The sequence below is a fragment of the Loxodonta africana genome, chromosome X (genome assembly GCF_030014295.1).
Source record: "Loxodonta africana isolate mLoxAfr1 chromosome X, mLoxAfr1.hap2, whole genome shotgun sequence".
In the NCBI taxonomy this organism is placed as follows: domain Eukaryota; kingdom Metazoa; phylum Chordata; class Mammalia; order Proboscidea; family Elephantidae; genus Loxodonta; species Loxodonta africana.
Genome location: NC_087369.1, coordinates 56,489,530 through 56,777,887, shown reverse-complemented (window position 1 = coordinate 56,777,887; position 288,358 = coordinate 56,489,530). Strand labels below are relative to the sequence as shown.

The window sequence follows — 288,358 nt, the reverse complement described above, 5'->3', positions numbered from 1 at the left end:
TATTCTGTTCATGCCTTGTATTAGGGCTCCTAACATTGTCCCTATTTTTTCTTCCATGATCTTTATTGTCTTAGATTTTATGTTTAGGTCTTTGATCCATTTTGAGTTAGTTTTTGTACATGGTGTGAGGTATAGATCTTGTTTCATTTTTTTACAGATGGATATCGAGTTATGCCAGCACCATTTGTTAAAAAGACTATCTTTTCCCCAATTAACTGACACTGGGCCTTTGTCAAATATCAGCTGCTCATATGTGGATGGATTTATGTCTGGATTCTCAATTCTGTTCCATTGGTCCATGTATCTGTTGTTGTCCCAGTACCAGGCTGTTTTGACTACTTTGGCGGTATAATAGGTTCTAAAATCAGGTAGAGTGATGCCTCCCACTTTCTTCTTCTTTTTCAGTAATGCTTTACTTATCTGGGGCTTCTTTCCCTTCCATATGAAGTTGGTGATTTTTTTCTCCATCTCATTAAAAAATGTCGTTGGAATTCAGATCAGAAGTGCATAGTATATATAGATGGCTTTTGGTAGAATAGACATTTTTACAATGTTAAGTCTTCCTATCCATGAGCAAGGTATGTTTTTCCACTTACGTAGGTCTCTTTTGGTTTCTTGCAGTAGTACCTTGTAGTTTTCTTTGTATAGGTGTTTTACATCGTTGGTAAGATTTATTACTAAGTATTTGTTTGTTTTATTTTATCTTCTTGGGGGCTACTGTGAATGGCATTGATTTGGTGATTTCCTCTTCGATGTTCTTTTTGTTGATGTAGAGGAATCCAACTGATTTTTGTATGTTTATCTTGTATCCCGATACTCTACTGAACTCTTCTATTCGTTTCTGTAGTTTTCTGGAGGATTCCTTAGGGTTTTCTGTGTATAAGATCATGTCATTTAAAAATAGAGATACTTTGACTTCTTCCTTGCCAATCTGAATGCCCTTTATTTCTTTGTCTAGCCTTATTGCTCTGGCTAGGACCTCCAGCATAATGTTGAATAACAGTGGTGATAAAGGGCATCCTTGTCTGGTTCCCGTTCTCAAGGGAAATGCTTTCAGGCTCTCTCCATTTAGGATGATGTTGGCTGTTGGCTTTGTATAAATGCCCTTTATTATGTTGAGAAATTTTCCTTCTCTTCCTATTTTCCTGAGAGTTTTTATCATGAATGAGTGTTGGACTTTGTCAAATGCCTTTTCTGCATCAATTGATAAAATCATGTGATTCTTGCCTTTTGTTTTATTTATGTGGTGGATTACATTACTTGTTTTTCTAATATTGAACCATCCTTGCATAAAACCTAGTATAAATCCCACTTGGTCATGGTGGATTATATGTTTGCTATGTTGTTGAATTCTATTGGCTAGAATTTTGTTGAGGGTTTTTGTGTCTATGTTGATATAGGTCTGTAATTTTCTTTTTTTGTGTTGTCTTTAGCTGGTTTTGGTATCAGGGTTATGCTGGCTTCATAGAATGAGTTAGGTGGTATTCTGTCTTTTTCTATGCTCTGAAATACCTTCAGTAGTAGTGGTGTTAACTCTTCTCTGAAAGTTTGGTAGAACTCTGCAGTGAAGCCGTCAGGGCCAGGGCTTTTTTTTGTTGTTGTTGGGAGTTTTTTGGTTACCTTTTCAATCTCTTTTTTTGTTATGGGTCTATTTATTTGTTCTACCTCTTTTTTTGTTAGTTTAGGTAGGTAGTGTGTTTCTAGGAATTCACCCATTTCTTCTAGGTTTTCAAATTTGTTAGAGTGCAATTTTTTGTAGTAATCTGATATGATTCTTTTAATTTCAGTTGGGTCTGTTGTGATATGGCCCATCTCATTTCATATTCAGGTTATTTGTTTCTTTTCCTGTATTTCTTTAGTCAGTCTGGCCAAAGGTTTATCAATTTTGTTAATATTTTCAAAGAACCAGCTTTTGGCCTTGTTAATTCTTTCAATTGTTTTTCTATTCTCTAATTCATTTAATTCTGCTCTAATTTTTATTATTTGCTTTCTTCTGTTGCCTGACGGTTTCTTTTGTTGCTCTCTTTCTATTTGTTCAAGTTGTAGGGACAGTTCTTTGATTTTGGCTCTTTCTTTACGTATGTTTGCATCTATTGATATAAATTGACCTCTGAGCACTGCTTTCGCTCTGTCCCAAAGGTTTTGATAGGAAGTGTTTTCAGTCTCGTTGAATTCTATGAATTTCTTTATTCCCTCCTTAATGTCTTCTATAGCCCGTCTTTTTTGAGCAGGATATTGTTCAGTTCCCAAGTATTTGATTTCTTTCCCCTGATTTTTCTGTTATTGATTTCTACTTTTATGGCCTTATGGTCTGAGAAGATGCTTTGTAATATTTTGATGTTTTGGATTCTGCAAAGGTTTGTTTTATGACCTAATATGTGATCTATTCTAGAGAATTTTCTGTGTGCACTAGAAAAGAAAGTATATTTTGCAGCTGTTGGGTGGAGTGTTCTGTATAAGTCTATGAGATCAATTTGGTTAATTGTAGCAATTAGATCTTCCATGTCTCTATTGACCTTCTTACTGGATGTCCTATCCTTCACCAAAAGGAGTGTGTTGAAGTCTCCTACTATAATTGTGGAGGTGTCTATCTCACTTTTCAATTCTGTTAAAGTTTGTTTTATGAACCTTGCAGCCCTATCATTGGGTGCATAAATATTTAATATGGGTATATCTTCTTGGTAAATTGTCCCTTTAGTCACTATGTAGTGTCCTTCTTTATCCTTTGTGGTGGATTTAACTTTAAAGTCTATTTTGTCAGAAATTAATATTGCTACTCCTGCTCTTTTTTGATTGTTGTTTGCTTAATGTATTTTTTCCATCCTTTGAGTTTTAGTTTATTTGTGTTTCTATGTCTAAGGTTGGTTTTGGTGGGTAAGTCTAAGGTGTGTCTCTCATAGGCAGCATATAGACAGATCGTGTTTTTTTAATCCAGTCTGCAACTCTCTGTCTCTTTATTGGTGCAATTAGCCCATTTACATTCAGTGTAATTATAGATAAGTATGAGTTTAGAGTTTAGTGCTGTCATTTTGATGCCTTTTTTAGTGTGTTGTTGGCAATTTCATTTTTCCACTTACTTTTTTGTGCTGAGAAGTTTTTCTTTGTAGAATGTGTGTTCCTCCCTTTCATAGTAGTTGAATTTATTTTTACTGAGTCATGTTTATCTTGGTTTTTATTTTGAAGTATGGAATTGTTAGACCTCTTTGTGGTTACCTTAGTATTTACCACTATTTGACTAAGTAAAAACCCAACTTGTATTACCCTATATTGCCTTGGTTTCCTCTCCATATGTAAGATCTATGCCTCCTGTATTTAGTCCCTCTTTTTTGACTACTCTAACCTTTTACACAATGATATCAATGATTCCTTGTTTTGAGCAATTTAAAAAAAATTAATCTTATTTTGTTTTTGTGATTTCCCTATCTGAGTTGATATCAGGATGTTTCGTTCTGTGACCTTGCCTTGTGTTGTGTTGGTATCTGATATTAGTAATTTTCTGACCAAAGAATTTCCTTTAGTAATTCTTGCAGGTTGGGTTTGGTTTTTGCAAATTCTCTAAGCTTGTGTTAATCTGTAAATGTATTAATTTCACCTTCGTATTTGAGAGAGAGTTTTGCTGTATATATGATTCTTGGCTGGCAGTTTTTCTCTTTCAGTGCTCTGTATACATAATCCTATTGCCTTCTTGCCTGCATGGTTTATGCCAAGTAGTCCGAACTTATTCTTATTGATTCTCCTTTGTAGGTGACTTTTCATTTATCCTTGGCTGCTTTTAAAACTTTATCTTTGTTTTTGGCAAGGTTGATGATAATATGTCTTGGTGATTTTCTTTTGGGATCTATCTTGTATGGGGTTTGATGAGCATCTTGGATAGATATCTTTTCATCTTTCACGATGCCAGGGAAGTTTTCTGCCAACAGATCTTCAAGTATTCTCTCTGTATTTTCTTTCATCTCTCCCTGTTCTGGAACTCCAATCACATGCAAGTTATTCTTGATAGAGTCCCACATGATTCTTAGGGTTTCTTCCTTTTTTAAAATTCTTTTATCTGATTTTTCTTCAACTATATAATGGTGTCAATTGCCTCATCCTCCAGCTCCCCCACTCTGCATTCCAATTCCTCGATTTTACTCCTCTGACTCTCTGTCGAGCTGTCTAATTCTGTAATTTTATTGTTAATCTTTTGAATTTCTGAATGCTGTCTCTCTATGGATTCTTGCAGCTTATTAATTTTTTCACTATGTTCTTGCATAATCCTTTCGATTTCTTCAACTGCTTTCTTGGTGTGCTCCTTCGCTTTTTCTGTGGAAAAAAGATTGCCTTATTTCATTTCTGAGGTCATCCCCAATGTCTTGAAGCCTTCTGTATATTAGTTTTTTATATTCTACATCTGGCAATTCCAGGAATGTATCTACATCTGGGAATGATTTTGATTCTTTGATTTGGGGGTTTGTAGAAACAATCATGGTCTGCTTCTTTATGTGATTTGATATCAACTGCTGTCTCCAAGCCATCTAGAAGATATTGTAATGTTTTATATTTGCTCACTGAGTCTTATCTTCTTGTTTTGTTTTGTTACAATACACCCAGATGGGCTACTTGATTGCTATCTTGATTGCTGTAGCTTTTGAATCACTTATGACCTGTTACCAGCTGGTCTGAGCTGTTACCAGGTATATAAGCCTATGAATCCATTCACTATTCTTGAATAGAATCAGCTCAGGTGTCTTGATAGCAGGTCACGTAGTGTGTAGTATAGGCTCCCACGTATTAACTTAGAGGAGTAGTGGTGATGGTTGTATGTGGCAGTTTCTAGTAGCAGCAGGGGGTCACACTCCGAGGAGGGCAGGATGCTGACAGCCTTCCCCCAAGTGTCAGTGAGGTAGGAGTGGCTCTATTCTCTAGAGCGCTGTGGTGGGTGGGCTCTGCAGCTGTACCTTAAGCACCCAATGCTTGTACCTCTATAGACTGGTAGGTGTCACTGTCCTCAGTCCCCTTTAGCAGGTGGCTAGGTGGTGTGGGTGGAGCCTCAGCCCTCAGTTCCCTGGTGTGGATCAGTGAGGGCTCTATTTAATAGGTAGAGAGGTATCTGACCTCCAAAACTTGCCTTTCCACTGCTCAGCTAAAACAATTACAGTCAGATCTCTATCAGAATTGCCTTTGCATTATAATAGGCACCTGGTTACCTGTAGGGATAAAAGCCAAAGACTGGGTCTCTTATGCCTGGATGGAGCTGGTTCTGTATTGTTATTCCAGTTTAGGGAAGTCAGGGAAGGCTTTTTCCTTTGATTGTTAAATGCTGCTTTTCTCAGGCCAGGAGAATAGGTTAGAAAAGAAAGAAGAGAAAAAACCGGCAGTGCACTTCACTCTCTGGCCCAGGGAATTCCAATGTTAATGAAGCCAGCCAGCGCAGGGAGGGGAGGGATCAGATAGATAGGAGAGAGTAGCACTGCAAGATAGACAAAGTTACTTATCTTGTTTGGTGAGGACTGTATTTTCTGAGATTTCAGAGGGGCATGTAGCTTGTGTGCGCTGGCTGGATCCCCGCTGAGACTGCCCCAGATGTTTAGGGCTGCATCTCGTGCTTGCGCTGTCTCAGGAAGCAGCATTCCACTCCTCCGCTCTTTGTCCAAAGCCCAGCGCCAAGGTTTCCTGTCCGGGATGCTGCACTCCAGGCTCCAAAACCAGTTGCTGCTTCCCCGTGGTTTTTTGTTTGCCTTTCAGCCACGTCAGTGTGCAGCCTGCATGCGCTCGCTGGGTCCCCTCCGAGGTTGGTCCCGAGTAGGCCTGCGTCCTTGCTTGCCCTGTCTCAGTAAGCCACAATCAACCCCACCACTCTGGCACCAGGGAATCTCAAGGGCTCAGGGCTACATCATGGCACACTGGCTCCAGAAGCGGTCGCTGCTTCAGCATGTGGCTTTTCGCTCCCTGGTCACTCAGGTCAACTCCTTAGTTCTGTGTTTGATGGTCAGCGTTCGTAGATTGTCCTGTATGTAATCGATTCACTTGTTTTTTCAAGTCTTTGTTGCAAGAGGGATAAGTGGAAGCTTCTACCTAGTCAGCCATCTTGGTCCCGCCTTGCCATGTTTTTTTAAAACCCATTCTGTCACTCTCTGTCTCTTTATGTGTGCATTTAAGTTATTTTTGTTCATTGTGATTGTTGATAGGTGTGAGTGTATTCCTGCCATTTTGTAGTTTTTTTTGTGTGTGTGTGGTGCTGACATTTTCTTTGTTCCTCTTACTCTCCTGTGCTGAGTACCTTTTGTTTGTGGATTTTCTTTTGTTATTGTATATTTTGTGTTTACTGAGATTTTGTTTTTCTTCTTTATTTTGATGAGGAGGTTTTTTACTTTTTTTGTGGTGTCCTTTAAATTTACCCCATCTTCCTAAGTTTGTACCAGTCTTTTATTACTTGATATCACCTTGACTTGCTCTCCATTTGAAAGTTTTACACCTACACCGTTTATTTCCCCTTTTATTGCTGTCAAGTTGTCATTTACAGATTGACATCTCTGGTTCCTTGTTGTAAGTATTTTAGTTTTGTTTTACCCTTGAAAATTCATTACCTAGGTTGGCATTTGGCTGATGCTGTCTTGTGTCCTAGATTCAGGTTGTTGTCTGACGTATTTGGTTCTCTAACCGAAGGACTCCCTTTAATAAGTCTTGTAAGTTTGGTTTTCATATATTCCCTTAATTTTTGTTTATATAGAAGTGTCCTAATTTCACCATAGTATTATAGACAGAGTTTTGCAGGATGTATTATTCTTGGCTGACAGTTTTTTCTTTCAAAATTTTCTATATGTCATCCCAAAGGCTTCTTGCCTGCATGGTTTTCTGCTGAGTAATCAGAGCTTAGTCTTATTGTTTGCCCTTCGTATGTGAGTTTTCATTTTTCTTGAGCTACTCTTGAGGATTCTTTCTTTGTCCTTGGTTTTGATGAGTGTAAAAACCCTGGTGGCATTGTGGTTAAGAGCTACAGCTGCTAACCAAAATGTCAGCAGTTTGAATTCACCAAGCTGTCCTTGGAGACTCTTTGGGGGCAGTTCTACTCTGTCCTATAGGGTCACTATGAGTTGGAATTGACGCAATGGCAACGGGTTTGGTTTTTTGTTGTTTTATATGGGGCTCTTTGATCTTCTTGGTTGATCAGCTTTTCATCTTTCATGATATTAGGGAGTTTTCTGTCAGCAAATCTACAATGATCACCTCTATGTTTTCTATTTTCTTCCCCTGTTCTGGAACTCTGATCACATGCAAATTTTTGCTGTTGATTGTATACCACATAGTTCTTAGATTTTCTTCATTCTTTTCTGATTTTTCCTCAAAAAGCAGTATCCAAGGATTTGTCCTCAGTTTTGCTGATCCTGTCTTCCATTGTTTCAAATTTTCTCCTAAAACTTTTTATTGCATTGTCCATTTCTGGAGTCTGTTTATATTTTGGATTTCTAATTGCTGTTTTTGTATGGTTCCTACTTGTTTATTTATTTTGACTTTTTTTCTGTATTGTTTTCCTGAATTCTTCCATTTCTTTTTCTGTGTTTTCCCTGATTTTATCTATATTTTCCATGATTTTTTTTATACTTTTCCTTGTTTTTTTTTTCTGTGTTGTCTTTCATCTCTTTCCTAATCTCTTGGACTTTTGAATACCTTGTCAGGTAGTTCCAGTGCCCTTTATTCTACCCGAAAGTCATCTGGTGTTTTGGTCACTTACTGGAGCCATTCTGTCCTTTTTTTTTATGATTTGATATTGTCTGTTGTCTTCAAGACATTCAGGAATTATTTTCTTTGTTTAATGATTGTAGATTTGTTTGTTTCATCCTGCTTTTTTGTTTTATTTGGTTATGTCTGGGTGGGTGGGCTGGACGTGTTTGTTGCTTGCTCATCTGTGGGTACAATAATTCTCACCGCTTTGTCCAGGTGGGCTGAGCTGTTCACTCATTATTTTGTGTTTTTTCGATTAATGCCAGCCTTGTTGGAGCGAGATGAAATCTCATTGTAGTTTTGATCTGCGTTTCTCTAATGGCTAATAATCGTGAACATTTCCTCATGTATCTGTTAGCTACCTGAATGTCTGCTTTAGTGAAGTGTCTGTTCATATCCTTTGCCCATTTTTTAATAGGGTTATTTGTCTTTTTCTAGTTGAGTTTCTGCAGTATCATGTAGATTTTACAGATCAGACGCTGATCATAAATGTCATAGCTAAAAACATTTTCCCAGTCTGTAGGTAGTCTTTTTATTCTTTTGGTGAAGTCTTTGGATGAGCATAGGTGTATGATTTTTAGGAGCTCCCAGTTATCTAGTTTTTCTTCTACATTGTTTATAATATTTTGTATACTGTTTATGCCATGTATTAGGGCTCTTAACTTTGTCCCTATTTTATCCTCCATGATCTTTATCGCTTTAGATTTTATATTTAGGTCTTTGATCCATTTGGAGCTCGTTTTTGTGCAAGGAGTGAGGTATGGGTCTTGTTTCATTTTTTTTGCAGATGGATATCCAGTTATGCCAGCACCATTTGTTAAGAAGACTGTCTTTTCCCCATTTAACAGTTTTGGGGGCTTTATTAAATATCAACTGCTCATATGTGGATGGATTTATGTCTGGATTCTCAATTCTGTTCCATTGGTCTATGTACCTGTTGTTGTACCAGTACCGGGCTGTTTTGACTACTGTGGCTGTATAATAGATTCTAAAATCAGGTAAAGTAAGGCCTTCACTTTTTTGTTCTTTCTCAGTAAAGCCTTATTTATCTGGGGCCTCTTTCCCTTCCATCTGAAGTGGGCGGTTTCTTTCTCCATCTCATTAAAGAATGTCATTGGAATTTGGATCGGAATTGCATTAAATGTATAGATTGTTTTTGTAGAATAGACATTTTTATAATGTTAAGTCTTCCTATCCATGAGCAAGGTACTTTTTTCCACTTAAGTAAGTCTCTTTTGGTTTCTTGCAGAAGTGTACTATAGTTTTCTTTGTATAAGTCTTTTACATCTCTGGTAAGATTTATTCCTAAGTATTTTATCTTCTTGGGGGCTACTGTAAATGGCATTGATTTGGTGATTCCCTCTTCGACGTTCTTTTTGTTGGCATAGAGGAATCCAACTGATTTTTGTATGTTAATTTTGTATCCTGATGCTCTGCTGAACTCTTCTATTAGTTTCAGTAGTTTTCTGGAGAATTCCTTAGGGTTTTCTGTGTACAAGATCATGTCGTCTGCAAATAGAGATACTTCTTCCTTGCCAATTTGGGAGCCCTTCATTTATTTGTTTAGCCTTATTGCTCTGGATAGGACCTCCAGCACAATGTTGAATAAGAGCAGTGAAAAGGGCAACCTTGTCTGGTTCCCAATCTCAATGGGAATCCTTTCAGGCTCTCTCCATTTAGGGTGATGTTGTCTGTTGGCTGTTGGCTTTGTATAAATGCCCTTTATTATGTTGAGAAATTTTCCCTCTGTTCCTATTTTGCTGAGAGTTTTTATCATGAATGGGTGTTGAACTTTGTCAAATAAATGCCTTTTCTGCATCAATTGATAAAATTATGTGATTCTTGTCTTTTGTTTTATTCATGTGGTGGATTACATTAATCGTATTTCTAATGTTGAACCATCCCTGCATACCTGGTATGAATCCCACTTGGTCATGGTGAATTATTTTTTTTGATATGTTGTTGAATTCTATTGGCTAGAATTTTGTTGAGGATTTTTGCGTCTACGTTCATGAGTGATATAGGTCTATAATTTTCTTTTCTTGTGGTATCTTTACCTGGTTTTGGAATCAGGGATATGGTGGCTATAAGAATGAGTTTGGTAGCATTCCGTCCTTTTCTATGCTCTGAAATATCTTTAGTAGTACTGGTGTTAACTCTTCTCTGAACGTTTGGTGGAACTCTGCAGTGAAGCCGTCCGGGCCAGGGCTTTTTTTTTGTTGGGAGTGTTTTGATTACCTTTTCAATCTCTTCTTTTGTTATTGGCCTATTTAGTTGTTCTAGCTGTGTTTGTGTTAGTTTAGGTAGGTGGTGTATTTCTAGGAATTCATCCATTTCTTCTAGGTTTTCAAATTTGTTAGAGTACAATTTTTCATAGTAATCTGATATGATTCTTTTAATTTCAGTTGGGTCTGTTGTAATATCGCCCATCTCATTTCTCATTTGGGTTTTTTTCTTCCTGTCCTGTTTTTCTTTTGTCAGTTGTCCAGTGGTTTATCAGCTTTGTCGATTTTTTTCAAAAAACCATCTTTTGGTCTTGTTAATTCTTTCAGTTGTTTTTCTTTTTCTATTTCATTTAGTTCAGCTCTAATTTTTTATTATTTGTTTTCTTCTGGTGCCTGTGGGTTTCTTTTGTTGCTCTCTTTCTATTTGTTCAAGTTGTAGGGAAAATTTTTTTTATTTTTACCCTCTCTTCTTTTTGGATGTGTGCATTTATTGATAAAATTGGCCTCTGAGCACCGCTTTTGCTGTGTCCCAAAGGTTCTGATAGGAAGTGTTTTCATTCTCATTGGATTCTATGAATTTCTTTACTCCATCCTTAATGTCTTCTATAATCCAGTCTTTTTTGGAGCAGGGTATTGTTCAGTTTCCAAGTGTTTGATTTCTTTTTCCTGGTTTTCCTGGTATTGATTTCCACTTTTATGGCCTTATGGTCAGAGAAGATGCTTTGTAGTATTTCAATGTTTTGGATTCTGCTAAGGCTTGCTTTATGACCTAATATGTGGTCTATTCTCAAGAATGTTCCATGTGCACTAGAAAAGAAATTATACATGCCTGCTGTTGTGTGGAGTGTTCTGTATATGTCTATAAGTTCAAGTTGGTTGATCGTGGCATTTAAATCTTCCAAGTCTTTATTGAGTTTATTTCTGGATGTCCTGTCCTTCACCAAAAGTTGTGTGTTGAAGTCTCCTACTATTATTGTGGAGCTGTCTATCTCACTTTTCAATGCTGATAGAGTTTGTTTTATGTGTCTTGCAGCCCTGTCATTGGGTGCATAAATATTTAATATGATTATATCTTCTTGGTGTATTGTCCCTTTAATCATTATATAGTGTCCTTCCTTATCCTTTCTGATGGATTTCACTTTAAAGTCTATTTTGTCAGAAATTAATATTGCCACTCCTGCTGTTTTTTGATTGTTGTTTGCTTGATATATTTTTTTCCATCCTTTGAGTTTATTTTGTTTGTGTCTCTAAGTCTAAGGTGTGTCTCTTGTAGGCAGCATATAGACGGATCTTGTTTTTTAATCCATTCTGCCATTCTCTGTCTCTTTATTGGTGCATTTAGTCCATTTACATTCAGGGTAATTATGTATAGGTATGAATTTAGTGATAACATTTTGATGTCTTTTTTGTGTGTTGTTGACAGTTTCTTTTCCCCACTTAATTATATGTGCTGAGTAGATTATCTTTATATATTGTCCTTTCCTCATATTTGTTGTTGTTGATTTTGTTTCTGCTGAGTCTCTAATTTTTACTTGTATTTTATTTTGATGAGTAGGATAGTTTGTATTCTTTGTGGTTACCTTATTATTTACCCCTATTTTTCTAAATTTAAACCTAACTTTTATTTCTTTGTATTGGCGTATCTTCCTCTCCATATGGAAGGTGTATGATTACATTTCTTAGTCCCTCTTTATTATTTTAATGTTGACTTCTTTTATACAGTAACATCACTGTTACCCCGTTTTGAACTTTTTTTTGTTTCTTAATCTTGCTTTGTTTTTTTTTTTATTTCCCTGTCTGGGTTGACTTTTGGTTGCTCTGCCCAGTGTTCTAGTCTTGGGTTGATACCTGATATTATTGATTTTCTAACCAAAGAACTCCCTTTAGTATTTGTTGTAGTTTGGTTTGGTTTTTACGAATTCCCTAAACTTGTGTTTATCTGGAAATGTCGTAATTTCACCTTCATATTGAAGAGACAGTTTTGCTGGATATATGATTCTTGGCAGGCAATTTTTTTCCTTCAATTTTTTAAATATGTCATCCCATTGTCTTCTTGCCTGCATGGTTTCTGCCGAGTAGTCTGAACTTATTGGCTCTCCTTTGTAGGTGACTTTTTGTTTATCCCTCGCTGCTCTTAAAATTCTCTCTTTATCTTTGGTTTTGGCACGTTTGAGTATAATATGTCTTGGTGACTTTCTTTTAACATCTACCTTATGTGGAGTATTTTTTTTTTTTATGTGGAGTTTGGTGAGCATCTTGGATAGATTCTCATCTTTCACAATATCTGGGAAGTTTTCTGCCAACAAATCTTCAAAAATTCCCTCTGTGTTTTCTGTTATCCCTCCCTGTTCTGGTACTCCAATCACTCGTAGGTTATTTTTCTTGATAGAGTTCCATATGATTCTTAAGGTTTCTTCACTTTTTTAAATTATTTTTTCTGATTTTTCTTTGAATATATTAGTGCCAAGTGATTTATCTTCAAGTTCAGAAATTCTAGCTTCTACTTGCTCAATTCTGCTCCTCTGTCTATTGAGTTGTCTAATTCTGTAATTTTATTGTTAATCTTCTGAATTTATGATTGCTGCCTGTCTATGGATTTTTCCAGCTTATTAAGCTTTTCATTATGTTCCTGAATAATCTTTCTAATTTCTTTTATTGCTTTATCTGTGTGTTCCTTGGCTTGTTCTGCATATTGCCTCATTTCCTTTCTGATATCTTGAAGGGTTCTGTATATTAAACTTTTGTATTTTGCATCTGGTAATTCCAGGAATGCACTTTCATCTAGAATATCCCTGGATTCTTTGTTTTGAGAGCCTGTTGATGTGATCATCTTCTGTTTCTTTATGTGACTTGATATTGAATAAGCTATTGTATTATTTTATGCTTGCTTACTGTGTGATAGCTTCTGGCTTTGTTTTGTTTTGGTATAGCCCTGTGGGTTGCTTGAGTGAGCTAGCTTGATTATTTTCACCTTTGGAGCTCTGATATCCTGTCCAGATGGCTAGAGCTGTTATCAGGTATATGAGTCTAGGAGTCCATTCAGTTTTCTTGTATGAATTCAGCTCAGGTTTCCAGGTAGCTGATCATCAAGTGTGTGGTACAGGCTCTATCCTACAGTCTTAGAGGGGCAGGGGTGATTGGCATATATACTGGTATCTTATTGCAGCAGGAGGCTATGCTCTGAACAAGGCAGGGGGCTACGCTCTGAACAAGGCAGGGGGCTAAGAACTAACCCCCGAGTGTCTCTGAGGAAAGCACATCCCTGTTCCCTAGAGTGTGCAGGTGGGTGGGTTCTGCAGATGGACTGTGGACACCCAAAGTTTTTGGTTGTAAGGACTGGGAGGTACCAGTTATCTTTGGACTCCTGTCACGGGTGGCTGGGTGACCTGAGTGGAGATACCAGTCCTTAGGTCCCTGATGTGGGTAGGTGAGGACCTTGTTTAATAGGCAATGCCAAACATCAAACACCCACCTCTTCACTGCACAGCTGAAATGGTTGGAGTCTGCCAACAAGGGCCTATTCTCCCAAAATAGGCCCACACATGTCCATGCAGAAGAGAAAGATGTTCAAAATCCACAGATGTTTTATGCCTGGACAGGAGCTACTTCTGTCCTGAGCTCCCCTGGTTAGTGCAGCTAGCAAATTATCTTTTCCCCCATATGCAAATTTTTTCCTCTCCCAAGCCTGGGAGGATGTCTCTAGGTGCTCAACAGTGCCTATCTCAGGCCCAGGGAATTCAGCCGCTGAAGCCGGTTTGTGGGTCGGGGGCACGTTAAAATATACGCAAGTACTTAGCTTTTGCCAGGAATGCCATTCTCCTCAGGTTCCGGAGGTGTGAGTGGGGTTTGTGGCTAGCTGCCTCTCCCTGAGGAAACTGTGGCTGAATGCTAGTACCAGCCCGTCTTTTCCACTCCGGGAATGCTGCCTGAGGGCTCACTGCGATTCAGGTCCGGTAACTTCTCTCCGCTTCTGAACAGTCTCTCCCACCTCCTGCCCCTCAGTTCATTTTCTAAGCTTGCCTTTGAAGTTCAGGGCTCCTAGCTTGTCACAAATATACTCGTTTCACTTGTTTTTTTTTCGGGTCTTTGTTGTAAAGAGGGTTCACCAGAATTGTTTGTCTATTCCACCATCTTGGCTCTGCCTCCATGAGTTTTCTTTTGATTTCTTCCTTGACCTACTGGTAATTTAATAGTGTGTTATTTAATTTCCATCTGTTTTGTATTTTTTTGTTTTCCTGTTATCGACTTCTAGCTTCACTCTGTTGTGGTCAGAGAAAATACTTTGTATGATTTCAGTCTTTTAAAAATTTATCAAGGAGGGGGGGCCAAGATGGCTGACTACGTAGATGCTACCTCGGATCCCTCTTGCAACAAAGACTCGAAAAACAAGTGAACTGATCACATACATGACAATCTACGAACTCTGAACAACAAACACAGATTTAAAGAGTTGACCTCAGTGACAGAGACAGAGAATGAACAACCACGGGGAAGCAGCGACTGTTTTTGGAGCCTGAAGCCAGTGTCCCAGTCAGGTAACCTTGGCGCTGGGCTTTGGACTGGGCATAGGGAAGCTGAACACAACATCTTGTGACGGCGCAAACATGGGGTGCAGCCCTATCCCCCTGAACTGACCCTGGGAGGGGGCCCAGCCGGTCTGAGCGGGTGGTGTGGCGATGCGGCTGGTGGGAGGAGAAGTCCCCAGGAGGCAGTAACTGGTTTTGGAGCCAGAAGTGCAGCGTCCCAGCTGGGGAACCTTGGCGTCGGGCTTTGGACCAGGCACAGGGGAGCTGAACATGGCATCCGGTCACGGCGCAAACACGGGGTGCAGCCCTACTCCCCTGAACTAACCCCGGGAGGGGGCCCAGCCGGTCTGCGGGGGCGGCGCGGTGACGCGGCTGGCGGGACGAGAAGTCCCCGGGAGGCAGCGACTGATTTTGGAGCCGGGAGTGCAGCGTCCCAGCAGGGGAACCTTGACGCTGGGATTTGGACTGGCAGCGGAGGCTCTGACCATGGCTTCAGCGGGCCAGACCCTCGGGGGCAATCTCCACATAGCCAGCACACATAGGCGACATGCCCCTCGGGAATCTCAGATAAAATAGTCATCCCAAGCAAGTTAAGCAACTTTGGGTATATTACGGGGTTCTACTCTCTCCTGTTTTTCTGAACCCTCCCCTCCCCTTCCCAGGCGGCTTCATTAACATTGGAATTTCCTGAACAAGAGGGAGAACGGCTCCGGCTCTGCGACTTTGCTTCCCCCCCGCCTTTTTTTTTTTTTTTGGTCTTTTCCTAACCCATTCTTCCGGCCTGAGAGAAGCAACCACAAAAAACCCAGGGACCAAAAATCCTTCCCTAATTGGACTAAAAACACAGAACCAACTCCAGCCAAGCATATATGATCCAGATCTTGTGCTTTCATCCTTACAGGGAACAAGGTGGCTGTTATAATGCAAAGGCAGTTCTGATGGGGATCTGACTGCATTTTTTAAGCGGATTTACTGGAAAAACAAGTTTCCCAGGTCTGATATCTCTGCTTATTCAACAGAGCCCTAACTGACCCACAACAGGGAACTGAGGGCTGAAGCTCCCCCGAGACCACCTAGCCTCTTGCCTTAGGGGTCTAAGGAGGGTAACACCTACCAATCAGTAGAGGTACTTGCATTGGGGGACTAAGGTACAGCTGCAGAGCCCTCCCAAGAAGGTGCTATAGGAATAGAGACACACCTACCTCACTGACACTTGGGGGAAGCCTGTCAGCATCCTGCCCCCGTCCCCCCCGGAGTGTGAACCCCAGCTGCTAATAGAATCTGGTGCACACAACTATCACCACTACTTCTCGAGGTGGATAGGTGTTAGGGTGCATCACACACTTGATGACCCAAAATCAGATTCTACTTAGGAATAGTGAATAGACTCAGGCATATATATCTGGCAACAGCCCAAACCAGCTGGTAATAGCTCATAAGTAAGTCAAGGGCTACAACAAAGAAGACAGCACAATCTAGTAGCCCATCCACTTATATTGAAAGAAAACAAAACAAGATAAGACTCAGCTAGCAAATATAGAATAAATCACTACAATATCTTAGTGATGGCTCGGAGACAGCAGTCGATATCAAACCACATAAAGAAGCAAACCATGACTGCTTCTACAACCCCCCAAACAAAAGAATAAAAATCTTTCCCAAATGAAGATACAATCCTGGAATTCTCAGATACGGAATATAAAAAACTAATTTACAGAATGCTTCAAGACATCAGGGATGACCTCAGAAATGAAATAAGGCAATCTGCAGAAAAAGCCAAGGAACACACTGATAATGCACTTGAAGAACTCAAAAGGATTATTCAAGAACATAGTGGAAAAATTAATAAGTTGCAAGAAACCATAGAGAGACAGCATGCAGAAATCCAAAAGATTAACAATAAAATTACAGAATTAGACAACGCAATAGGAAGTCAGAGGAGCAGACTCGAGCAATTAGAATGCAGACTGGGAAATCTGGAGGACCAGGGAATTAACACCAACATAGCTGAAAAAAAAAAATCAGATAAAAGAATTAAAAAAAATGAAGAAACCCTAAGAATCATGTGGGACTCTATCAAGAAGGATAACTTGCGGGTGATTGGAGTCCCAGAACAGGGAGGGGGGACAGAAAACACAGAGAAAACAGTTGAAGATCCGCTGGCAGAAAACTTCCCTGATATCATGAAAGGCGAAAGGATATCTATCCAAGATGCTCATCGAACCCCATTTAAGATTGATCCAAAAAGAAAAACACCAAGACATATTATCATCAAACTTGCCAAAACCAAAGATAAACAGAAAATTTTAAAAGCAGCCAGGGAGAAAAGAAAGGTCTCCTTCAGGGGAGATTCAATAAGTTCAGACTACTCAGCAGAAACCATGCAGGCAAGAAGGCAATGGGATGACATATACAGAGTACTGAAGGAGAAAAACAACCAGCCAAGGATCATATATCCAGCAAAACTCTCTCTGAAATATGAAGGCGAAATTAAGATATTTACAGACAAACACAAGTTTTGAGAATTTGCAAAAACCAAACCAAAGCTACAAGAAATACTAAAGGATATTGTTTGGTCAGAAAACCAATAATATCAGATACCAGCACAACACAAGGTCACAGAACACAACATCCTGATATCAACTCAAATAGGGAAATCACAAAAACAAATTAAGATTAATTTAAAAAAATGCTCAAAACAGGGAATCATTGAAGTCAATATGTAAAAGTTCACAATAATCAAAAAGAGGGACTAAATACAGGTGGCATAGAACTGCCATATGGAGAGGGATACAAGGCGATATAGGACAATACAAGTTAGGTTTTTACTTAGAAAAATAGGGGTAAATATTAAGGTAACCACAAAGAGGTATAACAACTCCATAACTCAAAATAAAAGCCAAGAAAAACGTAACGACTCAACAAACATAAAGTCAAATACTATGAAAATGAGGATCTCACAATTTACAAAGAAAAACGTCTGAGCACAAAAAAGTAAGTGGAAAAATGAAATTGTCAACAACACACCTAAAAAGGCATCAAAATGACAACACTAAACACTTACTTATCTATAATTACGCTGAATGTAAATGGACTAAATGCACCAATAAAGAGACAAGAGAGTTTCAGACTGGATAAAGAAACACGATCCTTCTTTATGCTGCCTACAAGAGACACACCTTAGACTTAGAGACACAAACAAACTAAAACTCAAAGCATGGAAAAATATATATCAAGCAAACAATAAGCAAAAAAGAAGAGGAGTAGGAATATTAATTTCTGACAAAATAGACTTTAAACTTAAATCCACCACAAAGGATAAAGAAGGACATGACACAATGATAAAAGGGACAATTGATCAGGAAGATATAACCATATTAAATATTTATGCACCCAATGACAGGGCTGCAAGATACATAAATCAAATTTTAACAGAACTGAAAAGTGAGATAGACACCTCCACAATTATAGTAGGAGACTTCAACACACCACTTTCGGAGAAGGACAGGACATCCAGTAAGAAGCTCAATAGAGACACGGAAGACCTAATTACAACAATCAACCAACTTGACCTCATTGACTTATACAGAACTCTCCACCCAACTGCTGCAAAGTATACTTTTTTTTCTAGCGCACATGGAACATTCTCTAGAATAGACCACATATTAGGTCATAAAACAAACCTTTGCAGAGTCCAAAACATCGAAATATTACAAAGCATCTTCTCAGACCACAAGGCAATAAAACTAGAAATCAATAACAGAAAAACTAGGGAAAAGAAATCAAATACTTGGAAACTGAGCAATACCCTTCTGAAAAAAGACTGGGTTATAGAAGACATTAAGGAGGGAATAAGGAAATTCATAGAATGCAACGAGAATGAAAACACTTCCTATCAAAACCTCTGGGATACAGCAAAAGCAGTGCTCAGAGGCCAATTTATATCGATAAATGCACACATACAAAAAGAAGAAAGAGCCAAAATCAGAGAACTGTCCCTACAACTTGAACAAATAGAAAGGGAGCAACAAAAGAATCCATCAGGCACCCGAAGAAAACAAATAATAAAAATTAGAGCTGAACTCAATGAATTAGAGAACAGAAAAACAATTGAAAGAATTAGCAAAGCCAAAAGCTGGTTCTTCGAAAAAATTAACAAAATTGATAAACCATTGGCTAGACTGACTAAACAAATACAGGAAAGGAAACAAATAACCCGAATAAGAAACGAGAAGGGCCACATCACAACAGACCCAACTGAAATTAAAAGAATCATATCAGATTATTACGAAAAATTGTACTCTAAAAAATTTGCAAGCCTAGAAGAAGTGGATGAATTCCTGGAAAAACACTACCTACCTAAACTAACACAATCAGAAGTAAAACAACTAAATAGACCCATTACAAAAAAAGAGATTGAAACGGTAATCAAAAAACTCCCAACAAAAAAAAAGCCCTGGCCCGGATGGCTATACTGCAAAGTTCTACCAAACTTTCAGAGAAGAGATAACACCACTACTACTAAAGGTATTTCAAAGCATAGAAAATGACGGAATACTACCCAACTCATTCTATGAAGCCACCATCTCCCTGATACCAAAACCAGGTAAAGACATCACAAAAAAAGAAAATTACAGACCTATATCCCTCATGAACATAGATGCAAAAATCCTTAACAAAATTCTAGCCAATAGAATTCAACAACATATCAAAAAAATAATTCACCACGACCAAGTGGGATTTATACCAGGTATGCAAAAAAAAAAAAAAAAAAACACAAGGCTGGTTTAATATTAGAAAAACCATTAATGTAATCCACCATATAAATAAAACAAAAGACAAAAAACACATGATCTTATCAATTGATGCAGAAAAGGCATTTGACTAACTCCAACACCCATTTATGATAAAAACTCTCAGCAAAATAGGAATTGAAGGAAAATTCCTCAACATAATAAAGGGCATCTATACAAAGCCAACAGCCAACATCACTCTAAATGAAGAGAGCCTGAAAGCATTTCCCTTGAGAACGGGAACCAGACAAGGATGCCCTTTATCACCGCTCTTATTCAACATTGTGCTAGAAGTCCTAGCCAGAGCAATTAGGCTAGAGAAAGAAATAAAGGGCAAGGATTGGCAAGGAGGAAGTAAAATTATCTCTATTTGCAGATGACATGATCTTATACACAGAAAACCCCAAGGAAGCCTCCAGAAAACTACTGAAACGAATAGAAGAGTTTGGCAGAGTCTCAGGTTATAAGATAAACGTACAAAAATCACTTGGATTCCTCTACATCAACAAAAAGAACATCGAAGAGTAAATAACCAAATCCATACCATTCACAGTAGCCCCCAAGAAGATAAAATACTTAGGAATAAATCTTACCAAGGATGTAAAAGACCTATACAAAGAAAACTACAAAGCTCTACTACAAGAAATTCAAAAGGACATACTTAAGTGGAAAAACATACCTTGCTCATGGATAGGAAGACTTAACATAGTAAAAATGTCTATTCTACCAAAAGCCATCTATACATACAATGCACTTCCGATCCAAATTCCAATGTCATTTTTTAAGGGGATAGAGAAACAAATCACCAACTTCATATGGAAGGGAAAGAAGCCTCCGATAAGCAAAGCATTACTGAAAAAGAAGAAGAAAGTGGGAGGCCTCACTCTACCTGATTTCAGAACCTATTATACAGCCACAGTAGTCAAAACAGCCTGGTATTGGTACAACAGGCACATAGACCAGTGGAACAGAATTGAGAACCAAGATTTAAATCCATCCACATATGAGCAGCTGATATTTGACAAAGGCCCAGTTTCAGTTAATTGGGGAAAAGATAGTCTTTTTAACAAATGGTGCTGGCATAACTGGATATCCATTTGCAAAAAAATGAAAAGGACCCATACCTCACACCATGCACAAAAACTAACTCCAAGTGGATCAAAGACCTAAACATAAAGACTAAAACGATAATGATCATGGAAGAAAAAATAGGGACAACCGTAGGAGCCCTAATACAAGTCATAAACAGAATACAAAACATTACCAAAAATGACGAAGAGAAACCAGATAACTGGGAGCTCCTAAAAATCAAACACCTATGCTCATCTAAAGACTTCACCAAAAGAGTAAAAAGACCACCTACAGACTGGGAAAGAATTTTCAGCTATGACATCTCAGACCAGCGCCTGATCTCTAAAATCTATATGATTCTGTCAAAACTCAACCACAAAAAGACAAACAACCCAATCAAGAAGTGGGCAAAGGATATGAACACACACTTCACTAAAGAAGATATTCAGGCAGCTAACAGACACATGAGAAAATGCTCTCGATCATTAGCCATTAGAGAAATGCAAATTAAAACTACGATGAGATTCCATCTCACTCCAACAAGGCTGGCATGAATCCAAAAAACACAAAATAATAAATGTTGGAGAGGCTGCGGAGAGACTGGAACTCTTATACACTGCTGGTGGGAATGTAAAATGGTACAACCACTTTGGAAATCTATCTGGCGTTATCTTAAACAGAAATAGAACTACCATACAACCCAGAAATCCCACTCCTCGGAATATACCCTAGAAAAGTAAGAGCCTTCACACAAACAGATATATGCACACCCATGTTTATTGCAGCTCTGTTTACAATAGCAAAAAGCTGGAAGCAACCAAGGTGTCCGTCAACGGATGAATGGTTAAATAAATTATGGTATATTCACACAATGGAATACTATGCATCGATAAAGAACAGTGAGGAATCTGTGAAACATTTCATAACATGGAGGAACCTGGAAGGCATTATGCTGAGCGAAATTAGTCAGAGGCAAAAGGACAAATATTGTATAAGACCACTATTATTAGATCTTGAGAAATAGTAAAAACTGAGAAGAACACATACTTTTGTGGTTACGAGGAGGGGAGGGAGGAAGGGTGGGAGAGGGTTTTTTACTGATTAATTAGTAAGTAAGAACTGCTTTAGGTGAAGGGAAGGACAATACTCAATACATGGAAGGTCAGCTCAACTGGACTGGACCAAAAGCAAAGAAGTTTCCGGGATAAAATGAATGCTTCAAAGGTCAGCGGAGCAAGGGCGGGGGTTTGGGGACCATGGTTTAAGGGGACTTCTAAGTCAATTGACAAAATAATTCTATTACGAAAACATTCTGCATCCCACTTTGAAACGTGGCGTCTGGGGTCTTAAATGCTAACAAGCGGCCATCTAAGATGCATCAATTGGTCTCAACCCACCTGGAGCAAAGGAAAATGAAGAACACCAAGGTCACACGACAACTAAGAGCCCAAGAGACAGAAAGGGCCACATGAACCAGAGACTACATCATCCTGAGACCAGAAGAACTAGTTGGTGCCCGGCCACAATCGATGACTGCCCTGACAGGGAGCAGAACAGAGAACCCCTGAGGGAGCAGGAGATCAGTGGGATGCAGACCCCAAATTCTCATAAAAAGACCATACTTAATGGTCTGACTGAGACTAGAGGAATCCCGGCGGCCATGCTCCCCAGACCTTCTGTCGGCACAGGAGAGCAACCATCCCCGAAGACAACTCATCAGACATGAAAGGGACTGAACAGTGGGTAGGAGAGAGATGCTGATGAAGAGTGAGCTAATTATATCAGGTGGACACTTGAGACTGTGCTGGCATCTCCTGTCTGGAGGGGGGATGGTGGTTAGAGAGAGTTGGAAGCTGGCAAAATTGTCACGAAAGGAGAGACTGGAAGGGCTAATTCATTAGGGGGAGAGCAAGTGGGAGTACGGAGTAAGGTGTATATAAACTTATATGTGACAGTCTGACTTGATTTGTAAATGTTCACTTGAAGCTCAATAAAAGTTAAAAAAAATTTATCAAGGCTTGCTTTGTTAACTAAAATGTGGTCTATCCTTGAGAAAGATCCATGTGTACTGGAGTAGAGTGTATATTGTACTGTTGTTGCTGGATTGTTCTATATATGTCTGTTAAGTCTAGTTGGTTTATACTGTCATTCAGGTCCTATGTTTCCTTGTTGATTTTCTTTCTAGATGTTCTGTCCAATATTGAAAGTAGTGTATTGAAGTCTCTGACTATTATTGTAGTACCCATTTCTTCCTTGATTTCTATCATTGTTTATATATTTAGGTGTCCCAATGTTGGGTGCATATATATTTATGATTGTTAAATCTTCTTGATTTATTGACCCTTTTATCTCTATATAATGTCCATCTTTATCTCTTCTAATAGATTTTGTCTTAAAGTCTACTTTTTCTGATATTAAGATTGCCACCCTAGCTCTCTTTTCGTTATTATTCACTTTAACATTTTTGACATGTACAATTCAGTGGCATTAATTACATTCACCATGTTGTGCAACCATCACGACTCTCTATTTCCAAACTTTTTTATCACCCTTGACAGAAGCTGTGTCCCCTAGCATGATTCTCTTTCCCCCTGCCTCCCACCCTTGGTAATCGTAATAAACTTTGGTCTTTATATATTTGCCTATTCTAGATTTTTCATATAAATTGGGATCATACAGTATTTGTCCTTTTGTAACTGACTTAATTCTCCCAGCATAATGTTTTCAAGATTCATCTATGTCGTAGCAAGTATCAGGATTTCATTCCTCTTTGTGGCACAGTAATATTCCATTGTATGCATGCACTGCAGTTCATTTACCAATTCATCTGATAATGGTCATTTAGGTTGTTTCTACCTTTTGTCTGTTGTGAATAGTGCTGCAATGAACACTGGTGTACAATTATTTGTTTGTGCTCCTGCTTTCAATTCTTTTGGCTATATATCTAGGAGGGGAATTACTGACTCATATGGTAATTCTTTTTTTTTATTGTGCTTTAAGCGAAAGTTTACGATTCAAGTCAGTTCCTCATACAAAAATTTATACACACATTGTTATGTGACCCTAGTTGCTCTCCCTATAATGTGATAGCACGCACCTCATCTCCACTCTGTATTTCCTGTGTCCATTCAACCAGCTTCTGTCCCCCTCTGCCTTCTCACCTTGCCTCCAGGCAAGAGCCGCCCACTTAGTCTCATGTGTCTACTTGAGCTAAGAAGCACACTCCTCACCAGTATCATTTTATGTCTTATACTCAGTCTAATCTTTGTCTGAAGAGTTGGCTTGGGGAATGGTTTTAGTTTTGGTCTAACAGAGAGTTCGGGGGCCATGTCCTCTGGGGTCCCTCCAGTCTCAATCAGACCATTAAGTCTGATCTTTTTACTAGAATTTGAGTTCTGCACACCACTTTTCTCCTGCTCCAACAGGGGTTCTCTGTTGTGTTCCCTGTCAGGGCAGTCATTGGTGGTAGCCGGGCACCATCTAGTCCTTCTGGTCTCAGGCTGATGGAATCTCTGGCTTATGTAGCCCTTTCTGTTTCTTGGGCTCATATTTTCCTTGTATCTTCAGTGTTCTTCATGCTCCTTTGCTCCAGCTGTGTTAGGGCCATTTGATGCATCTTAGATGGCTGCTTGCTAGCTTTTAAGACCCTAGATGCCACTCACCAAAGTGGGATGCAGAATGTTTTCTTAATAAATTTTATTATGCCAACTGACCTAGATGTCCCCTGAAACCATGGGCCCCAGAACCCCGCCCCTGCTACTCTGTGCCTCAAAGTGTTTGGTTGTATTCAGGTAACAGCTTTGGTTTAGTCCAGTTGTGCCGACTTTCCCTGTATTGTATGTTGTCCTTCCCTTCACCTAAAATAATTCTTGTCTACTGTCTAATTTAGTGAGTACCCCTGTCCCTCCCTCCGCATATTTGTATTGATTTGGTGATTTCCTCTTCAACATTTTCTTTGTTGGTGTAGAGGAATCCAACTGATTATGTATGTTTATCTTGTATCCTGATACTTTGCTGAACTCTTCTGTTACTTCCAGTAGTGTTCTTTTGGGTTTTCTGTGTAGAAGATCATATCATCTGCAAATAGAGATACTTTTAGATCTTCCTAACCAATTTGAATGTCATTTATTTCTTTTTCTAGCCTAATTGTTCCGGCTAGGACCTCCAGCACAACATTGAATAAGAGTGGTGATAAAGGGCATCCTTGTCTGGTTCCCATTCTCAAGGGGAATGCTTTCAGGCTCTCCATTTAGGATGATGTTGGCTGTTGGCTTTGTATTAAAAAAAAAAAATTTTTTTTTTTTTTTATAAATGTCCTTTATTATGTTGAGGAGTTTCCCTTCGATTCCTATTTTGCTGAGAGTTTTATCATGAATGTGTGCTGGACTTTGTCAAATGCATTTTCTGCATCAATTGATAAGATCATGTGTTTTATGTAATGGGTTACATTGATTGTTTTTCTAATGTTGAACCATCCCTGAATAAACCATCCCTGAATACCTGGTATGAATTCCACTTGGTCATGGTGAATTATTTTTTTGATATGTTGTTGAATTCTATTGGCTAGGATTTTGTTGAGGATTTTTGCATATTGCGTATTGCATATTGGCCTGTAATTTTCTTTTTTTGTGTTGTCTTTAGCTGGTTTTGGTATCAGGGTTATGCTGCCTTCATAGAATGAGTTTGGGAGTATTCCATCCTTTTCTATGCTCTGAAATACCTTTAGTAGTTGCAGTGTTAACTCTTCTCTGAATGTTTGGTAGAATTCTCCAGTGAAGCCATCAGGGACAGGGCTTTTTTTAGTTGGAAGTTTTTAAATTACCTTTTCAATCTCTTCTTTTGTTATAGGTTTGTTTAGTTGTTCTACCTCTGTGTGTGTTAGTTTAGGTAGGTAGTGCGTTTCCAGAAATTTGTCCATTTCCTCTAGGTTTTCAAATTTCTTAGAGTACAATTTTTGTAGTATTCTGTTATCCTTTTAATTTCAGTTGGGTCTGTTGTGATATCGCCCATCTCATTTCTTCTTCGGATTATTTGCTTCTTCTCCTGTTTTTCTTTTGACAGTTTGGCCAGTGGTTTATCGATTTTGTTAATCTTTTCAAGGAACCATCTTTTGATCTTGTTAACTCTTTCAATTGTTTTTCTGTTCTCTATTTCATTTAAATCTGCTTTAATTTTTATTATTTCTTTCTTTTGGTACCCAAGGGCTTCCTTTCCTGCTCTCTTCCTATTCGTTTGAGTTGTAGGGTTAATTCTTTCATTTTGGCCCTTTCTTCTTTTTGGATGTGTGCATTTATTGCTGTAAATTGACCTCTGCACACTGCTTTTGCTGTGTCCCAAAGGTTTTGGTAGGATGTGTTTTCATTCTCATTTGATGCTATGAATTTTTTTATTCCCTCCTTAATTTCTTCTATAACCCAGTAGTTTTTGAGCAAGGTGTCTTTCAGTTTCCGAGTGTTTGATTTTTTTTCCTTGCATTTTCTGTTAGCAATTTCTACTTCTATGGCTTTATAGTCAGAAAAGATCCTTTGTAATATTTCAATGTTTCAGATTCTGTTAAAGGTTTATTTACGACCTAATATTGGGATGTGGTCTATTCTGGAGAACGTTCTACGTGCAATGGAAAAGAAAGTATACTTGGCGGCTGTTGGGCGGTGTGTTCTGTATACGTCTGTGAGGTCAAAGTGGTTGATTGTGGCATTTAGATCTTTCATGTCTTTATTGAGCTTCTTTCTGGATGTTCTGTCCTTCACTAAAAGCGGTATGTTGAAGCCTCCTACTATAATTGCGGCGCTATCTCTCTTTTCAATGCTGTTAGATTTTGTTTTATGTATTTTGGAGTTCTGTTGTTGGGTGTGTAAATATTTATTATGGTTATGTCCTCCTGGTGTATTGACCCTTTGATCATTATATAGCGTTTTTCGTGGTGAATTTTAAAGTCTGTTTTGTCAGAAATTAATATTACCACTCCTGCTCCTTTTTGATTGTTATTTGCTTGATGTATTTTTTTCCATCTTTGAGTTTTAGTTTGTTTGTGTCTTTAAGTCTAAGATGTGTCTCTTGTAGGCAGCATATAGACGGATCCTGTTTTTTATCCAGTCTGTGATTCTCTGTTCCTTTATTGGTGCATTTAGTTCATCTACATTCAGTGTAATTATTGATAGGTATGAGTTCCGTGCTGTCATTTTGATGTCTTTTTTTGTGTGTTTGTTGTTGAGATTTTCTTTGTCCCACTTAATTTTCTGTACTGAGTGAGTATTCTTTATATATTTTCTTTTTTCATTGTTGTTGATTTTATATTTACTGAGTCTTTATTTTTTTCTTGTTTTTCATTTTGATGTGCAGGATTGTTAGTTTCCTTTATAGTTATCTTAATATTTACCCCTATTTTTCTAAGTTTAAATCTATCTTTTATTTCTTTAGATCACCTTAACTTCCTCTACACATGAAAGACATGGCTACATTTTTTGTCCCACTTTTTTATTTTAATGTTGTCACCTTTTGCATAATGATGTCTCTGTTTCCCTGTTTTAAGCATTTTAATTTTGATTTATTTTTGTGACTTCCCTATCTGGGTTGATATCTGATTGCACTGTCCTGCATTCTAGTCTTGGCTTATCTGATGTTACTGATTTTCCAGCTGGAGGGCTCCCTTTAGTATTTCTTGTAATTTTGGTTTGTTTTTTGCAAATTCCCTAAACTTCTGTTTATCTGGAAATGTCCTAATTTCACCTTCATATTTAAGAGACAGTTTTGCTGGATATATAATTCTTGGTTGGCAATTTTTTTTCCTTCAAAGCTTTATATATGTCATCCCATTGCCTTCTTGCCTGCATGGTTTCTGCTGAGTAGCCTGAGCTTAGTCTTATTGACTCTCCTTTGTAGGTGACTTTTCATTTATCCCAAGCTGCTGTTAAAATTCTCTATCTTTGGTTTTGGCAAGTTTGATTATAATATGTCTTGGTGACTTTCTTTTGGGATCTACCTTGTGTGGGGTTTGATGAGCACTTTGGACAGATATCTGCTCATGTTTCATGATATCAGGGAAGTTTTCTGCCAACAATCTTCAAAAATTCTCTCTGTATTTTGTTATACCCCCTTGATGTGGTACTCCAGTCACTCGTAGGTTATTCCTCTTGATAGAGTCCCACGTAATTCTTAAGGTTTCTTCTTTTTTTTTTTAATTCTTTTATCTGATTTTTCCTCAAAAATGTTGCTGTCAAGTGCTTTGTCTTCAATCTCACTAATTGTGACTTCCATTTCTTCAATTCTGCTCTTCTGACTTTCTATTGAGTTGTCTAATTCTGAAATTTTATTGTTAATCTTCTGGATTTCTGTTTGTCGTCTCTCTATGGATTCTTGCAGCCTGTTAAATTTGTCATTAGTCTCTTCTCTCATCTTTTTAAGTTCCTCTATTGCTTTGTCTGTGTCCTCCTGGCTTGTTCTGCGTTTTGTCTGGTCTCCCTCCAGATCTCTGGAAGAGTTCTGTATATTAATCTTTTGTACTCTACCTCTGGTAATTCCAGGAAGTTCTCTTCATCTGGAAGATTTCCTGATTCTTTGTTTTGGGAGCTTGCTGAAGCCATCATGATCTGCCTCTTTATGTGATTTGATGTTGAGTGTTGTCTCCAAGCCATCAGTATCTATTTATTTTATGTTTGCTTACTGTGTCCTAGCTTATTGTTTTGTTTTGTTCTGATATGCCCAAATAGGCTGCTCAAGTGAGCTAGTTTGATTATTGGTGACTTTGAAGCTCTAACGTTCTGTTGCCTGGTGGTTTGATCTGTTACTAGGTATGTGAGTTCAGGAGTCCATTTATTTTTCTTGTATGGATTTAGCTCAAGTGTCCAGGGAGTCGGTCACCAAGTGTGTGATGCAGGCTCTCATCTACAGTCTTAGAGGAGCAGGGGTGATTGGTGTAGGCACAGCTATCTGGCTGCAGTAGGGGGTCACACCTGAGCAGTGCAGGGGGCTTACAACCACCCCTAAGTGTCTGTAAGGTGTGTCCCTGTTCCCTAGAGCCTGTAGGTGGGTGGGTTGTGCATCCAGACTATGGGCACCCAATGCTTGTTGGCTGTAAGGACTGGGAAGCACTACTTATTCTTGGGCCCCTGTCATGGGTGACTGTGTGGTGTGGGTAGAACCACCAGTCCTCAGACCCCTGATTTGGGTAGGTGAGGACCCTACTTAAAAGGCAGAATGGGGTCAAATATCAAGAACTTTCCTCTCCACCACATAGCTGAGACAGTTGAAGTTAGACTTCAGGTATATACCCTGTTGTATTGTGCTAATAAGGGCCTATGCTGCTGAAATGGGCCCACACAAGTCTATGCAGGGGTGAAAGGCATTCAAATCTGTGGACCCCCTATGCCTCTGCCTAGGCAAAGGAGCTGTTTCTGCTCTGAGATCCCAGCTTGTGGGGGTGGCAGATTATTTTTTCCCTGTTTGTTAATTTGTTCTCTCTACAAGGTCAGGAGAATGGCTCAGGATGAGTGATGGGTCCTACTTCTAGCCCAGGGGATGCAGCAATATCTGAAGCCAGCTGGGACCCAGTGCAGAGTGGGAAGTGGGCAGGTAAGTGGGGGAGAGGTTTTTCCCAAAGGGGTGTTTTTTGATCCGCGTTGTAGGTTAGATGCATGTACTTATCTTTTGCCAGTTGAACACCACTTTTTGCTGATTCTGGAGGTGTGAGTAGACTCTCCACTACTCGGTCTCTCCTGATGTGGAAAACATGTCCCAATGCCACTGCTTGCTTCGCTGCTCACACCAGCAGATCCCAGCCTGCAAAGTGCCCATTCCTGCCAGGTCAGGTCTGGCAACTCCTCGCTTCTTCTGAACAGTCTCTCCTTCTCTCTGCCACTCAGTTTTATTCCTCAACTTTGCCTTTTATGTACAGGGCTCCTAGATTGTCATATATAATCTATTCACTTGTTTTTTCAGGTCTTTATTTTAAGAGAGACCACAGTAAGCATCTGACTACTCTGCTATCTTTGCCCTGCCTCTCGTCTGATCTCATACGTTAATTCTATGTTTAACTTTTTAAGGAGCCTCTCAAGTGTTTTCCACTTTGGCTGTACCATTTTACAGTCCCATCAGCAATGAATGAGGGCTCCAGTTTCTCCACAGTGTTGCCAACGTCTGTTGTCTTTCATTACTAAGCTTTGTTTTTATTAGTGTTTATATGGTATAACTTTTCAACCCTTTATTTTTTAACTTATCTGTATATGTTTGAAGTAAATTTCTTGTGGACAGCATATAGTTGGGTCAAGTTTGTTTTCTATTCTGGCAATATCTGTCCTTTAATTAGTGTGTTTAGACCATTTTTATTTAATATACATAACATGTTGATGTAAAAAAAATTAGCATAGTGGACTTACAAAAAAACCTTGCAGGAGGAGGCAATTGGCAAAAAGATGTATAATATGCATTTTTTGCAGAAAAATATAATTATTAATATGGTTGATTTAGGGATTCCATTTTATTATTACTTTTCTGATTGTTTACTCTTTTTTGTTCCTGCATTTCATTTTTTCCTACCTTCTTTTCAATTGTTCGAATATTTTCAGTATTCCAAATTAATTTTTCTCTTGGTTTTTTTTTTTTTTTACTGTATCTCTTTTTTTTTTTTATTAACTTTCATTAAGCTTCAAGTGAACGTTTACAAATCCAATCGGTCTGTCACATATAAGTTTACATACATCTTACTCCGTACTCCCACCTGCTCTTCCCCTATTGAGTCAGCCCTTTCAGTCTCTCCTTTCGTGACAATTTTGCCAGCTTCCCTCTCTCTTTATCCTCCCATCCCCCCTCCAGACAAGAGCTGCCAACACACTCTCAAGTGTCCACCTGATATAATTAGCTCACTCTTCATCAGCAACTCTCTCCCACCCGCTGACCAGTCCCTTTCATGTCTGATGAGTTGTCTTCGGGGATGGTTCCTGTCCTGTGCCAACAGAAGGTCTGGGGATCATGGCCGCCGGGATTCCTCTAGTCTCAGTCAGACCATTAAGTATGGTCTTTTTATGAGAATTTGGGGTCTGCATCCCACTGATCTCCTGTTCCCTCAGGAGTTCTCTGTTCTGCTCCCTGTCAGGGCAGTCATCGATTGTGGCCGGGCACCAACTAGTTCTTCTGGTCACAGGGTGATGTAGGTCTCTGGTTCATGTGGCCCTTTCTGTCTCTTGGGCTCTTAGTTGTCGTGTGACCTTGGTGTTCTTCATTTTCCTTTGCTCCAGGTGGGTTGAGACCAATTGATGCATCTTAGATGGCCGCTTGTTAGCATTTAAGACCCCAGACGCCACATTTCAAAGTGGGATGCAGAATGTTTTCATAATAGAATTATTTTGCCAATTGACTTAGAAGTCTCCTCAAACCATGTTCCCCAGACCCCCGCCCCTGCTCCGCTGACCTTTGAAGCATTCATTTTATCCCGGAAACTTCTTTGCTTTTGGTCCAGTCCAATTGAGCTGACCTTCCATGTATTGAGTGTTGTCTTTCCCTTCACCTAAAGCAGTTCTTATCTACTGATTAATCAATAAAACACCCTCTCCCTCCCTTCCTCCCTCCCTTCCACCCTCGTATCCACAAAAGTATGTGTTCTTCTCAGTTTTTACTATTTCTCAAGATCTTATAATAGTGGTCTTATACAATATTTGTCCTCTTGCCTCTGACTGATTTCGCTCAGCATAATGCCTTCCAGGTTCCTCCATGTTATGAAATGTTTCACAGATTCGTCACTGTTCTTTATCGATGCGTAGTATTCCATTGTGTGAATATACCACAATTTATTTACCCATTCATCCGTTGACGGACACCTTGGTTGCTTCCAGCTTTTTGCTATTGTAAACAGAGCTGCAATAAACATGGGTGTGCATATATCTGTTTGTGTGAAGGCTCTTGTGTCTCTAGGGTATATTCCGAGGAGTGAGATTTCTCAGTTGTATGGTAGTTCTATTTCTAACTGTTTAAGATAACGCCAGATAGATTTCCAAAGTGGTTGTACCATTTTACATTCCCACCAGCAGTGAATAAGAGTTCCAATCTCTCCGCAGCCTCTCCAACATTTATTATTTTGTGTTTTTTGGATTCATGCCAGCCTTGTTGGTGTGAGATGGAATCTCATTGTGGTTTTAATTTGCATTTCTCTAATGGCTAATGATCGAGAGCATTTTCTCATGTATCTGTTGGCTGCCTGAATATCTTCTTTAGTGAAATGTGTGTTCATATCCTTTGCCCACTTCTTGATTGGGTTGTTTGTCTTTTTGTGGTTGAGTTTTGACAGAATCATGTAGATTTTAGAGATCAGGCGCTGGTCTGAGATGTCATGGCTGAAAATTCTTTCCCAGTTTGTAGGTGGTCTTTTTACTCTTTTGGTGAAGTCTTTAGATGAGCATAGATGTTTGATTTTTAGGAGCTCCCAGTTATCAGGTTTCTCTTCATCATTTTTGGTAATGTTTTGTATTCTGTTTATGCCTTGTATTAGGGCTCCTAGGGTTGTCCCTATTTTTTCTTCCATGATCTTTATCGTTTTAGTCTTTATGTTTAGGTCTTTGATCCACTTGGAGTTAGTTTTTGTGCACGGTGTGAGGTATGGGTCCTGTTTCATTCTTTTGCGAATGGATATCCAGTTATGCCAGCACCATTTGTTAAAAAGACTATCTTTTCCCCAATTTACTGACATTCGTCCTTTGTCAAATATCAGCTGCTCATACGTAGATGGATTTATATCTGGGTTCTCAATTCTGTTCCATTGGTCTATGTGCCTGTTGTTGTACCAGTACCAGGCTGTTTTGACTACTGTGGCTGTATAATAGGTTCTGAAATCAGGTAGAGTGAGGCCTCCCACTTTCTTCTTCTTTTTCAGTAATGCTTTGCTTATCCGGGGCTTCTTTCCCTTCCATATGAAATTGGTGATTTGTTTCTCTATCCCCTTAAAATACGACATTGGAATTTGGATCGGAAGTGCGTTATATGTATAGATGGCTTTTGGTAGAATAGACATTTTTACTATGTTAAGTCTTCCTATCCATGAACAAGGTATGTTTTTCCACTTAAGTACGTCCTTTTGAATTTCTTGTAGTAGAGCTTTGTAGTTTTCTTTGTATAGGTCTTTTACATCCTTGGTAAGATTTATTCCTAAGTATTTTATCTTCTTGGGGGCTACTGTGAATGGTATCGATTTGGTTATTTCCTCTTCGGTGTTCTTTTTGTCGATGTAGAGGAATCCAAGTGATTTTTGTATGTTTATTTTATAACCTGAGACTCTGCCAAACTCTTCTATTAGTTTCAGTAGTTTTCTGCAGGATTCTTTAGGGTTTTCTGTGTATAAGATCATCTCATCTGCAAATAGTGATAACTTTACTTCCTCCTTGCCAATCCGGATACTCTTTATTTCTTTGTCTAGCCTAATTGCCCTGGCTAGGACTTCAAGTACGATGTTGAATAAGAGTGGTGATAAAGGGCATCCTTGTCTGGTTCCCGTTCTCAAGGGAAATGCTTTCAGGTTCTCTCCATTTAGAGTGATATTGGCTGTTGGCTTTGCATAAAAAGAAGATGCCCTTTATTATGTTGACGAATTTTCCTTCAATTCCTATTTTGGTAAGAGTTTTTATCATAAATGGGTGTTGGACTTTGTCAAATGCCTTTTCTGCATCAATTGATAAGATCATGTGGTTTTTATCTTTTCTTTTATTTATGTGATGGATTACATTAATGGTTTTTCTGATATTAAACCAGCCTTGCATAAAAAAAAAAATTTTTCTGCATCAATTGATAAGATCATGTGGTTTTTATCTTTTCTTTTATTTATGTGATGGATTACATTAATGGTTTTTCTGATATTAAACCAGCCTTGCATACCTGGTATAAATCCCACTTGATCATGGGGAATTATTTTTTTGATGTGTTGTTGGATTCTATTGGCTAGAATTTTGTTGAGGATTTTTGCATCTATGTTCATGAGGGATATAGGTCTGTAATTTTCTTTTTTTGTAATGTCTTTGCCTGGCTTTGGTATCAGGGAGATGGTGGCTTCATAGAATGAGTTGGGTAGTATTCCGTCCTTTTCTATGCTTTGAAATACCTTCAGTAGTAGTGGTGTTAACTCTTCTCTGAAAGTTTGGTAGAACTCTGCAGTGAAGCCGTCCGGGCCAGGGCTTTTTTTTGTTGGAAGTTTTTTGATTACCGTTTCCATCTCTTTTTTTTGTTATGGGTCTATTTAGTTGTTCTACTTCTGAATGTGTTAGTTTAGGTAGGTAGTGTTTTTCCAAGAATTCATCCATTTCTTCTAGGTTTTCAAATTTGTTAGAGTACAATTTTGCATAGTAATCTGAAATGATTCTTTTAATTTCATTTGGTTCTGTTGTGATGTGGTCCTTCTCGTTTCTTATTCGGGTTATTTGTTTCCTTTCCTGTATTTGTTTAGTCAGTCTAGCCAATGGTTTATCAATTTTGTTAATTTTTTCGAAGAACCAGCTTTTGGCTTTGTTAATTCTTTCAATTGTTTTTCTGTTCTCTAATTCATTTAGTTCAGCTCTAATTTTTATTATTTGTTTTCTTCTGGTGCCTGATGGGTTCTTTTGTTGCTCACTTTCTATTTGTTCAAGTTGTAGGGACAGTTCTCTGCTTTTGGTTCTTTCTTCTTTTTGTATGTGTGCATTTATCGATATAAATTGGCCTCTGAGCACTGCTTTTGCTGTGTCCCAGAGGTTTTGATAGGAAGTATTTTCATTCTCGTTGCATTCTATGAATTTCCTTATTTCCTCCTTGATGTCTTCTATAACCCAGTCTTTTTTCAGGAGGGTATTGTTCAGTTTCTAAGTATTTGATTTCTTTTCCCTAGTTTTTCTGTTATTGATTTCTAGTTTTATTGCCTTGTGGTCTGAGAAGATGCTTTGTAATATTTCGATGTTTTGGACTCTGCAAAGGTTTGTTTTATGACCTAATATGTGGTCTATTCTAGAGGATGTTCCATGTGCGCTAGAAAAAAAAGTATACTTTGCAGCAGTTGGGTGGAGAGTTCTGTGTAAGCCAATGAGGTCAAGTTGGTTGATTGTTGTAAGTAGGTCTTCCGTGTCTCTATTGAGCTTCTTACTGGATGTCCTGTCCTTCTCCGAAAGTGGTGTGTTGAAGTCTCCTACTATAATTGTGGAGGTGTCTATCTCACTTTTCAGTTCTGTTAAAATTTGATTTATGTGTCTTGCAGCCCTGTCATTGGGTGCATAAATATTTAATATGGTTATGTCTTCCTGATCAATTGTCCCTTTTAGCATTATATTGTGTCCTTCTTTATCCTTTGTGGTGGATTTAAGTCTAAAGTCTATTTTGTCAGAAATTAATATTGCTACTCCTCTTCTTTTTTGCTTATTGTTTGCTTGATATATTTTTTTCCATCCTTTGAGTTTTAGTTTGTTTGTGTCTCTAAGTCTAAGGTGTGTCTCTTGTAGGCAGCATATAGATGGATCGTGTTTCTTTATCCAGTCCGTGACTCTCTGTCTCTTTATTGGTGCATTTAGTCCATTTACATTCAGCGTAATTATAGATAAATAAGTTTTTAGTGTTGTCATTTTGATGCCTTTTCATGTGTGTTGTTGGCAATTTCATTTTTCCACATACTTTTTTGTGCTGAGACGTTTTTCTTAGTAAATTGTGAGATCCTCATTTTCATAGTGTTTGACATTGTGTTAGTTGAGCCGTTACGTTTTTCTTGGCTTTTATCTTGAGTTATGGAGTTGTTATACCTTTTTGTGGTCACTTTATTATTTTTCTAAGTAAAAACCTAACTTGTATCGTTCTATATCGCCTTGTATCACTCTCCATCTGGCAGTTGAACACCACCTGTATTTAGTCCCTCTTTTTGATTATTGTGATCTTTTACCTATTGACTTCCATGATTCCCTGTTATGTGTATTATTATTATTTTTTAATTAATCTTAAATTGTTTGTTTTTGTGATTTCCCTATTTGAGTTGATATCAGGAAATTCTGTTTTGTGACCTTGTATTGTGCTGGTATCTGATATTATTGGTTTTCTGACCAAACAATATCCTTTAGTATTTCTTGTAGCTTTGGTTTGGTTTTTGCAAATTCTCTAAACTTGTGTTTATCTGTAAATATCTTAATTTCGCCTTCATATTTGAGAGAGAGTTTTGCTGGATATATGATCCTTGGCTGGCAGTTTTTCTCCTTCAGTGCTCTATATATGTCGTCCCATTCCCTTCTTGCCTGCATGGTTTCTGCTGAGTAGTCTGAACTTATTCTTATTGATTCTCCCTTGAAGGAAACCTTTCTTTTCTCCCTGGCTGCTTTTAAAATTTTCTGTTTATCTTTGGTTTTGGCAAGTTTGATGATAATATGTCTTGGTGTTTTTCTTTTTGTATCAATCTTACATGGGATTCGATGAGCATCTTGGATAGATATCCTTTCGTCTTTCATGATGTCAGGGAAGTTTTGTGTCAGGAGTTCTTCCACTATTTTCTCTGTGTTTTCTGTCCCCCCTCCCTGTTCTGGGACTCCAATCACCCGCAAGTTATCCTTCTTGATAGAGTCCCACATGATTCTTAGGGTTTCTTTATTTTTTTTTAATTCTTTTATCTGATTTTTTTTCAGCTATGTTGGTGTTGATTCCCTGCTCCTCCAGATGTCCCAGTCTGCATTCTAATTGCTCGAGTCTGCTCCTCTGACTTCCTATTGCGGTGTCTAATTCTGTAATTTTATTGTTAATCTTTTGGATTTCTACATGCTGTCTCTCTATGGATTCTTGCAACTTATTAATTTTTCCACTATGTTCTTGAATAATCTTTTTGAGCTCTTCAACAGTTTTATCAGTGTGTTCCTTGGCTTTTTCTGCAGTTTGCCTTATTTCGTTTCTGATGTCTTGAAGCATTCTGTAAATTAGTTTTTTATATTCTGTATCTGATAATTCCTTGATTGTATCTTCATTTCGGAAAGATTTTGATTCTTTTGTTTGGGGGGTTGGAGAAGCTGTCATGGTCTGCTTCTTTATGTGGTTTGATATGGACTGCTGTCTCCGAGCCATCACTGGGAAACTAGTTTTTCCAGAAAATCCGTTGACTGGTACACTGGCTCCAGGCTCTGAAAACAATCGCTGCCTCCCCGTATTTGTTCGTTCTCCGTCTCTAAATCTGTGTTTGTTGTTCAGGGTTCGTAGATTGTTATGTATGTGATCGATTCACTTGTTTTTCCGAGTCTTTGTTGCAAGAGGGATCCGCGGTAGCGTCCACCTAGTCCGCCGTCTTAGCCCCGCCTCTACTGTATCTCTTTTAATAGGTATTTTTAGTGGTTGGTCTAAGGATTACGGAAACCCTGGTGGTGTAGTGGTTAAGTGCTACGGCTGCTAACCAAGAGGTCCGCAGTTCGAATCCACCAGGCACTCCTTGGAAACTGTATCAGGCAGTTCTACTCTGTCCTATAGGGTCACTATGAGTCGGAATCGACTCGACAGCAGTGGGCTCTAGGGATTACAATGTATATCATAGACTATTTAGAATTAATATTTTTAAAATTTCATGTGGAATGTGAAACCTTCCCCCTTCGTTTTATTGTTGTCATATGTTTTACATCTATGTGTCAGTTATCAGTTTATTGCTTCTGAGCTCCAAACGCACTCTTCGATATATACTCTTTGATGAACAATGGTATATCTTCAAGCATTTCTCTTTGTACTAGCACAATGTTAAGATTTCTCAGTAGAGGTCACTGGAGGAGCATTGCAGGAGGAAGAAGCCAAAATCAAACTCTTTGTGGAGTTGATTCTGACTCATGGCAACCCCATGTGTTACAGAGTAGAACTGCACTCCATAAGGCTTTCTTGGCTGTAATCTTTACGGAAGCAGATCACCAGGCCTTTCTTCTGCGGCACCTCTGGGTGAGTTCCAACCAATCGCAAACCACTTGTGCCACCCAGCTCTTTGCAGGGAAAAAAATTTTTTTTTTTTTTTTTAGGAAGAGGCTAAATGAAAATTCTAATGTAAGAGGAGAGGGTCATTGTGTGAGTGTGAGAACATCCTGTGGAGCCTGCCTAAGCCACAGCACATAACACAAGTCCTCTGTGACCTTCCAGCTTCAGCCTGGTAATAACCTGTCTGCAGCCCTCTTGACACAGACCTGCTACTCCTTCTGCAAATCACCTTATGGCCCTGCACAGCTCACCTGTGGTGCAAGAGTCCATACAGAACAGCTTCTGCCTGCAAATTCCCCCTCCCCACACAGCCCATGAGTGCTGAAGACTTTTTGCCCCTGCTGGCACCCAGACTTCCACTGCATTACCCACACTACTAGTTGCTGATCACCTGCTCCCCACCTGCACTCCACAGGGTTGCCTATTGTTTTTCTAGCAACTCCAGACCAGCTCTGGACTGGCTAAACTAGTGAACTTCTCTGCTATGTGGTGGCTGAAATACACTTTCTCCAACAACGTCTGAACCCCTTCCAAGTCTGTCTTTGCTTGGGTACTCCCCTCAGCCCTAGGGTATCATATAGAGTTTCCTTATATCTTATAGTTACTCTTTTATCATAACTAATAATGCTTATATTAAACATTCCCTGTTCAACAAATTGTGTGGTTTCTATCTCTTGATTGGCCCCAGACTGCTGCAACTACATACATACAAACCCTACCAGACAATGGTACAATTTTTGCTTTCAATCATAATACACATTTTAAAGAACTCCAGTGAACAGTCTATAATATTTACCCAGCTATTTAACCAAATTTGTTGCTGTTCCTTCATTCCTGTTGTTCCACATTTTCTTCTGTTATTATTTCCTGTCTATTTGAAGAATTTCCTCTATCAATTCTTTTTCAGCATGTCAGCTGACAACAAATTCATTTGGTTTTCTTTTACCTGAAAATAGCTTTATTTCCCTTTCAGTCCTGAAGAATAATTTCACTGGATATGCTATTCTGGGTTGACTGCTCTTCTTTCAAACTTTAAAAATGTTATTCCACTTCTTTCTTCCTCCATAGTTTCTGATGGAAAAATCTACAGTCATGTGAGTTGTTGTTCCCCTATACATACTGCATTATTTTTTTTCTGGCTGCTTTCAAGATTTTTTCATTGTCTTTAGTTTCAGCAGTTTGATTTTGATATTTCTAGGCATGGATTTCTTAGAATTTATACTGTTTAGAATTTGCTGAGCTTCTCAAATCTGTAGGTTTATGTCTTTCGCCAAATTTGAGAAGTTTTTGGCCATTATTTCTTGAATAATTTTTCTGCACCGCACACTTTCTCCTTTCCTTTTTGGACTCTGATAACACGAACGACATGAATGTTAAGCCTTTTGGTATTGTCCCACAGGGTCCTAAGGCTATGTGCTCATTTTTTCATGTCTTTTTTCTCTCTGTTGTTCAGTTTTAATGATTTCTATTGATGTATCTTCAAGGTCACTTGACTCTTTTCTATGTGATCTCCATCCTGCTACTGAGTTCATCAGGTGAATTTTCTATTTTGGTGATTGTATTTTTCAGTTTTAAATTTACATTTTGTTCATCTTTATATCTTTATTTCTTTGCTGAGACATTCTGTCTTCCCATTCTTTTTTAAGACTGTTAGCCTTTGTTGGAGTACTTAAAAAAATAGTAATAGGTGCCTTAAAGTCTTTGTCCAATAATTTTAACATCTGTGTCATTTTTGCATTGGCATCTGTTTATTGCCTTTTCCCATGCAAGCTGAGATTTTCCTAGTTCTTCATATGACAAATAATTTTGGATTCTACTCTGGACGTTTTGAATATTGTATTCTGAGAATTCAGGTCTTGTTTAAATACTATGGAGATTGTTGATTTTTTTTTATTTGTCAGGCAATCAACCTGGTGGGGGCCAGGCTGTAGGTTCTAATCAGCCTTCTGTGGGTTGTAGTTCCGATGACAGTTCTATTTTCAAAGCCTTTCAGTGCTATTTGGATGTGTCCCACATCCGGGGTGGTCTATCTCTTAGCTCATTCAAAGACTTTGGTATGCTAATTAGGGACAGATCCATGCATGTTCAGCTTGTGAGTAAGCCCAGGAGTTTATAAACAGCTATGTGGGTTGCTCTCTGAAGCTGCTTCCTGCCTGTGATATTCCTGTTACTTTCATTTTCCTTTTTAGCCCTCTGGCCAGATATCTGGTGTTTATTTACTCTCCTCTGCTACAGACTTTTATGACTATGCCAACATGTGGGGCTGAGTCGTGGGTGGATAGAGAGGAAAAGAACCCAACAGGGGTTCACCTCACTATCTTGGGACCACATTTCCTCCAATCTTAGAGGAAGGTTCTCTTACTTTAGAGTTGTAGGTGCCTGCAGGCGGGGACCATTGCTGTCACTATCAACAGACCCCTTTCATGTGCCTTGAGCCTAAACTACAGGGCTTCTGCTGGACCTCTCATTCTGCATTGGTGCTCATTTCCAGGTTTCCCCTGCTGAGTCCAGGCTGGAGGATATTGGAGGGAAAAATATGGTAAATTCGCTGTTTACAATATGATGGTACTTTGAATTCTGGTCTTCTTTAATCTGCCTGCTACTATTTACTTCTCAGAGTCCTCAGAGAGCTGCTGCATGCATTCTGTCTAGTAATAGAAAAGACAGGATAGCATGTACTTACTCCATTTTACCCAGAATAGGAACTTTTTGCCTGCAGCTTGAAAGGGGCTCGCTTTAAATCTGAGGAGAGAAGGCAGATAATTGGGGCCTGCAGAGAACACCTGTCCTGATGAATGCAAATCATGTGCCTGAAAATCACACTAGAAGAGCAATCCCTTTAGGATTAGGTATCTAAAACTTAGACAGAAAGTTTTAAACTTTCTATCTAATAATAAAGCACACTTTAAAATGTAGATTTGGTAATCTGTAATCTGAATCACTAACTGTCATGGATTGAATTATATCCCCCCAAAAATGTGTGTATCAACTCGGTTAGGCCATGTGTGGTTGTCCTCCATTTTGTGATTATAATTTTATGTTGAGAGGATTAGGGTGGGACTGTAACACCACCCTTACTCAGGTCACCTCCCTGATCCAAGGTAAAGGGAGTTGCCCCGGAGTGTGACCTGCACCACCTTTTATCTCTCAAGAGATCAAAGGAAAGGGAAGGAAGCAGAGAGTTGGGGACCTCATACCACCAAGAAAGAAGCACCAGAAACAGAGTGCATCCTTTGGACCTGGGGTCCCTGTGCCTGAGAAGCTCCTCGACCAGGGGAAGATTGAGGACAAAGACCTTCCTCCAGAGCCAACAGAGAGAGAAAGCCTTCCCCTGGAGCTGACGCCCTGATTTTGGACTTGTAACTTATTAGACTGTGAGAGAATAAATTTCTTTTTGTTAAAGCCATCCACTTGGGCTATTTCTGTTATAGCAGTACTAGATAACTAAGACACTAACCCATTAGCAAAACCTGGGTTATCAGGTAATTCATACTGCACATTAAAAACGCCAGAGCAAGGGCTTGAGGAAACAAGATAGTGAACTTCATTTGGGTATGAAAAGGCTGGAAGACTGGGCGAATGCCCCATCGCCCTCCCTCTCACCCTCCCCCTTCTCCTTCTCTCCATCTTTCTCATTTCCTCTTTCCTTTCCTCTCACCATCCTTCCTCTTTCCTCCCTTTTTCTCTTCCTTCATGCCCCCTCTCTTTCCCTTCCGTCTTTCACTACCCCTTCCTACATCCCTCTCCGCCTTTTTTCTTTCTCCCTCTCATTCTCCCTTTCTCCTTCCCTCTTTCCCTACCCCCTCTTTCTCACTCACTCTCTCCCTCTCCTCTCTCATCTTCCTTCCCTTCCTCTCTCCCTCTGTCATAGATTGAATTGGGTCCCCCCAAAATATCTGTCAATTTGGCTAGGTCATAATTCCCTTGTATGATTGTATGACTGTCTACCATTTTATCATCTGATGTTATTTCTCTGTGTGGGGTAAATCCCATCACTATGATGTAATAAGATGGATTAGTGGCAGTTATATTGATGAGATCTTCAAGATTAGATAGTGTCTTAAGCCAATCTCTTTTGAGATATACGAGAGAGGCGAGCAGAGAGCCACAGGAAACTCATACCACCAAGAAAGCAGTGCCAGCAGCAGTGTGTGTCCTTTGCCTTTAACAACTCCTCCAACACCCCTGGTAATTGTTACCCCTTTGAATCTTAGGCATTTTTAGTTCTCCTGACGCACTTTCACAGACCTTGAGGGAACTTCCAGCAGAGATGTCTCTTACGCAAAAATCTTGTAAGCTCTTGTTAAATCACTGCAGCTCTCTCACTACAGTTGTTAGCTGGCTGTGGGCACAGCTTTTGGAGCCTCACTGCTCTACCAGAATACACAGGATGCTATCTCTCAGAGTAATGGGGGCCATGGGTGGCACTGGGGACTGGGACTGGAATTGGGCTGGGGATCATGCCTGGGCACTCTTGTAGCTTCTTCAGAGGGCCAAAGGAAATTTCCCACCTACTCTTACATAAATTTTAAGTATCCAACAGCAGCTCCCTCCCACCTGTATGAAAGGAGGCCGGAGGCCAAGTGGAGAACCTAAATTTCCACCCTCACCTGGTAATAATGAGAGAAGCGGTGTCAGAGGAGGGCTGCTAAAACTCAAGATTTAAATAAGATGAAGAGTGTCATAGCATATTACCCAGAATGTCTAGGATACAATAGAAATCACTCATTTTACCAAGCACCAGGAAGATCTCAATTTGAATAACAAAAGGCAATCAACAGATGCCAACACTGAGATGACACAGATGTTGGAATGATCTGACAAGGAATTTAAAGCAGCCATAATGAAAACACTTCAACAAGCAATTACAACATGCTCAAAGCAAATGTTTCAGTAGGTATAGCGTGGGCCTGATACTCTGCATTTCTAACAATATCCCAGGTGATGCCGATGCTGCTGGTCTGTGGAGCACACTTGAAGGCCTAGAGAGTCCAGAATACTTCTTTCAGGCTTTGGGACAGACACCATTGAAAAACTAAGGCTGCAGCAGTTCACCATCCCTCAGTGTAGGAAGCAAGATTAAAAGATGGAGGTAAAACATGCATTGTGTTTTTTATAAATAACTCTAGATGAGAAACTAAACTGATTAAATTGTATTTTTAAATTAATTATCAGAAAGTACTATTTTCTGATAATTAATTTAAAAATTCAGTTTTTTCTTTTGCTCCCAAATTCACCTCAGACAAAATATCTTTTTTATTTGAAGGAGAAACATTTAAGTTAGGGGAAAATGCCCTCTGCCTGCAGCAGGAAAGCTGCAGATCAAAGTGATTGTAGGTTTCTGGTACATATGTTTCCAGTACAGATTCTCTCATGTTCAGCTCCTGATAAGGGATAGATGAGAAGGGAAGAGAAGCACTGGGGGATAGGGGTTAGAGGAAAGTCCAACATGAAAAATACACAAAGTATTTGCCTTTCTTGGCAAATACAGACAAGATTGTCTCTCCAACTCATTTTCAGGCACGTCCTACCTCTACCTCCTTGGTTTGTGTGGGGAGGGAGAATCAGGTAGGGGTGAGGGGCTGCAGCAGGCTGGGCTCTGTGTGCCCACTGCCTCCTACAAGGGCATTCCCACCCTCCAGTCAAGCCCCATTCAAGATATGTGGCGGTGGGGAGGTGGAGGTGGTGGTAGGGAGGTGGAGGTAGAGGTAGAGGTGGTGGTCAGGAGGTGGAGGTGGGTGGTAGGGAGGTAGAGGCGGAGGTGGTGGTGGGGAGGTGGAGGTGGTGGTGGGGAGGTGGAGGTGGTGGTGGGGAGGTGGAGGTGGAGATGGTGGTGGGGAGGTGGAGGTGGTGATGGGGAGGTGGAGGTGGTGGAGGGGAGGTGGGGCGGTGGGGGTGGTGGTGGGGAGGTGGAGATGGAGGTGGTGGTGGGGAGGTGGAGATGGACGTGGTGGTGGGGAGGTGGAGGTGGTGGTCGGGAGGGGGAGATGGTGATGGGGAGGGGGAGGTGGTGTGGGGAGCTGGAGGTGGTGGCCAGGGACATCCTATTTGAAGTCTTAGATGAGCCTTTCGATCTAATTTATTTCTGTGTGCTGCTTTGTATTCACATAGATAAATTACTGCAAATTATAACCATGTATGGAAACTACACTCTAATCTTAGGTTATCCCTTAATCAAACAATTTGGAATCTTGAAAGAGAAATATTTGGATATTTTTATATCAAAGTTAGGTCACTAATACTATTTAACAACTACTAAAATTTCTTAGCATCCATGTCAGAGTCAGACAGGAAATATACAAAAATTAAAACTAGAGTTAAAGCCATCTACAGTATATTTCGGAGCCCTGGTGGCGCAGTGATTAAGAGCTAAGACTGCTAACCAAAATGGTGGCAGTTCAAATCCACCATCAGCTCTTTGGAAACCCTATGGGGGCAGTTCTCTTCTGTCCTATAGGTTCTCTATGAGTTGGAATCGACTCGATGGCAATGGGTTATAGTATATCACACCCTTGCTTATGAATGCACCAGTGATCATCACCCTGCATCAAGAGAATGTTCCATGCAGATGGAGTTGAACTTTGGTGCCATTAATTGAGTACTGCAAATACATACTTGCATGTATAATTAAGTAACAGACATGCACATGCCAGAATTAAAACAAAAAATATCAGAACAGACCTACAAATTTCCTAACCAGTGATATATTTATAATTTCAAAGATACACATAGAAAAGTTAGGAGAAACATTATTGCAAGGTCTGCACAAAAAATGAGTTAACCTGGTTGAAACGAGTTAACGATGTATTAAAATTTGCTGCATTTGGGGGCAGAGAGGGAATAGTACCTGATGGGTATTTATTACAGTTTTCAGACAGTTGAAGTACATATTTAAAAATTGAGATTAAAATAAAATGTTTGTAGAACCACTGTAACCTCTCTGGGAGAGCCTAGGATTTGAAAGTAACAGACCTGGAAAGTGATTTTGCCTAAGCCAGGCCCTGCCACTGAGGGCGCTGGGTGTGGATTATAGGGACTGACCGTTAAAAATCTGCCACATCCTTGACAGTTACTGTATTTTTATCTCATTCAGCTGGTTGCTCAGGAAACTCCAATTCAAATAACAACAAACATGAAATGAGGAAAAGAGAGTGATGAAGAGGGAAACAGAATGAATTCTGATGGGTGCAAGTTGAAGTACTGAAGAAAGGAAGAAGCTGTCCTACTTCTTGTAAAGAAAGGAAAGAGAATAGCATCTGTGAGCTTCCAGAAGGATATGAGAACAAAAAAAAGAAACAGGATGAAAGTTGGAAGGAAATCAAGAAGGACACGTGAAGGGACTAAATTATAAGGCGATGTAGAAGGGTCTTTACTGAAATAATCCACAAGGTTAATGCTGTTTTTTTGTTCTAGCAAGTGTTTTTTTTTTTTTTTTACTCTGGCAAGAGAATAGGTGCTCAAAAGACTTTGTCTTTGAAAATCCATTTTAATTCCCCCAAGACGAGGTACTTTGTGCAGATTAAAGTTTGCCTTTCACTCTCATTTTTTCTCTCCTCCAGCACCTTGTGGCTTTCTGCTTAGCTCATCAAGGCATGGCTATGCAAGTGGGACACTGCTTCATATTCCTCTAGCTTTCTGCCACTCCAGGAGCTCTCCCAGCTCCCAGGACCTCTTGTCTCCATGGTGACAGAAGACACAAGGATCATTTGAGGACTGGTCCACACATGTAGGCATTCAAGGGTGACTTGCCCTTCAGCAGGTAACTGAGATGCATGGAAGGAGCATACCTTCCCCTGCCAGAATTGCAGGCCAAGGTCTCCAGATGTGGTAGTTAGCAAGTCTGCACCATTAAAATATTGTGTAACAGTGACCTAGCTACTGGAACAATCCAGAACCTCACACTAGTTTTCCATTACTCCTAACTGTTTTCAGTTTTTCAACTGTCAGCAGTGGCAGGAAATCAAAGATTTATAATATGGCCATGATGCTGGGTCAGCATTCCATGAGAAAGCCTGTAATTAATCACTTTACTGTACCATTTCACTCCTGCATTGAGCATACACCCCAAAGGCTTAAGAACTATCAATTTATTTTTTAATTTTTTTCTCTAAATTTTATTTATTTTGTTGTTGTTGAGAATATACACAGCAAAACATACAAAACAAACATTCAACAGTTTCTACATGTACCATTTAGTGACACTGATTACATTCTTTGAGTTGTATAACCATTCTCACCCTCTTTTCTGGGTTGTTCCTCCTCCATTAACATAAATTCACTGCCCACTAATCTTTTGGGTTGCTGTTGCAATTTGATCCCTTATAGATAGTTCTTAAAAGAGCATAATGCTCAAGGCAGATGTTTGTTACTAGTTAAGCTAAACTATGGTTTTAAGAAGACTTCGGGGGTGATTTTTGGTTTAAGGTTTAGAGATTATTTAGCGTAACAACTTCAGGGGTTCATCCAACCTTCGTGGCTCCATGAAGTCTGGAGTCTGTAAAAATTCTGTTCTTCATTTCCCCCCTTTTGATCAGGATTCTTTGATGGCATCTTTGATGAAAATGTTCAGTAATGGTAGCCAGGCACCATCAAGTTCTTTTGGTCTATGGCAAAGGAGGCAGTTGTTCACGAAGGTGATAAGCCCCTCATTCCATATCCTCCGCCTACTCCTGACTCTCCTTCTTCCTCTGTTGTTCCAGGTGTATAGAGACTAATTGTTGTGTCTTGGATGGTCACTTTAAAGCTTTTAAGACCCCAGGTACTATGCATCGAACTATGAGGTAGAACAGAAGTTCTAAACATGTTATTAGGCCAATTAACTGGGATGTCCCATGTAACCATAACCCTAAACCTCCAAACCAAAGAACCAAATCCCATGAGGTTTTTGGTTGTACATAAGCAGCTTCATCAACTACTCTTTCTTTCTTTTTTTGTTGTTGTTGTAAATACATCTATCACAAAAAATTTTAGTTTTTTGACAGCAATTAAAATAATCGACTTTGCAGCCCTACCCTTAATGCAATATTTCCATCACCATTAAACCTCCCTCTTCCTCCTCCCTTGCGATTTCTTGTCTTTTTTATATAGGTAAGGTCATACAATATTTGTTCTTTTGTGACTGACTTATTTCACCCAGCATAATGTCTTCAAGCTGCATCCATACTGTAGCATGTATCAAGACTTCATTCTCCCACTGGCTGAGTAGTATTCCATTGTATGTATGTACGGTGTTTTGTTTATTCATTCGTTGATGGGCATTTAGGTTGTTTCCACCTTTTGGCTATTGTAAATAGTGCTGCAACAAACATTGGTGTACAGGCCTCTGAGTCTCTGCTTTCAAGTCTTTTTGGTATATACCTAGGAGTGGAATTGATGGGTTATATTTTTAGGACCCCTGGTGGTGCAGTAGTTAAGGCGTTTGGCTGCTAACTGAAAAGTCAGCAGTTCGAAACCACCAGCTGCTCTGAGGGAGAAAGACGTAGCAGTCTGCTTCCGTAAACATCTACAGCCTAAGAAACCCTATGGGGCAGCTCTACTCTGTCCTATAGGGTCTCTACGAGTTGGAATGAACTTGAGGGCAGTGGGTTTGTGTTTTGTTTTGTTTTATGGTACTTCTACATTTAGTTTTTTGAGGCACTGCCACACTTTTTTTACAACGGCTCTACCATTTTGCATTCCCACCAGCAATGGGTAAGGGTTCCAATTTTCCCACATCCTCACCAACATTTTTGTTTCTTTTAATCTTAGGCATCTTACTGGGAGTGAAATGGTATCTCATTGTGGTTTCCATTTGCATCTCTCTGATGGCTAACGATGCTGAGCATTTTTTCATGTGTTTGGTGGCCATTTGAATGTCCTCTTTGGTCAAATATCTGTTCAAGTCCTTTGCCCATTTTATGATTGGGTTATTTATCTTTTTGTTGTTAAGTTGTCGAAGGTTCAGATATATTTTGCTTATTCGACTCTTGTCAGATATATGGTTTCTTTCAGTCAGTAGCTTGTCTTTTCACTTTTTGGGTAAAGTCTTTTGATGAACAAAAGTTTTTCATTTTTATGAGGTCTTATTTATTTTGTCTTTTGCTATTTGTGCTTTTATTATATTTGATAATCCATTGTTAAAAGCTAGAGCTGACAGCATTGCCTTTGCATTTTCTTCTAAGAATTTTATGGTTTTAGTTTGCACATTTGTGTCCTTGATCCATTTTCAGTTCATTTTTGTGTATGGTGTAAGGCATGGATCCTGTTTCATATTTCTCAATGTGGAAATCCAATTTTCCCAGCACCATTTATTGAAAAGACCCTTCTTTCCCCATCGAATGGACTTAGCACCCTTGTCAAAAATCAGTAGACCATAGATGTGTGGGTTTATTTGTTGTGTTTCTTATAAGACTGGATTTTCTTCTTCTGGTAAAAATGGTATATTCAATATTCTTCACCAACACCACATTTTGAATGTATCAATTCTTCTGTTTTCCTTTTTCACTGTCTAGCTTGTGTATGCCTGTGAGGTGATTTAAAAGACCATTGATTGGGTCAGGCATACCTTAGTTATCAAAGTGACATCTTTGCTTTTAAATTTTTTTAAAGATATTTTGCAGCAGATTTGCCCAGTGCAACACATAGTTTGATTTCATGACTGCTGCCTCCATGGGTGCTGACTATTGATCCAAATAGAATGCAATCATTAGCAACTTCAATTTTTTTCTCCATTTATCGTCAGGTTTGTCAGTCCAGTTGTGGGGATTTTTGTTTTCTTTACATTCAGGTATAATCTACACTGAAAGTGGTAGTTTTTTTCACCTTCATCAGTAAGTGCTTCAAGTCGTCTTCATTTTCGGCAAGCAAGGTTGCGTTCATCTGCATATCGCACATTGTTAATGAGTTTTCTTCCAATCCTGATGCCACGTTCTGCATCATATAGTCTGGCTTCTTGAATTATTTGCTCAGCATATAGACTGAATAAATAAGGTGAAAGGATACAACCCTGCCTATGCCTTTTCCAATATTAAACCATGCAATATCCCCTTGATCTATTCAAACGACTGCCTCTTGATCCATGTACAGGTCCTGCATGAGCACAATTATGTGTTCTGAAAGTCCCAGTCTTTGAAATGTTATCCATAACTTATTATGAACCCCACAGCTGAATGCCTTTGCATAGTTGATAAAACACAGGTAAACGTTTTTCTAGTATCCTCTTCTTTCAGTCAAGATCCATCTGATAACAGCAATTGATGTCCCTCGTCCCACGTCATCTTCTGAATCTGGCTTGAACTTTTGACAGTTCTCTGTCAATTTATAGCTGCAATTATTTTTTAATTATCTTCAGCAGAATTTTGCTAGCATATGGTATTAATGATATTGTTCAATAATTTCTGCATTCCATCTGGTAGCCTTTCTTTGGAATGGGAACGAATATGGATTTCTTCCAGTTGGTTGGCCAGGTAGCTGTCTTCCAAATTTCTTGATATAGAAGAGTAAACAATTCCGTCGTTGCATCCATTTGTTGAAACATCTCAATTAGTATTTTATCAATTCCTGGAGGCTTGTTTTTCTCCCAATGCCTTCAGTGCAGTTTAAACTTCTTTCTTTAGTACTAGTGGTTCTTGATCATATGCTACCTCTTGAGATGGTTAAACATTAACCAATTATTTTTGGTACAGTGACTCTGTATATGACTTCCATTTTCTTTTGATGCTTCCTCCATCATTCTAATTTTTACCCATAGAATCAGTATTGCAACTTGAGCCTTGAGTTTTCTCTTTGGTTCTTTCAGCTTGAGAAACGTCAATCATGTTCTTCCCTTTTGCTTTTCTAACTCCAGATCTTTGTACATTTCATTATAATACTGTACCTTTCTTCTCGAGCTGCCTTTTGAAAGCTTCTGTTCTGTTCTTTTACTTCATCATTTTTTTCCATAGGCTTTAGCTACTCTGCCCCTAAGAGAAAGTTTCAGAGTCTCTTCTGACATCCATTTTGGTCTTTTCCTTCTTTCCTATCTTTTTAATAATCTTTCACTTTCTTCACATATGATGTCTTTGTTCTTATTCTGGTTTTCAGTCATTAGCGTTCAATGCATCAAATCTATTCTTGAGATGGCCTCTAACTTCAGGTGTAATGTATTCAAGGTTGTACTTTGGCCCATATGGATTTGCTTTGTTTTTCTTCAGCTTCAACTTGAACTTGCATATGAGCAATTGATGGTCTGTTCCACAGTCAACCCCTGACTTTATCTTGACTGATGATATTGAGCTTCTCTATGGTCTTTTCCCATATATGCCATCAATTTGATTTCTGTGTAGTCCACCTGGCAAGGTCCACATATATAGTCATCCATTATGTTGTTGAAGGAAAGTATTTTCAGTGAATAAGTCATTGGTCTTGCAGAATTCTATCTCCAGTGTTGTTTCTATCACCAAGGCCATATTTTCCAACTACTGATCACTCTTTGTTTCCAACTTTTGCATTCCAAACAGCAGTAATTATCAATACATCTTGATTGCACATTTGATCGATTTCAGACTGCAGAAGTTCATAAAAATCTTCAGTTTCTTCATCTGTGGTGGATTGTGTGTTGCTATGATGCTGGAAGCTATGCCACTAGGATTCCAAATACCTGCTGGGCCTCCCATGGTAGACAGGCTTCAGTGGAGCTTCCACTCTAAAACAGACTAGGAAGTAAGGCCTGGTGATCTACTTTTGAAAATTAGCCAGTGAAAACCCTATGAATTACTATAGAATATTGCCCAATATAATGCTGGAAGATGAGCCCCCCAGGTTGGAAGGCACTCAAAATATGACTGGGAAAAAGCTTCTCAAAGTAGAGTTGACCGTAATGATGTGGATGTAGTAAAGCCTTCAGAACCTTCATTTGCTGGTGTGGCATGACTCAAAATGAGAATTCACAGTAGCATTCATCCATTTTTAATTGGAATGTAAAATTTATGGAGTATGAATCAAGGAAAATTGGAAGTTGTCAAAAATGAAATGGAATGATTGAAGATCAATGTCCTAAGCATTAGTGAGTTGAAGTAGACTGGTATTGGCCAATTTAGAATTTGACAATTATATGTTCTACTATGCTGGGAATGACAAATTTGAGAGGAACAGCATTGCATTCATCATCAAAAAGAATATTTCAAAAATATATCCTGAAGTACAGCACTGTCAGTAATAAGTTAATATCCATATGCCTACAAGGAAGACCAGTTAATATAACCATTCCTATTCATAAATACCCCTCCCACCCACCTCATAGATTATTTCAGAGAAAATATCAGATATCATATAATGTCATCTAAATACTTCACTATGTATCTCTGAAAGATAAGAGTGCTACAAAAAAACAAAAATAAACAAACCAAAACAAAACAAAAAGACTTTATCTTCAATATCATTAACATGCCTGAAAAATGAACACTTCCTCAATATCATCATATATAAGGTCAATGTTCTTATTTTCCACATTGTATTATATATCTTTTACAGAGAGTTTGATTTGGGATCCAAATAAGTCTGTATTAGTTATCTGTGCTGCATAACAAACTATCACAAACTTAGAGGCTTAAAACTATACACATTTCTTATCTCATAGTTTCTGTAGGTCAGAATTCCAGGCACTGCTTAGCTGGGTTCTTTACTTTAGGGTCTCATCAGGCTGGAATCCAGGTGTTGGCAGGAACTGCAGTTTCATCAGAGGTTCAAATGGGGGAAACAACCACTTCAAGACTCCCTCAGGTTGTTGGCAGAATTTATTTCCTGTGGTTCAAGGACTGAGACTTCAGTTTCTTGCTGGATGCCACCCTCAGCTCGTAGAGGCTGCCTGCAGTGCCTTGCCACTTGGGCTTCTCCAGTATAATCACTTACTTCAAGGTAGTCTACTTAGCTACCAGGAACATAGAGTCTCTGACCTCAGGGAGGCCCTAGTCCCTCCTTTAAAAGTTTTCACTTCAATAAGTCAAACCTACCAGAGTGATATACCTTTTGATTAACTCAAAATCAACTAATTTAGGACCTTAAGTACATGTGAAAAATTGTTTTACCTTTTCCATATTCTATTGGCTAGAAACAAGTCACAGGTCCCATCCACATTCAAGGAGAGAGAATTTTAAAAGGCATGAATATCAGGTATAAGGAATCATGGGGCTATCCTAGGGTCTGTATGCCACAAGGTGTATGCATTTCAATTGGTTGATATTTCTTCATGTGTATTTAATCTACAGATTCTCCTCTATAATGGTTTTTCTTGCACTTTAGTTGTTGCAAAACCCAGGCCATTTGTCCTGCACAGTTTCCCAAAATCTGGATTTTGCTGATTATATCCCTATGATATTATCAAACATTTTATTCTATATCTTGTATTTCCTATAAATTGATAGTTATATCTAGGATGTGATCACATCCAAATGCTATTTTTCTTTTTCTTTCTTTTTTTTTTTTTGGCAAGACCACTACTGGAGGTCATCTATCTTCTTGTAATGGTATCACCTGTTGATGATCATTCCCAAGATCCATTAATTCATTAGGGGTTGACAATAGTAAATTCTAATTCTATTATTCCTTTTTTAACTATCTGGTTCCACTGAAGTACACTTCATTTAACAAGATCAGGATAAATGCTTGATCCTTTCTTTCTTTTTTTTTAGACAGTTATCAAACATGAGAATTCCAGAACACTTAATTGTGCTCACATGGAACCTGTATATGGATTGTTGTTGATGGTGGTTGCCATCAAGTCAGCTCTGACTCATGGTGACCTTATGTATAACAGAATGATACATTGCCTGGTCCTGCGCCATCTTCATGAGTCCACAGAAAAAGGGGAAACTGGTTGGTGAAAAATTAGAAAGAGCGTATGGCAGGGTTGTATCCTTTCACCTTGTTTATTCAATCTGTATGTTAAACAATCAGAGAAGCCAGACTATATGAAGAAGAACAAGGCATCAGGATTGAAAGAAGACTCATTAACAACCTGCGATATGCAGATGACACATCCTTGTTTGCAGAAATGAAGATGACTTGAAGCACTTACTGATGAAAGTAAAAGACTGCATGCAGCCTTCAGTACGGATTACACCTGAATGTGAAGAAAACAAAAATCCTCACAACTGGGCCAATAAACAGCATCATGATAAATGGCGAAGAAATTGAAGTTGTCAATGATTTCATTCTACTTGGATCAAAAATCAACACCCATAGAAGCAGCAGTCAAGAAATCAAAAGATGTATTTTATTGGGTAAATCTTCTGCTAAAGACTTCTTTAAAGTTTTAACAAGCAAAGATGTCACTTTGATGACTAAATTATGCCTGTCTTTTTAATTGCCTCACATACATGTGAAAGCTGGGCAATGAAAAAGGGAGACAGAAGAATTGATGCATTTGAGTTGTGGTGTTGGTGAAGAATATTGAACATGCCGTGGATTGCCAGAAGAACAAACAATTCAGTCTTAAAAGAAATACAACCAGAATGCTTCTTAGGAGTGAGAATGGCGATACTTCAGTTCACTTACTTTGGACACATCATCAGAAAGGACCAATAGCTAGAAAAGGACGTCTTGTTTGGTAGAGAGTCAGTGAAAATAAGGGCAACCTTCAGTGAGATGGATTGACACAAAAGCCACAACAATGGACTCAAACATACCAATGATCATGAAGATGGTGCAGGACCAGGCAACGTATCATTCTATTATACATAAGGTCACCATGAGTCAGAGCTGACTTAATGGCAACCACCATCAATCAAATAAGGAGATGATTTTCTAGCATTTTCCAAAGGTGACCAATAAGGTCTTTTTACCATTATTATGAACACATGAATTTAAACATTTGATGTATTTCAATCCATTGCATTATTACTGATGCATCATTGCCCCATCTTTGACCAATAGGAGGCAGTTTTGGTTTGCTTCTGTCATGTGAGGGATCACTTTTGTGTGGTCTTTCTTGCCATAGTTTTGTAGCTCCCACCCAAATGATTGGGCAGGACTGTGCAAAAGGGTACTTGTGGCCCAACAAGGGAATTGGTCAGTTTTGTCATTCCACTGGGCTCAAAATAAGCCATCCAAAAGGTGGGAAGGAGAGGATCGTTCCACCACCAAGGAAGAAGCCAGGAGCATAAAGTACATCTTTTGGACCCAGGATCCCTGCACTGGGAAGCACCTGGAACCAGGAGATAAGAGAGAGAAAGAGCAAGCTGTAACACCAAGGACAGTAAGAAGCAGCAGCAGAGACTCGGCAGCAGGTACCCAGCAGCAGGAGATGGTGTGGTGGGCTTCCTGGTCTATGGAGCAAGACAGCTGAGTGCCTTTGGGCAGATGCCAAGGGCCAGGGAGTGGTGTTCCTGTGAGCACGGCTGGGAAGAGGCTTTTCTGATGGAAGAACTGTCTCCTGAGTGTTCCTGAGCCTGAGCTGTAACCCGTCACTTCCCTAATAAACCCAATAATCGTGAGTATTGTATGTGAGTTCTGTGGGAGGGATAGTTGGTGTCAGAATTGGTAAAGATAGCAGAGAGAGGAGGCATGTCTAACCTCCACCTCATAGGAATCAGCCTTGGGCTGTTGACCTTGATTCTCCCACCTTGTGAAGTTGGAGGAGGTCAAATGCCACCACCACACCATTTTAACAGTTGGTGTCAGAAGTGGGATTCTTTAAATGGCTCCAGACTCATGAAAGCATGGGACTTTGTAAGAGAAAGAACAAAGGTTTGACCAACGGAACAGAATTGAGAACTCTGATTTAAATCCATCTGCTTATGCTCACCTGATCTTTGACAAGGGCCCAAAGTCCATTAAATGGGGAAAAGACTGTCTTTGTAATAAATGGTGCTGGCAAAACTGGATGTCTATCTGCAAAAAAATGGAACAGGACCCATACCTCACACCATATAAAAAACTAACTCAAAATGGATCAAAGGCCTAAATATAAAGCCAAAACCCATGAAGTTCATAGAAGAAAAATAGGATCAATGTTTGAGGACCTAATACACAGCATTAACAGGGTACAAACCACAACCAGCAACACACAATCTCCAGAGGATAAGCCAGGTAACTGGGATCTTCTAAAAATTAAACACTTAGGCTCATCAAAAGACTTCACCAAAAGAATCAAAAGAGAACCTACAAATTGAGAAAAAATATATTGGCAATTACAAATCAAACAAAGGTATAATTTCTAAAATCTACAAGAAAACCCAACACCTCTACAACAAAAAGACAAATAATCCAATTAAAAAAAAATAAGCAAAGGAAATGAACAGACACTTCACCAAAGAAGACATTCACGCAGCCAACAGATACATGGGGAAATGCTCACGATCTCTAGCCATTAGAAAAAAAAAGCCATTAGAGAAATGCAAATCAAAACCACAGTGAGATACCATCTCACCTGGCATTACTGGTACAAATCAATAAAACAGAAAATAACAAACGTTGAAGAGGCTGCGGGGAGATCAGAATTTTTTTTTAATTATTATTGTGCTTTAAGTGAAAGTTTACAAATCAAGTCAGTCTCTCACACAAAAACTTATATACACCTTGCTACATACTCCCAGTTGCTCTCCTCCTAATGAGACAGCCTGCTCCCTCCCTCCACTCTCTCTTTTCGTGTCCATTCTGCCAGCTTCTAACCCCCTCTACCCTGTCATCTTCCCTCCATGGAGGAGATACCAACATTGTCTCAAGTGTCCACCTGATCCAAGAAGCTCACTCCTCACCAGCATCCCTCTCCAACCCATTGTCCAGTCCAATCCGTGTCTGAAGAGTTGGCTTTGGGAATGGTTCCCGTCCTGGGCCAAAAGAAGGTCTGGGGGGCAAGACCACCGGGGTCCCTCTAGTCTCAGTCAGACCATTAAGTCTGGTCTTTTTGTGAGAATTTAGGGCCTGCATCCCACTGCACTCCTGCTCCCTCAGGGGTTCTCTGTTGTGTTCCCTGTCAGGGCAGTCATCGGTTGTTGCCAGGCACCATCTAGCTCTTCTGTTCTCAGGCTGATGTAGTCTCTGGTTTATGTGGCCCTTTCTGTCTCTTGGGCTCCTAATTACCTTGTGTCCTTGGTGTTCTTCATTTTCCTTTGATCTAGGTGGGTTGAGATCAATTGACGCATCTTAGATGGCCGCTTGCTAGTGTTTAAGACCCGAGACGCCACTCTTCAAAGTGGGATGCAGAATGTTTTCTTAATAGATTTTATTACGCCAATTGACTTAGATGTCCCCTGAAACCATGGTCCCCGAAACCCCACCCCTTCAAAGCATTCAGTTTATTCAGGAAAATTCTTTCCTTTTGGTTTAGTCCAGTTGTGCTGACCTGCCTACATTGTGTGTTGTCTTTCTCATCACCTAAAGTAATTCTTATCTACTGTCTAATTAGTGAATACCTCTCTCCCACCCCCCCTCCCTCCCCCCTCGCAAAACCATCAAAGAATATTTTCTTCTCTGTTTAAACTATTTCTCGAGTTTTTAATAATAGTGGTCATATACAATATCTGTCCTTTTTGCAACTAATTTCACTCAGCATAATGCCTTCATGATTCCTCCATGTTATGAAATGGTTCACAGATTAGTCACTGTTCTTTAATGATGCGTAGCATTCCATTGTGTAAATATACCATAAATTTATCCATTCATCCATTGATGGGCACCTTGGTTGCTTCCATCTTTTTGTTATTGTAAACAGTGCTGCAATAAACATGGGTGTGCATATATCCGTTCGTGTAAAGGCTCTTATTTCTCTAGGATATAGTCCAAGGAGTGGGATTCTGGATCGTATGGTAGTTCTATTTCTAGCTTTTAAGAAAATGCCAAATCGATTTCCAAAGTGGTTGTACCATTTTACATTCCCACCAGCAGTGTATAAGTGTTCCAGTCTCTTCACAGCCTCTCCAACATTTATTGTTTTGTGTTTTTTGGATTAATGCCAGCCTTGTTGGAGTGAGATGAAATCTCATTGCAGTTTTGATTTGCATTTCTCTAATGGCTAATGATCATGAGCATTTCCTCATGTATCTGTTAGCTACCTGAATGTCTTCTTTAGTGAAGTGTCTGTTCATATATTTTGCCCATTTTTTAATTGGGTTATTTGTCTTTTTGTAGTTGAGTTTTTGCAGTATCATGTAGATTTTAGAGATCAGGCGCTGACTGGAAATGTCATAGCTAAAAACTTTTTACACTTTTGGTGAAGTCTTTGGATAACCATAGGTGTTTGATTTTAGGAGCTCCCAGTTATCTAATATTTCTTCTACATTGTTAATAATGTTTTGTATACTCTTTATGCCATGTATTAGGGCTCCTAACGTTGTCCCTATTTTTTCTTCCATGATCTTTATGGTTTTAGATTTTATATTTAGGTATTTGATCTATTTGGAGCTCGTTTTTGTGCATGGAGTGAGGTATGGGTCTTGTTTCATTTTTTTGCAGATGGATATCCAGTTATGCCAGCACCATTTGTTAAAAAGACTGTCTTTTCCCCCTTTAACTGTTTTGGGGCCTTTGTGAAGTATCAACTGCTCATATGTGGATGGATTTATGTCTGGATTCTCAAGTGCATTCCATTGGTCTATGTATCTGTTGTATTAGTACCACGCTGTTTTGGCTACTGTGGCAGTATAATAGGTTCTAAAATCAGGTAAAGTAAGGCCTCCCACTTTGTTCTCCTTTTTCAGGAATGCTTTACTTAACAGAGGCCTCTCCCTTCCATCCGAAGTTGGTGATTTATTTCTCCATCTCATTAAAGAATGCCATTGGAATTTAGATCCGATTTGCATTAAATCTATAGATCGCTTTTGCTAGAAAAGACATTTTCATAATGTTAAGTCTTCCTATCCATGAGCAAGGTATGTTTTTCCACTTATGTAGGTCTCTTTTGGTTTCTTGCAGAAGTGTACTGTAGTTTTCTTTGTATAAGTCTTTTATTTACATCTCCGGTAAGATTTATTCCTAAGTATTTTATCTTCTTGGGGGCTACTGTAAATGGTTTTGATTTGGTGATTTCCTCTTCAATGTTCTTTTCATTGATGTAGAGGAATCCAACCGATATTTGTATGTTTATCTTGTAACCCGGTACTCTGCTGAACTATTAGTTTCAGTAGTTTTCTAGAGGATTCCTTAGGGTTTTCTGTGTATAAGATTACGTCATCTGCAAATAGAGATATTTTTACTTCTTCCTTACCAATCTGGATGCCCTTTATTTCTTTATCTAGCCTAATTTCTCTGGCTAGGACCTCCGGCACAATGTTGAATAAGAGCGGTGATAAAGGGCATCCTTGTCTGATTCCCAATCTCAATGGGAATGCATTCAGGCTCTCTCCATTTAGGATGATGTTGGCTACTGGCTTTGTATAAATGCCCTTTATTATGTTGAGGTATTTTCCTTCTATTCCTATTTTGCTGAGAGTTTTTATCATGAATGGGTGTCGAACTTTGTCTAATGCCTTTTCTGCATCAATTAATAGAACCATGTGATTCTTGTCTTTTGTTTTATTTATATTGTGGATTACATAAATTGTTTCTCTAATGTTGAACCATCCCTGCATACCTGGTATGAATCCCACTTGGTCATGGTGAATTATTTTTTTGATATGTTGTTGAATTCTATTGGCTAGAATTTTGTTGAGGATTTTTACATCTAAGTTCATGAGGGATATAAGTCTGTAATTTTCTTTTTTTGTGCTGTCTTTACCTGGCTTTGGTATCAGGGAAATGCTGGCATCATAGAATGAGTTTGGGAGTATTCCGTCCTTTTCTATGCTCTGAAATACCTTTAGTAGTAGTGGTGTTAACTTTTCTCTTAAACTTTGGTAGAAATCTGCAGTGAAGCTGTCCGGGCCAGGACTTTTTTTTTTTAGGAGTTTTTAAATTACCTTTTCAAACTCTTCTTTTGTTATGGGTCTACTTAGTTTTCTACCTCTGTTTGTGTTAGTTTAGGTAGGTAGTGTGTTTCTAGGAATTCGTCCATTTCTTCTAGGCTTTCAAATTTGTTAGAGTACAATTTTTCACAGTAATCTGATATGATTCTTTTTAATTTCAGCTGGGTCTCTTGTAATATCATCCATCTCATTTTCTATTCCAGTTATTTGCATACTCTGCTGTTTTTCTATTGTCAGTTTGGCCAATGGCTTATCAATTTTGTTGATTTTTTCAAAGAACCAGCTCTTGGTCTTGTTAATGCTTTCAATTGTTTTTCTGTTTTCTGTTTCATTTAGTTCAGTTCTAATTTTTATCTTTTTTTTCTTTTGGTGCCTGAGGGTTTCTTTTGTTGCTCTCTTTCAATTTGTTCAAGTTGTAGGGATAATCCTTTGATTTTGACCCTTTCTTCTTTTTGGATGCGTGCATTTATTGATATAAATTGACCTCTGAGCACTGCTTTCACTCTGTCCCAAAGGTTCTGATAGGAAATGTTTTCATTCTCATTGGATTCTATGAATTTCTTTATTCCATCCTTAATGTCGGCTATAATCCAGTCTGTTTCATGCAGGGTATTGTTCCGTTTCCAATTGTGTGCTTTCTTTTCCCTGCTTTTTATGTTATTGATTTCCACTTTTATGGCCTTATGGTCAGAGAAGATGCTTTGTAATATTTCAATGTTTTGGATTCTGCTAAGGCTTGCTTTATGACCTAATATGTGCTCTGCTCTAGAGAATGTTCCATGTGCACTAGAAAAGAAAGTATACTTGGCTGTTGTTGGGTGGAGTGTTCTGTATATGTCTATGAGGTCAAGTTGGTTTATTGTGGCATTTGGATCTTCCGTGTCTTTATTGAGCTTCTTTCTAGATGTTCTGTCATTCACTGAAAGTGGTGTGTTGAAGTCTTCTGCTATCATTGTGGAGCTGTCTATCTCACTTTTCAATGCTGATAGAGTTTGTTTATGTATCTTGCAGCCCTGTCATTGGGTGGTTATATCTTCTTGGTGTATTGTCCCTTTAATCATTATATAGTGTCCTTCCTTATCCTTTCTGATGGATTTCACTTTAAAGTCTATTTTGTCAGAAATTAATATTGCCACTCCTGCTCTTTTTTGGTTGTTGTTTGCTTGATATATTTTTTCCATCCTTTGAGTTTTAGTTTGTTCATGTCTCTAAGTCTAAGGTGTGTCTTTTGTAGGTAGCATATAGATGGATCATGTTTTTTAATCCATTCTTCCACTCTTTGTCTCTTTATTGGTGCATTTAGTCCATTTACATTCAGCATAATTATGGATAGGTATGAATTTAGTGCTGTCATTTTGATGTCTTTTTTTGTGTATTGTTGACAGTTTCTTTTTCCCATTTAATTTTATGTGCTGAGTAGATTATATATTGTTCTTTCCTCATATTTGTTGTTGTTGATTTTGTTTCTGCAGAGTCTCTATTTTTTCTTGTATTTTATTTTGATGTGTAGGATAGTTTGTCTCCTTTGTGGTTACTGTATTATTTACCCCTATTTTTCTAAATTTAAAACTAACTTTTATTTCTTTGTACCGCCCTATATTCCTCTCCATATGGAAGATCTATGACAACATTTGTTAGTCCTTCTTTATTGTTTTAATGTTGTCTTCTTTTACATAATAACATCGCTGTTACCTTGTTTTGAGCTTTTCTTTTATAATCTTGCTTTGTTTTTTTGATTTCCCTCTCTGGGTTGACTTCTGATTGCTTTGCCCAGGGTTCTAGTCTTGGGTTGATACCTGATGTTATTGATTTTCTAACCAAAGAACTCCCTTTAATAGGTCTTGTCATTTTGGTTGGTTTTTACAAATTCCCTAAACTACTGTTCATCTGGAAATGTCCTAATTTCACCTCTGTATTTAATAGACTAAATATAGATGACGGCACTGGGTTCTGGGTATTTATTTATTTGCTGGATATATAATTCTTGGCTGACAATTTTTTTCCTTCAATTTTTTAAATATGTCATCCCATTGCCTTCTTTCCTGCATGGTTTCTGCCAAGTAGTCCGGACTTATTCTTATTGGCTCTCCTTTGTTGGTGACTTTTCATTTATCCCTAGCTGCTCTTAAAATTCTCTCTTTATCTTTGGTTTTGGCAAGTTTGATTTTAATATGTCTTGGTGACTTTCTTTTAACATATACCTTATGTGGATTTTGATGAGCATCATGGATAGATATCTTCTCATCTTTCACAATATCAGGGAAGTTTTCTGCCAACAAATCTTCAACAATTCCCTCTGTATTTTCTGTTATCCCTCTCTGTTCTGGTACTGCAATCACTCGTAGGTTATTTCTCTTGATAGAGTCCCACATGATTCTTAAGGTTTCTTCATTTTTTTTAATTCTTTTATCTGATTTTTCTTTGAATGTATTAGTGCCAAGTGATTTGTCTTCAAGTTCAGAAATTCTGGCTTCTACTTGCTAAATTCTGCTCCTCTGACTTTCTATTGAGTTGTCTAATTCTATAATTTTATTGTTAATCTTCTGAATTTCTGATCACTGTCTATGGATTTTTCCAGCTTATTAAATTTTTCATTATGTTCCTGATTAATCTTTTTAATTTCTTCAATTGCTTTACCTGTGTTCCTTGGCTTGTTCTGCATATTGCCTCATTTCCTTCCTGATATCTTGAAGGGTTCTGTATATTAATCTTTTGTATTCTGCATCTGTTAATTCCAGGAATGCACTTTCATCTAGAAGATCCCTTGATTCTTTGTTTTGAGAGCTTGTTGAGGTGATCATGTTCTGTTTCTTTATGTGAGTTGATAATGACTGTTGTCTCCGAGCCATCTACAAGTTATTGTATTAGTTTATTTTATGTTTGCTTACTGTGTCATAGCTTCTTGCTTTGTTTTGTTTTGATATGCCCAAATGGGTTGCTTGAGTGAGCTAGCTTGATTATTTTCTCCTTTGAAGCTCCAGATGGCTAGAGCTGTTATCAGGTAAATGAGTCTAGGAGTCCATTCAGTTTTCTTGTATGAATTCAGCTCAGGTGTCCAGGTATGTGATCATCAAGTGTGTGCTACAGGCTCTGTCCTACAGTCTTAGAGGGGCAGGGGTGATTGGTGTAGGTATCAGTATCTGGTTGCAGCAGGGGGTCACACTCTGAAAAGACAGGGGCTGAGAGTCATCCCCCACGTGTCTCTGAGGAAAGCGTGTCCCTGATCCCTAGAGCATAGAGGTGGGTGGGTTCTGCAGATGGACCATGGGCACCCAATGCTTTTGAATGTAAGGACTGAGAGGTACCAGTTATCCTTGGGCCCCTGTCACAGGTGGCTGGGTGACCTGAGTGTAGCTACCAGTCCTTAGGCCCCTGATGTGGGTAGGTGAGGACTCTATTTAATAGGCAAGGCAATATCAAACATCAAACACCCAACTGTTTCCCGCACAGCTGAAGTGGTTGGTGTCTGCCAACAAGGGCCTATTCTCCTGAAATAGGCCCACATAGGTCCATGCAGAGGGGAAAGGTGCTCAAAGTTCACCGACCGTTTATGCCTGGACAAATTTTTTCCTTCTCCAAGGCCAGCAGGATGGCTCTAGGTGCTCCACAGGGCCTATCTCAGGCCCAGGGAATTCACATGCTGAAGCCAGCTGTGTGTGTGGGGGGGGGGACACGGTAAAATATATGCAAGTACTTAGCTTTTGCCGATGACAGCATCGTTCTTCTCTGGTTCCAAAGATGTGAGTAGGCTGTGTGGCTGGCTGCTTCTCCCTGAGGAAACTGCAGCCAAACACTAGTACCAACCTGCCACCACTGCCGCTCCGGGAATGGTGCCTAAGGGCTCCCCATGATTCAGGTCTGGTTACTCCTCTCTGCTTCTGAACCGTCTCTTCCTCGCCCTGCCCCTGAGTTCATTTTCTAAGCTTGCCTTTGATGCTCAGGGCTCCTAGCTTGTCATAAATATTCTTGTTTCACTTGGTTTTTTGGGGGGGAGGGGTCTTTCTTGTGAGATCGAAACTCTTATGCACTGCTGGTGGGAATGCAAAATGATACCATTTTGGAAAACAATATGGTGCTTCTTTAGAAAGCTAGAAATACCATATGATCCAGCAATCCCATTCCTAGGAATATATCCTAGAGAAATGAGTCGTCACATGAATAGACATATGCACACCCATGTTTCTTGCAGCATTGTTCATAATAGTAAAAAGATGGAAACAATCTAGATTCCCATCAACAGATGAATGGATAAACAAACTGGTACATAAACACAATGGAGTAATACACAACAATAAAGAACAACAATGAATCTGTGAAGCATCTCATAACATGGATGAATCTGGAGGGCATTATGCTGAGTGAAATAAGTCAATCACAAAAGGACAGATATTGTATGAGACCACTAATGTAAATACTCATGAAAAGGTTTACATACAAAAAGAAAAAAATCTTTGATGGTTACAAGGGAGGGGAGGAGTGGGGATGGAAAAACACTTAATAGACAATAGATAAGCAGAAACTTTGGCGAAGGGTAAGACAGTACCCAATACTGGGGAACCCAGCACAACCTGTACAGAGCAAGGTCATGGTAGCTCCATAGGTGCATCCAAACTCCCTGAGGGAACAAATTGCTGGCTGAGGGCTCTGTGGACCATGATCTCGGCAAACATCTAGCTCAATTGGCATAACATAGTTTATAAAGAATATATGCTACATTCTACTTTGGTGAGTAGCATCTGGGGTCTTAAAAGCCTGTGAGTGGCCATCTAGGATACTCCACTGTTCTCACCCCTTTGGGAGTAATGAAGAATGAAGAAAACTAAAGATACAAGGAAAGGACTATTCCAAAGGACTAACGGACCATGTCTACCATGGCCTCCACCAGACTGAGTATAGTACAACTAGATGGTGCCTGGCTACCACCACTGACTGCTCTGACAGGGATCACAATAGAGGGTCCTGGACAGAGCTGGAGAAAAATGTAGAACAAAATTCTAACTCAAAAAGAAAGGCCAGACTTGCAGGCCTGACAGAGGCTGGAGAAACCCTGAGACTATGGCCACCAACACCCTTTCAGCTCAGTAATGAGGTCACTCCTGAGGCTCACTCTTCAGCCAAAGATTGAACAGGCCCATGGAAGAAAACAAGACTAAAGGGTCGCACCAGCCCTAGGGCAGGGACTGGAAGGTGGTGGGGGGGGAGACAGGAAAGCTGGTAATAGGGAAATCAGGTTTGAGAAGGGAGAGTGTTGACATGTCGTGGGGTTGTTAACCAATGTCATAGGACAATGTGTGTACTAACTGTTTGATGAGAAACTAATTTGTTCCATAAACCTTCATCTGAAGTGTAATAATAACAACAACAAAAAAAAAGAACGAATGAAGGGGTTTGGGAAGTGAAGCTTTTGATTCTTAGATGGTTACTTTGGTTGTTGTTACCTGTAATGACTGAAAAGCCACATCTGGAGTGGCTTATGGTAAGGGCCAAGCTGGTTAAATGAGATAACTGATAGGGGGCCAGGGTCTACTGGTCCCACCCAGCCAGAGGCCCAAGGCCATATGCATGTGAATAGAAAGATAGGGGATGGAGAAGAGAAGATGAAACTGGGTGTTTTAGAAAGGGTTGTGTTGAAGATTGTGTTTATTTGAATGTACTAGGGATATTTAATGTTTCTCTTACCTAGTGTTATAAAGCAGACCTAAATGTATGATAGAAATGAATACTGGGTATTATAGATTACAAAGCACCTGTAACTCCACCTTCAGCCAATACTTGATTGGATATGCTAAAAGGGGAACTAGAATTTTTCCAAAGAAACACAGGCTGTTTGAATGCAGTAGCCCTGTGTATATAGTGGGGGCTTAGGTCAAAAACCTGAGGCCCACCTACATTTTGCATTTGAAAATAAATGTTGAATCACCCAGAACTGCTGAGAGAACTGAAGATTTGCATTTGAAGGAAGGACCTGCAGAAAAAAAGTGACAGTTTTGCTTTTTGAATTTTGAGCAAGCGGTTTGCTGTTGGATGCATCCAGGCAGGAAAAGTCACTGTCCATCAGGAGGAGCCCCCTTCCAGGACTCAAAGTTAAAGGGAGCTAGTAAGTAGACAGCTTGGCCTGCTCGCTTATGGTGACAACCTGGGTCCATTCAATGGGGGAAGTGCAGCAATGAAGACACAGGCTGAGTTTGGACATGTTCCACTGGAACGGGTCAACCTAGCCCACGGGGCCTAGGGATGAAAGAGAGAGGAAGGGCTGGCTGGTCATAAGTGAAGGGAGTTGTATGGACTCCTAAGTTTACGGGTGGAACCCACTGACCTAGCCCAAGGGTACTAAGGACGAGAGTGTGGAGGGGCTGTCTGAAGTACCAGGAGGTGTGTGTGAACTCTCAAGCCTAAGGCTGCTACCCATTGTGACCTAGATTGGATGGCTAGGGATAAGCTGGCAAGAACCTGACCGAATGAACAGAAAGGTGTTTGACACTTAAGCTGGTGTATGTTGCTGCAATTTGATGGCTTGCTCTGGACTAGACTTCGCTTATGGATAAAGATGCTCAAAGTTCCAACCAAAACAGAAGCTTCTTCGAGACTAATTTGCTTGTCTCTTCAGAATACTGGTTTCATAAACCTGAAAAAACCGAACCTGTTGCTGTCAAGTCAATTCCGACCCATAACAACCCTATAGGACAGAGTAGAACTGTCCCATAGGGTTTCTAAGGAGCAGCTGGTAGATTCAAACTGCCGACCTTTTGGTTAGCAGCCTTATCACTTTACCACTGTGCCACCAGAGCTCCACTGTTTTGATAGGGATAGGCATTTTAAACTTTGGCTATCTAAAAGCAGGGGAGATAAAGGCATGAAGTGGCTGGCTTTCACACTTTTGTGAGTGTTCTTACACTCAAAATGAGAAGGACAAGGGAGGATCCTCACTGAAATAGTTTCCTCTTTTCCTGATGGGTCTGGGGAAGAGACGGTGGAGGGAGATGCTGATAGGATTATATGATTCAGTTGTGACTGTTGATTGTTAACAGGGTTAATTGTGATTGTAAAAACCGTAATTGTAGAAGCCATAAGTGCATTTGAAGGAAGGACCTGCGGAAAAAATTGTGGACTAAGGGGGAGGCACTGCTGGACTTGAGTACAATGGCCGAACATAAAGTCCCTTAAAGGTTTTGCTATGCTGATATCTTGTGAGGCTCAGAGCACTAATTTTATCTGACACCAGGAAGAGTGAAGATGAGATGACTTTTGCAGAACCTGACCAGATCAGATGGACACCTATAGCAGACCTGAATGGCTGGCACCTGAGTAACCTCATCCTTTGGACTCTTTGCCCTATAGAAGGACTAACTGTTAATGACTGTTTTGGACTGGTAAAATGATTGGGAGAGGGAAGTTACCCTCCAAATATGAAAGAACCATGGCTAGAAACGCCAGGGGTTGGCCTGCAGTGTGATGGATCGCTTTCGTGTGGCTTTTCTTGCCATGGTCTTTTAGCTCCCACCCAAGTAATTGGGTGGGACTATGCCACTAACTGTGGCTCACCAAGGGGATTGGTCAGTTTTGTCATTCTGCTGGGCTTGAAAGAAGCCATCCCAGAGGTGGGAAGGAGAGGATCCTACCACCACCAGGGAAGAACAGCCTGGAGCAGAGAGGCCATCTTTTGGACCTGGGATCCCTGTGCTGGGATGCTCCTGGAATCAGGAGGCAGAGAGAGAGTAAGCTGTAACACTGAGGACAGCAAGAAGTGGCAGCAGAGACTCAGCAGCAAGAGATGGTGTGGTGGGCTTCCTGGCCCATGGAGCAAGAAAGCTGAATGCCTTTGGGCAGAGACTGAGGGCCAGGAGTGGCATGCCTGCGAGAATGGCTAGGAAGAGGGTGTCCTGATGGAAGAACTGTCTCCTGAGCTTGAATTGTAACTGTTACGTCCCTAATAAACCTCCTAATGGTGAGTATTGTCTGTGAGCTCTGTGTGGCCATTGCAATGAACTATCGAACCCAGCAGAAAAATAGAGCGTGCCGTGACAGGGACAGTTTACCACAGAATTGGTAAAGATAGCGGAGACAGGAGGCATGTCTGACCTCCGCCTTGGGCTGTTGACCTTGATTTTTCTTCCCCCTTATGAAGTTGGAGGAGGTCAGACGCTGCCCCATGCCTTTTTTTTTTTACAGCTTCTGAGTCTGTATGACATGAACTTAGGACTATTTGGTAGCTTATTTGCTTTCTTATATTCCAGGTTCCAGATTCACTGTGTATCTTTGCTGTCCCAGACCTGGAATCAGAAATTTCTCCAAGAAAATTCCTTTTCGTGGAAAATGGTATTTGAGACCACAATCTGGGCACTAGGGGTGCTCATTGTTCTGGTTTAGTCATTATTTTCAGTTCTTTTTAGTGGACTACAGTGAGGAAATAGACATTTTAAGTAATGATATATCATGAGTTCATAGCAATATTTCCAAATCAAATTTAGGATAACAAAAAGAATAATAGAAAGGCTTGTGGGAGCCAAAGATGTGTTTTTATTTATGAAGTAACACATGGCTACATATTATTTCACCATACCAAAACCAAAAACCAAATCCGATGCTGTTGTGTCGATTCCAACTCATAGCAACACTGTAGGACTGAGTAGAACTGCCCCATAGGGTTTACAAGGAGTGGGTAGTGGATTCGAACTGCTGACCTTTTGGTTAGTAGCTAAGCTCTTAACCACTGCACTACTAGGGCTCCTATCTGGCCATGTGGTGGGGTGGAGATTCCCTTAAAAGTAACTGCCTTCTTGCCAGCATGACTCATTCCCCAAATTTTGATGAGCACTATTTTTGTTCTCATTCACTTCTAAATATTTTAGTGAGTGGGTTTTCATGACTCCCTACTACTGCTCTATAGTTTCCACCCTCTTCCCCAACTATATTTTGGATTTCCCAGCACCCAGTATACTCTGACTTTAGCTTATATGCTACTTCATAGTAGTTGTCTATATATGGAAGACATACTTTTTGAGATGGCTGTCTGGGCCAATGCCTCAGTTTACAAACTGCTTCTAAAGGAATAACGACGTGTCTCCTCAGATGGCAGAGAGTAACCTTTTCTTGCAAATCTTTTTCTTAGCTAGGCCTGGATTATGGGAGTAAGCGTACTGTCACTTCCAAATGTATTGGGGCTTGGAAGGTGCAGTGTGATAGATCATTTTAGTGTGTGGCCTTTCTAGCCATGGTCTTGTAACTCCTACCCAGGTAATTGGGTGGGACTGTGTGATTGGGTAATTGTGGCCCACCAAGGGGATTGGTTAGTTTTACCATTCCACTGGGCTTGGAATGAGCCACCCCAGAGGCAGGAAAGAGAAGAGCCCATCACCACCAAGGAAGGAGAGACCGACAGGGCAGACTCACAGGAGATGGGGCAATGGGTTTCCTGGCCCACGGAGTGGGAAATCTGAGTGCCTTGGGCAGAGACAGAGGAGCAGGGAGAGGTGTACCTGTGATCATGGCTGGGAAGAGGCTGTCCTGATGGACGAACTGTATCCTTGAATGTTCCTGAGCCTGAATTGTAACCTATTACTTCCCTAATAAACCCCACAATCTCAAGTATGGCCTGTGAGTTCTGTGTGGCCATTGCAATGAATTATTGAACCCTTCAGAGAAGTAGAGAGTGCCATGGGAGGGATGGTTGGTGTCAGGTTTGGTAAAGATGGCAGAAAGAGTAGGCATGTCCAACCTCCGCCTCATGGGAATCAGCCTTGAGCTGTTGGTCTTGATTCTCTTCTCCCTTGTGAAGTTAGAGGAGGTCAGACACCCCCCATGCTGTTTTTACAGGAGAGGAGGTTGCCCAACCTCCATCTTGTGGCCTCAATACTCAAATCAACTGTCCAGGCTGCAGGTCACCAGAAATCTTCTGAAGCCTGCTCAGCTCAGTTGTGTCTAACTAGTCACTCACAGCATGTGTGTGTAGCATAGAAAGTCCCTGTTAAGTACAGTTCTGGGGTACTGGGGGGTGGTGATGTGGGAACAGGAAATGCCCCTCTTCCTATCCTATACCAGGTAATTTATGATGCAGCAAGTATTTATAGAGGGTTAATGATGTGACTGGTGGAGTGTGACCCCAAGGTCTTGCTTGATTCAGCCAGTTCCCTGGGTTCACATTCCCTGTGAAGTGACGGAGGGCACTTTGGAGGCAGAATTAACGGAATTATTGCTATAGGTGTTAAATGAGAGAGGACATTGGTGACATAGGAATTCAGAAGCAGAGTGATTTGTTAACTTGTGGAAGTGATGCCAGCCTATGTATTTTAAAAACATTTAGTGAAATATAACATAGTACAGAAAAGTGTGCATAAAATTTCACAACGTGAATGAATTCCTGTTACCAACATCTGCTCAAGAAAGAGAACATGATCATAACTCCAGCAGCAACAGAATTTGATTAATTTGATTGAAGTTGGGATTTTCTGGTTCTTGCTAGAGCTAGCCAATGCTGACAACTAGGATACAAGATCTTTTCATACTTCCCATTTTTCTGGGGTTGCCACACGAAAAGCACAGAGTATCACCTAGTGTAAAAATGGTGGGGGATGGGGGTGGCATCTGACTTCCTCTAACTTCACAAGAGGGAAGGAGAGTCAAGACCAACAGCCCAAGGCTGATTCCCATGAGGTGGAGGTCAGACATGTCTCCTCTCTCCATTGTCTTTATCAATTCTGACACCGTCCCTCCCACGGCACTCTCTATTTCTGTGCTGCGTTTGATAATGCATTGCAATGGCCACACAGAACTCACAATTATGGGGTTTATTAGGGAAGTAACAGGTTACAATTCAGACTTGGGAACACTCAAGATACAGTTCTTCCATCAGGACTGCCTCTTCCCAGCCATGCTTGCAGGCATGCCTCTCTCTGGTCCCTTGGCCTCTGCCCTGCTCAGGCAAGTGTTACAAAGCTCTTTTAGCTCTGCAATGTGCCCAGAGGTACCCCACTCCACTAGTAAGCCTCGGCCCCAAGGTGCTCAGATTTCTTACTCCCTGGGCTGGGAAGCCCACTGCACTAACTCCTGCTTGCCTCTCTTGCCACTCTTCTTGCTGCAAGAATCCAGAGAGAGACAGCAATCAAAACACTCTCTGTCTCTTGTGTCCGGGAGCTTCTCAACACAGGGATCCTGGGTCCAAAGGACATGCCCTCCGTTCCTGGCTGTTCTTCCTTGGTGGTGGTGGGGTCTTCTTCCCATCTCTGGGATGGATCATTTCAAGCCCAGCAGGATGGAAAAACTGACCAATCCCCTTGGTGAGCAACAATTACCCTATTTGCACAGTCCCACACAATCACTTGGGTGGGAGTTACAAGACCATCGTGAGAAAGGCCACGCAAAAATTATCCATTGCACCACACCTAGAATTTAGTTAATCAAGATTTCATCCAAAATTACTGAGTTGTTTGTTCAGGACAGATGGCTTAGTAGCTGAGACAGAAAATCATCTGGAGGTAAAGGGGGGCAGACAGTCATGTTTGACATCCTCTCATCTGCTATGCGCTCCATCGCAGGAAGAGAAGAACAATGAGGGACTAAGGAGTGGTAGAAGAGCCAGTAGCAGTGAGACAGAACAGCAACAGCAATAGGGTGCAGGAACCAGATAAAAGCTATAGGAAAGACCAAGAAAGAGGTGGGGCCAAGATGGCAGAGTAGTCAGATGCTTCCAGTGATCCCTCTTACAACAAAGACCCCCCAAAAACAAGTGAAATGATTATATGACAAGATAGGAGCCCTGAACATCAAAGGCAAAGTTAAGAAATCAGACAGAGCAGCAGAGGGAGGGGGACACAGTCCAGAAGCAGTGAGGAGCTGCCGGACCTGACTCAGCAGGACTGGCGCCCCTCCAGCACAATCCCTTGGAGCAACTACAGCAGGGCTTGTGGTAGCATTCAGGACACGGTTTCCTCAGGGAGACAGCGAGCCACACAGTCTAGTCACACCTCCAGAGCCAGAGAAGAACACTGCTCCTGGCAAAAGCTAAGTACTTGCATTTATTTTACTGAGCCCCCAGCCACCAAGCTGGCTTCAGTGGCTGTCCATTTCCCTGGGCCTGAGATAGGTCCTGCTGTGTGCGCTTAGCCATTCTCCCAGCCACGAGAAGGAATAAACTAACAATTGGGGGAAAAGATAATCTGGCAGCTCCACTAGGCTGGGGAGCTCAGGACAGAAGTGGCTCCTGTTCAGGCACAAACAGTCCACTGACTTTGAATACTTTTCACCCCTGCATGGACCTGTGTAGGCCCATTTTCAGGAGATTAGGCCCTTGTTGACAGACTGAAATGGAGTATGTGCTTGAGATCTGATTTCAACTGTTACAGCCGTGCAGTAGAGACGTGTGTTTTTTATGTTTGATGCTGCTTTGCCTATTAAAGAGAGTCTTCACCTACCCACATCAGGGGCCTGAGGACTAGCAGCTCCACCCACATCGCCTAGCCACCCACGACAGGGGTCTAAGGATAAGTGGTGCCTCCCAACCCTTAAAACCAAAAGCATTGGGTGCCCATGGTCTGGCTGCAGAACTCACACACCTGTGTGGTCTAGGGAACAGAGATGCGTTTTCCTCACAGACATTAGGGGGAAGGTTCTCAACCACCCACCTTGCTCAGAGTGTGACCCCCTGCTGCAACCAGATACCTATACCAATCAACCCTGACCATCTAAGACTATAGGACAGAGCCTGTACAACAAACTTGATGACCAACTACCTGAGCTGAATCCATGCAAGAAAAGTGAACGGATTCCTAGGCTCATACACCTGGTAACAGCTCTAGCCATCTGGTGACAGGATGTGAGAGCTTCAAAGGCAAAAATAATCAAGGTAGCTCACTCAAGCAGCCTACTTGGGCATATCAAAACAAAACAAAGCAACAAGCTAGGATACAGTAAGCAAGCATAAAATAAATTAGTACAATAACTTCTAGATGGGTCAGAGACAATAGTCACTATCAAATCACATAAAGAAGCACATCACGGTCAGTTCAACAAGCTCTCAAAACAAAGAACCAAGGAATCTTCCAGACGAAGATGTATTCCTGGAATTACCAGATTAAAAAAAAAACCACTGCTGTTGAATCAATTGCAACTCATAGAGACCCTATATGACAGAGTAGAACTGCCCCATAGAGTTTCCAAGGAGCACCTGGTGGATTCTAACTGCTGACCTCTTGATTATCAGCTGTAGCACTTAATGACTATGCCACCAGGGTTTCCTTACCAGATATAGAATATGAAAAATTAATATACAAAACTCTTCAAGAGATCAGGAAGATCAGGCAAAATGCAAAACAAGCCAAGGAACACACAGATAAAGCAGTAGAAGAAATTAAAAAGGTTATAAAAGAACATAATGAAAAATTAAATAAGCTGCAAGAATCCATAGAGAGACAGCAATCAAATTCAGAAGACTAACAATAAGATTTCAGAATTAGACAACTCAATAGAAAGTCAGAGGAGTAGAATTGAGAAAATGGAAGGCAGAATTAGTGAGATTGAAGATAAAACACTTGGCACCAATATATTCGAAGAAAAATCACATAAAAGAATTTTTTTTTAATGAAAAAACCCTAAGAATCATGTGGGACTGTATCAAAGAAATGACCTATGAGTGATTAGGGTACCAGAACAGGGAGGGATAACAGAAAATACAGAGAGAATTGTTGAAGATTTGTTGGCAGAAGACTTCCCTGATATTGCAAAAGATGAGAAAATATCTATCCAAGATGCTCATCAAGCCCCACATAAGTTAGATCTCAAAAGAAGGTCACCAGGAGATATTATAATCAAACTTGACAAAACCAAAGATAAAAAGAGAATTTTAAGAGCAGATAGGGATAAATGCCCCCACGTGTCTGTCCGTTTGTCATACTGTGGGGGCTTGTGTGTTGCTGTGATGCTGGAAGCTATGCCACCAGTATCAGATACCAGCAGGGTCACCCAAGGAAGACAGGTTTCAGCTGAGCTTCCAGTCTAAGACAGACTAGGAAGAAGGACCCAGCAGTCTACTCCTGAAAAGCATTAGCCAGTGAAAACCTTATGAATAGTAGTGGAACATTCTCTGATACAGTGCTGGAAGATGAGCCCCCCAGGTTGGAAGGCACTCAAATGATGACTGGGGAAGAGCTGCCTCCTCAAAGTAGAGTCAACCTTAATCACGTGGATGGAGTCAAGCTTTCGGGACCTTCATTTGCTGATGTGGCACAACTCAAAATCAGAAGAAACAGCTGCAAACATCCATTAAAAATCAGGACCTGGAATGTACGAAGTATGAATCTAGGAAAATTGGAAATCACCAAAAATGAAATGGAATGAGTAAACATCGTCATCCTAGGCATTAGTGAGCTGAAATGGACTGGTATTGGCCATTTTGAATTGGACAATCATATAGTCTACTATGCTGGGAATGACAACTCAAAGAGGAATGGTGTTGCATTCATCGTCAAAAAGAACGTTTCAAGATCTATCCTGAAGTACAACGCTGTCAGTGATAGGATAATATCCATACGCCTACAAAGAAGACCAGTTAATATGACTATTATTCAAATTTATGCACCAACCACTAGGGCCAAAGATGAAGAAATAGAAGATTTTTATCAGCTGCTACAGTCTGAAATTGATCGAACATGCAATCAAGATGCATTGATAATTACTGGTGATTGGAATGTGAAAGTTGGAAACAAAGAAGAAGGATCAGTAGTTGGAAAATATGGCCTTGGTGATAGAAACAATGCCGGAGATCAAATGATAGAATTTTGCAAGACCAACGACTTCTTCCTTGTAAATACCTTCTTTCACCAACATAAACGGCGACTATACATGGACCTCGCCAGATGGAACACACAGAAATCAAGTTGACTACATCTGTGGAAAGAGACGATGGAAAAGCTCAATATCATCAGTCAGAACAAGGCCAGGGGCCGACTGTGGAACAGACCATCAATTGCTCATATGCAAGTTCAAGCTGAAACTGAAGAAAATCAGAGCAAGTCCACGAGAGCCAAAATATGACCTTGAGTATATCCCACCTGAATTTAGAGACCATCTCAAGAATAGATTTGACACATCGAACACTAGTGACCGAAGACCAGATAAGTTGTGGAATGACATCAAGGACATCATCTATGAAGAAAGCAAAAGGTCACTGAAAAGACAGGAAAGGAAGACCAAGCTGGATGTCAGAGACTCTGAAACTTGCTATTGAGCACTGAGCAGCTAAAGCAAAAGGAAGAGTTGATGAAGTAAAAGCACTGAAGATTTCAAAGGGCCTCTTGAGAAGACAAATTAAAGTATTATAATGACATGTGCAAAGAGCTGGAGATGGAAAACCAAAAAGGAAGAACACGCTGAAGGAAGAAGTCCAAGCTGCTCTGAAGGCATTGGTGAAAAACAAGGCTCCAGGAATTGATGGAATATCAATTGAGATGTTTCAACAAACAGATGCAGCACTGGAGGTGCTCGCTCGTCTATGCCAAGAAATATGGAAGACAGCTTCCTGGCCAACTGACTAGAAGAGATCCATATTTATGCCTATTCCCAAGAAAGGTGATCCAACTGAATGTGGAAGGTATACAACGATATCATTAATATCACATGCAAGCATAATTTTGCTGAAGATCATTCAAAAACGGCTGCAGCAGTATACCGACAGGGAACTGTCAGCAATTCAGGCTGGTTTCAGAAGAGGATGTGGAACTAGGGATATCATTGCTGATGTCAGATAGATCCTGGCTGAAAGCAGAGAATACCAGAAGGATGTTGACCTGTGTTTTATTGACTATGCAAAAGCATTTGACTGTGTGGATCATAACAAACTATGGATAACACTGCGAAGAATGGGAATTCCAGAACACTTAATCGTGCTCATGAGGAACCTTTACATAGATCAAGAGGCAGTTGTTCAGACAGAACAAGGGAATACTGATTGGTTTAAAGTCAGGAAAGATGTGCTTCAAGGCTGTATTCTTTCACCATACCTATTTAATCTGTATGCTGAGCAAATAATACGAGAAGCTGGACTATATGAAGAAGAATGGGGCATCAGGATTGGAGGAAGACTCATTAACAACCTGCATTATGCAGATGACACAACCTTGCTTGCTGCAAGTGAAGAGGACTTGAAGCACTTACTAATGAAGATCAAAGACCACAGCCTTCAGTATGGATTGCACCTCAACATAAAGAAAAGAAAACTCCTCACAACTGGACCAATGAGCAACATCATGATAAACGGAGAAAAGATTGAAGTTGTCAAAGATTTCATTTTACTTGGATCCACAATCAACACCCATGGAAGCAGCAGTCAAAAAATCAAAAGACGCATTGCACTGGGCAAATCTGCTGCAAAGGACCTCTTCAAAGTGTTGAAGAGCAAAGATGTCACCCTGAAGACTAAGGTGTGCCTGACCCAGGCCATGGTATTTTCAATCACATCATATGCATGTGAAAGCTGGACAATGAATAAAGAAGACCGAAGAAGAGTTGATGCCTTTGAATTGTGGTGTTGGTGAAGAATATTGAATATACCACTGGCTGCCAAAAGAATGAACAAATCTGTCTTGGAAGAAGTGTGGCCACAATGCTCCTTAGAGGCAAGGATGGCGAGACTGCGTTTTACATACTTTGGACATGTTGTCATGAGGGATCAGTCCCTGGAGAAGGACATCATGCTTGGCAGAGTACAGGATCAGTGGAAAAGAGGAAGACCTTCAACAAGGTGCATTGACACAGTGACTGCAACAATGAGCTCAAGCATAACAACGATTGGTAGGATGGAGCAGGACTGGGCAGTGTTTCAATCTATTGTGCATAGGGCCACTATTAGTTGGAACTGACTCAACGGCACCTAACAACAACAGCAACAGGGATAAACGAAAAGTCACCTACAAAGGAGAGTCTATAAGAATAAGTTGGGACTACTCGGCAGAAACTATGAAGGCAAGAAGGCAATGGGATGACTTATATAAAGCATTAAGGAAAAAAATTTCCAGCCAAGAATCATATATCCAGCAAAACTGTCTCTCATATATGAAGGCAAAATTAGGACATTTCCATATAAACAGAAGTTTAGGGAATTTGTAAAAACCAAACCAAAACTGCAAGAAATACCGAAGGGAGTTCTCAGGTTGGAAAATCAATAGTATCAGTTATCAACCCAAGACTAGAACACAGGACAGGGCAACCAGATGTCAACTCAGATAAAAACCCCTAGGGAAAAAAAAATAAATCAAGATAAAAAAAATGCTTAAAACTGGGAAACAGTGATGCCATTACGTAAAAAAAAAGACAACATTAAAAAATAAAGAGGGACTAAGAAATGTAGACACAGCTCTTTCATATGGAGAGGAAATCAAGGCAATATAAAGAAATAAAAGTTAGATTAAACTTAGAAAAATAGGGGTAAATATTAAGGTAACCACAAAGGAGACAAACAATCCTACTCATCAAAATAAAATACAAGAAAAAAAATAGACTCAGCAAAAAAAAATCAACAACAATGAATAAGAGGAAAAGACAAAAAAAAAAAAAACTACTCAGCACAAAAAATTAAGTGGGAAAAAGAAACTGTCAACAATACAGAAAAAAAAGTCATCCAAATGAAGCACTAAACTCATACGTATGAAGAATTACGCTGAATGAAAATGGACTAAATGCACCAATAAAGAGACAGAGAGTGGCAGAATGGATTAAAAAACACGCTCTGTCTATATGCTGCCTATAAGAGACACACCTTAGACTTAAAGACACAAACAAACTAAAACTCAAAGGATGGAAAAAATATATCAAGCAAACAACAATCAAAAAAAGCAGGAATACCAATATTAATTTCTGACAAAATAGCCTGTGAAGTTAAATACACCACAAATGACAAGGAAGGACACTATATAATGATTAAAGGGACAATATACCATGAGGATATAACCATATCAAATATTTATGCACCAAATGACAGGATTTGGAGATACATAAAACAAAATCTAACAGCATTGAAAAGTGAGATAGACAGCTTCACAATAATAGCTGAAGACTTCAACACACAATTTTCAGAGAAGGACAGGACATCCAGAAAGAAGCTCAATAAAGACATGGAAGATCTAAATGCCACAATCAACCAACTTGACCTCACAGACATATGCAGAACACTCCACCCAACAGCAGCCAAGTATACTTCCTTTTCCAGCGCACACGAAACATTCTCTAGAATAGCTCACATATTAGGTCATAAAGCAAGCCTTAGCAGAATCCAAAACATTGAAATATTACAAAGCATCTTCTCTGACCGTAAGGCCATAAAAGTGGAAATCAATAACAGAAAAAGCATGCAAAAGAAATCAAACACATGGAAACTGAACAATACCCTGCTCGAAAAAGACTGGGTTATAGGAGAAATTAAGGATGGAATAAAGAAATTCATAGAATCCAATGAGAATGAAAACATATCCTATCAGAAACTTTGGGACAAAGCTAAAGCAGTTATCAGAAATCAATTTATAGCAATATGTGCACATATCCCAAAAGAAGAAAGGGCCAAAATCAAAGAATTATCCCTACAACCTGAACAAATAGAAAGAGAGCAACAAAAGAAACCCTGAGGCAACAGAAGAAATCAAAAAATAAAAATTAGAGCAGAATTACATGAAATAGAGAACAGAAAAACAATTAAAAGAGTTAACAAGACCAAAAGCTGGTCTTTGAAAAGATTAACATAATTGATAAACCATTAGCCATACTGACAAAAGAAAAACCCAAATAAGAAATGAGATGGGCAATATCACAACAGACCCAACTGAAATTAAAAGAATCATATCACATTACTATGAAAACATTTTTTTTATTAAATTTTATTAAGCTTCAAGTGAACGTTTACAAATCCCATCAGTCTGTCACATATAAGTTTACATACATCTTACTCCATACTCCCACTTGCTCTCCCCCTAATGAGTCAGCCCTTTCAGTCTCTCCTTTTGTGACAATTTTGCCAGCTTCCCTCTCTCTCTATCCTCCCATCCCCCCTCCAGACAAGAGATGCCAGCACAATCTCAAGTGTCCACCTGATATAATTAGTTCACTCTTCATCAGCATCTCTCTCCCACCCACTGTCCAGTACCTTTCATGTCTGATGAGTTGTCTTCGGGGATGGTTCCTGTCCTGTGCCAAGAGGAGGTCTGGGGACCATGGCCGCCGGGATTCCTCTAGTCTCAGTCAGACCATTAAGTATGGTCTTTTTATGAGAATTTGGGGTCTGCATCCCACTGATCTCCTGCTCCCTCTGGAGTTTTCTGTTGTGCTCCCTGTCAGGGCAGTAATCAGTTGTGGCCGGGCACCAACTAGTTCTTCTGGTCTCAGGATGATGTAGTCTCTGGTTCATGTGGCCCTTTCTGTCTCTTGGGCTCTTAGTTGTCGTGTGACCTTGGTGTTCTTCATTTTCCTTTGCTCCAGGTGGGTTGAGACCAATTGATGCATCTTAGATGGCCGCTTGTTAGCATTTAAGACCCCAGACGCCACATTTCAAAGTGGGATGCAGAATGTTGAAAACAAAATTTTTTAAATAATTTTTATTGTGCTTTAAGTGAAAGTTTACAAATCAAGTCAGTCTCTCACACAAAAAACCCATATACACCTTGCTACACACTCCCAATTACTCTCCCCCCTAATGAGACAGCCTGCGCTCTCCCTCCACTCTCTCTTTTCCTGTCCATTTCGCCAGCTTCTAACCCCCTCCACACTCTCATCTCCCCTCCAGGCAGGAGATGCCAACATAGTCTCAAGCGTCCACCTGATCCAAGAAGCTCACTCCTCACCAGCATCCCTCTCCAACCCACTCTCCAGTCCAATCCATGTCTGAAGAGTTGGCTTCGGGAATGGTTCCTGTCCTGGGCCAACAGAAGGCCTGAGGGCCACGACCACCTGGGTCCTTCCAGTCTCAGTCAGACCATTAAGTCTGGTCCTATGAGAATTTGGGGTCTGCATCCCACTGCTCTCCTGCTCCCTCAGGGGTTCTCTGTTGTCTTCCCTGTCAGGGCAGTCATCGGTTGTAGCCGGGCACCATCTAGTTCTTCTGGTCTCAGGTTGATGTAGTCTCTGGTTCATGTGGCCCTTTCTGTCTCCTGGGCTCATAATCACCTTGTGTCCTTGGTGTTCTTCATTCTCCTTTGACTCAGGTGGGTTGAGACCAATTGATGCATCTTAGATGGCTGCTTGCTAGCGTTTAAGACCCCAGACGCCACTCTTCAAAGTGGGATGCAGAATGTTTTGTTAATAGATTTTATTATGCCAGTTGACTTAGATGTCCCCTGAAACCATGGTCCCCAGACCCCTGCCCCTGCTACGCTGGCCTTTGAAGCATTCAGTTTATTTAGGAAACTTCTTTGCTTTTGCTTTAGTCCTATTGACCTCCCCTGTATTGTGTGCTGTCTTTCCCTTCACCTAAAGTAGTTCTTATCTACTATCTAAGTTAGTGAATACCCCTCTCCCACCCTCCCTCCCTCCCCCCTCTCGTAACCACAAAAGAATGTTTTCTTCTCAGTTTAAACTATTTCTCAAGTTCTTATAATAGTGGTCTTATACAATATTTGTCCTTTTGCAACTGACTAATTTCACTCAGCATAATGCCTTCCAGGTTCCTCCATGTTATGAAATGTTTCACAGATTCCTCACTGTTCTGTTCTTTATCGATGCGTAGTATTCCATTGTGTGAATATACCATAATTTATTTATCCTTTCATCCGTTGATGGGCACCTTGGTTGCTTCCACCTTTTTGCTATTGTAAACAATGCTGCAATAAACATGGGTGTGCATATATCTGTTCGTGAAAAGGCTCTTATTTCTCTAGGATATATTCCAAGGAGTGGGATTGCTGGATCGTATGGTAGTTCTATTTCTAGCTTTTTTAGTAAGCGCCAAATCGATTTCCAAAGTGGTTGTACTATTTTACATTCCCACCAGCAGTGTATAAGCGTTCCAAATCTCTCCACAGCCTCTCCAACATTCAATATTTTGTGTTTTTTGGATTAATGCCAGCCTTGTTGGAGTGAGATGAAATCTCATTGTAGTTTTGATCTGCATTTCTCTAACGGCTAATGAACGTGAACATTTCCTCGTATACCTGTTAGCTACCTGAATGCCTTCTTTAGTGAAGTGTCTATTCATATCTTTTGCCCATTTTTTAATTGGGTTATTTGTCTTTTTGTAGTTGAGTTTTTGCAGTATGGTGTAGATTTAGAAATCAGGAGCCGATCAGAAATGTCATAGCTAAAAACTTTTTCCCAGTCTGTAGGTAGTCTTTTTACTCTTTTGGTGAAGTCTTTGGATGAGCATAGGTGTTTGATTTTTAGGAGCTCCCAGTTATCTAGTTTTTCTTCTACATTCTTTACAATGTTTTGTATACTGTCTATTCTATAGAACGTGATCTATAGATACAATGCAATTCCAATTCAAATTCTAATGCCAGTTTTTAAAGAGATGGAGAAACAATTTACCAAATTCATATGGAAGAGAAACAGGCCCTGGATAAGTAAAGCATTACTGAAAAAGAAGAACAAAGTGGGAGGCCTCACACTACCTGATTTTAGAACCTATTATACTGCCACAGTAGTCAAAACAGTCTGGTACTGGTACAACAACAGATACACAGACTGATGGAACAGAATTGGGAATCCAGACGTAAGTCCGTCCACATATGAGCAGCTGATATTTGACAAAGGCCCAAAGTCAGTTAAATGGGGAAAAGACAGTCTGTTTAACAAATGGTGCTGGCATAACTGGATATCCATCTGTAAAAAAATGAAACAAGACCCATACCTCACACCATGAACAAAAACTAACTCAAAATGGATCAAAGACCTAAATACAAAATCTAAAACAATAAAGGTCATGGAAGAAAAAATAGAGACAATGCTAGGAGCCCTAATACATGGCATAAACAGTATACGAAACATTACTAACAATGCACAAACAGCAGAAGAGAAACTAGATAACTGGGAATTCCTAAAAATCAAACACCTATGCTCATCCGAAGACTTCACCAAAAGAGTAAAAAGATTCCTTCAGACTGAGAAAACGTTTTTAGCTATGACATTTCTGATCAGCATCTGATCTCTAAAATCTACATGATACCTCAAAAACTCAACAATAAAAAGATAGATAACCTAATTAAAAAATGGGTAAGGGATATGCACAGGCACTTCACCAAAGAACACATTCAGGTGACTAAGAGATATATGAGGAAATGCTCACGATCATTAGCCATAAGAGAAATGTAAATCAAAACTACAATGAGATACCATCTCACTCCAACAAGGCTGGCATTAATCCAAAAAACACAAAAGAATAAATGTTGGAGAGGTTGTGGAGCGACTAGAACACTTGGTGGGAATGTAAAATGGTATAACCACTTTCAAAATCGATTTCGTGCTTCCTTAAAAAGCTAGAAATAGAACTACCATATGATCCAGCAATCCCACTCCTTGGAATATATCCTAGAGAAATAAGAGCCTTTACACAAACAGATATATGCACATTCACGTTCATTGCAGCACTGTTTATAATAGCAAAAAATGGAAGCAACCAAGGTGCCCATCAACGGATGAATGGATAAAAAAATTATGGTATGTTCACACAATGGAATACAATGCACGGATAAAGAACAATGATGAGCCCGTGAAACATTTCATAACATGGGGGAATCTGGAAGGCATTATTCTGTGTAAAATTAGTCAGTTGCAATAGGACAAATATTGTATGAGACTGCTATTATAAGAACTCACGAAATAGCTTAAACACAGAAGAAAATATTCTTTGATGGTTACAAGGGTGGGGAGGGAGGAAGGGAGATGGGTATTCGCTAAATAGACAAAAACTATTTTAGTTGAAGGGAAAGACAACGCACAATACAGGAGAGGTCAGCACAACTGGACTTAACCGAAAGCAAAGAAGTTTCCTGAATACAACTGAATGATTCAAAGGCCTGAGTAGCAGGGGCGGGGGTCTGGGGACCATGGTTTCAGGAGACATCTACATCAACTGGCATAATAAAATCTATTAGGAAAGCATTCTGCCTCCCACTTTGGAGAGTGGCATCTGGGGTCTTAAACACTAGCAAGCGGTCACATGAGATGCATCAATTGGTCTCAGCCCACCTGGAGCAAAGGCGAATGAAGAACACCAAAGACACAAGGTAATCATGAGCCCAAGAGACAGAAAGAGCCACATAAATCAGAGTCTACATCAGCCAAGGACCAGAAGAACTAGATGGTGCCCAGCTACAACCAATGACTGCCCTGACAGGGAACACAACAGAGAATCCCTGAAGGAGCAGGTGCACAGTGGGATGCAGACCCCAAATTCTCGTAAAAGACCAGACTTAATGGTCTGACAGAGACTAGAAGGACCCTGGAGGTCATGGTCCCCAGACCTTCTGTTAGCCCAAGATAGGAACCATTCCCAATGCCAACTCTTTAGACAGGGATTGGACTGGACTATAAAATAGAAAATGATACTGGTGAGAAGTGTAGCTTCTTGGCTCAAGTAGACACACGAGACTATGTGGGCAGCTCCTGTCTGGAGGGGAGGTGAGAAGGCAGAGGGGGTCAGAAGCTGGCTGAATGGACACGGAAATACAGGGTGGAGAGAAGGAGTGTGCTGTCTCATTAGGGGGAGAGCAACTAGGAGTACATAGCAAGGTGTATATAAATTTTTGTATGAGAGGCTGACTTGATTTGTAGACTTTCATTTAAAGGACACACTCACACACACACACAAAAGAAGTGGATCCAGAGAATAAATGGAGCCCAAAAAAGGCAGGACGCAGCTCAGGCCTGAGTCCGGCCCCCAACGGGCAGGCCTGTTGAGTTTCTGTGGCCCTGTGGCTAATGCTCCTCATGGGACATCACCCTCCATGGAACCTACTGATGACAATGCATTAATTATTTAATTTAACCTTTACAACCACCCTGCCAGTTAGATGTATGCATTCTAGTTTCGTAGGTGAAGAAACAGAAGCTCAAAGATGCTGAGTAACTTGCCCAAGATCTCTCGGTAGTAAAACGAAGATTTTAACTCAGACTGAAAAAAAGAAAGAGTAAGAGGGACCAGGGAACAGTGAGAATAGGAAATAACCTGAGAGCAAACTACAGTACAAGAAAGCAAAGAAAAGAAGTAGGGAATAAGGAATAATAGGAAGGAGTGTGGCATAGTGGGAGCATGTCGTAAACAGTCCCTGGGGCTGTGGGAAGAGCTGAAATGACCATTCACGGAACAGTTAGTTCCCTTCCTGTAGAGCTGTTGGAGGAAAGCCTGTGTTGCATATTTTAAGACCAGATCTCAGGGATATATTGTATTGTATTTTGTGATATTCAGGGCCCCGTTTCTCAGAGAGCCTACAGGGCATATAGGGCATGTTCTAGTGGTCACCACAAAGGGTCTGTCTCAGAATGTTCAGCTCTGGAGGGTTAGGATATCCTGGGATGGATATAGATTTAGCTGTGGTTGGACAGTCCTTGGAACATAGTGTCCTGGGAGCTGGGCAGAACTCAGTGGGAAGAATACCTAGGAGGGCAGCCCTGGGTACCTGCAATGGTGCAGTGGCGGAAAGGGGGAGAGTTGTCGATAGAAAAGAAAACAGAGGGCAAGGGAATGGGACCTGTGCACTCATCTGCAATGAGAAAAATCATGTGGGGGTATGTCTTCTGGTAGACATAATCACATTTCTCTTTATTTTTGGGTACCTCCACGAACCAAAGGTTCTGGTACTCCCTCAGTGACCTTGATTGTTTTTGAGAGGGGAGGGGAAGAGGAATATGGTGACTGAGGAGTATTTTTGCGGTGAGGGCTTGAATTTTTAGTACTTCACCAGGAGCTATTGGGCCTGTTATGAATTGAATTTTGTCCCCCCAAAATGTGTGTCATCTTGGCTAGGCCATGATTCTCAGTATTGTGCGGTTGTCTTCCACGTTGTGATCTGATGTAATTATTCTATGTGTTGTATATTCTACCTCTATGATACTAATGAGGCAAGATTAGAGGCAGTTATGTTAATGAAGGGCACAATCTACAGGATTAGGTTGTATCTTGAGTCAATCTCTTTTGAGATATAAAAGACAGAAGTGAACAGAGAAAGAGACAGAGAGGGACCTCATTACCACCAAGCAAGAATAGCCAGGAGTGGAGTGCATCCTTTGGACTCAGGGTCCCTGCGCTGAGAAGCTCCTAGAACAGGGGAAGATTGATGACAAGGACCTTCCCCTAGAGCCGATAGAGAAAACCTTCCCCTGGAGCTGGCACCCTGAATTCAGACTTCTAGCCTCCTAAACTGTGAGAGAATAAACTTCTGCTTGTTAAAGCCTTTTTGTGGTATTTCTGTTATAGAAGCACTAGATGACTAAGATAGGGCCATAGGGCTCCACTCTGTCAACCAGAACAGATTTGAGGTGGTTGTGTTCTGATAGACAGGTATGGAGAAAAGGTAGGCAGGCTGCTCTGCTAATGCTCATCAAGTAATACCATATGGCTTGGGTGATAAAAGGTTTAGTCAGGAATTGAGACAAAAGAACTGTAGGGAAGAAGAAATAGGTCAGGGGTTCACAGATTCAAGATTTCTCTGTCCCAAAGTCTCCAGAAGACAGTATCTAGACCTACCTCCCAGGATCCTCATACATAGCCACTTCAAAAGGTGATATTTCTGACCCTTCTAGAACCTCCTTTGTGATGATTGTAGTAGAGGATTTTTCAGGGGTCAAGTACAAGTCACATTAAATGGACTTGGGATAAATAAATGCAGTAGGTAAAAACTACAGACCTGCTAACGAGTGATCATGGACAGAGCAGAAGTAAAACAGAGGTGAGAGAAAACATGTTGTCCATACTGGGGGCTTTGGGAGACAAAGACAGGAAGTTGAAGCACAACTTCCCTTAGCCCAGCTTGCCACCTACCTCTAACAGGAGCTGTTTTTGTTGTTGTTAGGTGTAGACAAGCCGATTCCAACTCATAGCGACCCTACGAACAACAGAACAAAACATTGCCTGATCCTGCCCCATCCTCAATATCATTATTATGGTTGAGCCCATTGTTGCAACCACTGTGTCAATCCATCTCATTGAGGGTCTTCCTCTTTTTCTCTGACCCTCTACTTTACCAAGGATGATATCCTTCTTCAGGGACTGATCCCTCTTGATAACATGTCCAATGTATGTGAGACATAGTCTTGCCATACTTGCTAAATGGTGTAGTTTTTTAAATTTCCTTTTTCAGAATTCCCCTTGTTAGTGTAAAGAACCCACCTGAGTTTTGTTTGTTGATCCTGTACCCTTCAACACTGTTGTATTCTTTACTTGGACTTCTTTTTGTAAGTACAAGTAATACCAATATATAAACCAAAAAAAAAAAAAAACCCCAAACCCATTGTTGTTGATTCCAACTCATAGCGGCCCCATCGGACAGAGCAGAACTGCCCCATAGATTTTCCAAGGAGCTCCTGGTGGATTCTAACTGCCGACCTTTTGGTCAGCAGCCATAGCACTTAACCGTTATGCCACCAAGGTTTCCATACCAATATATAGTCTTATTTAATCCTCATTCTCACACAAAATTTAGCATACTATATATTCTGTTCTATGCTTAGTTTAGCCCTGGTGGTGCAATGGTTAAGAGCTCAGCTGCTAACCAAAAGATCAGCAGTTTGAAGCAGTTTCCAAGCCACTCCTTGGAAGCCCTATGGGGCAGTTCTACTCTGTCCTATAGGGTCACTATGAGTTGGAACAGACTCGACGGCACCCGGTTTTGTTTTGGTATACTTAGATTTTCTTTTCTCAATATATTCTAGAGATCTGTATTTAAAAGTGTATGTGGTTTCAATGTATTCCAGTGTGTTTATTACAATATTTTGTTTCTATTGATGGACACTTTAGTTTCTACCAGCCTTTTCGTAGTACAAACAATGCTGCAATATAACTGTACCCATATTTTATTTTATTTTTAAGAACAGAAATTTATTGTCTCCCAGTTGATGAGGTGAAGAGTTCGAATTCAGGGTCTCAGTACAGGCAGACCCCGCAATTACGAATGAGTTCCATTCCTAAATCTGTCTTTAAGTCAAATTTGTACATAAGTTGGAACACTTAGGTACATATCTAACATCAGTTAGTCAAATGTTTCTCCTAGTATATAGTATATAGTGTACTTTTCGATGCATAAAAGCATTAAAGAAATACTTCCAGATACACTAAAAACATCTTTAACATAATAATACAATAATAATAATTTTTGATGTGTGTGGCAAAGTAACACCCATTTGTTATTATAAACCATTGTACGTACCTCAAATTTTTAATAGGCTTTACTGGGAGTTGGTTCGTAACTACAGGTTGTACCTAAGTCAGACATTCATAGCCTGGGGACTGCCTGTAGTGCCATGTTCTCTCTGTCCACTCTAGCGAAAGATCTTCCAGCTTCTAGTGGCCCCCAGGGTTTGTGTCCTGGCCTTGCAGCTACGTCTGTCTCCGTGGTCTTATGGCTACTCTTCCTCTCACTATTCCTATGCATATTCTCTTTTATAAGACACCATTCAGATGGGATTAGGACTCATCCTATTCCAGTATGACCTCATGTTAATCTGATAATATCTTTAAAGTTCCTATTTGCAAACAAGGTCATGTTCACAGGCACCAGGGGTTAGGACTTCAACATATATTTTGGGGGGACACACTTCAATCCATAACAGTAGGTCTGGGATGGCAAGTTTTAAAAAATCCCTGGTGCTTCTGGGCAGATGGAACTGGGACCACACTTTGAGAAAACAATCTTCTGAGAGTTTTGGATGGGTTTAGATACTAAAGGTTTCTTGGGTCTTGAAACTTCTTTTCACACAGAGACTCATTTGTCCTTTTAGTTTTAAATAAAATTGCTGTACTATATTCCCTTTTGGGTTCCCCTCAAAGGCCATTAAAAACTTGGACTGGTTTGAAACAACCACCTTTGGACTCAGAGACACTTCCAGAAGAGACAAGACCCTTGTTCCAAGTTGCCACAGATCCCTAAATACTACCTACATTTCTTTTCAGTGACTGGCTGAGTTACAAGATTCAACCCAGCTGGAGATCTTGGTTCTCTGTGATCACGTCAACAACTATGGGGTTGAAAGGAGGTAAAAACGTGGCTCTGACTCCAGCACTTGGCATTTCGAGTGGTGGTCATATTTTATTTTTTACACTGTACATCTATTGGACAAATTTTCACAAGTGGGATTACTCAAAAGTAAATGCTTTTCAAATCTTGTTAGAAATACCAAATTAACCTGTGTAAGAGCTGTACAAGTTTTATTTTGCATTTCCAACATCACTGTATAAGAATGACTTTGTCCCCACTCCCTCATCTACTGTGAGTTGTTTCAATTTGGCATTGTCATAGGTAAAGGATACTTCAGTGTGGTTTAAATGTTTATTAGTTATGTATCGCTGAGTAACAAATTATTCCAAAATTTCGTAGCTTAAAACAATAAACAGTTATTATCTCACAAGTTTCTATAGGTCAGGAATCTGAGAGTGGCATACCTGAGTGCCTCTGACTCAAGGTCTCTGATGAGGTTGCAGCCAGGATGTCACCTGGGGATGTGGTCATCTAAAGGACTGGGCCTGAAGGATCCATTTATAAGCTCACTCATGTGGCTGCTGGACTGAAGGTCTCAGTTCCTTGTGGACTGCTGGACTGAGGGCCTCAGTCTTTGCCACACTTTATGGCCTCTCCAGAGGGCTGCTCAAAACATAGAATCTTTCTTTTGCCAGTGAAAGTGATCCAAGATAAAGAAAGTGCCCAAGACGTAAGCCATAGTCTTTTTATAACCTATTCTTGAAAGTGACATTGCATTACTTTTGCTGTATTCTCTTCATTAGAAGTGAGTTAGTAAGTCCAGCCTACACTCAAGAGCAGTGAATACCAGGAGGTGGGTATCACTGGGCCATTTTAGAAGTGGTCTACCACAATATGCTTTGATCTACCAAGTGTTGGTGAGGCTGTGGAGCAATTGGAACTCCCATAAATTCCTGGTGGGAGTGTGAAATGGTATAACCACCCTGGAAAGCAGTTTGACAGTTTCTTATAAAGTTAAGCATATACTTACCTTGTGACCAATAATTACATGCCAAGAATTTTTTATCATGATCATTCATGAACTTTTATTTAACCTTTTATTTTGAAATAATTTTAGGCTTACAGATAAGATGAAAAAATAGTACAGAGGTTTTATATTCCATTTACCCAACTTTCCTTCATGATAACAACTTGCATAACCATGATACATTTATCAAAACTAAAGAGTAACATTGGTACAATACTGTTAACTGCCCTACAGACTTTATTTATACTTCACCAGTTCTTCCCCTAATGTCCTTCTTCAGTTCCAGGATCCAATACTAGATTTCACATGGTATTTAGTTATCACGTCTTTTTAGTCTCTTCCAATCTGTGACAGTCCCTTAGTCTTTCCTTGTCTTTGATGACCTTGATACTTTTGAAAGGTACTGGTCACTTATTTTGCAGAATGTCCCTCAACTTGAGTTTGTCTCATGATTTCTTATTATTAGATTGAGGTATGCGTTTCTGGCAAGAATACTACAGAAGTGGTTTGTACTTCACTGTACATCATATGTTGTTGTTGTTTGTGGTTGAGTCACCTCCAACTCATGGCAACCCTATGTACAACAGAACAAAATGTCCAGTCCTGCATCCTATCTTCACCATCATTGGTATGCTAGAGTCCATTGTTGAGGCCACTGTGTATTTTCAGTGCCTACAAGCATTATTATTATCTCCCACATATCTGTCAGCTTGTTGTACTGTGGGGACTTGCGTGTTGCTGTGATGCTGGAAGCTATGCCAGTGGTATTCAAATACCAGCAGGGTCACCCATGGTGGACAGGTTTCAGCTGAGCTTTCAGACTAAGACAGACTAGGAGGAAGGAGCTGGCAGTCTACTTCTGAAAAAAAGTTAAACAGTGAAAACCTTATGAACAGTGCCAGAAGATGAGCCCCTCAGTTTATTGATGTGGCATGACTCAAAATGAGAAGAAACAGCTGCAAACATCCATTGATAACTGGAACGTGGAATGTACGAAGTGTGAATCTAGGAAAATTGGGAATCGTCAAAAATTAAATGGAGTGCATAAACATTGATATCCTAGGCATCAGTGAGCTGAAATGGGTTGGTATTGGCCATTTTGAATCAGACAATCTTATGGTCTACTATGCCAGGAATGACAAATTGAAGAGGAATGGCAGTGTATTCATTGTCAAAAAGAACATTTTAAGATGTATCCTGAAGTACAACCCTGTCAGTGATAGGATAATATCCATAGGCCTACAAGGAAGACCAGTTAGTACAACTACTATTCAAATTTATGCACCAGCCACTAAGGGCAAAGATGAAGAAACTGAAGATTTTTACCAACTTCTGCAGTCTGAAACTGATTGAAAATGCAATCAGGACGCATTGATAATTACTGGTGGTTGGAATGAGAAAGTCGGAAACAAAGAAGAAGGATCAGTAGTTGGAAAATATGGCCTTGGTGACAGAAAAAATGCCGGAGATCCCATGATAGAATTTTGCAAGACCAATGACCTACTCATGGCAAATACCTTTTTTCAACAACGAACAATGACTATACATGTGGACCTCGCTGGATTGAACACACAGGAATCAAATTGACTACGTCTGTGGAAAGAGACGATGGAAAAGCTCAATATCATCAGTCAGAACAAGGCCAGGAGCTGACTGAGGAAAAGACCATCAATTGCTCATATGCAAGTTCAAGGTGAAGCTGAAGAAATCTAAAACAAGTCCATGAGAGCCAAAGTACGACCATGAGTATATCCCACCTAAATTTAGAGACCATCTCAAGAATAGATCTGATGCATTGAACACTAATGACTGAAGACCAGATGAGTTGTGGAATGACATTAAGGACATCATACAGAAAGAAAGCAAGAGGTCATTGAAGAGGATAGGAAAGAAAGAAAAGACCAGAATGGATGTCAGAAGAGACTCTGAAACTTGCTTTTGAAAGTCGAGTAGCTAAAGTCAACGGAATAAATGATGAAGTAAAAGAACTGAACAGAAAATTTCAAAGAGCGGCTCAAGAAGACAAAGTAAAATATTATAATGACATGCAAAGACCTGGAGTTAGAAAACCAAAAGGGAAGGACACACTTGACGTTTCTCAAGCTGAAAGAACTGAAGAAAAATTCAAGCTTCGAGATGCAATATTGAAGGATTCTATGGGCAAAATACTGAGCAACTCAATAAGCATCAAAAGAAGGTGGAAGAAATATACAGTCACTGTACCAGAAGGAATTGGTTGACTTTTAGTCATTTCACTAGGTAGCATATGATCAAGAATCGACGGTACTGAAGGAAGAAGTCCAAGCTGTACTGAATACATTGGTGAAAAACAAGGCTCCAGGAATTGACAGAATACCAATTAAGATGTTTCAACAAATGGATGCAGCACTGGAAGTTCTCACTCATCTGTGCCAAGAAATTTGGAGGAAGCTACCTGGCCAACTGGCTGGAAAAAAAATTTTTTTTCCCAACTGGCTGGAAGAGATCCATATTTATTCCTATCCCAAAGAAAGGTGATCCAACTGAATGTGGAAATTATCGAACAAGATCATTAATATCACACAGAAGTAAAATTTTGCTGAAGATCATTCAAAAGTGGTTGCAGCAGTACATCGACAGGGAACTCCCAGAAACTCAAGCTGGATTCAGAAGATGTGGAACAAGGGATATCATTCCCAGTGTCAGATGGATCCTGGCTGAAAGCATAGAATACCAGAAAGATGTTTGCCTGTGTTTTTTTAACTGTGTAGATCATAACAAATTACGGACAACATTTCAAAGAATGGGAATTCCAGGACAGTTAATTGTCCTCATGAAGAACTTGTACGTAGATCAAGAGGCAGTTATTTGAACAGAAAAAGGGGATATTGCACGGTTTAAAGTCAGGAAAGGTGTGTGTTAGGGCTGTCTCCTTCCACCACACTTATTCAATATGTATGCTGAGCAAATAGTCCAAGAAGCTGGACTATATGAAGAACCGGGCATCAGGATTGGAGGAAGACTTATTAACAACCTACGTTATGCAGATGACACAACCTTGCTTGCTGAAAGTGAAGAAGACTTGAACTACTTACTGATGAAGATCAAAGACTACAGCTTTCAGTATGGATTACACCTCAACATAAAGAGAACAGAAATCCTCACAACTAGACCAATAAGCCACATCATGATAAATGGAGAAAAGATTGAAGTTGTCAAGGATTTCATTTTACTTGGATCTGCAATCAACACCCATGGAAGCAGCAGTCAAGAAATCAAATGATGCATTTCACTGGGCAAATCTGCTGCCAAAGACCTCTTTAAAGTGTTAAAAAGCAAAGATGTCACTTTAAGGACTAAGATGCACCTCACCCGAGCCATGGTGTTTTCAACGTCCTTACATGCATGCAAAAGCTGGACAATGAAAAGGGAACAGAGGAAGAATTGACCCCTTTAAGTTATGGTGTTGGTGAAGAATGTTGAATATACCATGGACTGCCAAAAGAACAAACAAATCTGTCTTGGAGGAGGTACAGCCAGAATGCTCCTTAGAAGCGAGGATGGTGAGACTTCATCGCACATACTTTGGACATGTTATCAGGAGCGACCAATCCCTGGAGAAGGACATCACGCTTGGTAAAGTAGATGGCCACCAAAAATAGGAAGATCCTCAATGAGATGGATTGGCACAGTGGATGCAACAATGGGCTCAAGCATAGCAATGATCATGAGGATGGTGAAGGACCAGGCAGTGTTTCATTCAGTTGTACATGTGGTCACTATGAGTCGGAACCAACTCAATGGCACCTAACAACAACAACAAACCCAGCATTATATAATATTCTGTTGTAATCCATAGGATTTTCATTGGCTAACTTTTAGAAGTGGATTGCCAGGCCTTTCTGCCTAGTCTTAGTCTGGAAGCTCTGCTGAATCCTGTCCACCACGGGTGACCCGCAGGTATTTGAAATCCTGGCGGCATAGCTTCCAGCATCATAGCAACACACAGCCACCAGAGTACAGCAAACTGACAGTAGCTTAAAACAACAAAAAGTTATTCTTTATTTTATATTGACTTGCTTATATGGTGGGTGCATCATATAAAGGCACATAATGTCTATGTCTTTTTCCTGGTGGTGTTAACCTTGATCGTGTGTTAAGGTGGTGTCTGCTGGGTTTCTCTAAAGTTTCTATTTTTCCCTTTGTAATTAATAGACATCTTGAGGAAGATACCTTGAGATTATGCAAATATACAGTTTCTGTGGAACAATATGCCAAAACTGTGTGGTGCTCACAGACAGTCCCAGATTTCTAAATAGCAAGGAGGCCATTAGAAATAGGGCACCAACACAAGACAATTACGAGCCCAAGAGACAGAAAGGGCCACATGAACCAGAGACTACATCATCCTGAGACCAGAAGAACTAGATGGTGCCCGGCTACAACCGATGACTGCCCTGACAGGGAACACAACAGAGAACCCTTGAGGGAGCAGGAGAGCAGTGGGATGCAGACCCCAAATTCTCATAAGACCAGACTTAATGGTCTGAGACTGGAAGGACCCCGGCGGTCATGGCCCCCAGACCTTCTGTTGGCCCAGGACAGGAACCATTCCCGAAGCCAACTCTTCAGACATGGACTGGACTGGACAGTGGGTGGGAGAGGGACGCTGGTGAGGAGTGAGATTCTTGAATCAGGTGGACGCTTGAGACTATGTTGGCATCTCCTGCCTGGAGGGGAGACGAGAGGGTGGAGGGGGTTAGAAGCTGGTGAAATGGACATGAAAAGAGAGAGTGGAGGGAGAGCGCGGGCTGTCTCATTAGGGGGAGAGTAATCGGGAGTGTGTAGCAAGGTGTATATGGGTTTTTGTGTGACTCACTTGATTTGTAAACATTCACTTAAAGCACAATAAAAATTATAAAAATAAAAAAAAAGCAATAGGGCACCAATCAATAAATGTGATTCCTCCATGAATATCACATCCTTCCAATTAGAGCCTGAAAACATGTTAACACATGGAAAGTAGCTTTTATTACTTACACAAAGCAGACAGCATACAACAGATGACCAGTGCCCCCTGGCTCAAAAGCTGCCTGGAAAGAGATGAAAAACTTCTATGTGTGCCCTGCTGTGCACCATAGATGAGGGATTAAAAGGACAGTCACATGACACGCCAGTCCCCCTGGCTACTGGAAGCTGTCCTGGTGGAGATAGAGAACTCTTCCACGCCTGCTTCCACCTGGCATCATATGTGAGGGACACAAAAGGTGCCTACCTTCTGCCGGTCCTCCCCTAGCCCACCAGACCAAGTAGGCTCCATTAAAAATCCATTGCCGTTGAGTCAATTCCAACTCATAGTGACCCTTTAGGACAGAGTAGAACTGCCCCATAGAGTTTCCAAGGAGCACCTGGTGGATTCGAACTGCCAACCTTTTGGTTAGCAGCCATAGCTCTTAACCACTACGCCACCAGGGTTTCCAGGCTCCATTAGATGGGCTAAAAACTTTTGCTACATGTACTGCCCATTAGCACCATAGCTAAGAGGACCACAAGGTCCTTGGCGAACAATTTTATACCCCAAGGGTCATGGGACTCAGATCTACCTGACCCACTACACAAAGCACAATGTGATTTCCCATCCTGACCACCCTAGGAAGAGTGGGGGAGGGTTACATATCTTGGTGCCAAGCCCAGAATTGTATCTCTTTTAACCTCACCAACATTTAGACAAACCATTAGGCTTGGGGAGGAGGTGGTGGTTTGTTCCTGAAGCCCAAAGATTCTAGCAGGGGGAGGAACAGGGAAGACATGGCCACCAGGCTTGTCCAAAGGCCTGCCTCCTCCCAGCTTCTCCTTTAGCTTTCACTCACTAATTTTAGCACCCATGAGTAGATCTTGCCTGTAACAGTTATTATTGTGGTGCTCTACTAGTGATTTTCTATTTCTTTTATTCTTTCTGCATTTACTAATTAGAATTATTCTGTAAGGAAGAGTAGTCCCTTCTCCATTTATTCATTAAAAAAACCTGGATACCATATAGCTACTAAAGAAATTTAATTTGAAATTAAAAACTTTCCAAAAAAGAAAACTATAGGTTCAGATTGTTTCATTGTGAATCCTACCAAACATTTAAGGCAGAAATAATACCAATTCTACATAATCTCTTCCAGAATAAAAAGGAGGCTACACTTTCCAACTAATTTTATCCCAATCAAATTCTCAGCAAGCTTTTGTTTAGATACCACAAGTTATTTCTAAAATTTATATGGTAAGGGTGGTGTTCAGTATACCAAACCCACTGCCATCGATTCCTACTCATAGCGACCCTATAGAACAGAGTAGAACTGCCTCATAGAGTTTCCAAGGAGCGCCTGGCGGATTCGAACTGTTGACCTCTTGGTTAGCAGCCGTAGCACTTAACCACTAGGCCACCAGGGTTTCCTCTGCATACAGATCCTGCAAATATTTTGTTAGATAAATCCTCACAACTGGACTAATAAGCAACATCATGATAAACGAGGAAAATATTGAAGTTGTAAAGGATTTCATTTTACTTGAATCCACAATCAATGCCCATGGAAGCTGCAGTCAAGAAATCAAATGATGCATTGCATTGGGCAAATCTGCTGCAAAAGATCTCTTTAAAGTGTCAAAGATGTCACCCTGAAGACTAAGGTGTGTCTGACCCAAGCCATGGTGTTTTCAATCGTCTGATATGCATGTGAAAACTGGACAATGAATAAGGAAAGCCAAAGAACTGATGCCTTTGAATTATGGTGTTGGTCAAGAATATTGAATATATCGAGGACTGCCAGAAGAATGAACAAATCTGACTTGGAAGAAGTACAGCCAGAATGCTCCTTAGAAGCAAGGATGGTAAGACCATATCTCACATACTTTGGACATGATATCAGAAGGGACCCAGTCCCTAGAGAAGGACATCATGCATGGTAAAGTAGAGGGTCAGCGGGGGGGGGGGGGAAGACCCTTAATGAGATGGATTGACACAGTGGCTGCAAAAATGGTCTCAAGCATAACAATAATTGTGAGGATGGTGCAGGACCGGGCAGTGTTTCCTTCTGTTGTACATAAGGTTGCTATGAGTCAGAACCGACTCGATGGCAGCTAACAACAACAACATATATCTAAGTATTTTGAAATACAAGATGAGCCTGGGCCATGTTATAGTGCCAGAAAGTTAAAGAAGTGCCCCCCCCCCAAATAAAAGGGTAGGGTCATGTTAAAGGGACACAGGAGCCAACCCCAAAGGACTAACAGTGGGCAAACCTGGAACAATTTGAGCCACATAATAATGATAATAAATAATGGTAGTATTGGATTATAACCCAGAGTAAAATAAATGTACATTCATCCATATTGATATAAATGAACAAATAAATGGGGGAGAAAGGACAAATCTTCCTTACAGAAGAATTCCAAATAATAAATGTAGAAGCAATGAGGGAAATAGAAAATAACTATTGAACAACACAGCGATAATTGCTGAAGGTAAGATCCACTGATGAATGCTAAAATTACCAGGAGAGACTTTAAGGACAAACAGGATATTTGCATAACCTCAAAGTAACTCCCGTTAGATTCAGTCATTACTGTAGTAGTTTTAACATATGACCACAAATTCTTTGATACTCCTCCATCTAGAATATAGAGCTTAATTCCCTTCCTCGTTAGTATGAGTGGAGCCCTGGTGGTGCAGCAGTTCAGAACTCAGCTGCTAACCAAAAAGGTCAGCAGTTCGAATCCACCTTGAAAATCCCACGGGGCAGTTCTACTCCGTCCTATAGGGTCGCTATGAGTCGAAATTGGGTTTGGTTTTTTTTTTTGTTTCAGTATGAGTGGGACTTTGACTCACTTCTAAAAAGAATATGGCAAGAAAAAAAAATAGTAACTTTATAGCAGAGAAACCCAGAAGACAACACCATAACAAAGTGATCAAGATTAACATTACCAGTAATAATTCACTATCATCTGTCATCTGAGATAATGTGATGAGGACACATCACCTCTGTGATAAAAAAAAAAAAATCTGTGATAGCCATCCCCAAAATCCATAACCTCAATCTTCTTAAGAGTAAACATCAGACAAACTCAAATTGAACTACATTCTATAAGATACACGACTACTCTTTAAAAGTGTCAAGGTTATGAAAGACAAAGAAAGATCAAGAAACTGTCACAGACTGGAGGAGACTAAGGAAACATGATGACTAAATGCAATGTGATATCCTGGACTGGATGCCGGAACAGAAAAAGGTCAGTGTGAAGTAAAGGATTATCCTCACCCAAAGAAAGGTTTGGCTTTTTGCCCTCCACTCCTAGGGGGTAACCCTTGAAATGTCCTGCCTGATAGGAGCATTTATCAGGGGCCTTGAGCCATGCTGCTGAATAGTCTATGTTAACAACGTGGTCTATGGTGGGGGTCTTGTACCACAAAATATCAGCACAACATCTTGAGGGGCTGGAGACTAAGGCCAGTCATGTGGGTGGGTGGTCAGCCATGTGTATGTCAGCAACCCTCAATAAAAATTCTGGACACCAAGACTTGGGTGAGTTTCCCTGGTAGGCAGTACTCAATAAAATATGTCACACATCAATGTTAGGAGAAATAAGCACTGGGAGATGATAACTGGAAGCTCTGAGCCTGGTGTCTCCTGACCCTGCCCTATGTACCTCTTCCCTTTGCCAGTTTTAATCTGTATCCTTTCACTTCAATAAAGATAACTGTGAGTATAATGTCTCCTCTAAGTTCTGCAAGTCCTTCTAGTGAATTATTAAATTCACTGAGGTGCTCTTGGGGACCTCTTGAACTTGCAGTCAACACAATGAAAATTTGGGGAAATATGAAGTCTGTAGTTTGGTTAATAATATTGTTAGCTTTGATAAAATCTATCAGGATTATGTAAGTGTACTATCTTTATAATTCTTCTGTAAGTCTAAAATCATTTCAAAATAAAGTTAAAAATATTATATATGTATTGTATTTTTACACAAAGAATGTCTGCCTTCTATGTTTGTTTACCAGCCGTGCCCCCCCCCGTGAGGTATTTTCATAAGTGCGCTATGCCAAATTTTTTACAGCAACGTGCAAAAAAAAAATTGGCATAGCAGCGTTATGACAATACCTCATGGTGGGAGGGCATGGCTGGCAAATAAACGTAGAAGGCACACGTTCTTTGTGTAAAAATATGGTGTGTGATCAAACAAGATCAATACACAAAAGACAATTTCATTGCTATATACTAGCAAAGAACTATCGGAAATTGAAATAAAAATAATACCATTTAAAATATAAAATATGAAGTTCATAGTGACAAATTTGACAAAATATGTGTAAGATCGGTACACTAGAAAACTACAAAACACTTCTGAGAGAAATTAAAGAAGGCCTAAATAAACTCAATATATTAAAGTATCAATTCTCTCCAAACAGATGTATAGGTTCAATTCCAATAAAAATCCCAGCAGGCTTTTTGTAGTAACTGACAGACTAATTCCAAAATTCATAAATGGAAATTCAAAAGATCTAGAATGACCAAAGCAACTTTGGAAAAGAATAAGGTTGTAGGACTTATACTACCTGCCTTCAAGAATTATTATAACTCACAATGGATCATAGAACTAAATATAAGAGCTAATATTTTAAAACATATACAAGAAAATCTTAGTGGCACCTTGGGTTTTACAAAAATTCTTAAACATAACACAAAAAGTATGAACTACAAAAGAAAATACAAATGAATTCGGCTTATTAAAATTAAAAATGTTTGCTCTTTAAAAGACACTCTTATTTAAATGAAAAGGCAAACCTGGGAGAAAATGTTTGAAAAATATAAATCCCAAAAAGGACATATCTAGGATAAAGAACTCTTACAATTCAACAATAATAAGAAAAAAGTTAGCTACACATGGGTAATATATTTTTAAAGACACAAGAAAAGATGCTCAACAGGATTAGTTATTAGGGAAATTTAAATTAAAACCACAGTGATATACTGCTTCGCTCCCACTAGAATGAGTAAAATTAAAAGGAATAACCAATACCCAGTGATGGCAAGAATATGGAGCAACTGGAACACTTATATATTGTTGGTGGGAATATAAAATGGTACAACCACTTTGGAAGACAGTTTGGCAGTTTCTTAAACAATTAAATACACACTTACCATATGGCCAAGCCATTCCACCCCTAGGTATCTATCCAAAAAATGAAAGTGTATGTCCATATAAAGACTTGTACACAAATATTCATATCAGTTTTATTTGTAATAGCCCAAAACTAGCAACACAAATTTCCATCAGCATGCGAACGGATAAACAAATTGTTATATTCATATACTGAAATGTCACTCAGCAATAAAAAGAAATGGATGTAACATGTAACAACATGGGTGAATCTCAAAATAATTACGCTGGATGATAGAAGCCAAAGCACCTACTGTATGATTCCATTTATGTAAAATTATAGAAAATGAAAACTAATCTGTAGTGACAGATCGGTGATTGCCTCTGGGTGGGGGACAGTGTGTGGCAAGGAGGGTTGGATGACAAAGAGGCATAAGGAAACTTTTGGGGGTGAAGATGTTCATTATTTTTATTGTAACGTGGGTTTCATATGTTGCTGTTACATGCCATTGAGTCGATTTTGTTCTCACGGTGACCCTACGTAAGTAATACAGGATAGGTGCATACATATGTCAAAACTCATCAAATTGTACACTTTACATGTGTTCCATTTATTGTATGTTAATTATACCTCAATAAAGCCGTAAAATTACATTTTGGGGACAATTAGGAAAATTTGAAAATTGACTGGATATATTATAGAATTGGATTGGTAATGACATTCCAGTGATGTGGGAGAATGCCTTTATTTGTGGGAGACGAGCGCTCAAAAATATTTGTGGATGAAATGTTCTAATACCTAATACTTACATCAATATTTCAGTAAAATATTGTTGAATTATAGGGTCGCTATGAGTCGAGTTGGAATCAACAGCAATGGGTTTATTGTTGAATCTAGATGAAAATTATATGGGTGTTCATTTTATTTTTTTTTCAGTATTTCTACATATTGAAAATTTACATAATTTCTACAAAATTGAAAATATGGGGAAAGGACAAATTTGTTAAAAGGGATGGGAGAATGTTTTACAATGCGAAATGTGCCAGAGAGATCTAGTAAGCACAGGACTGAAATAAATTTTTTAGATTTTCTAATCAGGAAGTCACTGAAGAATTTAGAGTAGTTCACAGAGTTTGATGGGTCCAAAACAGATACCTGTGATTGAAGTGAGAAGTAGAAATGAGGTAACAGAGAAAGGGCATAGTTTTCAAAATTTTAGGGACAAAAGAGTTATATACATGGAAAAACTAGACTCTATACACTAAAACCTGGTCTTGAAATTATGCAGCATCAAAGTTTAGAAATAGGAGAGTTGAGTGCATGCATGAACTTGAAAGAGATGGGTTTCTGAAAGCAGCTGTTGTGTTAGGTCTTAGTAGTTCACTGATATACTTGAAATGGAGTTTGTGACTTAAAAAGACCTTCCATTTAATGGGATTAGTATGATCAAAAGTTTTCAGTAACTGCAGCATACGTGAGGAGCTGGAAAAAAATACTGCTGGTATTGAGGCTGACATTTCATATCATAGTCTGGGATCAGGACCTAGTCCCAGCTCGTGACGCACGGTATTTGATTATCCTTTTCACCGTAGACAAGAAATAGTCACAGTGCATAGTACCAACTTAACTTTTAAATTCCTGGGGTCTTTTTGCTCTGGTTCAATGACTGCCATTTATTTTTTCAGTCCTACTTGAATTTTTAAATCAGTTTCCCTGCTGACAAACATGGCTCTCTCTTATAAATCACCAAATAGCCACTCTTCTCAGCAGGTTCCTGGATTTTTCACTTCAAATACACTTTCTCTGAATTTATCATGACAAAATAATTAGACAAACATGAAAAGAAGTTATTCGCAGTATTTTCTTAGTCGATTTGGTGATTCATCCTTCAGGACTTATTCCTCCAGCTATTGACTGATAGTTCTAAGCAATCAACCTTCCTTGGCTATTGCATTCACTAAAGAGAGCTATCTCATTCAAGATCACACCCCCTTCTAGCCCTTATCCAATGACTGGGCAGTATGGGGGTTATAAAGTTCTGGTACCCTTTCTCCAGTGGGGGGCAACTCTGGAGGTCTGTGCCAGCTGTCCAAACAGAGGCCTTTGGTAAGACTGCATCACAGCCCAATCTCTCCCACCTAATCCTGCATCCTTCCCTTCCACATGGTGTTGATCTCAAGTGCATTCCCTAATGAATACTTATGGCACACTAATCTGCAACTCAATGTCTGCTTTCCAAGGAACTCAGCCTGCTAAAAACAAAAATCACTGACCCTGACAAATACTGCTCAAGTAAGGACCACGTGGTAGGAAGAATCCTAAAATGGCACCCCAAGATTTCCCACCCTAATCCCTCGGACTATGGGTGAAATATCATGCCCATGATTGCATTATGTTACATGGCAAACGTTTTTCAGATATAACTAAGGTTACTAATCAGTTGAATGGAAACCCTGGTGGCGTAGTGGTTGGGAGCTACAGCTGCTAACCAAAAGGTCGGCAGTTCGAGTCCACCAGACGCTCCTTGGAAATTCTATGGGGCAGCTCTACTCTGTCCTATAGGGTCACTATGAGTCGGGGTGGACTTGACGGCAATGGGTACTGTACTGGGTAATCAGTTGAATGAGTTAATCAAAAGGAAAATTATCCAGGTGAGCCTAATGTAATCACAGGAGTCCTTTAAAAGCAGAGTTTTCTCTGGTTGGTTGCAGAAGAGGAAGTCAAAGAGATTCAAAGAGTAAGAAGAACCTGGCTCATTGCTGACGGTTTGAAAATGGAAGGGGACATATCCAAAGGAACAGAGAGCCGCCTCTAGGAGTTATAAGCAGCTGCTGGCTGATAGGAAATGGGGATCTTAGTCCTACAAACACAAGGAACTGGGCTCTGCCAACACCCGGATGAGCTTGCAGCAGATTCTTACCCCAGAGCCTCCAGACAAGATCCAGCCTAGCCAAAACCTTTATTTCAGCCTTTTGAGACCCTAAACAGGGAACTCAGTTGAGGCCACTAGGACTTCTGACCTACAAGGCTACGAGATAATAAACAGGTGTTGATTTAAGCCACTAAGCTTGCGGTGATTTGTTACACAGCAATAGAAAACTGATATAAACCAAAACAAAAGATTAAGTGGAGATCAAGCCCCATCAGGCTTCAAGCAAAAGTAGACATTATCTGTAGGAAAATGAGCGTTCTAAGAAGAGACGCAAGAGTTAAAAAAGACTACTGGACAACTAAAGGATATAGAAAGTAGAAGATAAAAATAAAGGGACATAGTAGGTAGATGTCAAATGATCAAGAAGTTTTTAAATACTAGTATGGCAACAGTTGCTAGGCTGGCTTGGCACACTTCAATAGAGTTGGCTGGTAAGAAGACTGAGCCCAAATGGATTTAGACAGTTTATTACTCATGACAGTGGAGACAACACGAGCTTCACATTCACATCAGTTTCTCTTGTCTCCCAAGTCCCATGGGGGTGATGCGGAGGTAATCCCAGATGAATGCTGCATACATAATGGGTCTGTGGCACAGCTCAGGAACCTCAAGCTTAGGAAAACCCTCTGACTTAGGCTGGTTTCTCTAGAGAAGCAAAACCAGTGAAGCGATTTATCCCAAAAAGAGATTTATCTCAAAGAAATGCCTCAGATGGTGGTAGAGGCTGGCAAGTCCCAAGTCCATGGGTCATGTGTCAGGCTGGAGGCTTCTCCTGACTTGTGTAGCTGCAGGGGCTGAAAAATCCGAGGTTGGCAGGTTAGATGACAGGCTGCTGGATCACAGGCTGCAGAGGCTGATGAATCCAAGATCCACAGGTAAGAGGACAGGCTGCTGGCTCACAAGCTGCAGAGGCCGACAAATCCCAAGATCAGCAGACAATACAGCAGGACGTGGGCTCAAGTCCCAAGAACCAGAGGTCAGATGATGGCAAGCCAGATGCAAGATCCAGAGCGAGCAAAAGCCAGCGAGATTTGCCAGAATGTCTGTATATACCAGATGCAGGCCACAACCCCTTGGAAACTCCCCTTACAACTGATCACACCAAATCACATCACAGAGGTGATTACATTATATCACAAAATGGAGGATAACTACATAATTACATAGCTGCAAAATTACATCATTACATAAGTGTCAAAGCACTTAGAATCATGGCCCAGCCAAACTGACACACAACCTTAACCATCAAAGTCCACCCCTTGTCAACCTGGCACCTGTAAACATCTCCTGAAACCATACAGAATCTCTAAATAAAAGACAATTACAAAGTCACACTAGTGCCTAACATGATACAACTAACCCACATACAAGGGAAAACGTACTAGCCCTGTTTACATCTTATATATTTTTTAATAATTTTTATTGTGCTATAAGTGAAAGTGTACGAATCAAGTCAGTCTGTCACATATAAGCTTATATACACCTTACTCCTTACTCCCGCTTACTCTCCCCCTAATGAGTCAGCCCGCTCCCTCCTTCCAGTCTCTCCTTTCATGATGATTTTGCCAGTTTCTAACCCTCTCTACCCTCCCATCTCCCCTCCAGACAGGAGATGCCAACACAGCCTGAAGTGTCCACCTGATACAAGTAGCTCACTCTTCGTCAGCATCTCTCTTCAACCCATTGTCCAGTCCCTTCCATGTCTGATGAGTAGTCTTCGGGAATGGTTCCTGTCCTGGGCCAACAGAAGGTTTGGGGACCATGACCGCCGGGATTCCTCTAGTCTCAGTCAGACCATTAAGTATGGTCTTTTTGTGAGAATTTGGGGTCTGCATCCCACTGTTCTCCTGCTCCCTCAGGGGTTCTCTGTTGTGCTCCCTGTCAGGGCAGCCATCGGTTGTGGCCGGGCACCATCTAGTTCTTCTGGTCTCAGGATGATGTAAGTCTCTGGTTCATGTGGCCCTTTCTGTCTCTTGGGCTCATAGTTATCGTGTGACCTTGGTGTTCTTCATTCTCCTTTGCTCCAGGTGGGTTGAGACCAATTGATGCATCTTAGATGGCCGCTTGTTAGCATTTAAGACCCCAGACGCCACACTTCTAAGTGGGATGCAGAATGTTTTCATAATATAATTATTTTGCCAATTGACTTAGAAGTCCCCTTAAGCCATAGTCCCCAAGCCCCGCCCTTGCTCCACTGACCTTTGAAGCATTCAGTTTATCCCAGAAACTTCTTTGCTTTTGGTCCAGTCCAGTTGAGCTGACCTTCCGTGTATTGAGTATTGTCCTTCCCTTCACCTAAAGTAGTTCTTATCTACTAACTAATCAGTAAATAACCCTCTCCCACCCTCCCTCCCTCCCTGCCTCGTAACCACAAAAGTATGTGTTCTTCTCAGTTTATACTATTTCTCAAGATCTTATAATAGTGGTCTTATACAATATTTGTCCTTTTGCCTCTAATTTCACTCAGCATAATGCCTTCCAGGTTCCTCCATGTTATGAAATGCTCCACAGATTCGTCACTGTTCTTTATCGATGTGTAGTATTCCATCGTGTGAATATACCATAATTTATTTAACCATTCATCTGTTGATGGGCACCTTGGTTGCCTCCAGGTTTTTGCTATTGTAAACAGAGCTGCAATAAACATGGGTGTGCATATATCTGTTCGTGTAAAGGCTCTTATTTCTCTAGAGTATATTCCGAGGAGTGGGATTTCTGGGTTGTATGGTAGTTCTATTTCTAACTTTTTAAGAAAATGCCAGATAGATTTCCAAAGTGGGTGTACCCTTTTACATTCCCACCAGCAATGTATAAGAGTTCCAATCTCTCCGCAGCCTCTCCAACATTTATTATTTTGTGTTTTTTGGATTAATGCCAGCCTTGTTGGAGTGAGATGGAATCTCATCGTAGTTTTAATTTGCATTTCTCTAATGGCTAATGATCGAGAGCATTTCCTCATGTATCTGTTAGCTGCCTGAATATCTTCTTTAGTGAAGTGTGTGTTCATATCCTTTGCCCACTTCTTGATTGGGTTGTTTGTCTTTTTGTGGTTGAGTTTTAACAGAATCATATAGATTTTAGAGATCAGGCGCTGGTTAGAGATGTCATAGCTGAAAATTTTTTCCCAGTCTGTAGGTGGTCTTTGTATTATTTTGGTGAAGTTTTTAGATGAGCATAGGTGTTTGATTTTTAGGAGCTCCCAGCTATCTGGTTTCTCTTCGTCATTTTTGGTAATGTTTTGTATTCTGTTTATGCCTTGTATTAGGGCTCCTAACATTGTCCCTATTTTTTCTTCCATGATCTTTATCGTTTTAGTCTTTATGTTTAGGTCTTTGATCCACTTGGAGTTAGTTTTTGTGCATGGTGTGAGGTATGGGTCCTTTTCATTTTTTTACAAATGGATATCCAGTTATGCCAGCACCATTTGTTAAAAAGACTATCTTTTCTCCAATTAACTGAAACTGGGCCTTTGTCAAATATCAGCTGCTCATATGTGGAGGGATTTATATCTGGGTTCTCAATTCTGTTCCATTGGTCTATGTGCCTGTTGTACCAGTACCAGGCTGTTTTGACTACTGTGGCTGTATAATGTGTTCTAAAATCAGGCAGAGTGAGGCCTCCCACTTTCTTCTTCTTTTTCAGTAATGCTTTACTTATCCGGGGCTTCTTTCCCTTCCATATGAAGTTGGTGATTTGTTTCTCCATCACATTAAAAAATGTCATTGGAATTTGGATCGGAAGTGCATTGTATGTATAGATGGCTTTTGGTAGAATAGACATTTTTACTATGTTAAGTCTTCCTATCCATGAGCAAGGTATGTTTTTCCACTTATGTAGGTCCTTTTACATCTTATATTTTATAAGTGAAGAAAACAAAAATATTTGATGCACATACATAAGGAAGGAATATGCCTAACAATTACAGTCCCCGTTTCTGAAACCATTCACATGGTCATAACTGGTATTTAGAACTACCTTCTTTCACCACCTATTCCATATTCCCTTTACCCTCAGCAAGCACCTCAGCTGGTCATAGTTCTTTGCCTGGTGGGTAATCCAAACATTAATTACTAAAGGTTCTTGGCCATTAGCAGTCATGTCAGAACAAGGCTGCTGTAGTTTTCCATTGACTTTAATCACAGGGCATGGTAGTACTAAGAGACATTAAGGGATCTCTTGTATTCCAGACATACCCTTCTTTACCTCTATTATGTAATATGAATCCTATTTCCTCTTGGTAATCACGACCAATCACATGAGCCAATGCAGTAACTCTCTTCATTGCCTGTTGATGCAGAGGCATGAGAGCCCAAAGTGACCAGGTAGCATTCTTAACTTCCAGTTCAAAAGAATCAGTTGTGTCTCCTGGTAGGAGCATTCTTCCCTTTGGAACTAAAACCTCTAGATCCACAGAGCGTAGGGTTGCAGGGACAGGAAGGAAAAATTTTGCAAGTGGGTCGCGAGGGCTAACAGTGAGTGATGCCACTCCCATTTCCACCCCTTGACTCCTGGACCCATGAATCCTGGCTATGGGAGAAACAGCAACATATACTGGATGCTTGTTTAGAACATATACAGCCTCCTGGATTACACTGCCCCAACCCTGCAAGGTATTGCCACCTAGCTGTTACTCTAATTGTGTCTTTGGAAGGCCATTCCACTGTTCTATCAAGCCAGCTGCTTCAGGATGACTGGGAACATGGTAAGACTAGTAAATTCCATGAGCATGGGCCCATTGCCACACTTTATTTCCTATGAAGTGAGTCCCTTGATGCGAGCGATGCTGTGTGGGATACCATGATTATGGATAAGGCATTCTGCGAAGTCAATGAGTGGTAGCCTTGGCAAAAGCATTACATGGAGCAAAGGCAAATCTGTATCCAGAGTATCTATTCCAGTGAGAACAAAATGCTGCCCTTTCCATGACAGAAGCAGTCCAATGTAATCAACCTGCCAGCAGGTTGCTGACTGATCACCTTGAAGAATGGTTCCATATCAGGGACTCAGTGTTGGTCTCTTCTGCTGGCAGATTGGGCACTCTGCAGTGGCTGTAGCCAAGCTGGCCTTGGCAGATGGAAGTCCATGTTGCTGAGCCAACATATAACCTCCATCCCTGCCACCGTGGCCACTTTGCTCATAGCCCATTGGACAATGACGGGGGTGGCTGGGGAAAGAGGGTGACTGGTTTCCACAGAAGGCATCATCCATCCAATTGATTGTTAAAATCCTCCTCTGCTGAGGTCACCCTTTGGTGAGTATTCACATGAGACACAAATATCTTCACTTCTTTAGCCCATTTGTGGAAGTCTATCCACATACCTCTTCCCCGTATCTCCTTGTCTCCAGTTTTCCAGTCATGTTCATTTCAAGACCCTAACCATCCAGCCAAACACTGGCCACAGCCCATGAATCAGTATACAATTGCACATCTGGCCATTTCTCCTTCCAAGCAAAGTGAACACCCAGGTGCACTGCTAGAAGTTCTGCCCACTGGGAGAATTCCTTTCACCACTGTCCTTCAGGGAAGTCCCAAAAAGGGGTTGTAATGCTGCTGCTGCCCACTTTCAAGTGATGCCTGCATACCATGCAGAACCATCTGTAAACCAGTCACGAGCTTTCTCTTCCTCAGTCAACTGATAAGGAACTCCCCATGAGGCCACAGGTGCAGATTGGAAGAGGGTAGGTAATATGGAGACTATGGGCATTTGGGCTACTTCCTCATGCAACTTATTTGTGCCTTTAGGCCCTGCTTGGGCCCGGTTTCATATACAGCACTTCCATTTAAGGGTGGAGTGCTGCCGTGTATGTCCGATTTTATGTCTCCATGGGTCAGACAACACCCAGTTCATGATGGGCATCTCAGGTATATGGTGACTTGGTAGCTCATGGCTAAGTATTCAGGCTCTACTAAGGCCCAGTAACAAGCCAAAAGCTGTTTTGCAAGAGGAGAGTAGTTATCTGCAGAGGATGGCAGGATTTGCTCAAAAATTATAAGGGTTTGCACTGTGATTCACCAACAGGGGCCTGCCAAAGACTCTAAACGGCATCTCTGCCACTAACACTTCAAGCACGACTGTATCAGCTGGATCATATGTCCCAAGTGGCAAAGAGGCTTGCACGGCAGCCTGAACCTGTTGCAGAGCCTTCTCTTGTTCTAGGTCCCACTCAAAACCAGCAGCTTTTCAAGTCACTTGATAAATAAACTGGAATAGCACACCCAAATGAGGAATATGCTACCTCCAAAATCCAAACAGATCCACCAGGTATTGTGCCTTCTTTTCAGTTGTGGGGCAGGCAGACAAAACAACTTATTCTTCACTTGAGAAGGAATATCTTGACATGCGCCACACCCCTGGGCCCCTAGAAATTTCACTGAGGTAGCAGATGCTTGAATTTTTGTGGGATTAATTTACTACCCTCTAGCATGCAAATGTTTTACCAGTCAGTGCAGAGTCATTGACACTTCTTCCTTTCTAGGTCCAGTCAGCATAATGTCATCAATGAAACTGACCAGTGTGACGTCTTGTGGAAGGGAAAAGCAATCAAGGTCTCTGCGGACTAAATTTTGACACAGGGCTAGAGAGCTGATATACCCTTAAGGTAGGACAGTGAAGGTATATTTCTGGGCTTGCCAGCTGAAGGCAAACTGCTTCTAGTGTTCCTTTGAAAGTGGAATCGAGAAAAAGGCATTGGCCAGCTGCATATGAGGTACCAAGAGATGTATTCATTTGCTCAAGCAATGAAACCATATCTGGAACAGCAACTGCAATTGGAGTCACCACCTGGTTAAGTTTATCATAATCCATTGTCATTTTCCAAGATTCATCTGTTTTTGCACAGGCCAAATAGGCAAGCTGAATGGGGATGTGGTGGGAATCACCACCCCTGGATCATTCAAGTCCTTGATGGTGTCAGTAATCTGCAATCCTTCCAGGAAAGCGGTATTGCTTTTGGCTTACTATTTTCCCAGGTAGGGCAGTTCTAATGGACTCCGCATGGCTTTTCTTACCATAATAGCCCTTACTCCACTTGTCAGGGATCCAATATGGGGGTTCTGCCAGTTGCTCAGTATCTCTCTTCCAATTATGTATTCTGGAAATGTGAAAAATCACTAAAGGATAGATTTGGGGACCCACTGTGAGATGAACTTGAGCTAAGGCTCCACTAAATACCTGACCTCCAGACACCCCCACTCTGACTTGTGGGCCACACTGACATTTTGGGTCTCCTGGAATCAGTGTCAGTTCAGAACCAGTATCCAGTAATCCCCCAAAAGTCTCATAAAAGGCCATAGATGCCTTTGGGGAAGGCTGGGAGAATGACTACCAGTATAAATCTTTGGCAGTGTAATTGGTCCTCAAGGGGTACCAACTGCCCCTTCATTTAAGGGGTTGTGGGTCTGTAATCTGGGTCAAGTCTGGAGATTTATTTAGGGGCCATGACTATTCTGACCATTCGAGTTAGACTGCTGCTCACTTCACCTAAAATTCTTCCACTTGTACAAATCAAGTAAATATTTAGTAGATTTCCCACCTATTTCACTCCTAGGGACACCATGACTAAGCAGCCAATGCCATAAGTCCATAGATGTCATATTCTGATTACTGCTTTGACTCTGCTGTCCATTATGGTAACCATTCCTACCTTGTCTTTGTCGATTGAGTGCCGCCACTTGGTCCCTACCACCACGGGGTCCAATCAGCCCCATTGTAGTTAGGTGTCTTAATTCAGTTAGGGCAGTTGCCACTGTCAAATCTGACTTACATAAAATAGCAATCACAGCAGTCTTCAAGGATGCTGTGGCTCCTTTCACAAATTTGTTCCTCACCGTTGTGGTAAAAGGTATGTCCTCTGGGGACTCCACGTATGGGTCTGTAGGTCTAATCTGACAAATTCACTCAAACATGGTAATTTCCCTAAGCCTTTGGATACCTTCTACAGGATACTGAGGCAGGTCTGGTACTTCAACTTGATTTAGTGTAGGCCACTGCATAACCCATGCTTCAGTGAACCAACAAAATAACCTATTAGATCCTTTCCTAGCCTCTGAAGCTGAAACTCTGAATGAAGAGTCTGTGCTTAGTGGGCCCATATCAATAAGTTCAGACTGATCCAGCTTTATGTTCCTTGCACCATTATCCCACACCCTTAATAACCATTCCCACACACGTTCCCCAGGTTTCTGTTTGTACATATTAGAAAAGTCAATCTGTTCCTATGGAGTGCAGCGTGCCTCCTCCTGGGTCACACGTTGTACTTCACCTTTTTGGGTTTGCTGGGACTTAAGTCTGGTTATATGTCTAGAAGCAAAAACGGGTGGTGAGGATGTGTTCTGAGAATATTCAGCAATATCTTTTAAGGCATCTGCTTCAGGTGATGCCCCAGGCATTGACTCAGACAAAGGCCCTTCAGACACAGCTGGGTTAATCTCATCATATGGGATGGAGGAGCTAATGGTTTTAGTGTGTGTAGGGGGGATGGCTTAGCAGACACAGATGGAGTAATCTCTTCAGATGGGAGTGAGAGGGCTGGTTCTGTTAGTAGTAGTGATTCAACAGAATTTAGGGATTCAGTGTGCCCATCTTCCTGATTATCTACCTGTATGTCCCCATACCAAGTTTCAGGATCCCATTTCTTCCCAATCAATGCTTTCACTTTAACTTCAGACATGGTTCAAGGTTGGGAATTCTACTGACATTGTAATTCAGCCACACTTACAATAAGACTCTGGGTTTGGTTTTCAGCAATATCAGCTGTTACTACAAGAAATAAGACTTTATTTCAGGGCACAAGTGGCAACTTTGAAGTCATTTATGCGGTACTTGAGCTGTGAATCTGAAGCCCTGAACTCATCTCTTTCTTTCACCACGTTGTCTAGCAAAAACAGGACCAACCAATCAGCTTCCTTACACTTCTCATTCTCGCAACATTGTAGAAAAGTATCAAACATGCAATCACCCAGAGCCTTGCCTCTCACCAATATTTAATGTATTGGCAGTGATATTTTGCATATTTCTATTGCTACCTCACACCATGTATTAGCAGCACTCTCTTTACTAATGGAAGCAGAGTCATCAAGATTTTTAAGTCTTACCAGACCTGAGAACCAATTTAGAAAACGTGTCCTTAAAATTTTGTTTCTCTAAAACCACTCTCAGTATCAAATATCTTAGGCTGCATTCTCTAGAGAAGCAAAACCAGTGAACGTTACATATATATGTGTGTATATATATATACATATATATATATACACACATATATATATATACCCACTGCCATCAAGTCGAATCTGACTCATAGCGACCCTATAGGACAGAGTAGAACTGCACACAGACACACATATATATGTAGATATTGATCTCAAGGAAATGGCTCACGCAGTTGTAGAGGCTGGAAAGTCCCAAGTCCGTGGGTCAGATGTCAGGCTGGAGGCTTCTCCTAACTCAGGTAGCTACAGGGGCTTACGAACCCAAGATCAACAGGTCAGATGGAAGGCTGCTGGCTCACAGGCTGCAGAGGCTGATGAATCCAAGACTGGCAGATAAGATGGCAGGCTGCTGGTTAACAGCCTGCATAGACTGATGAATTCCAAAATCACCAGGCAATACAGCAGGCCGCTGGCTCAAGCCCCATGAACCAGAGATCAGATGATGATGAACCGGATGCAGGATCCAGAGCAATCAAAAGCCAGTAAGCTTTGTCAGAATGCCCATATATACTGGATGCAGGCCACACCCCCAAGGAAACTCCCCTTACAACTATCTAATCACATCAGATCACATTATGGAGATGATTATATCACAAGATGGAAGATAACTACATCATTATGTAACTGCCAAACCACTGAGAATCATGACCTAGCCAAGATGACACACAACCTTAACCTTCACACCCTCAATATATATTATAAGGGACTATTAGCAAACCTGATGGTCCTCCTCTTTAGAGAGAGACATTATTACCTTGGAATGTAAGCAAGTCTTCTCTGTGAAGGAAAGAGAAAGGTCTTTACTATCGTGGAATGTCTCCAGAGACGGAGACATTCTCTTTCTTCACTATTCTGGAATGTAAATAAATCTGAGAAAATCGGTTATTAATATCTAGACATAAGCAAACATGAGAGATTCATGGAGAATTGTTTCCCAACAAGGAGCTAGAGTCAATCACACAAAATAAAACTAAAAAGAATAATTCTATGAAATAAGTGTAGAGTGGTATGAAATAAATGTAGAAGATAACAAAGACATCTCAAAATTCATAACTGATGTTCCTGAAGAAGAGAAGAAATGGACCAGGAAAAAAGCAAGCAAAATAAAACCAAACCACACCAAACCCATTGCCGTCGAGTTGATTCTGACTCACAGCGACCCTGCAGATTACAACAGAACTGTCCCACTGGTTTCCAACATTGTAAACCTTTATGAAAGCAGATTGTCACATCTTTCTCCTGTGGAGGGGCTGGTGGGTTCAAATTGCTAACCTTTCAGTTAGCAGCCAAGCACTTAACCATTGCACCATCAAAGCCCCAACGGGCTATTTCCCTACAGAATAAAAACCTTAAGCCAATAGGGGAAATGCAGCAAACCCTGTTGCTCCCAGGGGAAAAGTGAAGATCCATTTTGGCTAAAAAAAAAAAAGATCCATTTTGGCTAGAGGGACGGAAACAAATAAAACCAATCCTCTACCTGTGGAGGAAGGGCATGAAACCATCACTGGCCCAGAGCATCAGAGGCCTTCTAGCAATGGAAAAGGAGCAGAATCAGTGAAAAAGACCCACCCTCAAGACCCACAACCTGTCTAAACCTGAGGCTGGCCCAGGACAACAGAGAATATACTTGAGCCACCCTTCCACTGGGCCAGCAAGAATGGAGTAATAACAACAGTCTACTAATGAGGAAGAGGCAAGAAAATGGAAAGATCCTCTCTGAGATTCAGGAACACAGGAAAGGCCTAAAGCCCAGGGTACTGCGGGAACATTGAGAAAAATTCTCTGGCAAAGCAGTACCTACCATAAGCACAAGGTAACACTAGAGGAATTTGAAGTCTATGGTACACTGAAGGTAGCCATAGCAACAACAAAACTCAAACCCAGCTCAGGTCCTGACTAGATGGACTCAATCCCTTCATGCTAATGGCCTACCAGAAGAGATCCCTGTTTATATCAAGACATAAATACTGTTTATCTCAGTTTATACTGTCCTACATACTACACCCAACATTTGGCTAAAAATTATCAGACACAAAGAAAACGAAAAATACTACTGCAAGAAACCAAAAAAGACCTACATAAATGGAAAAACATGCCATGTTCATGGATAGGAAGGATTAACATTGTGAAAATGTCACTAACTACCCAAAGCGATCTACAGATATAATGCAATCCTGATTCAAATTCAAATACCATTCTTTAAGGACATGGAAAAATAAATCACAACCTTTATATGGAAAGGAACGAGGCCAGGGTAAGTAAAGCATTACTGAAGAAGAACAAAGTAGGAAACCTCACACTACCTGATCTCAGAATTTACTACACAGCCACAGTAGTCAAAACAGCCTGGTACTGGTACAATGACAGACACACAGACCAATGGAACAGAACTGAGAACCCAGAAGTAAATCCATCCACCTATGAACAGCTGATCTTTGACCAAAGGTCAATGTCGAATAAATGAGAAGAGACAGTCTTTTTAACAAATGGTGCTGGCAAAGCTGGTTATCTGTAGAAAAATGAAACAGGACCCATACCTTACACCATACACAAAAACTAAGTTTAAATGGATCAAAGACCTAAATATAAAACCTACAACTATAAAGATCATGGAAGAAAAAATAGGGACAACTGTAGGGGCCTAATACATGGCATTAAAAGTATACCAACTGTATCTAAAAATGTATAAACAACAGAAGATAAACTAGATGAATGGGATCCTTACGCTCATCAAAAGACTCCTCCAAAAAAGTAAAAAGAGGACCTACAGACTAGGAAAAAATTTTCAGCTACGACATACCTGACAAGGGGTTAATCTCTAAAACTTATAGAAAACTTCAACACCTCAACAATAAAAAAGACAAACAATCCAATTAAAAATGGGCAAAGGACATGAATAGACACGTCTCCAAAGAAGATATTCAGGCGGTGTCTTAGGCTGGGTTCTCCAGAGAAGCAAAACCAGTAAAGCATATATATATATATATATATATATATATATGTAATGAGAGAGAGATTTATATCAAGAAAATGGCTCGCATGGTTTTTACAGGCTGTGAGTCCCAAGTCCGTGAGGCAGGGAAGAAAATTCTACTCATTCATGTAGCCTCAGGGGCTGGCAAACCCAAGATTGGCAGGCCGGAGAGCAGTGCTGCCACAGGCTGTGAAAACGGATGATCAGCAGGCAAGATGCCAGCAAGCTGCTAGCCAAAGTCCCGCAAACTGGAGACTAGACGAATGGGAGCCAGCTGCAGGATCCAGAACAAGCAAAAGCCCTGCCAAGGTGAGCAGAAAGGAAATAGGTGGATGAGGGCAGGGAGATGCAGGCTGAGGGGGCGGTGAGCTGGCATAGGCCCCGCCCCCACCAGTACCACTCAGCAGATTCCAACACATATCAAATTTCAACAGGGAAGTAATCACAACATTATACAACTGCCAAAACACTGAGAATCACGGCCCAGCCAAATTGACATGCAATCTTAACCATCACAGGCAGCTAACAAACAAATGAAGAAATGCTTGCAACCATTAGCCGTTACAGAGATGCAAATTAAAACTACAATTAGATTCCACCTCACTCCGACATCAATGGCACTAATCAAAGAAAACAAAATAACAAATATTGGAGAAGGTGCAGGGAGACTGGAACTTTTATGTACTGCTGGTGGGAATGTAAAATGGTACAACCATTTTAGAGAACAATATGGCGCTTCCTTAAAAAGCTAGAAAAAGACATACCATATGATCCAGCAATTCCACTCCTAGGAACACATCCTAAAGAAATGAGACGTCACATGAATAGACCTATGCACACCCATGTTCACTGCAGCATTTTTCACAATAACAAAAAAGATGGAAACCACCTAAGTGCCCATCAACAGATAAAATATGGTACATACACATAGTGGAATACTATGCAACGATAAAGAACAATGATGAATCTGTGAAACATCTCACAATATGGATGAATCTGGAGGGCATGATGCTCAGTGAAATTAAGTCAATCACTAAAGGACAAACACTGTATGATATCACTATTATAAAAACTCACAAAAAGATTTACACACAGAAAAGAAACAATCTTTGATGGTTACAAGGTTGGGAGGGAAAAACCCTAACTAGACACTAAGTAGTAACTTGGGGAAGTGTAAGACAGTATACAATACTGAGGAAGTCAGCACAACTTGACCAAGGCAAAATCATATAAGTTTCATAGACACATCCCAACTCCCTGAAGGACTGAATTACCGGGCTGAGGGCTGGGGACCAGTCTCTGGGGACACCCAGCTCAATAGGCATAACATAGTTTATAAAGAAAATGTTCTACATCCTACTTTGGTGAGTAGTGTCTGGGGACTTAAAAGCTCGTGAGCAGCCATCTAAGATACTTCACTGGTCCCACCCGTCTGGAGTAAGGGAGAATGAAGAAAACCAAGGACACAAGGGAAGGATTAGTCCAAAGGACTAACAGACCACAACTACCACAGCCTTTTACCACAGCCTCCACCAGACTGAGTCCCAGCACAGCTAGATGGTGCCTGGCTACCACCACCAACTGTTCGGACAGGGATCACCATTGAGGGTCTTGGACAGAGCTGGAGAAAAATGTAGAAGAAAATTCAAACTGACAGAAAAGACCAGACTTACTGGTCTTAGTCTTACAGAGACTGGAGAAGCCCTGAGAGTATGGAACTGGACACCCTTTTAACTCAGTACTGAAGTCACTCCCGAGGTTCACACTTCAACCAGATTAGACAGGCCAATTGTCATGGATTGAATTATGCCCACCAAAAGTATGTGTCAACTTGGTTAGGCCATAATTCCCAGTATTGTGTGGTTGTGCTCCATTTTGTGATTGTAATTTTGTTAAAGAGGATTAGGGTGGGATTGTATCACCCTTACCCAGGTCACCTCCCTGATCCAATGTAAAGGGAGTTTCCCTGGGGTGTGGCCTGCACCACCTTTTTATCTCTCAAGAGGTAAAAAGGGAAGCCAGCGGGCGGTGGAGGGGGGACCTCATACCACCAAGAAAGCAGTGCTGGGAGCAGAATGCATGCTTTGGACATGGCATCCCTGTGCGGAGAAGCTCCTAGTCCATGGGAAGATTGATAAGGAGGTTGACAGAGGGAGAAAGCCTTCCCCTGGAGCTGACACCCTGAATTTGGACTTTTAGCCTACTTTACTGTGAAGAAATAAATTTCTCTTTGTTAAAGCCATCCACTTGTGGTACTTCTGCTATAGCAGCACTAGATAACAAAGACACCAATGAAACAAACAATAATACATGTAGCTCAACCATGTAGATGAGATTGAATGGGCACACCAACCCAGGGGCAAGGAGGGGAAGGCAGGAGGGCACAGGAAAGCTGGATGAATGGAAATGGGGAACTCAAGGTCGAGAAGGGGAGAGTGTTGACACGTTGTGGGACTGGCACCCAATGTCACAAAACAAAATGTGTATTGTTTAATGAGAAACTAATTTTCTCTGTAAACCTTCATCTAAATAAAGCATAATAAAAAAAAAGCTGGAAATAGAAATACCATATGAACCAGCAATCCCCCTCCTAGGAATATACCCTAGAGAAATAAAAGCCGTGACATTAATAGGCATATGCACACTCATGTTCATTGCAGCATTATTCACAATAGCAAAAAGATGGAAACCTCAGTGCCTATCAACAGATGAATGGATAAACAAACTGTGGTACATACACACGATGGAATACTACACAACAATAAAGAATAATGACAAATCCACAAAACATCTCATAACATGGATGAATTTGGAGGACATTATGCTGAATGAAATAAACCAATCACAAAAGGACAAATATTGTATAAGTCCACTATTATATAAAAAAAAGAAAAGGTTTACTCACACAAAAAAGATTCTTTGATGGTAACCAGGGAAAGTAGGGGAAGGGAGGGTAAATTACTAAATAGATTGAAGACACGTGGTAATATTGGTGAAAGGAAAGGCAATACACTATATGGGGGAAAGTCAGCACAATATGACAAAGGCAAAGGAAGACACTGAGAGGAACACAAGAATAAAGGGCAATTATGGCAATTACTATAACACAGACAATCCTTCAACAATAGTATTAACAAACAATAATTTACGAAGGGATACACAGATACGAAAACAAAAAACCAAACCAAACCCAATGCCATTGAGTCAATTCCAACTCATAGTGACACAGGTAGACAGGTATGCTAAAGCGGTGTGGGAGGATGTAAGGAAGCACACCTACCTGCATATAAACGTTAGGTTGTGGATATCTCTACATACATATGTGTACGTGTTTCACGTATACTAATATAGACAACAGTACACACAAGGGGCACAGTCATGGAAACTTCTTATCAACAAATACCTCCTAGGACAAAGGTACTATGCTTGAAGGCTAAGGACCACAGATTCGGGGGGGGGGACGACATTTATGTCAACTGGCATAACAGTGCATAAAAACAATGTTCTGCATCCTGCTTTGTTGAGTAGCATCTGGGATCTTAAAAGGTTGCAGGTGGCCATCTAAAACACAACTAGTGGTCTCTTCTTGCATGGAGTAAAAGAGAATGAAGAAAACAAAATATTCAAGGGTGCAATTAGTCCAAAGGACTAATGGACCATATGCACCACAGCCTACAAGATTTTGAGACTAGATAGTACCCAGCCACCACTCCCGACTGCTCTCACCAGGATCACAATAGAGGGTCCAGGACAAAACGGGAGAAAAACGTAGAAAAATCAAATTCATAAAAAAAAGACCAGACTTAACTGCCCGGATAGAGACTGGAGGAACCCCTGAGACTACAGCCCTATGACACCCCTCCAACTTGGAACTGCAGCCATTCCTGGAAACCACCTTACAGCCAAGCAACAGACAGGCCTATAAAATAAACAATAATATCCGAAAAGAATGTGCTCCATAGAACAAACAATTATACAATACCAAAAGGGTGACATTTGCCCAAAAGTATAAATGAGAAGGCAGGAAGGGGTAGAAAAACCAGATGAAAGGAAACGGGGAATCCAGGGCAGAAATGGGGAGAGTACTGACAAAGTGTGGGGATTGCAACCAATGTCATGGAACATTTTGTGTACACTTTGTTGAGTGGGAAACTAATCTGCTCTGTAAACTTTCACCATAAACAACAAAATATTAAAAAAATTATTAGACACAAAACAGCAAGAGAAAATCCACTGTCAAGAAATAAAGCGATCAACTGACCCAGACTTAGTTGACCCAGTTGTTGGAAATATCAGACAGAAAATTTAAAATAGCTATGAATTTCTTTTTATGACTAATACGTTAAAAAAATTTTTTTAAAGGTTACAGTTAAAAAAAAAGAATAATGTACATGAACAGATAGGGAATTACAGCAGAGAGTACAAGAAAGAGTGCAATGGAAATGCTAGAAATAAGAAAACATAACTGAGATGAAGACTGCCATCGACAGGTTCATCAGTAGACTAGGTAAGAGTCTGGGGTGGGGTGGGGCATCAGTGAACTTGAAGATAGGTCAATGGAAACTGTCTTAACTGAAACACAATGAGAAAAAAGATGGAAAAGACATACATACAGGTATGGAAGAAATCTGTAGCATTTTTCTATCTACCACAGCCTGTCTTATGGAAAAAAAAATCATTCACTTTATTCCCTCATGCAAAATATGTCACCCCCCCTTCTGGGACCTCCAAATGCTTCATCCCAATTATGCCATCAGGTTTAAACCCAGGATCTCGAGTCTCCTGCATCAGGTTTAGATATGGCTGAGGTTCCTTGGGTGCAGTTTCCCAGTTTCTTGATCCAGAGATCTGTGGGCTAAATGACAAGTTATCTAACCCCTGCAAACACAATTTTATATATACGCACACACACACACACACAGTATAACTGCAACAGACACTCCCATTCAAAAAGGGGAAGAACAAGAGGCACGTAACAGCCACTGGTCCATACTATCTGAAATATAACAGAGTAAATGTTGCAGGTCCCCCTATTCCAAGGGCAGATAATGTTTCTTGATTTTGGCAGTTCTCCCCAGGAGTGGCTCCTCAGTCCATTTCACTATACTGTCCTTGGGTCTTCTGAGATGCCCTTCTTTTCTCATAAGAAATGGCCCATGTTTGCAGTTGAGTAGCTTTCTCAGCTTGCTTCCTGTTCATAGAAGTTAGGGAGAGGAGTCCAGAGGCCACTTTTCATTTGAACTGGTTTAGTCCCTTTAGGTCCAACCTGGAGGTAATTTCAGTAGTAAAACTCCATTTAAAAACTTTATGGGCTTCCTATAAATCTGGTTCAGATCTACTCCATGCCCCATATGCAACACTGACAATTCTTTTTAAGATAGGCCTCTCTTTGCTTTGTGCAATGTGTCAGGCTGCTCTGGGACTATGCTGTAAAGCTTTTTAGAAGCACTTTTGTTTAGCTGAGAGGGTCTTCAAGTGCCAACTTAAGTATTTCACATGGAGGTCTCAGGATTCCAAAGAGTATGAAGAGAAGGTAAAAGCCTCAAAGTAGGCTTTTCATGCTTTTCAAGCCTCTTCCTGAATCTCTTTGCTAATGTTCCATTGTCCAAAGCAAGTCAGGTAGCCAAGCTCAGCGTTAAAGAGTAGAGAAAGATACTCTCTTAATAAGAGAAACAGCAAAGTAACAATGCAAAGGGACATGCATAAAGGGATGGGAAGAATCTGGCTATTTTAAATTGTGGATTCATTTGAAAGAAATATTCAACAAAAAAAACAAATTAAACCCGTTGCCGTCGAATCGATTCCGACTCATGGCTACTGGGCAACATATTTTATAGACACAGTTATGCTAAATTCAAAAAATAATTTCAATTGTTCCTCCTGTTATATGTGTTCTGCCACAAACACATCCTATATAGAAGTGAGACTACACAGCACATATATCATTTTGTTGTCCTAAGTTTCATTTTGTAGTTAAATTGCTTAATATACCACAGTAAGCTTGACTGTCATTACATAATTTCACATCATCCTTTTTATAAAGAATTTGATAACAATTTGCCTTATAACTTTTTATAAAAAGGCTTTTCCTAATGCAGCAAACTGACAGCATTTTTACCCAGTATGAACTCTATTTTATTTTATGAGGCTGTGCAAATACGGAAAATTCCTCCTCTTCTGAATAATTTTTCTCATGTCAGGTGAGAGAACCTAATGAATGCTTTTCCTTATACGATATTTTCACATAGAATCTATCTTAGATGAATCCTGTAATTTACACTTAGAGCTGACTTCTGTGATAAGGCTTCCTAATTTTCAAGAAACAGGGTTACTTTCATGTATGAGTATTGCGATGCATACTAAGAACTGATTTCTGCGTGAAACCCTTTCCACAGTCACTGCATTTATAGGGTTTATCTCCAGTATGAATTGTCTGGTGTTTATTGAAATTTGACCTGTCCGTGAAGGCTTTCCCACATTGTGCACATATGTATGGTTTCTCTCCTGTGTGAATTCGCTGATGTACTCTGAGATGTGGTTTCTTGGAGAAAGATTTCTCACAGTCAGGACATTTATAAGGCTTCTCTGTAGTATGAATTCTCTGATGTGTAATTAACTCTGACTTCTGGATGAAGGCCCTACCACAATCTGTACACACATAGGGCTTCTCTCCAGTATGAATTGTCTGATGTTTATTGAAATTTGATCTGTCAGTGAAAGCCTTCCCACATTCAGCACATATATAAGACTTCTCTCCAGTATGGGATTTCTGGTGGGTATTGAGATTTGACCTGTTGGTGAAGGCCTTTCCACATTCAGTACATATATAGGGTTTCTCTCCTGTATGGATCCGCTTATGCATCTGAAGTTGTGACTTGGAAGGGAAGGATTTCCCACACTCACTGCATTCATAAGGCTTCTCTCCAGTATGAATTCTTTGATGTGCAATCAAATGTGCCTTCTGGATAAAGGCCTGCCCACATTCAGTACATATATAGGATCTCTCTCCTGTATGAATTCTCTGATGCATCCTGAGCGTTGATTTTTGGGTAAAGGCTTTCCCACACTCACTACATTTGTGCTGTCTCTCTCCAGTATGAATTTTCTGATGTATATTGAGGGCTGAGTTCAGGGAGAAGCCTTTCCCACATTCACTGCATTCATAGAGTTTTTCTCCAGTATGAGTTGGCTGATGCCTAAATAGAGATGACATTTGGAAAAATGATTTTCCACATTCACTGCATTTATAGGGTTTCTCTCTGGTATGAGTCTTCTCATGTATAATTAATTCTGAATTCTGGATAAAGGCCTTCCCACATTCAGTACATATATGTAGTTTTTCATCTCTATGAACTCTCAGATATATACTGAGCAGCTGCTTCTGTGTAAAAACATTTACACATTTGCTAAGTTCATGAGGTTTTTCCACAGTATTAATTCCCTGGGGTGAAAACTGGTGTGACTCCTGGGCAAAGATATCCCCAAATTCAGTACATGTGTTTGCTTTCTCCCCCACAGGAAATTTCAGATTTTGACTGAGTGCTCGTTTGAGGCTGAGGAGATTTCCACACTGATTACTTCCACATAATTTCACTCCTGTATGAGTATTTTCATGGCTAGTATAAGAACTCTGGGTGAAAACTTGACTGTGTCCAATAATTTTATCAAAGTTCTTTGTTGCACTGTTTGTATTATGAATATGTACATCTAAATTATGCTTAAAACTCTTTCCAACTGAGACACGTTTATGGGACCTTTTCTGTGATAGAGTAAGGTTTGGGCTTGGATGATCAAATTTTCCAACGTCTTTATTTTCATAATTCCACTCTGTAGTCAATACTTTCTTGCTGATGAAAGCAGTATGATTCAGAGGTTTGTTTCGTTTTTCCTGATATCTCTCTATCTGCTCAGCATCTTGCCACAGTTCTTCTAAAATGGAATACAATGAATCATCTCTTGTATCTTCACCCTCCATTTCACTATGAAATGTAGCTTTTTCAGTAGTTCTGTGTTGTGAGGTCTCAATCCCAAATTTGTTACCTAAAAGAGAAAGAAAAATTGAAAATGACACAAAGCGGAAGACTAAGAAGGTATATAAACTAATCCAGACTGAACACAGGGGAATCAGTAAATCTGATGATGGTGATGATTACGATGATGATGACGGAGACGACAACAATGAAAATGACAGGAAATACATATGTAGTATTTATTATGTGCCAAGCACTTACATGGCACTTATATTGTTCCAGACACTGTTCTAAGACATATATACATACATATGTAGATACGAAGTCATTTAATCTGTTTGAAAGCCCTATGAGGTACCTACTATTATTATCAATCTTTTGCAGACAAGGAAAGTGAAGCTTAGAATGGTTATATCACTATCCCTAAAACATGGTTATTAAGTGTTGTATATTGGAATTCAACATAAGGAGTCTAGTTTTACTTTGGTAGGAGGCTTGGCTATCTAGCAGGGTGGACAGAAGATTTAAAAAAACAAGGGCTTTAAGAGAGGAAATACCTGTGGAGAACCTAGACTTGGAGGAGGTGGCTCAGAGTGCTTTCAATTCTAAATCCTCACTAATCTTGCTGCTTCATCTTGCTTGTTAGCAGCAATACCAAATTAATGTGACTCCAAACCCATTTTATTCATTTTTATAGGAAAAATACTGTAGTCATAGCCATCCTGACCTATACAAACAATAAATGGATGTCTGTACTCCAACTCTCCATCCAGGTGTAATTGTTTTCTTAGACTTCAAATTACATATATCTAATACAAAATATAAAATAGGGGAGAGGATAAGCCATCTGTAGTAGAAACTGCAATCTGTCGATTAGAATGCAGAATGTTTCCCTATTCTTTAACATTAATAGACTTGTAGCCAGGCATATGACTACCCAGTCATATAACAGTTCCTAGCCTCCTTTGTAAATTGGTGTGGACAGATGACAATGTTCTCAATAGAATGTAAAAAAAAAATTAAATGTCTTAGGTAATGAAATCTATCAGTGGAATTTAATGTGAAGAAACAGAGAGTCTGCAAATCCCATTAGGAAGAGAATAATCTAAGCATAAGAAAATACAGACCTATTTTGGGGTTATGTCACTAGGAATTAAGAGGATATCTAAATAGTATTCATTAAAAAGGAAAGAATAGCAATATGCTCATTTCATCTCAGTTAACGCATTTGTTAGCATACAGTGGGTCACAACATCTTCATTTTTTTTAGTATCTCTAAGATCTGCAATGATGCTACCTTTTTCATTCATGGCATTAGTATCATGTGTTTTCTCTTTCTCTATTAGTCTTGCTAGAGATTTATCAATTGTATTAGTCTTTTCAAAAAACCAACTTTCGGCTTTGTTAGTTGTCTCGATTGTATGTCCTGAGGTGCAAGCTTAGATCACCAGCTTTAACAGTGATTAGACACTACACAGTGTATGACTTCAACCCTTTGAAATTTGCTGCAGTTAGCTTTATGTCCCTACATACGGTCTATTTTGGTCAGTGTGCCATGTCCACTTAAAAACAATCTATATTCTACAGTTGTTGGATGTACTGAACTATTAGTCAATTAGGTCAAATTGGTTTATCACGTTTAAATCTTCTATATCTTTATAGATTTTTTTTATTTTTTGTTCTATCAGTTAGAGAGAGAGGTAGGTAAAAATCTCCAACTATGCACATTTGTCTATCTTTCCATTTAGTACTGTCAATGTTTACTTTCTATATTTTGAAGCTGTTAAGTGCATACAAATTTAGTTTATATATTCCTACTGAATTGAAATTTTATCATTATGTAATATACCTCTTTATCACTCATGATACTTCTTACCACAAAGTATACTTCGTCTGATATTAATAAACCCACACCAACTTTCTTGTGGTTATTGTTTGCATGGTATGCTTCTTATTCTTTTCTTTTCAAATTTTATGTGTCTTTATATTTATAGCGTGCGCCTTATAAACAGTATATCAGATCCACTTCGTGACTTGGAGGCACTACAGGATGCTGCAGGTTCATCTTGTATATTTCTTGCCCCAGTGCGAGAACCAGCCATTATTCCAAGAGGCCCAAACCAAAAACAAACAAACAAACCTGTTGCTGATGAGTCAATTCCAACTCATAACGACACTATAGGACAGAATACAACTGTCCCATAGGGTTTCCAAGGCTGGAAAATCTTTATGGAAGCAGACTGCCACATCTCTCTCCCACGGAGTGGCTGGTTCAAACCACCCAGGTTCCCTTTATTACAGAATGGTATTAGAAACCGAGATCTGGGTGCTTGGTGTGCTTATTACTACGGGGTTGTCATCTTTCAGACCCTCTCAGCTAACAAAGAAATATGTGCATGTATATTAACCATGTATCTATAAATATCCTATATGTAACCATCTATATTTATATTAAGTTAAACATGACTTCTTTTTTATTGTGGTAAAAACAAATAACAAAACATTGCCAATTCAGCAATTTTTACATGTATTAATTCAGTGATATTGATTACATTTATCATGTTGTAAAACCACTATCACTATCTCTTTCCAAATTGTACCACCACCATTAACAGAAACTCAGTGTCCCCTAAGCAATAATTCTCCCTTCTCCCCTCCCTCCCACCCATGGTAACCATTAATAAGCTTTGGTTTCTATATATTTGCCTATTTCATATAAGTGTGATCGTATAGTGTCTTAGTGATCTAGTGCTATTATAACAGAAATACCACAAGTAGATGGCTTTAACAAAGAGAAATTTATTTTCTTACAGTCTAGTAAGCTAGAAGTCCAAATTCAGGGCATCAGGTCCAGAGGAAGGCTTTCTCTCTCTGTCGGCTCTGGAGGAAGGTCCTTTTCATCCATCTTCCCTTGGTCTGGGAGCACCTCAGTGCAGGAACTCCAGGTCCCAAGGACACGCTCTGCTCCTGGTGCTGCTTTCTTGGTGGTATGAGGTCCCCAACTCTCTGCTTGCTTCTTTCCTTTTATCTCTTAGGAGATAAAAGGTGGTGCAGGCCACACCCCAGGGAAACTTCCTTTACATTGGATCAGAAAGGTGACCTGAGTAAGGGTGGTATTACAATTCCACCCTAATCCTCTCAACATAAAATTACAATCACAAAATGGAGGACAACCATGCAATACTGGGAATCATGGCCTAACCAAGTTGATACATACATATTTTGGGGGACATGATTGAATCCATGACATACAGTATTTGTCCTTTTGTGACAGACTTATTTCACTCAGCATAATGTTCCATCCATGTTGTGGCATAAATCAGGACTTCATTTTTCTTTATGGCTGAGTAATATTCCATTGTATGTATACACCACATTTTGTTTATTGTCTTAGTCATCTAGTGCTGCTATAACAGAAATGCACACAAGTGGATGGCTTTAACAAAGTGAAATTTATTTTCTCACAGTCTAGTAGGCTAGATGTCCAAATTCAGGGTGTCAGCTCCAGGGGAAGGCTTTCTCTCTCTGTTAGCTCTGGAGCAAGGTCCTTCTCGTTAACCTTCCCCTGGACTAAGAACTTCTCTGCACAGGAACCCTGGGTCCAAAGGATGTGCTCTGCTCTCGGTGCTTCTTTTTTGGTGGTGTGAGGTCCCCTCTCTCTGCTAGCTTCCCTTTATCTCTTCAGAGATAAAAGGTGGTGTAGGCCACACCCCAGGGAAACTCCCTTTACACTGGACCAGGGATGCAACCTGGTAAGGGTGTTATGATCCCACCCTAATCCTCTTTAACATAAAATTACAATCACAAAATAGAGGACAACCACAGAATACTGAGAATCATGGCCTAACCAAGTTAAAACACATATTTTTGGGGGGATATAATTCAATCCGTGACATTCTACCCTCTGGCTCCCCCCAAATCACATTCTTGCAACATGCAAAACACATTTATCCCATCATATCATAGCGAAAGTCTTAACTCCAAGTCCAAAATCCAGAAATTCCTCTTCATCTGTGAAATCCAGAATACAAGTTATCTGCTTCCAAAGGTACAATGGCAGAACAGGCACAAACTAGACGTTTCCATTACAAATGGGAGAAATCGGGGGAAAGAAGGCATAATAGGCACCAAGCAACTCAGCAGAACACATTATATTAGTCCTCAAGGCGTCAAAAATAATCCTCTGTTCTCTGAGACAATTTACACAATAGCCCTGCCCTCCAGATTCTAGGTATTGGCCACACTCTCCAGATTCTGAGTGGAGGCCCCTGCGCCCTGGGCTTCAGCTCCGCCTTCCAGGCCCACTGGGATAGCAACTCTGCTCCCTTGGCTTTAGATGCACCATTCTTAGTCCATCTGAGTGGCAACTCCACCCTTAGAAACACCAGAGGCCATGGCTCCACCATTTAAAACCCCAGAGGTCAATACCACATACCTTTTGAGACTCAGGCAGCTAGGCTTCCTGTGTTTCTTGTCTCTTCAGCTTCTGCTTCCCCGTTTCTTGGCCTCCTGGCCCTTCAGACCTCACACCTGCATCTGCCCTGCTGGGACAAGTGTGCCAAAGCTCTGTAGCTCCACTGATAAGTGCCTGGAGGCATGCCATTCCTCCAGTAAACTTTGACTAGAAGGCACTCAGCTCTCTCACTCTGTGAGTCAGCAAGTCTAGCTCCACCAATAAGTGCCTGGAGGCAACCCCACTCTGCCAAGAAGCCTCCTGCGCACAGGCAGTGAGCTCTCTTGCTCCATGGGTCAGCGCTACCGCTGTCTGGTCTCCTGGATCTCCTACTGCCAGTCCTCTGCTGCTGTTTCTCACCATCTGCACCTTCTACGGTGTTAAGAGTTCTCCTCACTTCCTTCTGAGTCTTCTATCCATTCAGTTTCAAAACTGCTTCTACATTTTAAGTATCTGTTAGAGCAGTACTCCACTCTCTCGGTACCAAATTTGTTTCTTAGTCATCTAGTGCTGCTATAACAGAAATACCACAAGTGGATGGCTTTAACAAAGAGAAATTTATTTTCTCACAGTCTAGCAGGCCAGAAGTTCAAATTCAGGCCGTCAACTCCAGGGAAAGGCTTTCTTTCTCTGTCAGCTCTGGAGGAAGGTCCTTCTCATCAATCTTCCCCTGGACTAGGAGCTTCTCTGCGCAGGAACCCCGAGTCCAAAGGACGCGTTCTGCTCCTGGTGCTTCTTTCTTGGTGATATGAGTCCCCCTTCTCTGCTAGCTTATCTTTTTTTTTTCTCTGCTAGCTTTTTTTTTTAGCTTATCTTTCCTTTTATCTCTTGAGAGATAAAAGGTGGTGCAGGCCACACCCCAGGGAAACTCCCTTTACATTGGATCAGGGATGTGACCTGGTAAGGGTGTCACAATGCCACCCCAATCCTATTTAACATAAAATTACAATCACAAAATGGAGGACAACCACAAAATACTGGGAATCGTGGTCTAACCAAGTTAATACACATACTTTTGGGGGGATATAATTCAATCCAGAACATTTATTCATTCATCTGTTGACAGACATTTCAGTTGTTTCCACATTTTGGCTATTGTGAATAGTGCTGCAATGAACACTGGTGTGCAGGTTTCTGTTTGCATTCCTGCTTTCAATTCTTTTTGGGTATACACCTAGGATTGAGATTGCTGGGATGTATGGTAATTCTATGTTCAACTTTCTGAGGAATAGCCAAACTATTTTCCACAGTGGCTATACCACTTTGCATTCCCACCAGCAATGGATCAGGATTCCAATTTCTTCACATCCTTGCCAACATCTGTTGTTTTACTTTTTTTTTTTATCATAGCCATTCTAGTGGGAGTGAGGTGGTATCTCATTGTGGTTTTGATTTGCATCTCCCTAGTGGCTAATGATGTTGAACACCTTTTCATGTGCTTATTTGGTCATTTGTACATCCTTTTTGGTGAAATGTCTATTTTCTGATTGGGTTGTTTGTTTTTTGTTTTTAAGTTAAAGAGAGTAGATTATTTATAAAAGTGACAAGGAGATTCAACAGGAAAAAGAAAGTTTCTTCAACAAATAGTTCTGGAACAACTGGATATCCATTATTGAGAAAAACAAACATCAGTCCTATGTCATACCATACACAAAAATATTACCAAAAAAATGGATCACGGGCCAAATTGAAAAAGCAAAAATGACAGAAAAAATATGAGAAAACCTTTGTGAAATTGTGGTAGGCAAAAATTTCTTAAACTGGTCACAGAAAGTACTAACAATAAAAGAAAAAAATGATAATTAGACTTTGTCAAAATTAAAATGCTTGCTCTTTGATAGACACCATTAACAAAATGAAACTATAAGCTACAAATTGGAACAAAATGTTAGCAACACATATCTGACAAAGGAGCTGTACCTAGCAAATGTAACAACTCTTACAACTCAATAATAAGACAAACAACCCAATTGAAAATGGGAAAGACATCTGACTAGTCACTTCACGGAAGATATACAAATATCCAATAAGCACACAAAAAGATGTTTAACATATCATTAGTCATCAGAGGACTGCAACTTAAAATCGTAATGAAATACCACTACACACTCAAAACAATAGCAAAAATTAAAGAGATTGATGATAGCAAGCATTGGTGAGGATGCAGAACAACAGAAATTCTCATGTAGCACTGTTGGGAATGTTAAGTGGTACTTTAGAAGACATGTTGACAATTTCTTATAAAGGTAAGCATGCGCTTATTATATGATCCAGTAATTCCACTCCTAGGTATTTATCCAAAAGAAATGTAAAAGCATATGCTCACACAAAGACTTGCATCAGGATGTTCATTACAATTTTATTCATAATAACCAAGTAATAACCACCTGTACATCAACAGGGATGTAGATAAGCAAATAAAACTTATTCATATCATAGCAGAGTACTGAGCATTTAAAAGGAACAAACTAGTAATAAACGCAATAACATGGATGAATCTCAAAATCATTTTGTTGAACAAATGAAGCTAGACCCAAAATAGTACATATGGTATACTTCCCTTTATACAAAACTGAACAGAAGATTTCAAAGTGCAGCTCAAGAAGACAAAGTAAAAGTATTATAATGACATGTGCAAAGAGCTTGAGATGGAAAACCAAAAGGCAAGAACATGCTCAGTGTTTCTCAAGCTGAAAGAACTGAAGAAAAAATTCAAGCCTCGAGTTGCAATAGTGAAGGACTCCATGGGGAAAACATTAAACGATGTAGGAAGCATCAAAAGAAGATGGATGGAATACACAGAGTCATTATATCAAAAAGAATTAGTCGATGTTCAACCATTTCAAGAGGTAGCATATGATCAGGAACCGACGGTACTGAAGGAAGAAGTCCAAGCTGCTCTGAAGGCATTGGTGAAAAACAAGGCTCCAGGAATTGATGGAATATCAATTGAGATGTTTCAACAAACAGATGCAGCACTGGAGGTGCTCACTCGTCTATGCCAAGAAACACGGAAGACAGCTTCCTGGCCAACTGACTGGAGAGATCCATATTTATGCCTTTTCCCAAGAAAGGTGATCCAACCAAATGTGGAAATTATCTAACAATATCATTAATATCACACGCAAGCAAAATTCTGCTGAAGATCATTCAAAAGAGACTCCAGCAGTACATCGACAGGGAACTGCCAGAAATTCAGGCCAGTTTCAGAAGAGGATGTGGAACCAGGGATATCATTGCTGATGTCAGATGGATCCTGGCTGAAAGCAGAGAATATCAGAAGGATGTTTACCTGTGTTTTTTTTTTTTTTTTTACCTTTGGCAGTTTTTTTTTTTGAGAACATTTTGAATTTTTTTTTTAAATCACACAAGTAATTTGTGATTATTAAAGAAAAATTTAAACATCCCAAAAGTAAGAAGTGAAAGTTCTCACTTCTCCCTCTTACTTACCCCCAATCTCACTTCATTTCATAAGGATAACCACTTTGAACACTTTGGGGCATATCCTGTCAGACCTATTTCTGTGTTAATGCAGAGACACTTACAAAATTATATATAATGTCATATGGTGCATTTTTTAATACAAAAGTGGGAACTTAACTATAACTTATTTTTAAGTTCAGTATCATTTCATGTCATTAAATATACTTATTCCATTATTTTTAATGGCTGAAGAGTGGATGGATGGAAATACTAAATATTTAATCATTTTCCTATTGTTGGACAGTTAGTTTATATCTATTTTTTTCAGCTTATAAACCCAGTTACAATAAATATTTTTGTACAAGTCTTGTTTTTTTTTATCGTGCTTTAGGTGAAACTTTACAGAGCAAATTAGCTTGTCATTCAACAATTTACACACAAATTGTTTTGTGATAATGGTTGTGATTCCCATGATGTGTCAACGCTCTCCCCTTCCACATACCAATTCCCCGTTTCCATCCACTTTGTCTGCCCCTTCCTGCCTTCTTGTCATTGCTTTTGGGCAGGTGTTGCCCTTTGGTCTTGTAAACATGACTGAACTAAGAAGGAGCACATTCCTCACGTGTGTTATTGTTTGTTTTATAGACTTGTCTAATCTTTGGGTGAAAAGTGGGCTTTGGGAGAGGCTTCAGTTCTGAGTTAAAAAAGTGTCCGGGGCCATAGTCTTTGGGGTTCTTCCAGTCTCTGTCAGACCAGTAAGTCTGGTTTTCTTTTTTGTGAATTTGAATTTTGTTCTATATTCTTCTCCTGCTCTGTCTGGGACCCTGTATTGGTGATTCATGTCAGAGCGGTTGTTGGTGGTAGCCGAGCACCATCTAGTTCCTCTGGGCTCAGGCTGGTTGCAGCTGTGTTATTTGTGGTCCGTTAGTCCTTTGGATCAATATTTCCCGTATATCTTTGGTTTTCTTCATTCTCCTTTCCTCAGGATGGAATGGGACCAGTAAATGTATCTTAGATGCTGACTTGAAAGCTTTTTAAGACCCCAGATGCTTCTTGTCCAGGTCTTTGTGCTCTTGAATGAGTATTTTAGTAGGATAAACAGTCAGAAGTGCAATTGTTAAGTCAAGAGTTTGCATACTGTGGTATGTTGTTGTTGTTGTTAGGTGCCATAGAGTCAGTTCTGACTCATATCGTTGACCCTATGTACAATAGAAAGAAACAATGCCCAGCCCCGTGCCATCCCCACAATTGTTATGTTTGAGCCCATCATTGCAGCCACTGTGCCAATCCATCCCATTGAGGGTCTTCCTCTCTTTCATTGACATTCTAAATACTGTGGTATGCTATACTGTTAACAACGTTTGACGAGACTCGTCAACTTTTTTCGCCTCCTCTCCTATGTGGTATTTTACCAGGATTTAAAATTTCTGCAATCTGCTATGCAAAACTTATACCGTACTATAACAATTTGCTTTTCTCTGATTACTAAGGGGGTTAACGAAAAAGTGAAAAAGTGGCTGCAGCAGTGTATCAACAGGAACTGCCAGAAATTCAAGGTGGATGTAGAAGAGGACATAGAAGCAAGGATATCATTGCTGATGTCAGATGGATCCTGGCTGAAAACAGAGAATACCACAAAGATGTTTACCTGTGTTTTATTGACTACGCTAAGGCCCGTTCAAAAAACCCAGTGCCGTTGAGTCTCAAACCATAACAAATTATGGATAACATTGTGGAGAATGGGAATTCCAGGACACTTAATTGTGCTCACGAGGAATCTGTACATCTCAACATAAAGAAAACAAAAATCCTCAAAACTGGACCAATGAGCAACATCATGATAAACGGAGAAAAGATTGAAGTTGTCAAGGATTTCGTTTTACTTGGATCCACAATCAACAGCTGTGGAAGCAGCAGCCAAGAAATCAAAAGACGCATTGCACTGGGCAAATCTGCTGCAAAGCATGTCTTTAAAGTTTTGAAGAGCAAAGATGTCACCTTGAAGACTAAGGTGCGCCCGACCCAAGCCATGTATTTTCAATCACATCATATGCATGTGAAAGCTGGACAATGAATAAGGAAGACCATAGAAGAATTGTCGCCTTTGAATTGTGGTGTTGGCCAAGAATATTGAATATACCATGGACTGCCAGAAGAATGAATAAATCTGTCTTAGAAGAAGTACAACCATAATGCTGCTTAGAAGCAAGGATGGCCAGACTGTGTCTTACATACTTTGGACATGTTGTCAGGAGGGCTCAGTCCCTGGAGAAGGACATCACGCTTGGTAGAGTACAGGGTCAGCGGAAAAGAGGAAGACCCTCAACGAGGCGGACTGACCTAGTGGCTTCGGCAATGAGCTCAAGCATTAACAATGATTGTAAGGGTGGCACAGGACTGAGCAGTGTTTCGTTCTGTTGTGCACAGGGTAGCTATGAGTCGGAACCAACTCGACGGCACCTAACAACAACAACAACAACAAATTATACCTTAATAAATTTGATTTAAAAAGAAAAAAATGCTAAGTAACAGTGAACATGAAGTCAGAAGATATGAGAGAGGCAACGTGGATAGGCGTGAGAAATCTGAAGGTGATATCTACAAAGAGAATAGGTGGTGAGGCTGGTTGTAGATGACAATCTATTGGCATTTGAGTGAGAAGATGAAAATAAGAGGAAAAGAACATGAAAGAGTACTAGGAAGAAGGGGAGTGAAACACCAACAGTCATTTTCAAAGAAGACAAATCCATTAAAAATTCAATATATAAGATAAGAATCTAAGATCTTGTTGGTGGGGTTTAAGTAATGGAGCATAAAAATTGTGATGGAAGTGGAGAATATCCAAGAAAGCAAGATCCACAGTAAGCCTGGCATGTGATCCAGAGAACAGAAATTGGGAAACCCTCCTGGAGAAAAGTCAAGCAAAAAAAGACAGTGGATATGGTAAGGGGAATGAAGGGTGACAGGGACCAATATCGTCTATCCTCAAGCAGTTTCTAGAGCTTAGAACCTTCAAGAAGGGTAGCAGTAATAGCCTTTTAAAAGCATCAGCCTCTCTCAGAAAAAAAAAATTACTTCCATGCCCATCTTCCTGGGTCACACTCACCTACCTGAACAGCTCTGATGTAGGGTTTCAGCTTCCAATGTCCATGGTTCTTCTCCTTGCTCCAACTTGAAGATGACCTCAGGTTTGGGAACTTGGCACCCTGTTTACAGGACATGATACAGAATTGGGTCCAGCTAGTCACTTTCCGTTTCCATTGCTCTTCACTGGAGCACCCTGAAGAGGCATAGGATGGCTATACTTACCCACTGAGAGCAGGTGGCTGTAGTTCTCCAGTGTCACATCCCGGTACAGGTGTCTCTGAGCAGAGTCCAAGTGCTGCCACTCCTCCCTGCTGAAGTCTACAGTCACATCCTCGAACGACAATGACACCTGTAACAACACAATCCTGTTCAAGGTGACAGTGACATGGTCAGCACTGGGGATGGGAAGAAAATAAATAGGAAGTTGTTTTTAATAATATTTCATCATAATATAACATATAGTATACCTATTAAACACCAAGTTAGACACAATATTGTATAGGATACAAATACTTCATTGAAAATTTCTGCTGTTTGTTGTGTACAACACTTACAGCTATTCATTTTTTAAAATAATAATTTAATGAGATTTGAACTTGATCCTATCTTGTTGTTCATTTTTATGAGAAACTCATTTTCCAGAACTTCTAGAAGAAAGCATGGATATGTGTTATGAGTTGAACTGTGTCCCCCCAAAATATACGTTGGAATCCTAAACCCTATACCTGTGGATATAATCCTGTTTGAAAAGAGGGTTTTATTTCCTATGTTAATGAGGCCATATCATTGTAGGGTGTGCCCTAAACCTAATCACTTCTGAATTATAAAGAGCAGATTAGACACAGATGCATGCAAAAACTGGGGAAGACAGATGCCATGTGAGGATCATCAAGGAACCAAGGAATGCCCAAGGCTACTGACAAGAGAAGAATCGAGGCAGCTGAGATGCTTATTTGGACTTTTAGCCTACAAAACAATGCGAAAATAAATTTGTTCTTTAACCAATTTTTGGTTTTGTTGACTCTATTGTTTTTGTATTCTCTATTTCTGCTCTGATCTTTATTATTTCTTCTGGTGGCTGTGGGTTTTTTTTTTGTTGCTCTCTATTTGTTCGAGTTGTATAGTTAATGTTTACATTTTGTCCCTTTCTTCCTTTTTAATGTGTGCATCTATTGCTGTAAATTGATCTTTAAGGACTGCCTTTGCTGTGTCCCAAAGGTTTTGGTATGATGTGTTTTCATTCTCATTTGATTCTAGAAATTTTTTTATTCCATCTCTGATTTCTTCCAATATTACCCAGTGGTTTTTAAGCAGGGTGTTAATTCCGTTTCCATGTAATTGATTTTTTTTCCCCTTGCTCTTCCTGTTGTTAATTTCTACCTTGATGGCATTGTGGTCAGAGAAGATACTTTGCATTATCTCAGTGTTCTGGATTTTGTTGAGGGTTGCTCTGTGGCTTAAGATGTGGTCTATTCTGGAGAACGTCCCATGTGCACTGGAAAAGAATATGTACTTTGCAGCTGTTGGGTGGAGTGTTCTATTTGTGTCTATGAGGTCAAGTTGGGTAATAGTGCCCTTTAGCTCTTCTTTATCTTTGCTGAGTTTCCTCCTAGATGTTCTGTCCTTTACTGAGAGTGGTGTGTTGAAGTCTCCTACTATTATTGTGGAACTGCCAATTTCTCTTTTCAGTGCTGTTAAAGAGTTTATGTATTTTGAAGCCCTGTCATTGGGCGCGTAGATGTTTATTATGGTTAAGTCTTCATGATGGATTGTCCCTTTAATCATTATATAGTGCCCTTCTTTGTCTGTTATGGTGGATTTCGTTTTAAAGTCTATTTTATCTGAGGTTAGTATCGCCACTCCTGCTCTTTTTGGTAGTTGTTTGCTTGATATGTTTCCATTCTTTGATTTTTAATAAATTTACATCTTTGTTTCTAAGGTGTGTCTCTTGTAGACAGCATATTGATGGATTGCGCTTTTTTTTTTAAATCTATTCTGTCAGTCTCTGTCTCTTTATGGGTGCATTAAGGCCATTTACATTCAGTGTAATTATTGATAGGTGTGCGTTTATTGCTGTCACTTTGTAGTGTTTTTTTTGTGTGTGTGTGTGGTGCTGACGTTTTCTTCGTTCTTGCTCTCCTGTGCTGAATTCCTTTTGTTTTTTTCATTTGTTTTGTAGATTTTGTTTTTACTGAGACTTTATGTTTTTCTTCTTTACTTTGATGAGTAGGTTTGTTAACCTTCTTTGTGGTTACCTTGAAATTATTTTTATCTTCCTAAGTTTGAACCAGTCTATTATTAACTTGGTATCACCTTGCCTTCGTCTCCATTAGAAAGTTCTACACCTATGCTGTTTATTCCCTTTTATTGTTGTGATGTTGTTGTCATTTACAGATTAACCTCTCTGGTTCTCTGTTGTAATTCTTTTGGTTTTGGATAGTCCCTGAGAGTTCATTTCCTTGGTTGGTATCTGGCAGGTGTAATTTTGCATCCTAGATTCAGGCTGTGGTCTGATGTTGTTTGTTCTCAAACTGAAGGACTCCCTTTAACAATTCTTATAAGTTTGGCTTGGTTTTTACATATTCCCTTAATTTCTGTTTATCTGGAAATATCCTAATTTCACCATCACATTTGAATGAGAGTTTTGCAGGATATATTATTCTTGGTTGGCAATTTCTTTCTTTCAAGGTTTTATATGTCATCCCATGGCCTTCTTGCCTGCATGGTTTCTGCCAAATAATCAGAGCTTAGTCTTATTGTTTCTCCTTTGAATGTGACTTTTCGTTTTTCTCAAGCTGCTCTCAGGATTCTTTGGTTTTAGCAAGTGTCATTATGATACGTCTTGGTGATTTTCTTTTGGGGTCTATCCTATCTGGGGTTCATTGAGCTTCTTGGATGGTCAGCTTTTCATCTTTCATGATATTAGGGAAGTTTTCTGTCAGCAATTTTTCAATGATCCTTTCTGTGTTTTCCATTTTCTCCCCATTCTGGAATTCTGATCACTCATTCATTTTTGCTTTTGATTGTATCCCACATAATTCTCAGGGTTTCTTCATCTTTCTTTTTTCTGATATTTCCTCAAACAGAGTTGTATCCAAGTGTTTGTCTTCAGCTTCACTGATCCTGTCTTCCACCGTTTCAAACCTGCTCCTCAGCCCTTCTATGACACTATGCATTTCTGAAATCTTGTTGTTTTTCTTTTGGATTTCTAGTTGTTTTTGTATGATTTCTAGTTGTGAATTTATTTTGGCATTTTGTTCCTGTATTATTTTCCTGAGTTCTTCTTTTTTTTGTGTATTTTCCATGAATTTGTCCATTTTTTCCTCATTTTAGTCTACTTTTTGTTTCAACTCTTGGATAGGTCTGAGTATTAGAGATTTAAATTTCCTATCTGGTAGTTTTAGTGCCTTTTCTTCTACTGGAAAGTCATCTGGTATTTTATTTTGGATGCCTACTAGAACCATCTTGTCCTCTTTTTTTAAATATGTTTTGATATTCTCTGCTGTCTTTGGGACATCCAGTAGTTATTTTCTTCATTTATTGATTGTACATTTATTTGTTTCATCCCGCTTTTTTGTTTTATTTGGTTATGTCTGAGCAGCCAGGCTGTATATTCTTGGTTGTTTGCATGTCTGTGGGCACAATACTTTTCACCTCCTTGTCCAATGGGCTGAGCTGGTTGCTCAGCGATGGTGCAGCAGGGCAGGTCCAGATGAAGGGGGAGGGACTGGGATAGGTTGTTTGCGGCACATACTAGGGCCAGTAGGGTGGGCTGGGAATCAGTGCAGGGCAGGTTCTGATAGGCCATGCCTGTGCTGCTCAGGTGGTGTGATGTTCAGCACATGATGCAGATATGCAGGTAGGAGGGGGGAGGCTGTGATGTGTGGAGCTAAGATGGGCATGGGAAAGAGGAGAGAGAGGAGAAACAGGAGCCAAAAACAAACACACACAAAAAAAGTGCTAAGGTAGCTTGCTGTTTGAGTAGAGAGATGAGAAGCTGAGAATGGAGAAAAATAAAAGGAGGACAAAAAAGAAAAAGGGAAAAATAAATAAATAAATATTAGAAAAGAAAAGCCTCCAAGGATCCCACTGGTGTAGCTGTGAAGACCAGAGAAGTGGCTCCCAGGCCATGCAGTACAGCCCGGCTAGAAGGGGTAAAGATGTCACACAGCACCAGGTATTCAGGAGACAGGAAAAGAAAGTAAGTATAGAGAGATGAGAAACTGAGAAATGAAGAAAGACAAAAAGTAAAAAAAGAAAAAAAATGAAATGCCCCACAGAGCTCACCCATGCAGCTGCGTAGACTGGGGAAGCAGCTCCCAAGCCACACGTACACCCTGGCTAGAAGGGGCTCCCAAGCCTCAAAAAGAAAAAGAAAGCAAAAAAAAAAAAAAAAGCCCCGGGGATCCCACCAGTGTGGTGGTGGGCCTGGGAAGCTGTTCCCCAGTCAAGTGGTGCTTCACAGCCGTTCATGAAGAAGCAAAGATGGCACACGGAGCCAGGTGTTTGAGAGAAGGGAGGGGGAGTTGATGAGAGGCACAGAAGAGACCAAAAGAAGCGGGAAAAAGTTGTATCAGCTACAAACAAATGGCACTCCAAGAGCCAGCCAGTGTGGGCAGGCGAATCCAAGCAGCAAAGGGCCAAAGCCAGTGCCTTTTGGGCCAGAGACTGCAGCTAGTGGGAAGTGGAGAAGGCTGAGCAACAGTGGGGAGAAGGATGTGGGGTGAGAAAGCATATATCGATGGTTACCAGATGCTCTGTCTCCTGCTCTGAGCTCCTGGAAGCTGCTTTCCTGTACTCCCTATCCACCAATCTCCAATGCGGGTGGGGCGAGCCCAAGCAGCACAGACCCTGCACCTCTTGGCTGGCCAGGCAACTGCAGCTAGCTATGAAGCGGGAGAGGTCGAGCAGGGGGCAGAAGGGTAGGGGGTGGGAAAGCATATATCGCTGGTTACCAGGTGTTCCGTCTCCTGCTGGGAGCTCCGTGAAGCTGCTTTTCCATACTTCCGGTTTGCAGATCTCCAACAGGAGTCCAAGATGGCGAATCTGTGCTGTGTTAGCTGATAGGGGAACTCCACATGTATCTCTCCTTGCTCTCTTTTCTCTGTCACTTTCTTATTCCATTCAGTGCTTGCCTGAGTTCTTTATCTCCTCATTTGACACGTAGGGTTTAAGGATTGACGTTTGTCTGTTTTGCTTAGTTTTTTGGGTCTTTGATGTGGAGGGATGGCGTGGCGCTTCTGTCTGTAGCGCCCTGTTGGCCAGAAACCCCCGACTTGCAGTATTTGTTACAGCAGCACTAGGAAACTAAGACCCATGTTTATTTTTTAACTTCACAGGGCTCCCTCTACTATTACTTTCAATTACTCTACAAAAATGTAGCCATTTTCTCTTGCTATCGTTTTATTGCTGATTTCTAATTTAATTCCATGGTGGTCAGAAAATATACTCTGTATGATTTTAGCACATGGTCTATCTATGGGAATGTTCCATATGCTCCTGAAAAGATGGTATACTCTGCTGTAGATGGGTGTAAAAAAAAATAGGTGTAGAGTGTTGCTGAAATCGCCTATTACCTTGTTTTCTACTTGTTCGGTCAATTATTTGTCATTTTAGGGGTAAAAACTGACAAGAAGATTTTAAAGTTTATATGCATATTCAAGGGACCTAGAGTAGCCCAGTCTGAAAATGAAGAAAAGGTATGGAGGATTTACAATGCTTAATGTTAAGACGGAAACCCTGGCGGTGTAGTGGTTAAGTGCTACGGCTGCTAACCAAAGGCTTGGCAGTTCGAATCCGCCAGGCACTCCTTGGAAACTCTATGGGGCAGTTCTACCCTGTCCTATAGGGTCGCTATGAGTCAGAATCGACTCGACGGCACTGGGTTTGGTTTTTTTTTTTTTTTTTAATATTAAGACTGGAGTCCTGGTGGCGAAGTGGTGAAGATCTCGGCTGCTAACCAAAAGGTCGGCAGTTTGAATCCACCATCTGCTCCTTGGAAACCCTATGGGGCAGTTCTACCCTGTCTTATAGGGTCACCATGAGTCAGAACTGACTTGAGACTTGACAGCAGCGGGTTTGGTTTTTTTGTTTTAATGTTAAGATTTGGAGCCCTGGTGGTGTAGTGGTTAGGAGCTATGGCTGTTAACCAAAATGTCAGCAATTTAAATCCACCACCTGCTCCTTGGAAACCCTATGGGACAGTTCTACTCTGTCCTATAGGGCCACTAGGAGTCAGAATCAGCTCGACGGGAATGGTTTTTTTTTTTTTAATGTTAAGACTTGCTATAAAGCTACAGTAATTCAGACTGTGTGGTACTGGTTTAAGGACAGAGAAAGTTATCAGTGGAAGAGAATAGAGAATCCAGAAACAAACCCCCACATATATGGACAACTGATTTTTGACAAAGGTGCCAGATGAATTCAATGGTGGAAAGTCTTTTCAACGAATTGTACTGAAACAACTGAGTATCAGTGTTGGGGGAGAAAACAAACCTTGATCCATACTTTACATTATATACAAAAATAACTTGAGTTCCAGTATGACTGAATTGGTTCTATCATACCAGCCCTCCTACAGAAAATAACTATAAAATCTGAACAAAAGAGAAAAACAATTATCTGAAGATACTGAAGAGCAACCACAAGCAGGCATGTACTGGAGGGGAGTTGACACCTGGAAGAAGGGAAAAGGTCAGACAGGCTTACTGCCCATTACCAAAGATTTATGGTCCATAAGCTTGGGGTGCTTCTCCTGCAACGGAACCCATAGCATTTGCAGGTGTCATCTGGCCATTTTGAATCACCCTGTGGGAAATGAGGCTTGGGGAAGTGGTGTAAATATTAACACTTTGGCTACCATTATTGCCATAAGTAATAAAGTCCTTTGTTTCTGATCCAGAAGTCTTGTGTCTTCTGCCCCCATCCATAAAACTGTGGCAAGCTAACTTGTTAGCTTGCGAGTGGGGTAAAATCCCAGACCATTCACGATTTTTGGAAGTTTTGGTGATTAGGATGAGCTGTTCATAGAGCTATGGCTTTCTGGAAAAGGAAGATGAGGTGCTCACAGACCTCTGGTAGGCAGAATATGGCCTCCAAAGATGTCCACATCCCAATCCCTAGAACCTGTGAATCTGTTATGTAACATGGCAAAGGGGAATTAAGGTTGCAGATGGAATTAAGGTTGCTAACCAGCTAACCTTAAAATAGGGAGACTATCCTGGATTATCTGGGTGGAGGCCAATATAATCACAAGGGTCCATAAAAGTGGGAGAGTGAGACTGAAGAGGAGGTCAGAGTGATTCTTACATAGCGGAACTTGACCTGCTGTTGCTGGCATTAAAGATGGAGGAAGAAGGCTATGAGCAAGGAATATGGGCAGCCTCTAGAAGCTCGAAAGGGCAAAGAAGTGGATTCTTCCCTAATCTCCAGAAAGGAATTCAGCCCTATCAACACCTTGATTGTAACCTCTTCAAATTCCAGATTTTATCATTGAGTCAGCATGTGTAATATAGGCTTTAAAATTCTATCAGGATCACCACTAGCTTTGATGGTGGAAAAATATGGGAAGCCAGGACTGTTCCCTGCACATCTTTCTCTTAAATTATTAATGTATCTCTGTCGATCTGGAATGAAATTCATTTGGAATGAGGATTCAGTCTTACAGTGGCCTGAGGATGATTTGGAAAAATTATTTGTGTTGATTCATAGAACCTCATCCCAAACAAATTATTCATGTTTATTGAATGAATATCATTCTAGGAGGAAAGTTAGAAATTATCTGGATAGCCAGAGGAAAGACTGAGGAAAACGAAAGAAGAAATGGGAGAATTAAAGGCATTTTCTCTTTTACCAAACCCTCCTCCTTTCTTCTGCTGTCCCCATTCCCTTTGCTTCCCCCACCCCCACCCCCACCCCACATCTCTTTAATTCCCCTGCCTCAAACTCTTGGTAAGAGGGAAGCAATAGCCTTTGAGATGGATGGCCCCATCATTAGTGGATTTTCCTTTAAAGAGGACAAGAGTACAACTTCTTTAGCCAGTAATGAATTACCTGCCCTGTTTGAAGTTTCTATGGCTCATGCCCTAGCCCTGATTCTACTTGGTCTTCACCTTAGATCATCAGGCTCCAGAGTTAGGCTACTCTTTAATCATTTGAAAGAGCAAGTAATAAAGACAACATGAAATTTTATAAAAGTAATGTATAATGAAGGAGAATTTTTGTACATTGCTTATCAAGAAACTGCTTTAACCATTCACCATTTGGTATGACATATTTAAAGGTTTCTTCCCCCCAAGGCAAATACTGCACTCCACTGTGATTCTGATTATTACTCTGCTCTGTATTTAACTATGGACTTGCTGGATTGCAACCTGCCCAGAGAAAGGTAGAAACAGCAATAAAGTTAATTAGAAAATTGTAATGTTATTATAAAAGAGGGGAAAATTGTAAGGATAAAAAAAAGAAAAAAAAATGAATTTTACCTGTTGCTGAAAGGGAAGAGACCTATTTCTCCCTTCCCCTTTCTTAGATTAGTTCCTTGAGAAAACCTGTATTTGTGAAAACTTCCTCTGTCCCTTTGATAAGTATGTAAATATTTTTAAAAGCTAAATAAACCTTTTGCCAGGAATGTTTTTTCTTAAGGATCTAGGAGCCATCTCTTGAAATGTAAACATTAAGGAAGATAGCATCCTATCTGGAAGTTTAGCCTAGGCATCTTGCTCCGAACTGTAACTATCTGCTTGTCATAGAGATGTGAGAATTTTTATTTTGCTTTCATATAATGGCAGTTAACAGGGTCATTGGTGGTTCAGTGGTAGAATCCTCGCCTTCCACATGAGAGACCTGGGTTAGATTCCCAGCCAATGCACCTTATGAGCAGCCACCACCCATCTGTCACTGGAGGTTTGTGTGTTGCTAGGATGCTGAATGGGTTTCAGCAGAGCTTTCCAGACTATGACAAACTAGGAAGAAAGGCCTGGCAATCTACTTCCAAAAATCAGCCATGGAAAATCCTACGGATTGCAGAGGTACGATGTTTCTTTCCATTGTACCTGGGTTTGCCATAAGTCAGTGCCCACTTTATGGCAGCTAACAACACAAAATAACACAAAGGTGACTAACTAGCATAAATGGCCACCCCAACTACCAGGTGAACTTAAGATGGACTATATAGGAATGTAGAGCAACAGGTGCTGCCAAGTCCTCTTACATGAGGACAAGTTATCGTTTATCTTGAGAACAATTATGTAATTGATTGCATCTGCCTGGCTACATTAAAAGGGTGAGAGTTCTTCCTGTCTGTGCTATCTCATTAGCAAATTTCCTGTGATGTATACCACAATTTAATGCTTATTCAATAATAAAACTATTTTCTTTATATTTTACATTTGTAGAGAGGATTTTCCAGTTGCCAAGGAATTTTATTTTAAAATTTTTTCCCAACATGCAACCAAACTGACTTTGGCTACTGCTTTTTCTGTGAGTAATAAAGTCTTTCATTACTAACCCAGGAGTCTCTTGTCTTCTGTCAGCATATAGGAAACCGTGGCAAGTCAAACTGTTAATTTATAAGTAGGGTAAAATCTCAGACCCTTCACAGTTCTTGACACCAAGGACTAAGACCAATTCACATTCATGCGGCAAGGCCTTCAGTATAAGCTTGCAGGACTCTGCCTGGGGTAATGAGACTACTTTGTTGTTTAATACCAGTGAGTGTGTCAAGTTTCAGCACAAGTGCCTCTACCCTGCAATGTCCAAAATTTTCACCATATAGATGATGTTCTCTTGGTTGGAAAGTCAGAACCCTCAGTCTCAATGGCCCAGACTGTGGTATTATCACACATTTGCCATCAGAGGTGGCTGACAAACCTTGAAAAAATTCAGGGGCCAGCTCACCAAGTAGAGTGTCCTGGGACTATGTAAGTAGATTCACAGTGCTCTGTCTTGCAGTCAAGGAACCCCCTTTCCCCTACCCCACACACACCAAAAAGGAAACTCAGCACCACATTAAATGCTTCGGGTGTGGGAAACAGTACGGCCTCACTTGGGCATTGTACTTGATTCTTTATATTAGCTAATCAATTGAGTAGGAACCAAACCAATTAGCAGTTGGCAGTGGATGATACTCAACGCCCAGTAAACCGTGGCACAGTCTCTACCTTTGGGGCTCCCAAAAGCCTAATGACCTAGCCTTTGTGGCTGATGATTTGCTCATTGGGGTCTCCAGCAAAGGGAGGCAGCTTCCATACAGAAGAGCCCCCTGAAGTTTTGGACTTGTCTTCCTGACACAGCTGCCCAACTACACACCCTTCTGCAAAGCACCTATTAGGTTGCTACTGGGCCCTTGCTGAAACTGAACTCTTGACCCACACAGTCCTTGTGACTTTCGGTTCTAAAATTCCCATTTTAGGGTAGGTCAATTTGGAATCAATGACTAACAAGGTGGGAAGGGCCCAACAAGACTGACTTGTCAAAAGAAATTGTATATTCAAGTCTCAGCTGGGCTGGCCCCAGCAGCATCTTGGGCTTACGTGAAAATGGGGCAGGTCCACTCTATCCTATAGGGTTCCTGAGTCGGAATCAACTCAGTGGCAACAGGTCTGGTTGGTTTTTACTAGCCGAAAAGTTTGTGATTCAAACCTACCCAGAAGCACCTCGGAAGTAAGATCTGTCAATCTAATTCTAAAAGGTCACAATCTTGAAAACCCTATGGAATGCAGCTCTACTCAGCAAACATGGGATTGACATGAGTTACAATCAACAGCAACTAACAACATCAGTTTGAGGAAAAATTTATTTCCCATTCTGCCAGCTAGATCAAGGCAGCTAGGCTCAATGGAGCCTTCCATTCACAGTTCCCCTAAATGCCTGGATCTTATTCATCAATGGTTTGGCTGAGCTGAAATTTGATGGCATCCCCTGGGCTGTGTGGCTGCTCAAACTCAGCAGAAATGAAAATGGACACTGATGCTCCACTCAGAGGGCAGAGCTCAAGGCCATTCTCATAGCTCTGGCCAATATTCCCTTTGATGAATTTCTTATATATTTACTGAGCTGTTGCCAATAATCTAGCTGTTTGGTCTCTCACTTGAAGACTACAAACTGACAGATTAAAGATGTCCCTCATCGGGTCCGAGAACAAATTTCACCAAAACATAAACCAAACCCGTTGCCATCAAGTCGATTCTGACTCATAGTGACCCTACAGGACAGAGTAGAATTGCCCCATAGGGCTTCCAAGGAGTGGCTGGTGGATTCGAACTGCCAACCTTTTGGTTAGCAGCCAAGCTCTTAACCCCTGTGCCACCAGGGCTCCAGAAAACAAGTTGCAGCTGCTAACTGAACTGTCAGGAACACATGTAGATGCCCAAGGCAAGGATCCATTCCCTGATAAGACTGACTGGAATCAAGTTGCTGATCAAGCTTGCACTGCCCAGATCACTGCCATTCCTACCTGGATCCATTATCACACTGGACATGGTAACACATCAATCATCATAAACTGGGCACAAATTAAAGAACTCTGTGTTTCTGATGGAAACCCTGGTGGTGTAGTGGTGAAGTGCTATGGTTGCTAACCAAGAGGTCAGCACTTCGAATCTACCAGGTGCTCCCTGGAAACTCTATGGGGCAGTTCTACTCTGTTCTGTAGGGTCGCTATAAGTTGAAATCGACTTGATGGCAGTGGGTTTGGTTTTGGTTTTTGGTGTTTCTGATGCAGAGGCTACCACCACATGCCAAGCCTGTTGTGGTGAGGGAGGCCGCATTTCACAAGGTGTGGCCCCCACCCAATCCTGGCAAAATGACTGCATCAGAACTTAAACCGTTTTCTGAGCTTTCACTGATGTTGCGCCATTGTTGACACTTTTTCAGGTTAAAGTATCATTGTTTTAGTCAGCTCAGCTGAGTGCAGTCACAAAATTTTGGCTCTTAGAATTAATCTGTGTTATATTTAAAAAAAATTTTTTTTTAAAAAATATTTTCAGCTTTCTGGACCATTTGCAGTCTGAAAATGGTGTACGTCTTCTGTTGCAAAAGCAACAAAACAGGCCAATGTAACAATGTGCCAAAATGTGGAACATAATAGATCTCTGTAAATTTATAACAATCTTTGTAACAATGAGCTGATAGTCAAGGCTTTCAGTGGACCATCCACATTCCCTACCATCATCAGGCATTTGGTATTGTTGAACGTTAGAAAAGCCTCCTCAAAAATCAAATAAAAGGATTTCAGACTCTAGCTCCCTCACCTTCTCCTGGTCTACACACCTTAGTAAGGCAGTTTGGTCAATGGATATGGATGTTTCCAGAAAGATATCATCTCCTCTTAGCCATTCCCTGGGTAATGATCAGAACAAAAGATGTTGCAGGTTATGTGGACACATTTTGAAAATTTGGGATTTTGTCTTGAACACTTGGATATAATTTTTCTTTCTTTTCCCTAATAGCAACTCTAGGCCAGCCTGCTTGGTAACCCTCTGGGTGGCAGCCCAGCCAAAAGGGAGCCTAAGGGATTTAAATTTAATTCTGGAACCCCTCCTGGGTTCTCTGGTTGGGTTGACACTGTCCTAGATCACAAAGATAATGACCACCTGTGTCAGTACTCTGCTCCTTGTGTTCTCCTACAGTGACCGACATGGGCCAAAATGTGAAACATAAAAGATCTCTGTAAATTTATAAAAATGTCCTTGCCCTTCCTGCACCTACCTGACCATCAGGTGAAAGGGCTGGGTACTAGTAGCAGATGATTGGAAAAGAAGGTGAACTTATAGCTATTAGAACGAGACCAAAAGATTTTGTGTCAGTAGAGAGAGAGCAACAACCTGGCACCTGAAGTGGAAACACTTTAGACTCTGGGAGGTACAGGGGAGGGAGGGAGATTAATGATCTCTGTCTTTCAGGAGCATCCCTGGAGCCTTCCTCACAAAGGAAAATGCCCTGTTGTGTCTTCACAAACTGTGGTAAGGGCCTTAAATTTAGATGACTGTTGGGTCTGCCATCCCCCACCAGATGGCTCAGACCACAATTTCATCACCCTTCTCCTTAATCTCACAGAGAGTCTATCTGAAACATCTGGGGAGGACTCCAGCTCTTGTACCTCACATGCGAAAAACCTGTCAGCACCTCCAAATATCTTTCTTAACCCCTTCCCCTAGCCATCACTTAGTCATTCTGTGGTACAGATGAATGCCACCTGGCTGGGAGCATGGACATACAGGTCAGGTTGAACTCACTGTCCTCAGGCAGTCCCTCTAAAAACATAGACTTGATTTTTCAAACACAACTGGGAACCTTTGACAACATTGAACTTTACCTGAGCCCTGAAAACAGTGATGGTTAAGAAATCACCCCACCCTTTTGTGTCATGAGAAATGACTTACCAAAAAGAACCATACTTCCCCACGACTTAGATATGATGTGCTATTTCTCTCTTTCATGACTCCCATTGACTCACGGTCAACTCCCTGGTTTAACAGTGACAAGGCCAAACACAGATTTTTTTTCCCTTTTGCCTGAACCTGCTGACAATGCTAGATACAACCCTTCCAAATTCCCATTTGTCTAAGTTATCTAGTGCTGCTATAACAGAAATACCACAAGTCGATGGCTTTTTTTCTTACCCTTTTTAAGTACACAATTTAATGATTTTTAGTGTATTCCAAGTTGTACAACTATCTCCACTTCCTAATTTCACAGTATTTTCATCACCTCAAAAAGAAACTCTGTGCCCTTTAGCCATCATCCCTCATTCCTCACCTGCCTCCTCCCAGCTGCTGGTAACTACAATCTATTTTCTGTATTTTTTTTTAATCTATTCTGGATATTTCATATAAATGGAGTCATACAGTATGTGGTCTTTTGTGACTGGTTTCTTTCACTCAGCATGTTTTCAAGGTTCATCCATACCAAAACATGTATCAGTACTTTTTTTTATGGTCAAATAGTACTTCATTGTATATGGATGCGGAGCCCTGGTGGTGCAGTGGTTAACAGCTCAGCCACTAACCAAAAGGTTGGCAGTTTGAAAGTTCGCATCAGCCACACCTTGGTTTAATGTTGTCATCATTTACATAATGATGTCTCTGTTTCCCTGTTTTAAGTGTTTTAGCTTTGATTTATTTTTGAGATTTACCTATCTGGGTTGATATCTGGTTGTTCTGGCCTGTGTTCTAGTCTTGGGTTGTTATCTGATGTTACTGATTTTCTAACCAGAGAACTCCCTTTAATATTTCTTGCAATTTTAGTTTTGTTTTTGCAAATTCCCTAAACTTCTGTTTATCTGGAAATCTCCTAATTTCGCCTTCATATTTGAGAGACAGTATTGCTGGATATATAATTCTTGGGTGACAATTTTTTTCCTTCAAGGCTTTATATATGTCATCCCATTGCCTTCCTGCCAGTACGGTTCCTGCTGAGTAGTCCAAGTTTAGTCTTGTTGACTCTCCTTTGTAGGTAACTTTTTGTTTATCCTTAAAAAAAGAAAAAAAACCAAACCCATTGCCGTTGAGTCGATTTCAACTCATAGCGACCCTAGCCACTCTTAAAATTCTCTTAATCTTTGGTTTTGGCAAGTTTGATTATGTCTCGGTGACTTTCTTTTGGGATCTACCTTGTGTGGGTTTTAATGAGCATCTTGGATAGATATCTTCTCGTATTTCACGATATCAGGGAAGTTTTCTGCCAACAAATCTTCAACAATTCTCTCTGTATTTTCTGTTATCCTCCCTGTTCTGGTACACCAACCACTCATAGGTTATTTCTCTTGATAGAGTCCCACATAATTCTTCATTTTTTAAATTATTTTATCTGATTTTTCCTCAAATATGGTGGTGTCAACTGCTTTATCTTCAACCTCACTAATTCTGACTTCCATGTCCTCAATTCTGCTCCTCTGACTTTCTATTGAGCTGTCTAATTCTGAAATTTTATTCTTAATCCTCTGAATTTCTGTTTGCTGTCTCTCTATGGATTCCTGCAGCCTGTTAAATTTGTCATTATGCTCTTCTCTGATCTTCTTAAGTTGCTCTAATGCTATATCTGCATTCCTTGGCTCTCTTAAAGAGTTCTGTATATTAATCTTTTGTATTCTGTCTCTGGTAGTTCCAGGAAGTTATCTTCATCCAGAAGATATCTTGATTCTTTGTTTTGGGAGCTTGCTGAAACCATCATGTTCTGCCTCTTTATGTGATTTGATAGACCATTGTCTCTGAGCCGTCAATAAGCTATTGTACTTATTTTACGTTTGCTTACTGTGTCCTAGCTTCTTGTTTTGTTTTGATATACTCAAAAAGGCTGCTCGAGTGAGCTAGTTTGATTATTTGCACCTTGAAGCTCTAACGTCCTACCACCTGGTGGTTAGAGCTGTTACTAGGTATATGAGACCAGGAGTCCATCTCCTTTTCTGGTATGGACTCAGCTCAGGTGTCCAGGTAATTGGTCACCAAGTGTGTGGAGCAGGCTCTCACCTACAGTCTTAGATGGGCAGGGGTGATTGGTGTAGGCACAGGTCCCTGGCTGCAATAGGGGGTCATGCACTGAGCAAGGAAGGGGACTGACAACCACTCCTGAGTGTCTATGAGGAAAGCATGACCCTGTTTCCTAGAGTACCTAGGTGGGTGGGTTTTGCAGCCAGACTATGGGCACCCAATGCTGCTGGCTGTAAGAACTGGGAGGCACCACTTATCCTTGGACCACTGTGGCGGGTGGCTAGGTAACCACCAGTCCTTGGGCCCCTGATGTGGGTAGGTGAAAAATGCATAATAGGCAGAGTGGTGCCAAACATCACGAACCTACTTCTCCCACCATATAGCTGAAAGAGTTGAAGTTAGACTTCAGTTACATACTGCACGAATGAGGGCCTACACTGTTGAAATGGGCCCACACAGGTCTATGCAGGGGTGAAAGGCATTCAAAGTCTGTGAACCACTTAAGCCTCTGCCTAGGCAAAGGAGCTGTTTCTGCCTTGAGTTCCCAGCTTGGAGGAGCTGGCCAATTTTTTTCCCTATTTGTTAATTTGTTCCTTCTCCAAGGCTGGGAGGATGGCTCAGGGTACACAACACATCCTACTTCCAGCCCTGGGAAAGAAGCTATCACTGAAGCCAGCTTGGGATCTGGTACAGAGCAGGAAGGGGTCACTTAAATGGGAGAGAGTTTTTCCCAAAGGGGTGTTTTTTGGTACGTGCGGTAGATTAGACTTAAGTACTTCTCTTATGCCGAGAGTGCCACCTCTCACTGATTCTGGAGGAGTGAGTGAACTCTCCATTGCTCAGTCTCTCCTGATGTGGAAAACACATCCTGAACACCACTGTTTGTCTCACTGCACTCGCGCCAGTGGATCCAGCCTGTGGGGTACTGATTCCCGCTTGGTCAGGTCCGACAACTCCTTGCTGCTCCTGAAACATCTCTCCCTCCCCCTGCTGCTCAGTTTGATTCCTCAACTTTGCCTTTGGTGTTCAGGGCTCCTAGATTGTTATATATAATTGATTCACTTGTCTTTTCAGGTCTTTGTTGTAATAGGGACCACCGGAAGCATCTGACTACTCTGCCATTTTGGTCCCACCTTAAGTGGATGGCTTTAACAAAGAAATTTATTCTCGCACAGTCTAGGAGGCTAGAAGTCCAAATTCAGGGTGCCAGCTCCAGGGGAAGGCTTTCTCTCTCTGTTAGCCCTGGGGGAGGTCCTTATCATTAATCTTCCCTTGGTCTAGGAGCTTCTCAGTGCAGGGACCTTGAGTCCAAAGGACACGCTCCCCTCCTGGTTCTTCATTCTTGGTGGCAAGAGGTCCTTCTCCTCTCTACTCACGTCTCTCTTTTTTATATCTCAAAAGAGATAGACTCAAGATACAATCTAATCTTGTAGGTTGACTCCTGCTTCATTAACTGCCTCTAATCCTGCGCCATTAATATCAAAGAGGTTAGGACTTACAAACTTCAGATCACAATATGGTAGACAACCACACGATACTAGGAATCATAGCCTAGCCAAATTGACATACATTTTTGGGGGATGCAATTCAATCCATAACACCATTTTTATCTCATGGGTTATTAGCTGAACTGTCTACCCTCCCTAAACTAGCTGGACAAAGGATCCCTGGTGGCGCAGTAGTTAAAGTGCTTGGCTGCTAACTAAAAGGTTGGCAGTTCAAATCCACCAGCCACTCTGTGGGAGACAGATGTGGCATTCTGCTTCGTAAAGATTTACAGCCTTGGAAATCCCACAGGCAGTTCTACTCTGCCCTATAGGGTTGCCATAAGTTGGAATTGACTTGACAGCAGTGGGTAGGTGGATATAACTTGTCCACTCCTCCCTATAAAAGCACATGGTTGAACCACCCTGCTGAGACACTCTGTTCTTTGGATCTGGGATGCTCTCCCTATTGCAATAGCCTGAATAACATCGATTTCCTTTCTTGTTTGGTTTTTGTCTTTAACAGTTGAAGACTATTAGCTGGCTGAGAGACCGTATTGGAGGCACTATCAACCTGTGCCCCTAGCTGATGTAGTTCCTACTTGGTGGGTCCCACCAGTTATAAACAACTTTCTTCCCAGGGGAACCATGTATATCTCTGGGATTGTACTCCTTTTTCAGAAGACAAGTATTAACTTTCCTACCTCCCAAAAACACAGTGACTTGCACCTGAGGGGTGGTCTTAAGAGATCTGCGAGTGTTTAGGAAAACACCACCAGTGGTTCACATAACCCTTAGATGACTGCAGAGATCTCTCCAAAATGGGGCTACCCTTGGTTACTAAAAGGAGCTTCCTAGAGGGATAAGGGACTCGTTATTAATTAATGTGTACCCTGCAGTTATTCCTACCATGTGGATCATAACAAATTATGGATAATATTGCAAAGAATGGGAATTCCAGAACACTTAATTGTGGTCATGCAGAACCTGTATATAGACTGGGAGACAGTTGTTCAAACAGAGCAAGAGGATACTGCATGGTTTAAAATTAAGAAAGGTGTGCATCTTTGATGAGTGGCATCTAGCATCTTAAACGCTAGCAAGTGGCCATTTAAGATGCATTAATTGGTCCCAACCCACCTGGAGCAAAGAAGAATGAAGAACACCAAAGACAAAAGGAAAATGTGAGCCCAAGAGATAAAAGGAAAATGTGAGCCCAAGAGATAAAAAAAAAAAAAAAATTTTTTAAAGGGCAAATCAGAGACTCCATTAGCCTGAGACCAGGAAAACAAGATGGTGCTCAGCTACTACCAATCATCGCCCTGACAGGGAACACATCAGGGAGTCCGTGATGGAGCAGGAGATAACTGAGGTGCAGAACTCAAATTCTAGTAAAAAGACCAGACTTAATGGTTTGACTGAGACTGGAGGGACCCCAGAAGACATGGCTCCCGGACTCTCTGTTAGCCCCAAACTAAAACCATTCTTGAAGCTAACTCTTCAGACAAAGACTGGGCTGTAAGACATAAAATGATACTGTGAAGAGTGTGCTTCTTATCTCAAGTAGATACCCACTGCCATCAACTAAATTGGCAGCTCCTGTCTGGAGGTGAGATGAGAAGGCAGAAAGGGACAGGAACTGGTTGAATGGACACAGGAAACCTAGGGTGGAAAAGAGGAGTGTGCTGTCACATTACAGGGAGAGCAGCTAGGGTCCCATAACAATGTGTGTACAAATTTTTGTATGAGAAACTAACTTGAACTGTAAACTTTCACTTAAAGCACAATAAAAAAAGGGGGAAAAAAAGGTGTGTGTCAGGGTTACATCCTTTCACCATACTTATTCCATCTGTACACTGACCAAATAATCTGAGAAGCTGGACCATATGAAGGAGAATGTGGCATCAGGATTGGTGGAAGGCTCATTAACAACCTGCATTATGCAGATGACACAATCTTGCTTGCTGAAAGTAAAGAGGACTTAAAGCACTTACTGATGAAGATTAAAGAGTACAGCCTTCAGTATGGATTACGCCTCAACATAAAGAAAACCAAAATCCTCACAACTGGACCAATAAGCAACAGTGTGATAAACGGAGAAAAGACTGAATTTGTCAAGGATTTCATGTTACTTGGATCCACAGTCAGAACCCGTGGAAGCAGCAGTCAAGAAATCAAATGATGTACTGCATTTTCTAATGTAGCTTGTAGTGTCATACTTGCAGAGAGTGACCCCCAAACCCAGTCTGAGCAAACAAGTCCCTGGCCCAGACCTGACAAGCAGAAGACATTAAACACATACAGAGCAACTTGGTGTGTTGTCAGCACGCAGGAATTACTCATCTGGCTGGAAGTGGATGTGGTGTCAAAAAAGGATTTTTTGAGATGGAAAATATTACTGCATGTTGTATGCTTTCCCCAGCACAAAAGGGGGAAAAGTCATGATAAAGGAGACAAAGAGATAACTTCAGTAGGGGAAAAAGGGTTCAGTAGAGAGTGCATTTATTTTTAACAAGAAAGAAAGTTCATGAGTTTAGAGGCAGGCAGAGTTTGATGTGCTTCATAAAGGAGAAATGTAGAAGTACTCTTCTGGTGTATTGTATCTTATTAGCGAAAATACAAAGTAAGCACATCAGTTAAGAATAAGGAAAAGAGAGATATAGGTTTGAAGACAAAGAACCTGTTGCTGTCCAGTCAATTCCAACTCATAGCAACCCTAGAGGATAGAGTAGAACTGCCCCACAGGGTTTCCAAGGAGCATCTAGTGGATTTGAACTGCTGACCTTTTGGTTAGTAGCCAAGTTCTAATCACTGGGCATGAAACAGTCATTTCATAGAGAGCGAGAGAAAGGACTAATATCAAAGAATTGTAGAGGTGCTGGAGAATGGGTTCAGAGGATGGCAATCAGAGTGGGATGCTCAACATTAAGGTTTTGGAGGTGATGCAGTTATTAGGGTATGACGATGAGAGTAGGTGGCAAAGGCAGGGAGGAGGATAAGTGCTTTATTCACTGGAAGTAAAGAGGTTGAGAAAGTGAGAGGCAATGTATTGGAATGATCATTTTGTGGGCACTAAAATGACTACAAATGATGACAGGAACAGTGTTGGAGGGAAAGACATTCGGCCAGGAACTACAATTTCTAATGAAAAAGGAGAAATGCTCAGAACTGAGGGTAGCAATAAGAAAGGGCAACAGGTAGTGAACACTGCTCTGATGCACTTCTAAGATTCTTTTTTGATGATGAGGAGAGGAAAAATGATCTGGAAACATCAATAATGGGAGCAGAGAGGACTCCTGCACAAAACTACAAGTCCATCATTGATAAACGAGAAGAAAACGGGAGGCGGGGCCAAGATGGCGGAATAGTCAGAAGCTTCCTGTGGTCCCTCTTACAACAAAGGCCTGAAAACACAAGTGAATTGATTACATATGACAATATAGGAGTCCTGAACAATAATGACAAAGTTGAGGAGTCGGACTGAGAGGCAGGGGCAGGAGAGACAGTTCAGAAGCAGCAAAGAAGTGCCAGACCTGACCTAGCTGGTACCCAGGCTGGATAGTTTGGTGCACACGGGCTGAGGCAAGCAGTAGCGCTCAGGACACGTTTTACCACGTCAGGAGAAACCAAGACGTGGAGAGTCTGCACAAGCCTCCAAAGCCAAGGGAAAGCAGCGACGGATCTGCAAAAGTTAAATGCAAGCGTCTAATCTACCATGCATGATCAAAATAACCCTTTCCCCTCTGGGACTTCTGTAACAGAGAAGCGCCTCTCTTCCCCTCACTCATCCGCCCCCTGCTCTGCTCTGGTGCAGGTCCAGCAGTGTTCTGTGGTTGCCGCACCCCCTAGGCCAGAAGTGTGACCTTTCATGCCTGAGCCACTCTCCCAGCTTTGAGGAGGAAACAAAGGAAGAACAAGCAAAAAAAAAAAAAAAAAAAACCGCCCAAACCAGTCTTGCAGCTTTAAAAAACTGCTACACCGAGGAGGCGGGGACAAGATGGCCGACTAGGTGGACACTACCGCGGATCCCTCTTGCAACAAAGACTCGGAAAAACAAGTGAATCGATCACATACATAACAATCTACGAACCCTGAACAACAAACACAGATTTAGAGACGGAGAAGGAACAAATACAGGGAGGCAGCGAATGTTTTCAGAACCTGGAGCCAGCGTACCACTCAGGCGGCTTCATTAACATGCGAATAGCCTGAGCCAGAGGGAGAACTCTGATAGGGATCTGACTGTATTTTTTTTTAGCGGATTTTCTGGAAAAACTAGTTTCCCAGTCATGGCTCGGAGACAGCAGTCCATATCAAACCACATAAAGAAGCAGACCATGACAGCTTCTACAACCACCCAAACAAAAGAATCAAAATCTTTCCCAAATGAAGATACAATCCTGGAATTATCAGATACAGAATATAAAAAACTAATTTACAGAATGCTTCAAGACATCACAAACGAAATGAGGCAAACTGCAGAAAAAGCCAAGGAACACACTGATAAAACTGTTGAAGAACTCAAAAAGAATATTCAAGAACATAGTGGAAAAATTAATAAGTTGCAAGAATCCATAGAGAGACAGCATGTAGAAATCCAAAAGATTAACAATAAAATTACAGAATTAGACAACGCAATAGGAAGTCAGAGGAGCATACTCGAGCAATTAGAATGCAGACTGGGACATCTGGAGGACCAGGGAATCAACACCAACATACCTGGAAAAAAAATCAGATAAAAGAATTAAAAAAAATGAAGAAACCCTAAGAATCATGTGGGACTCTATCAAGAAGGATAACTTGCGGGTGATTGGAGTCCCAGAACAGGGAGGGGGGACAGAAAACACACAGAAAATAGTGGAAGAACTCCTGACACAAAACTTCCCTGACATCATGAAAGACGAAAGGATATCTATCCAAGATGCTCATCGAACCCCATTTAAGACTGATCCAAAAAGACAAACACCAAGACATATTATCATCAAATTCGCCAAAACCAAAGATAAACAGAAAATTTTAAAAGCAGCCAGGGAGAAAAGAAAGGTTTCCTTCAAGGGACAATCAATAAGAATAAGTTCAGACTACTCAGCAGAAACCATGCAGGCAAGAAGGGAATGGGACGACATATACAGAGCACTGAAGGAGAAAAACTGCCAGCCAAGGATCATATATCCACCAAAACTCTCTCTGAAATATGAAGGCAAAATTAAGATATTTACAGATAAACACAAGTTTAGAGAATTTGCAAAAACCAAACCAAAGCTACAAGAAATACTAAAGGGTATTGTTTGGTCAGAAAACCAATAATATCAGATACCAGCACAATACAAGGTCACAAAACAGAACGTCCTGATATCAACTCAAATACGGAAATCACAAAAACAAACAAATTGAGATTAATTAAAAAAAAATAATACACATAACAGGGAATCATGGAAGTCAAAAGGTAAAAGATCACAATAATCAAAAACAGGGACTAAACACAGGATGAATTGAACTGCCAGATGGAGAGTGATACAAGGCGATATAGAACAATACAAGTTAGGTTTTTACTTAGAAAAATAGGGGTAAATAATAAGGTAACCACAAAAAGGTATAACAACTCCATAACTCAAGATAAAAGCCAAGAAAAACGTAACGGCTCAACTAACATAAAGTCAAACACTATGAAAATGAGGATCTCACAATTTACTAAGAAAAACGTCTCAGCACAAAAAAGTATGTGGAAAAATGAAATTGCCAACAACACACATGAAAAGACATCAAAATGACAGCACTAAAAACTTATTTATCTATAATTACGCTGAATGTAAATAGACTAAATGCACCAATAAAGAGACAGAGAGTCACGGACTGGATAAAGAAACACGATCCATCTATATGCTGCCTACAAGAGACACACCTTAGACTTAGAGACACAAACAAACTAAAACTCAAAGGATGGAAAAAAATATATTAAGCAAACAATAAGCAAAAAAGAAGAGGAGTAGCAATATTAATTTCTGACAAAATAGACTTTAGACTTAAATCCACCACAAAGGATAAAGAAGGACACTATATAATGCTAAAAGGGACAATTGATCAGGAAGACATAACCATATGAAATATTTATGCACCCAATGACAGGGCTGCAAGATACATAAATCAAATTTTAACAGAACTGAAAAGTGAGATAGACACCTCCACAATTATAGTAGGAGACTTCAACACACCACTTTCGGAGAAGGACAGGACATCCAGTAAGAAGCTCAATAGAGACACGGAAGACCTACTTACAACAATCAACCAACTTGACCTCATTGGCTTACACAGAACTCTCCACCCAACTGCTGCAAAGTATACTTTTTTTTCTAGCGCACATGGAACATCCTCTAGAATAGACCACATATTAGGTCATAAAACAAACCTTTGCAGAGTCCAAAACATTGAAATATTACAAAACATCTTCTCAGACCACAAGGCAATAAAACTAGAAATCAATAACAGAAAAACTAGGGAAAAGAAATCAAATACTTGGAAACTGAACAATACCCTCCTGAAAAAAAGACTGGGTTATAGAAGACATCAAGGAGGGAATAAGGAAATTCATAGAATGCAACGAGAATGAAAATACTTCCTATCAAAACCTCTGGGACACAGCAAAAGCAGTGCTCAGAGGCCAATTTATATCCATAAATGCACACATACAAAAAGAAGAAAGAGCCAAAAGCAGAGAACTGTGCCTACAACTTGAACAAATAGAAAGTGAGCAACAAAAGAACCCATCAGGCACCAGAAGAAAACAAATAATAAAAATTAGAGCTGAACTAAATGAATTAGAGAACAGAAAAACAATTGAAAGAATTAACAAAGCCAAAAGCTGGTTCTTTGAAAAAATTAACAAAATTGATAAACCATTGGCTAGACTGACTAAAGAAATACAGGAAAGGAAACAAATAACCCGAATAAGAAACGAGAAGGACCACATCACAACGGAACCAAATGAAATTAAAAGAATCATTTCAGATTACTACAAAAAATTGTACTCCAACAAATTTGAAAACCTAGAAGAAATGGATGAATTCTTGGAAAAACACTACCTACCTAAACTAACACATTCAGAAGTAGAACAACTAAATAGACCCATAACAAAAAAAGAGATTGAAACGGTAATCAAAAAACTTCCAACAAAAAAAAGCCCTGGCCCGGAAGGCTTCACTGCAGAGTTCTACCAAACTTTCAGAGAAGAGTTAACACCACTACTACTGAAGGTATTTCAAAGCATAGAAAAGGACGGAATACTACCCAACTCATTCTATGAAGCCACCATCTCCCTGATACCAAAACCAGGTAAAGACATTACAAAAAAAGAAAATTATAGACCTATATCCCTCATGAACACAGATGCAAAAATCCTCAACAAAATTCTAGCCGCCAATAGAATCCAACAACACATCAAAAAAATAATTCCCCATGATCAAGTGGGATTTATACCAGGTATGCAAGGCTGGTTTAAGATCAGAAAAACCATTAATGTAATCCATCACATAAATAAAACAAAAGATAAAAACCACATGATCTTATCAATTGATGCAGAAAAGGCATTTGACAAAGTCCAACACCCATTTATGATAAAAACTCTTACCAAAATAGGAATTGAAGGAAAATTCCTCAACATAATAAAGGGCATCTATGCAAAGCCAACAGCCAATATCACTCTAAGTGGAGAGAACCTGAAAGCATTTCCCTTGAGAACAGGAACCAGACAAGGATGCCCTTTATCACCGCTCTTATTCAACATCGTACTTGAAGTCCTAGCCAGGGCAATTAGGCTAGACAAAGAAATAAAGGGTATCCGGATTGGCAAGGAGGAAGTAAAGTTATCACTATTTGCAGATGACATGATCTTATACACAGAAAACCCTAAGGAATCCTCCAGAAAACTACTGAAACTAATAGAAGAGTTTGGCAGAGTCTCAGGTTATAAAATAAACATACAAAAATCACTTGGATTCCTCTACATCAACAAAAAGAACACCGAAGAGGAAATAACCAAATCAATACCATTCACAGTAGCCCCCAAGAAGATAAAATACTTAGGAATAAATCTTACCAAGGATGTAAAAGACCTATACAAAGAAAACTACAAAGGTCTACTACAAGAAATTCAAAAGGACATACTTAAGTGGAAAAACATACCTTGCTCATGGATAGGAAGACTTAACATAGTAAAAATGTCTATTCTACCAAAAGCCATCTATACATATAATGCACTTCCGATCCAAATTACAATGTCATATTTTAAGGGGATAGAGAAACAAATCACCAATTTCATATGGAAGGGAAAGAAGCCCCGGATAAGCAAAGCATTACTGAAAAAGAAGAAGAAAGTGGGAGGCCTCACTCTACCTGATTTCAGAACCTATTATACAGACACAGTAGTCAAAACAGCCTGGTACTGGTACAACAACAGGCACATAGACCAATGGAACAGAATTGAGAACCCAGATATAAATCCATCCACGTATGAGCAGCTGATATTTGACAAAGGACCAGTGTCAGTTAATTGGGGAAAAGATAGTCTTTTTAACAAATGGTGCTGGCATAACTGGATATCCATTTGCAAAAGAATGAAACAGGACCCATACCTCACACCATGCACAAAAACTAACTCCAAGTGGATCAAAGACCTAAACATAAAGACTAAAACGATAAAGATCATGGAAGAAAAAATAGGGACAACCCTAGGAGCCCTAATACAAGGCATAAACAGAATACAAAACATTACCAAAAATGATGAAGAGAAACCGATAACTGGGAGCTCCTAAAAATCAAACACCTATGCTCATCTAAAGACTTCACCAAAAGAGTAAAAAGACCACCTACAGACTGGGAAAGAATTTTCAGCTATGACATCTCAGACCAGCGCCTGATCTCTAAAATCTATAGGATTCTGTTAAAACTCAACCACAAAAAGACAAACAACCCAAATCAAAAATTGGGCAAAGGATATGAACACACACTTCACTAAAGAAGATATTCAGGCAGCCAACAGATACATGAGAAAATGCTCTTGAGCATTAGCCATTAGAGAAATGCAAATTAAAACTATGATGAGATTCCGTCTCACTCCAACAAGGCTGGCATTAATCCAAAAAACACAAAATAATAAATGTTGGAGAGGCTGCGGAGAGATTGGAACTCTTATACACTGCTGGTGGGAATGTCAGATGGTACAACCACTTTGGAAATCTATCTGGCATTATCTTAAACAGTTAGAAATAGAACTACCATACAACCCAGAAATCCCACTCCTCGGAATATACCCTAGAGATACAAGAGCCTTGACAGAAACAGATATATGCACACCCATGTTTATTGCAGCTCTGTTTACAATAGCAAAAAGCTGGAAACAACCAAGGTGTCCATCAACGGGTGAAGGGGTAAATTGTGGTATATTCACACAATGGAATACTACGCATCGATAAAGAACAATGACGAATCTGTGAAACATTTCATAACATGGAGGAACCTGGAAGGCATTATGCTGAGCGAAATTAGTCAGAGGCAAAAGGACAAATATTGTATAAGACCACTATTATAAGATCTTGAGAAATAGTAAAAACTGAGAAGAACACATACTTTTGTGGTTACGAAGGGGGGAGGGAGGGAAGGAGGGAGAGGGTTTTTTATTGATTAATCAGTAGATAAGAACTGCTTTGGGTGAAGGGAAGGACAACACTCAATACATGGAAGTTCAGCTCAATTGGACTGGAGCAAAAGCAAAGAAGTTTCCGGGATAAAATGAATGCTTCAAAGGTCAGGGGAGCAGGGGAGGGGGTCTGGGGAACATGGTTTGAGGGGACTTCTAAGTCAATTGGCAAAATAATTCTATTATGAAAACATTCTGCATCCCACTTTGAAATGTGGCGTCTGGGGTCTTAAATGCTAACAAGCGGCCATCTAAGATGCATCAATTGGTCTCAACCCACCTGGAGCAAAGGAAAATGAAGAACACCAAGGTCACACGACAACTAAGAGCCCAAGAGACAGAAGGGGCCACATGAACCAGAGACCTACATCATCCTGAGACCAGAAGAACTAGTTGGTGCCCGGCCACAATCGATGACTGCCCTGACAGGGAGCACAACAGAGAACTCCTGAGGGAACAGGAGATCAGTGGGATGCAGACCCCAAATTCTCATAAAAAGACCATACTTAATGGTCTGACGGAGACTGGAGGAATCCCGGCGGCCATGGTCCCCAGACCTTCTTTTGGCACAGGACAGGAACCATCCACGAAGGCAACTCATCAGACATGAAAGGGACTCGTCAGCGGGTGGGAGAGAGATGCTGATGAAGAGTGAACTAATTATATCAGGTGGACACTTGAGAGTGTGTTGGCAACTCTTGTCTGGAGGGGGGATGGGAGTATAGAGAGAGAGGGAAGCTGGCAAAATTGTCACGAAAGGAGAGACTGAAAGGGCTGACACAATAGGGGGAGAGCAAGTGGGAGTACGGAGTAAGATGTATGTAAACTTATATGTGACAGACGGATTGGATTTGTAAACATTCACTTGAAGCTTAATAAAAGTTAATAAAAAAAAATTGCTACACCCTAAGCCTGGAATTCAGGGCAGGCACCGTCCCTTTGCCTAGGCAGAGGGATAAAGGGTCCACAAACTTTGAAAGCCTTTCACCACTGCCTAAACCTGTGTGGGCCCATTCAACAACATAGGCCCCTCATTAGCACAGGACAACACGGTATATACTTGAAGCCTATTTTCAACTGCAACAGCTAAGGGGGAATGGCAGATTCATGATATTTGATACGACCTGGACCATTAAGCAGGGTCCTCACCCACCCACCTCAGGAGCCTGAGGACTGGCAGCTTCACCCATTCCACCTAGTCACCCACGACAGGGGTCCAAGGATAAGTGGTGTTTCCCAGTCCTAACAGCACCGGCTGCCCAAACTCTGGCTGCAAAACTGCCCACCTATGCGCTCTAGGGGACAGGGACATGCCTTCCGTGTAGGCACTTAGGGGCAGCTGTCAGCCCCCTACCTTGCTCAGCATATGACCCCCTACTGCAGCCAGATATCTGTGCCTACTCCAATCACCCCTATGTAGCCCTATTTAGGACTATAGGTGACAGCCTGCACCACACACTCAGTGACTGACAACCTGGACACCTGAGCTGAATCCACACAAGAAAAATAAACTCCTGGGCTCACAAACCTAGTAGCAGCTCTAATCGCCTGGTGACAGGCTGTGAGAGCTTCAAAGACACTAATAACTAAAGTAGTTCACACACCTAGCCTACTTGGGCATATCAAAACAAAACAAACCAAGAAGCTAAGACACACTAAGCAAACATAAATAAATAAACATAATAACTTACTGATGGCTCAGAGACAACAGTCAATATCGAAGCACATAAAGAGGCAGACCAAGATGGCTGCAGCAAGCAACCAAAACAAAGAATCAGAAACCTCCCAGAGGAAGAGAAGGTCTTGGAACTACTGGAGGTAGAATTCAAAAGATTAATATCCAGAGCTCTTCAAGAGATCAGGAAGGAGATCAGGTAAAACTCAGACCAAACCAAGGAACACACAGACAAAGCAAGAGAGGAATTTAGGAGAGCTATATTTTTTATAAAGCAGAATGATAAATTTAACAGACTGCTAGAATCCACAGAGAAATGGCAAATAGAAATCCAAAAGATTAACAATAAAATTTCGGAATTAGACAACTCAATAGAAAGTCACAGGAGCAGAACTGAGCCAATGGAAGTCAGAATTAGTGAGACTAAAGATAAAACATTAGATACCAATTTATCTGAGGAAAAACCAGATAAAAGAATTTTTTAAAAATGAAGAAACCCTCAGAATTATGTGGGACTCTATCAAGAGAAATAACCTACGACTGACTGAAGTACCACAACAGGTAAGAGGAGGGATGACAGAAAATACAGAGAGAATTATTAAAGATTTGCTGCAGAAAACTTCCCTAAAATTGTAAAAGACAAGAAGATATCTATTCAAGAAGCTAACTGAACCCCACACAGGGTAAATCCCAAAAGACAGTAACCAAGACAAATTATAATCAAACTTTGCAAAACCAGAGAATTTTAAGAGTGGCTAGGGATAAACAAAAAGTCACCTACAAAGGAGAGTCAATAAGACTAAACTCTGAATACTCAGCAGAAACCACGCAGGCTAGAAGACAATGCTATGACATATATAAAGCCTTGAAGGAAAAAAATTGCCAGCCAAGAATTATATATCTAGCAAAACTGTCTCTCAAATATGAATGTGAAATTAGGGCATTTCCAGATAAACAGGAGTTAAGGGAATTTGTAAAAACTGAACCAAAATTACAAGAAGTACTAAAGGGAATCCTCTGGCCAGAGAACCAATAATATCAGATAACAACCCAAGACTAGAACACAGAACATCCAGATATCAACCCAGATAGGGAAGTCACAAAAATAAGTCAATGCTAAACCACTGGAAAATAGGGAAACAGAGATATCATTAAGCAAAAGATGACAACATTAAAACAAAAAAAGAACTAAACAGCATAGTCATAGATCTTTCATATGGACAGGAAGTCAAAGAGATATAAAGAAATAAATGATTGGTTTAAACTTAGAAAAATAGGGGTAAATGCTAAGGTAACCAAAAAGGAAACTAACAAATCTGCACATCAAAATAAAAAAGAAGAAAAACATAAAGACTCGGCAAATGCAAAATCAACAACAATGAAAAAGATGAAAAGAAAATACATAAAGAAAAGACTCAGCACAGAAAATTAAGTGACACAAAGAAACTGTCAACATCACACACACACGCACAAAAAAAGAAACATATCAAAATGACAGCACTAAACTCATACCTATCAATAGTTACACTGAATGTAAATGGACTAAGGCCACCAGTAAAGAGATAGAGTGGCAGAATGGATAAAAAAACACGATCTGCCTATATGGTACCTACAAGAGACACACCTTACACTCAAAGACAAAAACAAAGTAAAAATTAAAGGATAAAAAAATATACCAAGCAAACAACAATCAAAAAAGAGCAGGACGGGCAATATTAATCTCTGACGAAACAGATTTTAAAGCAAAATCCACCACAAAGGATAACAAAGGACACTATACAATGATAAAAGGGTCAACACACTAGGTGGACATAACCATAATAAATATTTCGCACTCAACAACAGGGCTCCAAAATACATAAAAACAAACTCTAACAATACTGAAAAGAGAAATAGCTCCACAATAGTAACAGATTTCAACATACCATTTTCAGCGAAGGACAGAACATCTACAAAGTTCATTAAAGGCATGTGTCATGGATTGAATTCTGTTCCCCCAAAACACGTGTATCAATTTGGCTAGGCCATGATTCCCAGTATTGTATGACTCCCTACCATTTTGTCATCTGATGTTATTTCCCCATATGTTCTAAATCCTGTCACTATTATGTTAATGAGATGGATTAGTGACAGTTATATTGATGAGATCTACAAGATTAGATAGTGCCTAAAGCCAAAGCCAATCTCTTTTGAGATATAAAAGATAGAAGTGAGCAGAGAGGGAGGGAACTCATACCCCCAAGAAAGCAGCAGCAGGAGCAGAGCGTGTCCTTTGCACCCAGGGTGCCTGTGCTGAGAAGCTCTTTGACCAGGGGAAGACTGATGACAAGGGCCTTCCTCCAGAGTCAACAGAGAAAGCAAGCCTTCCCTGAGGCCAACACTCTAAATTTGGACTTGTACTCTAATAGACTATGAGAAAACAAACTTCTCTTTGTTAAAGCCATCCACTTGTTGTATTTCTGTGATAGCAGCACAAGGTAAATAAGACAACATGAAAGACCTAAATGCCACAATCACCAACTTGATCTCATAGACCTATACAGAATACTTCACCCAACAGCCACCAAGTATACTTTCTTTTCTAATGCACAAAGAACGTTCTCCAGAATAGACCAATTTTTTTTTCACCCAACAGCCATCAAGTATACTTTCTTTTCTAATGCACACAGAACATTCTCCAGAATAGACCACATATTAGGCCACAAAACAAACCTTAACAGAATCCAAAAAATCAACATATTACAAAGCATCTTTTATGATCATAAAGCCATAAAAGTAGAAATCAGTAACAGAAAAAGCAGGGGAAAAAAATCAAATACATGGAAACCAAACAACACCTTGCTCAAGAACTACTGGGTTATAGAAAAAATCAAGGATGGAATAAAGAAGTTCCTAGAATCAAATAAGAATGAAAACACAGGAGGTAGGACCAAGATGGCAGAATAGCCAGATGCTTCCTGCGATCTCTCTTACAAAAAAGACCCTAAAAAAAAAAGTGAAACAATCATATTTATGACAAGCTAGGAGACCTGAACATCAAAGCAAAGTTAGAAAATGGGCTGAGCTGCAGGGGGAGGGAGAGACAGTTTAGAAGCAGAGAGGAATTACTGAACCCGAATTGCTGAGATCCCTCAGGTAACATTGCCAGGAGCAGCTTCAGCGGGCTGGTGGTAGCGTTTGGCCGTAGTTTCCTCAGAGAGAAGCAGCCAGCTGCACAGCCTACTCACACCTCCGGAACCAGAGAAGAACGGTGCTCTCGGAAAAAGCTAAGTACTTGCGTATATTTTACCGCACCCCCAGCCCACAAGCTGGCTTCAGTGGCTGTTGGATTCCCTGGGCCTGCGACAGGTCTTGCTGCTTGCCCGGAGCCATCCTCCCACCCTTGGAGTAGGAATAAATTCACAGTTGGGGGAAAAGATAATTTGCCAGCCCCACTAACCAGGGGAGCTCAGGACAGAAGTGGCTCCTGTCCAGGCATAAATGATCTGTGGACTTCGAATACCTTTCCCCCCTGCATGGACCTGTGTGGGCCTATTTCAGGAGAAAAGACCTTTGTTGTCAGACTGCAAATGTTTCAGCTGTATGATGAAGAGGTGAGTGTTTGATATTTGACACCACTAGGCCTATTGAACAGGGTCCTCACCAACCCACATCAGGGGCCTAAAGGACTGGTGGCTCCACTCAGGTCACCCAGCAACCCACAACAGGGGTCCAAGGATAACTGGTACCTCCTAGTTCTTACAACCAAAAGCACTGGGTGCCCATGGTCTGTCTGAGAACAGGGATGTACTTTCCTCACAGACACTTGGGGGACGGCTGTCACCCTTGTTCAGAGTGTAACCCCCCTGCTGCACCATATACCGGTACCTACACCAATCACCCCTGCCCCTCGAAGACTGTAGGACAGAGCCTGTACCACACACTTGATGATCAGCTACCTGGACTCCTGAGCTGAATTCATACAAGAAAAGTGAATGGACTCCTAGACTGATATACCTGATAACAGCTCTGGCCATCTGGTGACAGGATGTCAGAGCTTCAAAGGCAAAAATAATCAAGCTACCTCACTCAAGCAACCCATTTAGGCATATCAAATCATAAAAAAGCAATAAGCTAAGATACAATAAGGAAGCACAAAATAAACTAACACGATAACTTATACTTGGCTCCCAGACAGAAGTCAATATCAAGTCACATAAAGAAACATACCATGATCGCCTCAACAAGCTCTCAAAAAAAAGTATCAACAGATCTTCTGGATGAAGGTGCCTTCCTGGAATTACCAGATGCAGAATTCGAAAGATTAATATATAGGACTGTTTAAGACATCAGGAATGAGATCAGGAAGGAGATCAGGCGATATGCAGAACAAGCCAAGGAACACATAGAAAAAGTAGTTGAAGAAATTAAAAGATTACTCAAGAACATAATGAAAAATTCAATAAACTGAAAGAATCCATAAAGAGATACCAATCAAAAATTAAGAAGATTAACAATCAAATTACAGAATTAGAGAACTCAATAGAAAGTCACAGGAGCAGATTTCAGCAAGTGGAAGGCAGAATTGATGAGCCTGGTTAAGGCACTTGGAACCAATAAATTTGAAGAAAACTCAGATAAAAGAATTTAAAACAATGAAGAAACCTTAAGAATCATGTGGGACTCTACCAAGAGAAATAACCTACGAATGACTGGAGTACCAGAACAGGGTGGGACAACAGAAAATGCATACACAATTGTTGAAGATTTGCTGGCAGAAAACTTACCTGGTATCATGAAAGATGACAAGGTATCTGTCCAAGATGCTCATCGAACTCCACATAAGATAGATTTTGAAAGAAAGTCACCAAGATATATTATAATCAAACTTGCCAAAACCAAAGATAAAGAATTTTTAAGAGCAGCTAGGGATCAACAAACAGTCACCTACAAAGGACAGTCAATAAGAATCAGCTCAGACTACTTGGCAGAAACCACGCAGGAAAGAAAGCAATGGGATGACTTACATAAAGCATTGAAGGAAAAAAATTGCCATCCAAGAATCATATATCCAGCAAAACTGTCTCTCAAATATGAAGGTGAAAATAGGACACTTCCAGATAAACAGAAGTTTAGGGAATTCATAAAAACCAAACCAAAACTATAAGAAATACTAAAGGGAGTCATTTGGTTAGAAGATCAATAATACCAGGTATCAACCCAAGACTAGAACACTGGACAGAGCAATCAGAGGTCAGTCCAGACAGGGAAATCAAGATAAAAAAAACCCTCAAAACAGGGAAACAGCAATGTCATTATGTAAAAGAAGACAACATTTCACCAATAAAGAGACAGACAACGATAGAATGGATAAACAAAAATACCATCAGTCTATATGCTGCCTACAAGAGACACACCTTAGACTTAAAGATGCAAACTAAAACTCAAAGGATGGAAAAAATATACCAAGCAAACAACAATAAAAAAAGAACAGGAGGGGCAGTATTAATTTCTGAAAAAATAGACTTTACAGTTAAATTCACCACAAAGGACAACGAAGAAAACTATATAATGCTTAAACGGACAATCTACTAGGAGGATATAACCATATTAAACATTTATGCACCCAACGACAGGGCTGCAAGATACATAAAACACACTCTAACAGCATTGAAAAGTGAGACTTCAACACACCTCTTTTGGTGAAGGACAGAATATCTAGAAAGAAGCTTGATAAAGACACGGAAGATCTTAAATGACACAATCAACTAACTTGGCCTCACGGACATATACAGAACACTCCACCTGACAGCAGCCAAGTATACTTTCTTTTCCAGTGCACATGGAACATTCTCTAGAAGAGACCACATATTAGGTCATAAAGCAAGCCTTAGCAGAATCCAAAACACTGAAATATTACAAAGCATCCTCTCTGACCATAAGGCCATAAAAACAGAAATCAATAACAGAAAAAGCAGGAAAAGAAATCAAATATTTGGAAACTGAACAACAGCCTGCTCAAAAACCACTGGGTTGTAGAAGACATTAAGAATGGAATAAAGAAATTCATAGAATCCAATAAGAATGAAAACACTTCCTATCAGAACCTTTGGGACACAGCAAAAGCAGTGCTCAGAGGTCAATTTATATCAATAAATGCACACATATAAAAAGGGCCAAAATCAAAGAATTAAGCCTACAACTTGAACAAATAGAGAGAGAGCAACAAAAAAAACTTCAGACAAAGAAGAAAACAAATAATAAAAATTAGAGCAGAATTAAATGAAATAGAAAACAGACAAGTGAAAGAATTAACAAGAGCAAAAGCTGGTTCTTTGAAAAAATTAACAAAATTGATAAACCATTGGCCAAACTGACAAAAGAAAAACAGAAGAGGAAGCAAATAATCTGAATAAGAAATGAGATGGGCAATATTACAACAGACCCAACTAAAATTAAAATAACCATATCTGCTTACTACGAAAAATTGTACTCTAACAAATTTGAAAACCTAGAAGAAATGGATGAATTCCTAGAAACACATTACCAACTTAAACTTAACAAAAGCAGAGGTAGAACCCCTAAACAGACCCATAACAAAAGAAGAGATTGAAGAGGTAACCAAAAAACTCCCAACCAAAAAAAGTCCTGGCTCAGATGGCTTCATTGCAGAGTCCTATCAAACTGTCAGAAAACAGTTAACACCGCTACTATCAAAGGTATTTCAGAGGATAGAAAAGGATGGAATCCTCCCAAACTCATTCTATGAAGCCAGCATATCCCTGATACCAAAACGAGGTAAAATGAAAAAAATTAAACCGACTGCATCAACTCGATTCTGACTCATATCAACCCGAAAGGACAGAGTAGAACTGCCCCATAGAGTTTCCAGGGAGCACCTGGTGGATTCAAACTGCCAACCTCTTCGTTAGCAGCTGTAGCACATAACCGCTATGGCACCAGGGTTTCCAAGCCAGGTAAAGACTCCAGCAAAAAAAGAAAATTACAGGCTTATATCCCTCGTGAGCTTTCATGCAAATACCCTCAAAAAAATTTTAGCGAACAAAATTCAACAACACACCAAAGAAAATGATTCACCATGACCCAAGTGGGATTCGTACCAGGTATGCAGGGATGGTTCAACATTAGAAAAGCAATTAATGTAATCCATCACATAAATAAAAAAAAAGAATGAAATGATTTTATCAATTGATGCAGAAAATGCATTCGAAAAAGTTCAACACCCATTCATGACAAAAACTCTCAGCAAAACAGGAATAGAAGGAAAATTACTCAACATAATAAGGGGCATTTATACAAAGTCAAAGGCCAACATTATCCTAAATGGAGAGAGTCTGAAAGCATTCCCTTTGAGATCGGGAACCACACAAGGATGCCTTTTATCACCGCTCTTATTCAACATTGTGCTGGAGGTCCTAGTAAGAGCAATAAGGCTAGATAAAGAAATAAAGGGCATGCAGATGGGTAAGGAAGAAGTAAAAGTATCTCTCTTTGCAGATGACATGATCTTACACACAGAAAACCTTAAATAATCCTCAAGAAAACTACTGAAACTAATATAAGAGTTCAGCAGAGTATCAGGATACAAGATAAACACACAAAAATGAGTTGGATTCCTCTACACCAAGAAAAATAACATCAAGGAGAAAATCATCAAATCAATACCATTTACAGTAGCCCTCAAGAAGATAAAATACTTAAGAATAAATCTTACCAGAGACGTAAAATAGCTATACAAAGAAAACTACAGGACACTACTGCAAGAAACCAAAAGAGACCTACATAAGTGGAAAAACATACCTTGCTCATGGATAGGAAGACTTAACATCGTAAAAATGTCTATTCTACCAAAAGCAACATATAGATATAATGCAAATCAGAACAAAATTCCAACGACATTTTTTAATGAGATGGGGAAAAAATCACCAAGTTCACATGGAAGGGAAAGAGGCCCTGGATAAGTACAACATTACTGAAAAAGAAGAACAAAGTGGGAGACTTCACTCTACCTGATTTTAGAACCTATCGTACCGCCACAGTAGTCAAAACAGCCTGGTACCAGTACAACAACAGATACATGGACCAATGGAACAGAACTGAGAATCCAGACATAAATCCATCCACATATGAGCAGTTGATATTTGACAAAGTCCCAAAGTCAGTTAAATGGGGAACAGATAGTGTGTTTAACAAATGTTGCTGACATAACTGGATATCCACCTGCACAAAAATGAAAGAAGACCCATACCTCACACCTTGCACATAAACAAACTCAAAATGGATCAAAGACCGAAATATAAAAACTAAAATGACAGCGATCCTGGAAGAAAAAACAGGGACAACGTTAGGATATGGCATAAACAGTACACAAAACGTTATTAAAAATGTAGAGGAAAAACTAGATAACTGGGAGCTCCTAAAAGTCAAACAGCTATGCTCATCAAGTGATTTCACCAAAAGAGTACGATGATTACCTACAGACTGGGAAAAAGTTTTTAGCTTTGACATTTCTGATCAGTGCCTGAACTCTAAAATCTACATGATATTGCAAAAACTCAACTACAAAAAGACAAATACTCCAATGAAAAAATGGGCAAAGGATATGAACAGGCAATTCACTAAAGAAGACATTTAGGTAGCTAACAGATACATGAAGAAATGCTCATGATCATTAGCCATTAGAGAAATGCAAATTAAAACTACGATAAGATTCCGTCTCACTCCAACAAGGCTGGCATTAATCCAAACAACACAAAATAATAAATGTTGGAGAGTTTGTGGAGAGACTGGAACACTTATACACTGCTGGTGGCAATGTAAAATGGTACACCCACTTTGGGAATCAATTTGGCACTTCCTTAAAAAACTAGAAATTGCATTACCATACAATCCAGCAATCCTCCTCCTTGGAATAAATCCTAGAGAATTAAGAGCCTTGACAAGAACAGATACATGTACACCTATGTTCATTGCAGCACTGTTTACAATAGCAAAAAGACAGAAGCAACCACGGTGCCCATCAATGGATGAATGCATAAATTATGGTATATCCACACAATGGAATACTACGCATCAATAAAGAACAATGATGAATCTGTGAAACATTTCATAACAAAGAGGAACCTGGAAGGCATTATGCTGAGTGAAATTAGTTGCAAAAGGACAAATATTGTGTAAGGCCACTATTATAATAAATGGAGAAAGAGTTTAAACAGAGAAGAATTTATTCTTTGATGGTTATGAGAGAGGGGAGGGAGGGAGAGGGGTTTTTGCTAATTAGATAGTAGATAAGAACTATTTTAGGTGAAGGGGAAAGACAACACACAATACAGGAGAGGTCAGCACAACTGGACTAAACCAAAAGAAAAGAAGTTTCCTGAATAAACTGAATGCTTCGAGCACCAGCATAGCAGGGGCGGGGGTTTGGGGACCATGGTTTCAGAGGACACCTAAGCCAATTGGCATAATAAAATCTATTAAGAAAACATTCTGTTTCTCAGTTTGGAGAGTGGTGTCTGGGGTCTTAAACTCTAGCAAGCCACCATCTAAGATGCATCAGTGGGTCTCAATCCACCTGGAGCAAAAGAGAATGAAGATCACCAAAGATACAACGTAATTATGAGCCCAGGAGACAGAAAGGACCACATAAACCAGAGACTACATCAGCCTGAGACCAGAAGAACTAGATGGTGCCCGGCTACAACTGATGACTGCCCTGACAGGGAACACAACATAGAGCTCCTGAGGGAGCAGGAGAGCAGTGAGATGCAGATCCCCAATTCTCCTAAAAACACCAGATTTAATGGTTTGACTGAGACTAGAAGGACCCTGGAGGTCATGGTCCCCAGACCTTCTGCTAGCCCAAGACAGGAACCATTCCCAAACCCAACTCTTCAGACAGCGATTGGACTGGACAATGGGATAGAAAAAGATCCTGGTGAAGAATGAGCTTCTTGGCTCAAGTAGAGACATGAGACTATGTTGGCATCCCCTGTCTAGAGGGGAGATGAGAGAGCAGAGGGGGTCAGAATCTGGCTGAATGGACATGAAAATAAAGATAGAGAGAAGGAGTGTGCTGTCTCATTAGGGGGAGAGCAATTAGGAGTATATAGCAAGGTGTATATAAATTTTTGAATGAGAGACTGACTTGATTTGTAAACTTTCACTTACCAAACCAAAAGCAAACTCAGCGCCGTCAAGTGAATTCCGACTCATAGCGACCCCATAGGACAGAGCAGAACTGCCCCACAGAGTTTCCAAGGACAACCAGGCGGGTTCGAACTGCTGACCCTTTGGTTAGCAGCTGTAGCACTTAACCACTACACCACCAGGGTTTCCAAACTTTCAATTAAAGCACACAAAAAAAGAATGATAACACATTTTACCAGAACCTTTGGGATTTTTTGGGATACAACAAAAGCAGGGCTCAGAGGTCAACTTATAGCAATAAATGTGCACATCCAAAAAGAAAATAGGGCCAAAATCAAAGAATTATCCCTAAAACTCAAACAAATAGGAAGAGAGCAGTAACAGAACCCCTTGGGCACCAGAACAAAGCAAATAATAAAAATTGGAGCAGAAATAAAAGACAGAATGGAAAAACAATTGAGAGTCAACAAGACCAAAACCTGGTTCTTTAATAACAACAAAATCAATCAAGGATTGGCTAATCTGACAAAAGAAAAACAGGATAGGAAGCAAAAAAACTGAATAAGAAATGAGCTGGGTGATATCATAACAGACCAACCTGAAATTAAAAGAATCATAACAGAATACTATGAAAAAATGTACTCCAACAATCTTGAAAACCTAGAGGAAATGGATAAATTTGTAGAAACGTACTACCTATCTAAACTAACACAAAAAGAGGTAGAACAACTAAGTAAAGCTATACCAAAAGAAGGGACTGAAGACGTAATTTAAAAATTCCTAGCATACAAAGCCCTGGCCCTGACAGCTTCACTGGAAAATTCTACCAAACTTTCATAGAAGAGTTAAAACCAGTACTACTAAAGGTATTTCAGAGCACAGAAAAGGACCGAATACTCCCAAACTCATTCTATGAAGCCAGCAAAACCCTGATATCAAAACTAGGTAAAGACACCACACACAAAAAAATAACAGACCAATATCCCTCATCAACATAGACACAAAAATCCTCAACAAAATTTTAGCCAATAGAATTCAACAATATATCGTAAAAAACAATTTATCATGAACAAGTGGGATTCGTACCAGGTATGCACGGATGGTTCAACATTAGAAAAACAATCAATGTAATCCATGACACAAATAAAAAAAAAGATAAGAACCACATGATCTTATCAATCAATGCAAAAACGGTATTTGACAAAGTTCAATACCCACACATGATGAAAACTCTCAGCAAAATAGGAATACAAGGGAAATTCCTTGACACAATAAAGGGCATTTATACAAAGCCAACGGCCAACATCATCCTAAATGGAGAAGAGTCTGAAAGCACTCCTCTTGGGAACAGGAACCAGACATGGATGCCCTTTATCACCACTCTTATTCAACATTGTGCTGGAGATCCTAGCCAGAGAAATAAGACAAGAAAAATAAATAAAGGGCATCCAAATTGGTAAAACCAAAACCAAACCCACTGCTGTCGAGTTGATTCCAACTCATTCTGACCCTATAGGACAGAGTAGAACTGCCTGGTGGATTTGAACTGCCAACATTTTGCTTAGCAGCCGTAGCTCTCAAGCACTATGCCACCAGGGTTCTAAATTGGTAAGGAAGACGTAAAAGTATCCTTATTCACAGGTTATATGGCCTTGTACACAGAAAACCCCAAAGAATCCACAAGGAAAGTACTGGAACTAAAAGAAAATTTCAGAAAAGTATCAGGATACAAGATAAACACACACAAATCAGTTGGATTCCTCTAAACCAACAAAGAGAACTTCAGAAATGAAATCATCGGAGGCGGGGCCAAGATGGCTGACTAGGTAGAAGCAACCTCGGATCCCTTCTTGCAACAAAAACTTGGAAAAACAAGTGAATCGATCACACACGTCACAATCTATGAACCCCGACCATCAAACACAGATCTAAAGAGTTGACCTGAGTGACAGAGACTGAGAACGAGCAACCACGGGGAAGCAGCGACTGTTTTTGGACCCTGGAGCCAGCATCCCAGTCAGGAAACCTTGGCGCCGGGCTTTGGACTGGGTGCAGGGGAGTTGAGAACGGCATCCTGAGATGGCACAAACACGGGACGCAGCCCTAGCCCCCAGAAGTGACCTTGGGGGAAGCTCAGTCAGTGCACGCAGACAGCGCAGCGACACGGCTCACAGGAGAAGTCACTGGGAGGCAACGACTGGTTTTGGAGCCTGGAGTGCAGCATCCCAGCCGGGGAACCTTGGCACTGGGCTTTGGACTGGGAGCGGAGGAACTGACCACGGCTTCTGAGACAGCACAAGCACGGGACGCAGGCCTGACCCTCGGGGGCAATTGCGACCCAGCCAACGCACACAGGCTACACACCCCTCAGGAATCTCAGATAAAACAGTCATCACCAAACAAGATAAGTAACTGTCTATATTTCAGGGTGCTACTCTCTCCTATTTATCTGAACCCTCCCCTCCCCTTCCCAGGCAGCTACATTAACATTGGAATTTCCTGAGCCAGAGAGTGAAGTGCGCTGAAGTTTTTCTCTTTTTTTGGTCTTTTCCTAACCCATTCCCCTGGCCTGAGAGATGCACCTACAAAAAACCCAGGGACCAAAAATCCTTCCCTAATTGGACAAAAAACACAGAACCAGCTCCAGCCAAACATACGTGATTCACAGTCTTGGGCTTTCATCCTTACAGGGAACAAGGTGGCTATTGTAATGCAAAGGAAATTCTGATAGGGATCTGACTGTAATTGTTTTAGCAGATTACTGGAAAGACAAGTTTCCCAGACCTGGTATCTCTGCGTATTCAACAGAGCCCTCACTGACCCACAACAGGGAACTGAGGGCTAAAGCTCCCCCCAGACCACCTAGCCTCCTGCCTTAGGGGTCTAAGGAGGGTGACACCTACCAATCTGTAGCGGTACTTGCATTGGCGGCCTAAGGTACAGCTGCAGAGCCCACCCACCAAAGTGCTTTAGGAATAGAGACACATCTACCTCACTGGCACTTTGGGGAAGCCTGTCAGCATCCTGATCCCCCTGGAGTGTGAACCCCTGCTGCTACTAGAATCTGGTGCACACAACTATCACCACTACTCCTCTAGATGGATAGGTGACAGTCTGCACCACACATTGATGACCCAAAATCAGATTCTATTCAAGAATAGTGAATGGACTCTTAGACTTATATATCTGGTAACACCCGAAACCAGCTGGTGATAGGACATAAGTGATTCAAGGGCTACAACAATCAAGACAGCGCAATCTAGTAGCACATCTACACATATTGAAAGAAAACAAAACAAGATAAGACTCAGTGAGCAAATATAGAATAAATCACTACAATATCTTATAGATGCCTCGGAGACAGCAGTCGATATCAAACCACATAAAGAAGCAGACCATGATTGCTTCTACAACTCCCCAAACTAAAGAATCAAAATCTTTCCCAAATGAAGATATAATCCTGGAATTGCCAGATGCAGAATATAAAAAAATAATTTACAGAATGCTTCACGACATCAGGAATGACCTCAGAAATGAAACAAGGCAACCTACAGAAAAAGCCAAGGAACACATCGATAAAGCAGTTGAAGAAATCAAAAGGATTATTCAAGAACATAGTGGAAAAATTAATAAGCTACAAGAATCCATAGAGAGACAGCATTCAGAAATCCAAAAGATTAACAGTAAAATTACAGAATTAGACAACGCAATAGGAAGTCAGAGGAGCAGACTCAACCAATTGGAAGGCAGGGTGGGGGATCTGGAGGACAAGGGAATTGACACCAACATAGCTGAAAAAAAAATCAGATAAAAGAATTTAAAAAAATGAAGAAACCCTAAGAATCATGTGGGACTCTATCAAGAAGAATAACTTGTGTGCGATTGGAGTCCCAGAACAGGGAGGGGGGACAGAAAATGCAGAGAGAATAGCTGAAGATCTGCTGGCAGAAAACTTCCCTGACATCATGAAAGGCAAAAGGATATCTATCCAAGATGCTCATCGAACCCCATATAAGATTGATCCAAAAAGAAAATCACCAAGATATATTATCATCAAACTTGCCAAAACGAAAGATAAAGAGAAAATTTTAAAAGCAGCCAGGGATACAAGAAAGGTCTCCTACAAAGGAGAATCAATAAGAATAAGTTCAGACTACTCAGCAGAAACCATGCAGTCAAGAAGGCAATGGGATGACATATATAGAGCACTGAAGGAGAAAAACTGCCAGCCAAGGATCATATATCCAGCAAAACTTTCTCTCAAATATGAAGGCGAAATTAAAACATTTACAGATAAACACAAGCTTCGAGAATTTGCAGAAACCAAACCAAAGCTACAAGAAATACTAAAGGAAATTGGTCAGAAAACCAATAATATCAGATACCAGCACACCACAAGGTCACAAAACATCCTGATATCAACTCAAATAGGGAAATCGCAAAAAGAAATTAAGATTAATTTTAAAAAGAAAAAAATGCTCAAAACAGGGAACAACTGAAGTCAATATGTAAAAGATCACAATAATCAAAAAGAGGGACTAAATACAGAAGGCATAGAACTGCCATATGGAGAGGAAAACAAGGCGATATAGGACAATACAAGTTAGGTTTTTACTTAGAAAAATAGGGGTAAATATTAAGGTAACCACAAAGAGGTATAACAACTCCATAACTCAAAATAAAAACCAAGAAAAACATAAGGACTCACCAAACATAAACTCAACTACTATGAAAATGACGAACACACAATTTACAAAGAAAAACGTCTCAGCACAAAAAAGTAAGTGGAAAAATGAAATTGTCAACAACACACACAAAAAGGCATCAAAATGACAACATTAAACACATACTTATCTATAATTACGCTGAATGTAAATGGACTAAATGCACCAATAAAGAGACAGAGAGTCTCAGACTGGATAAAGAAACACGATCCGTCTATATGCTGCCTACAAGAGACACACCTTAGACTTAGAGACACAAACAAACTAAAACTCAAAGGATGGAAAAAAATATATCAAGCAAAAAACAAGCAAAAAAGAGCAGGAGTAGCAACATTAATTTCTGACAAAATAGACTTTAAAGTTAAATCCACCACAAAGGATAAAAAAGGACACTACATAATGATTAAAGGGACAATAGACCAGAAAAATATAACCATATAAAATATATATGCATCCAACGACAGGTCTGCAAGATACATAAAACAAACTTTAACAGAACTGAAAAGTGAGATAGACACCTCCACAATTATAGTAGGAGACTTCAACACACCACTTTCGGAGAAGGACAAGACTTCAATAAGAAGCTCAATACAGACATGGAAGACCTAATTGCTACAATCAACCAACTTAACCTCATAGACTTATACAGAACACTCCACCCAACAGCTGCAAAGTAAACTTTTTTTTCTAGTGCACATGGAACATTCTCTAGAATGGACCACATATTAGGTCATAAAACAAACCTTTGCAGAATCCAAAACATCGAAATATTACAAAGCATCTTCTCAGACCACAAGGCCATAAAAGTGAAAACCAATAACACAAAATTAGGGAAAAGAAATCAAATATTTGGAAACTGAACAATACCCTGCTCAAAAAAGACTGGGATATAAAAGACATTAAGGAGGGAATAAAGAAATTCATAGAATGCAACGAGAATGAAAACACTTCCTATCAAAACCTCTGGGACACAGCAAAAGCAGTGCTCAGAGGTCAATTTATATCGATAAATGCACACATACATAAAGAAGAAAGAGCCAAAATCAGAGAACTGTCCCTACAACTTGAACAAATAGAAAGTGAGCAACAAAAGAATCCATCGGGCACCAGAAGAAAACAAATAATAAAAATTAGAGCTGAAATAAATGAATTTGAGAACAGAAAAACAATTGAAAGAACTAAAAGTCAAAAGCTGTTTCTTTGAAAAAATTAACAAAGTTGATAAACTATTGGCCAGACTAAAGAAATACAGGAAAAGAAGCAAATAACCTGAATAAGAAACGAGGTGGGCCACATCACAACAGACCCAACTGAAATTAAAAGAATCATATCAGATTATTATGAAAAATTGTACTCTAACAAATTTGCAAACTTAGAAGAAATGGATGAATTCCTAGAAAAACACCACCTACCTAAACTAACACAATCACAAGTAGAACAACTAAATAGACCCATAACAAAAAAAGAGACTGAAAGGTAATCAAAAAACTCCCAACCAAAAAAAAAAAGCCCTGGCCTGGACGGCTTCACTGCAGAGTTCTACCAAACTGTCAGAGAAGAGTTAACACCACTACTACTAAAGGTATTTCAAAGCATACAAAATGATGGAACACTACCTTACTCATTCTATGAAGCCACCATATCCCTGATACCAAAACCAGGTAAAGACACCACAAAAAAAAAGAAAATTACAGACCTATATCCCTCATGAACATAGATGCAAAAATCCTCAACAAAATTCTAGTCAATAGAATTCAACAACATATCAAAAAAATAATCCACCACGACCAAGTGGGATTTATACAAGGTATGCAAGGCCAGTTTAATATTAGAAAAACCATTAATGTAATCCACCACATAAATAAAACAAAAGACAAAAACCACATGATCTTCTCAATTGATGCAGAAAAGGCATTCGACAAAGTCCAACACCCATTTATGATAAAAACTCTCACCAAAATAGGAATTGAAGGAAAATTCCTCAACATAATAAAGGGTATCTATTATATATATATATATATATATATATATATATATTTTTATACAAAGCCAACAGCCAGCATCGTTCTAAATGGAGAGAGCCTGAAAGCATTTCCCTTGAGAACGGGAACCAGACATCGATGCCCTTTATCACCGCTCTTATTCAACATTGTGCTAGATTCCTAGCCAGAGCAATTAGGCTAGACAAAGAAATACAGGGCATCCGGATTGGCAAGGAGGAAATAGAATTAACTCTATTCGCAGATGCCATGATCTTATACACAGAAAACCCTAAGGAATCCTCCAGAAAGCTACTGAAACTAATAGAAGAGTTTGGCAGAGTCTCAGGTTATAAGATAAACATACAAAAATCACCTGGATTGCTCTACATCAACAAAAAGAACATCGAAGAGGAAATCACCAAATCAATACCATTCACAGTAGTCACCAAGAAGATAAAATACTTAGGAATAAATCTTACCAAAGATGTAAAAGCCCTATACAAAGGAAACTACAAAGTACTACTGCAAGAAACTAAAAAGGACCTACATAAGTGGAAAAACATATCTTGCTCATGGATAGAAGACTTAACATAGTAAAAATGTCTATTCTACCAAAAGCCATCTATACATACAATGCACTTCGATCCAAATTCCAATGACATTTTTTAAGGTGATGGAGAAACAAATCACCAACTTCATATGGAAGGGAAAGAAGCCCCAGATAAGTAAAGCATTACTGAAAAAGAAGAACAAAGTGGGAGGCCTCACTCTACCTATTTTAGAGCACATTATACAGCCACAACAGTCAAAACAGCCTGGTACCGGTACAACAACAGGCACATAGAAAAATGGAACAGAATTGAGAACCCAGGTGTAAATCGATCCGCATATGAGCAGTTGATATTTGACAAAGGCCCACTGTCAGTTAATTGGGGAAAAGATAGTCTTAACAAATGGTGCTGGCATAACTGGATATCCATTTGCAAAAAAATGAAACAGGACCCATACCTCACACCATGCACAAAAACTAACTCCAAGTGGATCAAAGACCTAAACATAAAGACTAAAACGATAAAGATCATGGAAGAAAAAATAGGGACAACCTTAGCAGCCCTAATACAAGGCATAAACAGAATACAAAACATTACTAAAAATGATGAAGAGAAACCAGATAACTGCGACCTCCTAAAAATCAAACACCTATGCTCATCTAAAGACTTCACCAAAAGAGTAAAAAGACCACCTACAGACTGGGAAAGAATATTCAGCTATGACATCTCAGACCAGCACCTGATCTCTAAAATCTACATGATTCTGTTAAAACTCAACCACAAAAAGACAAACAACCCAAATCAAAAACTGGGCAAAGGATATGAACACGCACTTCACTAAAGAAGATATTCAGGCAGCTAACAGATACATGAGGAAATGCTCTCGATCATTAGCCATTAGAGAAATGCAAATTAAAACTACGATGAGATTCCATCTCACTCCAACAAGGCTGGCATTAATCCAAAAAACACAAAATAATAAATGTTGGAGAGGCTGCGGAGAGACTGGAACTCTTATACACTGCTGGTGGCAATGTAAAAGGGTACACCCACTTTGGAAATCTTTCCGGCCTTTTCTTAAAAAGTTAGAAACAGAACTACCATACAACCCAGAAATCCCACTCCTCAGAATATACCCTAGAGAAATAAGAGTCTTTACACGAACAGATATATGCACACCCATGTTTATTGCAGCTCTGTTTAAAAAAAAAAAAATTTACAATAGCAAAAAGCTGGAAGCAACCAAGGTGTCCATCAATGGATGAATGGTTAAATAAATTATGGTATATTCACACAATGGAATACTACGCGTCGATAGAGATCAGTAACAAATCTGTGGAGCATTTCATAACATGGAGGAACCTGGAAGGCATTATGCTGAGTGAAACTAGTCAGATGCAAAAGGACAAATATTGTATAAGACCACTATTATAAGATCTTGAGAAATAGTATAAACTGAGAAGAACACATACTTTTGTGGTTACGAGGCAGGGAGGGAGGGAGGGTGGGAGAGGGTTATTTACTGATTAGTTAGTAGATAAGAACTACTTTAGGTGAAGGGAAGGACAATACTCAATACACGGGAGGTCAGCTCAACTGGACAGGACCAAAAGCAAAGAAGTTTCCGGGATAAACTGAATGTTTTTTCAAAGGTCAGAGGAGCAAGGGCGGGGGTTTGGGGACTATGGCTTAAGGGGACTTCTAAGTCAATTGGCAAAATAATACTATTATAAAAACATTCTGCATCCCACTTTGAAATGTGGCGTCTGGGGTCTTAAATGCTAACAAGCGGCCATCTAAGATGCATCAATTGGTCTCAATCCATCTGGATCAAAGGAGAATGAAGAACACCAAGGTCACACGATAACTATGAGCCCAAGAGACAGAAAGGGCCACATGAACTAGAGACTTACATCATCCTGAGACCAGAAGAACTAGACGATGCCCGGCCACAACCGATGACTGCCTTGACAGGGAGCACAACAGAGAACCCCTGAGGGAGCAGAAGAACAGTGGGATGCAGACCCCAAATTCTCATAAAAAGACCAGACATGATGGTCTGACTGAGACTGGAGGAATCCCGGAGGTCATGGTCTCCAAACCTTCTGTTGGCCCAGGACAGGAACCATTCCCGAAGACTACTCATCAGACATGGAAGGGACTGGACAATGGGTTGGAGAGAGATGCTGACGAAGAGTTAGCTACTTGTATCAGGTGGACACTTGAGACTGTGTTGGCATCTCCTGTCTGGAGGGGAGATAGGAGGGTAGAGAGGGTTAGAAACTGGCAAAATCATCATGAAAGGAGAGACTGGAAGGAGGGAGCGGGTTGACTCATTAGGGGGAGAGTAAGTGGGAGTAGGGAGTAAGGTGTATATAAACTTATATGTGACAGACTGACTTGATTTTTAAACGTTCACTTGAAGCTCAATAAAAGTTAAAAAAACATATATATATAAGGTGATTATACATTTTTAAAATTTTTATTGTGCTTTAAAAAAAATTTTTTTAAGTGAAAGTTTACAAATCATGTCAGTCTCTCATACAAAAATTTATATACACCTTACTATATACTCCTAGTTACTCTCCCCCTAATGACATGGCACACTCCTTCTCTCCACCCTGTATTTCCATGTCCATTCAGCCAGCTTCTAACCCCCTCTGACTTCTCATCTCCCCTCCAGGCAGGAGATGCCCACATAGTCTCTTGTGTCTACTGGAGCCAAGAAGCTCACTCCTCACCAGGATCATTATCTATTTCATAGTCCAGTCCAATCCCTGTTTGAAGAGTTAGCACTGGGAATGGTTCCTGTCTTGGGCTAACAGAAGGTCTGGGGACTATGACCTCCGGGGTCCTTCTAGTCTCAGACAGACCATTAAGTATGGTCTTTTTATGAGAATTTGGGGTCTGCATCCCATGCTCTCCTGCTTCTTGAGGGATTCTCTGTGGTGGTACCCGTAAGGGCAGTCATTAGTTGTATCTGGACACCACCTAGTTCTTCTGGTCTCAGGCTGATGTAGACCCTGAATTACGTGGCCCTTTCTGTCTCCTGGGCTCATAATTACCTTGTGTCTTTGGTGTTCTTCATTCTCCTTTGCTCCAGGTGGGCTGAGACCAATTGATGCATCTTACATGGACATTTGCTAGCATTGAAGACGCCACTCTCCAACGTGGGATACAGCATGTTAATAGATTTTATTATGCCAGTTGACCTAGATGTCCCCCGAAACCAGGGTCTCCAAACCTCCACCACTGTTACACTGGTCTCCGAAGTGTTCAGTTTATTCAGGGAACTTCTTTGCTTTTGGTATAGCCCACTTGTCCTGACCTCTCCTGTATTGTGTGTTGTCTTTCCCTTCACCAAAAAGTGTTCTTATCTACTACCTAATTAGTGAATACCCCTCTCCCTCCTTCTCTCCCCACCCTCATAAACATCAAAGAATAATTTTTCCTCTGTTTAAACTAATTCAGTTCTTATAATAGTGGTCTCATACAATATTTACCCTTTTGCAACTAATTTCACTCAGCATAATGCCTTCCAGATTCTTCCATGTTATGAAATGTTTCACGGATTCATCACTTTTCTTTATTGATGCATAGTATTCCATTATGTGAATATACCATAATTTATTTATCCATTCATCCATTGATGGGCACCTTGGTTGCTTCCATCTTTTTGCTATTGTAAAAAGTGCTGCAACGAACATGGGTCTGCATGTATCTGTTCGTGTAAAGGCTCTTATTTCTCTAGGATATATTCCAAGGAGTGGGGTTGCTGGATCGTATGGTAGTTTTATTTCTAACTTTAAAAAAAAAAAAAGAAGCACCATATTGATTTCTAAAGTGGTTATACCATTTTACATTCCCACCAGCAGTGTACAAGTGTTCCAGTCTTTCCACAACCTCTCCAAATTTATTATTTTGTGTTTTTGGGATTAATGCCAGCCTTGTTGGAGTGAGACGGAATCTCACTGTAGTTTTGATTTACATTTCTCTAACAGCTAATGATCATGAGCATTTCCTCAAGTATCTGGTAGCTACCTGAATGTCTTCTTTAGAGAGTGTCTGTTCATATCCTTTCCCAATTTTTCACTGGGTGTTTGTCTTTTTGTTGTTGAGTTTTTGCAGTATCATGTAGATTTTAGAGATCAGATGCTGATCAGAAATGTCACAGAAAATTTTTTCCCAGTCTGTAGGTAATCTTTTTAGCCTTTTGGTGAAGTTTTTGGATGAGCTTAGATGTTTCATTTTTAGGGGCTCTCCCAGTTATCTAGTTTCTCTTCCGGTGTTTATGCATTCTTACAAACGTTTTGTATACTGTTTATGCCATGTATTAGGGCTCCTAACATTGTCCCTACTTTTTCTTCCATAATTTATATCATTTTAGAGTTTATATTTAGGTCTTTGATTCATTTTCAGTTAGTTTTTGTGCATGGTGTGAGCTATGGGGTCTTGTTTCATTTTTGTGCAGATGGATATCCAGTTATGCCAGCACCATTTGATAAAGAGACTGTCTTTTCCCCTTTTAACTGACTTTGGGCGTTTGTCAAATATCAGCTCCTTACATGTGGATGGAGAAAAGACTGAAGTTGTCAAGGATTTCATTTTACTTAGATCAACAATCAACACCCATGGAAGCATCAGTCAAGAAATCAAAAGACGCACTGTATTGGGTAATTCTGCTGCAAAGGACCTCTTTAAAGTGTTGAAGAGCAAAGACGTCACGGTGAAGAATAAGCCATGGTATTTTTAATCGCGTCATATGCATGTGAAAGCTGGACAACGAATAAGGAAGACCGAAGAATAATTCACGCCTTTGAACTGTGGTGCTGGCGAAGAATGTGGAATATACCATGGACTGCCAAAAAAATGAACAAATCTGTCTTGGAAGAAGTACAACCAGAACACTCCTTAGAAGCAAGGATGGCAAGACTGCATCTTACTTATTTTGGACATGTTTTCAGGTGGGGTCAGTCCCTGGAGAAGGATAACATGCTTACCAGAGTACAGGGTCAGTGGAAAAGAGGAAGACCCTCAACGAGGTGGATTGACACAGTGGCTGCAACAATGAGCTCAAGTTTAACAACGAATGTAAGGATGGCTCAGGACCAGGCGGTGTTTTGTTCTGTTGTGCATAGGGTCGCTGAGTCGAAACCGACTTGACGGCACCTAACAACAACATACGTGGATGGACTTACGTTTGCATTCTCAATTCTGTTCCATTGGTCTATGTATCTGTCGTACCAGTACCAGGCTGTTTTGATTACTGTGGCATTACAACAGGTTTTAAAATCGGGTAGTGTGAGTTCTCGTACTTTGTTGTTCTTTTTCAATAATGCTTTACTTATCCAGGGCCTCTTTCCCTTCCATATGAAGTTGGTGATTTGTTTCTCCATCTCATTAAAAATGTCATTAGAATTTTGATCAGAATTGCATTGTATCTACAGATCGCTTTCAGTAGAATAGACATTTTTGCAATGTTGAGTCTTCCTATCCATGAGCAAGGTATGTTTTCCCACTTATGTAGGTCTCTTTTGGTTTCTTGCAGTAATATCTTGTAGTTTTCTTTGAATAGGTCTTTTACGACTCTGGTAAGATTTATTACCAAGTATTTTATCTTCGTGGGGGCTACTGTAATTGGTATTGATTGGGTGATATCCTCTTTGATATTCTTTTTGTTGGTGTAGAGAAATCCAACTGATTTTGGTATGTTTATCTTGAATCCTCATACTCTGCTGAACTCTTAGTTTCACTAGTCTTCTTGAGGATTCTTTAGGGTTTTCTGCGTATAAGATCATGTCATTTGCAAACAGAGATACTTTCACTTCTTCCTTACCAATCTGGATACGCCTTATTTCTTTATCTAGCCTTATTACTCTGGCTAGGAACTCCAGCACAATGTTGACTAAGATTGGTGATAAAGGGCATCCTTGTCTGGTCCCCATTCTCAAGAGGAATGTGTTCAGACTCTCTCCATTTAGGATGATGTTGTCTGTTGGCTTTATATAAATGCCCTTTATTATGTTGATGAATTTTCCTTCTATTCCTATTTTTCTGAAATATTTTATCATGAATGGATGTTGAACTTTGTCAAATCCCTTTCTGCATCAATTGATCATGTGGTTATTGTCCTTTGTTTTATTTATGTGATGGACTACATTAATTGTTTTTCTAATGTTGAACCATCCCTGCATACCTGGTATGAATCCTACTTGGTCATGGTGAATTAGTTTTTTGATATGTTGTTGAATTCTACCGGCTAGAATTTTATTGAGGATTTTTGCATCTAAGTTCCTGATGGATATAGATTCGTAAATTTCTTTTTTTGTGCTGTCTTTACCTGGTTTTGGTATCAGGGATATGCTGGCTTCATATAATCAGTTTGGGAGTATTCCATCCTTTCTATGCTCTGAAATACCTTTAGTAGTAGTGGTGTTATCTCTTCTCTGAAAGTTTGGTAAAACTGCAGTGAAGCCGTCAGGGCCACAGCTTTTTTTTTGTAGGGAGTTTTGAAATTACCTTTTCAATCTCTTCTTTTGTTATGGGTTTATTTAGTTGTGCTACCTCTGTTTGTGTTAGTTTAGTTAGGTACTGTGTTCCTAGAAATTCATCCATTTCTTCTAGGTTTTCAAATTTGTTATAGAACAATTTTTTGTAGTAATCTGATATGATTCTTTTAACCTCAGTTAGGTCTGTTGTGATATTACACATCTCATTTTTTATTCGGGTTATTTACTTCCTCTCTTGTTTTTTCAGTTTGACTAATAGTTTATCAATTTTGGTAATTTTTTTCAAAAAAACAGCTTTTGGTCTTGTTAAATCTTTCGATTGTTTTTCTGTTCTGTATTTCATTTAATTCTGCTCTAATTTTTATTACTTCCTCTCTTCTGGTGTGAGAGGGTTTCTTTTGTTGCTCTCTTTCTATTTCTTCAAGTTGTAGGGATAATTCTGTGATTTGGGCCCTTTCTTGTTTTTATATGTGTGCATTTATTGATATAAATTGACCTCTGATGACTGCTTTAGCTGTGTCCCAAAGGCTCTGATAGCAAGTGTTTTCATTCTCATTGGATTCTATGAATTTCTTTATTCCATCCTTAATGTCTTATATAACCCAGTCACTTTTGAGCAGGGTATTGTTCAGTTTCCAAGCATATGATTTCTTTTCCCAGCTTTTTCTGTTATTGATTTCTACTTTTACGGCCTTATGGTCAGAGAATATGCCTTGAAACACTTTGGTGTTTTGGATTCTGCTAAGGCTTGCTTTATGACCTAATATGTGGTCTATTCTAGAGAACGTTCATGTGTGCTGGAAAAGAAAGTATACTTGGCTGCTGTTGGGTGGAGTGTTCTGTATATGCCTATGAGGTCTAGTTGGTTGATTGTGGCATTTAGAGCTTCCACGTCTTTACTGAGCATTTTTCTGGATGTTCTGTCCCTCACCGAAAGTGGTGTGTTGAAGCCTCCTACTATTAGTGTGGAGCTATCTATCTCACTTTTCAATATTGTTCAGAGTTTGTTTTATGTATCTTGCAGCCCTGTCACTGGCTGCATAAATATTTACTATGGTTATATCCTACTGGTATGACTGTCCCTTTAATCACTGCATCTTGTCCTTCTTTATCCTTTGTTGTGGATTTAACATTAAAGTCTATTTTGTCAGAAATTAATATTGGCACTCCTGTTCTTGTTTGATTGTTGCTTGCTTGATATATTTTTTTCCATTCTTCGAGATTTAGTTTGTGTCTCTAAGTCTAAGGTATATTTCTTGTAGGGAGCATATAGACGGATTGTGTCTTTGTATTCATTCTGCCATTGTCTCTTTATTGATGCATTTAGTCCATTTACATTCTGCGTAATTATGGATAGGTATGTTTTCAGTGCTGTTATTTTGATGTCTTTTTTTGTGTGCTGTTGACAGTTTCTTTTTTCCACTTAATTTTTTGTGAGGAGTAGTTTATATATTATCTTTTTCTCTTATTTGTTGTTGTTGATTTTGTTTTTGCTGAGTCTTTATGTTTCTCTTGTATTTTATTTTTATGAGTAGGATTGTTAGTCTCGTTGGTGGTTATCTTAATATTACCCCTATTTTTCTAAGTTTAAACCTAACTTTTATTTCTTTATACCGCTTTGACTTCTCTATATGAAATATCTATGACTACATTTCTTAGTCCCTATTTATTGTTTTAATGTTGTCTTCTTTTACATGATGACATTGGTGTTTCCATTTTTTGAGTGTTTTTTATCTTGATTTATTTTTGTGGTTTCCCTATCTGGGTTGACATCTGGTTGCTCTGTCCTGTGTTCTAGTCTTGGGTTGATATATAATACTATTGATTTTCTTACCAGAGAACTCCCCTTAGTATTTCTTGTACTTTTGGTTTGGTTTTTTACGAATTCCCTAAACTTCCGTTTATCTGGATATTTCGCCTTCATATTTGAGAGACATTTTTGCTGGATATATGATTCTTGGCTGGCAACTTTTTTCCTTCAATGCTTTATATAAGTCATCCCACTACCTTCTTGCCTGCATGGTTTCTGCCAAGTAGTCTGAGATCATTCTTATTGACTCTCATTTGTAGGTGACTTTTTGTTTATCCCTAGCTGCTCTTAAAATTCTTTATCTTTGGTTTTGGCAGTTTTGATAATAATACGTCTTGGTGATTTTCTTTTGAGATCTACCTTACATGGAGTTCAAGGAACATCCTGGACAGATATCTTCTCATGTTTCAGATTTATCAGGGATGTTTTCTGCCAACCAATTTTCAACAATTTTCTCTGTATTTTTTGTTTCCCCTCCGTTCTGGTACTCCAATCACTTGTAGGTTATTTCTCTTGATACAGTCCCATGTGATTCTTGGTGTTTCTTCATTTTTTTAATTCTTTTACCTGACTTTTATTCAAATATATTGGTGCCAAGTGTTTTATCTTCAGTCTCACTAATTCTACCTTCCACTTCTTCAATTCTACTCCTCTGACTTTCTATTGAGTTGTCTACTTCTGTAATTTTATTTTTAATCTTCTGAATTTCCTACTGCTGTCTATTGATTCTTGCAGCTTATTAAATTTTTCATTATGTTCTTGAATAATTTCTTCAACTGCTTTATCTCTGTGTTCCTTGGCTTTTTCTGTGCTTTTCCTTACCTTGATCCTGATGTCTTGAAGAGTTCTGCATAGTAATCTTTTGTATTCTGCAACTGGTAATTCCATGTAGACACCTTCATCCAGAAGATTCCTTTATTCTTTGTTTTGAGAGCTTGTTGAAGTGATCATGGTCTGCTTCTCTATGTGATTTGATATTAACTGTTGTCTCCGAGCCATTTATAAGTTATTAGTTTATTTTATGTTTGCTTACTGTACCCTAGCTTCTTGCTTTCTTTTGTTTTGATATGCCCATATAGGCTGCTTGAGTGAGCTAGCTTGATTATTTTCGACTTCGAAGCTCTAACATCTTGTCACCAGATGGCTAGACCTGTTACCAGGTATATGAGCCTAGAAGTTCATTCACTTTTCTTGTATGGATTCAGTTCAGGTTTCCAGGTAGTTGGTCATCAAGTGTGCGGTACAGGCATTGTCCTACAGTCTTAGAGGGGCATGGGTGATTGTCATAGGTACAGGTATCCTGCTGCGGCATGGGGTCATGCTCTGAAAAGGCAGGGGGCTGATAACCGCCCTCCGAGTGTCTGTGAGGAAAGCATGTCCTTGTTCCGTAGAGCGTACAGTGGGTGGGTTCTGCAGTTGGACCGTGGGCACCCAACGCTTTTGGTTGTAAGGACTGGGAGGTATAACTTATCCTTGGACCCCTGTCGCGAGTGGCTAGGTGACATGGGTGGAGCCACCAGTCCTTAGGCCCCTGATGTGGTTAGGGGAGGACCGTGTTTGATAGGCAAAGCAGTGTCAAAGATCATACACCCACCTCTCCACCGCAGAGCTGCAACAGTTGCAATCTGCCAACAAATGCCTATTCTCCTGAAATGGGCCCACACAGGTCCATGCAGGGGTGAAAGGTATTCGAAGTCCACTGACTGTGCCTGGACAGGAGCTGCTTCAGTACTGAACTCCCCAGCTTAGCAGAGCTGGCAGATTATCTCTTCCCCCAACTGTGAATTTATTCCTTCTCCAAGGCTGGAAAAATGCCTCAGGGCATGCAGCAGGACCTATCACAGGCCCAGGGAAATCCATAGCCACCAAAGCCAGCTTGGTGGCTGGGGGCGTGGTAAAATAAATGCAAGTACTTAGCTTTTGCCGAGAGTGCCATTCTTCTCTGGTTCCAGAGGTGTGAGCTGGCCGTGTGGCTCGCTGTCTCTCCCTGAGGAAACCACGTCCAGAACGCTACCGCCAGCCCCACCATGGTCGCTCCAGAGAATGCTGCCTGACGGTTCCTGGCAATTCATGTCCGGCAACTTGTTGCTGCTTCTGCACCATCTCTAGCTCCCTCGCCACTCATTCCATTTTCTAACTTTGCCTTTGATGCTCAGGGCTCCTAGCTTGTCATATATGTAAAATTCTTTCATTTGTTTTTTCAGTTCTCTGTCGTAAGAAGGGTCAACACATGCGTCTGACTGCTCTGCCATCTCGGCCCCTCCTCCTTGATTATATTTTGTACAGAAAGTAAAACAAGAAAACAGTAAACTTTCTGAAAGAGAAAGGTAATCAGAGACTTAACACTACCAACAATTAAACTAAATTATAACACAGAGGAATCAGAATCATAAAGATTACGACTATGAGATCAATGGAATAGACTGTTTTGGAAAGACACCCAGAGTTATATAACAACAGTTATATATGCTAATGTAGTACTGCAAGTTAGGATGTGCTCCCCCAGAATGAGGGAGTAAATCAAGAAACAGAAAGACACAGAATCAAGGAAACAGAGTATCTGACATAAGACAGAGGTGGAAAGGGAATTTCGTGGGAGATGGTGAAAGGAAGACACAAGGTAATAGCTGTGTGTCAAGCCAAGCAAGCAACCAGTCCAGACCTCAGCAAGTCAACAAGCTCTAGGAGAGACTGATTCTAGGAGAAGACATTGATGCCCAGGGTTGAAACAAGCCCCAACTATCAGTAGCTGTATAAACGTGGGCCAGTTAATTCTTCTCTATGCCCCAGTTTTCCCCTCTATAAAATGAGAATATAATGGTACCTACTTCCTAAGGTTTGTTGTGAATTCCTAAGGTTGGTGTGAAGGTGAGTTAACATATGTAGAGTTGATATAACTGTATCAGGGACATAGTAAACATATGAGTGCTTGCAATTATTATTGCCATGATGATTGTATGATATTTGAATATATGAAAAGAAGATTTAAACACCTGGGAAGAATTAAGAGTTGAATTAATGACATAAATCCAGATGATAGATAAATAGATGTAGTAGACTTCCAGCCAGCATGGTGCCACAGGCAGAAGCACCACGCTGTCCCTCCACAGCAAAGATCCGAAAAGCTAAGTAAAACAGAGACAAAAGTCATTCCTGGAACCTGAAGTGTCAGATAAAGAGATAAAGAACTCAGTCCAGAACCGAATGGAATAAGAAACTGACAGAGGACAGAGAGTGAGGAGGGATACGTGCGGAGGGCCCCGTCAGCTAATGCAGCAGGGATCTGCCATCTGGGACTCCTGCCAGGGATTGGCAGACAGGGAGCACAGGAAAGCAAATTCTCAGGACTCCCAGCAGGAGACAAAGCACCTGGTAACCAATGATACACGCTTTCCCACTCACCATTCTCTCTCCGCTGCTCTACCTCTGAGCTTCCTGGCTGGCTGCAGTGGCTAGACCGGCCGGGAAGTGCAGTGGCTGTGCCGCTTAGATTCGCCCCACCCATGGTGGAGATCAGCGGACAGGGAGTACAGGAAAGGAGCTTCACAAAGTTCCCAGAAGGAGACAGAGCACCAGGTAATGAGCGATATACGCTTTCCTAACCTCCTCCTTCTCCCCCCTCTTCGGCCTCCTCTGCTTCCCACCAGCCGCAGTCTCCAGGCATGAAGGCAACTGCTTTGATCTCAGGCTACTTGGATTCGCCCTGCTCACACTGGCTGGGCCACTGAGCTGGTGTTGGTTCTTTCCGTCTCTTGGATTCTTCTGTGCCTCCTACCACCTCCCTCTCCTTTCTCTGGAACACCTGGCTCAGTGTGCCATCTTTGCTTCTTCTTTAAAGGCTGTGAAGCCACGCTCTACTAGTGAACCACTCCCCCAGCCTGTGACACCACACTGGTGGGATCCCTGGGGCTTTTTTGTTCTTTGTTTTGCTTTGTTTGCTTGTTTTCTTTTTCTTTTCACAGCTTCAGAGCCCCTTTTAGCCGGACTGCACTGTACGGCTTAGGAGCTAACCCCCCAACCCGTGCAGCCACATGGGTGGGATCCCTGGGCACATTTCTTTTTTTCCTTTCTCACTTTTTCCCTTTCTGTCCTTCATTTCTCAGTTCTCGTCTCTCTACACTTATCTTCTTTTCCTGTCTCCTGAATACCTGGTGCTGTGTAACATCGATACCCCCCTAGCCAGGCTATACTTTGCAGCCTGGGAGCAACTTCTGTGGTCTAAGCAGCCCCACAGGTGGGACTCAGGATTCCTGGAGGCTTTCCTTTTTCAATTTTTTATCTAGTTCTTTTTTTTTCTTTTTCCCTTTTTCACTTTTTTTTTCCCTTTTTGCTTTTCTCCATTTCTCAGTTTCTCATCTAACCACTCAAACAGCAAGCTCCTTTACCACTCTTATTTTTTTCTTTCTTTTTTTGCTTCTTTGTTTTTGGCTCCTATTTCTTTCTCCTGTCTCTCCTCTTTTCCATACCCCTATTAGCTTAACACATCACAAACTCCTCCCTCTTTCCTGCCTATGTGCACTGTGCACTGAACATCACATGCCCAAGCAGCACAGGCACAGCCTACTGGAACTTGCCCAGCACTGATCATGGCCCACCCTGTTGGCCCTAGTACAGGCTGCAAACAACTAGTCCCAACCCCTCCCCTTCTGCTGGACCTGCCCTGCTGCACCACAGCTGAATGACTGGCCCTGCCCATTGGAAAAGGATGGGAAAAGTATCATGACTACAGAAGAGAGGATAACAAAGAACACACAGCCCGCCTAATCAGATAACCCAATAAGACAAAAAAGCACGACGAAAGAAACAAATCTATAATCAGGAAATGAAGAAAAGAGCTACTAAATGACCGGAAGACAGCAGACAATATCAAAACGTATTTTAAAAAAGGACACGATAGATCAAGTAGGCGTCCCAAATAAAACACCAGACGGCTTCCCAATAGAAAAAAAGGCACTAGAACTACCACACAGGGAATTTAAATCCCTAATATTAAGAGCAACCCAAGAGTTGAAGCAAAAAGCACACAAAAATGAGGAAAAAACAGACAAATTTTTGGAAAAGGCAGACAAATTCATGGAAAATACAGATTAAAAAAAGGAACGATTCAGGAAAGTAACGATACAGGAACAAAATGCCAAAATAAATTCACAACTAGAAAATATACAAAAACAAAAATTAGAAACTCAAAAGACAAACAACAAGATTTCAGAAACAAAGTCATAAAAGGGCTAAGGGGCAGGTTTGAAATGATGGAAGACAGAATCAGCGAAATTGAAGGCAAACACTTGCATACAACACTGAGGAAAAATCAGAACAAAGAAAAATGAAGAAACTCTGAGAATTATGTAGGATAAAATCAAAATCAAAATTTGTGAGTGATCATCATTCCACAACAGGGACAGAAACGGAAATCACAGAGAGGATCACTGAAAAATTGCTGACAGAAAACTTCCCTAATTTGAACGATAAAAAGCTGACCATCCAAGAACCTCAACAAAACCCATATAGGATAGACCCCAAAAGAAAATCACCAAGACACGTCATAATCACACTCACTAAAACCAAAGACAAATAAAAATTCCTGAGAGTAGCTCGAGAAAAAGAAAGTCACATATGGAGGAGAAACAATATGACTAAGCTCTGATTCTTCAGCAGAAACCATGGAGGCAAGAAGGCAATGAAATGACATATATGAAATCTTGAAAGAAAAAAAAATTGCCAACCACAAATAATATATCCTAGAAACCTCTTGTTCAAATATGATGGTTAAATTAGGACATTTCCAGATAAACAGAAATTGAGGAAATACGTAAAAACCAAACAAAACGTACCAGAATTACTAAAGGGAGTCCTTCAGTCTGAGAACAAACATCACACCATAGCCTGAATCTAGGACGCAAGATTGCACCAGCCAGATACCAACTTAGGAAATGAACTCTCAAGGACTATCCAAAACCAAACCAATTTCAACACGGAACCAAAGAAGTTAATTTGCAAATGACAAAATCAGAACAATAAAGACAAGGAATAAACAATATAGGTAACGAACAGTCTAATGGAGAAGGCAATACCAAGTAATAACAGACTGGTTCAAACCTAGGAAGATAAGGGTACATTCCAACGTAATGACAAAGAAAGTTAACAAGCCTACTCATCAAAATAAAGAAGAAAAACATAAAATCTCAATAAAAACGAAATCTACAAAAACCAAAGAAACCTAGAAACAAAAGGAACTCAGCACAGGAGAATAAGAGGAACAAAGAAAATGTTGTTGTTGTTGTTGTTAGGTGCCGATGAGTCAGTTCTGACTCATAGCGACCCTGTGCACAACAGAACGAAACACTGCCCGGTCCTGCGCCATCCTTACAATCATTGTTATGCTTGAGCTCATTCTTGTAGCCACTGTGCCAATCCACCTCGTTGAGGGTCTTCCTCTTTTCCACGGACCCTGTACTCTCCAAACTACGTAAGACGCAGTCTCGCCATCTTTGCTTCTAAGGAGCTCTCTGGTTGTAATTCTTCTAAGACAAATTTGTTCGTTCTTTTGGCAGTCCATAGTATATTCGATATTCCTTGCCAACACCACAATTCAAAGGCGTCAGCTCTTCTTCGGTCTTCCTTATTCATTGTCCACCTTTCACACGCAAGTGATGCGATTGAAAATACCATGGCTTGGGTCAGGCGCACCTTAGTCTTCAACGTGACATCTTTGCTCTTCAACACTTTGAAGAGGTCTTTTGCAGCAGATTTGCCCAATGCAATGCATCTTTTGATTTCTTGACTGCTGCTTCCATGGGTGTTGATTGTGGATCCAAGTAAAATGAAATCCTGGACAACTACAATCTTTTCTCCATTTATCATGATGTTGCTCATTGGTCCAGTTGTGAGTTTTCTTTTCTTTATGTTGAGATGTAATCCATACTGAAGGCTGTGGTCTTTGATCTTGATTAGTAAGTGCTTCAAGTACTCTGCACTTTCAGCAAGCAAGGTTGTGTCGTCTGCATAACGCAGGTTGTTAATGAGCCTTCCTCCAATCTTCATTACCCATTCTTTTTCATATAGTCCAGCTTCTTGTATTGTTTGTTCAGCATACAGATTAAATAGGTATGGTGAAAGAATACAACCCTGACGCACAACTTTCCTGACTTTAAACCAATCAGTATCCCCTCGTTCTGTCCGAGCAACTGCCTCTTGATCAATGTAAAGGTTCCTCATGAGCACAATTAAGTGTTCTGGAATTCCCATTCTTCGCAATGTTATCCATAGTTTGTTATGATCCACACAGTCGAATGCCTTTGCAGAGTCAATAAAACAGAGGTAAACATCCTTCCGGTATTCTCTGCTTTCAGCCAGGATCCATCTGACATCAGCAATGATATCCCTGGTTCCACATCCTCTTCTGAAATCGGCCTGAATTTCTGGCAGTTCCCTGTCGATATACTGCTGCAGCCGTTTTTGAATGATCTTCAGCAAAATTTTGCTTGTGATTGGTATTAATGATATTGTTCTATAATTTCCACATTTGGTTGGATCGCCTTTCTTGGGAATAGGCATAAATATGGATCTCTTCCGGTCAGTTGGCCAGGAAACTGTCTTCCATATTTCTTGGCATAGACAAGTGAGCACCTCCAGCACTGTATCTGTTTGTTGAAACATCTCATCTGATATTCCATCAATTCCTGGAGCCTTGTTTTTCACCAGTGCCTTCAGAGCAGCTTGGACTTCTTCCTTCCTGATCATATATCACCTCTTGAAACGGTTGAATATTGACTAATTCTTTTTGGTATAATGACTCTGTCTATTCCTTCCATCTTCTTTTGATGCTTTCTGCATCATTTAATATTTTCCCCATGGAATTCTTCACTATTGCAACTCGAGGCTTGAATTTTTTCTTCAGTTCTTTCAGCTTGAGAAACGCCAAGCGTTTTTGGTTTTCCATCTCCAGCTGTTTGCACATGTCATTATAATACTTTATTTTGTCTTCTCGAGAGGTCTGCTTAGTTCTTTTACTTCATTAAGTCTTTCTTTTGCTTTAGCTGCTCGACGCTCAAGAGCAAATTTCAGAGTCTCCTCTGACATCCGTCTTGGTCTTTTCTTTCTTCCCTGTCTTTTCAGTGACCTCTTGCTTTTTTCATGGATGATGTCCATGATGTCATTCCACAACTCGTCTGATCTCTGGTCACTAGTGTTCGATGTGTCAAATCTATTCTTGAGATGGTCTCTAAATTCAGGTGGGATATACTCAAGGTCATATTTTGGCTCTCGTGGACTTGCTCTGATTTTCTTCAGTTTCAGCTTGAACTTGCATATGAGCAATTGATGGTCTGTTCCACAGTCGGCCCCTGGCCTTGTTCTGACTGATGATATTGAGCTTTTCCATCGTCTTTTTCCACAGATGTAGTCAACTTGATTTCTGTGTGTTCCATCTGGCGAGGTCCATGTGTATAGTCGCCGTTTATGTTGGTGAAAAGGTATTTGCAATGAAGAAGTCTTTGGTCTTGCAAAATTCTATCATTTGATCTCCAGCATTGTTTCTTTCACCAAGGCCATATTTTCCAACTACTGATCCTTCTTCTTTGCTTCCAACTTTCGTATTCCAAACACCAGTAATTAGCAATGCATCTTGATTGTATGTTCGATCAATTTCAGACTGCAGCAGCTGATATAATGATAAAGATCTTCTATTTCTTCACCTTTGGCCCTAGTGGTTGGTGCGTAAATTTGAATACTAGTCGTATTAACTGGTCTTCCTTGTAGGCATATGGATATTATCCTATCACCGACAGCATTGTACTTCAGGATAGATCTTGAAACATTCTTTTTGACGATGAATGCTATACCATTCCTCTTCGAGTTGTCATTCCCAGCATAGTAGACTATATGATTGTCCAATTCAAAATGGCCAATACCAGTCCATTTCAGCTCACTAATGCCTAGGATATCCACGTTTATGTGTTCCATTTCATTTTTGACGATTTCCAATTTTCCTATATTCATACTTCGTACGTTCCAGGTTCCGATTATTAATGGATGTTTGCAGGATGTTTCTTCTCATTTTGAGTCGTGCCACATCAGCAAATGAAGGTCCCGAAAGCTTGACTCCATCCACATCATTAAGGTCGACTCTACTTTGAGGAGGCAGCTCTTCCCCAGTCATCTTTTGAGTGCCTTCCAACCTAGGGGGCTCATCTCCCAGCACTATATCAGACAATGTTCCGCTGCTATTCATAAGGTTTTCACTGGCTAATGCTTTTCAGAAGTAGACTGCCGGGTCCTTCTTCCTACTCTGTCTTAGTCTGGAAGCTCAGCTGAAACCTGTCCTCCATGGGTGACCCTGTTGGTATCTGAATACTGGTGGCATAGCTTCCAGCATCACAGCAACACAGAAGCCCCCACAGTACAACAAACTGACAGACACGTGGCGGAAGACAATGTTAGCACTACAAAATTACAGCAATAAACTCACACCTATCAAGAAATACAGTGAATGCAAATGGACTAAATACACCCATAAAGAGACACACAGTGACAGAACGGATAAAAAAACAGGATCCATCAATATGCTGTCTACAACAGGCACACCTTAGAAACAAAGATGTAAATTTTTTAAAAATCAAAGGATGGGAAAAAATATATCAAGCAAATAACTACCAAAAAAGAGCAGGAGTGGTGTAGGGTAATGCTATTTAGCTATATGCATCCCCTCCCTAATGAAATAAGCTTTGCTCTTTTCCAAAGCATGCTGGGAATGAATTTGGGATGGACTCAGGCTAAGGTACAGGGCCAGGAGTGACATGACTGGGCCAGCAGCCAAGGCCGAGGAATGCCTTAGCAACAACAAGGAAAACATCTGGGCCTGGATGTGAAGTCCCTGGGAACACTGACTACCCAAGGACATGGGAGAAAAACAATGAGCCTTGGTCCCAACTGGAATGGTATATAAGCATGGGTCCCTTGCTAGGTGGTTGCAGAAAATACTCCAGCGGGCTGCCACTGGAAAGCAGCTGCTTGCCCATGTCAGTAAGTTTCCCTGAACGTATGAATCTGGAACGGGCTATGTGTCAGTTCGGATTATGTGCCAGGACGCACAGTGAGGGTCTTTCCTTGCTGGGGCTGTCCCCCGACAAGTGGCAGTACTAATCTCACATAAGATAGACTTAAAAAAATCCACTACAAAGGACAAAGAAGGACACTATATAATGATTAAAGGGAGAATCCATCATGAAGACTTAACCATAATAAACATCTACACACCCAATGACAGGGTTCCAAAACACATAAAACAAACTCTAACAGGACTGAAAAGAGAAATTGACAGTTCCACAATAATAGTAGGAGACTTCAACACACCACTCTTAGCAAAGGACAGAACATCTACAAAGGAAACGCAACAAAGATACAGAAGAGGTAAAGAGCACAATCAGCCAACATGATCTCATAGACATATATAGAACACTCCACCCAACAGCTGCAAAGTACACATTCTTTTCCAACGCACATCAACATTCTCCAGAATAGATCATATCTTAGGCCACAGAGCAACCCTCAACAAAATCCAAAACACTGAGATAATACAAAGTAGCTTCTCTGACCACAATGCCATCAAGGTAGAAATTAACAACAGGAAGAATGAGGAAAAAAATCAATTACATGGAAACTGAATAACACCCTGCTTAAAAACCACTGGGTAACAGAAGAAATCAAGGATGGAATCAAAAAGTTCCTAGAATCAAACAAGAATGAAAACACATCATACCAAAACCTTTGGGACACAGCAAAGGCATTCCTCAGAGGTCAATTTACAGCACTAAAGAACACATCAAAAAAGAAGAAAGGGACAAAATCAAAATGTTACACAACTTGAACAAATAGAGAGCACCAAAAGAAGCCCACAGCCACCAGAAGAAAGGAGAGAATAAACATCAGAGCAGAAATAAATGAAATAGAGAACAAACAACAGAAAGAATCAACGAAACCAAAAGTTGGTTCCTTGAAAAGATCAACAAACCACTGGCCAAACTGACAAAAGAAAAACAGGACAGAATGCAAATAACCAAAATAAGCAACGAAATGCGGGACATTACAACAGACCCAAGTGAAATAAAAAGGATCATAACAGAGTATTATGCAAAACTACACTCCAACAAATTTAAAAGCCTATAGGAAAAGGACAAATCTCTAGAAACACACCACCTACCCAAGCTAACATAAAATGATGTTGAAAATCTGAACAAGAGAAGAGATTGGAAAGGTAATTAAAAAACAAAACAAAACAAAACAAATGTCCTGGCCCAGATGGCTTTACTGGAGAAATCTACCAAACATTCAGAGAAGAGCTTACAGTAGTACTACTCAAACTATTTCACAACACAAAAAAGGAAGTGATATTTCCAAATTCATTCTATGATGCCACTGTAACCCTGATACCAAAACAAAGCAAAGACACCACAAAAAGAAAATTACAGACCAATATGTCTCATGAATATAGATGCAAAAATTCTCAACAAAATTCTAGCAAACAGAATTCAGCAGCATATCAAAAAAATAATACACCACAACCAAGGAGGCGGGGCCAAGATGGCGGACTAGGTAGACGCTACCTCGGATACCTCTTGCAACAAAGACTCGGAAAAACAAGTGAATCGATCAAGTACATAACAATCTACGAACCCTGAACAACAAACACAGATTTAGAGATGGAAAACGAACAAATACAGGGAAGCAACGATTATTTTCGGAGCCTGGAGCCAGCGTCCCAGTCAGGTAACCTTTGGCGCCCGATTTAGGGCAGAGCCCAGGGGTGCTGACGGCGCAAACAAGGGGCCCAGCCCTACCCCCCTGAACTCACCCCGGGAGGGGGCCCAGGCGGTTCATGCGGGCGGCGTGGTGATGCAGCCGGTGGGAGAAGTCCCCGGGAGGCAGTGACTGGTCTTGGAGCTGGGAGAGCAGCGTCCCAGCTGGGGAATTGTGCCGCTGGGATTTTGACTGGGCGCTGTCATGGCACAAGCACGGGAAGCTGCTCCACTCCCCCGAACTCACCCCGGGAGGGGGCCCAGCAGGTTCGCAGAGGCGGCACGGCGACGCGGCTGGCGGGATGAGAAGTCCCCGGGAAGCAGCGACTGATTTTGGAGCCGGGAGTAAAGCGTCCCAGCAGGGGAACCTTGACGCTAGGATTTGGACTGGCAGCGGGTGGCTTCAGAGGGCCAGACCCCCGGGGGCAATCTCCACACAGCCAGCACACATAGGCGACACGCCCCACGGGAATCTCAGATATAATAGTCATTCCAAGCAAGACAAGCAACTCTGCCTATATTCTGAGGTGCTGCTCTCCTATCTCTCTGATCCCTCCCCCACCCTCCCCAGGCGGCTGCATTAACATTGGAATTGCATGAGCCAGAGGGAGAACGGCTCCGGCTCTGCGGCAGCTTTGCTTCCCCCCCACCTTTTTTTTTTTCTTTTGGTCTTTTCCTAACCCACTCTTTTGGCCTGAGAGAAGGAACAAACAAAAAAAAAACCCAGGGACCAAAAATCCACCCCTAATTGGACTAAAAACACAGAACCAGCTACAGCTAAGAATATATGATCCAAATCTCAGACTTTCATCCTTACAGGGAACAAGGTGGCGGTTATAATCCAAAGGCAATTCTGATAGGGATCTGACTGTATTTTTTTTTAGCGGATTTTCTGGAAAAACTAGTTTCCCAGTGATGGCTCGGAGACAGCAGTCCATATTAAACCACATAAAGAAGCAGACCATGACAGCTTCTACAACCACCCAAACAAAAGAATCAAAATCTTTCCCAAATGAAGATACAATCCTGGAATTATCAGATACAGAATATAAAAAACTAATTTACAGAATGCTTCAAGACATCACAAACGAAATAAGGCAAACTGCAGAAAAAGCCAAGGAACACACTGATAAAACAGGTGAAGAACTCAAAAAGATTATTCAAGAACATAGTGGAAAAATTAATAAGTTGCAAGAATCCATAGAGAGACAGCATGTAGAAATCCAAAAGATTAACAATAAAATTACAGAATTAGACAACGCAATAGGAAGTCAGAGGAGCATACTCGAGCAATTAGAATGCAGACTGGGACATCTGGAGGACCAGGGAATCAACACCAACATAGCTGAAAAAAAATCAGATAAAAGAATTTAAAAAAATGAAGAAACCCTAAGAATCACGTGGGACTCTATCAAGAAGGATAACTTGCGGGTGATTGGAGTCCCAGAACAGGGAGGGGGGACAGAAAACACACAGAAAATAGTGGAAGAACTCCTGACACAAAACTTCCCTGACATCATGAAAGACGAAAGGATATCTATCCAAGATGCTCATCGAACCCCATTTAAGACTGATCCAAAAAGACAAACACCAAGACGTATTATCATCAAACTTGCCAAAACCAAAGATAAACAGAAAATTTTAAAAGCAGCCAGGGAGAAAAGAAAGGTTTCCTTCAAGGGACAATCAATAAGAATAAGTTCAGACTACTCAGCAGAAACCATGCAGGCAAGAAGGGAATGGGACGACATATACAGAGCACTGAAGGAGAAAAACTGCCAGCCAAGGATCATATATCCAGCAAAACTCTCTCTGAAATATGAAGGCGAAATTAAGATATTCACAGATAAACACAAGTTTAGAGAATTTGCAAAAACCAAACCAAAGCTACAAGAAATACTAAAGGATATTGTTTGGTCAGAAAACCAATAATATCAGATACCAGCACAACACAAGGTCACAAAACAGAACATCCTGATATCAACTCAAATAGGGAAATCACAAAAACAAATTAAGATTAATTAAAAATATACTCATAACAGGGAATCACGGAAGTCAATATGTAAAAGATCACAATAATGAAAAAGAGGGACTAAATACAGGAGGCATAGAACTGCCATATGGAGAGGGATACAAGGCGATATAGGACAATACAAGTTAGGTTTTTACTTAGAAAAATAGGGGTAAATATTAAGGTAACCACAAAGAGGTATAACAACTCCATAACTCAAGATAAAAGCCATGAAAAATGTAACGACTCAACAAACATAAAGTCAAACACTACGAAAATGAGGATCTCACAATTTACTAAGAAAAACGTCTCAGCACAAAAAAGTATGTGGAAAAATGAAATTGTCAACAACACACAAAAAAATAATACACCACAACCAAACAGAATTCATACCAGGTACGCAAGGATGGTTCAACATTAGAAAATCAATCAATGTGATCCACCACAAAAATAAAAGGAAAGAACCACACGATCATCTTAATGCTGAAAAGGCAATTGACAAAGTCCAACACCCATTCCTGATAAAAACTCTCAATAAAATACATATAGAAGGGAAATTTCTCAACATAACAAAGGGCAACTATGCAAAACCAACGGCCAACATCATTCTCAACGGAGAGAGGCTGAAAACATTTCCCTTGAGAAGAGAACAAGACAAGGATGTCCTTTATCACCACTCCTATTTAACACTGTGCTGGAAGTCTTAACTAGAGCAATAAGGTAAAAAACAGAAATAAAAGGCATCCAAATTGGTAATGAAGAAGTTAAATTGTCCCTATTTGCAGATGATATGACACTATACTTGGAAAATCCAAAAGGCTCCATGAGAAAACTACTGGAACTAACAGAAAGATTCAGCAGAGTTGCAAGACAAAAGATAAACATACAAAAATCAGCTGGATTCCTAAAAGCCAATAAAGAGAACGATGAAAAGGAAATCAGGAAAACAATACCATTTTTAATAGCCCCGTAATGGACTAAATTGTGTCCCCCAAAAATATGTGTCAACTTTGTTAGGCCATGATTCCCAGTATTCTGTCATTGTTCTCCATTTTGTGATTGTAATTTTATGTTAAGAGGATTGGGGTTCGATTGTAACACCACCCTTACTCAGGTCACCTCCCTGATCCACTGTAAAGGGAGTTTCCCTGGGGTGTAGCCCACGCTACCTTTTGTCTCTCAAGAGATATAAGGACAGCGAAGCAACCAGAGAGTTGGGGACCTCCTACCATCAAGAAAGCTGCACCAAGAGCAAAGCGTGTCCTTTAGACCCAGGGACCCTGCGCCTGAGAAGCTTCGTGACCGTGGGAAGATTGAGGACAAGGACCTTCTTCCAGAGCTGACAGAGAAAGAAAGCCGTCCCCTGGAGGTGATGCCTTGAATTTGGACTTTTAGCTTACTTTACTGTGAGGAAATAAATTTCTCTTTGTTAAAGCCATCCACTTGTGATATTTCTGTTATGGCAGCACCAGATGACTAAGACAAGCCCCTAAAAAAATAAAATACTTGGGAATAAATCTAACCAGGGATATAAAAGACCTATACAAAGAAAACTACAAAACACTACTGCAAGAAACCAAAAGAGATCTACATAAATGTAAAAACATACCATGCTCACGGATAGATAGACTCAACATTGTGAAAATGACAATTCTACCCAAAGCAATTTGCAAATACAATGCAATACAGATCCAAATACCAACAACATTCTTTAAAGAGATGGAAAAACTTATCATTAACTTTATATGGAAAGGAAGAAGCCCTGGATAAGTAAAGCACTACTGAAGAAGAAGAAAGTAGGAAGACTCACACTACCTGACCTCAGAACCTACTATACACCTACAGTAGTCACAACAGCCTGGTACTGGTACAACAACAGATACATTGACCAGTGGAACAGAATTGGGAACCCAGATGTAAATCCATCCCCCTACGGTCACCTGATCTTCAACAAGGGCCCAAAGTCCATCAAATGGGGAAATGACAGTTTTTTTAACAAATAGTGCCGGCAAAACTGGATGTCCATCTGCAAAAAAGTGGAACAGGACCCATACCTCACACCATATACAAAAACTAATTCAAAATGGATCAAAGACCTAAATATAAAGCCAAAAATTGTGAAGTTCATAGATGAAAAAATAGGATCAACACTACAAGCCTAATGCACAGCATTAACAGGATACAAATCACAACCAACAACACACAAGCTCCAGAGGATAAGCTAGATAACTGGGATCTTCTAAAAATTAAACACTTGATGCTCGTCAAAAGACTTCACCAACAGAGTAAAAAGAGAACCTACAGACTGGGAAAAATTTTTGGCTATTACAAATCAGACAAAGGTCTAATCTCTAAAATCTACAAGAAAATCCAACACCTCTACAACAAAAAGACAAATAATCCAATTAAAAATGAGCAAAGAAAATGAACAGACACTTCACCAAAGAAGACATTCAAGCAACCAACAGACACATGAAGAAATGCTCATGATCTCTGGCCATCAGAGAAATGCAAATCAAAACCACAGTGAGATACCATCTCACCCTGGCATTGCTGGCATGAATCAATACAACAGAAAATAACAAATGTTGGAGAGGATGTGGTGAGATTGGAACTCTTATGCACTGCTGGTGGAAATGCAAAATGATACCAACTTTTTGGAAAACAATATGCCGCTTCCTCAAAAAGCTCGAAATAGAAATACCATATGATCCAGCAATCCCACTCCTCGGAATATATCCTAGAGAAATAAGAGTCGTCACATGAATAGATATATGTATACCCATGTTCACTGCAGCATTGTTCACAATATCAAAAAGATGGAAACAACCTAGATGCCCATCAACAGGTGAATGGATAAACAAACTGTGGTACATACACACAATGGAGTATTATGCAACATCAAAGAACAACGATGAATCTGTGACGCATCTCATAACATGGATGAATCTGGAGGACATTATGCTGAGTGAGATAAGTCAATCACAAAAGGACAAATATTGTATGAGACTACTGTAAAAACTCATGAAAAGGTTTACATACAAAAATAAATAATATTTGATGGTTACTAGGGAGGGGAGGAGTGGGGTGGGGATGGAAAAACACACAATAGACAAGCGGAAACACTGGCGAAGGGTAAGGCAGTATACAATACTGGGGAAGCCAGCACAACCTGTACAAGGCAAGGCCATGGTAGCTCCATAGCACATCCAAGCTCCCTGAGGGACCAAATTGCTGGGCTGGGGGCTGTGGGGACCATGGTCTTAGGGAACATATAGCTCAATCGGCATAAAAGAGCTTACAAAGAATATGTTCTACATTCTACTGTGGTGAGTAGCGCCTGGGGTCTTAAAAGCCTGTGAGTGGCCATCTCACCCCTTTGGGAGCAAGGAAGAATAAAGAGGACTAAAGTTACAGGGGAAGGACTGGTCCAGAGGACTAGTGGACCACATCTACCATGGACTTCACCAGACTGAGTCCAGTACAACTAGATGGTGCCCAGCCACCACTGCTGACTGCTCTGACAGAGATCACAATAGAGGGTCCCAGACAGCGCTGGAGAAAAATGTAGAACAAAATTCTAACTCAAAAAGAAAGACTTGCTGGCCTGACACAGACTGCAGAAACTCTGAGAGTATGGCCCCTGGACATCCTTTCAGCTCAGTGGTGAGGGCACTCCTGAAGTTCACCCTTTAGCCAAAGACTGAACAGGCCCATGGAACTAAACAAGACTAAAGGGGTACACCAGCCTTGGGGCAGGGACTGGAAGGTAGAAGGGAATACGAAAGCTGGTAATAGGGAACCCAGAGTTGAGAGGTAGAGTGCTGACAATGTCATGGGATTGTTAACCAATGTCACAGAACAATGCATGTACCAACTGTTTGATGAGAAACTAGTTTGTTCTGTAAACCTTCATATAAAGTTCAGTAAGAAATAAAAATTAGAAAAAAAAAGAAGACAAGGAGAAATAGGCAAACTTTAGAACAGTTACTGAGCTAGGTCCATTACAGTGTCCAGCCGAACTTTCATTTTAGGCCCTTGTGGCAGGTATTTGCTAATCCACGTATCCAGGACCACACAGATGGTATTGATAGAGTTGAGTGTATTGACTAGAAGCCATGCTGTTTTCATTATATGCTATTACTTCATTTTTGAAGCAGGCCTTGTAACAGTTTTTACAACTTTTTCTCAAGCCCTTTCATTATATGCTATTACTTCATTTTTGAAGCAGGCCTTGTAACAGTTTTTACAACTTTTTCTCAAGCCCTTGGGCCAACTCATTTTTTGTTCTGACTCTATTAAATGAAACAGACACATTAAAAAAAATAGATGTAGATATACAGTAAAATAAACAAATGACTAAGCCAGAAAATTATTAATTCCAGGGAAAAAATTATGCAGAGATAGTAATCATAGCATGGATACTACACAGATCAACTTTAAATACAGATTCATAGTCACAGTAATAAATACTGACCATGAATTTGCCCAAAACAATGATATACCTATCTTAGGAGCATGAGGTTACAGAAAATGTGTATGTGAGAGGGTTATATGGAAAAGCTAAATTTCCATATTTTATAGTGGAAAGACAGTATATAATGCTCAAAACTGAAAAAGAAGAAGGAATCTGTTTTAAAAGATTAAGAATTATTAGGAGAACCTAGGTGGCACAAAAGTGCTGAAATCCACCCAGTGGCATCTCAGAAGAAAGATTTGGCAATCTACTTCCAAAAGATCACGACCATTGAGAGGGGGAAAATTAAGAGGAGCTGGAACCTGGAGTGGGGTGGGGAACAACACAGAGACTTTTTTTTTTTCTGTAACAAGACTTGAAGATCTATTTGACACCTTTTTACCAGTAGCTAAACTAAAAACTAGTTGTTACAAAGTGGTAAAAAATATTCACAAAAACATACAAAATAATAAAGGGTTCTTAACCTTAATATTAAAAAGATCTCTTTAAAATACATAAGCTAAGACAAATAGATAAATAAATCAGCAATAGACATGAGAAGGAAATTCATGAAAGGGAATTAAATGATCAGTAAAAATGTGGGGGCAAAATTATCGTGCCTGGTAAACAAAGTAACACAAATTAAAACAACGATGAGATACACTATCTCTCATTCAGGCACTGAAACTCTGAATGAAATTCTGCCCCTGGACTCCTCTTCCTTCTCCTCACCTCACAGGAGTTACCATGTCCCCCCGCAGACAGGGCCAGGGATCTCCGGGTTGAATGTCTGTTAGCGGACATGTTCACGCTGGACCTCAGGCTTCAATCTCTCTTGCTGACAATGCCACTCTTCCCAGGAGCCCAAAGCTTGATGGGAGTCTGTGAACTCAGTTGGAGGTACTGGGGTCAGAAGGAAGATCCTGTAGCCTTCACTAAGGAATCTATTCCAGGGCTTCCACAGAGACTCCAAGAAATCTGGAAAGACAATGTCCACATGGTCAGAGTCATTCAACATTTGCCCCACAAACACTTCCTGGGGGCACCAAAGTACCGTTCATTGAACTGGATACCATGAAGTAGAAAAAGTTCAGAAAAAACTTTTTCTAGTTATTAGTAAAAACAGAATATGTACAACTTAACAACAAAACAACTAACAACCCAGTCAAAAGATGGGCAGAGAACTTGAACAGACATTTCACCAAAGAGGATATTCAGATGGGCAACAAGCACAAGTAAAGAGGCTCAAGATTAGCCATTAAAACCTGTTGCTGTTCCACTTTGAAGAGTGGAGTCTGGGGTCTTAAACACTAGCAAGTGGCCATCTAGGATGCATCAATTGGTCTCAACCCACCTGGATCAAAGGAGAATGAAGAACACCAAGGACACAAGGTGATTACGAGCTCAAGAGACAGAAAGGGCCACATGAACCAGAGACTACCTCATTCTGAGACCAGAAGAACTAGATGGTGCACAGCTACAACCGATGACTGCCCTGACAGGGAACACAACAGAGAACCCCTGAGGGAGCAGGAGAGCAGTGGGATGCAGACCCCAAATTCTCATAAGACCAGACTTAATGATCTGACTGAGACTGGAAGGACCCCGGTGGTCATGGCCCCCAGACCTTCTGTTGCCCCAGGACAAGAACCATTCCCGAAGCCAACTCTTCAGACATGGACTGGACTGGACAATGGGTGGGAGAGGGATGCTGGTGAGGAGTGAGCTTCTTGGATCAGGTGGACACTTGAGACTATGTTGGCATCTCCTGCCTAGAGGGGAGATGAGAGGGTGGAGGGGGTTAGAAGCTGGTGAAACTGACACGAAAGAGAGAGTGGAGGGAGAGAGCAGACTGTCTCACTAAGGAGGAGAGTAATTGGGAGCGTGTAGCAAGGTGTATATGGGTTTTTGTGTGAGAGACTGACGTGATTCGTAAACTTTCACTTAAAGCACAATAAAATTAAAAAAAAAAAACTATTGCTGTCAAGTCAATTCCAACTCGTGGTGACCCTACAGGACAGAGTAGAACTGCCCCATAGGATTTCCAAGGAGCGCTTGGTAGATTTGAATCGCCGACCATTTTGTTTAGCAGCCCGTTTTGGTTAGCAGCCATAGCTCTTAACCACTATGCCACCAGGGTTTCCAGAGTAGCCATTAGTGAGATGCAAATTAAAACCACAACTATCACCTCATCTCTACTACTACAACAGCAATGATTAAAAAACAGAAAACAGGTGTTGGCAAAGTTATGGGAAAACTGGAACCCTCATCCATCCATTCCTGGTGGGAATATAAAATGGTACAGCCACTACTGAAAATGGTTTTGTCATGGATTGAATTATGTCCCCCCAAAAATTTGTGTATCAACTGGGCTGGGCCATGATTCCCAGTATTGTGTGGTTGTCCTTCATTTTGTGATTGTAATTTTATGTTGAGAGGATTAGGGTGGGATTGTAACACCACCCTTACTCAGGTCACCTCCCTAATCCAAGGTAAAGGGAGTTGCCCTGGGGTGTGGCCTGCACCACGTTCTATCTCTCAAGAGATAAAAGGAAAGAGAAGCAAGCAGAGAGTCAGGGGACCTCATACCACCAAGAAAGCAGTACCAGGAGCAGAGCTCATCCTTTGGACATGGGGTCCCTGTGCCTGAGAAGCTCCTCAACCAGGGAAATATTGAGGACAAGGACCTTCCTCCAGAGCTAACAGAGAGAGAAAGCCTTTCCCTGGAGCCGACACCCTGAATTTGTACTTGTAACCTACTAGACTGTGAGAAAATAAATTTCTCTTTTGTTAAAGCCATCTACTTGGACTATTTCTGTTATGGCAGCACTAGATGACTAAGACAAGTTTCCTCAAAAAGTTGAATACAGAACTATCATAAAGCAAAAAACCCATTGCTGTCAAGTCAATTCCAACTCATAGCAACCCTATAGGAAGAGTAGAACTGCCCCATAAGGTTTCCAAGGAGCAGCTGGATTTGAACTACCGACCATTTGGTTTGCAGTCGAGCTCTTTAACTACTGCACCACCAGGGCCCCTAGAACTACCCTATGACCCAGTAATCCCAATCCTAGGTATATGCTCAGAACTGAAAGCAGGAACACAACAATTTTCACAACAGCCAAAATGTGGTAACAACCAAAATGCTCATCAATAGATGAATGGGTAAACAAAATGTGGTATATACACACAATGGAATACTACTCGGCCATAAAAAGGAATGTACTACTGATGCATACCACAACATGAACCTTGAAAACATGCTGAGCAAAATAAGTTAGTCACAAAATGACAAATACTATATGGTCTCACTTATATGAAACAAGCAAATACATACCCATTAAAACCACTATCATGAAGTTGATTCTGACTCATAGTGACTCTGTAGGACAGAGTAGAATTGCCCCATAAGGTTTTCTAGGTTGTAATCTTTATGGAAGCAGGCTGCCATATCTTTCTCCTTTGGAGTAGCTGGTGGGTTCGTACCAATGATCTTTCAGTTAGCAGCGGAGTGCTTAACCACTGCACCACCAGGGCTCCCCAAGCAAATATATAGAAACCAAAAATGTTAGGGATTACCAAGGATGGGAGGTAGGAGAAAAGGGTGAGTTTGCTTAGGGGGCATTGAGTTTATGTTAGTGGCGGTGGGATAATTTGGTAAAGGATACCAAGAATGGTTGCACAACTTGAAGAATGTAATCAATGTCACTGAATTATATATATGCAGAAATTAATGAACTGGTATGTGCTTTGTTGTGTATATTTTCACCACGATAAAAAAAGAAAAAAAATAGAATATAAGCGTGACCTTGAGATTTGGACTAAAATTAATAAAGGTTTGAATTCTAGCTCCATCACCTTTTAGCTGTGAGAATATGAAGACATTTCTGCAGTTTTAGTTCCCAAAATGGACCTAAACTATCTATCAAAACAGTTTGTGAAAATTAAATGAGATAACGTTTGCAAGGCCTTAAGCCCTGAACTAGCACAAATAAATACTGTTTTCTAGTGTCGGGGCCTGTCTACATTCAGGAGGAGGGATGTTAATCAAAATCAGCACAAAGCTGGTTCCTATGAGGTAGAGGTCAGACATACCACCATTCTCCACCTTTTTCACCACTTCTGACACCAGCCATCTCCTCCCCTCACCACGGCACTTCTCTACTGGGTTCAATAATTCGTTGTAGTGAGGAAGCAGCCATCTAAGATGCATAAATTGATCTCTACCCACCTGGAGCAAAGAAGAATGAAGAACACCAAAGACACAAGGAAAATATTAGCCCAAGAGACAGAAAGGGCCACATAAACCAGAGACTACATCAGCCTGAGACCAGAAAAACTAGATGGTGCCTGGCTACCACCTATGATTGCCCTGACAGAGAACACAACAGAGAATCCCTGATGGAGCAGGAGAACAGTGGGATGCAGATCTTAAATTCCCGTAAAAAGACCAGGCTTAATGGTCTGAGACTGGAGAGACCCTGGTCATGGTCCACAGACCCTTTGATAGCCCAAGATTGGAACCATTCCTGAAGCCAACTCTTCAGACAGGGATTGGCCTGGACTATAATAAGATAGACAATGATGCTGGTGAGGAGTGAACTTCGTGGCTCAAGTAGACACCTGAGACTATGTGGGCGACTCCTGTCTGGTGGCGAGATCAGAAAGAGGAGGACAGGAGCTGGTTGAATAGACGCAGGGAATACAGGGTGGAGAGGAGGAATGTGCTGTCTCATTAAGGGGAGAGCAGCTGGGAGTGCATGGCCGGGTGTGTATGGCTTTTTGTATGAGAGACTGACTTGATTTGTAAACTTTCACCTAAAGAACAATAAATAAATTTTAAAAAATCATTGTAATGGCCACACAGAACTCACAGACCATATTTATGATTATGTGGTTTATTAGGGAAGTAACAGGCTACAACTTGGGCTCAGGACCAACTTGGAAGTAATAGGACACAATTCAGGAGACAGGACACAGTTCTTCAATCAGAACAGCTTTCAACCAAGACAGCACTCAGCTTCTTCTCAGCTGTGCCTGCAGGCAACCGGTCCTTCTGTTGGCTGTTCCCACAAGAAGGCCTTCCCTTGGCCATGCCCACTGGCAGGCTTTCTCTCGGCCACGCCCACTGTCAGACCTTCTCTCAGCCTCTGCCCTGATCAGGCAAGTGTTATAGCTCTTTAGCTCTGCCCACAAGTGTCCAAAACACCCCACTCTGCTAGCAAGGCTCCTGCCTGAAGGCACTCAGCTCTCTCTTGTTCCGTGGGTCAGCAAGCCCACTGCAGCCACCTCATGCTGGTCATCGTGTTCCCACTGCTCATACTGCTGCCACCATTTCTCTACTACTGGGCTCTGCTGTGGCTGCTGAAGTTTCTCACCATCTCCAGGGTTACAGCTCTTTCTCTTCTGTGTCTAGGAGGTTCTCAGTGCAGGGACCCAAAGGATATGATCCACTCCAGGCTATTCTTGATAGTAGTGGCGCTCCCCCCTCAACCTCTGTGTGATTGGCCCTTATATAGGCCTATTCTTTGCCAGCTTCAAGGCACGTTCCTCTCACCAGGACCACAAACTGACCAATTCCCTTGGTAGACCAAAGTCACTCAATTTGCATAGTCCCATCCAATTCTCACAAGGTCATTAAATCCTATTGGGTGGTTTTATGTACCCTATTTGCATAGTACACTGACCAATCCCTTTCAAGACTGTGGCCCAGCCAACCATTTTGACAGAATTATAAACCCATTGCACTACAATTACATATTAGCAATTAGTATTACTACAAGGAACCATGTAAGATGCAAAAGTAGGTAACTCATTTAATTTGCACAGCAATCCTGGTGTTACTATAACTATTATTATTTCCATTTTATACATATAGAAACAATGATGATAAACTTAGTAACGATAAGTCAAACCCAGTCTGCCTTACACAGGAGGCTCAAGATAAACATGGTTCTGCTTTATGATTGTTGAAAATGTGACTGTGAATTTCAAATTTCTTGAAATAGAAGAGACATGTCATAAGGAAAAGGCTAACAGCCTGGGTGTCTTAGTTATCTAGTGATGCTATAACTGAAATACCACAAGTGGGTGGCTTTAACAAAGAGAAATTTATTTCTTCACAGTAAAGTAGGCTAAAAGTCCAAATTCAGGGTGTCAGCTCCAGGGGAACGCTTTCTCTCTCTGTTGGCTCTGGAGGAAGGTCCTTGTCCTCAATCTTCCCCTGGTCAAGGAGCTTCTCCGCACAGAGACCCTGGGTCCAAAGGACACACTCTGCTCCTGGCACTGCTTTTGTGGTGGTATGAGGTCCCCCCTCTCTGCTTGATACCCTTTCCTTTTTATCTCTTAAAAGATAAAAGGTGGTGCAGAATGAACTGGAAACCAACCATCCAAGAGAAACTACTGAATCTCAGTAAGACAAAAGGTCTGTGATGTTTTAACTTAGGGTTAGTCCCATCCTCTTTCCATCTCCAACTCACTGATATGGTAGCACAAGCTGGTAGCATTGTAGAAAATAGAGAGATCTGACAGCTTTTGGAGCTCTGTTAAAAGCACCATCCCCAGAATACAGTCAATATATTGTCTGAACTTGCAGCTTTCTGGAAAATATCTATACTCAGAGTGTATGCAGTGCAATGAATTGCTTAATATGGCCCTTCTAGCCATAGTCCTTGTGACTCACACACCATGATTGAATGGGACTATGCAAATAAGGTATATGGAACCCTAACAAAGGGATTGGTTGGTTCTGCCATCTCACTATGCTTAAAATGAGCCATCCCAGAGGCAGGAGAAAGGATCTCACCACAAGAAAGAAGAGCCAGGAGTGAAGCAGGTCCTTTGGACATGGGATCCCTGCCCTAAGAAGCGCTTGAACCAGGAGACTAAGAGGGGTGTGGGGTGTTGTAATACTGAAGATGGCAAGAGGCAGCAGCAGAGCAATGGCAACAAGGCAGGAAACAGCACCATGGGCTTCGCAGCCCACGGAGTGAGAAAGCTGAGTGCCTTTGGGCAGGAGGCTTACTGGTGGAGTAAGGTGCCTCTGGGCACTTAATGGAGCCAGGTTTGCTGACCCACAGAGCTAGAGCTAAGCACCTTCAGGCTGAGGCTTACTGGCAGAGGGGGGTGCCTCAGAGCACTTATCAGCAGATCTAAAAGAGCTGTGCAACACTTGCTCAAGCAGGGCAGAGGCCAAGGGTCAGAGAGAGGTGTGCCTGCAGGCATGGCTCAGAAGAGGCTGTCCTGATGGAAGAACTGTATCCTGAGTGTTCCTGAACTGTAACCTGTTACTTCCCTAATAACCCCCATAATCATAAGTATGGTCTGTGAGTTCTGTGTGGCCAGTGTAATGAATTATTGAACTCAGCAAAGAAGTAGAAAGCGCTGTGGGAGGGACAGTTGGTGTCAGAATTGGAAAAGATGGCAAAGAGAGAAGGCATGTCTGACCTCTCTGCCTCACAGGAATCAGCCTTGGACTTTTGATTTTGGTTCTCCTTCCCCCTTGTGAGGAAACCCTGGTGGTGTAGTGGTTAGGTGCTACGGCTGCTAACCCAAAGTTTGGCAGTTCAAATCCACCAGGCACTCCTTGGAAACTCTATGGAACAGTTCTACTCTGTCCTATAGGGTCGCTATGAGTCGGAATCGACTCAACGGCAGGGGGTTTGGTTTTTGGCGGATCCCCCTTATGAAGTTAGAAGAGGTCAGTCAGATGCCTCCACCATGCCATTTTTACAGTGTGGTAGCTATCTGATTCAACTAAGAGCTCAGTTGAGGCAGGAGGCATTACTGAAATAATAGCAAACTGCTGGCAACATCTCAGCTGCCTAAGGTTGTGGCTTCAGTTGGGGTAAACAAGAGCCTAGCCAGAAATTTAAAAGGTAATCCTGGAGAATTATATAACCATTGGGAACTTTGAAAAGCAGTGACATATTCCTGGGGTTCTAAAAGGCTGTTTGCATTTGCAAGGCTGTGCAAATGCTCAGGAAAAACCTGGAAAAGGAGAAGGTATCAGTCACTTCTGGCTGACCTTGATGCCCTGCACAAGGAGGAAGTGAAAGCAGGCTGTCTTGGAAACTACCTAAAGTGTGGAGAAAGGCCTTTTCACACAGATCCTATTGGCAAATTTCATTTAAGGAAATCTCACCAATCATTGATTGGTTGACCACTAAATTTACTGATGCAAATGTTACCCTACCTAGGAAGTGAAGCTTGAAAATAAAAGCAAGAACCTGAAGGGTAAAAGCTAACACAGAATTCAGTGACCACACACTGCAATGAATACAGAAATTTCAAATTAGTCCAGGAAATCCACTAAACAAATAAGCAACAATATGAAAAGTAACAACAAACTAGCAAAAACAATGAACCTTGGGGATGGACAAATCTGATACCACAGTTGTTACAACATAGTATCTAAAATGCCCAGCTTTCAACAAAAAATGATGAGCATGCAAAGGAACAGGAAAGTATGCTACATATGTAAGAAAAAATGCAGACAACAGAAAATTATAATGAGGGTGTCTAGATTTTGGCCTTAATAGTCAAAGACTTTAAATACCCTATTATAATTATGTCCAAAGAACTACAGCAAATCATGTTTTAAAAAAATTAATAAAAGTATGACAATGATGTTCCACCAAATAGAGAACATCAATAAAAAGACAGAAATTATTTAAAAACAAACAAATAGAAATGGAGTTAAAAGTACAATACTTGGAATGAAAAATTTACTAGAAGGCCTCAGCTGAAGAGATCTGAGCTGGCACAAGAAAGAAATCAACAAACTTGAATATAGGTCAATAAAGATTATCCAGTTTCAGGAGTAGGAAAAAAAAAAGAATGAAAAAAAATTAACAGATCCTCAGAGACGTATGAGATGACACACACATGAGAGTTCCAGAACAAAAAAAAAAAAGAGCCAGAAAAATATTTGAAAAGTACAAAAACTAAAAATCTGATGAAAAATATTAACCTATACATTCAAGAACCTTAAAAAATTCCAAGTAGATTAACCTCAAATAGATCTATACATAAAAAAATAGTAAAAAATGATGAACATCATCAAACACAAAGAGAATCTCAAAAGCAACAAGAGAAAAACTATTTTCATGAGAAATTCCATAAGATTAACAAAATACTCTTCTTTAGAAACCATAGTGGACAAAAAGCAATAGACTGGCAGCTTTAAAAGTGCTGAAAGGAAAAGACTGTCAATCAGTAATTTGGCTAAACTCAGTGAAAAATCCAGCTAAACTCTCCTTCGAAAATGAAGGAGAAATTGAGACATTTCCAGATAAACAAAAACAGAGAATTCTACCTCACAGCATACACAAAAACGAATTCAAAACAGATTAAGGAATTAAATGTGCAAACTAAAACCATAAAATCCTTAAAAGAAAATGCAGAGGCAATGCTGTTGGGCCTAGCTTTTAACAAGGGATTGTCTAGAATAACAACAAAAGCAAAAGACCTCATAAAAATTAAAAGCATTTGTTCATCAAAAGACTTTACCAAAAAAGGGAAAAGACAGGCTATGAGTTAGGAGAATATCTTCAGAAATCATATATAAGAATCTAAAAACCAAAATATATATAAACCTTTAACAAATTAACAACAAAAAGAAAAATAACCCAAACAAAAAATGAGTGAAGGACTTGAATAGACATTTCACCAAAGAGGACATTCGAACGGCCACCAAACACATGAAAAGTTGTTCAATGTCTGTCATGGATTGAACTGTGCCCCCTAAAAATATGTGTCAACTTGGTTAGGCCATGATTCCCAGTATTGTGTGGTTGTCCTCCATTTTGGGACTGTTATTTTCCTATGGAAACCCTGGTGGTGTAGTGGTTAAGAGCTATGGGCGCTAACCAAAGGGCAGCAGTTCAAATCTACCAGGCGCTCCTTGGAAACCCTACGGGGCAGTTCTACTCTGTCTTATAATCTCTGCCTGTCATTAATGAGGGAAGATTAGATTATGTTAAAGAGGTTTAGGGTGGGATTGTAACACCCTTACTAAGGTCACATCCCTGATCCAATGTAAAGGGAGTTCCCCTGGGGTGTGGCCTGCACCACCTTTTATCTTACGGAGAAGACAGGGGACCTCATACAACCAAGAAAGCAGTACTGGGAGCAGAGTGTGTCCTTCGGACTCGGGGTTCCTGCGTGGAAAAGCTCCTAGGGGAAGATTGATGAGAAGAACTTTCTTCCAGAGCTGAGAAAGCCTTCCCTTGGAGCTGACACCCTGAATTTGGACTTCTAGCCTAGCAGACTGAGAAAATAAATTTCTCTTTGTTAAAGCCATCCACTTGTGATATTTCTGTTATAGCAGCATTAGATAACTAAGACAACATCATTAGCCATCAGAAAGATACAAATCAAAACCACAATGAGATACCATTTCACACCCACTAGCATGGCTATGGTTGAAAAAAAAATGTTGCCAAGGATGTGGGGAAGCCGGAACCCTTATCCATTGCTGGTGGGAATGCAAAATGGTACAGCAGTTGTGGAAAACAGAGTGGAGGTCCCTCAAAAAACTAAAAATAGAACTACCATAAAAGACCCAGCAATTCCACTCCTAGGTATATGGCCAAAAGACTAGAAAGCAGAGACTCAAACAGATACTTGTACACCAATGTTCACTGCAGTAGTATTCATAATAGCCAAAAGGTGGAAACCACCTAAATGTCCATCAACAGATGAATGGATAAACAATATGTGGTACATATGTATAATGGAATACTACTCAGCCAGCAGAAAAGAAGTCTTGATACATGCTACAATACGCATGGAGCTTAAAGACATTGTGCTGACTGAAATAAGTCAATCACAAAAGGACATATATTGTATGACCTCACTTATATAAAAAGACAAGAAAAGGCAAATGTATAGAGACCAAAGTTTATTAGTAGTTACCAGGGGCAGGAGGGAGTGGGGAAGGGGGGGTTAATGTTGATGAAAACATCACATTAAGGGTAGGGTTGCACAGTCAATTATTGCAATTGCTGCCAATAAGTTGTGTACCTGTAAAAGCTGAATTGGCAAAACTTGTGCGATAGATACACTTACAACAACAAAAACGAGTATCTGCTGAGGCTGCTTATGTACAAGCAAAAACCTCATGTGATTTGGTTCCCTGATTTGGAGGTTTAGGGTCACGGTTTCATGGAACATCCCAGTTAACTGTCCTAATAACGTGTTTAGTGCTTCTGCTCTACCTCCAGGAACAACTGCCTCCTTTGTCATGAGGCCAGAGGGACTGGATGGTGCCTGGCTACCCTTACTGAACATTTTGATCAAAGATTCTACAGAAGACTCTTTGATCAAAAGAGGAAAATACAAAACAGAATTTCAAATTCTTATGGACTCCAGACTTTCTGGAGCCATGGAAGCTGGATGAATCCCTGAAACTACTGCCCTAAGCTAATCTTTAAAGCTTAAACCAAAAATATCCCCTGAAATCTTAAAACTGAACAATAGTTAGCTTAAACCCAGTGCCGTCAAGTTGACTCCGACTCATAGCGACCCTATAGTTAGCTTAACTAATAAAAATGTCTGCCTTGAGCATTGTGCTCGTTCAAGGTCTATCTATATGGGATCAAATCAACAACAACTCAAATATTAGATAGGATTGAAAATATTAGGGCAGAGCCAACAGGGCACTATAGATGGAAGCACCATGCTGTCCCTCTGCAGCAAAGTCCCGAAAAACTAAGTAAAACAGATACACAAACGTCAATCTTGGAACCTTAAGTACCAAATAAAGGAATAAAGAACTCAGTCAAGCACCAAATGGAATAAGACACTGACAGAGAACAGAGAACGAGGAAAGCTACGGAGCTAACGTGGCCCAGTTCACCATCTTGGGCTTCAGCCACCAAAGAACTCAGACAGGCAGGGCAGGAACGAAACTTCACCGAGCTCCCAACAAGAGACAAAGCACCCAGTAACCAGGGATACACGCTTTCCCACCCTGCATCCTTCTTACCCCTAAGAAGCCTCCACTGCTTGTCAACAGGCCATGGTTGCTTGGCCAGAGTGACAGTAATTCACCTTTGCCGGGATCCACCCCACCCCCATTAGCCGGCCTCTTCAGCCCCATTTTTTTTTGTTTGTTTGCTTGTTTTGGAGTCTCTATTTTATTTTTGGCTTTTTGTTGTTGTTGCTTCTTTAGGTCCGTGTGCAATCCCCTCCCCTTGTTGACAGGCTGTGATTGGTTTGGTTACTTTTCTTTTTTTGGTGGTTTTATTTTGTTCTTGTTGTTTGTTTGGCTTTTTTAGTTGCTTTTCTCTCTCTTCCTTCCTTCCTGTTCTCTCACACAGCTAGCCCAGTGTGCCATCCACTCCTCTTATTGACAGGCTGTGGTTTTTTGGTTTGTTCGCTTTGTTCTTTTTTTGTGTGTATGGTTGTTTGCTTACCTTTTTGCTGCTTTTCTCTCTCTCTCTTCCTTCCTTTTCTTTCTCCCTCCCAGCTAGCCCCGTGTGCCATCCCCTCCCCTTCTTGACAAGCTGTGATTGTTTGGTTTGTTTGCTTTTGGTTTTTTTTTTTGTGGGGGGGAGTTGTTTCTTTGTTTTATTGGTGGGGGCTTTTTTGTTGCTTTTCTCTTTCTCCCTTCCTTCCTTTTCTTTCTTCTACCCAGCTAGCCCCCTCTGCCATCCCCTACCTTTCTTGATAGGCTGTGATTTTTTGGTTCGTTTGCTTTGCTCTTTTTTTCCTTCTGTTTTTTCTATCTCCTTTCCTTCCTTTTCTTTCTTTCACCCACCCAGCCTTGTTTATCACCCCCTACCGTTCTGGAGAGGCCATGCTACACAGCTCAGTTGGAGAGTCACTGTAGGTGGCCTCCCCGGGTCTGACTGGCTCCCTTAGTGTCATTTTATTTATTTATTCATTGTTTTTTTTTTGGTCTTTTTTTCTATTGTCGTTGTTATTGGCTCTCCTCTCTCTCTCCCTTCCTTCCTTTCCTCTCTTCCATCCACCCAGCACCATGCACCGCCCCCAACTTCTTGGTGGGCTGTGCTGTACCGCTCAGCTGGAGAGCCCCTGGCAAAAGGCCTCCCCGGATCTGTGCCACCCCCACAGGCCAGCTCCCTCAATGCCATATTTTATGTTTTTCTTTATCCTCCCCATTTCCTTTTCCTTCTCCTTCCCACCTAGGCCCTTCACTGCCTCCACCCCTCCCTGACAGGCCGTGCATGTCAACTGGCAAGAGAGACATCAGCTTGCCACCACCTCAATTCCAGCCCACTCCCAATGGCTAGCGCACTCACCACCACATTTTAGGGGGCTTTTTTTATTTCTTTGTTTGATTATTGGTTTCTTCTCCCTATTATCTCTCTTTCCTTTCCCCACCTACCTAGCCTCATGTGCCACCTGCACTGCTTCTCGACAGTCTGAGCCATGCCACTCAGCTAGACAGCCACCAGCACAGGTCTGGCCCCACGCCCACCCGCCGAAACCTACTGCACTACTATCTTATTTACCTTTTTCTTTTTATTAGTTTTTACTTCATTTTTTGCCTTTGTTTCTCTTGTGTCTCTTCTTTCACCCACCCACGTAGCTCTGAACATCACATTCTGTCCTTTCCCTCATGTTTATCTGCCCCATGTTTCAAGTGAAACACCCCCCAGCGGTACTGGCATGGTCCCGTGGGCCCTGCCCTGCACTGTCCCCCAGCCCCCATACCGTAACCTACCAATCCCCACCTCTCTACCTCAGTTGGGCCTGCCTTGCTGCACCACAGCTGAGTGACTGGCCCTATGTGCTTGAACAAAGTGGTGAGAAGAATCATGCCCACATCCGAGCACACAACAAAACATACCAAGCCCACTTGCCCAGACATAAATAAAACAAAAAAAGGAAGGTGAAACAATCAAATCTACAATCAATAAGCAAAGAAAATAATTCCCAAATGTCCTGGAGATAGTACACAATATCAAAACAAAAAAACAGGAGAGGGTGGCTCCAGAAAGTGAGCAAAACAAAATAACAGGTGACCTTCTGCTAGAAGAAAAGACACTGGAACTACCTGATAGGGAATTCAGAACTGTGATATTCAGGGTTCTCCAACAGAAAAGGGAAAATGCAGACAAAGATAAGGAAAAAATAGACAAAATCATGGAAAAGACAGACAAAATGATCTGAGAAATTAGGAAAATAACACAGGAAAAATTTACAACTAGAATTCATGAAAAAAACACAATTGGAAATCCAAAAAATAAACAAGTTTCAGAAATGGACAGTGCAATAGAAGGCTTCAGGAGCAAATGTGAAATAATGGAAGACAGAATGAGTGAAATTGAAAACATATCCTTGGATACCAATTTGTTTGAGGAAAAATCAGAGAAGAGAATGAAGAAACCCTGAGAACAACGCGGGATACAATCAAAAGCAAAAATCTCGTATGATCGGAGTTCCAGAACAGGGGGAGAAAATGGAAAACACAGACAGAATCAATGAAGATTTGCTGATAGAAAACTTCACTAATATCATGGAAGACGAAAAGCTGAGTATCCAAGAAGCTCAAAAAATGCCATATAGGATAGATCCCAAAAGAAAAACACCAAGACATATGATAACCACACATGCTAAAACCAAGGACAAAGAATCCTGAGAGCAGCTGAAGAAAAATGAAAAGTCACATACAGAGAGAATACAATAAGACTCAGCTCTGATTATCTGGCAGAAACCATGCAGGCATGAAGGCGACGGGGCGACATATAAAATCTTGAAAGAAAAAAACTACCAACTAGAATAACATATCCTGAAAAGCTCTCAATCAAATATGATGGCAAAACAAGGACATTTTCAGACAAACAGAAATTAAAAGAATACGTAAAAACAAAACAAAACTTACAAGAAATATTCAGGGAGCCCTTCGGGTAGTAAAAAAAAGAACCAACAAAATCAGACAACAACCTGAACCTAGCAAATGACACAGCATCAGCCAGGTACCAACCTAGATAATGAGCTCTCAAAGATAAAACAAAACTGAAAAATTTACAACAGAAACATCAATCTGTAAATGACAACATCAGAACAATAAAAGAGGAAATAAACAGTGTAGGTATAGAACTTTCAAGTGGGAGAGGCAGTCAAGGCGTTACCAAATAATAAAAGGCTACTTTAATCCCAATCCCAATACCAACAACCTTCTTTAACGAGATGGAAAAATTATCATTAACTTTATATGGAGAGGAAAGAGGCCTTGAATAAGTAAAGCACTATTGAAGTAAAGTACCTGACCTCAGAAACTACTATATAGCTACAGTAGTCAAAATAGCCTGGTATTGGTACAATGACAGAGACATTGACCAATGGAACAGAATTGAGAACCCAAATGTAAATCCATTCATCTACAGTCACCTCAAATCAGGAAAAGACAGTCTTTTTAACAAATGGTGCTGGCAAAACTGGATGTCCATCTGCAAAAAAAATAAACAGGACCCATACCTCATACCATACAGAAAAACTAATTCAAAATGGATCAAAGACCTACATATAAAACCAAAAAATATAAAGGTCATAGAAGAAAAAAAGTGTCAATGCTAGAGGCCCTAATACATGGCATTAACAGGATACAAGCCATAACAAACAATACACAAACACCCAAAGATAAGCTAGATAACTGGGACTTTCTAAAAAATTAAACACTTAGACTTCGCCAAAAGAGTAAAAAGGCAACATACAGGCTGGGAAAAAATTTTTTGGCTGTGACAAATCCAACAAAGGCCTAGTCTCTAGGAAAATCCAACACCTCTACAACAAAAAGACAAATGATCCAATTTAAAAACTGGGCTAAGGATATGAACAGATGCTTCACCAAAGAAGACATTCAAATGGCTAACAGATGTATGAGGAAATGATCACTAGCCATTAGAGAAATGCAAATCAAAACCAAAATTAGATACCTTCTCACCCCGACATTACTGGCACAAATCAAAAAAACAGAAAATAACAAATGTTGGAGAGGCTGCAGGGAGATTGGAACTCATGCACTGCTAATGGGAATGCAAAATGATACAACCATTTTGGAGAACGATATGGCACTTCCTTAAAAAGCTAGAAATAGAAATACCATATTATCCAGCAATCCCACTCCTAGAAACACATCCTAGAGAAATAACATCCATCACATGAATAGACATATGCACACTCATGTTCATTGCAGCATTGTTCACAATAGTAAGAAGATGTAAACAACCTAGGTGCCTGTCTTAGTCATCTAGTGCTGCTATAACAGAAATACCACAAGTGGATGGCTTTAACAAAGAGAAGTTTATTCTCTCACAGTCAAATAGGCTACAAGTCCAAATTCTGGGCGTCAGCTCCAGGGGAAGGCCTTCTCTCTCCATCAGCCATGAAGGAAGGTCCTTGTCATCAGTATTCCCTTGGTCTGGGAGCATCTCAGCGCAGAAACGTCAGGTCCAAAGGACGCGCTCTGCTCCCAGTGCTGCTATCTTGGTGGTATGGAGTCCTATGTCTCCCTGCTTGCTTCTCTCTTTTATATCTCAACAGAGATAGGCTTAAGACATTACCTAACCTTGTAAACCTCATCAATGTAACTACTGCTAATCCATCTTATTACATCGTAGCCATAGGATTTACAACATATAGGGAAATCACATGAGAAGATAAAATGGTAGACAATCATACAAGGGAATCATGACCTAGCCAAGTTGACAGATGGGGGCACAATTCAATCCATGACAGTGCCCATCAACAGATGAATGGATAAACAAACTATGGTACATACACACAATGGAATACTAAGCAATAAAAAAAAACAACGATGAATCTGCGAAGTATCTCGCAACGTTGATGAATCTGGAGGGCATTATGCTGAGTGAAATAAAAAAAAATAAGTCTATCACAAAAGGACAAATACTGTATGAGACCACTACTATAAAAACTCATGAAAAGATTTACACACAGAAAGAAACAATCTTTGACAGTTACAAGGGAGGGTAGGGGTGGGGGGGAACACTAAATAGACAATAGATATGTGGTAACATTGGTGAAAGGTAAGACAGTACACAATACTGGGGAAGCCAGCACAACTTGTCCAAGGCAAGGTCATGGAGACTCCACAGACACATTCAAATTCCCTGAGGGACCGAGTTACTAGGCTAAGGCCTGTGGGGACCATGGTCTCTGGGAACATCTAGCTCAATTGGCATAACATAGTTTATAAAGAAAATGTTCCACAGTCTACCTTGGTGAGTAGCGTCTGGGGTCTAAAAAGCTTGCGAGCAGACATCTAAGGTACTCCATTGGTCTCACCCCGTCTGGAGCAAGGGAGAAAGAAGAAAACCAAAGACACAGGGAAACATTAGTCCAAAGGACTAATGGACCACAGCTATCACAGCCTCCACAAGACTGAGTCCACCACAACTAGATGGTGCCTGGCTACCACCACAGACTTCCCTGACAGGGATCACAATAGAGAGTCCCGGACAGAGCTGGAGGAAAATGCAGAACAAAATTCTGACTCACAAAAAAAAAAAAAGACCAAACTTACTGCTCTGACAGAGACTGGAGAAATCTCGAGAGTATGGCCCCAGACACCCTTTTAACCCAGTACTGAAGTCACTCCTGAGGTTTACCCTTTAGCCAAAGATTAGACAGGCCCATAAAACAAAACGAGACTAAATGGGCACAACAGCCCAGGGGCAAGGACAAGAAGGCAGGAGGAGACAGGAAAGCTGGTAATGGAGAACCCAAAGTTGAGAAGGAGACAGTGTTGACATGTCATGGATTGGCAACCAATGGCACAAAACAATATGCATATTAATTGTTTAATGAGAAACTTGTTTGCTCTGTAAACCTTCATCTAAATTCCAAAAAAAAAGTTACTGAAAATAAAAAAAAGGAACTTGGGGGCAGTGAATTTATGTTAATGGGTAAGGAACAACTCAGAAAAGAAGGGTGAGAACGGTGGCACAACTTGGAGACTGTAATCAATGTCACTGAATTGTACACGTAGAAACTGTTGAATTGGTGTATGTTTTGCTGTGTATATTCTCAACAAATAAAATTTAAAAACAAAAACAAAAAACAGAATTCATTGCTTAGAGACCTGTCCCCCAAGCAGTACAAAAGGGAGTTCTATAAGCTGAAATTAATGGAAGCTAGATTTTTTTTAGACAGTAACTCAAATCCACATGAAAATTTAAAGAGCACCAGTCAAGGTTGCTGTTGTTGTTAGTTGCTATCGAGTCACTTCCAACCAAACTGGCAACCCCATGTGTGCAAAGTAGAACTGCTCCATAGGGTCCAATGCTGTGGCCTTTCAGAAGCATACTGTCTTCTGAGGCACCTCTGGGTGGATTCAAACCACCAACATTTTGGCTAACAATCAAGCACTTAATCATTTGTGCCACCCAGGTGGCCCCAGTCAACATAACTACATAGATATTGTTGTTGCCAGTTGCCATCAAGTCGATTCCGACTAAATGGCAACCCCATGTGTTTCAAGTAGAACTGCACTCTGTACGGTTTACTTTTGGAATTAGACCACTAGACTTTTCTTCTGAGATGCCACTGGGGAGATTTGAACCACCAAGCTCTCGATTACTGGCGAAGCACTTAACCATTTGTGCCATCCAAGGACTCCTACATAGACGCTGTATTGCTGGGTACTATTGAGGCAATTTTCGACTCATAGTGACCCCATGTGACAAAGCAGAACTGATCCATAGGGTTCTCTTGCCTGTAGTCTTTATAGAAGCAGATCACCAGGAAGCATCAAAAGAAGATGGAAGGAATATACAGAGTCACTATACCTAAAAGAATTTGTCAACGTTCAGTCATTTCAGGAGGCAGCAAATGATCAAGAACTGATGGTACTGAAGAAGTCCAAGCTGCACTGAAGACACTGGCAAAAAACAAAGCTCCAGGAATTGACAGAATACCACTTGAGATGTTTCAATAAACTGATGCAGAACTAGAAGCACTCACTCATCTATGTCAAGAAATTTAGAGGACAGCAACCTGGTCAACCAGCTGCAAGAGATCCATATTTATGCCTATTCCCAAGAAAGGTGATCCAACCAAATGCGGAAATTATCAAACAATATCATTAATATCACACGCAAGCAAAATTCTGCTGAAGATCATTCAAAAGAGACTCCAGCAGTACATCAACAGGGAACTGCCAGAAATTCAGGCTGAATTCAGAAGAGGACATGGAACCAGGGATATCATTGCTGATGTCAGATGAATCCTGGCTGAAAGCAGAATATACCAGAAAGATGTTTTTCTGTGTTTTATTGACTATGCGAAGGCCTTTGACTGTGTGGATCATAACAAATTATGGATAACATTGCGAACAATGGGGATTCTGGAAGACTTAATTGTGCTCATGAGGAACCTGTACATAGACTGAGGCAGATACTGCATGATTTAAAGTCAGAAAAGGTGTGTGTCAGGGTTGTATCCTTTCACTATACTTATTCAATCTGTATGCTGAGCAAATAATCCAGAAAGCTGGACTACTTGAAGAACGAGGCATCAGGATCAGAGGCAGACTCATTAACAACCTGCAATGTGCATATGACAAAACCTCACTTGCTGAAAGTGAAAAGGACTTGAAGCACTTACTGTTGAAGACCAAAGACCACAGCCTTCTGTATGGATTATACCTCAACATAAAGAAAACAAAAATCCTCACAACTGGACCAGTAAGCAATATCATGATAAATGGAGAAAATATTGAAGTTGTCAGAGATTTCATTTTACATGGATCCACAATCAACACCCATAGAAGCAGCGGTCAAGAAATCAAACGATGCATTGCATTGGGCAAATCTGCTGCAAAAGACCTCTTTCAAGTGCTAAAAAGCATACATGTCACTTCAAGGACTAAGGTGTACCTGACCCAAGCCATGGTGTTTTCAACAGCCTCATATGCATGCAGAAGCTGGGCAATGAACAAGGAACACCAAAGAAGAATTGATGCCTTTGAATTATGGTGTAAAAAAAATGTAGGCAAAGAATATTGAATATACCATGGACTGCCGACAGAACAAAAAAATCTGTCATGGAAGGAGTACAGCCAGAATGCTCCTTAGAATCAAGGTTAGAGAGACTTCCTCTCACATACTTTGGACATGTTACCAGGAGGGACCAGTCCCTGGAGAAGGACATCATGCTTGGTAAAGTAGAGGGTCAGCAAAAAAGAAGACTCTCGACAAGAGATACTGGTATAATGGGAATAGAATTGAAAGGCCACAAATAAACCTTCGCATTTGTGGTCAAATTATATTCATTAAAGGTGCTAAGATGATTAAATGGCGGAAAGGATAGTCTTTTCAACAAATGATGCTGGGACAACTGGATAAAACCAGTTGCAATTTAGTTGATTCTGATTCTCGACGACTCCATGATTGTCAAAGTAGTACTGTGCTCCACAGATTTTCAATGGCTGATTTTTTAGAAGTAGATCACCAGGCCTTTCTTCCAAGATGCCAGAGATGGACTCCAAATGTCAACCTTTTGGTTAGCAGCTGAGTGCATTATCCATTTGCACCACCCAGGAACTCTGAATGCTGGCATGCAAAAGAATGAATTTGGACCCCTACTTCACACCATATATAAAAACTAACTCAAAATGAATCATACAGCTAAATGTATACAGTGCAAGTAATTAGTTTTGTGTGTGCCTTTCTAGCCATGGGCTTGTAAATCCCATCCAGGCGACTGAGTGAAAGGGTAATTGTGGCCTACCAAGGAGAATGGTCAGTTTTGCCTTAAAAGAGAGCCAATTCCAGAGCAGAAGGAGGAGCCCACCACCAAGGAAGGAGAGACCCTGCTGCAAAGACCCAGCAGCAGGAGACAGCGTGGTGGGCTCCCCCGACCATGGAGAGAGGAAGCTGACTGCCTTTGGGAAGAGACTGAGGGCCAGGGAGAGGTGTGTCTACTAGCATGGCTGGGAAGAGGCAATCCTGATGGAAGAACTGTTCTTGAGTTATCCTGAGCCTGCACTGTAACTGTTACTTCCCTAATAAACCCCATAATTGTGAGTGTGGTCTGTGAGATCTGTGTGGCCATTGCAATGAATAACTGAACCCAGCAGAAAAGTAGAGAGTGCTGTGGGAGGGACGGTTGGTGTTAGAGTTGGTAAAGATGGCAGACAGAGAAAGCATGTCTGACCTCTGCCTCATAGGAATCAGCCTCGGGCTGTTGAACTTGGTTCTCCTTCCCCCTCATGGGGTTAGAGGAGGTCAGATACTGCTCCCAAGCCGTTTTTACAATGTAATAGCTAAAATGATAAAACTGCTAGTATGCTTTCTTAGATATGACAATAATAGCACAAGCAACAAAAGAAAAATTTATATACGGGCAGTCCCCAGGTTACGAACTTCTGACTTACATACAACCCGTAGTTACAAACCAACCCCTGTAAAGCCTATCAAATTAAAAATGTGAGGTACATACAATGGTTCATAACAACATGTGAGTGCTACTTTGTGACACGCATCAAAACTTTATTATGTTAAAGATGTGTTAGTGTATCTGGAAGCGTTTAATGTTTTTTACGCATAAAAAGGTACACTATACACTAAGACAAACATTTGATTAACTGATGTTAGATGCTAATCATACCTAACTGTTCCAACTTACATACAAATTCAACTTAAAGGCAGATTTAGGAATGGAACTTGTTCGTAGTCTGGGGATTGCCTGAACTAGGCTTCATCAAAATTAAAAAGTTTATGCTTCAAAGGACACCATCAAGGAAGTGAAAAGCCACCCACAGAATGGGAGAACATATTTGCAAAACACGTTATCTGACAAGGGATCTGTATCCAGAATATATAAAGAACTCTTACAACAATAAAAAGAAAATACCCCAATTAAAAAACGGCCAAAGGATTTGAATAGACACTTCTCCAAATATGATATACAAACAGCCAATAAACAAATGAAAAGACGTTCAATATCATTAGTCATTATAGAAATGTAAATCGAAGCCACAATGAGAGATCACTTCACATTCACTATAATGGCTAAAATAATAATAATAAAGACAATAACTTTTGGAGAGATATGAAGAAACTGGAGCTCTCATGCATGGCTGGTGGGATTGTAAAAGGATACAGCCACTATGAAAACCATTTTGGTAGTTCCTCAAAATGTTAAGCAGACAGTTACCGTATGACTCAGAAATTCCATTCCTAGGTATCTACTTAAGAGAAATGAAAACACATGTTCACTCCAAAACATGTACACAAATATTCACAACAGCATTATTCATAATAGCCAAAAGCTGACACAACCTAAATGTTCATCAACTGACGAATGGATAAACAAAATTTGGTATATCCATATGATGGAATATTATTCAACAATAAAAATGCACTCATAGGGCAGGGCCAAGATGGCGAACTAGGTGGACGCTACCGCGGATCCCTCTTGCAACAAAGACTCGGAAAAACAAGTGAATCGATCACATACATAACAATCTACGAACCCTGAACAACAAACACAGATTTAGAGACGGAGAACAAACAAATACGGGGAGGCAGCGATTGATTTCAGAGCCTGGAGCCAGGGTACCAGTCAGGTGACCTTCGGCGCCCGATTTGGGGCAAAGCCCAGGGGGGCAGACGGCACAAACAAGGGGCCTAGCCCCGGCCCCCGAACTCATTCCGGGAGGGTGCCCAGCCAGTTCGCGCGGGTGGCGTGACGGTGCAGCCGGTGGGAAAAGTCCCCGGGAGGCAGTGACAGGTCTTGGAGCGGGGAGAGCAGCGTCCCAGCCGGTGAGCCGTCCCGCCAGGATTCTGGCGGACCGCGGGCACTGCATAAGCGCGGAGCAGCTCCACCCCCCTGAACTGACCCCGGGGGGGACCCAGCCAGTTCCAACGGGCAGCGTGGCGACGCAGCTGGTGGGAGAAGTCCCCGGGAGACAGTGATGGGTCTTGGAGTGGGGAGAGCGGAGTCCCAGCTGGGGAGCCGTCTCACCAGGATTTTGGCGGGGCGCGGGCGCAGGGAACTGCTTCACTCCCCTGAACTGACCCCAGGGCGGGGCCCAGCCGGTTCTCACAGGCGGAGTAGCAACGCAGCCAGTGGGAGAAGTCCCCGGGAGACAGTGACGGGTCTTGCAGCGGGGAGAGTGGCATCCCACCTGGGACGCGCGGTCGCGGCGCAGGCGCAGGGAGCTGCTCCGCTCGCCTGAGCTGACCCTGGGGGGGAGCCCAGCTGATTCGCGGACGCGGCGCGGTGACGCGGCAGGCGGGGCAGGGAGTCCCCGGGAGGCAGCGACTGATTTTGGAGTCGGGAGTGCACCATCCCAGGCTGCCAGTGGAGGATCTGACCGTGACTCCAGTGGGCCAGACCCCCCGGGGGCAATCTCCACACAGCCAGCACACATAGGCGACATGCCCCGCGGAAATCGCAGATATAAGAGTCATTCCAAGCAAGACAAGCAACTCTGGCTATATTCTGAGGTGCTACTCTCCTATCTCTCTGATCCCTCCCCCACCCTCCCCAGGCAGCTTCATTAACATCCGAATAGCCTGAGCCAGAGGAAGAACTCTGATAGGGATCTGACTGCATTTTTCTTTTAGCGGATTTTCTGGAAAAACTAGTTACTAGTTTCCCAGTGATGGCTCGGAGACAGCAGTCCATATCAAACCACATAAAGAAGCAGACCATGACAGCTTCTCCATTCCCCAAACAAAAGAATCAAAATCTTTCCCAAATGAAGATACAATCCTGGAATTATCAGATACAGAATATAAAAAACTAATTTACAGAATGCTTCAAGACATCACAAACGAAATAACGCAAACTGCAGAAAAAGCCAAGGAACACACTGATAAAACTGTTGAAGAACTCAAAAAGAATATTCAAGAACATAGTGGAAAAATTAATAAGTTGCAAGAATCCATAGAGAGACAGCATGTAGAAATCCAAAAGATTAACAATAAAATTACAGAATTACACAACGCAATAGGAAGTCAGAGGAGCAGACTCGAGCAATTAGAATGCAGACTGGGACATCTGGAGGACCAGGGAATCAACACCAACATAGCTGAAAGAAAATCAGATAAAAGAATTAAAAAAATGAAGAAACCCTAAGAATCATGTGGGACTCACTCAAGAAGGATAACTTGCGGGTGATTGGAGTCCCAGAACAGGGAGAGGGGACAGAAAACACAGAGAAAATAGTGGAAGAACTCCTGACACAAAACTTCCCTGACATCATGAAAGACGAAAGGATATCTATCCAAGATGCTCATCGAACCCCATTTAAGACTGATCCAAAAAGACAAACACCAAGACATATTATCATCAAATTCGCCAAAACCAAAGATAAACAGAAAATTTTAAAAGCAGCCAGGGAGAAAAGAAAGGTTTCCTTCAAGGGACAATCAATAAGAATAAGTTCAGACTACTCAGCAGAAACCATGCAGGCAAGAAGGGAATGGGACGACATATACAGAGCACTGAAGGAGAAAAACTGCCAGCCAAGGATCCTATATCCACCAAAACTCTCTCTGAAATATGAAGGCAAAATTAAGATATTTACAGATAAACACAAGTTTAGAGAATTTGCAAAAACCAAACCAAAGCTACAAGAAATACTAAAGGATATTGTTTGGTCAGAAAACCAATAATATCAGATACCAGCACAATACAAGGTCACAAAACAGAACGTCCTGATATCAACTCAAATAGGGAAATCACAAAAACAAATTAAGATTAATTAAAAAAAAATAATACACATAACAGGGAATCATGGAAGTCAATAGGTAAAAGATCACAATAATCAAAAACAGGGACTAAACACAGGATGAATTGAACTGCCAGATGGAGAGTGATACAAGGCGATATAGAACAACACAAGTTAGGTTTTTACTAAGAAAAATAGAGGTAAATAATAAGGTAACCACAAAAAGGTATAACAACTTCATAACTCAAGATAAAAGCCAAGAAAAACGTAACGGCTCAACTAACATAAAGTCAAACACTATGAAAATGAGGATCTCACAATTTACTAAGAAAAACATCTCAGCACAAAAAAATTTGTGGAAAAATGAAATTGCCAACAACACACATGAAAAGACATCAAAATGACAGCACTAAAAACTTATTTATCTATAATTACGCTGAATGTAAATAGACTAAATGCACCAATAAAGAGACAGAGAGTCACGGACTGGATAAAGAAACACGATCCATCTATATGCTGCCTACAAGAGACACACCTTAGACTTAGAGACACAAACAAACTAAAACTCAAAGGATGGAAAAAAATATATCAAGCAAACAATAAGCAAAAAAGAAGAGGAGTAGCAATATTAATTTCTGACAAAATAGACTTTAGACTTAAATCCACCACAAAGGATAAAGAAGGACACTATATAATGCTAAAAGGGACAATTGATCAGGAAGACATAACCATATTAAATATTTATGCACCCAATGACAGGGCTGCAAGATACATAAATCAAATTTTAACAGAATTGAAAAGTGAGATAGACACCTCCACAATTATAGTAGGAGACTTCAACACACCACTTTCGGAGAAGGACAGGACATCCAGTAAGAAGCTCAATAGAGACACGGAAGACCTAATTACAACAATCAACCAACTTGACCTCATTGGCTTACACAGAACTCTCCACCCAACTGCTGCAAAGTATACTTATTTTTCTAGCGCACATGGAACATCCTCTAGAATACACCACATATTAGGTCATAAAACAAACCTTTGCAGAGTCCAAAACATCGAAATATTACAAAGCATCTGCTCAGACCACAAGGCCATAAAAGTGGAAATCAATAACAGAAAAATTAGGGAAAAGAAATCAAATACTTGGAAACTGAACAATACCCTCCTGAAAAAAGACTGGGTTATAGAAGACATTAAGGAGGGAATAAGGAAATTCATAGAATGCAACGAGAATGAAAATACTTCCTATCAAAACCTCTGGGACACAGCAAAAGCAGTGCTCAGAGGCCAATTTATATCCATAAATGCACACATACAAAAAGAAGAAAGAGCCAAAAGCAGAGAACTGTCCCTACAACTTGAACAAATAGAAAGTGAGCAACAAAAGAACCCATCAGGCACCAGAAGAAAACAAATAATAAAAATTAGAGCTGAACTAAATGAATTAGAGAACAGAAAAACAATTGAAAGAATTAACAAAGCCAAAAGCTGGTTCTTTGAAAAAATTAACAAAATTGATAAACCATTGGCTAGACTGACTAAAGAAATACAGGAAAGGAAACAAATAACCCGAATAAGAAACGAGAAGGACCACATCAAAACAGAACCAAATGAAATTAAAAGAATCATTTCAGATTACTACAAAAAATTGTACTCTAACAAATTTGAAAACCTAGAAGAAATGGATGAATTCTTGGAAAAACACTACCTACCTAAACTAACACATTCAGAAGTAGAACAATAGACCCATAACAAAAAAAGAGATTGAAACGGTAATCAAAAAACTTCCAACAAAAAAAAAGCCCCGGCCCGGACGGCTTCACTGCAGAGTTCTACCAAACTTTCAGAGAAGAGTTAACACCACTACTACTGAAGGTATTTCAAAGCATAGAAAAGGACGGAATACTACCCAACTCATTCTATGAAGCCACCATCTCCCTGATACCAAAACCAGGTAAAGACATTACAAAAAAAGAAAATTATAGACCTATATCCCTCATGAACACAGATGCAAAAATCCTCAACAAAATTCTAGCCGCCAATAGAATCCAACAACACATCAAAAAAATAATTCCCCATGATCAAGTGGGATTTATACCAGGTATGCAAGGCTGGTTTAAGATCAGAAAAACCATTAATGTAATCCATCACATAAATAAAACAAAAGATAAAAACCACATGATCTTATCAATTGATGCAGAAAAGGCATGTGACAAAGTCCAACACCCATTTATGATAAAAACTCTTACCAAAATAGGAATTGAAGGAAAATTCCTCAACATAATAAAGGGCATCTATGCAAAGCCAACAGCCAATATCACTCTAAATGGAGAGAACCTGAAAGCGTTTCCCTTGAGAACGGGAATCAGACAAGGATGCCCTTTATCACCGCTCTTATTCAACATTGTACTTGAAGTCCTAGCCAGGGCAATTAGGCTAGACAAAGAAATAAAGAGTATCCGGACTGGCAAGGAGGAAGTAAAAGTTATCACTATTTGCAGATGACATGATCTTATACACAGAAAACCCTAAAGAATCCTCCAGAAAACTACTGAAACTAATAGCAGAGTATGGCAGAGTCTCAGGTTATAAAATAAACATACAAAAATCACTTGGATTCCTCTACATCAACAAAAAGAACACCGAAGAGGAAATAACCAAATCAATACCATTCACAGTAGCCCCCAAGAAGATAAAATACTTAGGAATAAATCTTACCAAGGATGTAAAAGACCTATACAAAGAAAACTACAAAGCTCTACTACAAGAAATTCAAAAGGACATACTTAAGTGGAAAAACATACCTTGCTCATAGATAGGAAGACTTAACATAGTAAAAATGTCTATTCTACCAAAAGCCATCTATACATATAATGCACTTCCGATCCAAATTACAATGTCGTATTTTAAGGGGATAGAGAAACAAATCACCAATTTCATATGGAAGGGAAAGAAGCCCCGGATAAGCAAAGCATTACTGAAAAAGAAGAAGAAAGTGGGAGGCCTCACTCTACCTGATTTCAGAACCTATTATACAGACACAGTAGTCCAAACAGCCTGGTAGTGCTACAACAACAGGCACATAGATCAATGGAACAGAATTGAGAACCCAGATATAAATCCATCCACGTATGAGCAGCTGATATTTGACAAAGGACCAGTGTCAGTTAATTGGGGAAAAGATAGTCTTTTTAACAAATGGTGCTAGCATAACTGGATATCCATTTGCAAAAGAATGAAACAGGACCCATACCTCACACCATGCACAAAAACTAACTCCAAGTGGATCAAAGACCTAAACATAAAGACTAAAACGATAAAGATCATGGAAGAAAAAATAGGGACAATCCTAGGAGCCCTAATACAAGGCATAAACAGAATACAAAACATTACCAAAAATGATGAAGAGAAACCGATAACTGGGAGCTCCTAAAAATCAAACACCTATGCTCATCTAAAGACTTCACCAAAAGAGTAAAAAGACCACCTACAGACTGGGAAAGAATTTTCAGCTATGACATCTCAGACCAGCACCTGATCTCCAAAATCTACATGATTCTGTCAAAACTCAACCACAAAAAGACAAACAACCCAATCAAGAAGTGGGCAAAGGATATGAACACACATTTCTCTAAAGAAGATATTCAGGCAGCCAACAGATACATGAGAAAATGCCCTCGATCATTAGCCATTAGAGAAATGCAAATTAAAACTACGGTGAGATTCCATCTCACTCCAACAAGGCTGGCATTAATCCCCCAAAAAACACAAAATAATAAATGTTGGAGAGGCTGCGGAGAGATTGGAACTCTTATACACTGCTGGTGGGAATGTCAAATGGTACAACCACTTTGGAAATCTATCTGGCGTTATCTTAAACAGTTAGAAATAGAACTAGCATACAACCCAGAAATCCCACTCCTCGGAATATACCCTAGAGATACAAGAGCCTTGACAGAAACAGATACATACACACCCATGTTTATTGCAGCTCTGTTTACAATAGCAAAAAGCTGGAAGCAACCAAGGTGTCCATCAATGGATGAATGGGTAAATAAATTGTGGTATATTCACACAATGGAATACTATGCATCGATAAAGAACAGTGACGAATCTGTGAAACATTTCATAACATGGAGGAACCTGGAAGGCATTATGCTGAGCGAAATTAGTCAGAGGCAAAAGGACAAATATTGTAAAAGACCACTATTATAAGATCTTGAGAAATAGTAAAAACTGAGAAGAACACATACTTTTGTGGTTACGAGGGGGGGAGGGAGGGAGGGAGGGCGGGAGAGGGGTTTTTACTGATTAGTTAGTAGATAACTGCTTTAGGTGAAGGGAAGGACAACACTCAATACATGGAAGGTCAGCTCAATTGGACTGGACCAAAAGCAGAGACGTTTCCAGGATAAACTGAATGCTTCAAAGGTCAGCGGAGCAAGGGCGGGGGTTTGGGAACCATGGTTTGAGGGGACTTCTAAGTCAATTGGCGAAATAATTCTATTATGAAAACACTCTGCACCCCACTTTGAAGTGTGGCATCTGGGGTCTTAAATGCTAACAAGCGGCCATCTAAACTGCATCAATTGGTCTCAACCCACCTGGATCAAAGGAGAATGAAGAGCACCAAGGTCACGCGATAACTATGAGCCCAAGGGACAGAAAGGGCCACATGAACCAGAGACTTACATCAACCTGAGACCAGAAGAACTAGTTGGTGCCCGGCCACAACCGATGACTGCCCTGACAGGGAGCACAATAAAGGACCCCTGAGGGAGCAGGAGATCAGTGGGATGCAGACCCCAAATTCTCACAAAAAGACCATACTTAATGGTCTGACTGAGACTAGAGGAATCCTGGCGGTCATGGTCCCCAAACCTTCTGTTGGCACAGGACAGGAACCATCCCCGAAGACAACTCATCAGACATGAAAGGGACTGGACAGTGGGTAGGAGAGAGATGCTGATGAAGAGTGAGCTATTTGTATCAGGTGGACACTTGAGACTGTGTTGGCATCTCCTGTCTGGAGGGGGGATGGGAGGATAGAGAGAGCTGGAAGCTGGCAAAATTGTCACGAAAGGAGAGACTGGAAGGGCTGACTCATTAGGGGGAGAGCAAGTGGGAGTACGGAGTAAGGTGTATATAAACTTATATGTGACAGACAGACTTGATTTGTAAACGTTCACTTGAAGCTCAATAAAAGTTAATAAAAAAAAAGATGAATGGATAAACAAAATGTGGCACATACATATAATGGAATATTATGCAGCCATAAAGACAAAAATCCTCACAACCGGACCAATAAGTAACATCAAGATAAACGGAGAAAATACTGAAGTTGTCAAGGATTTCATTTTACTTGGATCCACAATCAACACCCAGGGAAGCAGCAGTCAAGAAATCAAAATACGCATTGCATCAGTCAAATCTGCTGCAGGAGACCTCTTTAAACTATTAAAAACCAAAGATGTCACCATGAAGACTAAGGGGCACCTGACCCAAGGCATGGTATTTTCAATAACCTCATATGCATGCAAAAGCTGGACAATGAATAAGGAAGACTGAAGAAGAACTGATACCTTTGAGTTGTGGTGTTGGCAAAGAATACTGAATATACCATGGACTGCCAAAAGAACAAACAAATCCGTCTTGGAAGAAGTACAACCAGAATGGTCCTTGGAGGCAAGGATAGTGAGACTATGTCTCACATATGTTGAACATGTTATCATGAGGGACCAGTCCCTGGAGAAGGACATCATGCTTGGTAAAGTAGAGGGTTAGAGAAAAAGAGGAAGACGTTCAACTAGATTGACACAGTGGCTCTAACAGTGGGCTCAGGCACAACAATTGTGAGGATGGTGCAGAACCAGGCAGTGTTTTGTTCTGCTGTACATAGGGTCGCTATGAGTCAGAATCGACTTGACGGCACCTAACAACGAACAACAACAAAAAAGAGAAATGAATTTTTGATGCATGCCACAACATGGATGAACCTTGAAAATGTTATGCTGAGAGAAATAAATCAGTCACAAAAGCATAAATACTATATGATCTCACCTATATGAAAGAAGCAAATACAGAAGAAATGGGTGAGAGGGAAGAGGATGGGGGGGGCACTGAGTTTATGTTAATGATGGAGGAATATTTTGGGGAGAGATGGTGATGGTGGTGTGGCATGAGAAGTGTGGTCGATATCACTGAATTGTGGGTGGAGAGTTTATTGTGTTGGTGGGTATTTTAGTGTATATGTTTTTACCACAATAAACTGAATGAAAATAAAAATACAAAATATCAAAATTTGTGAGATACAGTTGAAGCAATGTTGAGAGGAATATATATAGCACTAAATGCTTACATTAGAAAAGAAGAAAGGTCTTTTAATCAATAATCTAAGCTCCCGCCTCAAGAAACTAGGAAGAGAAAAAGAAACCCAAAGCAAGCAGAAGGAAGAAAGTACAGCATTTTTATGCAAATAATGCGTGTCTTCTATGTTGGTTTGCCAATCGTGCCCTCTCCTACCTCGAGGTATTTTCATGACTGCACTATGCTAATTTTTTTACAGCAACATGTAAAAAGAAATTGGCATAGCAGTGCTTATGAAAATACCTCACAGGGGAGGGCAAGGTCAGCAAACAAGCGTAGAAGGTATGTGTTAAAAAAAAGGTAATAAATTTAAGAGCAGAAATCAATGAACTTGAAAACAGAAAAACAACAGAGAAATTAAATGAAAACAAGGTTGGTCCTTTAAAAAGACCAATAAAATTTGTAAACTCTAGCAAGACTGATAAAAATTAAAAAAGAGAAGACATACCAATATCAGGAATGAAAATGGATATAACTACAGATCCTGCAACCATTAAAAGAACAGTTTTAAGGGAATACTACAAACAACTTTATGCACATAAATTCAACAACTTAGATAAAATAGTCCAATTCCTCAAAAAACACAAAATAACACAACTCATCCTCTATTAAACAGATTCATCAGAATAAGCCTGTTGTTTTTGTTAGGTGCCATCGAGTCGGTTCCTACTCATAGCGACCCTATGCACAACAGAACGAAACACTGCCTGGTCCTGCGCCATCCTTACAATCATTGTTATGCTTGAGCTCATTGTTGCTGCCACTGTGTCAATCCACCTCGCTGAGGGTGTTCCTCTTTTCCACGGACCCTGTACTCTGCCAAGCATGGTGTCCTTCTCCAGGGACTGATCCCTCCTGACAACATGTCCAAAGTATGTAAGATGCAGTCTCGCCATCCTTGCTTTTAAGGAGCATTCCGGTTGTACTTCTTCCAAGACAGACTTGTTCTTTCTTTTGGCAGTCTATGGTATATTCCATATTCTTCACCAACACCACAATTCAAAGGCATCAATTCTTCTTTGGTCTTCCTTATTCATTGTCCAGCTTTCACATGCATATGATGCAATTGAAAATACCATGGCTTGAGTCAGGCATAGTTTAGTCTTCAAGGTGAGATCTTTGCTCTTCAACACTTTAAAGAGGTCCTTTGCAGCAGATTTACCCAATGCAATGCATCGTTTGATTTCTTGACTGCTGCTTCCATGGGTGTTGATTGTGGATCCAAGTAAAATGAAATCCTTGACAACTTTAAGAATAGGCCTATGACTACTAAAGAAATTGGAAATCGACGCCATAATCAAAAGGCTTCCAAAAGGAAATTTCCAGGACCAGACAGTTCGACTGGAAAACTCTACCCAACATTAAAGAATAATTAGCACCAATTCTACATAATCTTTTCCAGAAAATAGAAGAGAAGGGAACACTCTCTCCAACTCGTTCTATGAACCCTGCATTATCCTAACACCAAAAGCAGACAAAGACAGTACAAAAAAAATTATAGACCAGTATGTCTCATGAACTTAGATGCAAAAATCCTTGAAAAAGTACTACCTAATCCAACCCAGCAATATAAAGAATTATACACCACAACCAGGTGGGGTTTACTCCAGTAATGCAAGGCTGGTTCAGTATCAGTCAATGTAACCCACCACATTAAGAGGCTAAAGAAGAAAAATCACATGATCAAATACATTTGTAAAGAAAAACTGACAAAAGTCAACACCCATTCATAATAAAAACACACAGCAAATAAGGAACAGAGGGGAAATGCCTAAACTTAAATGAGAACATCTGTCAAAAAAAAAAAAAAACAACCTCATAGCTAACATCATACTTAACAGTGAGAAACTGAAGGCTTTTCCCCTAAGTGGGAAACAACACAAGCATGTCCACTCTTGCTACTCTCATTCAATATACTACTGGAAATTCTAGCCAGCAAAATAAAGCAAGAAAAGGAAGGAAAATAAAAGGGATAGATATTGGAAAGAAAAAAATAAAACTGTCTCTACTTGCAGATGACATGACTGTTGGCACAGAAAACCCAAGAAATCTTTTAAAAAAAAAAAGCTATAGACTAAAAAGTGAGTTCAGCAAGATTCAAGGATTCAAAATCAACACACAAAACTCATACTCCCATATATAAGCAATAAACATGTGGAAACTAAGATTAAAAAGAGAATATAATTTACAACTACTCTAAAAAAATTACTTAGGTATACACTTAACAAAACATGTGCAGAACTTGTATGCTGAAGATTACAAAACGCTGTGAAAGAATTCAAAGAAGATATAAATAAATGGAGAGACATACTGTGTTTATGGACTGGAAGGCTTAACATAGTAAAGACGTTAAATCTTCCCGAATTGATGTACAGGTTTGACACAAATTATCAAAATCCCAACAAGATGTTTTGTAGACAGAGAGAAGATTATTCTAAAATTTACATGGAAACGCAAAGGACCTAGAAGAGCTAAAACAATTCTGAAAAATAATAAAGTGAGAGGAATCATTCCACCTAATTTCAAGATTTATTATATTATATAGCTACAGTAATTAAGACAAAGTGGTGTTGGCACAATGGAAGAGAATAGAGAACCCAGAAATAGCCCCACACAATATGGCCAACTGATTTTTGATAAAGGTCCAAAACAATTCAGTGGGGGAAGGATAGTGCTTTCAACAAATGGTGCTTGAGCACTTGCACATCCATGGGGAGACTTAAAATGGACCACTTACAGCAGCAAAGAGATTTGGACAAATCACCATCACAGTGAAGAATGCAGTCTCCTCTCTCAATAATAAAAAAAGCAGACAAAAAGAAAAACGTACAAATTTTGTACGACACAATTAACAACTAAGTAATTAAATATTGTTTTCAACTTACATATAAAACATTTATAAAAATTCAGCACAGATTAGGCCAAAAATCTCATATTTGAAGAAATGAGCTTCACGTAGACATTTTTCCGACCACAGAAGACTAAAGCTAGAAATCCATTAAAAAGATAAAGTTCTGGAAATTGAAAATGCACTTATAAAAATCTCATGGGTAAAAGAAAATTTATTAACTCTTAGAAAACACCTAGAACATAATGCACCAAACCTTGTGGGTCTTAGAGCGAACTTTAGGACCTTAATGTTTACGTTAGAAAAGAAGAAAGCCTGAAAATGAGCGAATTGTCCAACTAAAGTTAGAAAGACGATTCCATCACCGACCACACAAAATACCCCACACTCGCCCACCCTGGCCCCCCCATCACCTCAACATCACTCCGGCAGCGGACCCTTGAAATCCTCCTGACAATAAGTATGAAACCGCTGCTGGAAGCCAAAGCCGCTTCCGGTCGCCACCCCTAGCACCGCCCCTTCACGGTTTTTGGGGATTTGCACGGACCGGGAGGTAGGGCATTACTGTTTGTGTGCATGCGCAAAATCACCTTCGAAGCCGCTGTCAGCCAAGAGTTAGCAAGGAGCCGATAAGGAGTAGGTGCTTTGGGGCTTTTAATGCCCTTTGGCGTCATTGTCAGGTGGGGAACATGGCCGCGCCCATGTAGAGCTTCTCTATGGGGTACGCCATGTTGAACAAATATCCATTCCGTACTGAGAATGAGGACGCCTCTAAATTCACAAAGAAGAAATGAGTGGAGCTGTCCCACAGGTGGCAGGGAGCAGGGGTGGGGACGTTTCTCGGAGAGGGCTTGCAAGAGGAGGAGTCTTTGGATCTGATCTCTACGCATCTGTGTACTGTTTAAAGAAGCTTAGGTTCCTCTTCGAACAAACGCAAAGGCCCCAGAGGCTGTTATCTCCAGGCAAATACCACATGGTGAGAAGAGAAGTCAGGCTGGTTACAAGCCTCTCCTGGAACATACCACAAGGGGAGAGGGGAGGAAATCAGAGTTGTACAAGTCCTCTTAGAATATACCACTGGGGGAAAAAGGAAAGAAGTCATTGTTAGATCCCCCCCCTGCTGTGCTTGAGGGGGCTGGCTGTGGGGTTTAAATGCTCCCATAATCTACTTTACCTCCCACCCCAGCTACTCCAACTAAAATGAAAGTATGTACCAATAATAATTCTTGATGTGTTCTCAGTCTAATGCAATATGTCAATAAAAATATCTTTAAGAAATGCCATTTTTATTTCTTCATAAAATAAAGGCTAAGTAGTGATGATACGGAAACCCTGGTGGCGTAGTGGTTTAGTGCTACGGCTGCTAACCAAAGGGTTAGCAGTTCGAATCCGCCAGGCACTCCTTGGAAACTAGATGGGGCAGTTCTACTCTGTCCTATAGGGCCGCTATGAGTCAGAATCGACTCGGCAGCACTGAGTTTTTGGTTTAGTGATGATACCCTTACTTTGCAACTGTACTTTTACGTCAAGACTCTGACTCTGTCCCTCAACCAGTTTGCTGCCCCTTACCACATCAAATATGGAAACTCTGGAGATGCCACTGCTCTCCTGGGAGATGTCAATGGGGCAGAGAGGGAAGAAGTTGTGCTGTTCTTCATCTAAGAATGCCTACTTACCCTTTAAAACCAAATTAATATATACCAGGAAGCCCTCCTGATGAAGGGAGAAAACTCCGTGCCCTACTAAAGGCCTTTCTAACTCCACAGGTAAGGAAAGCATTTTTTTTTATTGTGCTTTAAATAAAAGTTTGCAATTCAAGTCAGTTTCTCATATAAAAACTTATACACACATTGTTATGTGACCCTACTTGCTCTCCCTACAATGTAACTGCACTCTCCTTCTCTACATCCTGTATTTCCCGTGTCCATTCAACCAGTTCCTGGCCCCTCTGCCTCCTCAGCCACCCTGTCCTCCAGACAGGAGCTGGCCACAGTCCCACGTGTCTACTTGAGCTAAGAAACACATTCCTCACCAGTACCATTTTATGTCTTATAGTGCAGTCTAATCTTTGTCTGAAGAGTTGGCTTCAGGAATGGTTTTAATTTTGAGCTAAACAGAGTCCGGGGCTCATGACCTCTGGGGTCCCTCCAGTCTCAGTCAGACCATTAAGTCTGGTCTTTTTACTAAAATTTGAGGTCTGCAACCCACTTTTCTCCTGATCCATCAGAGATTCTCTGTTGTGTTCCCTGTCAGGGCAGTCATTGGTGGTAGCCGGGCACTGTCCAGCTCTTCCGGTCTCAGGCTGATGGAATCTCTGGCTAATGTGGCCCTCTCTGTCTCTTGTGCTCATATTTTCTATGCGTCTTTGGTGTTCTTCATGCTCCTTTGCTCCAGGTGGGTTGAAACCAATTGATGCATCTTAGATGGTGACTTACTAGCTTTTTAAGACCCCAGACACCAGTCACCAAAGTGGGATGCAGAACACTTTTCTTAATAAATTTTGTTATGCCAATTGACCTAATGTCTCCTGAAACCATGGTCCCCAGACCCCCTGCCCTGCTACTCTGTCCCTCAAAGTGTGTGTTTGTATTCAGGAAACTTCTTAGCTTTTGGTTTAGTCCAGTTGTGTTGACTTCTCCTGTATTGTGTGCTGTGCTTTCCTTCCCCTAAAATAATTCTTGTCTAATAAAATCTAATTAGTGAATACCCCTCTCCTTCCCTCACAGCTCATGTAACCATCAAAGAATGTTTTCTTCTGGGTTTAAACCTTTCCTTGAGTTCCTATAATAGTGGTCTCACACAATATTTGTCCTTTTGTGAATAATTTCACTTAGCATAATGCCTTCCAGATTCCTCCATGTTATGTTTCACAAATTCATCATTGCTCTTTATTGTTGCATTGTATTCCACTGTGTGAATATACCATAATTTGTTTACCCATTCATCCTTTGATGGTCACCTTGGTTGTTTCCATCTTTTCTAAGCAGTGCTGCAGTAAACATGGGTGTGCATATATCTATTCATGTGAGGGCTCTTATTTCTCTAGGATATAGTCCAAGGAGTGGGATTGCTGGATCGTATGGGTAAACAAATTATGGTATATTCACACTTTTTATGGAAGTGACAAATCGATTTCCAAAGTAGTTTTACCATTTTACATTTCCACCAGCAGTGTATAAGTGTTCCAGTCTCTCCACAACCTCTCCAAAATTTATTATTTTGTGTTTTTTGGATTAATGCCAGCCTTGTTGGGGTAAGGTGGTATGTCATTGTAGTTTTGATTTGCATTTCTCTAAAGACTGATGATTGTGAGCATTTCCTCATGTACCTGTTAGCTGCATGAATGTCTTCTTCGGTGATATTACTTTTCATATCCTTTGCCCATTTTTGAACTGGGTTATTTGTCTTTTTGTTGTTGAGGTTTTATAGTATCATGTAGATTTTACAGATCAGACGCTGATCAGAAATGACATAGCTAAAACCTTTTTCCCAGTCTGTAGGTAATCTTTTTACTCTTTTGGTGAAGTCTTTGGATGAGCATAGGTGTTTGATTTTTAGGAGCTCCCAGTTGTCTAGTTTTTCTTCTGCCTTGTTTAGTAATGTTTTGTATACTGTTTATGCCACGTATTAGGGCTCCTAGCATTGTCCCTATTTTTTCTTCCACAGTCTTCATCGTTTTAGATTTTATACATTTTGAATTAGTGTTTCTACATGGTGTGAGCTATGGGTCTTGTTTCATATTTTTTGCAGATGGATATCCAGTTATGCCAACACCATTTGTTAGACTGTCTTTTCCCCATTTGACGGGCTTTGGGCCTTTGTCAAATATCAGCTGCTCAAAGGTGAATGAATTTATGTCTGGATTCTCAGTCCTGTTACATTGGTCTATGTATCTGTTCTTGTACCAGTTCCAGGGTGTTCTGACTACCGTAGCAGTATAATAGGTTCTAAAATGAGATAGTGTGAGGCTTCCCACTTTGGTCTTTTTCAGTAATGCTTTGCTTATCCAGGGCCTCTTCCCTTTCCATATGAAGTTATTGATTTGTTTCTCCAACTCATTAAAAAATACCATTGCAATTTGAATCGGGATTGCATTGTATCTATAGATCGCTTTGGGTAGAATAGACATTTTCACAATGTTGACTCTTCCTATCAATGAGCAAGGTATGTTTTTCCACTTACGTAGGTCTCTTAGTTTCTTGCAGTAGTGTCTTGTGGTTTTCTTTGTATAGGTCTTTTACGTCTCTGGTTAGATTTATTCCTAAGTATTTTATCTTCTTGGCAGCTATGGTAAATGGTATTGATTTGGTGATTTCCTCTTCAACGTTCTCTTTGTTGGTGTAGAGGAATCCAACTGATTTTTTTATGTTTATCTTGTATCCTGATTCTTTGTTGAACTGTTCTATTAGTTCCAATAGTTTTACTGTGGATTCTTAGGGTTTTCTGCGTATAAGATCGTATCATCTGCAAAAAGAACTACATTTACTTCTTCCTTACCAGTTTGGATGCCCTTTATTTCTCCTTCTAGCCTAACTGCTCTGGCTAGGACCTCCAGCACAATGCTGACTAAGAGTGGTGATAAAGAGCATCCTTGTCTGGATACTGTTCTCAAGGGGAATGCTTTCAGACTCTCTCCATTTAGGATAATGTTGGCTGTTCGTTTTGTATAAATGCCCTTTATTATGTGGAGGAATTTCCTATTTTGCTGAGAGTTTTTATCATGAATGGGTGTTGAACTTTGTCAAATGCCTTTTCTGCATCAATTGATAAGATGATGTGGTTCTTGTCTTCTGTTTTATTTATGTGACGGATTACATTGATTGTTTTTCCAATGTTGAACCATCCCTGCATACCTGGTATGAACCCCCCTTGGTCATGGTGAATTATTTTTTGATATGTTGTTGAATTCTAATGCCTAGAATTTTATTAAGGTCTTTTGTGTTTAAGTTCATGAGGGATATTGGTCTGTAATTTTCTTTTTCTGTGGTGTCTTTACCTGGTTTTGGTATCAGGGATATGCTAGCTTCACAGAATGAGTTTGGGAGTATTCCATCCTTTTCTATGCTCCGAAATACCTTTAGTATTAGTGGTGTTAACTCTTCTCTGAAAGTTTGGTAGAATTCTCCTGTGAAGCCATCTGGGCCAGGGCTTTTTTTCATTGGGAATTTTTAAATTACCTTTTCAATTTCTTCTTTTGTTATAGGTTTATTTAGTTGTTCTTATCTTGGTAGGTAGTGTGTTTCTAGAAATTTGTCCATTTCCTCTAGGTTTTCAAATTTGCTAAAGTACAATTTTTCATAGTATTCTGTTATGGTTCTTTCAATTTTAGATGGGTCTGTTGTAGTATTGCCAATCTCATTTCTTATTCGGGTTATTTGCTTCCTCTCCTGTTTTTCTGTACTCAATTTTGCCAGTGGTTTATTGATTTTGTTGATCTTTTCAAAGAACCACCTTTGGTGTTGTTAACTCTTTCAATTGTTTTTCTGTCCTCTAATTCTCCTCTAATTTTTATTATTTGCTTTCTTCTGGTGCCCGAGGGCTTCTTTTGCTGCTCTTTTTCTACTTATTTGAGCTGTAGGGATAGTTCTTTGATTTTGGCACTTTCTTCTTTTTGCATGTGTGCATTTATTGCTATAAATTGACCTCTGAACACCGCTTTTGCTGTGTCCCAAAGGCTCTGATAGAAAGTGTTTTCATTCTCATTTGATTCTATGAATTTCTTTATTCCATCCTTAATTTCTTCTATAACCTAGTAGTTTTTTAGCAAGGTGTTATTCAGTTTCCAGGAAACCCGGGTGGCATAGTGGTTAAGTGCTACAGCTGCTAACCAAAAGGTCGGCAGTTCAAATCCACCAGACACTCCTTGGAAACTCTGTGGGGCAGTTCTACTCTGTCCTACAGGGTCACTATGAGTCGGAATCGACTTGACGGCAACAGGTTTGGTTTTTTGGGGTTTTTTTGTTCAGTTTCCATGTGTTTGATTTTTTTTTCCTTGCTTGTTCTGTTATTGATTTCTACATTTATGGCTTTGTGGTCAGAAAAGATGCTTTGTAATATTTTTATGTTTTGGATTCTGTTAAGTCTTGCTTTATGACCTAATATGTGGTCTATTCTGGAGAATGTTCCATGTACATTGGAAAAGAAAGTATACTTGGCTGCTGTTGGGTGGAGTGTTCTGTATGTGTCTATGAGGTCAGGTTGGTTGATCGTGGCATTTAGATCTTCCGTGTCTTTATTGAGCTTCTTTCTGGATGTTCTGTCCTGCACTGAGAGTGGTTTACTGAAGTCTCCTACTATTATTGTAGAGCTCTCTATCTCTCTTTTCAATGCTGTTAGAGCTTTTTTAATGTATTTTGGAGCCCTGTCGTTGGTGCATAAATATTTATTATGGTTATATCCTCCTGGTATATTTACCCTTTATTCATTATATAGTTTCCTTCCTTGTTCTTTGTGGTGGATTTTACCTTAAAGTCTATTTTGTCAGAAATTAATATTGCCACTCCTCGTCTTTTTTGATTGTTATTTGCTTGATATATTTTTTTCCATCCTTTGCATTTTCGTTAGTTTGCATCTTTAAGTCTAAGGTGTAGCTCTTGTAGGCACCATACAGACGGATCATGTTTTTTCATCCATTCTGCTATATTCTTTCTCTTTATTGGTGCATTTAGTCCATTTACATTCAGTGTAATTATCGATAGGTATGAGTTTAGTGCTGTCATTTTGATGTCTTTTTTGTGTTTTTGACAGTTTCTTTTTTCCACTTAATTTTCTATGCTGAGTAGTTTTTCTTTATATATTGTCTTTTCCTCTTTTTATTGTTGTTGCTTTTGTATTTGCTGAATCTTTATGTTTTTCTTGTTTTTTATTCTGATGTGTAGGATAGTTCGTTTCCATTGTGGTTACCTTAATATTTGCCCCTATTTTTCTAAGTTTAAAACAAACTTTTCCTTCTTTATATCTCCTTGACTTCCTCACCATATGAAAGATCTATGACTACATTATTTTTAGTCCCTCTTTTTTGATTTAATACTGTTATCTTTTACAACATTTGAGCATTTTAGCTTTCATCTATTTTTGTGATTTCCCTATCTGTGTTGACATCTGAGAAACCCTGGTGGTGTAGTGGTTAAGAGCTACAGCTGCTAACCAAGAGGTCGGCAGTTCAAATCCACCAGGCACTCCTTGGAAACTCTATGGGGCAGTTCTACTCTGTCCTATAGGGTCGCTATGAGTCAGAATCGACTTGATAGCAGTGGGTTGGGGTTGGGTTGACATCTGGTTGCTCTGTCCTGTGTTATAGTCTTGTGTTATCTGATGTTATTGATTTTCTAACCAGTGGACTCCCTTTAGTGTTTCTGGTAATTCTGGTTTGGTTTTTGCAAATTCCCTAAACTTCCATTTATCTGGAAATCTAATTTCGCCTTCATATTTGTGAGACAGTTTTGCTGGATATGTAATTCTTGGCTGGCAATTTTTTTTTCCTTCAAGGCTTTATGTATGTCATCCCATTGCCTTCTTGCCTGCATGGTTTCTCCAGAGTAGTCTGAACTTATTCTTATTGACTGTCATTTGTAGGTGACTTTTCATTTATCCTTAGCCACTATTAAAATTCTCTCTTTATCTTTGGTTTTAGCAAATTTGATTATAATATGTCTTGGTGACTTTCTTTTGGGGTCTACCCTAGGTGGGGTTCAGTGACCTTCCTGGATAGATATCTTCTCATCTTTCAAGATATCAGGGAAGTTTTCTGCCAACAGATCTTCAACAACTCCCTCTGTATTTTCTGCTAACCCCCCAACCCTGTTCTGGTACTCCAATTATTCGTAGGTTATTTCTCTTGAAAGTGGCCCACATAATTCTTAGGGATTCTTCATTATTTTAATTCTTTTATCTGATTTTTCCTCAAATATGTTGGTGTCAACTGCTTTATCTTCAATCTCACTAATTCTGACTTTCATTTCCTCAATTCTTCTCCTCTGATTTTCTACTGAGTTGTCTAATTCTAAAATTTTATTCTTAATCTTCTGAGTTTCTGTTTGCTGTCTCCCTATGGATTCTTGTAGCCTGTTAAATCTGTCGTTATACTCTTCTCTGATCTTCTTAAGTTCCTCTAATGTTACATCTGTACATTCCTTGGCTTGTTCTGGATTTTGCCTGATCTCCTTCCTGATCTCTTGAAGAGTTCTGAATATTAGTCTTTTGTATTCTACCTCTGGTAGTTCCAGGAAGTTCTCTTCATCTGGAAGGTATTTTGAGTCTTTTTTTAGGAGCTTGCTGAAGCCGTCATGGTCTGCCTCTTTATATGATTTGGTATTGACTATTGTCTCTGAGCCATCAATAAGTCATTGTATTTACTTATTTTATGTTTCCTTACTGTGTCCTAGCTTCTTGTTTTGTTTTGTTTTGATATGCCCAAATAGGCTGCTCGAGTGAGCCAGTTTGATTATTGGTGCCTTTGAAGCTCTAACGTCCTGTCACCAGGTGGTTAGAGTTGTTACTAGGTATATGAGCCCAGGAGTCCATTTACTTTTCTTGTATGGATTCAGCGCAGGTGTCCAGGTATTTGGTCACCAAGTGTGTGGTGCAGACTCTCAACTACAGTCTTAGATGAGCAGGGGTCATTGGTGTAGGCACAGGTATCTGGCTGCAATAGGGGGTCATGCGCTGAGCAAAGCAGGGGACTGACAACCACTCATGAGTGCCTGTGAGGAAAGCATGTCCTGTTCCCTAGGGCACCTAGGTGGATGGGTTTTGCATCTGGACTATGGGCACCCAATGCTGTTGGCTGTAAGGACTGGGAGGTACCACTTTTCCTTGGACCACTGTCAAGGGTGGCTAGGTGGCATGGGTGAAACCACCAGTCCTCGGGCCCCTGATTTGGGTAGGTGAGGATGGTGCTTAATAAGCAGAGCAGGGCCAAATATCATAAACCTACCTCTCCACCACATAGCTGAAACAGCTGAAGTTAGGCTTCAGGTATATACCCTGTTGTACTGTGCAAATGAGGGCCTACACTGTTGAAATGGGCCCACACAGGTCTATGCAGGGGTGAAAGGCATTCAAAGTCCGTGGACCACTTATGCTTGTGCCTAGGCAATGGAGCTGTTTCTGCCCTGAGTTCCCAGCTTAGGGGAGCCAGAGATTATTTTTTCCCTGTTTCTTAATTCCTTCTCCAAGGTTGGGAAGATGGCTCAGGGCACGCAACAGGTCCTACTTCCAGCCCAGGGAAAGCAACTATCACTGAAGCCAGCTGAGCGACCCAGTGCAGAGTAGGGAGGGGCCAATTAAATGGCAGAAAGTTTTTTCCAAAGGGGTGTTTTTTGGTCCACACAGCAGATTAAACGTAAATACTTATCTTTTGCCAAAAGGCCCACTTTTCACCGATTCTGGAGGCGTGAGTGAACTCTCTGCCGCTGGGATCTCTCCTGATGTGGAAAATGCATCCCCAACATCATGCTTTACTCACGGTGCTCATGCCAGCGATCCAGCTTGCGGGGTGTCGGTTCCTGCTGGGACAGGTCTGGCAACTCCTCACTGCTTCTGAACCATCTGTCCCTTCCCCTGCCTCTCAGTCTGATTCCTCAACTTTGCCTTTGATGTTCAGGGCTCCTAGATTGTCATATATAATCGATTCACTTGTTTTTTCAGGTCTTTGGTATAAGAGAGACCACCAGAAGCATCTGACTACCACCTTTGCCCTTCCCCTGAGGAAAGCATTTTGAGGGGACCTGGCTTAAGGTCAGGTATGGACTTACTGTGTGCTCTCAGTCTCAGTCTAGTCACATCCCCTCTGGGCCTCATTTAACAATCTAGAATGCAAGAGGTGTCCTATTCCAATAAGCCTAAAACCATCAGGGACTAATTTGTAGTCTAACAGATTCAGGTTTATTGACCCATTGCAATGAGGGAGACCACACACCAGAGGAACTATAGGGGGTCTCACTAAACAAAGGAAAAGATAGAGTTATTATGGGATTCTGAGGAAGGGTGCAGTTCAGGTGAAATTTAAATGAAGCGGTAATTTGATAAGCTCACAGCAAAGCAGGGGTGTGTGTAAAGGGATAAGCATGAGGTCTGGACTGCAAAGTGAGCCCAGAATCCTCTTTCCTTGAAAACAATAAAGTTATGATTTAAAAAAAAAAAAAAAGACCAAACCCGTTGCCACTGAGTTGATTCCAACTCATAGTGACCCTATAGAACAGAGTAGAACTGCCCCATAGAGTTTTCAAGGAACGTCTGGTGGATTCAAACTGCCAAGCTTTTGGCTAGCAGTTGTAGCAGTTAACCACTATGCCACCAGGGCTTCCAAAGTTATGATAGATGTAGAATATTGTGTTCAGATACCCCTTATCTGAAGCTTTGTACCTGAGCTGGAAATCGAGGCTGCTTCTCAGTGTGACTTAGATTCTCCAGCCGAGAGTGGGCTGTTTCATTCTTACTAATATAATTTCAAAGAGTAAAGTTTCTGATAGTCTATGATTTTAGAGAATGAAGTTTCTCAATGATAAGAAAGCAGTAGTCAATCAAAGTAGAGGTTCTTTATGACATTTACAGCTGCAGCACATTTTTGGGAGAAATAATGTTTCTTGTTAACTTTGCAGATGGCTTTATCTGTGTCTGTTCTCCCAGCCTGAAGCTCTGGTGGTGCAGTTGTTAACAGCTATGGCTGCTAACCAAAAAGTCAGCAGTTTGAATCCACCAGCTGCTCCTTGGAAACCCTATGGGGCAGCTCTACTCTGTCCTGTAGGGTCGCTATGAGTCAGAATTGACTGGATGGCAACGGGTTTGTTTTCAGTTTGGTCTCCCAGCCTGATGAATGGCAGACTTTTTTTTCTTTTTTTAATTATTGTACTTTAGATGAAGGCTTACAGAACTAGCTTCTCATTAAACAATTAGTACACATATTGTTTTTTGACATTGGTTAACAACCCCACGACATGTCAACATTCTCTCTTCTCTACCTTGGGTTTCCTATTACCAGCTTTCCTGTCCCCTCCTGCCTTCTAGTCCTTACGCCTGGGCTGGTGTGCCCGTTTAGTCTTGTTTTGTTTTATGGGCCTATCTAATCTTTAGCTGAAGGGTGAACTTCAGGAGTGACTTCATTACTGACCTAAAAGAGTATCCAGGGGCCATACTCTCAGGGTTTCTCCAGTCTCTGTCAGTCCAGTAAGTCTGGTCTTTTGTGAGTTATAATTTTGTTCTACATTTTTCTCTAGCTCTGTCCAGGACCCTCTATTGTGATCCCTGTCAGAGAAGTTGGTAGTGGTAGCTGGGCACCATCTAGTTGTACTGGACTCAGTCCTGTGGAGGCTGTGGTAGTTGTGGTCCATTAGTCCTTTAGGACTAATCTTTCCCTTGTGTCTTTAGTTTTCTTCATGAGTCCCTGAAGAAAGACATCATGCTTGGCAGAGTACAGGGTCAGTGGAAAAGAGGAAGACCCTCAACAAGGTGGATTGACACAGTGGCTGCAACAATGAGCTCAAGCATAACAACAACTGTAAGGATGGCGCAGGACCGGGCAGTGTTTCGTTCTGTTGTGCATAGGGTCGCTATGAGTCGGAACCGACTCAATGGCACCTAACAACAACAACAACAACAACAACCCTTGCTCCCAGTGGGGTGAGACCAGTGGAGTATCTTAGGTGGCTGCTCACAAGCTTTTAAGGGCCCAGACACTACTCATCAAAGTAGAATGTAGAATATTTTCTTTATAAACTATGTTATGCCAATTGAGCTAGATGTTCCCCAAGACCATGGTCCCCACGAGAATGTCAGATTTTTTAAAGTCTGGATTAATTTTTACACTCTTAGAGGGCTGAATCTGATTTTCCCAAAGTCTCTTTCTGCTTCGGCATCCCTGGTCAGAATGTTTGTTGAATGAATAAATAAAAGAATAAATGGAATTAGTAGAAGCATGTTGGGCATACATACACTTCTAACAGGGTTCCAGGAATCATTGTTAATGTTGTTGGGTCATAATGGTACTATAGTTACATTAAAAAATATTTCTGCTAGAACATTTCAAAGAAGAAAAGATAGAGCCAATTAACATATGAAAAGATGTTCAAATTCATTTGTCATCAGAGGAATACAAATAAAGACATGATGAGCTGGCATTTTATACACGGCCAACTTGCGAAATTTTAAAAATCTGACAGTACCAAGTGTTGGAGAGGATGTGGATCCACAGGATCTCTCATGTTCTGTTGAAGGAATATAAATTAATGCAACCACTTTAGAAAATTATTTGGCAGTTTGGGGACTGTATGGATACATGTAAGTTATTGTCAGGGCCATACCTTTTCTTTTGGGTGGTAGGTGTATAGGTACTAATTATATTATTAAAACTAACTAAATGTTTAAATTAATTGGGAAAATGGAAATGCTATTCAAGAAATATATAAATGAAAAAAGAGAAAGTCTGCATAGAGAAAGTTCTGTCCCATCCTTGAATGGGGCAAGAAAATCTTTAGCCCCAATCCAAAGATGCCACTTAATGGTGGGATGAGCATGGAGGCAGGAGATCTGTAACCCTCACACTTAATGTTGCCCCTGCCACAGATGCTCTAGCTCCAAGACACTCCATCACATCACTTATGTGTCTGCTCAAATGTCTCCTCTTCAGAGGTATTTCTTCCCTGACCTACCCCACCACTATCTCCTTGCCATAAAAAAAAATTTAGTTTATTTCAAAGCCTTAATTTTTATCAGAAATTAACCTCTTCATTTACTGTTTGCTCACTTACTTGCTTGCACTGATACTGCAATGATTTCCTCTTCTCTCATATATGGAGTAATCAACTGCTTTATTTCAGTCTCCTTACTACACATGTAGAGGGCAGCAAAACACACCCTGGAGTCATTTTCTTAAAAGATTAACTATTCCCTCCAAAAGACTCTACAGACATCTCTGGATGACATGATCGTAATAAAAGTGTTCCACTGGTTAATTTGGTATAACTAGTGCTGGAAATACTAAAGAGTTGGAGAATTTAAACAGTATATGTACTGGGTTGAATACGTTCCCCCAAAATTTGTGTCCCCCCAGAACTTATAAATGTGACGTTATTTGGAGATAGGGTCTTTTTAGATGTAATCAAGTTAAGATGAGGTCACTGGATTCTGGTTGTCCCTAAATCCAATATGACTGGTATTGTTATAAGAAAAGGGAAATTTAGACACAGACAAACAGAGGAGAAACCTATGTGAAGACAGAGGAAGGGTTTGGAGTTATATGTCTACAAGGCAAGGAACCCCAAGGATTGCCATAAGTAGGGTGCCTCACCAGATACTATTTCCTTTGCAGCCAGGAAGCCTGGTCCTGTTTGCCTCAGACTAACACCTCATGCTCTTTAGGAATAATATTCCAAAACTTGTACACACACACAGACCCTAATTATAAATTACCAAAGCTGGAAATTCTGACTCAGACACAAGTTCCAAAATGAGGCCACTCATGATTATTCAGGCCCTCTAACTAGGGGAATCATTAACTCATTGTTTATGCAAACAACCAGAGCTGTGTTCCCAACAGTGGGAATCACACAAATAAAAAAGACTGTAAGAAACTTATGATTAACTCTGGCAGAAGTTAATGATAACACCTCTACTCTAGACATAATGTAAATCAATATCAACTCATTGGCATGAGTAGTGTTGGACAATCACATTGCTCTATATTTCTTAGCTGGTCTTGGTGGTATCTGTGCCACTGCTAATACTTCTTGCATCAATGAAACAGACAAGGTAAAACAGGATATATATCACCTTAAGGAAAAAGCTGCTTGGCTCTCAAAGGTTGATCCTCAACCTATGGGATTTGTTCTCTTGGCCTAGGTTGGGCAATTGAGTTCCTGATTCCCAAGTATGTTACAGTGACTATTCATTGTTCTTGTCATAGTGGTCATAATGCAGACCCATTGTATTCTATCCAAAGTCTTAAATGCTTCTGCACAGCTGCTCTCTCATCAGATGATTGCAATAATGATACAAAGACAAAAAGGTCAAGAAGATCTAATAATACAGTTGACTATGGAGATGACTGAACAATCACTGAGTGGTAAAGATCTGGCTTTCTAACCTTCCCTGAATTGGTCAACCTCTTGTAAGCAAGGGAATGACCAAAAGAGGGGACTGAGAGATTAAATACACAAATGGATAATGGCCAAACTATATATAACAATAGAATTCTGACCTACAACTTTTGCAGCAAACAACCTGGGAAGTCAAACCATAACCTCTACAGCAACCATGCAGGAAGCCAAACCATAACCTCTGCAGCAACCAGCCCAGAACAGTCAGGACCTGGTCAGTGACTGCCAGCTTCTCTATTTTTTGCCTCTCTCCCCACTTCCAACTTAAAACTGATGAGAGAAAACCAAGTATGCTCCCCAAACCAATCTATAAGATACCCTGCTTCTAATTAACCCACCTCCAGCCCCATGCCAATAGCCTCCAATCAGAACATACCTGAAGCCTTCCCTTTATTTTTTTAACTATAAAGCTTTCCCACTCCCCTGCCTGCCTTTGAGTCTCTGCCAAACAAAAGTGATGGTAATTGATTCACTTGCTATAGCAAACTCTGAATAAAAAAATTTTTTTTTAATAAATAAATAAATAAAAATAGCCTCTGTTTATTCTCATTTGGGTAGTCTTTGTTTACTCCCATTATTCTAAGAGCAAGGACATTTTCTTGCATAGCCACAAGCCCATTCTCACATATAAGAATTTTTTTTTTATTATTTTAAATTTTATTTTAAAATTATACTACAGTAAAATTGACTCCCTGGTGTACAGTCCTATTAATTTTTTTTTCTAAAATAGTTGCTCATACACTGTTGGTAAAAACTGCAAAATGTAAAGTTTATTTACATTGCCCAATTTGTTATAGCTTTATGTCATTATATTTAGGGATCAACACTAGTCAAGTGCTTTTTTATTTTGAAAATTTGAGGTAGTTTTTGTTTTTGGTGAAAATATACACAGCAAAACCCATTCCCATTTCAGTTTCTGGACATAATGATCAGTGACATCACTTGCATTCTTCACACTGTGTCACCATTCTCGTTATTTCTGTTTTAATTATTTCACTTCTATCTACTTAATCACCCTGCCCCCCAACCTTCTCATCTATGCTTTAAAATAGCTGTTGACTCTTTGGTCTTATATAGATATATTTTTTAAAGAAATGGAATGCTCTTTGGGCTAAACTGTTACTTAGTTTAAAAGTGTCTTCAGGGGATAGTTTCAATTCAAGGTTTGAAGAGCAACTCAGGGCCATAGTCTCGTAGATGCCTCAGGTTGCAATAGGTCTAGTAAGTTTGGATTCTTTATGAATTTGAAGTTCTGTTCCACATTTTCTCCCTTTTTTATCAGGATTCATCTATCATGTTCCTGATTAGAGCGTTCAGTAGTGGTAGCCAGACACCATCTCGTTCTTCTGGTCTCAAGATGGAGGAGGCAGTGGTTCATGTAGACAATTAGTCCTGTAATCCAGTTCCTTCTCTGATTCTTGGGTTTCCTTCTGTTTCTTTTGTTCCAGATGAATAAAGACCAATGGTTGTATCTTATGTGGTCGCTCATAAGCTTTTAAGACCTCAGACACTACTAACCATACTGGGAAGTAGAACATAAACTTTAAGAACTGTATTATGGAGGGTGGAGCCAACATGACACCATAGACAGATGCACTATGCCAACCCTCTGCAGCAAAGACCCAAAAAACTAAATAAAAGAGATACAAACATCAATCCTGTAACCCTAAGCATCAAATGAAGGAATAAAGAACTAGGTCAAACACCAAATAGAAGAAGCTGACGGAAAACAGAGAATGAAGAGAGATATGGAAGGGAGAGCCCCAACCAACTAACAGTGCACAGTGTCATCATCTTGGAACACAGCCAGCAATGACCCCAGAAGGGGAGTGCAGGAAGGCAACTTCACAGAGATCCCAACAAGAAACAGAGTACCTGGTAATCAGAGAAACACAATTTCCCACCCCCACCTTTCTGCCCCACACACCACCTCCACCTCTTCCTGATGGGCCATGCTGCACTGCTTGGCTAGAGAGTAATCAGCCCGCCACTGCCCCAGGTCTGCCCCACTCCCACCTGCCAGCTCCCACTGCACCATTATTTTTCCCCATTCTTCCTTTTCTCTCTCCCTCCCACCTAACCCTTATGCTACCTCTACCCCTTCTCACTGGTCCATGATGTGCTGCCTCAGCTAGAGAGCCACTGGCCCACTGCCACCCCATGTCTGCCTTGCCCCCACCCACTGGCTCCTGCCACACTATTTTTTTATTTCATATTTTTTTCTTTTTTACCTTTTCTTCCTTTCATTCTCCCTACCACCTAGCCCCATACACGACCTGCCCTCCCTTCCAACTGGCCCTCAGTTTTGCCCTGCCCCCACTCACAGGCTCCCACTGTGCTGCCAGTTTATTTACTTATTTTTCTTATTTTTTTCTCTTTTTCTTTTCTTTTTCTTCCTCTTCTTTCTCCCTCCCACCTAGCCCTGTATGACATGCCCCTGTGACTAGAGAACTATTGCCTCACTGAAGCTCTGGGTCTGCACCATCCCCACCTGCCAATTTCTGCTGTGCTGCCATTTTATTCTCTTTATTTTCTTTCCCCACCCCACCTAGCCCCAAAAGCCTCCTATCCCACCAAGCCTCAGGTCTACCTACCACCCCCGACTCGCTGGCTACCTTTTTTTTCTTTTGCTGTCTTATTTTCTTCCCCCACCCACCCAGCCCCATACACCACACTGCCCTTCCAGCCACCCCTGCCATGCTGCCATGGCTAGAGCTTCCCAGCTGCTCAGGCCCACCACCACATCAAGCCCACAACACCTCTCCCCTCCTGCCCCTCAACCAGCTGCTGAATGGTAGGAAGCAAGCTCATACCACTCCCAGTCTGACACCCCCTGCCTATCTGGTAAGAAGCTGTGAAAGCTCCCATACTGCTGGACCAACATCAGGAGGCAGATAGTGCCAACCCAGTTTGACCTCAGCAACCTTGCCAAACCAGTGTACAGCAAAATGGGCCTGCCCTGCCTGCTGCAACCCTGCTCACCGAGACAAGGTGGTGAGAGCTATCATGCCCACAGATGAGCAAACAGAAAAGCACACAGGCCCACCAGCTCTGTCATATCAAAAGAAAACAAAAAAGCAGAATGAAATAAACAAATATACAATCAATAAATAAAGAAAATAATACCTTAATGTCTCGGAGACAGCAGGCAATATAAAAACATATTTAAAAAAAAGGACAAGATTGCTCCAGTAGGCAAACAGAATAAAGCACCAGTTGACATTCCAGCAGAAGAAAAGACCACTGGAACTACCTGATGGGGAATTCAAAAGACTAATATTTAGGGCTCTCCAAGAGATTAGGAAAGAGATCAAGGAAATCACAGACAAAATCATGGCAAACACAGAGTAAGCTAAGGAGAACATAGCCAAAATCAAGGAAAACACAGAAAAAGGAATAGAAGAATTCAGGAAAATAATACAAGGACAAAATGTGAAAAATAAATAAACAATTAGAAACCATACAAAAACAACAACTAGAAATCCAAAAGCTAAACAACAAAATTTCAGAAATGGACAACTCAATAGAAGGTCTTAGGATCAGATTAGAAACAACAAAAGACAGAATCAGTGAGATGGAAGACAAATCCATGGACAATACTTTGTTTCAGGAAAAAATCAGAGAAAAGAAGAAAATCTAAGCATTAAGTGTGACACAATCAAGAGAAAAAAACTGCATGTGATCAGAGTTCCAGAACAAGGGGAAAAATGGAAAGCACAAACAAGATTGTTGAAGATTTGCTGGCAGAAAAATTCCCCAATATCATGAAAGACAAAAAGCTGACCATACAAGAAGCTGAATGAATCCCATATAGAATAGACCCCAAAAGAAAGTCACCAAGATATATCATAATTACATTTGCCAAAATCAAAGACAAAGAATCCTGAGAGCAGCTCGAAAAGAATGAAAAGTCAGTTACAAAGGGGAAACAATAAGACAAGCTCTAATTACTCAACAGAAACCATGCAGGCAAGAAAGCAATGGGATGACATATATAAAACATTGAAAGAAAAAAAAAAACTGCCAACTAAGAATAATATGTCCTGCAAAATTCTCTCTCAAATATGATAGTGAAATTAGGACATTTCCAGATAAACAGAAATTAAGGGAATTTGTAAAAACCAAATCAAACGTAAAAGAAACACTAAAGGGAGTCCTTCACTTAGAGAACCAACAAAAGACAACAACCAGAGTCTAGGACACAGGACAGCATTAGCCAGATCCCAACCTCGGTAAAGAACTCATGATAGTAAAACAAAGCTTAAAAACATAAAACAGGGAAACAGTGACATTAATCTGTAAATAATAACAATGTCAAAACAATAAAAGGAGGAATAAATGGTATAGGTATAGAACTTTCAAATGGAGAGCAAGTCAGGGTGATATCAAGTAATAAAAGACTGATTCAAACTTAGAAAGATAAGGGTAAATTTCAAGGTAATCACAAAGAAAGTTAGCAAACCTACTCATGAGAATAAAAAAGAAGAAAAAATACTCTGTAAACACAATATCTATAATAACAGAAGAAAAAAAATCCAAAACAAAATAAACTCAGCACAGAAAAATAACAAAGTAAACATCAGCACCACAAATAAGGCACACAATATGATAGCAATAAAATCATACCTATTGATAATCACACTGAATGTAAATTGCATAAATGCACCTGTAAAGAAACAGAGAGTGCCAGATGGATTAAAAAAAAATAACCCATCAATATGCTGTCTATAAGAGACACACCTTAGACATGAAGACATAAATATATTAAAAATCAAAGGATGGAAAAATATATCAAGCAAACAGTAATCAAAAAAGGGCAGGAGAATATACCCTAGAGAAATAACAGCCTTCACACGAACAGATATATGCACACCCATGTTTATTGCAGCTCTGTTTAAATAGCAAAAAGCTGGAAGCAACCAAGGTGTCCATCAACGGATGAATGGTTGAATAAATTGTGGTATATTCACACAATAGAATACTACGCATCGATAAAGAACAGTGACGAATCTGTGAAACATTTCATAACATGGAGGAACCTGGAAGGCATTATGCTGAGTGAAATTAGTCAGAGGCAAAAGGACAAATATTGTATAAGACCACTATTATAAGATCTTGAGAAATAGTAAAAACTGAGAAGAACACATTCTTTTGTGGTTATGAAGGGGGAAGGGAGGGAGGGTGGGAGAGGGTTATTTACTGATTGGTTAGTAGACAAGAACTACTTTAGGTGAAGGGAAGGACAATACTCAATACACGGGTCAGCTCAAATGGACTGGACCAAAAGCAAAGAAGTTTCTGGGATAAACTGAATGCTTCAAAGGTCAGCGGAGCAAGGGCGGAGGTTTAGGGACTATGGCTTAAGGGGACTTCTAAGTCAATTGGCAAAATAATACTATTATGAAAACATTCTGCATCCCACTTTGAAATGTGGCGTCTGGGTCTGGGGTCTTAAATGTTAACAAGCGGCCAGCTAAGATGCATCAATTGGTCTCAACCCACCTGGAGCAAAGGAGAATGAAGAACACCAAGGTCACAAGATAACTAAGAGCCCAAGAGACAGAAAGGGCCACATGAACCAGAGACTTACATCATTCTGAGACCAGAAGAACTAGATGGTGCCCGGCCACAACCAATGACTGCCCTGACAAGGAGCACAACAGAGAACCCCTGAGGGAGCAGGAGATCAGTGGGATGCAGACACCACATTCTCATAAAAAGACCAGACTTAATGGTCTGACTGAGACTAGAGGAATCCCGGCAGTCATGGTCCCCAAACCTTCTTTTGGCCCAGGAGAGGAACCATTCCCGAAGACAACTCATCAGACATGGAAGGGACTGGACAATGGGTTGGGGAGAGATGCTGACGAAGAGTGAGCTACTTGTATCAGGTGGACACTTGAGACTGAGTTGGCATCTCCTGTCTGGAGGGGAGATAGGAGGTTAGAGAGGGTTGGAAACTGGCAAAATTGTCATGAAAGGAGAGACTGGAAGGGCTGACTCATTAGGGGGAGAGTAAGTGGGAGTATGGAGTAAGGTGTATATAAGTTTATATGTGACAGACTGACTTGATTTGTAAACGTTCACTTGAAGCTCAATAAAAATTATTAAAAAAAAAAGAAAGAACAAGAGCCCCAAGGGGTGAAGGGCCTGGGATAGCCAGAAAGGGACCTGGGATGTCCCTCAGCCCCCACTGCTCCATGCTGTCTCATGCAGAGCAGCTCATTCTGCTATGAAGCTCTGGTCCCAGCCACAGCTCTGCAAGGAACACTTACTTTGCAGGGAGCACCTGTTTGCTAATGCCTCTAGCTGATGCTGCAATCTGCCCGGGGCTTCTCTGGGATCTGGCTGCATAGCTCCCAGAGGAAGGGAGGGGGGCTTCATTCTCTGTTTGGCAGCCCTTGCCTGGTGGGAAGCACAGGGAAGGTGCACAGCACTGAGCCGGCATGGCTGGCTGGGCCCCAAGTGGAGAAGGCACAGGAAAGAATCGCATCCCAAAACCAGTCCATGAGCTGAGCTCTTGGAGTGAGATCAATGCGGAGCACCCAGAAATAAGCCATGTTATCTGACTCTTGTAAGAGACGGGAACGCCTGCTTTAACACACAACCCAGAAAGAAATGAAAAGAAAAGAAAAGAAAAAAAAGGGCAGGAGTAGCAATACTAATCTCAGATAAGATAGGCTTTAAGGCAAAATCCACCATAAAAGACAAGGAAGGACATTACATAATGCTTAAAGGTACAATCCACCAAGAAGACATAACATTAATAAATATCTACTCACCCAACGACAGAGCTCTAAAACCCATAAAACAAACTCAAACAGCACTGAAAAGAGAAATAAACAGTTCCACAATAATAGTATGAGACTTCGACACAACTTTTGGTAAAGCACAGAACATCTAGAAAGAAACTCAACAAAGACACAGAAGATCTAAAGGCCAAAATTAATCAACTTGACCTCATAGACATACATAGAGCGCTCCACCCAACAGCAGCAAAATACACATTCTTTTCCAATGCATCTGGAACATTCTCCAGAATAGACCCATGTTAGGCCACAGAGCAACTCACAATAAAATCCAAAACATCTAAATAATACCAAGCATTCTCTCTGATCACAATGGCATAAAAGTAGAAAACAATAATAGGAAGATCAAGGAAAAAAATCAAAACACAAAGAAACTGAATAAAACCTTGCTTAAAGACAACTGGGTAATAGAAGACATCAAAGAAGGAATCAAAAAAATCAAACACATGGAAAGTGAATAACACCTTGCTTAAAGACAACTGGGTAATAGAAGAATTTTTAAAAATTCCTAGAATCAAATGAGAATGAGAACACATTATATCGAAACCTCTGGGACACAGCAAAGGCAGTGATCAGAGGTCAAGTTATAGTAATAAAAGCACAAGTCAAAAAAGAATGGGCCAAAATCAAAACGTTAGCCCTACAACTCAAACAGAAAGAGAACAGCAAAAGAAGCCCACAGCCACCAGAAGAAAGGAAATAATAAAGATTAGAGCAGAAATAAATGAAATAGGTAACAGAAAAAAAAATAAATAAAAAGAATCAACAAGACCAAAAATTGGTTTTCTGAAAAGATCAACAAAATAGACAAACCAATGGCCAAACTGACAAAAGAAAAACAGGAGAGAAAGCAAATAACCCAAGTAAGAAATGAGACAGGGACATTACAACAGGCCCAAATGAAAGAATCATAACCGTACGCTATGGAAAACTGTACTCCAACAATTTTGAGAACCCGGAGGAAATGGACAAATTTCTAGAAACACACTACCTAACTAAACCAACACAAAATGAGATAAGAAAATTTGAACACACCCATAACAAGAGAAAAGATTAAAGAGGTAATAATAATAATAAAAAAAAAAAACCTCCCAAAAACAACAAAAAAAAGCTGTGGCCCACATGGCTTCCCTGGAGAATTCTACTAAACATTCAGAGAACAGCTCACACCAGTACTACTCAAAATGTTTCACAGCATAGAAAAGGAAGGAAATTCCTGAATTCATTCTGTGAAGCCAGCATAACTCTGATACCAAAACCACGCAAAGATACCAGGAATAAAGAAAATTACAGAGAAAAAGCTCTCATGAATGTAGTTCCAAGAATTCTCAACAAAATTCTAGCCAATAGAATTCAACATCATATCAAAAAAATAATACACCACGACCAAGTGGGAATCATACCTGGTATGCAAGGAAGTTTCAACATTAGAAAATCAATCAACATAATCCACCACATAAATAAAACAAAAGAATCACATGATCATCTCAAAGGATGCAGGAAAGGCATTTGATGAATTCTAACACTCATTCTTGATTAAAAAAAAAACTCTCAATAAAATAGGAATAGAAGGGAAATTCCTCAACATAATAAAGGGCATCTATACAAAACCACCAGCAAATATCATTCTCAATGGAGAGAGGCTGAAAGCAGTCCCCCTGAGAATGAACAAGACAAGGATGTCCTTTATCACCACTCCTATTTAACATTGTGCTGGAAGTTCTACCTAGAGCAATAAGGCAAGAAAAAGAAATAAAGGGCATCCAAATTGGAAAGGAAGAAGCAAAATTATCCCTATTTGAAGATAATATGATAAAAAAATTTTTTTTTTTTTATACATAGAGAACCCCAAAGATTGCACAAGAAAACTACTGGAAAAAAAGACGGTCTTTTTAATAAATGGTGCTGGCAAAACTGGATGTCCATCTGTAAAAAAATGAACCAGGACCTATACAGCAGAGTAGCAGGATACAAGATCAACATGCAAAAATCAGTTGGATTCCTATATATCAACAAAGAGAACTTCAACAAGGAAAAGAATACCATTTATAATAGCTCCTAAAAAGATAAAATACTCAGGAATAAATCTAAACAGGGACGTAAAAAGACCTATACAAAGAAAACTACAGAACACTATTCCAAGAAACCAAAAGAGACCTACATAAATGGAAAACCATGCTTATGGATAGGAAGACTCAACATTGTGAAAATGTAAAATCTACCCAAAGCAATCTACAGATATAAGGCAATCCCGATCCAAATACCAACAGCATTCTTTAATGAGATGGAAAAACTAATCACCAACTTTATATGGAAAGCAAAGAGGCCCCAGATAAGCAAAGCATTACTGAAGAAAAGTAACAAAGTAGGAAGCCTCATACTACCTGATCTCAGAACCTACAGCCACAGTAGTCAAAACAGCCTGGTACTGGTACAGTGACAGACATAGACCAATGGAACAGCATCGAGAACCCAGGTGTAAATCCATCTACCTGTGGTCGGTTGATCTTTGTCAAAGGATCAAATTCCATTAAATGGGAAAAAAGACGGTCTTTTTAATAAATGGTGCTGGCAAAACTGGATGTCCATCTGGAAAAAAATGAACCAGGACCTGTACTTCAGACGATACACAAAAACTAACTCGAAATGGATCAAAGACCTAAATATGAAATCTAAAATGATAAACATTATAGAAGAAAAAATAGGGACAACACGAACGGCCCTAATACATGGCATAAATACAATACAAACCATAACAAACAATGCATAAACACCAGAAGATAAACTAGATAACTGGGAGCTCCTAAACATTAAACACTTATACTCATCAAAAGACTTCACCGAAAGAGTAAAAAGAGAACCTAAAGACTGGGAAAAAATTTTTGGCTACGACATATCTGAGAAAGGTCTGATCTCTAAAATCTATAGGAAAATCCAACATCTCTACAACAAAAAGACAAATAATCCAATTAAAAAATGGGCGAAGGATATGAACAGATTTACTTCACAAAAGAAGACATTCAGGCAGCTAACAGACATGTGAGGAAATACGATCACTAGCCATTAGAGAAATGCAACTCAAAACTACAATGAGATAGATACCTTCTCACCCTGACATTACTGGCACTAATCAAAAAAACAGAAAATAACAAATGTTGGAGAGGTTGCAGGGAGACCGGAACTCTTATGCACCGCTGGTGGGAATGTAAAATGGTACAACCGTTATGGAAAACTATATGGTGCCTCCTTAAAAAGCTAGAAATGGAAATACCATATGACCCAGCAATCCCACTCCTAAGAATATATCCTAGAGAAAAAAGAGCCATCACACGAATAGACATATGCACTCCTATTATGGACTGAATTGCGTTCCCCCCAAAAATGTGTGTCAATTTGGGTAGTCCACGATTCCCAGTAGGGTGTGACTGTCCACCATTTTGTCATCTGATGTGACGGTTATGTTAATGATGCAGGACTCAATCTACAAGATTAGATTGTGTCTTAAATCAGTCTCTTTTGAGATATAAAAAAGAGAAGTGAGCAGAGAGACTTGGGGAAACCTCATACCACCAAGAAACAAGAGCCAGACCAGTATGTCCTTTGGACCCAGGGTCCCTGCACTGAGAAGCTCTTCAACCAGGGAAGATTGATATCAAGGAACATCCCCAGAGCCAACAGAGAGAAGAAGCCTTTCCCTAGAGCTGGCACCCTGAATTTGGACCTCTAGCCTAGTAGACTGTGAGAGAATAAAGTTCTGTTTGTTGAAGCCATCCACTTGTGGTATTTCTGTTATGCCACCACTAGATAACTAACCCAACACTCATGTTCATTGCAGCATTATTCACAATAGCGAAAAGATGGAAACAACCTAAGTGCCCATCAACAGATGAATGGATAAATAAATTATGGTATATACACACAATGGAATACTATGTAATCATAAAGAGCAATGATGAATCTGGGGGGCATTATGCTGAGTGAAATAACTCTATCACAAGAGGACAAATATTTTATAAGACCACTATTATAAAAACCCAAGGAAGGGTTTCCACAGGGAAAGAAACAATCCTTGTTATGAGTGAGGGAAGGAAAAATCACTAACTAGATAGTATACAAGTGTTAACTTTGGTAAAGGGAAAGACAACACACAATATAAGGGAAGTCAGTGAGGCAAAGCCATAAAAACTTTCTAGACACATCCAAACACCTTGAGGGATCGAGTTACTGGGGCCAAGGGCTGGGGACCATGGTCTCGAGGGACATCTAAGTCAATAGGCAGAACATAGTTCATAAAGAAAATGTTCTACACCCTACTTTGGTGAATAGCATCTGGGGTCTTAAAAACTTGTGAGTAGCCATTTAAGATACATCTATAGGTCCCATCACATTCGGAGCAAAGGAGAATGAAAAAAACCAAAGACACAAGGAAAATATTAGTCCAAAGGACTAATGGGCCACATGTACCACAGCCTCCACCAGCCTGAGCCCAGAAGAACTAGATGGTGCCCTGTTACCACCAACAACCGCTCTGACAGGGATTGCAATAAAGGGTCCCAGACCGAGCAGGAGAAAAATGCAGAACAAAATTCAAATTCACAAAAAAAGACCATACTTTCTGTTCTGACAGAGACTGGAGGACCCCTGAAACTATGGCTCCCAGAAACGCTGCTAACTCAGAACTGAAGCCACTAATGAAAGTCCACCCTTCCGCCAAAGATTAGAAAAAAGATTAGACAGGCCTATAAAACAAACAACTACACACGCGAGGAATGCGCTTCTTAGTTCAATCAAGTATATGAGACCAAATGGGCAACATCTGCCTGAAAGGCAGGAAAGGATAGGAAAACCGGATGAATGATCATGGGGAACCGAGGGTATAAAGGGAAAGGGGGAGAGTGCTGACATATCATGGGGATTGCAACCAATGTCACAAAACAATTTGTGCATTAATTTTTTAATGAGAAACTAATTTGTGTTGTAAACTTTGACCTAAAACATGATAAATTTTTTTTAAGTGACTACTACCTAGGTCATTTTCTATTAGATTTAATACATGTATAGATTTGTGTATTACCCCAAACTCATTGCTGTCCAGTCGATTCCAACACATAGCAACCCTGTAGGACAGAGTAGAACTGCCCCATAGGGTTTTCAAGGCTGTAATCATTACGGAAGCAGACTGCCACATCTTTCTCCCATGGAGCAGCTGGTGGGTTTGAACTGCTGAACTTACGGTTAACGGCCAAGTCCTTAACCCACCACTAGGGCTCCTTTGTGTATTAATTCAAGTATAGATAATACATGTCAATCTGTATGCTGAGCAAATAATCAGAGAAGCTGGACTATATGGAGAAGAACGGGGCATCAGGATTGGAGGAAGACTCATTAACAGCCTGTGTTATGCAGATGACACAACCTTGCTTGCTGAAAGTGAAGAGGACTTGAAGCACTTACTGATGAAGATCAAAGACCACAGCCTTCAGTATGGATTACACCTCGACATAAAGAAAACAAAAATCCTCACAACTGGACCAGTAAGCGACATCATGATAAATGGAGAAAAGAGTGAGGTTGTTAAGGATTTCATTTTACTTGGATCCACAATCAATACCCATGGAACCAATAGTCAAGAAACCTAACGATGTACTACTGCACTGGGCAAATCTGCTGCAAAAGACCTCTTTCAAGCACTAAAAAGCAAAGATGTCACTTTGAGGACTAAGGTGTGCCTGACCCAAGCCATGGTATTTTTAATCACCTCATATGCATGCAAAAGTTGGACAATGAATAAGGAAGACCGAAGAAGAATTGATACCTCTAAATTATGGAGTTGGCAAAGAATATTGAATATACCATGGCCTGCCAGAAAAATGAACAGGTCTGTCTTAGAAGAAGTACAGCCAGAGTGCTCCTTGGAAGCAAGGAGGGCTAGACATGTCTCAGGTAATTTGGACATATTATCAGAATTGGCAGAAGTCGTTTTTACATTAGGGTCACTTAGCCTTCTATCAAGGAGCCCTGGAGGTGCAGTTGTTAAGTGCTGGGCTGCTAACCTACTGCAACCCACGAAAGGCTCCTGGAAGAAAAGACCTGGCGATCTGCTCCCATAAAGATTACAGCCTAGCAAACCCTATAGGGAAGTTCTGCTCTGTCCTATAGGATTACTATGAGTTGGAATCAACTCCACAGCACACAACAACAACCCTCTATCACATACTGCAAATTTTTAATACCTGTATTTGTCCTTTGGAATTTTGAAGACATATTTTAACATATAATTAGAAAAAATTATATGACCAGAAATACTGTATTTTCCTTTAAGGCTTCTGGCTTTTCCCTCCTGTGTAGAAAGTCCTCCCCCACCCCCGCCACCCTAAAGTTGTACAAATATGTATGCCTGCTATTTTTAAAACATTCTTTTATTTTTTACATTTTAGTCAACCCTGCTAGGATTTATATATATATACATTTTTTATGCTGTATAGTGGGGATCTAGCTTTGTTTTGTTTCAGGAGGATGACTAGTGAAATGCCTGCTGCATTTGCATAATGAGCTACCTTGTACTCCCTCAATTGAACATCATAGGTGTCATATCTATTCCCATAGATGTTAAGATAAACTTCTGGACATTTTCTTATATTTTACCGGCCTTAAAAAAAAATCTATTCCTGCTTTGATTTCATTAGTTGTTTTGTTTTTTTTTTTAATTGTGGTGAAAATACACACAAAAACTACATCAATTGAACAATTTCTACATGTACATTTCAGTGACATTGATTACATTCTTCAAGTTTTGCACCATTCTCATTATCCTTTTCCAAATTATTCTACAACCGTTAACATAAATTCATTGTCCCCTAAGCAAAAACTGCCCCTTCCCCCTCCCTCCTACCCTTGGTAACCACTAAGAATTTTTGGTTTCTGTATATTTACTTATTTCATATAAAGGAGATCATACAATATTTGTCCTCTTGCAACTGACTTATTTTGCTCAGCATGTTTTCAAGGTTCATCCATGTTGTGGTAATGCATCGGGACTTCGTTTACGCTTATGGCTGAGAAATATTCCATTGTATGTATATATCACATTGTGTTTGTCAGTTCATCTGTTGATGGACATTTTGGTTGTTTCCACCTTTTGGCTATTGTAAATAGTGCTGCAGTGAACATTGGTGTACTTGATTTCAGTAGTTTTGTTAGTTTTGATTATAAGTTTTAGTCTCTGATTGTGTAAGCATCCCTTCGGTATTCTGTTACACAATTTTTCTAGGCTACTTATAATTTTATATGAAGTTTAAAATTGTTTTATTGGAGAGAGCCTGAAAGCATTTCCCTTGAGAACGGGAACCAGACAAGGATGCCCTTTATCACCGCTCTTATTCAACATTGTGCTAGAAGTCCTAGCCAGAGCAATTAGGCTAGACAAAGGAATAAAGGGCACCTGAATTGGCAAAGAGGAAGTAAAATTATCTCTATTTGCAGATGACATGATCTTATACACAGAAAACCCTAAGGAATCCTCCAGAAAACTACTGAAACTAATAGAAGAGTTTGGCAGAGTCTCAGGTTATAAGATAAACATACAAAAATCACTTGGATTCCTCTACATCAATAAAAAGAACATCGAAGAGTAAATAACCAAATCAATACCATTCACAGTAGCCCCCAAGAAGATAAAATACTTAGGAATAAATCTTACCAAGGATGTGAAAGACCTATACAAAGAAAACTACAAAGCTCTACTACAAGAAATTCAAAAGGACATACTTAAGTGGAAAAACATACCTTGCTCATGGATAGGAAGACTTAACATAGTAAAAATGTCTATTCTACCAAAAGCCATCTATACATACAATGCACTTCCGATCCAAATTCCAATGTCATTTTTTAATGTTATAGAGAAACAAATCACCAACTTCATATGGAAGGGAAAGAAGCCTCGGATAAGTAAAGCATTACTGAAAAAGAAGAAGAAGGTGGCAGGCCTCACTCTACCTGATTTCAGAACCTATTACACAGCCACAGTAGTCAAAACAGCCTGGTACTGGTACAACAACAGACACATAGACCAGTGGAACAGAATTGAGAACCCAGATATAAATCCATCCACATACGAGCAGCTGATATTTGACAAAGGCCCAGTGTCAGTTAATTGGGGAGAAGATAGTCTTCTTAACAAATGGTGCTGGTATAACTAGATATCCATTTGCAAAAAAATGAAACAGGACCCATACCTCACACCATGCACAAAAACTAACTCCAAGTGGATCAAAGACCTAAACATAAAGACTAAAATGATAAAGATCATGGAAGAAAAAATAGGGACAACCTTAGCAGCCCTAATACAAGGCATAAACAGAATACAAAACATTACCAAAAATGACGAAGAGAAACCAGATAACCAGGAGCTCCTAAAAGTCAAACACCTATGCTCATCTAAAGACTTCACCAAAAGAGTAAAAAGACCACCTACAGACTGGGAAAGAATTTTCAGCTATGACATCTCAGACCAGCGCCTGATCTCTAAAATCTATATGATTCTGTCAAAACTCAACCACAAAAAGACAAACAACCCAATCCAAGAAGTGGGCAAAGGATATGAACACACACTTCACTAAAGAAGATATTCAGGCAGCTAACAGATACATGAGAAAATGCTCTCGATCATTAGCCATTAGAGAAATGAAAATTAAAACTACGGTGAGATTCCATCTCACTCCAACAAGGTTGGCATTAATCCAAAAAACACAAAATAATAAATGTTGGAGAGGCTGCGAAGAGACTGGAACTCTTATACACTGCTGGTGGGACTGTAAAATGGTACAACCACTTTGGAAATCTATCTGGCATTATCTTAAACAGTTAGAAATAGAACTACCATACAACCCAGAAATCCCACTCCTCGGAATATACCCTAGAGAAATAAGAGCCTTCACACAAACAGATATACGCACACCCATGTTTATTGCAGCTCAGTTTACAATAGCAAAAAGCTGGAAGCAACCAAGGTGTCCATCAACGGATGAATAGTTAAATAAATTATGGTATATTCACACAATGGAATACTACGCATCGATAAAGAACAGTGACGAATCTGTGAAACATTTCATAACATGGAGGAACCTGGAAGGCATTATGCTGAGTGAAATTAGTCAGAGGCAAAAGGACAAATATTGTATAAGACCACTACTATAAGATCTTGAGAAATAGTATAAACTGAGAAGAACACATACTTATGTGGTTATGGGGGGGAAGGGAGGGAGGGTCGGAGAGGGTTTTTTACTGATTAATTAGTAGATAAGAACTTCTTTAGGTGAAGGGAAGGACAATACTGAGTACATGGAAGGTCAGCTCAACTGGACTGGACCAAAAGCAAAGAAGTTTCCGGGATAAACTGAATGCTTCAAAGGTTAGCGGAGCAAGGGCAGGGGTTTGGGGACCATGGTTTAAGGGGACTTCTAAGTCAATTGGCAAAATAATTCTATTATGAAAACATTCTGCATCCCACTTTGAAATGTGGTGTCTGGGGTCTTAAATGCTAACAAGCGGCCATCTAAGATGCATCAATTGGTCTCGACCCACCTGGAGCAAAGGAGAACGAAGAACACCAAGGTCACAAGATAACTAAGAGCCCAAGAGACAGAAAGGGCCACATGAACCAAAGACCTACATCATCCTGAGACCAGAAGAACCAGTTGGTGCCCGGCCACAACCGATGACTGCCCTGACAGGGAGCACAATAGAGAACTCCTGAGGGAGCAGGAGATCAGTGGGATGCAGACCCCAAATTCTCACAAAAAGACCATACTTAATGGTCTGACTGAGACTAGAGGAATCCCGGCGGTCATGGTCCCCAAACCTTCTGTTCGCCCAGGACAGGAACCATTCCCAAAGACAACTCATCAGACATGAAAGGGACTGGACAGTGGGTAGGAGAGAGATGCTGATGAAGAGTGAGCTAATTATATCAGGTGGACACTTGAGACTGTGTTGCCATCTCCTGTCTGGGGGCGGGATTGGAGGATAGAGAGAGTTGGAAGCTGGCAAAATTGTCACGAAAGGAGAGACTGGAAGGGCTGACTCATTAAGGGGAGAGCAAGTGGGAGTACGGAGTAAGGTGTATATAAACTTATATGTGACAGTCTGACTTGATTTGTAAACATTCACTTGAAGCTCAATAAAAATTAATAAAAAAATTGTTTTATTGAGTTGTAAAAAATTGGAATTTATGCTTGGAATTTCATTACTTCTATAGAGTTAACATCGAAACAATGATATTTTTATTTTATTATATTCTTGTTCAGGGATATGGTCTATCCATTTGTTTAGGTTTTGATGATTAGTTTTCTTGTTTAGGTCCAATACCTTTCTTAGGTTCATTTTTAGGTACTTTGTGTTTGTTGTCGTTATTGGAAATAGGATTTTTTACCTATCTGTTGACTGCTGATATTTATTTTCTTGTTTCCCACCACTTTATCAAAATTCCGTATGCTAGTTTGCTGGGTATATGATGTCACCTGCAAATAAAGATGATCCTTCTCTTCTTTCTCGATATTTCATCAGTTTATCTCATCTTCATATTTGATTGTCTTAGCTAGAGCCTTCAAAAACCTGTTGTGATATGAACCATCCTATGTTGCTAGTTTCAACGGAAACACCTTCAGCATTTTAACATTTAGTATTATGCTTCCTGGTGATTTTGAGTCTGTGATCTTTGCTGAATTTTCAACTTATTTCTAGTCTTGTTTTTGTTTGAGATGTACTGCTGAATTTTGTCACATGCCTATTTTAGATCCATTGATATGATTATATTGTTTTTCTCCTTAATTTGTTTATGTAATGAATTAATATGATAGACTTACTAATGTTAACCATCTTTGCTTTATTGAAAAACCCAACTGGGTCATGGGGTAAATTTTTTTTTTGATACTTGCTGGATTCGAATTGCTAATATTTTATTTAAAATCTTTGCATTTACAAGACAAAAATGGGCTCCAGCTAACTGTTTGTCTTTTTGTTTTAGAACTATATATATTTTTAGGTAAGGTTATACTACTTCATTAAATGAATTTGGGAGATTTCCAACTTTTTGTATTATTGGGAACAGCTGATGGAGGAAAGGCGGGATGTGGAGGGTCTAGCCCTACAGCAAAGGGAGAGGAGGAAGCAGTTCCCTGTTGATTCTAGACTTTGCAAGGTATCCTCTCACCTATACCCCCACCGCCCCAACTCTAACTCCACGGATCTCTTCTCTTTCCCCCAAAGAACCGGAATTGGTGTCTGGTGAATTGTCATTTGATCCTTTATTTGTTTGGTTGCTGCTTCCATTTACTGCTGTTTTGTTGTTGTTAGGTGTCGTCGAGTCGGTTCCGAATCACTGCCCGGTCCTGCACCATCCTTACAATCGTTGTTGTGCTTGAGCCCATTGTTGCAGCCATGGTGTCAGTCCATCTCGTTGAGGGTCTTCCTCTTTTCCACTGACCCTGTACTTTACCAAGCATGATGTCCTTCTCCAGGTCCCTCCAGATAACATGTCTGACCCTGTAGTTTACCAAGCATGATGTCCTTCTCCAGGTCCCTCCAGATAACATGTCTGAAATACGTGAGTAGTCTCGCCATCCTTGCTTCTAAGGAGCATTCTGGTCATACTTCCTCCAAGACAGATTTGTTCCTTCTTTTGGAAACCCTGGTGGCATAGAGCTACTGCTGCTGACAAAAGGTTGGCAGTTCGAATCCACCAGGCACTCCTTGGAAACCATATGGGGCAGTTCTGTTCTGTCCTATAGGGTCAATATGAGTCGGAATCCACTCGATGGCAGCGGGTTTGCATTTTTTTTGGCGGGGGGGAAGTCCATGGTATATTCAATATTCTTCCCCAACACAACAGTTCAAAGGCGTCAATCTTCTTCAGTCTTCCTTATTCATCATCCAGCTTTCACATGCATATAAGGCAATTGAAAACATCATGGCTTGGGTCAGGCCCACATTAGTCTTCAAGGTGGCACCTTTGCTTTTCAAGACTTTAAAGATGTCTTTTGCAGCAGATTTGATTTCTTGACAACTGCTTCCATGGCTGTTGATCGTGGATCCAAGTAAAATGAAATCCTTGACAACTTCAATCTTTTCTCCGTTTATCATGTCCAGTTGTGAGGATTTTTGTTTTCTTTATGTTGAGGTGCAATCCATACTGAAGGCTGTGGTCTTTGATCTTCATCAGTAAGTGCTTCAAGTCCTCTTCACTTTCAGCAAGCAAGGTTGTGTCATCTGTATAACACAGGTTGTTAATGAGTCTTCCTCCAATCCTGATACCACATTCTTCTTCATATAGTCCAGCTTCTCTGATTATTTGCTCAGCATACAGATTGAATAGGTGTTGTGAAAGGATACACCCCTGACACACACCTTTCCTGACTTTAAACCACACAGTATCCCCTTGTTCTATACGAAGGACTGCCTCTTGATCTATGTACCGGTTCTTAAGCACAATTAAGTGTTCTGGAATTCCCATTCTTCACAATGTTATCCAGAATTTATTATGATCCACACAGTCTAATGCCTTTGCATAGTCAATAAAGCACAAGTAGACATCTTTCTGGTATTCTCTGTTTTTGGCCAGGATCCATCTGACATCAGCAGTGATATCCCTGTTCCCAAGTTCTCTTCTGAATCCAGCTTGAATTTCTAACCGTTCCCTGTCAATGTACTGTTGCAAGCGTTTTTGAATGATCTTCAGCAAAATTTTACTTGCGTGTGGTATTAATGATATTATTTGATAATTTCAGCATTCCATTAGATCACCTTTCCTTAGAGTGGGCACAAATGTGGATCTCTTCCAGTCAGTAGGCCAGATGAGTGAGCACCTCCAGCGCTACATCCATTTATTGAAACATCTCAACTGGTATTCTGTCAATTTCTGGAGCCTTGTTTTTTGCCAGTGCCTTCGGTGCAGCTTGGACTTCTTCCTTCAGTACCATCGGTTCCTGATCATACGCTACCTCCTGAAATGGTTGAATTTTGACCAATTCTTTTTGATACAGTGACTCTGTGTATTCCTTCCATCTGTTTTAGGAGGTTCATATCAATCAGTATAGTAAAGTGAACACATATGAATTTATAACAGTTAGGATCAGGGAAATATGGACAGATTGGACAAAGTCAACAACAGAGCACAATAGGGCTGTAGATACCCATTCCATGATGAACCAATTTTAATAAGTTATTAACACAGTTATTAAAATTAAGCAATAAATGTGTGTTCTTTGTGACAAATACAAAATGAAAGTAATACAGTTACATGATTTACATTGTCTACCTGGGTTTGTTTGGTTTGACCAGAACAGTGTGACAATTCCTCTGTGGTAAAGACTTCCTGGTATGGAATTTTTTAAAGATTCTTGATAGATCTTTATATAAATTGATAGATAGGGGCTCTTTCATAATTATGGTATGACAACTGGTATAAATGTGAACATATAGCCAGCCTGATATTAGAAAAACATGTCATCTACCATCATAAGTGTAGTGCTATGTTTGCTTTGGTTGTCTTCTAGAGCAGGGGGTTGGCAAACTTTTGTGTAAAGGCCTGCTTAGTAAATATTTTAGGCTCTGTAGCTCATATGGTCTCTCTTGCACCTACACAACTCTGCTTTTGTAGTATGAGAGCAGCCATAGACCATACATGAAAGAATGAGTGTGGCTGCTGACCTTTGTTCTAGAGCATTCTTCAGAGGAAGCTAAAGGCCTAGGATAAAAGCAAACCTCAGCGCATGTATTATAACAAGCAACCAAAACTGTGTCTGAGGACACACCTTTCTGATGGTCTGACTTTATAGAAAGAGGAAAAGTGAAATTATATGTGTGAATGTTGTTGTTGTTGTTAGTTGCCGTCAAGTTGATTCCGACTCATTGTGACCCCAGGTATATAGAGTAGAACTGTGCTCCATAAGGTTTTCAAGGCTGTGACCTTTCAGAAGCTGATTACCAGCACTGTCTTCTGAGGTGACTTTGGGTGGACTTGAACCACCAACCTTTCAGCTAGTGGTCAAGCTCTTAACCGTTTGCGTCACCCAGGGACTCCAGATGTGTTAATTTAAGAGAGAAAAGGGAAGATGGACTGAATGCACTTCAATAATCCTCCATAATATTTTTTCTTCTATAACCTTTTGACACTGTCCGTTCAACTACAATACCATTATCCCACTTAAAACATTGAAAATATTTTCTTAATATCATCTATTACTTAGTTTGTGTAAAAATTTCCTTAACTTTCCCACACTGTCGTTTTTTTCTTGAAATAATTACAGATTCACATGCAGTTGTAAAAAATAATACAGAGAGATCCTGTGTACCTTTTACCTAGTATATAATTTCCTAGGGCTTAATGTAACAAAATGTCACAAACTGAGAGGCCTGTAAGAACAGTAATTTCATGCCTCTCAGTTCTGGGGGATAAGAGTCCAAATCGACATGTTGGCCAGGTGATGTTCCCCCTGAAGTCTCTAGGGAAAGATTCTTTCTTGTCTCTCCCAGCTGCTGGTAGCCCCAGACATTCCTTGGCTTGCAGATGCATCTTCACAAGGCTTTCTTTCCTCTGTCTCTCTGTATCTCTTTTCCTTTTTTATAATGATAACACTTAAATTGGATTAGGACCCACACTACTACAGTATGGCCTCATGTCATCTTAACTGATAACATCTTCAAAGATCCTATTTCCAAACAAGGTCACGTTGATGGGTATCAGAGATTAGGACTTCAACATATATTTTGGGAGAACACAGTTAGATCCATAACACTAAGTACGGCCCAATGGTAATGTCTTGCAAACTATAGTGTAATATTACAACCAGGATATTGATATTCATACAGTGAACCAATCTTATTCAGATTTTCCTGGTTTTACTTGTACTTATTTGTGTGTGTTTGTGTATTTAGTTTTATACAGATTTATCACATGTATAGGTTTGTGTAGGGGGCCCTGGTGGGACAATGATTAAGTGCTTGGCTGCTAACCAAAAGGTTGGTGGTTCGAACTCACCCAGCAGCTCTGCAGTAAAAAGATCTGATGATCTGCTCCCATAAAAATTGCAGCCAAGAAAACTCTATGGGTTGGAGGTGGAGCCAAGATGGTGGAATAGACAGACGCTTCCGTTGAGCCCTGTTTACAACAAAGATCTGAAAAAACAAGTGAAATGAGTATATTTGTGACAAGCTGGCAGTCCTGAGCATCAAAGGCAAGCTTAGACAACGACCGTTCAGAAGCGGAGAGGAGTTACCGGACCTGAATCGCGGGGAGCCCTCAGGCACCATTCCCAGAGCGGCTGCAGCGGCGGGCTGGTCCTAGCGTTGGGAAAGTTTCCTCAGGGAGAAGCAGCCACCACACAGCCCACTCACACCTCCGGAACCTGAGCAGAAGCGTGCTCTCGGCAAAAGCTAAGTACTTGTGTATATTTTACCGCGCACCCCACCCCCAAGCCAGCTTCAGCAGCTGAATCCCTGGGACTGAGATAGGCCCTGCTAAGCACATAGAGCCATCCTTCCAGCCTTGGGGAAGGAAAAAATTTGCAATTGGGGGGAAAACATAATTTGCTAGCTCCATTCACTGGGGGAGCTCAGGACAGAAGTGGCTCCTGTCCAGGTATAAACCGTCCGTGGACCTTAAGCACCTTTCCCTTCTGCATGGACCTGTGTGAGCCTATTTCGGGAGAATAGGCCCTTGTTGGCAAACTCCAACCATTTCAGCTATGCGGTGGAGAGGTGGGTGTTTGACATTTGACATTGCCTTGCCTATTAGACAAGGTCCTCACCTACCCACAACAGGGACCTAAGGACTGGTGGCTCCGCATGGGTCACCCAGCCACCTGCGACAGAGGTCCAGGGATAACTGGTACCTGCAAGTCCTTACAACAAAAACTTTGGGTGCCCATGGTCCCTCTGCAGAGCCCACCCACCAAAACGCTCTAGGGAACAGAGACACGTTTTCCACAGAGACACTTGGGGGTCAGTTCTCAGCCCCCTGCCTTGTTCAGAGCGTGACCCCTTGCTGCAATCAGATACGGGTATATACGCCAATCACCCCTGCCCCTCTAAGACTGTAGGACAAAGCCTGTATCACACACTTGATATCAGCTACCTGGAAACGTGAGCTGAATTCATACAAGAAAACTGAATGGACTCCTAGACTGATATACCTGATGACAGCTCTAGCCAGATAGGGACAGGACACCAGAGCTCCAAAGGCAAAAATAATCAAGCTAGCTCACTCAAGCAACCCATAGGGGTATAGCAAAACAAAACAAAGCAAGCAGCTGCGACACACTAAGCAAGCATAAACTAAAACAATAACTTATAGATGGCTCGGAGACAACACTCAATATCAAGTCACATAAAGCAACAGGCCATGATCACCTCAAAAGGCTTTCAAAACAAAGAATCCAGGGATCTCTTAGATGAAAGTGCATTCCTGGAATTAGCAGATGCAAAGTACAGAAACCTTCAAGACATCAGGAAGGAAATGAGGCAATACACAGAACAAGCCAAGGAACACACAGATAAAGCAACTGAAGAAATCAGAAAGATTATTCAGGAACATAATGAAAAGTTTAATAAGCTGGAAAAATCCATAGGCAGACAGCAATCACAAATTCAGAAGATTAACAGTAAAATTACAGAATTAGATAACTCAGTGGAAAGTCAGAGGAGCAGAATTGAGCAAGTAGAAGCTAGAATTTCTGAACTCGAAGATAAATCACTTGGCACTAATATATTTGAAGAAAAATCAGATAAAAGAATTTTTAAAAAATGAAGAAACCTTAAGAATCAGGTGGGACTCTATCAAGAGAAATAACCTACGAGTGATTGGACTACCAGGACAGGGAGGGATAACAGAAAATACAGAGAAAATTGTTGAGGATTTGTTGGCAGAAAACTTCCCTGATATTGTGAAAGATGAGAAGATACCTATCCAAGATGCTCATCGAACTCCACATAGGGTAGATCTTAAAAGAAAGTCAACAAGACATATTATAATCAAACTTGCCAAAAACAAAGATAAAGAGCCAATTATTAGAGCAGTTAGGGATAAAAGACAAGCCACCTACAAGGAAGAGCCAATAAGAATAAGCTCAGAATACTTGGCAGAAACCATGCAGACAAGAAGGCAATGGGAAGACATATTTTAAAATCTGAAGGAAAAAAATTGCCTGCCAAGAATCATATATCCTTCAAAACTGTCTCTTAAATATGCAGGTGAAATTAAGACATTTCCAGATAAATACAAGTTGAGGGAATTCATAAAAAACAAACCAAAACTACAAGAAATACTAAAGGGAGTTCTTTGGTTAGAAAATCAATACTATCAGGTATCGACCCAAGACTACAACACTGGGCAGAGCAACCAGAAGTCAACCCAGACAGGGAAATTCAAAAAAAAAGGTAAAAAAAAAAAAAAAAACAGCCCCACACAGGGTAATGGCGATGTTATTATATAAAAGAAGACAAAATTAAAATAATAAAGAGGGACTAAGAAATGTAATCATACACCTTCCATATAGAGAGGAAGATATGGCAATACAAAGAAATAAAAGTTATAAATTTAGAAAAATGGGGGTAAATAATAAGGTAGCCACAAAGGAGACAAACTACCCTACTCATCAAAATAAAATACAAGGGAAAAATACAGACTCAGCAGAAACAAAATCAACAACAACAAATATGAGGAAAGGACAATATATAAGAAAATCTACTCAACACATGAAATCAAGTGGGAAAAAGAAGTTGTCAACACACAAAAAAAGACATCAAAATGATACCACTAAATTCAAACCTATCCATAATTACCCTGAATGTAAATAGACTATGTGCACCAATAAAGAGACAGAGAGTGGTAGAATGGTTTAGAAAACAAGATCCGTCTATATGCTGCCTACAAGAGACACACTTTAGACTTAGAGACACAAACTAAATCTCAAAGGATGGAAAAAAAAATATATCAAGCAAACAACAATCAAAAAAGAGCAAGAGTGGCAATATTAATTTCTGGCAAAATAGACTTTAAAGTTAAATCCATCAGAAAGGATAAGGAAGGACACTATAGAATGATTAAAGGGACAATATACCAAGAAGATATAACCGTATTAAATATTTATGCACCCAATGACAGGGCTGCAACATACATAAAACAAACTCTATCAGCATTGGAAAGTGAGATAGACAGCTCCACAATAATAGTAGGAGACTTCAACACACCACTTTTGGTGAAGGACAGGACATCCAGAAAGAAGCTGAATAAAGACACGGAAGATCTAAATGCCACAATCAACCAACTTGACCTCACAGATATATACAAAACACTCCACTCAACAGCAACCAAGTATAGTTTCCTTTCTAGTGCACATGGAACATTCTCTAGAATAGACCAGATATTAGATCATAAAGCCAGCCTTAGCAGAATCCAAAACATTGAAATATTACATTGCATCTTCTCTGACCATAAGACCATAAAAGTAGAAATCAATAACAGGAAAAGCAGGGAAAAGAAATCAAACACTTGGAAACTGAACAATACCCTCTTCAAAAAAGACCAGCTTATAGAAGACATTAAGGATAGAATAAAGAAAGTCATAGAATCCAAAGAGAATGAAAACACTTCTTAACAGAACCTCTCAGACACAGCCAAAGCAGTGCTCAGAGGCCAATTTATATCAATAAATGTACACATCCAAAAAGAAGAAAGGGCCAAAATCAAAGAACTATCCCTGCAGCTTGGACAAATAGAAAGAGAGCAACAAAAGAAACGCAAAGGCACCAGAAGAAAACAAAGAATAAAAATTAGAGCTGAACTAAATGAAATAGAAAACAGAAAAACAATTGAAAGAATGAACAAGACCAAAAGCTGGTTTTTTGAAAAACTCAACAAAATTGATAAACCATTGGCCAAACTGACAAAAGAAAAACAGGAAAGGAAGCAAATAACCCAAATAAGAAATAAGATGGGCGATATTACAACAGACCCAACTGAAATTAAAAGAATCATATCAGATTATTATGAAAAACTATACTCCAACAAATTTGAAAATCTAGAAGAAACGGATGAATTTCTAGAAACACTACCTACCTAAACTAACACAAACAGAGGTAGAACAACTAAATAGACCCATAACAAAAGAAGAGTGAAAAAGTAATCAAAAAACTCCCAACAAAAAAAAAGCCCTGGTCCGGACGGCTTCACTGCAGAGTTCTACCAAACGTTCAGGGAAGAGTTAACAGCACTACTACTAAAGGTATTTCAGAGCATAGAAAAGGACAGAATACTACGAAACTCATTCTATGAAGCCTCCATATCCCTGATACCCAAACCAGGTAAAAACACCACAAGAAAAGAAAATTATAGACCTATATCTCTCATGAACGTAGATGCAAAAATCCTCAACAAAATTCTAGCCAATAGAATTTAACAACATATCAAAAAAAATAATTCACCATGACCAAGTGGGATTCATACCAGATATGCAGGGATGGTTCAACATTAGAAAAACAATTAATGTAATCCACCACATAAATAAAACAAAAGACAAGAATCACATGATTTTATCAATTGATGCAGAAAAGGCATTTGACAAAGTTCAACACTCATTCATGATAAAAACTCTCAGCAAAATAGGAATAGAAGGAAAATTTCTCAACATAATAAAGGGCATTTATACAAAGCCAACAGCCAACATCACCCTAAATGGAGAGAGCCTGAAAACATTCCCATTGAGATCGGGAACCAGACAAGGATGCCTTTTATGACCACTCTTATTCAACACTGTGCTGGAAGTCCTACCAGAGCAATTAGGCTAGATAAAGAAATAAAGCACACCTGGATTGAAAGGAAGAAGTCAAAGTATCTCTATTTGCAGATGACATGATCTTATACACAGAAAACCCTAAGGAATCCTCCAGAAAACTACTGAAACTAACAGAAGAGTTCAGCAGAGTATCAGGATACAAGATAAACATAAAAAAATCAGTTGGATTCCTCTACACCAACAAAAAGAACATTGAAGAGGAAATCACCAAATCAATACCATTTACAGTAGCCCCCAAGAAGATGAAATACTTAGGAATAAACCTTACCAGAGATGTAAAAGACTTATACAAAGAAAACTACAGGACACTTCCAAAAGAAACCAAAAGAGACTTACATAAGTGGAAGAACATACCTTGCTCATGGATAGGAAGACTTAACATACTAAAAATGTCTATTCTACCAAAAGTGATCTATACGTTTAATGCAATTCCGAACCAAATCTCAAGGACATTCTTTAATGAGATGGAGAAACAAATCACCAATTTCATATGGAAGCGAAAGAGGCCCCGGATAAATAAGGCATTACTGAAAAAGAAGAACAAAGTGAGAGCCCTTACTTTACCTGAGTTTAGAACCTATTATACCGCCACAGTAGTCAAAACTGCCTGATACTGGTACAACAGATACATGGACCAATGGAACAGAATTGAGAATCCAGACATAAATCCATCCACCGATGAGCAGTTGATATTTGACAAAGGCCCCAAAGCAGTTAAATGGGGAAGAGACAGTCTTTTTAACAAATGGTGCTGTCATAACTGGATATCCATCTGCAAAAAAATGAAACAAGACCCATAACTCACTCCATGCACAAAAACGAACTCAAAATGGATCAAAGACCTAAATATAAAATCTAAAACGATAAAGATCATAGAAGAAAAAATAGGGACAACATTAGGAGCCCTAATATATAGCATAAACAGTATAGAAAACATTATAAAGAATGTAGTAGAAAAGCTACATAACTGGGAGCTCCTAAAAATTAAACATTTATGCTCATCCAAAGATTTCACCAAAAGAGTAAAAAGACTACCTACAGACTAGGAAAAAGTTTTTAGCAGACTGGGAAAGTTTTTAGCTCTGACATTTCTGATCATCGCCTGATCTCTAAAATCTACATGTTACTGCAAAAACTCAACTGCAAAAAGACAAATAACCCAATTAAAAATTGGGCAAAAGATATGAATAGACACTTCACTAAAGAAGACATTCAGGTAGCTAACAGATATATGAGGAAATGTTCATGATCATTAGCCATTAGAGAAATGCAGATCAAAACTACAATGAGATTTCATCTCACTCCAACAAGGCTGGCATTAATCCAAAAAACACAAAATAATAAATGTTGGAGAGGCTGTGGAGAGATTGGAATACTTATACACTGCTGGTGGGAATGTAAAATGGTACAACCACTTTGGAAATCGATTTGGCGCTTCCTTAAAAAGTTAGAAATAGAACTACCATATGATCCAGCAATCCCACTCCTTGGAATATATCCTAGAGAAATAAGACCCTTTACCCGAACACATATATGCACATCCATCTTTATTGCAGCACTGTTTACAATAGCAAAAACATGGAAGCAACCAAGGTGCCCATCAACGGATGAATAGATAAATAAATTATGGTATATTCACACAATTCAATACTACGCATCGTTAAAGAACAGCGGCGAATCTGTGAAACATTTCATAACATGGAGGAACCTGGAAGGCATTATGCTGAGTGAAATTAGTCAGTTACATAAGGACCAATATTGTATAAGACCAGTATTATAAGAACTTGAGAAATAGTTCAAACTGAGAAGAAAACATTCTTTGATGGTTACAAGAGGGGGGAGGGAGAGGGGGTGGGAGAGGGGTATTCACTAATCGGATAGTAGATAAGAACTACTTTAGGTGAAGGGAAAGACAGCACACAATACAGGGGAGGTCAGCACAATTGGACTAAACCAAAAGCAAAGAAGTTTCCTGAATAAACTGAATGCTTTGAAGGCCAGCGTAGCAGGGGCAGGGGTCTGGGGACCATGGTTTCAGGGGACATCTACGTCAATTGGCATAACAAAATCTATTAAGAAAACATCCTGCATCCCACTTTGAAGAGTGGCATCTGGGGTCTTAAACGCTACCAAGCAGCCATCTAAGATGCATCAATTGGTCTCGACCCACCTCGATCAAAGGAGAATGAAGAACACCAAGGACACAAGGTGATGACCAGACCAAGAGACAGAAAGGGCCACATGAAACAGCGACTAAATCATCCTGAGACCAAAAGAACTAGGTGGTGCCCGGCTACAACCTATGACTGCCCTGACAGGGAACACAACAGAGAACTCCTGAGGGAGCAGGAAAGCAGTGGGATGCAGACCCCAAATTCCTCTAAGACCAGACTTAATGGTCTGACTGAGACTGGAAGGACCCCGGTGGTCATGGCCCCCATACCTTCCATTGCCCCAGGACAGGAACCATTCCGGAAGCCAACTCTCCAGACATGGATTGGACTGGACAGTAGGTTGGAGAGGAATGCTGGTGAGGAGTGAGCTTCTTGGATCAGGTAGACACTTGAGACTATGTTGGCATCTCCTGCCTGGAGGGGAGATGAGAGGGTGGAGGGGGTTAGAAGCTGGCGAAAAGGACATGAAAAGAGAGAGTGGAGGGAGAGAGCGGGCTGTTTCATTACGGGGAGTGTAATTGGGAGTGTGTAGCAAGGTGTATATGGGTTTTTGTGTGAGAGACTGACTTGATTTGTAAACTTTCACGTAAAGCACAATAAAAAGTATTAAAAAAAACTCTATGGGGCAGTTCTATTCTGTCACATGGGACCACTATGAGCCAGAATAGACTCAACAGCAGCTAACAACAATATAGGTTTACATATCTACAACCACAATGAAGATACAGAACAGTTCCATCACAACAGGTATCCTTTGTGTTACACTTTTATAACCACACCCACCTCCTCCTCCCACGCTTTTCCTAGGCGTTCCTTGCAAGCATTAATCTGTTTTCCATTTTTAAAAAATTTTATCATTTCAGAAATATTATACAAATGAAATCATGCAATATGTAACTTTTTAAATAATTTTTATTGTGCTTTAAGTGAAAGTTTACAAATCAAGTCAGTCTGTCACATGTAAGCTTATATACACCTTACTACATACTCCCATTTACTCTCCCCCTAATGAGTCAGCCCGAGCCCTTCTTCCAGTCTCTCCTTTCGTGACCCTTTTGCCAGTTTCTAACCCTCTCTACCCACTCATCTGCCCTCAAGAAAGGAGATGCCAATACAGTCTCAACTGTCCACCTGATATAAGTAGCTCACTCTTCATCAGCATCTCCCTCCAGCCCATTGTCCAGTCCCTTCCATGTCTGATGAGTAGTCTTTGGGAATGGTTCCTGTCCTGGGCCAACAGAAGGTTTGGAGACCATGACTGCCGGGATTCTTCTAGTCTCAGTCAGACCATTAAGTCTGGTCTTTTTATGAGAATTTGGGGTCTGCATCCCACTGATCTCCTGCTCCCTCAGGAGTTCTCTGTTGTGCTCCCTGTCAGGGCAGCCATCAGTTGTGGCCAGGCACCATCTAGTTCTTCTGGTCTCAGGATGATGGAAGTCTCTAGTTCATGTGGCCCTTTCTGTCTCGGGCTCATAGTTATCGTGTGACCTTAGTGTTCTTCATTCTCTTTTGATCCAGATGGGTTGAGACCAATTGATGCATCTTAGATGGCCGCTTGTTACCATTTAAAACCCCAGATGCCACACTTCTAAGTGGGATGCAGAATGTTTTCATAATAGAGTTTATTATGCCAATTGACTTAGAAGTCCCCTTAAGCCATGGTCCCCAAACCCCCGCCCTTGCTCTGCTGACCTTCAAAGCATTCAGTTTATCCCGGAAACTTCTTTGCTTTTGGTCCAGTCCAGTTGAGCTGACCTTCCATGTCTTGAGTATTGTCCTTCCATTCACCTAAAGTAGTTCTTATCTACTAACTAATCAGTAAATAACCCTCTCCCATCCTCCCTCCCTCCCCCCTCTTGTAACCACAAAACAATGTGTTCTTCTCAGTTTATACTATTTCTCAAGATCTTATAATAGTGGTCTTATACAGTATTTGTCCTTTTGCATCTGACTAATTTCACTCAGCATGCCTTCCAGGTTCCTCCATGTTATAAAAAGTTTCACAGATTTGTCACTGTTCTTTATTGATGCATAGTATTCCATTGTGTGAATGTACCATAATTTATTTAACCATTCATCTATTGATGGACACCTTGGTTGCTTCCAGCTTTTTGCTATTGTAAACAGTGCTGCAATAAACATGGGTGTGCATATATCTGTTTGTGTGAAGGCTCTTATTTCTCTAGGGTATATTCCGAGGAGTGGGATTTCTGGGTTGTATGGTAGTTCTATTTCTAACTGTTTAAGAAAACGCCAGATAGATTTCCACAGTGGTTGTACCATTTTACATTCCCACAAGCAGTGTATAAGGGTTCCAATCTCTCCGCAGCCTCTCCAACATTTATTATTTTGTGTTTTTTGGATTAATGCCAGCCTTGTTAGAGTGAGATGGAATCTCATCGTAGTTTTAATTTGCATTTCTCTAATGGCTAATGATTGAGAGCATTTTCTCGTGTGTCTGTTAGCCGCCTAAATATCTTCTTTAGTGAAGTATGTGTTCATGTCCTTTGCCCACTTTCTGATTGGGTTGTTTGTCTTTTTGTGGTTGAGTTTTGACAGAATCATACAGATTTCAGAGATCAGGCACTGGTCAGAGATGTCTTATCTGAAAATTTTTTCCCAATCTGTACATGGTCTTTTTACTCTTTTGGTGAAGTCTTTAGATGAGCATAGGTGTTTGATTTTTAGGAGCTCCCAGTTATCTGGTTTCTCTTCGTCATTTTTGGTAATATTTTGTATTCTGTTCATGCCTTGAATTAGGGCTCCTAACGTTGTCCCTATTTTTTCTTCCATAATCTTTATCATTTTAGTCTTTATGTTTAGGTCTTTGATCCACTTGGAGTTAGTTTTTGTGCATGGTGTGAGGTATGGGTCCCGTTTCATTTTTTTGCAAATGGATATCTAGTTATACCAGCACCATTTGTTAAAAAGACTATCTTCTCCCCAATTAACTGACACTGGGCCTTTGTCAAATATCAGCTGCTCATATGTGGATGGATTTATATCTGGGTTCTCAATTCTGTTCCGTTGGTCTATGTGCCTGTTGTTGTACCAATACCAGGCTGTTTTGACTACTGTGGCTGTATAATAGGTTCTGAAATCAGGTAGAGTGAGGCTTCCCACTTTCTTCTTCTTTTTCAGTAATGCTTTACTTATCCGAGGCTTCTTTCCCTTCCATATGAAGTTGGTGATTTGTTTCCCCATCACATTAAAAAATGTCATTGGAATTTCGATCGGAAGTGCATTGAATGTATAGATGGCTTTTGGTAGAATAGACATTTTTAGTATGTTAAGTCTTCCTATCCATGAGCAAGGTATGTTTTTCCACTTATGTAGGTCCGTTTTAGTTTCCTGCACTAGTACTTTGTAGTTTTCTTTGTATAGAAATTTTACATCTTTGGTAAGATTTATTCCTAAGTATATTATCTTCTTGGTGGCTACTGTGAATGGTATTGATTTGGTTATTTCCTCTTCGATGTTCTTTTTGTTGGTGCAGAGGAATCCAAGCGATTTTTGTATGTTTATCCTGTAACCTGAGACTCTGCCAAACTCTTCTATTAGTTTCAGTAGTTTTCTGGAGGATTCCTTAGGGTTTTCTGTGTATAAGATCATGTCATCTGCATATAGAGATAATTTTAATTCTTCCTTGCCAATCCGGATGCCCTTTATTTCTTTGTCTAGCCCTCTAGCACAATGTTGAATAAGAGCGGTGATAAAGGGCATCCTTGTCTGGTTCCCGTTCTCAAGGGAACTGCTTTGACGCTCTCTCCATTTAGAGTGATGTTGGTTGTTGGCTTTGTATTAAAAAAACCCTTTATCATGTTGAGGAATTTTCCTACAATTCCTATTTTGCTGAGAGTTTTTATCATGAATGGGTGTTGGGCTTTGTCGAATGCCTTTTCTGCATCAATTGATAAGATCATGTGGTTTTTGTCTTTTGTTTTATTTATATGGTGGATTACATTAATTGTTTTTCTAATATTAAACCAACCTTGCAAAAAAAATTTTTTTTTATGTAAATTCCACTTGGTTGTGGTGGATTTTTTTTTGATATGTTGTTGAATTCTATTGGCTAGAATTTTTTTGAGGATTTTTGCATCTATGTTCATGAGGGATATAGGTCTGTAATTTTTTTTTTTTGTAGTGTCTTTACCTATTTTGGTATCAGGGATATGGTGGCTTCATAGAATGAGTTAGGTAGTATTCCATCATTTTCTACGCTTTGAAATACCTTTAGTAGTAGTGGTGTTAACTCTTTTCTGAAAGTTTGGTAGAAGTCTGCAGTGAAGCCGTCCGGGCCAGGGCTTTTTTTGGGGGGGAGTTTTTTGATTACCTTATCAATCTCTTTTTTTGTTATGGGTCTATTTAGTTGTTCTACTTTTGATTGTGTTAGTTTAGGTAGGTAGTGTTTTTCTAGGAATTCATCCATTTCTTCTAGGTTTGCAAATTTGTTAGAGTACAATTTTTCATAATAATCTGATATGATTCTTTTAATTTCATTTGGGTCTGTTGTGATATGGCCATCTCGTTTCTTATTCGGGTTATTTGTTTCCTTCCCTGTATTTCTTTAGTCAGTCTGGCCAATGATTTATCAATTTTGTTAATTTTTTCAAAGAACCAACTTTTGGCTTTGTTAATTCTTTCAATTGTTTTTCTGTTCTCTATTTCATTTAGTTCAGCTCTAATTTTTATTATTTGTGTTCTTCTGGTGCCTGATGGATTCTTTTGTTGCTCGCTTTCTATTTCTTCAAGTTGTAGGCACAGTTCTCTGATTTTGGCTCTTTCTTTTTTTTGTATGTGTGCATTTATCGATATAAATTGACCTCTGAGCACTGCTTTTGCTGTGTCCCAAAGGTTTTGATAGGAAGTGTTTTCCTTCTCGTTGCATTCTATGAATTTCTTTATTCCCTCCTTTATGTCTTCTATAACCCAGTTTTTTTGAGCAGGGTATTGTTCAGTTTCCACGTATTTGATTTCTTTTCCCTGATTTTTCTGTTATTGATTTCCACTTTTATGGCCTTGTGGTCTCAGAAGATGCTTTGTAATATTTCGATGTTTTGGATTCTGCAAAGGTTTGTTTTATGACCTAATCTGTGGTCTATTCTAGAGAATGTTCCATGTGCACTAGAAAAGAAAGTATATTTTGCAGCTGTTGGGTGGAGTGTTCTGTATAGGTCTATGAGGTCAAGTTGGTTGATTGTAGCAATTAGGTCTTCCGTGTGTCTATTGAGCTTCTTACCGGAAGTCCTATCCTTCTCCGAAAGTGGTGTGTTGACGTCTCCTACCATAATTGTGTAGGTGTCTATCTTACTTTTCAGTTCTGTTACAGTTTGTTTTATGTATCTTGCAGCCCTGTCATTGGGTGCATAAATATTTAATATGGTTATATCTTCCTGGTCAATTGTCCCCATTATGTAGTGTCCTTGTTTATCGTTTGTGGTGGATTTAACTTTGAAGTCTATTTTGTCAGAAATTAATATTGCTACTCCTGCTCTTTTTGATTGTTGTTTGCTTGATATATTTTTTTCCATCCTTTGAGTTTTTGTTTGTGTCTCTAAGTCTAAGGTGTGTCTCTTGTAGGCAGCATATAGACGGATCGTGTTTCTTTATCCAGTCTGAGACTCTCTGTCTCTTTATTGGTGCATTTAGTCCATTTACATTCAGTGTAATTATAGATAAGAATGTGTTTAGTGCTGTCATTTTGATGCCTTTTTGTGTGTGTTGTTGACAATTTCATTTTTCCACTTACTTTTTTGTGCTGATATGTTTTTCTTTGTAAATTGTGTGTTCCTCATTTTCATAGTAGTCAAATTTATGTTTGCTGAGTCGTTATGTTTTTCTTGGTTTTATTTTGAGTTATGGAGTTGTTAGACCTCTTTGTGGTTACCTTAATATTTACCCCTATTTTTCTATGTAAAAACCTAACTTGTATTGTCCTATATCGCCTTGTTTTCCTCTCCATATGGCAGTTCTATGCCTCCTGTACTTAGTCCCTCTTTTTGATTATTGTGATCTTTTACATATTGACTTCAATGATTCCCTGTTTTGAGCATTTTTTTCTTTTTGAAATTAATCTTAATTTGTTTTTGTGATTTCCTTGTTTGAGTTGATATCAGGATGTTCTGTTCTGTGACCTTGTGTTGTGCTGGTATCTGATGTTATTGATTTTCTGACCAAAAAATTTCGTTTAGTATTTCTTGTAGCTTTGGTTTGGTTTTTGCAAATTCTCTAAGCTTGTGTTTATCTGTAAATGTTTTAATTTCACCTTCATATTTGAGAGAGAGTTTTGCTGGATAAATGATCCTTGGCTGGCAGTTTTGCTCCTTCAGTGCTCTATATATGTCATCCCATTGCCTTCTTGACTGCATGGTTTCTGCTGAGTAGTCTGAACTTATTCTTATTGATTCTCCTTTGTAGGAGACCTTTCTTTTATCCCTGGCTGCTTTTAAAATTTTCTCTTTATCTTTGGTTTTTGCAAGTTTGATGATAATATGCCTTGGTGATTTTCTTTTTGGATCAATCTTATATGGGGTTCGATGAGCATCTTGGATAGCTATCCTTTTGTCTTTCATGATGTCAGGGAAGTTTTCTGCCAGCAGATCTTCAACTATTCTTTCTGTATTTTCTGTTATCCCTCCTTGTTCTGGAACACCGATCACACGCAAGTTATTCTTCTTGGTAGAGTCCCACATGATTCTTAGGGTTTCTTCATTTTTTTTAATTCTTTTATCTGATTTTTCTTCAGCTATATTGGTGTCAAATGCTTTATCCTCCAACTGCCCCACTCTGCCTTCCAATTGCTTGAGTCTGCTCCTCTGACTTCCTATTAAGTTGTCTAATTCTGTAATTTTACTGTTAATCTTTTGGATTTCTGAATGCTGTCTCTCTATGGATTCTTGTAGCTTATTAATTTTTCCACTATGTTCTTGAATAATCTTTTTGATTTCTTCAACTGCTTTATCAGTGTGTTCCTTGGCTTTTTCTGTAGATTGCCTTATTTCATTTCTGAGGTCATCCCTGATGTCTTGAAGCATTCTGTAAATTAGTTTTTTATATTCTGCATCTGGCAATTCCAGGATTGTATCTTCATTTGGGAAAGGTTTTGATTCTTTAATTTGGGGAATTGTAGAAGCAATCAAGCTCTGCTTCTTTATGTGGTTTGATATCGACTGCTGTCTCCGAGCCATCTGTAAGATATTGTAATGGTTTATTTCATATTTGCTCACTGACTTATCTTGTTTTGTTTTCTTTCAATGTACATAGATGTGCTACTAGATTGCGCTGTCTTGATTGTTGTAGGCTTTGAATCACTTATGTCCCATTACCAGCTGGTTTGGTCTGTTACCAGATATATAAGCCTAAGAGTCCATTCACTATTCTTGAGTAGAATCTGATTTTGGGTCACCAAGTGTGTTGGGTAGACTGTCACCTATTCACTTAGAGGAGTAGTGGTGATAGTTGTGTGCACCAGATTCTAGTAGCAGCAGGGGGTCACATTCCAGGGGGTGCAGGATGCTGACAGGCTTCCCCCAAGTGCCAGTGAGGTAGGCGTGTCTCTATTCCTAAAGCACTTTGGTGGGTGGGCTCTGCAGCTGTACCTTAGGCGCCCAATGCTTGTACCTCTACAGATTGGTAGATGTCACTATCCTCAGACCCCTACGGCAGGAGGTTAGGTGGTTTGGGTGGAGCTTCAGCCCTCAGTTCCTGGTTGTGGGTCAGTGAGGGCTCTGTTTAATAGGTAGGGATATCAGACCCGGGAAACTTGTCTTTCCAGTAATCCGCTAAAACAATTACAGTCAGATCCCTATCAGAATTGCCTTTGCATTATAATAGCCACCTTGTTCCCTGTACGGATGAATGCCCAAGATTGTGGATCTCAAATGCTTGGCTGGAGCTGGTTCTGA

The 288,358-nt window shown here is 40.2% G+C and overlaps 1 protein-coding gene across 5 annotated transcripts; it reads right to left on the bottom strand.

Annotated features, from left to right (window-relative positions):
• Nucleotides 1-102,628: 102,628 nt before the first annotated feature.
• ZNF81 (zinc finger protein 81) lies at nucleotides 102,629-238,220 on the bottom strand. Of its 5 annotated transcripts, none has more exons than XM_023557902.2 (5): nucleotides 238,122-238,220; nucleotides 204,371-204,616; nucleotides 131,599-131,725; nucleotides 131,400-131,495; nucleotides 102,629-120,483 (listed from the first exon to the last, which is right to left on the bottom strand). In XM_023557902.2, the coding sequence occupies exons 2-5, from the start codon at nucleotides 204,440-204,442 to the stop codon at nucleotides 118,778-118,780; spliced, it is 2,001 nt and encodes a 666-aa protein (XP_023413670.1). In that variant the 5' UTR covers nucleotides 204,443-204,616; nucleotides 238,122-238,220; the 3' UTR covers nucleotides 102,629-118,777. The 5 variants fall into 5 exon arrangements, with proteins under 5 accessions (XP_023413670.1, XP_064134298.1, XP_023413671.1 ...); XM_064278228.1 differs by having other exon boundaries at nucleotides 238,079-238,178; XM_023557903.2 differs by lacking the exon at nucleotides 238,122-238,220 and adding an exon at nucleotides 237,945-238,062 and having other exon boundaries at nucleotides 131,599-131,741.
• Between the last annotated feature and the right edge of the window lie 50,138 nt (nucleotides 238,221-288,358).

Bases quoted from the DNA above. Each gene is read 5' to 3' on its own strand.
- ZNF81 (XM_023557902.2), bottom strand. From the start codon at position 204,442: ATGTCCGCTAACAGACATTCAACCCGGAGATCCCTGGCCCTGTCTGCG. The intron at 131,726-204,370 runs GTGAGGAGAAGG...GTGTTGTTACAG, and splicing joins GACATGGTAACTCCTGTGAG to GTGTCATTGTCGTTCGAGGA. The intron at 131,496-131,598 runs GTAAGTATAGCC...TCCTGTAAACAG, and splicing joins CAGCCACCTGCTCTCAGTGG to GGTGCCAAGTTCCCAAACCT.